The sequence below is a fragment of the Mobula birostris genome, chromosome 6 (genome assembly GCF_030028105.1).
Source record: "Mobula birostris isolate sMobBir1 chromosome 6, sMobBir1.hap1, whole genome shotgun sequence".
Lineage (NCBI taxonomy): Eukaryota > Metazoa > Chordata > Chondrichthyes > Myliobatiformes > Myliobatidae > Mobula > Mobula birostris.
The window spans coordinates 85,399,883-85,613,846 of NC_092375.1; the positions used below are offsets into that span (position 1 = coordinate 85,399,883).

Sequence of the window (213,964 nt, forward strand, 5' to 3'; positions counted from 1 at the left end):
ATACTTCTGACTTTAGCTTCTCCCTCTCAAACTGCAGGGTGAACTCTATCATATTTTGATCACTGCCTCCTAAGGGTCCTTTACCTTAAGCCCTGTCAAATCTAGTTTATTATATGACACCCAATCCAGAATAACCTTTCCTCTAGTGGGCTCAACCACAAGCTACGCTAAAAAAACCATCTTGTAGGCATTCTACAAATTCCCTCTTGGGATCCAGCACCAACACGATTTTCTCAAATTACCTGCGTATTGAAATCCCTATGGCTATCATAATATTGTTTGTTTGTTTTACATGCCTTGTGTATCTTCCATTGTAATCTGTCGTGAAGCATATCAACCCCTGCCTGAGGAGCGACTTGGATCCATTCCAATTTGCCTACCTCAGGTACATTCTTTAGGATGCTCTTCATTGACTACAGCTCAGTATTCAATACCATCATCACCAAAACTAATCACTAAACTATCATTAATCTCCAACACAGATTGGCAACATCACCTCCACAATCTCTAAAAGCACATGTGCACCAAAAAGCTGTGTGCTTGTCCCCCAGCTTTACTTGTTTTATACCTCTGACTGTGAGGCCACGTACAGCTCCACTGCCATACCTAAGTTTGCTGAAGATACCACTGCTGTTGGCTGAATCAAAGGTGGTGATGAATTGGCATATAGGAGGGAGAATGAAGATCGGGTTGAAAGGCATCACAACAAAAACATTTCACTCAATGTCAGAAAGAACTGATTATTGACCATAGGAGAAAGAAGCTAGAGGTCAATGAGCCAATTTTTGTTAGGAGATTGGAGGTGGAAGGTAACTAACTTTAAATTCCTTGGGGTTACCTTATCAGAGGGTCTGTCCTGGGACCAACATGTAATAAGTGCGATCACAAAGAATGCAAGACAGCACCATAATTTTCTTGAATGCACAGCGAAGAGTATCCTGACTGGTTGCATCACAGCTTGGTATGAAAACATATAACAAAGTATATATCGAAGTACACAACTCTGAAATTCTTCTTTTCCAGATAGCCATAAAACCAAGAAAGAAAAGAATGGCAGTACAATCATCCTCCCTGCTCAAAAAAATGAAACAGGCACCATGAACTCCAAATCCCCCTCCGCTGCACACAAAGAAAACCGAGAAAGATTGGGTGAAAAACACAGAATATAAAAAAACTACACGTCTGGAAAAAAGTCCATATCCAAAACGCAAATAAACCTGGGTAACATTCTCCAGGTACATTTGCAGGTCTTTCCCTCTCTGGCAACAGAGCAATCCCACCAGTGATCAAAAGGTAGTCTCCCCTCTCCATAGGAGAGCAATCCCCCAGTGATAAAAAGGCAGGGGGCCAGCGCTCATCTACCGCATTCCTCAATATTTCAATCTCACTGGTCACTTTAATTTGTGAATAACAGAAGCTCGCAGCCTTCTTGTCATGAGGTTCACGTATGTTGCCTCTACCTCTCCGAATCCTCTTGGAGACTGCAGAGTGCTGGAACAACCAAATGAACTTCAAACTGCAAATCACAGGTTCCAACAGTTCCAGAGTTACATTGAAGATTAACAACAAATGTAAAAGACATAAAAAGTAAAATGTATGGTTTCGTGATCTATCCAGAAGATGTTGACAGGCGCTATCTTGAAATGCCTGCAAGAGAATAAATCTCAAGGTAGCATATGGTGACATATACATACTTTGATAACAAATTTACTTTGAACACTGCCACTGACCCTTGGGCCGTCTGACAGCTTCATAATGCAAGTCCAGAAGACGCAGTTAGTGAGCAGATATCATGATGAGGAACTGAAGTCCAGTATCCACAGTCACATTGCTGCAGCACAGTCATCATGAAGTGAATGTGGACAACTGTGCCAAGCTTATGTTGTCAGGTGAAATGCAGATTTAAGCACTGATCAACAGTATGTTACATACATAAACACCATTAATCAGACAATGCCAGAGATCTGAAATTAAAAAAAAAAAAGTCCTGTAAACACTTAACAGATCCTTGTGCAACGAGGCTTGGGACCGTCCATGGAGCAACACATGTGAAAATTGAATGATTCATTCAAAAAAGTTGTAGACCTTAGAAAGGGACTCTGAAATGATGCTTCCATTGAATCCTCTGCACTGAGAAAATGCACATTTTTGCCAAAACCAACATCCCTACCATTAAGGCAGTACCTCTCTTTAGCAACTCCAGTAATATAGTCACTGCGAACACATATCTGACTTACCTTTAACCCCTCAAATAAGCTTTACAATCCTAAATCAATCATAGCCACAGAACTTATCACAGTCAAGGCAAATACAACAAAGACTTACAGAAGGTGTATCTCAACATGCAGTGTTATCATGAACTACATTGTACTGGCCACAAAATGATTTCAGTGGAGTTAAAATGTCTATCAGTCTGTTTGAAAGAAAACTTTTTTGCTCCAGAAAAAGAGTAGAAAGGAATACAATTCATAGCTGAAAATGTCTACAATTTGTGCAGATGGATCTTTGATTGCACAAGGTTAAACAATTCAATTGAATTTGTTTACAGTCTCACACAAATATCTGAAACAAAGAACAGTCAAAATTATGAAAATTGGCAAATAAAAATGTATAAAAATAATAATTTATGGAATTGGTGCAGGAAGGGATATAAAATGGAGACAGAAGTCAGTCCAAACAACAGGAATTCTGCAGATGCTGGAAATTCAAGCAACACACATCAAAGTTGCTGGTGAACGCAGCAGGCCAGGCAGCATCTCTAGGAAGAGGTGCAGTCGACGTTTCAGGCCGAGACCCTTCGTCAGGACTAACTGAAGGAAGAGTGAGTAAGAGATTTGAAAGTTGGAGGGGGAGGGTCTCGGCCTGAAACGTCGACTGCACCTCTTCCTAGAGATGCTGCCTGGCCTGCTGCGTTCACCAGCACCTTTGATGTGTGTTGACAGAAGTTAGTCCAATGGCTGCAAAACGTTTTGCTCATACTCTATTTCTCTCCAGTTTACTGAATAATTTAGTAGAAGAGGCAGATAATAGAAAATAGTAAAATTATTAACAGTATGTCATGTCAGAGCTTCTGGAACATTGTTGTGACCATGCTTTGCACCCAGAAAAACAACTCAGAAGTTACAATTAACAGGTTAGGAAAATAATTTATGCAATTCACATATTTAGAACACCTCAAGGCTATTTACCTTTATAGAAGTACTTTGTTTATAAAATACCAAGCTTTGTAATTTTAAGAAAGGTTTAGTAAAGTGTAACACTTATATGAAGTTTAAATCTATAAATTTTGTACATCCGCACTGCAACATAATTTTTGAAAAATTATATTCATTTTACAAACAAGCACTTAATTTAATTCTGGAAATAAGAAAAAGCAATTGCAATAATCAAATGTAAAATAAAATTCAGTAAACAATCTTTTAACATTTAAGAGTCAACACCACATTATGCATAATAAACAAAATACAGTTATCTGATTTAATAAAACAACTTTCCAGTTCATTCAGTTAATCAAAATACATGACTGAAATTTGCCTTTACTTGTAAATTTACATCTATACATATTTTAAATTGATATGCTTTGCATTAATCAATTACAATCAAAAGTGAGGCATCAAGACTCTCACAAACACAATCATCTTTAGGAATATCTGCTATTTCAAAACTGGATTTTTTATTCATATTTTCTTTGGGTTTGAAACTGGTAGCTCAAAACCAAAGTGATACAGCACTAGGGAATCAGTTAATCTGGATTGGGTGTTGTGCAATGAATGGGAATTAAATAGAGGGCTTAAGATACAGGAACTCTTTGGGACCAGTGATCACAATGATTGGATTCACCCTGCTATTTGAGAAGGAGAAGCTAAATTCAAATGTATCAGTTTACAGTGGAATAAAGGGAACTACAGAGGCATGAAAGAGGATCAGGCCAAAATTAACTAGAAAGGAACACTGGCATGGATGATGGCAGAGTAGCAATGGCTGGAGTTCCTGGGAGAACTTTAGAAGGTGCAAGATAGATACATCCCAAGGAAGTAGCATTCTAAAAGCAATATGACATGACCATGGGCTGCCAAGAGAAGTCAAAGCCAACATAAAACCGAAGGCAGGACATATTATAGAGCAAAAATTACTGGGGTAAGAGGATTGGGAAGCTATTAAAAAGAAACAGAAGGCAAATACAAAAGTCATAAAGGAGGAAAAGATGGAATATGAAGGTAAGCTAGCCAATAATATTAAAAAGGATAGAAAAGTTTCTTCAGATACATGAAGTGTAAAAGAGAGGTGAGAGTAGATATTGGATCGCTGGAAAATGATGCTGGAGAGGTAGTAATGGGGGACAAGAAAATGGCGGACTTACTAAGTATTTTGCGCCAGTCTTCACTGTGGAAGACACCAGTAGTATGCTGGAAATTCAAGCACGTCGTCGGGGGCAGGAGTGTGTGAAGTTGCCATTACAAGGGAGGAGGTGCTTTAGAAACTGAAAGGTCTGAAGGTACTATAGATAAGTCACCTGGACTGAATAGACTCCACCCCAGGATTCTGAAAGAAGCGGCTGAAGAGATTGTGGAGGCATTAGCAATGATCTTTCAAGCATCAATGGATTCCGGAATGTTTCCAGAGTACTTGAAAACCACAGATGTCACTCCACGCTTCAAGAATGGAGGGAGGCAAAAAATAAGGAAATTATAAGCCAGTTAGTCATACCCTTGTTGTAGTTGGGAAGATGTTAGAGTCGATTGTTAAGGATGAGGTTTGGAGTACTTGGAGGCATATGATAAAATAGGCTGTAGTCTTTCCTTAAGGGAAAACTTTGCCTGATAAATCTGTTGGAATTCCTTGAAGAAATAACCAGCAGGGTAGACAAAGGAGAACCAGATTTTCATAAGGCCTGTGACAAGGTGCCACACATGAGGCTGCTTAGCAAGTTAAGAACCCATGATATTACAGGAAAGATACTGGCATGGATAAGACAGTGGCTGGTTGGCAGGAGGTAAAGAGTGGGAATTAAAGGGACCCTTTTCTGGTTGGCTGCTGGTGTTCCACGGGGGTCTCTGTTGGGACCGCTTCATTTTACATTATCTGTCAATGATTTGGATGATGGAATTGATGAATTTGTGGCTAGGTTTGTGGATGATACAAGGATAGTTGGAAGGACAGGTAGTGTTGAGGAAGTAGAATGAGTATTAGATTAGGAGAATGGGCAAATAACTGGCAGTTGGAATACAGTGTCACGAAGTATGTGGACATGCACTTCGGTAGAAGAAATAAAAGTGTAGACTATTTTCAAAATGGAGAGAAAATTCAAAACTCTGAAGGAACTTGGGGGTCCCTGCGCAGGATTCCCTAAAGATTAATTTGCAGGCTGGGTCAGAGGTGAGGGAGGCAAGTATAACATCAGCATTCATTTCAACAGGACTAGAATATAAAAGCAAGGATGTAAAGTTGAGGCTTTATAAGGCACTGGTGAGGCCTTACTTGCAGTAGAGTGAGGAGTTTTGTTACCCTTAATTAAGAAAGGATGTGCTGACATTGGAGAGGGTTCAAAGGAGGTTCACAAAATTGATTTTGGGATTGAAAGGCTTAGCAGATGAGGAACATTTGATTGCTTTGGCCTTTACGCACTGGAATTCAGAAGAATGAGAGGGGATCTCATTGAAAGCTACTGAAAGTTGAAAAACCTCCATAGAGTGGAGGTGGAATGGATGGTTCCTATGGTGGGGGAAGACCAGAGGACACAGCCTCAGAAGAGAAGGATGTCCATTTATAATGGGATGAGGAGGAATTTCTTTAGCCAAAGAGCGGTGAATCTCTGTAATTCATTGCCACGGGTATCTGTGGAGGCCAAGTCATTGGTTATATTTAAGGCAGAGGTTGATAGATTCTTGATTAGACAGAGTATGAAGCAATGTGGAGAGAAGGCAGGACATTGGGGCTGAAAGCCACGATGAAAAGGTGGAGCAGATTTGATGGGTCAACTGGCCTAATTCTGCTCCTATACCTTATGGTCCTACAGCAAAGTCAAACTTGCTTTCACAGCTTTCCTGCACTCATAAATGGGACAAGAGCCACAAACCAGCAAAACAACTGTATAAGCGGATTCATGGTGGATGGTTGATCCCACGTTTGCCTGAAAAACCCGCAACCTCCATCAATGGTGCATTACGGCCTTATAAACATATTATACAATGGACTTAAGTTGAATGTGCTGAAGGCACTCCATCTTTTCTGACTTCCATTTAAATTGGGAAAGAGAAACAGAGAGAAACTCTTTAGTGCATTAACCTTTCCACTGAAGTTACCTGACCTGTTGAAGGTTACCAACATTTTCTCTTTTTAATTTCAGATTATCAGCATCGGTAGCTTTTTTGATTTTCATTTACATTTGATTTAACATTAATAATTTTAATAACAACTTTATTTGTCCATCTTCTCTCATCCTCTTCCAAATTACTAGTACAGACCCATAAATAATAAACATGCATACACTTCACCAAAAGGGTTGGTTGTTTTTTTTTTTGTAAATCAGTGATTGGCACTGGGTTATTAGACTGTGGTGTAAGGATTAGATACTTCTTACCCCAGGACCCATCCCTCTCCCATCTCCAAGCAGTTTCTTTTATCATCAAATGAATAACACTCAGGAATGACAAAACAACCTACAACAATTTAAATCGGGTAACATCTCAAAACTGAAGCCTACTGTTGTTTAATGTTGAGCACAATTACCTCATAATTCTTTAGTTTCACACAGAAAATCCATCTTTCTGTGCACAGGCTTTAAAGTCATAAAAGTCCTCATCATAATCGCAAGATCCATAAATTCACTTAACTTCAACATTCAAATTCAAAAATAAAAGCCCCGGTGCAGGACAATACAGAAGTACAATTAATTGTCCAACTAAAATTTAAGAAAATGGTGAGGTCTGCAGAATTCTGATGTATGAGATTATTTTGGTTCCAGTGAATGTAGGTACCTTTTGCTCAAAAACTTAAGAGAATTACATCTTCATTTCCCAACTCCATAAAGATGAGCTGGATGATGGCATCACACTATGGTATTTCTGCATTTGATAGATCCACAAAAACATGGAATTTCTTCTTCAGGTGTGCTTCCTACCAAGTACTTGTAGTCCCATGTCAACTCTGATCCTGCTTTAATATACCTAACAAAAACAGGCACAAACAATGACATCCCTCAATTACGTAACAGGTTCAGAAAGCATTCAAACAATTGCAATCAACAGATGTTTCATGCAAGGATCAAACAGTTAAATATGGATTAAAGTTCAATCATTTTATATTATCCTTTTTAAGTCCAGAGTAATAAATGAACCCATATGCCAGCTGTTTTCTGAAGTTCTTATTAAAATCTGTCATTGATACATGTAACAAATAAACATTATATATGTTTGTCTATTACAATCCACTTACCTATTAGTAAAAAATGCCACCCAAGGGAAATTCTTGTCGTGAGTATCTACAAAAACACTTTGCACCATGAGATTTGGGTCGCAGCTATGCTGTAACAAGTACACAATGAATACAAGATCAGAATACACAAACCAGGACAAGCTAAATAGGAAAATAAGATTTCATGGAACATAGGAACTACTATCAGTGCAAATACTTCAATCCTTTCAAGTTCAGGCAAGCTTTTAAACAAAATGTTGTAAGAATTACTAGAGAAATCAAGAACAAGTTGGAGACAGATTTTATGGAAGTGACAGCAGGGTGGAAAGTGGCTTCAAAAGTAACAAAAACAAGTTCAATATGTGAGCAGGAACCAAGACCACTACAGTGAATGAAAAAGAGAAGGACAGTTCCCAGTGGGACTGAAACATGGACAGTTCTACCCTCAAAGAGTTTCAGACATAGCTTGGACCAATGTAGGATCCCAAAGCTACACTATTGATTTGAAGAAACTTAAATATGAGAATGAGTTCAACGAAGTACAAGAGAGTAGTAGTGGAGGGAGACTGGTTGAGCCCTCAGAAGCAGTGTTGGGCTTTCAGATCATCCTTGTGTGATGTGATAAAGGAAGTAGATCAAGTTATCTGCACAAATTAAATCATTGAGCTACAAAAGTTTGCTGGGCATAAGATTATGTACAGCAGAATAGCCGATCTTGATTCCATCATTTTATAACTAAAATGGCATACTTGATGAAATGGAATGGGATAAGTTCATGAACAATATGAATGATGAGAGACTGAAGCAGCCATAAACAGCTTTTCCTAGATCTACAACTCAGAGCCAGTTGTACCAAGAGTTGTCTCAAAATACTCCACTGCCAAATATACATTTACTGTGAATCAAATTTTTAAAAAAATCAATTTATTGAGAATATAATTAAGCAGTAAAGCCAGTTTTAAGGGCAATAGCAACAAGACTGAAAGGTTTTAGGAAAGTGAGATAGATCAGGAAAGCTCAATATTTTGCTGAAGTTGCAATAACCAGAGGATGTTGATCTTCAATTTCTACTGAGTACAGATGCTCAGAAAGAACTTGGAAACATGAACTTATAGTATCACATGTGCAGAATTTGGAAGCAGCAAATAAATAGCACAACGCATCACACTACTATCATCGTCATTGATAGCAACACTGGCCTCAGTCCATTATAGACAGTTCCTTTGTCCTGCCCACCTCCTCCCAACCTTCTCCAGAATCTGGAGCTAATTTTCCCTCATCTTCAGCTAGACCAGGGGTCCTCAACCTGTTTTGCACTGCAGACTGGTTTAATATTGACAATATTCTTGCGGACCGGCCGACCGGGGGGGGGGGGGGGGGGGCGGGGGTGTAGGGTTGCCAACGGACAAGAGTAGCAGTCAAATATGTTGCGCTTACTCCGAGAAAGACTACATGAAGCCTTGTGCGGGAACCAGTGCGCATGCGTGTACCTGCTGTTTTTTTCCCTGCAAATCGTTTTTGGTGATTCTGTTCCGTGGGGGGGGGGGGGTGATGTTAATCACGACCGGAATATAGGTGATAAGTGGCTAATACACTCAACTTTGTTTCTAAAAGGGTTTATCTAACGAATTTAATATTAAACACACAGCACATATTTTCCTTGCATGAATATAGTGATAAGTCAATTATCAGGGGAGGACAGGGGAGCTTGAAGTAAGTGTTGAATGAACTTCCAGTAGAAATGGTAGGGGCAGGTTCGATATTATCATTTAAAGAAAAATTGGATAGGTATATGGACAGGAAAGGAATGGAGGGTTATGGGCTGAGTGCAGGTCGGTGGGATTAGGTGAGAGTAGCGTTCGGCACGGACTAGAAGGGCAGAGATGGCCTGTTTCCGTGCTGTAATTGTTATATGGTTATATAAGTAAATAGCATCATAACATTTTAAGTAACGTTTGGATATTAAACACACAGCACATATTATCAACACACCAATATCGCTGAATTAGTGGGAGCCCTGGGCTTGTTTTCCTGCAACAAGACGGTCCTATCGAGGGGTGATGGGAGACAGCGATACTCGAAGGGGTTCCTTATGTCCAGTCTATTCCGCAATTTAGTTTTCATTGCATTCATTGCAGAAAACACTGCTTCGCAGAAAAATGTTGGAAATGGAAACAATGTTTTCAGTGCTTTCGTGGCTATCTCATGATATTTCGCCTTGACTTTGATCCAGAATACCGGCAGAGATGTTATGTCAAACATACTTTTCAGCCCGTTGTCATTTGCAAGCTCAAGGAGTTCATCTCCTTCCCACGCTGACATGGATGACGCGTGCGTAATGACCTCGTGTGCGTTCAAGCTCCACAGTGGCATGACAGGGAATGAGGAAAAGTGCAGCTGACTCATATCACCAAATAATATCGTTTCCTCTCGGCCCGGTAGCACATGCTTTGCGGCCCGGTCGTTGGGGACCGCTGAGCTAGACACCTTATCTGCTTCTCTTTTCACAGAACCTGTCTGACTTCAGAGTGTTACCAGCATTTTGTTTTGTGTGTTAGATTTCCAGCTTCTGCTGTGTTTTTCTTTATTTTGAACAATTAAACAAGATGGTTTCATTCATAGCTCATTCCCTTTATTTCTTTAGTCATAATAAACATCACCCACTTCTGTAACAATGGGAAATACATAAAATAGCATGTCTACTTCTGACACATTTTACAGATTTTACTTTCTGTAATTATTGGTTACTTACATTAAGAAAACGCCCAATGTTTCCTTCTTCTGTGGCATCCAGGAAATAACAATCTCCTTGATCATCACCTTTAGAAAACCGGTGTAATTTTGACATCTGTTCATTGTGATTGTTATCTGGAATCGATTTTCTTTGTGTATTTGCGTTTTCATTGTTTGTATTATTTTCTTGTTTATCTATTTCCTGTTGAGTTAACAATGCACGCTCAAAAATATTTTGACTCAGAAGGGTAGAACAGTTTCTTCCACAACCAACGCTGTTCCTTTTTTCTGAGACTCCTAAAAAGTTACAAATTTCTAGAGTTATTAAATAAGGCACATTCGTAATGCTATTTTTAAGTCAAACGAACTACCAATTAGGGCACATTTAGTTGCAATCATGGCTGTGCCTTGGTCAATTTCAATACCTTCTCGGTAGTTAACCAAAATCAAAAGTGTTCCACTGTACTTCAAATGAGGTTGTCTCAGTGCAAGACAGAACTTCGTCATCACAATTACTGCAAGGTGATAGTGATATAAACCATAATTATCTGATGAAAATGAGGTTGGAGGTTTTTCCTCCCTGTGTTGGTTCCCAAAGTAGAAGATCTAAGTCTAGCCTGCCAGCTGTGCCAGTTCAGTGTTAGGATGGCATGGAAGTCTCCACCTTTCACGTCTTTTCTACCCTTAATGCTCCTCTCATAATGTGCCCAATGAGCCACACTATTCATCGACTGAAACATTGTGATAGAAGGTTGACCATGCTTGTTGACTGAAATGGAATTTGAGTCTGTATCAATGATTCCCAAGACTACTTCCTTCCCCATGTGCACCACTGTCACCAGAATAGTGGGAGCATTCATATGTTGCTGCTAATAGACAAGTTTCGATGCAAGTCTGGATGTTAGATGATAAAGATCTGATTTTGAGAGTATGGCTTTTGCCCATAGAATAACAAAGAAATTCTAATATATCATCCAGATGTTTATGAGAAGGATTTTATAGGGGTTATTGGATTCAGAGCTCCTCTGTCATTTCAGAATTTTAAATTAACACAGAGTGATCCACCCTGTTCATTATTTGCAATTTTTTTTTAGGGTAGCTGAGAATTAACCACATTATTATGGGCGCGCAGACAGAGGTAATAGTGAAAGATTTCTTTCTTTAGGAAGGCAATAGTGAAATGGTTGCAAAAAAATGTCAACTAGTTTCAAGGACACCATTATGGATGTTAGCCCTGCAAAGTCAAATTTTAATTTTAAAATGAACTATATTAAAATTCACCAAGGATATGTCAGAATTTTAACTTGCAAATAATGAGTCCACTAATATAAACACTATGACATCACCTGCCTTGCATATCAAAAACAAGTTGCAGAATGGGTGTGAGGGGAAGAAACCATGTAACAACTGAATGGTTTGGTTCCAGCAAGCTTGGCATGCAAAGTGCTTCATATTGGTCCTCTGATTACTGTTACAGATAACAGTAATAGAAGAGGCTGTTTGCTTCAGTTTTTAAAACCAAAACTGTGTGGTTTATGTCACACAAAATCAGAATGTAGTTTTATTAGCACTGACTTGAAACTGAAAGCATATAGAGTAGATAGTAAATAATCTTTTGAGCTGGTACATGCACCTTTAGCCTTGAGAATACGCTTCCTGTGTCCTGAGAGACTAAAACAGAGACAGCAAGTAAAGAACCTGCAAAAATATTTGGAATTGAGTAACTAGAGTAGATGAAAACTAGGGGATGTATGGAATTGAAGGCAGGTGCAGAAATGTTTGCAGTGGCATCATAACTATATGTAAAAGTGACTGAAATTACATCAGACCAGTTAGAGGCAGGGAAACACCAGTATACAAATCAGTATGGAACTGGTAATTAATAGTAGAATAGTGGTTCAGTAATACCACTGTGATAAAAGGTCATTAATCTAAAATATTATTAATCTCTCTCTATGGATGCTACCGGACTTGCTTTGAATTTCCAGCATTTTCTGTTTTTGTATATTGGAATTGATAAATATTATTTCTTCTTGCTGTACCTTGCAAACTGAGGGTAGTGCTTGTAATGAATGGGCTTCAAACCAAACTAACCTTTCTCCAATCAGGTGCACTGCTGTTACAGCAGATCTTAAGAAATCCACATATACAACTGATCTTGTCAAGTTTAGGAGTATGGTTATATTGCAATTATATAACTCATTGGTGAGGCCACACTTGGAGTATTGTGTACAGTTCTGGTCATCCTGTTATAAGAAAGATATTGCCAATCTGAGAGAGTGCATTAGAGATTTATGAGGATTCTATGAGGATTAGACAGCCTGAGTTATAGGAAAAGGTTGGCCATGCTGTTGGAGAATGAGGGGTGACCTCATAGAAGTTTATGTAGACATGAGTGTTACAGATTAGGTGAACTCTCCCCCAAGGTTGAGAAGTCCAAAATTAGAGGGCACAAATACAAGAGAGGAGAAATTTAAGAGAGATACGAGAGGTAATTTCTTTACAGTGGATAGTGAGTACTTGAAATGGGCTGTTGGAGGAAGTGGTTGAGAAAGGTACAAGTGCAGCATTTAAGAGGTACATGGAGGGAGGGGGTTTGGAGGGTTATGGGCCGAATGGAGGCAACTGGGATTAACAAGTATTCTATGGTTGACAAAAACCAGTTTCTGTGCTGATTTAATCTGACTTATCTACTGCAGCCCATTTATTTGAATGGGGTCACCGACTTTCATTAGAAAAGTAGTTCAAAAGAAGCATATACAGGTGGCCCTCGTTTTCTGAACGTTCGCTTTACGATGCCGCGCTGTTATGAAAGACCTGCATTAGTTACCTGTTTTCGCTAATAGAAGGTGTTTTCACTGTTATGAAAAAGGCAGTGCGTGCCCGAACAGCCAAACTCCTCCCCCGGAACTGCATTCTAGCCAGCATTGCTTAAACACGTGCTTTATCTCGATTTATTTTGTGTATCTGTTAGCAAGATGAGTTCTAAGGTATTGGAAAAGCCTAAGAGCTTGTAAGGGTGTTACACTTAGCATAAAACTAGACATAATTAAGCGTTTCGATCGTGGTGAACGAAGTATGGTCACTGTCTGCGCGTTGAACTTGCCTGCGTCCACCATTCGCACTATTTATACACAGAAAGAAAGAATTTTGAAAGCTGCCGATGTTACTGTTGGTTCTGCTCGTAGCAAAGTGGTCTCTCTTAGTCGGCATCCAATAATCGATAAAATGGAAAGTCTATGGCTTGAGTGGATTGATGGGTGTACAAAGCGTGGTGCTCCGTTAAGTTTTCTTATACTTAAGGAGAAATCAGTCAGTCTTTTTAATAAGCTGAAACAGAAAGCACTGGATGATGGTGATGAAAGTGTTGCGAAAGTGGAATTTAAAGGTGGTCTTGGGTGGTTTGATCGGTTTCTGAGGCGAGGGCAGCTTCATAGTTCAAGCAGTGGTCCCCAACCTCCGGGCCGCAGACCGATACATTGTCGCGAAGAACGCAGCAGTGCGGCAGTAGTCGGAACACACCCAGCACATCTTTAAGAAAAAAGCCGAAATAAACCAGCTAATTAATTAGGTGCCGCCCGGCACGTAAATGTCAGCCCAGATCAGAGGTGATTGCGTCAGGTGGTTATTCGTATAAGCAAGTGTTTAACTGTGATGAAATTGCAATTTATTGGAGTCTCCCCAATTCCGGTAAGTGAAACTACACTGTACATACATTATTTCTACTTTATATAGGCTGTGTATTTTTATGTGTTATTTGGTATGATTTGGCAGCTTCATAGCTTAAGGGTTACTGGAGAGAGTGTTCCTGCTGAGAGCACTTGCGCCGTGTTTTTGCTGAGAGCGCTTCCGCGAGATTTTCGCTGCGCTAGACAGTGCTGCAGAAAAGTATTTCTACTTTATATAGTCTGTGCATTTATCATATAATTCCTGCTTTTACTATATGTTACTGTTATTTGAGGTTTAATGTGTTTTTTGGCATGATTTTGTAGGTTATTTTTTGGGTCTGGGAACGCTCAAATATTTTTCCCATATTAATAAATGGTAATTGCTTGCTCACTTTACGCCATTCTGGCTTACGAACCATTTCATAGGAACGCTGTACCTTCGGATAGCGGGGGAGACCTGTAAATTAATTTGGACCCCAGTAGCTGGAGGTGCTGTCGTCTAGATTAGAATAAAAATGATCAAATGAAAAAAAAATGTTTAACATATGCACTCACAAATAAATTAATTGTTTACCATGAATGTGAAGTATGGACAGGATACATGAAAAATTTGATTTATTGCCTTCAGTTCCTACCAATTCCATAGTCCCTCACTTCATCACTTCCCTGAGCTTAGTCAATCTGAAATCATATTCTCTTGTGACTCTCAGCTGAGTGTCAAGGGATACCAACTTCCACTTCCAAAACACTATCCATTTGTTTTTTCACTACTAAATCCCACATCCATATCTTCATTAACAAGGCACTTTCCATTTCAATGTTCTTCAATAGAGTTTCCCATCTTCCAAGGTCCATAAACTTGAGGTCAGCCAAAAATCCTAATACCCAAAATCTCAAATTACTCGAGTAGACAGGTTCTTGCTCTGGCAACTCATTTTCAAATCCTTTCAGATCCTCAATGGTCCTCACCTCTAACACATCTTCATTACAGAATTCAATCCTTATTTTATTACAATTACATGGTGCCTTAATGAAAATGGACCTGTGCGTACAGATTTGGTCTCCTTGTGTAAAAAACATATACAGTGGATTACAGTTAATTGAGGCACATCAGGACCAATTAATTAGCTGCCCCAATTAGCTGAAGTTTCATGGAAATTATTACAAGGGTATAAAAATAACAAACTACCATTTAATAGAGTAACAAATTATGTACTTAAGTACAGAACAAATTAGAACGCTACCAAAACTACTCTAAGTACCATAAAATTGTGTATTAGTTCCTAATAGTTATCAACTGAGGAATTCATTCAGTGTCCACTGACATGTTCTTTTGATTGACTGTAAATGAACAAAATCAGCGCAGACACCTAGAGCAGATAGTGGACTGGCTTCAAACAATTCTATTGATGATTGCATCCTCCAAATCTTAATTCAAATTGATTGTTAATACCTTCAAATTCTTCATAGTTCCTAACTTGTTTAAGTAATGAAATAGTTTCATTTTCACTCCTGGCGGTTTCTGGCATCTCCAAGCCTGAACAAGAGTAAGCAAAACGGTTCCAAATTGTCTCAGGCAACACACACAAAATGCTGGTGGAACACAGTAGGCCAGACACCATCACTAGGAAGAAGCACAGTTGACGTTTCAGGCTGAGATCCTTCCTCTTACTGTTTATTATTCACCAACTATCAGTGATAAAAATCACTGCTTTTTGAACAAAAACAGCAAGTGACGCTTTTTAAAAACTGTTCTAAGCACAATATAGTGTCTAATGGCCACACGGTGTGCACCCAACTGTTGCTAGTTAGAAAGTGTTTGCCAGCAGTCGTCTAAGCATCATGGTATCCCAAACAAATGAAGGGAATCCCAGCTATTTTCGTGATTTGTTTTTGTTAAGAGTTGCCCTAAATAAACAGGTTCCTCGATTAACTGATGGCCCAATTAACCGGAATCTACTCCATTTGCTTTAAAAGGAATGTAGCAAAGATTCACAACAGTGGTTCTAGAGGTGGTGGGTTAACCATAAGAGGAGAAATTAGCAGCATAAGAAAAACATAACCTAATAATAAATTATACACAAGTAGCTGTTCTTGAACCAGGTGGTGTGGGGCTCCTGTACCGCCTGCCCGAAGGAGTTATGAAAAGACAGCATAGCCTGGATGGTGGGCATCTTTGATGATAGATGTTGCCTTCTGAAGGCATCACCTCTTGTAGATACTATCACTGGTGGAGAGGCATACACCTCTGATGTAGTGGACTCTGCCCAATACTATCTGCAGTGTCTTGTGTTCCTGCAGACTCAAATTGCCATACCATGATGCAACCAATCAGGATAATGGCAAAATTTGTTCATACATCAACGACAAGATGCAGTTAACTAAGATGCAGTGCAGGTCATCTGATTTGACAACAACCAGGAATTTAAAGCTGTTGCCACTCTTCACCACAAATTCCACCAATGTAGACTGGCACATGTTCAACCTCCTTCACCTTCTGAACCAGTGAGATTCTCTACCGCAAAAAGCCCATATGAGGGAAGTCACTAAATATTTTGAAGGAAAATTACTTCTTTACACAGAAGGAACTAAAGACTGACACCCATGATTATATTGAACTGCAAAGCAGGCCCATAGGACTAATCGACCTACTCCTATATCTCATGTCCCTCTATTTCTTGTTAACATCAACAGCGTAATGTATGGCCTACTCAATTTATATTGAACAAATTGGCATTAACGGGATTTGTCTGCTATATGGAGTAGTCATGTAGAGCCAAAAGCAACTTACCCGACTCATCTCAATTTAGAGTAAAACTGTTAGCTCGATTAACAGAAGGGAGGGAGCTACGATGGCGCTGGAAAGCAGCTGCTTTGAGCTCATCTACAGAAACAGTTTAATTTCTACCTTTAATGTCTCTTTTTTTTCCTTTTCAAGGTGGACAGGGTTCTTAAAGTGCCCTTGACCTGCAGCTGCACTCAAACTGCACTTCATTACAGCTATGGCTCCGGCTCCCGGTGCTTTCTGATCTGCCATGTTTCGATATCCCAGGGGCGTGACATAGAAGACAAGCATGCCTTTGGAGAGCTGAGGCTCTGTGGCCCTGTTAACAAGCTGATTTTATGCCGGTGTCACCAACTGAAGTGTCGCGGGAGAAAACGAAAAATCGTGAACAGCACATTGGCTGTTGGCAGTCTTGGTACTTGGCGAATCATTCATATTTTCTTATTAGTACACACACACACACACACACACAATGGTGGCAAAAGAGTTTGTTGTGATTCTCAAGTCAGAGAAGTCAGGAAAAAAAGTGACACAACAGACTTCAACATCACAATCAGCAAGATTTTTCTCTGTTTTGTTAGTCTCTCCTCTCACTGCGTGACACCTCTCTGCCCGACACCTCTCTGCCCCTTTATTAAGGAGAGAAAGAGCCTATGGCATGTCAAATTTTCAGGTGAGTGATTAGATTTTGATGTGCTGCAAATCATGGTCTCTCTTAAGGGCTTTGCTATTGCTTGCTTGGTGGTTGGTGGGCGCTGATGCTTTTTGCTACAGTAGGTGGGGGGAAGAAGGGTTGATGCTTGCTGCTGTATGTGATTAGAGGAGGGACTAGGGGGACTTCGGGGTTCTAGTGTTTTTACTGTCACTCATTCTTTGGGGTACCCTTCTGTTCTCATGGATGTCTGTGAAGACCAAGAATTTCAGGTTGTATATTGTATACATTCTCTGATATTAAATAGAACTATTGAAATATTAGACAATCTCTACTCAGTCAATGCAATTCTATCCAGAATTTCAGTATTAAAGAAATCAGACTTAAAACAAGTGTTATCTCTGAAACTGTGTGAGGAAGTAATTTTACATTATATCTGCAGGTATTCTGAATTTGAAGTATTAGTACTTATCTAATTGCAAAATATTCTTTGCAAGCTTAATACATTTCATGTGCCATGTAACAGATGCACATAGTGAAGTATTTAATAGTTTCCCTGTTACAGGTGGCAATGATAAACCATACATGTGTTAGCAACTGTAATAGTTCAAAAATACTGACAACGCAATAAAATCAAGGCTTTAGACTTTAAAATAATGGTTTCTCTTTCTTGAAATACCTTTACAACTGTTGTTTGGTTGATTATCTGACAAAGTCTTGTGTTTCTTTGGTGAAGAATGCTGAAATGATCTGGAGTGTCTTTTGGGTCGCTCTGCTAATGATTCACTTTCATCCTCCTCTGAACTACTACTGTGCATTTCCAAAATATGACCCTGAAGCACAAAAAAGAAGTCCATTTTTCTAGCCAGAACAGATTTCAACTGTCTCCAACTTGCTGATATTCACCAAAGTGCCATTTTTTCTCTTCTCCCCTGTCCATTCAAGACAAAGATACAAAAGCCTGAAAGCATGTACCACCATGCTCAAGGACAGCCTCTATCCCATTTTCTATTTGATGGTCCCCTAGTACAATAAAATGGATTCTTGATCTCACGATCTACTTGTTATGGCCTTGCATCTGCGTGCCCTGCACTTTTGCTGTAACCAGTGCTTTATTCTGCATTCTGTATTGTTTTCCCTCATACTACCTCAAGCACTGTTGTAATGAAATGTTGATTGGGTGGCATGCAAAATAAAGTTTTATACTCTACCCCAGTAAATGTGACAATAATAAATCAATTTACCAATTTACAAAGAATACTGAACACTCAGGTGGAAGAATAATAATACATTAATGCTTAAAGTAGTTTTGTAAATGTATAACCTTTAACTAATTAAAGGAAACACAGTTCTGCTGCATATAGATATTTTGTGGGAGCAGACACTATAAAATTCAAATAAGATTAAACTTAACTATAAAATTATTCTTCTGCAAAAATACATTGCTCAGTGGCCTAGCTTTCTAAATAAAATTTCACAATCAATACCATCCAAGCAATTAGCTGGAAATGAGTCAAAAGCACTTGGATGCTTTTATTTCACCTGTTCCCGAAGTTTTCTTCGCTGAGCCTGCAGAAGGGCTGTCTTTGTTTTGGGCCGCTCAACTGACAATGATCCATGGTCATGCAAATCAAACTTTTTAAATCCAGGTTTTTCCCTTCTGTTACAAGAGATTGTAAGTAGCAGTTACATTAACAGAGAGAATTTAAGTCAACTTGATTTTACTCACTAACATTAAAACTCCAAAAAAACACCTTTGGAACAGGGTTACGTACTTTTTAAAACTCAAATAAATGTTGTTTGAGAATGTATGTAAATATGGCCTCCCATACACTTAACATTCCTTGTACTCCTGTAACACACAATCCTTCTCACAGATACCATGAACTACATAGGAAACATTCTCTATTATCATTCTGCTCTTCCCTTCACTATCTCTTCCATTCTGCACCTTATCTTTGCTTGTGTTAAGATCCCAAATAGCACCTCTTCCAGAAGAAATATTCTACTACAGTAAAACAATTACTATCCTTCATATTTGGGGAATGCAGTTAGTCACATATGCTGGCTGGTCATGAGTTAAGTATGTTTTCATGTGCTTAATATTACTAAAGTTTATAGAATATGGAAAATGAAATGCAATATTCTACAATATTTACCAGAGTGAGCAGTCAGTATTATCCAGCAGGCAAGACGGTGTTTTGAGAACATTACCTGTGTCCACTTGGTTACGTCTTGCTGTGACAGAGCTCAGAGTAATGTCATATCTGGTGTTGGTCATGTAAATGATGTGGCCTGTCTACATGAGCGCACTTGTATTAGGGTCTCAATTTTGGGCAGGGAAACTAAGATACTAAGATAGGTGGAGTTGTGGATAATGAAGTAGGTTTTCAAAGCTTGCAGAGAGATTTAGACCACTTAGAAGAATGGGCTGAAAGATGGCAGATGGAGCTTAATGCTGATAAATGTGAGATGCTACATTTTGGTAGGACTAATCAAAATAGGACATACATGGTAGGGCATCGAAGAATGCAGTAGAAAAGAGGGATCTAGGAATAATGGTGCATAGTTCCCTGAAGGTGGAATCTCATGTGGATAGGGTGGTGAAGAAAGCTTTTGGTATGCTGGCCTTTATAAATCAGAGCATTGGGATGTAATGTTGAAATTGTATAAGGCATTGGTAAGGCCAACTTTGAAGTATTGTGTACAGTTCTGGTTACCGAATTATAGGAAAGATGTCAATAAAATTGAGAGAGTACAGAGGAGATTTAGTAAAATGTTGCCTGGGTTTCATCTCCTAAGTTACAGAGAAAGGCTGAACAAGTTAGGTCTTTATTCTTTGGAGCGTAGAAGGTTGAGAGGACACTTGATAGAGGTATTTAAAATTATGAGGGAGATAGATAGAGTTGACGTGGATAGGCTTTTTCCATTCAGAGTGGAGGAGATTCTAACAAGAGGACATGAGTTGAGAGTGTGACGAGAGTACACATAGATTAAGATGTTAGCTGTCCTGTGCTGGCACCAGTGGGATCAGCAGTTGGTCTGCCACCTGTCTTCAGGAGAAAGAGAGATAAGGGAAACAATGGAGCAGCATTTGGAGATGTTCATGAAGGGACGGGAGAGTTTAACGGAAGGAGAGCTGTCAAGATCGGCTCCCCCTTTAAACCCTGAACTGTTTGAAGTGATGGACAGGCGATACTCCAGCAGGGGGATAAAAAGGGACAGGTTCGCTAAGGCAAGACACACACGACACCACGAGGTAACGAGACCCTGGAAGCGGTGCGCCTCCCATAAGTCAGTGGGAGATTTTGGAGGGCTGGTCGTGGGACCAAGCCATAGACGCACAGGGTGGAAAGGTACGATCGGCAGGAACCTGGTGTGTGTCCGCCCTTGCCTGGGTGCCAGGTTCACCGCAGAGAAACGATCGTATCTGGAAACGGAGGGGTCACGGTCGGTGACCTCAGAGGACATCACAAGGGGCTCGCCCAAAAGCTGACTGCGAAGAATATCGAAGGTCTGTGTGGAAGCCGTTTGAATATTCATTCGTTTTGGCTCTCTCTCTCCTTCCCCCCCACTGTCCATCTCCCACGGCAGTGATTACTGTGAACTGAACTGAACTGAACTGAACTCAATTGAACTGAACTTTGCGTCACTTTGAAACTGGTCATTTACCCCTAGACGACAATAGAGCTTGATTGATCCTGTTATCCTAATTCTGTGTACATGTGTGTTTATCATTGCTGAACTGTTGCATTTATTATCCTTTTGATTAGAGTACTGTGTTGCTTGTTTCTTTAATAAAACTTTCTTAGTTCTAGTAATCCAGACTCCAACTGAGTGATCCATTTCTGCTGGTTTGGCAACCCAGTTACGGGGTACGTAACATAAGTGGGGTTCTCGTCCACGATTTTGAACGCTAAATTTGGGACGGAGTAAATTGATTGGGTTAAAATTCCCGAAAGAAAGAGAAGACAAACAGCAGAAATGGAGATTGAGGAATTTATAAAGGCGCCGACCTTGGAGGCATTAGAGGATGCCAGGAAAGCGGAATTGGCAGCTGTAGCCAAATGGTTGAATCTTGTTAAGGAGAAGTCGACAATGAGGAGAGAGGAGATACACAGAGCTATCGTAGAGCACTATGTATCTAAAGGTGTGTTTCCCCAAGGGGAGCTGGAGATGGTGTCTATTGAAAAACCTGCTGGAGACGCGGTACAGGTGCAGCTTGAAAAACTGAGACTCGAGCACAAGTTCCGGGTACGGCAGTTAGAACACGAAGAGAAGCAGTTAGAAAGACAGTTGGAGCGAGAAGAGAAAGAGAGGCAATGGGAGCGAGAAGAGAGAGAGAGGCAGAGGAAAGGAGAATTTGAGCTGGAGAAGTTAAAGATGATGGCAGAGCAGGGGCCCGTGCCGAACCAAGGTGGAGGGTTCCGGGCGACCCAGGAGGTTAGGCTGGTTCCCCCATTTGACGATACCGACGTGGATCGGTCCTTTCTCCATTTCGAAAAAGCTGCTACAAGTCAGGACTGGCCGAGGGATAAGTGGGCTGTTTTGCTTCAGAGTGTACTGAAAGGGAAAGCCCAACAAGCTTACTCAGCTTTGTCCGTGGAAGATGCCCAGAGGTATGAGGTGGTGAAAGAGGCCATCCTCAGGATTTATGAGTTGGTCCCGGAGGCATACTGGCAGAGGTTCCGGAATGCGAGGAAGCAGTGGGACTGCACGTATTTAGAGTTTGCCTGTGAGATGCACACATATTGTGAGCGTTGGTGCACCTCAAAGGGGGTAGATGGTGATTATGACAGACTGCTACAGTTGATCCTGATTGAGCAGTTTAAAGGTTGTGTCCCTGAGGGTATGAGACCCTACCTAGATGAGAAAGAGGCAGCCATGTTAGCCGCAACTGCTAAGTTAGCGGATGAGTATGCGTTGACACATAAAATGAAGTTTGCCCCGAGTAAAGGCTACCAGAAGGGTAGTCAGGACGGCGGGGAGAGTCCGCCAGAAAAGTCAGAAAGTAAGCTGGGGACTAGTGAGAAGAATAAGGTAGACCGGGAGCAGTCTGGTAGGAAGTCTCCTGGGGTCGTCTGTTATAATTGTGGGAAAGTTGGACACTTTGCGTCCCGGTGCTTTGCCCCAAGGAAGGAGATGGGAAAAGGAAAATCGGCGATTTTAACTGGCTGTATCGAGCTGGTAAACGAACCGCTAGGAGAGGACAGGTCTGCCAAAGTTCAGGAAGGGCGCGAGAGGTTTATCTCGGCCGGATTGGTGTCAGTGAAGGAGGGGTTAAAACCAGTTCCGGTGTGGATCTGGAGAGACACGGGAGCGTGTCAGTCACTGATACTGAAGAGTGTATTAGAGTTTAGCTCAGAGACCCAGACTGGGGAGGTCAAGGTCAAAGGTATTGGGGGAGGGACAGAGGCAGTCCCTTTGCACCAGATACACCTACAAAGCAACCTGGTCTCTGGACTAGTCACGATTGGGGTGAGGCCCGAATTACCGATGAAAGGCGTGGAAGTCTTGCTCAGTAATGACCTCGCCGGGGGAATCATGTTCCCAGCTGTGAGATTGACAGGTCAGCCTGCCAGCAGTGAAGCCCTGCCCATGGACTCACAGGTTCATCACGGGACTGCCAAAATAAATTTAGCTGAGATGTACCAGGAGGAGGTAGAAAGTGAAAAGAAGGAGTGTAGTGAAACAAGAGGTAGTGAGGGAGCTAAGACAGACTTAGCATTAGCCAGGAAGAATTTTGTGCAGGCGCAGGAGCGAGGTGAGGGGCTGATGGTTTTGGCGGAGACAGCTCTCTCTGACGCAGAATTAAGAAGGGAGCCAGTAGGCTATTGTGTAGAGGAGGAAGTGCTAAGGAAGAAAAGGAGACCAAGTACTGTACCCGCAGATGAGGAATGGGGGGTGGTGCAAAAGAGTTATGGGGATGAGATTTTTAACCTGGCCCACAAGGCACCCCTCGGTGGACATTTTGAGGTGCTGGAGGAAACAGTTGGTGGAATCATGAAAGAGGTTTACCAGCTGCACAGGAGGAAGGATGTTATTGATTACGGCAGACGCGAACTGAGATGGTCACAGGCTTTTGATATGCTAACAAACCTAGTCGGTGTTAGCGCAGAAATCAATGAAGCTAGGGTCCCCTGATAAGAAAAAAAACATTTTGAAAAGATGAGTATGGTATCGACCAGATGGGAGAAGGCTATTGTTTTGGCCAGCTCTGCTGATAAGGTCTCTCCCTTAATCCCCGAACAAAGCGACTCTTTAGGAGAAGTAATTAAACATGTGTGTTTGATTGTCCTGAGGCGATGCAAAGAACTGGGACGTTGGGAGGTGTTTGTCACGCTAGGTCAGCCTAGTGAGCAACAGCCCTATAGAATGAGTAATTCAGTGACGAAATGGCTGACGAACACAGAGGTGTGTATTGGCGATGTAATACGGCTGTCTGAAGCCAGCTTGATAGTGAACCTTGAAAAAAATGAGTTCGGCCACACGAAGGTCATTTATCTGGGAATTGTGGTGACACAGGGGCAGCTGGCAGCGATGCAAGCTAAAGTGCGGGCTATCTCTGACATCCTGACCCCGACAGACAAGAGGGCCCTCAGAAGGCTCTTGGAGATGGTGGGGTACTGTAGGAAGTTTTTCAATAACTCTGCGGTTACTACCCCTCCCCCTCCTACTAAGCCCTTGCGAGAGAAAACTAAGTCGGAATGGGACGACCCTTGTTATTGTGGTCCGGGACGAAACCCAATGAGAGGTTACATTGTTCGCAATTCATCAGTGTTTTCGGCCACTATGAAGTTTGCTAAGTTGGAGCCTGGTTCAAGGGATTATTAATAACACATATAAAAGGAACAGAAAATGTGATTGCTGACTATCTGCCAGGTGTTGACAACTTAAAATTCGCTGTATTAGCCAAATAGCTGATAAAGATGTATATTTGTGTGTATCAAATAATGTATTCATGTTTGTAATTTTTACCCCAGTAAAAATCCTTAAAGGTGAGGGGTGTGACGAGAATACACATAGATTAAGATGTTAGCTGTCCTGTGCTGGCACCAGTGGGATCAGCAGTTGGTCTGCCACCTATCTTCAGGAGAAAGAGAGATAAGGAAAACAATGGAGCAGCGTTTGGAGATGTTAATGAAGGGACAGGAGAGTTTAACGGAAGGAGAGCTGTCAAGATCGGCTCCCCCTTTGAATCCTGAACTGTTTGAAGTGATGGACAGGCGATACCCCAGCAGGGGGATAAAAAGGGACAGGTTCACAATCAACTATACAGAGGATATTTCTGTGAACATTGTTTCGGATACTTTTAAAGCTTATATTCGTGGTCAGATTATCTCGTATTCTGCTGCTTTGAGGAAGAAGCTGAAGCAGGAGGAGTTGGTAATTGTGGATAAGATTAAGGAAATTGATAAGAAATATGTTACAGCTCCCTCTGAGGAGTTATATAAACAAAGAACTGAACTTCAAATGGAACACAGTTTATTACTTTCGTCCTCGATTGTAAACCAATTAAAGAAAACAACAAGTGAATTTTATGTACACAGTGACAAAATTGGCAAACTGTTGGCTAACCAATTGAAGTCTAATTATGCTAAATCTCAAATTAATCAGATTTATAATCAAAATGATCGACTGATACTTGATCATGCGGGGATTAATCATACTTTCTTTGATTTTTATTCTTCCTTATATCAATCAGAGTCTCCTCGAGACTTTAAATATATGAATGATTTTTTAGATAACCTAGACTTCCCTGAGATTTCACAGGATATGTCTTCTATGCTAGATACTCTCATTACTACTGATGAGATTAAGAATGTTATTTCCTCTATGAACCTGGGGAAAGCTCCTGGCCCTGATGGGTTTACCGTAGAATTTTATAAATGTTTTGCACCTTCATTAATCCCTTGGTTCTGTAGGGTTTTCGAGGCTTCATTAAATCTTGGTAAACTTCCCGAATCTTTCAATAGAGCATCAATCTCTTTAATATTAAAAAAGGATAAAGATCCTGCTCAATGTGCATCTTATAGACCAATATCTTTATTAAATGTTGACTCCAAAATTTTTTTCTAAGTTATTAGCGAACAGATTAGAAAAAGTACTTCCTTTTATTATTTCGGAAGACCAAACGGGTTTTATTAAAGGTCGTTATTCTTTTTATAACATTCGCACACTGTTAAATATTGTTTATACCCCCTCACAAAATGTTCCTGAGTGTGTTATCTCTTTAGATGCTGAGAAAGCTTTTGATAGAGTAGAATGGCCTTACTTATTTAAGGTGCTTGAAATGTTTAATTTTAGCTCGAAATTTATATCCTGGATCAAACTCCCGTGATCTTAATGATTCTTAATATCATTCTCCCGTGGCCTCGGTCCGTACTAACTCTCTAAGCTCACCTTTTTTCCCTCTTTTTCGAGGTACTCGACAAGGTTGTCCTCTTAGTCCTTTATTATTTGATATTGCATTAGAACCTCTTGCAATTGCCATTCGAGAATCTCCAAATATTACTGGGATAACTCAGGGCTTAAAGTCCCATAAAATATCACTCTATGCTGATAACTTACTTTTATATATTTCTAATCCTCAAAAATCCATCCCTGCTGTTTTACAGTTATTAGCAGAATTTAGTCTCTTTTCAGGTTATAAATTAAATCTTAGTAAGAGTGAACTTTTCCCGATTAATAAACAACTTCCCTTATATCATAACTTTCCGTTTAAATTGATTAATAATTATTTTTCATATCTTGGGATTAAAATTACTTGTAAACACAAAGATTTATTTAAGATTAACTTTTTACCCTTAGTTGACCATATTATTCAACTTTCATCTAAATGGTTTCCTTTATATTTAACTTTGATTGGTCGTATTAATGCAGTTGTTTTTTCTGCCAAAATTTCTATATATATTTCAGGCATTACCGATTTTTGTTCCAAAATCTTTTTTTGATAAAGTTGACTCAAAAATTTCTTCATTTATTTGGCAAAATAAAAACCCGAGACTGGGTAAAATACATTTACAGAAAGCTAAGAGAGATGGAGGTTTAGCATTACCTAACTTTAGATTCTATTATTGGGCAATCAATATTCGACATATGAAATTTTGGTTACTTGACCAGGATATACTATCCATTCCTAAATGGGTAGCATTGGAATTACAATCTGTTCAGGGTTATACACTTGGCTCTATTTTAGGTTCCTCTCTTCCTTTTGATTTGAAACGCCTTAAACAGGTATCTAACCCGATAGTTAAATATACCTTACGTATTTGGTTCCAATTTAGAAAATTTTTCGATCTTAACCAATTTGGGCTAGCGATTCCTATTTTAGGTAACATAGTTTTTCCTCCCTCTTTTACGGATCGTGCTTTTCAAATTTGGAAGACTAAGGGTATTTCACGGTTTTTGGATTTATTTTTAGATGGTTCCCTTATGTCTTTTGAACAATTATCTAATAAATATAATTTATCAAGAATACATTTTTTTAGATATCTACAAGTTAGAAATTTCCTAAGTACTATACTTTTTTCTTTTCCAATGCTTCCTCCTACATACATTTTAGATACTATAATTAACCTTAATCCATGTCAGAAAGGTGCATCGGCTATGATTTATAATATTATTATGAAATTTAGGAAAGCTCCATTTGATAAGATTAGGGTAGATTGGGAACAGGAATTGGGGTCTATCATTTCCGTGGATGACTGGGGGCAGATTTTACAATTAGTCAATACTTCCTCTATCTGTGCTAAACATTCCCTAATTCAATTTAAAGTTGTTCATAGAGCACATATGTCCAAAGATAAATTAGCTCGCTTTTATTCTCATATTAATCCTTTTTGTGATAGATGTCCGGGGCAGATAGCCTCTTTAACTCATATGTTTTGGTCTTGTCCTACTTTGGAAACTTTTTGGAGAGACATTTTTATATTATCTCAAAAGGTATTGAATATAGATATCTCTCCTCACCCTATTACTGCTATCTTTGGACTACCTAAAATTTCCAGTAATCTTTCTCCTTCAGCCCGTAGAATGATTGCATTTCTTACTTTAATGGCGAAAAGATGTATCTTACAACATTGGAAAGAGCTTAACGCTCCAACCATCTTTTTTTAGTTTTCTCAGACGATACTATGCTTGAATTTGGAGAAAATTAGAAGCAATCTTTATGATTCCTCACTTAAATTTGAACAGACCTGGGAGATCTTTTATTCAATATTTTCATTTCATGTAATTTTTTTTTCTTCTCTTTTTTTGCTCCATATTTATATACCCTTCTTGTTTTTTTTTACTGTTTTTAATGGAGGTCGGGTTTGAGGACGTGATTTTAAGTTCTTTAACTCTATTTGGTTCCAAGTTAGCCCATTGCTTTGCTTTGCTTTTAGTCTAGTTGCACAGTGGGTTTTTTTGGGTTTTTTTTTTTTCCTTTTCTCTATTGTTATATAAAAATTAGTATACTATTATGTTACCTTAGTATGTTATGTTTAAATTACATTGTTTGTATCACTTTTTTTCCCCTGTATTAATATTTCCTGTAATTTTGTTATATTCTAACAGTGTATTAGTGCCTATATGGCTTACCCTTTTGTATACTTATTCAATAAAAAGATTTAAAAAGAAAGAAAAGAAAGAAAAAAGGGACAGGTTCGCTAAGGCAAGACACACATGATACCACGAGGTAACGAGACTCTGGAAGCGGTGCGCCTTCCATAAGTCGGTGGGAGGTTTTGGAGGGCTGATCATGGGACCAAGCCATAGACGCACAGGGTGGAAAGGTACGATCGGCGGGAACCTGGTGTGTGTCCGCCCTTGCCTGGGTGCCAGGTTCACCGCAGAGAAACAATCGTATCTGGAAACGGAGGGGTCACGGTCGGTGACCTCAGAAGACATCACAAGGGGCTCGCCCGAAAGCTGACTGCGAAGAATATCGAAGGTCTGTGTGGAAGCCGTTCGAATATTCATTCGTTTTTGCTCTCTCTCTCCTTCCCTCCACTGTCCACCTCCCACGGCAGTGATTACTGTGAACTGAACTCAATTGAACTGAACTTTGCGTCACTTTGAAACTGGTCATTTACCCCTAGATGACGATAGAGCTTGATTGATCCTGTTATCCTAATTCTGTGTACATGTGTGTTTATCATTGCTGAACTGTTGCATTTATTATCCTTTTGATTAGAGTACTGTGTTGCTTGTTTCTTTAATAAAACTTTCTTAGTTCTAGTAATCCAGACTCCAACTGAGTGATCCATTCCTGCTGGTTTGGCAACCCAGTTACGGGGTACGTAACAAGAGTTAAAGGGCAAAAGTTTAAGGGTAACATGAGGGGGAACTTCTTTACTCAGAGAGTGGTAGCTGTGTGGAACGAGCTTCCAGCAGAAGTGGTTGAGGCAGATTCGATGTTGTCGTTTAAAGTTAAATTGGATAGATATATGGACCGGAAAGGAATGGAGGGTTATGGGCTGAGTGCAGGTCGGTGGGACTAGGAGAGAGTAAGAGTTCGGCACGGACTAAAAGGGCCGAGATGGCCTGTTTCCGTGCTGTAATTGTTATATGGTTATAAAGGTACATTTAGTGGACTAAGAAAAGGTCATGTAGGCAACATCTTTGAATGCTTTGAAATTTCTATCTCAAATACATACAGGAAAGCAAAAGTTACTCCGACCCAATAAGCTGAGAATTTTGTGCGACATTCAAACACTAAAATTTCTCAGATGGCCAAAAGTCACTAGAAGCTGTGGCAAGTTTCATCATGCCTTTACAGAGTGATGGCTCATGAGGTTTGGAAGTGGTCTGTGGCTCTATGGACCCCATTGATAAGTGCTGTCTGAAGATGGTATTGAAAAACGGGGCGCAAAGGTTCTTTTTTTGAGGAAATGCAGTACCTTTTCTATCATGTGCCTCAATGAATAGATCATTGAGGACCTGGAACTCAGCCTTCAAAATCATACATTCAATGAGCAAGGTTGTAATGACCTTGGTTCTGAAAAGACAACGACACAGGATTACAGTTCCCTTTATCTTGTAGCTTATATCTAACCCAGGACAAAGCTTGCAGAAGTGAGGCGCAGCAATGTGGTAAGATTGAAAAAGTACTGCTGAGATAACGTGACCTTGCTTGCCACCATTCTGCACTGAGACTAGTGCAGTGAATGAAAGCTTGCTTGCTATAATGGAGATAGATGAAAGGTGAAGACTGAATCAGTCAGATTTGAGAAGGGTGTTCAAAAGTCCTTCCCAGCTACAGAGATCAAAAACATTTTGAGATTAAAGTAGTCAATCTACAGTAGTTGATGCTGCTCCCTACATTTTCCTTAGAGCTGACATGCAGTTAAGATTATACCCATTGTGTTTTTAGTTGAAGGCATGCTGCAGCTGGGAGAGCTGTATGGCCATAAGGAAAAAACAGAAGGAGATGAAAAAAAAATGAGAGAACTCTGCAGATGGTTTTCCTTGTGGCAGTAATGAGGTTGTTGGGATTTCTTGCTCTTTGAAAATTAGAGCAATTAATTTTGTCTCCTTTCTTGAAAATAGTTCCCTGGTATATTTTCCTCCCTATAGACATGAAAGATGTGATTCTGAATTTGTGCCTGAAGTTGCTTGCTGTCAAGTTTTAGAACTTCAATGGCGATATGCGTGTTTTCCACCTGGCATGTAGCCTTTTCATCTTCTTGCTTGTCAGATCTGACAACAAGATTGGACGAGATAATTTGCTGTGAAATGACAGCGAGAGTGCTCAAGTCAAGGACAGAGCCACAGTTGCCATTTGAAGTGCTCTTCTAACAGCAGTGAATGATGCATTGATAAGTTTACTTCTGTTCTGGACTCAGAAGAGTGAACCCAAGGGTCTTTGAACTGTGGATTGAGATAACAGGAGAGTTCACAAGTCATGGTCTTCCGCAAACCGCTGAACCTCCTACACCTCCTTACGCCCCCCAGCTGATCATTGGGCCAGGGATTTCTGCCGCACCTCACCCATAAAACCATTCCTTTTCCATTCAGTTATATTGCAGTTGCCAATCTAAGAATGGCTTGCATTTGTACATGAATCTGCAGGTCATTCTCATTAAACTAGATCTACTAGAGTTTTCTGAGAGAAAAGCCCAAGAGCCACTTCAAAGGTACCATCTACACAGGATTCAGGAGAGTCCAGAACACTGTGGAAAATGCTCGGCCCCTTTTTGCTGGGGAGTCATCAGTTTAGCTGTGAGCCACTGTCTGAGTAGAGCTATCTTTGTAAGCTTGTTGAGACCTTTAAGACAGCTTTTCTGATGACAGTGCTGCTGACAGCAAACTGCAATAACTACATCCCAGTGGTGCAAGTGTCCAGGCATCAAATTGGGAGCGCTATAGCATGCCCACTGATCCATTGCTGTCATCATAACTTATTGTACACCCCAACCCACCCAAATGATGAACAAATACCACTTGTTAACAATGCCTAGGTGGTATGTTCTCAAGGCTAGAAGCTACATGTAGAACTTTGACATGGTTTGAGCAGATCAAGAAGCGGAGGTGGAGAGGAAGATTGGGTGCAGGAAAGGGGGGAGGATGGAAATAAAGAAATGAAATAGAGTATAAAGGTACCCAAGATTTGTACTTATACGCTCACATATCAGACTCTGCTGGAAGAAAGTATGTTATGCAGATTTTAGCTCTTCCTCTACAATTAAATTGAAAAATTGCAACTTAATTGACCGCCTTGGCTCTATACCCTTCAATGACCTTGCTTAACAAATATATATCAATCTAATGGTTGAAATTCTAACTGAGTTTCAAACAGCTTTTTTGATCTGTGTTTTTAAGCTTACCCAAAGAATTTTGTACATCCTTTTTGGGTTATTAAAGGTGATGTTTTAACAAATGAGGTCGTTTCTTCCTTCTTCAAACTTGCTTTTGTTTCTTCCATTTCTTCTAATAACTTATGTTCATGTTCTAAATTGGATTCTTTTGTTTCCCTTGTGATGAAAGTATTTTTTGTTTTGCTGCTACACAAATCAGTAGCATTAAAATTAATGGCTTTATCATTATTTTGGCTCTCCATATTATTGGCAATTCTTAGTATTCTACCTAAAAATAAAAGAAAACTGAAGATGGTATTTCCACATATTTAGCAAAATTCAGTTAACAGGTACAATTTATGCAACATTAAAGTGTCGATTTTTAAAAAATTCACGTATTGCAATTTGGATATTGCTGACATTCATTGAGATTCTTGTCACTTGTGAGAACTTGTTTGGTATACAGATCATAAGTGACCATGAATCATTGTGAGAAAGGCATTAAATGGTCAAAATCAAAAGGAAATGTACCTGAGTTTAACCAAAATTCAGTACAATGTAACATACTATAAACTTAATGACTTGCAGAATCTGGAGAAAGTGACTTGCTCCATTCCTTAAGAGGATTCACATAATCTCAACGATTTTATTGCAGGTATAAGTAATAGTGGCCAGGTGTTTACAACAGGAGAAGAATTCCCTCCAAAAAGGTGGGGAAATTGACTTCAAAAATTTTATATTACTTCAAGAAAACATGTATAAAATAGAAAGATCCACAAGTCCAAAAAATAGTCAGTTTATATGAGATAGAAACAAGAGAAAAATAAAAAATATTTCAAAAGAATAGTAATTAAAATATGAAGGAGATGAGGCTCCAAACTTTAAAATTATCAGTGATGGAGGCACTTGGTCATTAAATTCAAAGTAGACCTAACATTTTGTGTTTAGTGGCCTCTAGTGGGCAATCATTAATAAATTTACATCTTTCATATATCTGATTGACAAAAACCACAGTAAGGTTGAGAGTTTTGTATAGTCCTTGGAAGATCAGGACAAATCTGCCAGCATTATTCTGATTTCCTCATTGTTTTGCTGTTAGGTTTATTCCATTATCATGTGTTTTTATAGACCTGACATTAACTTTATTGAAAAATCATGCAGGCCAAAGTGTTGGTGGAATATTGAAGGAGAGTTCACACTGCTTCAAGTGCCACCATTCATCTGAGATACTAAATTGATGGTTTAGAACTTCTCTGGTGGACAAAAAGAATCTTACAACACTATTATTTTAAGGTGGTATGGTGGCTTAACAACTATCGCAAAGCGATTACAGCATCAGTGAGAGATCTGAGTTCAGTTCCACTGCCATCTGCAAGGAGTTTGTATGTTCTCCTCGTGATTGCATGAATTTCCTCCAGTTTCCTCCCACATTCCAAAGATGTACCGGATGGGATTAGTAAACTCTGGGCACATTATGTTGGTGCTGGAAACATGGTGACACTTGCAGGCTGCCCCAGCACATCCCTGGAGTGCATTGGTTGTTCACGCATTTCAATGCATCTTCAATGTTTAGATGTACATGTGAAAAACAAAGCTAATCTTTATTTTGAATGAGCTTATTGGTATTGCATATTGGAATTTTTCCAATGCCCTATCTGATATTTTTGCATTAACTGACTTCATTAAAACAAATTATCTAGTCATTTATCTCAATGCTTTATGGGATGGAACCATGGCGACTGCATTCACTTCATCATTACGTTGGCCACATAGCATTGGTTACTAAATATTTTGTTACACTCTCAGTTTTGAAAGGCTTAAAAGTCCTTTAAATTCATCAAGAAACATTAAAATATTAAATGTATTTAAATAATTTTACCAAAAATTATAATTACAGATCAAATGTTACCTTTGCATATCAGTAATATATCTTTCAGAATAATATTAGGTCATCACAATAATAAACACATTATTCCTGGAGATATGAAACTTATGAACAAACTACATATCAAAATAGTCACTTTGCAAGTATTATGTAAAGTAATAGCTTGATTCGAGGAGCAGCAGCTCATGGATTGAACATTGCTACGAACTCAGTTTTCAGTTACTGTGGACTGTCACTTTAAGAGCACCTAACTGAGGCAGGACAATGATGTTGTTCATTGACTAACTTGCAGCTTGTTTAACTTTTTTAAAAAAAAGGACACAGACAGTCACGGGGGGGAGGGGGAGGGGGAGGGGAAGGTTGAATGATTGATTGAATGAATGAATGATTGACTGGCTGCTGAAACTTCAGCTGGTGACTGCGATGGTTAGAAACTCTTTCAAGCCCAAAAGATTGGGTTAAATATCGGCACACAATGCATAACGAATGTGGGACTGTCACTTCGTATAATCCAAAGGAGTGGATTTTGTTTGGGATATCCTGTGGAGACCACTTATGTGTTGACCCTTGCCTGGGTATGTCGTGTGGAAATCCCTTGAAGACGATATCCTTGTGACAGATCACTTTTGGTGATAACTTGGATGTGGATTTGTAAGGACGACAGACAAGATCTACGGCGACTGTTATCTCGTTTTACCACTGTGGAGTCTGTGGAATACATCGTAATTACCTCTTCTCTACGTTTCACCCTGGATTACAAATATCTCTCTCCTATCATTCATTCCGTGGATGAACTGAACTTTCCTATTTTACCATCTCAAGACTCTATGCTTTGTTTCCCCAAGCTTAACTTAGTTTGGGAGCTATATTTGCACACATATATACACATAACACTGTTAACTTTTGTTTATCTTGGTTAAGTTACAATATTATAAGTAGATACTAATAAAGATAGAGGTTTTAACATTAAAACCTGACTCAGTATGAAAGCTCTTGCTGCTGGTTTACTTCCAATAGGTTACAATTCGTAACAACATGATCATATCATCATACCTGCGTAACTGCACACAAATGTTCCTTTATCAACATCATCCATACAGCGGACTCCCCAGCCTCTTTTGTGTGTTCTGAATAGCTGCAATCGAATTGTGAGGCCCTGCTGTACAACTCTGTTTTCACACAACCTCTTGTTGCATTTGCACCATTTGTTACATTCATAAAGCCTGAATTTTTAAAAAAAATCACTTTTTAGGGAGAAAGAATTAACATTTAATCAAATATATCTAACAACAAGCTTATTTCCCAAAACAATACATGATAAACCTGTCCTGGATTCAAGAGGTAGTCAGAGCTTATTCCTTTAAAGAGCTTAACTTGAACTCACCCAGAAGGTGCACTTTGCAGAAGTCGTTTGTATTCGTATCCAGAAGTTTTGCCAAATCTTTTGTTGACTTTGGCTGTCAGCTTTTGACATGCACACCTAGATCTTACAAAGACATCATGTCTTAATACATTAACACCAAACATTTATGTTACTTATGGTTGTTGATACCTTTCAGCTTTTCATTTCTACAGAATGAGACTAGATGAGGTAAATTCATACAATATACTCAATCAACTACAAAATTACCAAGTAATATGTATCATGTTTAACATGAACTTCTGTTGCACACTCCTATCTGTCTTTAATTATATAGGAAGGGGTGGGTGGTGAGAGGGGAAAAATATAGGTTTACAGAAACGATTTTTATAAGTCCAGCCCAAGAAGCTACAATTGGAACCATGGAACTGAAAAATGCAGAAGCATCCCAAGTGAAAGGAAGAGGTTATAACATTGGAAGCAGTTATATTCCCCCCCAAAAAAATGTCTTGAGTTGGTCTGTGCTGAATTAATATACAGTATTATTTCAGGTGGTATGTAATAATATTCTTGGAAAGACAAGTTTCAATGTATGGTGATATATATATATATATATATATATATATATATATATATATATGAGACCACAGATGGCTTTTTGTATTATTTAACACCTATAACAGTGAACAAGTTTGAGAAGTGCACAAGAGACTGCAAGTGTTGCAATGAGGAGCAACAAGCAATCTGCTGGAGGAATTCAGTGGGCTGAGCAGTGCCTGCGGGTGTGGGGAGGAAGGAACCATAGATGTTTCAAGTTAAAGCCACGCATCAGGACTGGTGCAGGATCTTGACTTGAAACATTACCAATTCCTTTCCTCCCACCGATACAGTTTACCCATTGAGTTGCTCCAGCAAATTGTTCAGAGCTCTGGAAGTACCAAGGGCTCAAGACCCATCACCTGACAACAGACAGCAGAGCTAGAGTAGTGCAGTAAACAGAGACATTCTAAGTGTTTATATGGATATTTTAAAAAACACATGGTAATATAGGAAGAACAGCAGGAAGTTCTTAAGCTCTGGCCAATATTTAACCCTGGAGGAACACATACTAGAATGGTGGATCACTCTTTTTTTTCCTTTTTAAAGGAATTTAAGAATACATACACAATATATGAACACTGAAATAAATGTTTCTAATCTTCCAGCTAAATGAGAAACACGTTTTTGCAAATATTCATCAAAAGCTGCAGCTGTGATGCAAGGCCATTGGCCTGAAAAGTTAGCTCCATTTCACTCTCCTCAGATGATGCCCAACCAGCTGAGTACTTCCAGTATCCACAATATTTTGGTTTTACATAAATAAATTGATACTTTGATATCGAATGGTTAATTCTAGTCACCATTTTTTAGGTAAAAGATCTGAAACTCATAATTCCATGCATAGAAACTCTTCCATTTTTATCCCCAAGGAGATAACCAAAATAAGTTAAAAATGATACTAACTTGTCACTACAACCATCTGTGCAGTTGCATTTCTGTTGTAACATCTCTGCTGAATTGCTAATGAGATATCCATAAGGCAACCGTACTTTTCTGTATTTAAAATGCTCTGGTGTAGTTAAGTCAATTGCATTGTACAGAGGAATTGGAACAGCTTCTATTCCATGGCTTATGTCAGCTTTGTAAACCATTGGACTCTTGGAAGGAAACGTTCTTGAAAGCTGAACATACGTATTGAAAGAGAAAAAATCCAATAAAAGAAAGTCACACTGGGTTTCAAGAATGTAATTGCGCACCTCTTTGAAATTACGCAAACTTCTCCCACAAGGAGCTTTATAGGAGACATGTGGAGGCTCCAAGATCTCAGCATTCCAGTGCAATTTTGCATGTCTTCTTTGAAACTGGCAAAGTATGGGAATTTTCAGTGGATTTTCCCCTTTAAAATTATCAGAAGTTGGAGGCATTACTCCCGCAATACACATTCTACTGCACTTGTGTTGATGAAATATTATCGGATCAGCAAGACTTGTCTGATGGAAGTCATTTTCAAGTGGACAGATAGCTGATGGTACCAGGCTTTTAATTACTGATGTTCGCCTAAAAATACAAAATTTAAACTTACTTAATTACTCTATCAAACTTAAACACAATCATATTTTACTCTGTCAATATTAGAACCTGCTGTTGGCGCATGGCCAAGTGGTTAAGGCTTTGGTCTAGTGATTTGAAGGTCGCTAGTTCAGCAAAGGCAGCGTGTTGTGTCCTTGAGCACTTAACCACACATTGCTCTGCGACGACACCGATGCCAAGCTGTATTGGCCCTAGTGCCCTTCCCTTGGACAACATCGGTGGCATGGAGAGGGGAGATTTGCAGCATGGGCAACTGCCAGTCTTCCATACAACCTTGCCCAGGCCTGCGACCTGGAAACCTTCCAAGATGCAAATCCATGGTTTCACGGGACTAACAGATGCCTATTATATAATTAGCACTGTACTTTGCTTGAAAAAGTAGATAATCATGGGTGGTTAAAAAGAACCATTTAAACATGTATCAGGTTCTAGTAAAGGATATCAAACACCAGTATGAACAGATTACAACAGGTCACAATTGTTAAGTGAAATCAACACTTTGTTCCTTCCTAAACTTCAGTTTTATTCAACAAAACAATCCAGTGCAGAGTAAATTCACCATCACTAAAACATCTTTTGACATAATACTCCAACAAGGTTTCAAATTCTGGGCAACCTTTATTATTCTTGTGCTCCAACACACAACATTGTGCCTCATTATCTTCAGAGCAAAGAAGAAATGAAATTTAACAAGAGGTGTGCAAGGTCATAACTAATTCAGAGAGTAGATAAAAGGAAATTGTTCAAATTATCAATAATCAAGGACTGGGGACACAATTAAAAAGATTCAGCAGGAATATGGGGAAAATTTTTTTTTGTTGTAACGTTGAAGGTAGTTATGATTTGGAATCTTCTGCCTACAAGGCCGTTGTAAACAGAATTAATTAGGGATTTCAAGAAGAAAATCAACACTGATGGGAAAATAAGGAGAATGAAATAACTAAGATTCCCTCACAGACTCAATGGCCTGAATGCATCACAGTTCTGTTTCCACCTGAAGGTTTACCTTCTGTTTGAATATAGATTTAAATAGTGAATAATGCTATCTTCGTCAATGTCTGTGCTCTTGAAATTAGTGTGCCTACATTCAGTTCTAATCCATACATCATATTATGTTACCATGCCGTGCATGGTATGAATCTCCAACTTATTTTTAAGGTGGCTGTTATTTTAACTTCCTATTCTTTCAGTTGTAGCATTTGAAGTTAAAATATTTTGATTTCAACGACTTCACAATAAAACAGAATTTTAGATTACATGTAAAAACAAACTGGTAACACTAACAATTTTAGTCATCCTGGTGAAAACTTTAACATAATGGGAAAGTGCAACAAAAATAACAAAGGGAAGTCAATCATGACTCACTTGTAGCAGGTTTAATCCAGGCTCAGAAATTTACGGTTCAACTTGTATTGTAGAGATTACTCTGGTCAATATTTATCCTCTAACCAACATCACAAAGAAAACAAAATGGGACAAATCTTTTGTGATCCTAAAAGTACTGCATCCCTGCTCAAGCAACATGAATCTTTCAGGGTAGTCCCAGATCTATCTTACCAGATACCAGCACTTTCAGATGGCCAAATATAACATAAGAATTTATTTATCCAACTCGTCACGCTCAAAAAGGTGAGGCTTCGTCTTTTCACAATAAATACTGAATACTTACAAAAACAGGGCACTGTCTGACACTGTTTCCATTTTCTCAGAAACTGTCACATTTTCTGAATGCTCTTCACAGTTAACTTGCTTTCCTTCACTTTCTATAATTTGAAATGCAAGTTAAAAAAAAAATAAAATGTGTAGTTAAAGAATTATTGAAACTTTTTTTTTAGACCTCACAACCAATAACCTATTAAAATAGACAATATTGATTAAGCTAACTTGGTGGGCAATGGGGAGGATGGAAAGAAAGAACATGTATTTACACAATGAGATTCGTTACCTTGGGAAAGTGACAACACTTCTAAATGAGAAGGATGTGAAATCCAGGTGACACCAGCACTGTATTGAAGGAATGCAGCACTATTGAAGGTACCGCCTTTTGAATGATATTAAATTGAGTATCACATTTTCCCTCAGTTAGATGTAAAAAAAAATCCAGACTAGAAAGTAGGAGTTACTTGCAGTGTTCTATATAATACTTAAGGGTAGCACATTGTCTCAGCTAGTAGAGCTGCTGCCTCACAGCTTCAGAGACACAGGTTCAATCCTGATCCTGGTTGCCATCTGGGTGGAGCTTCCACGTACTCCCTGTGACTGCATAGGCTTCATCTTATAGGGACTGTAGGAAGGATGAGCAACTGCACCATGGCACTGTGGTTCAGGAAGCCATTCAAGGGGAGGGGAGTGAAGAGAAATGTAGTTGTAATTTGGGATAGTATAGTCAGAGGATTAGATACAATTCTTTGTTGCAAAGATCAAGAGTCCCCAAGGTTGGGTTGTCTGCTTAGTGCCCGGGTTCGGGACATCCAGTCTGACCTGCATAGGAATTTGGAGTGGGGGGGTGGTGGGGAAGATCCAGTTGTCACGGCACATGCGTGTACCAACAATGTAGGAACAACTTGAAAAGAGGTTCTGCTGAGGGAATTTAAGCGATGAGGGACAACATTAAAATGCAGAGGCAAAAAGAAAATAATCTCTGGATTGTTGCTGATCCATGTGCAAATTGGAACAAAGTTAATAAGATTAGAGATGTGTGGCTCAAAGGTTGGTCTTGGAGAAGTGGGTTTGAATTTGTGGGACACTGGCACCAGTACTGTACTGGGGAAGGAGGGAGTTGATCCGATGGGACAGGCTCCAGCTGAATCATGCTGGGACCACAATACTGGCAAATCACATAACTAGAACTTTAAGATAAACAGTGGGGGGGAGGGGTTTAACAGCTTGGAAAAGTATGAATAAAGGAGGAGAATGCATGAGAGGTTACTGAAGTCTCCAGAATAAAAATAAAAACAATAAGTTTAGAAAGGGATGAGAATTTTACTTCAGGCAACATGGAGTAAAAATTGAAATGAAGGGTGGTGAGCTCAGGACTGAATGTGTTATACATGAAATAATGTAGAGGATCTTGTATTGCATTAAGAGACTGGCAGGTATGACACTGTGGCTACAAGTCGTGGCTGAGATAAGATCACAGTTATGAGTTTAATATTCAAGGATACATATCATATCAAAAGGACAAGCAGGTGGGCAGAGGAGGAAGGGTGGCTTTGTTGGTAAAAATGAAATCAAATCCTTAGAAAGTGACATAGGATCAGAAGATGTAGAACCCTTAAGGGTAGAGTTAAGAAACTGCAAGGGTAAAAAGAAGCTGATGGGAATTATTATTTTGGGATGAAGGGGAACAGAAAACAATCAGGTATCGTGAGGTAATATTATAGCTATTCAAGACCTTGGTCAGACCCCACTTGGAATACTGTGTTCATTTCTGGTCACCTCACTACAGGAAGGATATGGATACTATAGGAAGAGTGCAGAGGAAATTTACAAGGATGTTGCCTGGATTGGAGAGCGTGTCTTCTGAAAAAAGGTTGAATGAACTTGGCCCTTACTCTTGGAGCGATGGAGGATGAAAAGGTGACCTGATAGAGGTGGATAAGATGATGAGAGATATTGATCATGTGGATAGCCAGAGGCTTTATCCCCCAGGGCTGAAATGACCAACACGAGGGGGCATAGTTTTAAGGTGCTTGGAAGTAAATACAGTGGGGATATTGGGGTAAGTTTTTCCACATAGAGAGTGGTGGGTGCATGGAATGCACTGCCAGCAATGGTGGTGGAGGCAAATACAATAGGGTCTTTTAATGGACTCTTAGACAAGTACATGGAGCTTAGAAAAATAGAGGGCTATGCAGTAGGATAATTCTGGACAATTTCTAGAGTAGGTTACATGGTCGGCACAACATTGTGGACCGAAAGGCCTGTAACGTGCTGTAGATTTCTGTGATCTTTATACAGGCCTCTGAACAGTAGTCAGGATGTGGGGTACAAATTACAATGGGCGAGAGAATAGTTAAGATTAATTCACAGGTTGAGTCTGTGGTAAAGGCGACAAATGCAATATTGGCATTTATTTCAAGGGAATAGAATATTAAAAACAAGGAGATAATGCTGAGGCTTTATAAGACACTAGTCAGGCCGCACTTGGAGTATTGTCAACAATACTTATCTCAGAAAGGATGTATTGTCATTGGAAAGAATCCAGAGGAGGTTCAAGAAGATGATTCTGGGAATGCAGGGGTTAACAATGAGGAGCATTTGGCGGCTTTGGGCCTGTACTCACTGGAATTTAGAAGAATGCATGGAGATTGCATTGAAATCTACTGAATGTTGAAAGGACTAGATCGAGTGGATGTGGAGAGGATGTTTCTTCTGGTGGGTGTATCCAGGACTAGAGGGCACAGCCTTAAAATTGAGGGGCAACCTTTTAGAACAGAAGTAAGGAGGTGCTTTTTTAGCCAAAGAATGGTGAATCAGTGGAATTCCCTGCCACAGACTGCGGTGGAGGCCAAGTCCGTGGGTATATTCACTGGGGAGGTTTACAGATTCCTGATTGGTCAGGGCATCAAGGGATATGGTGAGAAGGTAGTGGTTGAATGGGATCTGGGATCAGCCATGATTGAATAGCGGAGCAGACTTGTTGGGCCAAATGGCCTAATTCTGCTCCTATGTCTAGGTTCTGAAAGAGGTAGTTGAAGAGATTGTGGAGGCATCAGTAGTGACCTTTCAAGATTCTGAAATGGTTTCAGAGGAGTGGAAATCCCAACCGTCACTCCATTCTTTAAGCAGAGATGGAAGCAAGAAGCAGGAAGTTATAGGCCAGCGAACCTAACTTCTGTGGTTGGGAAGATGTTGGAGTCTTTTATTAAGGATGAGGCTTCAGGGTACTTGTACACGCACGATAAAATAGACCAAAGTCAGCAGGGTTTTCTTAAGGGGAAATCTTGCCCGACAAATCTGTTGAAATTCTTTGATGAAATAACAGGCAGGATAGAGAAAGGCAGGTCGGTGGATGTTTTTTGCTTGACTTTTCAGAAGACTTTTGACAAGATGCTGCACACGGCGCTACTAAACAAGAGCCCATGTTACTACAAGATACTAGCATGGACAGAAGATGGACTGACTGGCAGAAGGCAAAGAATGGGAATAAACAGCCTTTTCTAGTTGGCTGCCGGTAACTAGTAGTGTTCTGCAGGGGTCAATGTTGGGTCCTTGACATTTCATGTTATTATGTTAATGATCTGAAAGATGGGACTTGATGGCTTTGGGGCCAGGTTTGTGGATGATATAAAAATAGGTGGAGGGGCAGGTAGTGTTGTGGAAGCAGGGGTCTGCAAAAGGACCTAGTTAGATGAGGAGAATGGGCAAGGTAGCTACACATGGAATACAGTGTGGGGAAGTGTAATGTCATGTTTTTGGTAGAAGGAATAAAGGCTAGTCTATTTTCTGAGTGGGGAGTGAATTCAGAAATTGGAAGTGTAAAGGGACATGGGAATCCTCATGCAGGATACCCTAAAGGTTAATTTGCAGGTTGACTCGATAATAAAGAAGGCAAATGCAGTGTTAGCATTCACTTTAAGAGGACTAGAACATTAAAGCTTTCCTGCCCGAAAGTCTTTTAAACGTTGCAATTATACTTGCCTCTACCTATTTTTCTGACAGTTTATTCTACCTATCCCCACACTGTGTATGGAAAATGTAGACTTTTTTTTAAAAAAGATATCTACTATTATGGGAGTTATTTAATATGAGGTTAATTAGTAGAAGATGACAAACATTAAAGGATTAAGAATCCAAAAGCAAAGTGCATTGATAATCACAATGTCTACAATTCTTGCCATACAGTGATAATATTGCAGCCATTATTCAAATTCAAGGAAATAAATATCTTTTAATGCTTGGGTTCTACCTGGTACGTCAGGTGAAAAACAATTGTAGATTCCAGCTTCATTGAGCAAATTTAAAGCCTTCAAATATTCTGCAGAAAGAGAAATTAAACTACATTGTGGATAGCTAGCCAGAATAATCTGTTCAATATTATTTGCCTTAACTGATATTCATGCAACTTCTATATATTTAATTTAAATTAACCAATTTCAGTTGATAGGCCCATAGATAAATCAATGGATTTGTGTCAAAAACAAATGATTTTTTAAAATCTACTTAGCTGCATAAATTTAAGTTTCACAAGAACGTAAAAAAGACAAAACATTAAAATCAATTAAACTCTGATCATTGATTTCTAACTTTTACATTACAGAACATTAAATAAATTGTCAAATCTAACTACAAGCTTCAGTGTCTCTCAAGGAAGGAAATATTCCTTCAAAGTCCCACTGTTGTAGATGCCACAGTCATATTTTAACGTGAGAGCCTTCAGAGTCTGATCCATGAATAATTTCACCTACTGATTAGTTATTAGGAAAAGTTAAACCCCATTATATTACTTCCTGAGCACAAACACCAGGAATTGCCCATTACTTTTCCCTTAAGTCTCAAATTCTACTATTCTTATGAGACACTAGCCATGTACAACTGATCTTATATTTGTCTTGCCTTTATGGAGTCAATGATGAGAGGACAAGTTGAAATAGCACCTCTGTAATTACCCTTTCAGATAACCTTGAATTAATTTCAATTAAATCTTCTTCACCAAGTTAAGTCACTCGGCCCTTTGCATGTGTTCTGCCATCCTATAAAACTGCAACTGACCTATCATCGAGCCATACTAGAACATATCCCTCAATTCCTTCAATATCCAAAAATATCGTGGCCTTTGCTGGATTAGTGGAAATAGTTCTAATGTTTTGCCTATACTCAGAATTTCAGTTTCTTATCACAAGCATCATCTCACTGAATCTGTTTACATGTTTCTATATAAATCTATATATCTATTCTACAGTTTTATTGACATTGTGGATTTAAAAAATAAAGAGCAAGGTTGGAAGAGGGAAAAAATACAGCAATGAGATTTTAAGAGCTGGAAATCCAAAGTCAAAGTAAAACTTATTATCAGAGTACATACATGTCACCACATACAATCCTGAGATTCCGTTTCTGCGGGCATACCTAGCAAATCTATAGTACAGTAACTAAACTGTAAACATCAGGAACTGTTAACTGTAAACAAACTGCAAATGCAGATATAAATAAATAGCAATAAATAACAAGCATGAAACAACCAGAGTCCTTAAATGAGTGTAGCTATCCCCTTTCGTTCAAGAGCCTGATGGTTGAGGGGTAGTAACTGTTCTTGTATCTGGTGATGAGAGTCCTGAGGCCCCCATACCTTTGACCTGATAGCAGTAGTGAGAAAAGAGTCTGGCTTGGGTGGTGAGGATCTTGGATGACTGATGCTGCTTTTCTATGGCAACGTTTCATGTAGGTGTGCTCAAAGGTTGGGAGAGTTTTACCGTGATGTACTGGGCCAAATCCACTACCAATTGTAGGATTTTCTGCTCATTGGTGCACTCGTACCAGACTGTAACGCACACTTTCCACCACACATCTATAGAAATTTGCCAAGGTTTTCGACAACATGTCGAACCTCCGCAGACTCCAAAGGAAGTAGAGGTACCGTCATACTTTCTTCGCAATATTTATGTGATGGGCCCAGGACAGCTACTCTGAGATAGTGACACCCAGAAATTTAAAGTTACTGACCCTCTCCATCTCTGATCCTCCAATGGTTTCCAGAGGGGGGAAAGTTCCATTTTGTAAAAACAAATAGAAAACTTTGAGAAATTTATAAATAGTTTAATTAGACGCACGATTTCACTCAGCTGCAGGGTAGCTGTTCAATAAGATCAATTTTCCAAATGCAGACAAGGTAAGTGCACAACATCAATGCTGTGAAGACAGGTTGCCATCGACACTCTGCACAACCCAGGTCAATGTTTAGGGGGCATCAAAACTATGCTCATCTGAATGCAACTTCATTGGTTTGCTAAATTATTTGGAGCCACAGAGAGGGCTGGGCTCCTGAAATATGCAAAATACTGTTGGACAGCACATAAGAGTCTGTGGATAAATGCAAATTCTTTGTTTTAAAAAAGATTGCAACTGACTAGTGCTTTAAAGTTTGAAGTTATTGTCATACAGTACACCACCACCAGCTAAACAGGGCTAATCACTTAAAAATGTAGAGTTGAAAACATTACTACTGAAAGCATCATTTAGGAGAAATAACTCAAAGCCTGAAAATGTCTTACCTTGATTGTTCGCTGATCCACTGACGATTTTGTTTTTCAGGCAGTTTAACACATTACTGAGTTGCTCAAAGACAAGCTCTACACTCCCAGAAGCTTGCACTTTGTTCCAAAACAATTTTGCTTTTTCTAAGGATAAGAACACAGCAGTAGGTCATTTGGCCCTTTGAACATGTTCCGCCATTCAATAAGTTTCATGATGACCTTTCACCTCAGCATCTCATGTGAAGACCAAATCCCTCAACTTCTTTAAGACCCAATCTTTAATTTCTAGCTTGAGTACACTCAGCACCTGAGCCTGCATAGCTCCTATGATAGAGAATTTATTACCTGTCTTGTATGACGTGAAAGTTGCTGTTGTGTGTTAGCAAGGCAGCGCAAAGACACAAAATGACTATAAATTACAAAATAATGTTCACAAAAAAAAAGGGAATAGTGAGATATCATTCGTGGACTGTTCAGAAATCTGAGAAAGGAGGAGAAGAAGCCACTTCTGAATTGATGAGTATGGCTCTTCAGGGTCTTGTACTACCTCCTCCTGTGGGAATTTCTGCTTGGTATCAGAGCAAGTGGCTGAGATATTAAATGATTACTTTATGTCAGTAGGATCTGCAGGATAGTGAAGGCAAAGAGGCACATACTAATGTGGTAGAGATTCAGACACAGATTTCATTATCATAGGTACATCGAAACAGTGGTACAGTGAAATGCGTTGTTTGCTTAACAACCAACACACCCAAGGATGTGCATGGGGGCAGGATGCAAATATCGCCATACATTCCAGTGATTGCATCAATGTATTAGGCAAAGGATAGATCTTTTGAGATGGTGACACCCAGGAACTTGAAGCTGCTCACCTTTTTCACCACTGACCCTCAGATGAGGACTGATGCATGTTCTCCTGACTTCACCTCCCTAAAATCCACAATAAACTCTTTGGTCTGGCTGACAGCGACAGCGAGGTTGTTGTGATGCCACTCAACCAGCTGACTTCCTCACTCCTTTATACATCCTTGTCATCACCTCAGATTTTACCAACAGTAGTGTCACCAATTTATAGATGGTGTTTAAGCCACACAATGATAAATGTAGAGTGCAGAATCACACATCCCTGAGATGCATCTATGTTGACTGTCAGCGATGAGGTGTGTTCTCCAGATGAAGAAGGTGAGGATCCAGTTGCATAGGGAGGTACAAAGGCCCAGCTTGGTGATTAAGACTATGGAGATGATTACGTTAAACACAAAGCTAAAATCTATAACAGCAGCCTGACATAGGTTTTGCTATTGTCTAGGTTCTCCAAAACAGAGTGGCAAGTCAGTGAGATTAAGTCTACTGTAGACCTGCTGCTGTGGTGGGTGAATTGCAGCAAGTTATGTCCTTGCTCAGGCAGGAATCAACTCTAGACATAACCAATCTCTCAATTCACTTCATAAGAACACAGATGCAAGTGCTGCTGGTCAATGTTGTTGAGGCAGCTCACCCTGCTTTTCTTGGGCACTCGTATGATTGCTACGCATGTGAAGCAGCTGGGAACCTCACCTGCATAGGTGAGAAGGTGAAGATGTCCTTGAACACTCCAGCACAGGTTTTCAGTACCCAGTCAGGTACACGGTGAGAGATCGCCCTGTTGAAGGATGTTCTGACATCAGCTTCCAACACCGAAATGACAGAGTCACCGTATGCCAGGATTCATATAGGTTTAGTGTTATTCTCCCTTTCAAAGCATGCATAAAGGCACTGAGCTTATCAAAGAATGAAGCATTGCTGCTATTTATGCTATAAGACATGCAGACCCTGTCTCAGCTGTTGTCTAGGAAGAACAATGCAGCTAGTCCAGTCACGTTTTAAAATTGAAATTCCTTGGTCCCTGCACCCTTCACGTAAGTCTCTTTAATATGGTACCAATATCCATCTATTGGTCAGGATGTTGAGTAAAAATGTTGGGAAGTCACAGTGTGTGCAGTTGTGGTCACCACACTGTAGATTCCCAATCTACCAGAGCCAACATACATCACATAACTTTGATTTGGTTCATTTAAATTTATAAACACACTTTGTATAAAATAAAATTCTAACCTATTATAACACTTTCCTATAGACCTTAGTTATGAGACTGCTAGTTAACCCTTTCTCATTGCACAATATTAAATTTGAAATTGCCAGTTCCTTTGTTGGTTTAATATTATAGTCTAGAAAATCATTTTGTATGTATGCCAAAAGTTTATCCTCCACACTACTAATGTCCAAACCACATGAAAATCAAGTTCCCCTGGTACTCTTCTTACGTGCACCTTTTATTTCTTGATTTATACTACAATGCTATGACAGGTTGAGGGCCAATAGGTAACACATATTAAAGTTTTATGCTCCATTGTGCTCTTCCATCGAAACAGATTCTACTTCTTTATTTTCTGAGCTGGGAATCTTTACTCTATTGTCTTTATCCCATCTATACACTAGCATCAATAACATTTTGCTTTAATTGCCTATTTCCTTGAAAAATTAGATATTCTGAGATTTTTTTTGGGAGTGGGGAATCTGGGAATTACCAGCAAGCCATCGTTTACTGCCTGTCACTAACAGCCTCTGACGAAGAGGTGGTGAATTCCTGCCTTGAAGCCCTGCAGAACTTCTGGTAAAGATGTTTGACATTGCTCTTCCAGGATTTAGACCCAGTGACAATGAAAGACTGGGGTATATTCTAAGGTATTAATACTGTGTGATTTAGAGGGAACATGCAGATGGCAATGTTCAAATACACTGGTGCTTCTTGGTGATGGAGTTTGTGGATTTCAGAGGTGCTATTTGAACCGTCTAGGCGAATAGCTGCTGTATACCGTGAGTTGGTGGCAGAGAGAATGAGTGTTTAGGTTAGTGAATGGGGTGCCAATCACAAGGATTGCTTTGTCCTGGATAGTGCCATGCTTCTTGAAAGCAGTAAAAGTTGCATTCATGCAAGTGAATGTATTCCATTACATTCCTGATTGTTTCTTGTAGCAGGCGACAAGGCTCTGGGGGTTTCAAATGAGATACTATAGATTACCTAGCTCTGGTAGTACAGTATTTCTGTGCCTAGTCATGTTGAATTTCCAGTCAAGGTGACCCAATCCCCTAGGATGTTGTTAGGGTGACACAGTGAATGTCACCTGCCCTTAACATTCAAGTGGTCATGGTATGAATATCAAGAGCCAATGATTAAATTATTTCGTGAGAGATTGTAACGGTCTGCTACATCTGCTGCATGAATGACAGTATATACAACAGTACCTCACAGTAATGGGCCATTTGGCCCAAAGTTGTGCCGAACAAAATAAATTAGAAATCAAATGGCCAACTAAACTAATTGCTTATGCCCACACAATGTCCATATCCCTCCATTTTCCTCACATTTGTGTGCCTTTCTAAACGTCTCTTAAAATTCCCCAACGTATCTACCTCTACCAGCACCCCAGGCAGTATATTCCAGCCACCTACCACTCTCTGTGTAGAAAACTCGTCCCTCACATCTCCTTTAGAGTTCCCCCCCCCCCCACCTTAAATGCATGCCTTCTGGTATCATCATTTCAACTCTGGGAAAAAGATACTGTCAACTCTATCTGTGCCTCTCATAATCTTATAAACTTCTATCAGATCTCCTTTCAACCTCTCCAAAGCCTCAATATCCTTCCTATAATGGGGTGTCCAGAACTATATGCAATACTCCAGATGCGGCCTCACTAGTTTTATAAAACTGCAACACAACTTCCTGACATTTGAACTCAATGCCTGGGCTAATAAAGGCAAGCATGCCACATACCTTTTTTACCACCCTATCAACCTGCGTAGCCACTTTCTGGGAGCTGTTAGCCTGGACCCCAAGATCCCTCTGCTCATCAACACTGTTAAAGGTCTTGCTACTAACCTACCAAGGTGCCACACTTCACGAAGGTGGTGAATATACACCACCTTATCAGCCCATGCCTATATGTTGGATGGTTCACTTGCTATGGAGTTGCAAATGGCATTGAACACTGCAATATTCCCATTTCTAACCTTATGATGGAAGTAGGGGTAGTGGTGAAGCAACTGAGGATTAGACACGAACCTGAAGAACTATTCTCCTGCCTGAATACTCTACCCCCTTTATCTGCTCTGCACCTTCTCTGTAGCTTATACAATTTATTTTGCATTTTATTGCTGTTCTACCTCAATGCAGTATAATAGTTTGATCTGTGTGAACAGGGGGTGGAGCTTAAGAGACGATGGCACCTAATGACAACTCCTTTGCTTGCACCTTCAGAAACAGCTCTATTTCTATCTGTAATATCTCAAGTTTTCCCTTTCAGGGTTCTTTTGAAGACCCTGACCTGGAGTTGCACGCTGACTTTGGTTCTTTGCGGGAATGGGATCCGCTCTGGGGGTCTCACTATTCAATATACCCAAGGACACAGCCTAGAAGACTAGCATGCCTTCAGGGTTCTGGGATTTCATGGCTCTAGAGGCAGGCAGACTCAAAGTCGGTGCCTGTGCAGGAAATCGGTGTGTTGTGGGAGATGGAAGATCAAAAGCAGCAAGCTGGCAGCTGTCTGTGTGCCCAGAGACCTTTCTTTGGGCACAGAGCTTGGAAAAAGCGATGCAAGGCTTTTTAAACATAGTAAATCAGCGAGTTGTTTGTTATGTCTCCCCTCTCACTCTGAAACGGAGACACCTCTTTTTCCCTTATTAAGTAAGGAGAGAGAGCCTGTGGTATGTCGAATTACCGGGTGAACGTGTAGTCTTCGGGGTACTGCAAGTCAGTGTCTTTGTTGATGCTTTGCTGCACGCTTGAGTGTTTGGTGAGGGGGAGTGCCAATGCTTTTTTTTGCTGGTGGGCGAGGGGGATCATTGCTTTGCTGCTGCTTATGTGTGGGAGGGGGGAGTTGTGGGGGGCTTTGGGGCTCTAACAATTAACTGTCATTCATTCTTTGGGACACTCCTCTGTTTTTGTGGATGGTTGTGAAGAAAAAGAATTTCAGGATGTACATTGTATACATTTCTCTGACATTAAATGTACCTTTGAAGCAGTATTCAAGACAAGCTTTCCACTATATTATGTGACAATAATAAACCAATTCCAATAATCGATACATGTTATTGTCAGGTATTTCTATTTAAGCCATCAGTTCAACTATGCACGCTGCATGTGTTTGGAAAAAGAGCCTTTAATCCTCATCCTTTTACTATTTCTCTTTACTTGAAATCCACTTAGAGATATACTATAATTTTCACACTGTCTCTTCTTGACATCCTCTAAATATCACTAACCACTACTCATCTACACTATCACCTTGCCTGTTCTCTTTAACCTTTCTATGTTTTCCCTAAACTGAACCCTATTCCCTTAAACCATATTGGCAGTCCTAATTAATTCACTAGAATATTGTTTTCAGCTTGACTCAATAAATACCCATCTTATCAACACCTAGTATCCAGTGTCCCATGAACTGAAACCCGTTGTTCCCACACCCAACATACGGGGACAGAAGAGATAACTGAGCTGCTTTGTATAAAGATGTTTTAAGATTTTTTTCCTTAAAAGCAAGTATAAGCAATGAAAGTACTACCTAGCTTATGACAGTCCACATGAAAAGCATTTTCCTCGGTCTCGGTAGAATTTTCTTTTGACTGGAAGAAAAAATATAGACAAGTTATAAACTTAAGGAAACAATAAAATCAAAGACCAAATGAACCACGAATATTAAACCAAATGCAATCTTCTGAAACAAAGCCACATATTTCAGTTGCAAGTCAGAACTAATATTCTTTGATTTCAAAACAAAATCTCACATAACCACATGGTTTAATTATTGCTGATTATTGCATCTTAAAATAATACCCTCTACATTTCAGTACAACGAAATTAAAAATCTGTTGAGAAACTAGTCACAAGAAATGTTAATCTCTGATGGTTTTTACATAATCTTTCAAAGCTCCAAGGCTTGTATGAAACTCAAATTACAATATACACATGACTACTGGCCATATGCATGCAGCTACAGTTAGAAGGAATTTATTTCAGATGGATTAGATCCAAGAATAACAGTCTTGTCTAAGAGAGCTATCTGGACTCATGGGTAAAGTTTGCTCCAGCAATTAAAATTTATATTTAAGAACATGGGAATGTGGCACATCTACTTTCTGTAATCATCTGAATGGAGACAAAGTGAATTTATCAAGTACACTGGAAGCCAATGAATCTGAAATATTTGTGGCTTCATGTTACACTGGCATATAATCTGAGCAGTATCAGAACTAAAATAAGGAAGTTTTACTCCAGTCAGACTGAACTCTAAATCTGCACACTAATTTACTGTTAGGACAGAAAAAAAAACTTTTCAATAGTCAAAGTCAAAAAACATTTCTAAACTTGAGCTTGCAGAGGGAAATTGATCCTTAAACTGCAATTGAACCAGGGGAAGTAATGTGAAACTGCTCTCTGTGAAACATAAACCATAACTAGCAGAACTGGGTAATATGGCAGTTGCAGAGGAAATAAGGTAGCAACAGTTCATGTCTATGTTGTCCCTTTGTTTCCAGATCCTGCCTGATTTGCTGAGTACTCCTGGCATTTTCTGTTTTATCTACATCTTAATTGCCTTCTTTATGAACTTCTTTCAACTTCCCAACTGTTTCTTTTCATTTTAACTTGTGCCACCAGTTACATTTATGCCAAGATGCAAAATGGGGTAAAGATGTCCAAAAGGCTTGAGTATTGAGGACTGGCATTGATTTATTGTCATGTGTACAGAGGTACTGTAAAAAAATTAGCTTTCTATGTCATCCATATAGATTATTTCATCACAACAGTACGTTATGGTAGAACAAAGGAAAAGCAATAACAGAATGCGGAACGTAGGGTAACAAAGAATAGTGTGGCGAAGGTGCAAACCCATGGCAAGGTAGACTGGCCAAGAGTCCATATTATTGTTAAGAAGTCTGTTCAAGAGCCTTTTAGCAGTAGGAAAGAAGCTGTCATTGAGCCAGCTGGTAATTGCTTTCAGACTTTTGTATCTTCTTATCTATTGAAGGGGTGATGGGGAAGAACAGGGATCAGGTTGGGAAAGGTCTTCGATTACATTGACTGTTTTATCAAAGCAGCAAGAAGTGTAAACCGAGTCCATAGAAGGGAAGCTGGTTTCTGTGATGCACTGAGCAGTTCCTTCTGGTCACAGGCACAGCAATTGTCCTCACAAGCTGTGAAGTATCCAGAGAGAATGCTTTCTATAGTGCATCAATTAAAATTAGTGAGGTAAATGGGGACATGCCAAATTTCTTTAGCCCCCAGAGGATGTAGAGGAACAGGGTGTGCTTTCTTGGCAGGTGGCCTGTACATAGTTGGACTAGGACAAGTTATTGTTAATGTTTGCTCCTAGGAACTTGAATCTCTCAACCATGTCAACTTCAGCACAACACAAACGTGTGCATCATCCCACTTCCTGAAGTCAATGACACGTTCCTTTGTTCTGCTGATATTTTGAGGGAAAGGTTGCTGTCATGACACCTTGCACGTCCCCAATAACAGTATACGTAAAGTTGTACAGGGAGGATTATTGGCTTGTCAATCTGAAAGAGCCTTAAGCATGTGGTGACCTACAAATCAGCTTCAAACACAAAGCACTGATAGTGTGAAAAGTATACGCCTTTCTGCCTTGACACGGAACATCTGTCACATTGAAACAGGCACTCCTCCACTTGTCCATACCATTAGTTCTCAATAAGCTGCCTAACTTGCCATTCTTGTTCACTCACTCCACAAACAAAAGAGGTTTATGATTGAAAATTAAGCATGCAAATTCAAATTACCTAGATGCTGGAAATACCCAGATCAGGAAGCATCCGTGAAGGGTAAAACAGAGCTCATCATTACTACACCGATGAAAGTTATTGATAAGAAATATCGATAGAGACAGTATTCTTGGCCAGACAAGCAGTGGCTTTCAAGACTTGAGAATACTGAAGAGTAACATGCAGTATTCAAGTCTGCACTTCACACTTCTTGATTATATTGAAGTAACTGGTTAAAGGCCCAATCTCACCTTTTACCTCAGAAATGGCAGCAATTCTATTTCAATACAGGCAATCCCTGAGTTACAAACGTCCGACTTACGAACAACTCATACTTACGAACGGAGGAAGGAGAACGCCGTTGGCCATTTTAAGTCGTTGCCGTTAACACTATGTTGAGTGTGTAACTTTGTATTTGGCTTAAATTTTTCTTAGCAAGATTCACCCTGACCCCTCCCCCCACTTTTCCAGTCAGCACTGCCCCCATTTGTCCCATTTAACCTGTCTCAGTGCGGGTGGACTTTAGGACCTGGGGGAGCTCAGGTCAGGACCCGCCGCCCATGGCTGCTGCTGAATCCACAGTGTTTTTATTCTGTTGACAGAAAACGATCACCATTGAAAATAAAGTGGAAATAATAAAGTGATTGGAAAGAGGTGAAACGCCATCAGTCATTGCAAAAGCGTTAAGCTACATTCGGTCAATGAGCGAAACAATTTTAAAGGATAAAGGATGAAGGATAAAGTGAGAATAATGGAGCATGTGAAAGGCCCTGCCCCGATGAAAGCTACAATTATTACTAAACAACGCACTGATTTAATTATTGAAATACATAGCTTTCTTAAGTGTTTTATATGCATAGAAAGGTAAAATATATACTATATACTAAGACAAACGTTTGACTAACTGACGCTAAATAATTCCGGATGTACCTGTTCCGACTTACGTACAAGTCCGACTTAAAGGCGGACTCAGGAACGGAACTCATTCGTAACCCAGGGACTGCCTGTAGTATCGAAACCTCACACTGCTGCAAACACAATTTGGCAAATCACACATACGTTCCGATGGCAAAGGGAAAATGAGAGCATGGAGATATGAACAGAGATCTTTTGTATAGCTTCATACAGCAGGGAAAAAGGCCCTTAAGCCCAACCAAGAAGCCAGTCTGAGCTAGGCCCGGTTGCCCATATTTAGCTTATATCCCCCAAATATTCCCTATCCATGTACCTGTCCAAATGCATTTTAAATGCTGTTACTGGGCTTGCCTCAACCACCTCCTCTGGCAATTCATTTCAGACCAGCTTTGGGTGAAAAAGTTGCCCTTCAGGCTCATATTAAACCTCTCCTTTCTGACCTTAAACCTATGCCCTCTCCCTGATTTTCAACCCCGGGAAAAAGACTTGTGTGCATTTACTTTATCGATGCCCTTCATGATTTTATACACCTCTGTAAGATCACCATTCATTCTCCTACGCTCCAATGCATAAAGTCCTAACCTGATCAATCTTTATGACTCAGTTCCTCAAGTCCCAGCAACATCCTCATAAATCTTCTCGCCATTCTTTCCAGCTTAATGGCATCTTTCCTACAACAGGATGACCAAAACTGAACACCATATTCCAAATGCAGCCTCACAATCATCCTGTATAACTGTAATCCCAACTTACATACCCAAATGCTGACTGAAGGAGAGAATTCAAGGTTTAAAGTACATTTATTATCAAAGTATGTAAATCATATACAACCTTGAGATTTGTCTACTTGCAGACAGCCGCAAAACAAAGAAACACAATAGAATCCACGAATAAAAACACCAAGACTGTCAAACACCCACTGTGTGGAAAAAAGAACAAGTAGTGCAGACAATAGAAAAGTAAACAACACACAAACATGAGCTGCAGTGTCCCTGAAAGCTAGTCCACAGCCACAGAGCCAGTTGAGGATTGTAGCCCATCCAGGAGCCCAGTTGCTGAAGGCCACAGTCACGGAGCCAGTCAATGCTGCAGACAGCCCACGAGTCTGATTACTGAAGACCTCAGCCACAGAGCCAGTTCAGCGCTGCAGTCAGTCCAGGAGCCCCATGGCTCCAAATCCTTTTTTCACCACCCCGTTTACTGCGATAATGTGAAAGCCCTACCCTGATTTGTCTTCCCAACATGTAATACCTCACACTATGCAGATAAAACATCATTTGCTATTCCTTGGCCAACTTACCCCTTCTGATCATGTCCTGCTGTAATTCTTAATAATCATCTTCACTGTCTACAACACTAGCTTCCTTAGTGTCATCTGCAAATGTACTAAACATGCTTTGTATTTTCTCATCCAAATTTTTGATATACAAACCCCATTTCCAGAAAAGTTGGGATATTTTCCAAAATGCAATAAAAACAAAAATCTGTGATATATTAATTCACGTGAACCTTTATTTAACTGACAAAAGTACAAAGAAAAGATTTTCAATAGTTTTACTGACCAACTTAATTGTATTTTCTAAAACATACACAATTAGAATTTGATGGCTGCAACACACTCAACAAAAGTTGGGACAGAGGCATGTTTACCATTGTGTTACATCACCTTTCCTTTTAATAACACTTTTTCATCGTTTTGGAACTGAGGATACTAATTGTAGTAGATCTGAAATTGGACATTTTGTCCATTCTTGCTTGATATAAGACTTCAGCTACTCAACAGTCCGTGGTCTCCATTGTCTGATTCTTCTCTTCATGATGCGCCATACATTTTCAATAGGAGATAGATCTGGACTGGCAGCAGGCCAGTCAAGCACACGCACTCTGTGTCTACAAAGCCACGCTGTTGTAGCCGGTGCAGAATGTGGTCTGGCATTGTCCTGCTGAAATAAGCATGGACGTCCCGGGAAGAGACATCACCTTGATGGCAACATATGTCTCTCTAAAATCCTAATATACACCTTAGAGTCAATGGTACCTGCACATCCATGCAACTCACCCATGCCGTGGGCACTAATGCACCCCCATACCATCACAGATGTTGGCTTTTACACTTTTCGCTGATAACAATCTGGATGGTCGTTTTCATCTTTGGCACAGAGAACTCGACACCTGTTTTTTCCGAAAACTAGCTGAAACGTGGACTCATCTGACCACAGCACATGGTTCCACAGTCTTTCGGTCCATCTGAGATGAGCTCGGGCCCAGAGAACTCGCCGGCGTTTCTGCATAGAGTTGAAGTATGGCTTCCTCCTTGCGTAATACAGTTTCAAGTTGTATTTCTGGATGCAGCGACGGACTGTGTTGAGTGACAATGGTTTTCTGAAGTACTCCCAAGCCCAGGTGGCTATAATTGTCACAGTAGCATGACGGTTTCTTAGGCAGAGCCGCCTGAGGGCTCGAAGATCATGCGCATTGAACAGTAGTTTCCGACCTTACCCTTTACGCACTGAGATGTCTCTGAAGTCTCTGAATCTTTTCACAATATTATGTACTGTAGATGTTGAAAGACCTAAACTCTCTGCAATCTTGCGTTGAGAAATGTTCCTTTTGAACTGACTAACAATTCTCTCACGAATTTTGGCACAAAGGGGTGAGCCACGACTCATCCTTGCTTGCAAAGACTGAGCCTTTGATGGATGCTACTTTTATACCCAGTCATGATACCTCACCTGCTACCAATTAGCCTGCTTAATGTGGAGTCTTCCAAACCGGTGTTACTTGAAAATTCTGTGCACTTTTCAATCTTATTTTAACTCTGTCCCAACTTTTGTTGAGTGTGTTACAGCCATCAAATTCTAAATTTGTGTATATTTACAAAATACAATTTCAGTAAAACTATTGAAAATCTTTTCTTTGTACTTTTGTCAGTTAAATAAAGGTTCATGTGAACTAACATATCACAGATTTTTGTTTTTATTGCATTTTGGAAAATATCCCAACTTTTCTGGAAATGGTGTTTGTAGATGACAAATGATAATGGGCCTAACACCGACCACTGACACATTCCACAAGTTATAGGCTTCCAAAACATCCACCATCACCCTCTGCTTCCTATTGTCATGCCAATTATGTATCCAATTAGCTAGCTGTTGCTGGATCCCATACAATCTAACTTCCCTACCAGGTAGAACCTTACTGAATTCCATATGGACTACATCCACTACCTTTCCTTCATCCATCTTCTTGGTTACTTCCTCAAAAATACCCAAACAAATTTTGGCACATGCTCTCCCACACACAAAGCCACACAGACCATCCCTAATCAACCCATCTTTCCAAGTGCACATTTATCTTCTCCTCAGAATCCGCTCCAGTGACTTGCCTACCACAGATTTTAGGCTTACTGGTCTATAGCTTTCATGGTTTTCTTTGTTGTTCTTCTTAAATAAAGGCTCAACATTAGCCACACTCCAGTCAACCAGTACATCACCTGTGGCTAACGATGATGCATACATCTCAGACAGGGTTTCTGCAGTTTCTTCTCTAACTTCCCACATTGTTTGAAGTATTCCAGCTCAAGTCCTGGGGATTTATATACCTTTATTTTTTTTTTTAAAAAAAATGTCTAGCACCTTTTATCGGCAAAATAAGCCCACTAACTATCCCAAGTTTTGAAGTCTTCACATTCCTTTCCATGGTAAAAATTAATATCATAGAAGCAGGCCAATAAGCCCAATGGGTCTGTGTACTTTACTCTTTCCTATGACCCAAAGCTGAAAGCAGATATAATTCTGTAAAACCCGAAGCAATCTGTTTTGACAGAAAGAAAGAAAAGGGGCAAAAGTGAGACTGGATGCATTTTTAACAGGTCACTATAACTGAGCTTTTTGTAGATCACAGAAATATTCAGGAATATTTATAAAATAATTACACTGGTCATAAAAATCTAGTGTATAAGGGACAAAACAAAACCATAAAACAAAAAATGCATGAAACAGTAAGTGCTTGGGAATAACAATGAAATTCTATGCTCAAAGTTACACTAGACACATTGACATTTTACCACATCATGATGAAACAAGTCGGACTTTTGCACATTACCTGCAAGAGCTCTGCTCTACTCCCTTCAATTTTCTCAGTGTTCACATCTCTGAGCTCCAGATGATCTTTTTCAAAGATACTTGCCTTTTCATTGGAATTCCTGTTGTCAGAACCTGACAATTTGGAAATGGAAAACTAAGCGATGGAAATCTGAAATGAACTCATGAACTATTGAGAAATGTAATTTCATATTAAATTACAAACATATTAATAAGTAGTGAATGCACAAAATTGCAAATGCCAGCTCTAAATATGGGAGTTCCCCATCAACACTAACACAGGAGAGACATCATAGTTATGGCTACAAATATTGAAGAAAAAATTCACCTTCATCTTTTCAAGAGGAATTACAGATAAGCAATAATTCTTACCTTTGCATTGACACTCACACTCAAAAATGTTGTCTTTAAATGTACCATTACAGGTAATGTTAAACGCAAAAAGAAAAGAGTATACTTTATAAATGGTCACAACTTAAATGTTAGAAGACGTGATCAGACGTGGATGTGTTCACTGATAATGGCACTGTATTCAGTTATGCAAGAAACTCCTCAGATAACAACGTACTCCACACCCACTTTCAGAATGACGTAGGCAAAAACAGCGAACAAAATTCATGCCTGAAACAAATAACTAACATAAATAAAACAAGCGCAGAGACCTCCATGGTATTTAATAGTATCATAAATACAAGAAATTCTGCATATGCTAAAAATCCAAAGCAACATACACAAAATGCTGGAGTAACTTGGGTGAGGCAGCATCCATGGAAATGAACAAACAGTCAACATTTTGGGCCGAGGCCCTTTTTTAGGACTGAAGAGGAAAGGGGAAGGTGCCAGAATAAAAAAAAAAGAGGTGGAAGGAGGATAGCTAGAAGATGACAGATGAAGCCAGGTGCATGGGAAAGGTAAAGGGCTGGAGAGGAAGGAATCTGATTGGATAAAGGGAGGGAGGAGACCCGGGGGAAGTGATAGGCAGGTGAAAAGAGGTTAAAAGGTCAGAGAGGGGAATAGAAGAAGAGGGGAGGGCGGAGGGGATTTACCCAAAGGAAGAACCGATATTTATGCCATCAGGTTGGAGGCTATCCAGAGAGAATATAAGGTGTTGCTCCTCTACCCTGAGAGTGTCCTCATTATGGCACAAGAGGAGGCCATCGACCAACATGTTGGAACAGGAATGGGTATCAGAAATAAAATGGTGGGCCAATCGTTAAGTTCCACTTTTGGCAGTTGGAGCAGAGTTTCTTGACGAAGTGGTCCCTGAACTTATCAGTCTCACCAGTGCAGAGGAGGCTGCATTGAGAGCACTGAATACAATAGGTGACCCCAGCAGATTCGTAGAAGTGCCACCTCACCTGGAAGGACTGTTTGGGATCCTGAATGGAGGTGGAAGAGGTGGCGAATAGGCAGGTGTAGCACTCAGGCCACTTGTAGGAATAAGTGCTGGGAGAGATTTTAGCGGGGTGTGTCAAATGGACAAGGGAATCATGGAGGGAGTGATCCCTGCAGAAAGCGTAGAGTGTGGTGGCGGAAGGAGAGGTAAAGATGTGTTTAGTAGCAGGAGCCCTTTGGTGATGGCAGAAGTTGCGGAGAATGAGGTATTGGATGTGGATACTCATGGGGTGGTAGGTAAAAACAAGAGCAACCTTATTATTATTAAGGCACAGGAAGATGGGGTGAGCACAGATGTTCAGGAAACGAAGGAGATGCAGGTAAAGGCAGCGTCAATGGTGGAGGAAGAGGACCCCAGTTCTTTGAAGGAGAAGGACCTCTCTGATATCCTACAAAAGAAAGTTTCATCCTGGGAAAGTTTCATGCAGCAGAGAAGAAGGAACTGAGAAAAGGGAAAGGCATTTTTATAAGAGGCAAGGTGGGAAAAGACTTAGTTCAAGATAGCTGTGGGATTAGCCAAGTTTATAAAAGATGTCGGTTGGCAGTCTGTCTCCAGAGATGAAGACAGTGATCAAGGAAGGGGTGGGAGGTGGCGGAAATGGACCAAGTGAACTTAAGGGCAGGGTGGAAATTGGAGGCAAAGTTGATGAAATTGACAAGCTTTGTTGCACAAAGCAGCACCAATGCAGTCATTAATGCAGCAGAGAAAAAGTTGGGGAGCATTACCAGGGAACATCACTAACAGTGCCTGTCAACCTCAGGCCAGGAAAAAGACCAGCAAAACATCACCACTTCCACATTCTTCTTTCAGTTGCACACTATCTTGACTTGAAAACATGCTGTTATGCCAATACATGATGAAAATTCTGGTCCTCCCAACCTGAACATGTGATGACAGTGTGTCACAGGGACTGAACTGGCTCAAGTTACCAACTTTGTGTAGAAAATAAGGATGGGGAATAAATGCTGGTGTCACTGGTGATACCCACATATTAAAATGTTTTTTTGTGAAAATAAAACAGAGGCAATAATCAAAAAAAAATCTATTGGAAAACTAGAGCAACAAACAATATGCTGAAAGAACTCAAATGGGCTCTGAAATGGAATTCCAAAACATTTTGTACTTTCACCCTCCAGATGCAAGTTGTACTATGAATAGTTCTCAACACAACACCCAACAAAAGATATATTGATGTTGAAAGGAGTATAGTGAAGACTTACAGAAATGATTCTGGTTTGCAAATGAGAAAATACAAAAAGAAATATGAATTAAGATCATATTCCCAAGAATTGAAAAGATAATTTACTCTACTGAAAATATGAATGAGTATTGATAAATAAAAACCTCTAAAATTAGATGTCACAGCCTAAAAAACATATACTCCTACTTCAAGCCTAAAGGAACAATTTACCTTTTTGCTTAAAACTGTCTGCTCTAATGAAGTCATCCCCAGTAGTTTTTTTTTAAAAAAGAGAACTAGACAATTAAAATAATGTCATTTTACAATTGGCACCCGAAGGGTCAAATTTACATGGAAAAATAGTCATGATGTAATTGCATACACAATGTTTCAGTTACAAATAATGCAAACGGCCTAGCTTCAGTCCAGAGGTAAAAGTTCTAATCATACTCCAATGTCCAAGGATTGCAGAAGATCAAATTACAACAGCATTGTTTGAAAATTATGAAAATATTGAACCCATAACAGCAGTCACCTTGACAGAATACAACCTATATAACAAATAAAGCAGTCAATAGTTCCTTAAGGCTGTCATAGTTAAGGGGAGATAATGGGGATAAGCTCCCTCTATCTATTAAATACTCCCAATAACATTCGCCTCAAATAGACTTTGACAGCCAAGTTCAGTTCCTTGCCTTCACATGTAGATTAGCTACTAAACCCGGCAGAACTGTTTCTACTAATAGAAGTGACAAAGGTTGGTTACTGACGTCTTAAAACCAGTCGCTTTAGGCAGATGGGGCTCATCAGCTATGGTTGGCAGCTCATCTAGGAGAAGGAAAACTCTGATCTCAAACCTCTGCTGCCTTGCAGCTATTCCCACTCATGGGGAAGACATCCGGAGTAAACCCAAAGGAAAGAATCTGGAGCTGGAGTCCTTAAGGCAGTCCTACGTTGAGGTCAATGCTGGTGCCAAACTGTACCTGTTTCTTTATTGTTGCTGGCAACTTCAACAATGCTAACTTAAAATCAGTCCTCCTAAAATCTATCATCATGTTGACTTTACTACCAGAGATGAGAATGCATTAGACCTGGTTTACACATCATCACTGGTGCATGCAAACCTGCTCCACATCCTCATCTTAGATTCTCTGACCACTTATCCATTATTCTGATTCCTGCATACCACCCACCGAACCACTGATTAACCACGTCAAACCAGTTCAAAGGAGATAAAGACCAGACAAGAGACCTTCATCCCCTCCCCTCCACCTTTGTATTCGGACATCTTCTCTCTTCCACTTCAGTCCTGAAGGAGGATCCTGGCCCAGAGATTGTATATTCATTTCCAGCATTTTGTATGTGTTGCTTTGGATTTCCAGCACCTGCAGATTTTGTGTTTATGATTTGCTCTGCATAACAGAACTGTTTTGAAAACGCAGAATGAAACATGATTAAGGAACGTCACATGAACATCGATGAAAATGTGAGATCTGTGACTGACTACACAGAGAAGTGGACACGTTCACTCCGCACTTCTCTTCCTGATAGGCAGGAAGTTTTTTAATGCTCAGTTTGATGCACAGAACGATGTGCTGGCAAGGAAGGCCCGCCCCAAAGAAGCAGGATAAGTGGTCAGAGAACCTAAGATGAGGATCTGGCCGCAGATGACATGAGGAAAACCCTAGCCAGGGTCAAGCACGTAAAGCTGTGAGGCTTGATAATATATCTGGCCATGTGCCGAGGGACTGTGCAGCCCAGTTATCCAAGGTTCTAACAGATACCTTCACCGTCTCTCCTGGATCGCCCACTGTGCCCTCAAGCTTCCGGCAGCCACCACCAGCCTGGTGCCCAAAAAGGGCGACAGTACCTGCCTCAAGAACTGACGTCCAGTGGCACTGACCTCAACAATAATAAAGTGCTTCAAGCGGCTGGGTAGGGATCACATTAAATCCCATCTTCCTGCTTCACGGGACCCTTTCCAGTTTGCTTATCACTCAAATCGGTCCACTGATGATGACATGGCCCCTGCATTCCATTCTGTCCTGTCCCACCTGGAAAATGGTGTCTCATATGCCAAGATGCTGTTTATGGGTTTCAGCTCAGCATTTAATATGATCGTCCCTCAGAAGCTGGTGGGGTTAACTGTCCTCGTTGGGTCTCAACACCTCTCTCCGTAACGGAATGCCGGACTTCAGGATAGAAAGCCCACCGTCAGTCCATATCAGCAGAAACATCTCTAGCTCCAGGGCTGCATGCTCAGCCCACTGTCATTCATGCTGCTGATGTATGACTGCATTGCTAGATCCAGTTTCAACCGAATCACCGAGTTTACTGATGACACAACAGTGGTTGGCCTCATCAGCAATGACGATGATACGGCTTACAGAGCAGGAGGTAGAGTGGCAGGTAGAATGGTGCGAGCACAAGAACTAGAGTCTCAACGTGGACAAGACCAAAGAGGTGACTGCCGAATTTAGAAAGGTGCAGGCTGACCACTCCTCACTGCACTATGAAGAGATAGGAGCACCAAGTTTCCAGGAGCGCACATAATGAACGATCTCACCTGGTCCCTCAACACCACTTCTTTGGTCAAAAAAGCACTGCAGCATCTCTATTTCCTGAAGTAATGGATGTGAGTGAAGCTGCCTCCCCCCAGTATTTTAACCATTTTACAGAAGCTCCATTAAGAGTGTCCTGAACAGTTGCATCACAGTCCGGTTCGGAAATTGTAAGGCACACGATTGCAAGTCCCCAAAAAGGATTGCCAGGATCATCAGGGTCTCTTTTCCACTCATTAGAGATGTGTATCAGGAGCACGGAGTATACAGGACCCCTAGCATTGTCAGTGATCCCATCCATCCATCAATTTCTTTGACCCCCTACTATCGGTCAGGAGGTACCATAGCATTAGGATAAGAACTGTTAGGATGGGAAACAACTCCTTCCCTTAGGCCGTAAGACTACTGAACTCCCTGCCACCACCCAGGTCTCATCACGTATGAAGCACGTGTAGTGTTATACAGTTTACTTTTTAAAACTTGTATTGTATAACAAATATGATTTTTCAAAATCCTGCTTAATTCCGAATAAAAAGCAGAGAATGACAAAAAAAAATCAAAGCCAGTCAAAACTCCATCAATCCTCAATTTAAAACTGACCTCCCTATTTTTCCCTTTTCCAGTAAACCATTAGAAAATATCAAATCATCAGCTGATGGTATGTATTCCTTGTCCTAGACCAAGTACCACCTCAGACTATACAGCCAGTCCAGAAAAAATATAGTACAAAGACCTTTACCGTTCACTTCACTTGTCAATTAAAACCATGTACACAAAATGGTGCCAAAAATATAACACCATTATAAAGAATGGCAGGAAATGGTTATGTCTACAATACAATAACCACTTCAAACTTACTTTTAAAAAACCAACAGAAATCAAATTTTATTAGGCTTCAAAACCTCATTTACACCCCTTTAGCAATTAACTATCAGGTCTATTTAAAGTGCTTTAGTAAGTTGTTTAGTTGCTAGCAATTCCAACAAAAATAGCAATTTATTGTTTTAATTCAACATGTTTTTTTACCATCTTTTGTTTTGCTTGTCATTTTCTGTTTGAGGTCATCTTTTGAGTAACTGCAATTTTCTTCATCTCCATTGTCGTGGCAGCAGCTTCCAGAAGTTAATCCAACAGCTTTCTCATCACTTTCATCTTCATAACTGCTGTGGCTTTTACAATATAAGCTGTAAAAAAGGCATTTTTACAAGGCGATAAATACATAAACATATTTAGACATCAAAACAGAAATAAGGCCATACAAAAAAAAACAGTTGCATCCCATTCTCTTTCAGAAGCAGCCTCTCTGGTATGCAGCACCACAAAATATGGGGCAAATCAGCAAGGAGTTTTCAAAGGGGATGGCACAAAATGGTAGCAAAGATAATTCCGAATGGAAGACTCTCGGACCAGAGGCAAGTCTCAGAATTGAAGGACATCCCTTTAGAACAGAGATGAGGAGGAATTTCTTTAATCAGAAAGTGGTGAATCTGTGGAATTCATCGCAAGCATGGCAAAGTCATTGGGTATATTTAAACCAGAGGCTTTTTTGGTACTTAATTAGAAACTGCATCAAAGATTATGGAGAGAAGACAGGAGAAGGATTGAGATGGAATAAATCAGCCATGAGCAGACTTGATTGGACAACTGGCCTAATTCTACTCCAATGTTTTATGGAATCACAGCACATTTCAGAGGGGTACATTTTGAAAGAAAAGTCAGATGAAGTGCATACATATAACCAAGATAACTGATAAAAGATTATGTCAATGAAAGAACTGAGTATTTGGATCACAATATTTCCACCGAAAGAAAGATCTACAAGATCTTGAGCCAGGGAATTTGTATGCATTTAAGAGAAAAATATGTAGGATATTCCTTATAGAAAACCTGTGATGGAATGCCAAGAGCTTAACACTAGTGCAAGCAGTGGTGCATTGTAGAAGTATTGCCAGTTAAAATTTAAGGGTTAATTTGCCAGTTGGTAAACCAAGAGTTTATCATTTGAAAGACCTACTTAGAGAGTGAACGCGGAGGATGTTTCACATAGTGGGAGAATCTAGGACCAGGGACAAAGACTCGGAATAGAAGGACATCCTTTTAGACCAAAGATGAGGAAGAATTTCTTTAGCCACAGGGTAGTGAATCTGTGGAATTCATTGCCAAAGATGGCTGTGGAGGCCAAGTCATTTGGTATATTTAAAAGCGGATGTTGATAAGGTTCTTGATTAGTAAGGACCAAAGATTACAGGGAGAAGGCTATGAAATGTGTCTAAAAGAATCACAAAAGCATGGGAATGAGCCTACATCTGGACCACTCTAAGTGCCAGTTTGTATTTGTGATATCAGGTGAAGGATAGATAATGTCACTCTCCCCAACTCTTCTTCAAAGTAAGATCACGGAGTCTCACGCATGTACTTAAATGGTCCAATATCGCAGCCAAAGTATAACATCCCTGATAATATGGCAATACGCTATTTAAATGTCAACCTTTATTATATGTGCTCAATTATCTGTGCAAGTCAACTCGTATGAATATGTCACTTTCATACCTGTCAACTCCTTTATCAACACACTTAATAAGCGTTGCGCTGGTAGAAGCTGCACATTGCAAGTAGCAAGTCTTGGAACCGTCCTTAGCTTGATGGTTCATAAGCATTTCGGTCTGGCTGCAAGGAGAATGTCCCTGTGAAAAATAAATGTTCTATATTTGAAGTGAGTATCAGTTTTGCCTAAAGATCTGGAGGAAGATGAAAATGACATTCAGTCAAATGCACTTGCCAGATACTAAAGCCAAGGTGAAAATCATTTTAAGTTTAAGATAAAAGCTCACATGCAAATTAATGGAAAATTAGATACGACATCATTCTTAATAGTATGCAAGTACATAGGCAAAGAGGTCAATATTCTGCTACACATATGAAGATTTAACTTCCTAAATGAGAAATTTCCTATTTCTAACCTGGGGGTCTACCTTTTGCACAAAGGCATTCTGCCCTTCTTGATGTTCCAGCTCTTCTTCTTTCGGGCAAACAGCAGCTGGAGCATCTTCAGCACTTTCAGAGGAGCTGCCTGAACCAAACATTTCACACTTTTAAAGAGATGGCAAGAAATCTCACATGATAACTATCTGTAACACCAACACATCTCAATGTTTAAGACTATGTTTAGTGAAATATTAATCCTCATACAGAAGTCTATATAAAGTAAGATCCAAATAAAGCAGTGAATTTGTATTCAAGTAAACAACTGAAAACATTATATTGTACATCAGAATACTGTATTCAAGTACAATGAGTGAAGGTTCAAAGTAACTAGGTCAATCTTAAACTGTCTACATTCCCAAAGCCTGAGAATGCATCTGCAAAAAAGTAAAAGAGAAATGCAAATGCTGGCTGTGCAAAATAACAGAAAATGTATGTAGGAAACCAAATCAAAACCTATAAATGCTTTGACATTTGCAATGGATCAAGACAGGAAACCTAGGAGCTTTTAATTTATCTCAAAATAGTTTCAAAATAAAAATATTAAGCAAAGATTCTGTCACACCAATGTGGTCATAAAAATTACTGCATCGTTGTACAAATTATTATGGCATTGAGGGCTTGCCACATACATTTCAATCCAGGAAAAGACTGACCAGATTATTGGAAATGTTGTGTCATGCTTATAATTATCTGTAGCTCTTTTCTCTTGAACTAACAAGTTCATGCACGAAATAAATATTATTTGTCTTTACTCTTAACTTCTCTGTACAATATGCAGATGCAGATTAGGAACTAGGAGGAAAATTGAACTGGGCAACTTTCCTCACTATCTTGCTATCTGTCTCAGACTTAAATTTCTACCTTTTATTAAGATTTTGAAAATACCGATGCTTGTCAAATGATGGAAACTATATTATGATAAACTTCAGCTAAGGTAAATTTCCTTCTGTAAAAGGGCAAGGCAGAAGATACATTACCTTCAAATTTCTGTTCAGTTTTATGGTTATGACACCAAACCCTACAAATGAAATTAAAATAAATTTTAAAACACAACCATCATGGTGATAAGTTATTGTACATTGCAAATATATTAGGAACATATACACAATATTTCCAAATGCTGCACCAAAATCTCCAACATTTGAGAATAAAGGATAAAATTTATTTTCAAAATCATGGTTTTTATTAAAAATTTGAAATGATTGCTTGTAAGTGAGGTGTGTGAATGAGGTCTCTGTCAGTCAGTATTGACCATGGATGCTACGCCCTAGCTGCCTAGATACACAAGCCTGGGCAGTACGACATGGAAAGCAAGCTGTTGCCCAATTGCTTGTATACCTGGCTTATGCAGATTGTGCATTTCATTTGCACTAAGTATTGCAAATGTTAGGATCAGGACATTTAGTCTCTGCTTATTATGGCTTGAAGGTCTAAATGAACAGACTGAACAGGCAAGGGGTCATATTTAATGATATGCAAACTTATCACAGGATCACCAATGTAAAGGCACTAGTGGGTGCTTCCCTTATCTCATTAATATTTTCTCCAGTGTCAAAATGGATATACATGTCAGCAGAACCCAACACCTTCTTGAAAATGCTTAACATTTTTACTAATTAATGGAAATCCCTGCTTCAAACCAGAAGCATTTAGGATTGCATCAAGAATTCTTAAGTTCCTTCACTGGGAAGACACATGCCTGTGTTAATGGCAGGAGTGTATCACCTACCTAACCCTTCAAGCCCATAGCCAAATTTGTGGCAGAATTTCTCATTAGCCACCTTCAAATCCACAGAACTGAAATGAAAGCAAGTCAGCCTTGACCACAAGGTACTGCATAGTAAAAAAGCAGGGCCCAGCAAGATTGTAATCAACCACATCCACAGGGAAAATAAGAATTGGGAGTACAGAATTTACCTACCTGCTGCTGCACTGAACAAATAAATATTTCACTCCATCCAGTCAAAATTCCTTTATAACTTGCAGCAACAGCACCAAGGTAGGATTCAATCACGGATTACAATGATACACCTCATCAGATAATGAGAATAGTCTCACTGAAGCCACTGTGGTCTGAGTTAGTTGAAGGTTTCCCTCTCCCTGATGATGTGATTACTTCAAATTAGTTTTGCTCAGAAATTAACAATGTTAGCTTTACAATGATGAATTTTGCAGTAACATAATGGTGTAGTGGTTTTGGTCTCCGTATCTTTGAAGAAAATATATTTTTCCCAGATGAGGAAATTACTTTATGTGCAGATGTTGAATGCAATGGCCATATACTTCAGCATCTTAGTAGAACTGCTGCTTCATATCTCAAGCAATCTGGTTCAAAAGTAACTTCTGGAGCTGTCTGTGTGGTGTTTGCATGCTCTCCATGACCATGGGGTTTATTCTGAGTGCTCTATCTTCCCACATCACAAAAATGTGTGAGCTCGTAGGTTAGTTGACCACAGTAAACTGACCCACTGTGAAGATAAATGGCAGAATCTGAAGAGCTGGTGGGAGTGTGAAGTAAAATAGACTTAAGTAGAATTAGTTTACAAAAAAAAATGGTGCTTAATAGTAATCATGGGCTCAGTGAGCTGAAGGATCTATTTCCATAGGGTCTCTCTCAATGACTCTAAGGGGAAGGCCCTCTTTAACAAGACAGTAGGCAGTAAATGCTGAGACATTGTCTCCAAATGGAGAGACTAGAACTAGGAGAAAATGGGCTCTAAACAAGAGACGAATTAAAAGCAGTTTCAGCGACAGTGTTGTGAAATCTTGGACATTGTTAAAACAGTTGTAGACCAGTGTGGCTCCACAAAAATCACAAAACAGAAGCCCTGGATGAGCCATGGGATCCTCAGTTTACTGAGGGCCAGCTCAGAGATATTCAAGTCTGGTGACAAAAAGTGACAAGAGCCTGTGGAGCAGATTCAATGGGCTAAATGGCCTAATTCTGCTCCTGTAACTTATGGTCTAAGAGGTCCGGGTACAATCCCAAGAAAAATGGCACCAGAGGTTTTTATAGACCCAGGCAACTTCTTCCAGCTTGTCCACAAAACAGCTTATTCTTCCTTTCTTATGTATTTAATTTCTTTTCAAGGTGGCTGGGATTCTGTCAGTTTGTGATCTACAGCTACAACTCAAACCACAGTTCTTTGCAAGCAGTGGGTTTTCACATTGGCTGTGCAGCCTGGCATTTCAGTATCTCCAGGAGCAGCCTGGAAGACTCGCATCTTTGGGGAGTGGCCCCCGTGGACAACCCAGTTCCTTGCCGATTCCACCGACTAAAGCATCACGGGAGACTGAAGCATCGGGACAGCATGTATTGTGCGCTGCTGTTGGAAGGAGGCCCCTACACTTTAGATACATATATCTGGCTAGTGAGAAAGGGCCTGTCTGAATTTTTGATGGACTCTAAATCAGAGTCTCTTTGGGAGGAGCTCTTGCTATTGCTTGCATGGGGGGGGGAGGGGTGCTTCTGCTGGTGCAAGTGGCAGGAGGGGGAGGGTCAAAGCTTCTGCTTGTGTGTGGGAGGGGGGCTTTGGGTTCTGATGTTAAAATCATTCATTCTTAGAGGTTTCTTGTTTGTGGATGTCTCTGTGAAGTGTAAGAATTTCAGGCTGTATATTAAATTGAACCATTTGAAGCCATCTCACAGGCATACTGACAATTCCGGACTGTATTTGAATCAACGAAGGATGCTCAACGGTCGTTGCAGGGTTTGAATACTATCACCTCTTATACACTAAAATAAAGCAACATAAGCAACAACAGCACTCTGCTCCAGATAAGCTCACTTTGACCGTTTAAGCATAGAGAAACCATCACAAACTCCCGCAGTCTCTGACGATCCTGTGATTTCAGTCCCCGAGGCCAACGTGAGAGCAGCCTTCAGGAAAATGACCCATGAAAAGCATCTGATCCAGATAGGGTACCTGGCCAAGTATTAAACAGCTGCACTAATCAAGTGGCTGAAGTGTTTTCTGAGATCTTTAACCTCTTGCTTTGGCAATCTGGGGCACCACCTGCTTCAGGCAGTCTTCAATTACACCAGTGCCCAAGAAGAACAGGCTGACCTGCCTCAATGACGATCATCCAGTAATAATTACATCCATAGTAATGAACTGCTTTAAGAAGCTTCTTTTTACATTATATGTCAGTGATTTTGATGACAGCATTGACAGCGTTGTAGCCAATTTTGGAGATAATACAAAGATAGGTGGAAGGGCAAGTAGTTATGAGGAAGTAGAGAGGCTACAGAAGGACTTAGAATGGGCAAAGAAATGGCAGATAGAATAAAGTGTCAGGAAGTATGTGGTCATGCACTTTGGTAGAAGAACAAAAAGTGTTGACTATTTTCTAAATGGAGAGTAAATCAAAAATCTGAGGTGCAAAGGGCCTTGGGTGTCCTCACGCAGGATTCCATAAAGGTTCATTTGCAGGTTGAGGCAGTGGCGAGGAAGGCAAATGCAATGTTAGCATTCATTTTGAGAGGATTAGAACAGGGGTCCCCAACCTTTTTTGCACCGTGGACCGGTTTAATATTGCCAATATTCTTGCCGACTGGCCGACCGGGGGGAGGGGGGTTCAAGTTCAATAATGCGTGACAGGGAATGAGGAAAGGTGTAGCTGACTCATATCATTTCATATTGCCAAATCATATCGTTTCCTCGCGGCCAGGTAGCACATGCTTTGCGGCCCGGTGGTTGGGGACCACCGGATTGGAATATAAAAGAGTAATGTTGAGGTTTTATAAAGCATTGATGAGAGCATACTTGGAGTATTTTGAGCAGTTTTGGGCCATTTATCTAAGAAACCATGTGCTAACATCAGAGGGGGTTCAAAGGAGGTTCACAAAAATGATTCTGGGATTGAAAGGCTTATCATATGTGGAGCATTTGCTGGCTCTGGGCCTCGACTCACTTAAATTCAGAAGAATGAGAGGTGACTTCATTGAAACATAATGAATGGTGAAAGACCTCGATAGTTGTTACCCCTCAACCATCTTGAGCCAAAAGTGATAACTTTAACCTCATTGAAACATGCTTAAGGACTCACTTTCAAAGACTCTTTACCTCATCTTCTTGATATTGTTTATTTATTTATTAACATTATTTCTTTCTTTTTGCATTTGATCAGTTTGTCGACTTTTGGTTGAACGCCCAAGTTAGTGCAGTCTTTTATTGGTTCTATTATGGTTATCATTCTATTATGGAGTTATTCAGTGTGCCAGCAAGAAAACGAATCTCAGGATTGCATTCAGGGACATACATGTTCTTTGATAATAAACTTACTTTTAACTTTGAATTCTCTAAACGCCAAGGCTATTCAATCAATGACGACATTCCAGGTAGATACTGATGGACATCAATAATAAAAGCTTCAAGGGAAGTGGGGAAACAGGCAGAAACATAGAAAAGCTACAGCACAATACAGGCCCTTCAGCCCACAATGCTGTGCCGAACATGTACTTACTTTAGAAATTACCTAGGGTTACCCATAGCCCTGTATTTTTTCTAAGAAATGTGGATGAGATAATATCTGATCTCATAAAACAGTGAAGTGAGCTCCTGAGGCCTTGCGGTCCACTGCTCTCATCTCATTCGTTTGAATATTCTTATTAGAGTTGCTGGATTATTCTTTCTATACACTGCCTTGAAAGGGTCATTTACCCATTTTCATCACAAGCTGACAAAGACATTAAAGACAAAAATCAATTTATAAAAGATAAAGATTAGCTTTATTTGTCAATTGTACACCCAAACATACAATGAAATGCATTGTTTGCATCAGTGACTACAACAGTCACAGGATAGGTCAGGGACAACTTGCAAGTGTTGTCATGCCTCTGGCACCAATACCACATGTCCACAATTTACTAACCACGTCTTTTTGGAATGCGTGAGGAAACCAGAGCACTTGCAGAAACCCACACAGTCCCAGGGAAAACCTAATTTGAACAATATAAACACCTTTCATAACAGTGACCTGACAATAAATAATAATTTTCTAATTGCGTATTTGGGGAACCTTTCTTACACTTCCATTCAATAAAAGGTTCAAAAGAGAGACTTGATAGAATTTGTGTCACTGATATTGTGAGATTATATGCACAAGGACACTTTACCTGTAAACTCCCCGGAATTCATTTTCCCTGACTGCACCATTATCACTCCTCACACAGGGATAGTGATAGACCTTCCTACAGTATGTTGCAGCACATTTAACAGCAGCTCCAGACTGATGACAGTGACTGCATTTCTAAACATAAATGTAGACAGGAATGTAAAAAAACTGTTCTCTTTAACCAGAGCTAAACAGATGAAAATTAAGATAAAAATACAGGCATTTGCCATTGTCAATTAATGGAAATAGCCAAACAAAAATATGAAGACTCAAATACTTATTTAAAGTTATTGCAATTACTCATCGTTCCACAAAAATATTTTCATTACTTTTTATTATTCAATATTTCTACTAAATTAAACCATGTTCCCCCCAAAAAATAATTCATTAAATAGCAAGCATTCTTCATAAATACCAATTCTTTGATCTTAGTATGAAAAACTGTGCCACAAATCAAAGCATTGAACAAATTCCTGCCTTTTGGACTAACAAGTCCTCCTCCTGCAGATATTCCAAAGCTTGTCCACCATGAGCTTTTCCCCATTACCTTCTTAAAATTAGCATTAATAAATTTGCAAATCTCCAAATTAGTAATGCTCATGGTTAAATACTGAGCCTCCAGAACAGATCACAGAGGTACAGCACATCACATCCACTCTCATCTTCACCTTCAGTTTCAGTACCAAGGGAGTGGTGCACTGCCTGAAGTGCAGTCTTTCAGATAAATCATTGAACCCAAACCATGTCCTGTTTCATCAGGTGGATTTAAAATATTCCATGGTACAACTCAAAGAGTAAAGAAATTCTTCCCACTCCTTGACCAATTCTTCATCGAGATCCCTAAAGATAAATTATGCCTTCATTGCTCTTTATGGAATTTTGCTATATGCTGGCTGCTGCATTTCCTTACAATACAATAGCAAAAACAGTACAAAAATATTTAAGCAACACACATAAAAGTTGCTGGTGAATACAGCAGGCCAGGCAGCATCTCTGGGAAGAGGTGCAGTCGACGTTTCAGGCCGAGACCCTTCATCAGGACTAACTGAAGGAAGAGTGAGTAAGGGATTTGAAAGTTGGAGGGAGAGGGGGAGATCCAAAATGATAAGAGAAGACAGGAGGGGGAGGAATGGAGCCAAGAGCTGGACAGGTGATAGGCAAAAGGGATACGAGAGGATCATGGGACAGGAGGTCCGGGAAGAAAAACGGGGGGCTGGGGGGACCCAGAGGATGGGCAAGGGGTATATTCAGAGGCACAGAGGGAGAAAAAGGAGAGTGAGAGAAAGAATGTGTGCATAAAAATAAGTAACAGATGGGGTACGAGGGTGAGGTAGGGCATTAGCGGAAGTTAGAGAAGTCGATGTTCATGCCATCAGGTTGGAGGCTACCCAGATGGAATATAAGGTGTTGTTCCTCCAACCTGAGTGTGGCTTCATCTTTACAGTAGAGGAGGCTGTGGATAGACATGTCAGAATGGGAATGGGATGTGGAATTAAAATGTGTGGCCACTGGGAGATCCTGCTTTCTCTGGCGGACAGAGCGTAGGTGTTCAGCAAAGCGGTCTCCCAGTCTGCGTCGGGTCTCGCCAATATATAAAAGGCCACATCGGGAGCACCAGACGCAGTATATCACCCCAGCTGACTCACAGGTGAAGTGTTGCCTCTCCTGGAAGGACTGTTTGGGGCCCTGAATGGTGGTAAGGGAGGAAGTGTAAGGGCATGTGTAGCACTTGTTCCGCTTACACGGATAAGTGCCAGGAGAGAGATCAGTGGGGAGGGATGGGGGGGACGAATGGACAAGGGAGTTGCGTAGGGAGTGATCCCTGCGGAATGCGGGGGGGAGGGAAAGATGTGCTTAGTGGTGGGATCCCGTTGGAGGTGGCGGAAGTAACAGAGAATAATGTATTGGACCCAGAGGCTGGTGGGGTGGTAGGTGAGGACCAGGGGAACCCTATTCCTAGTGGGGTGGCGGGAGGATGGAGTGAGAGCAGATGTACGTGAAATGGGGGAGATGCATTTAAGAGCGGAGTTGATAGTGGAGGAAGGGAAGCCCCTTTCTTTAAAAAAGGAAGACATCTCCCTCCTCCTAGAATGAAAAGCCTCATCCAGAGAGCAGATGCGGCAGAGACGGAGCAATTGCGAGAAGGGGATGGCGTTTTTGCAAGAGACAGGGTGAGAAGAGGAATAGTCCAGATAGCTGTGAGAGTCAGTAGGCCTTATAGTAGACATCAGTGGATAAGCTGTCTCCAGAGACAGAGACAGAAAGATCTAGAAAGGGGAGGGAGGTGTCGGAAATGGACCAGGTAAACTTGAGGGCAGGGTGAAAGTTGGAGGCAAAGTTAATAAAGTCAACGAGTTCAGCATGCATGCAGGAAGCAGCGCCAATGCAGTCATCAATGTAGCGAAGGAAAAGTGGGGAACAGATACCAGAATAAGCACGGAACATAGATTGTTCCACAAACCCAACAAAAAGGCAGGCATAGCTAGGACCCATACGGGTGCCCATAGCTACACCTTTAGTTTGGAGGAAGTGGGAGGAGCCAAAGGAGAAATTATTAACAGTAAGGACTAATTCCGCTAGACGGAGCAGAGTGGTGGTAGAGGGGAACTGATTAGGTCTGGAATCCAAAAGGAAGCGTAGAGCTTTGAGACCTTCCTGATGGGGGATGGGAGTATATAGGGACTGGACATCCATGGTGAAGATAAAGCGGTGGGGGCCAGGGATCTTAAAATCATCGAAAAGTTTCAGAGCGTGAGAAGTGTCACGAACATAGGTAGGAAGGGATTGAACAAGGGGGGATAAAACCGTGTCAAGGTATGCAGAAACGAGTTTGGTGAGGCAGGAGCAAGCTGAGACAATAGGTCAGCCAGGACAGGCAGGTTTGTGGATCTTGGGTAGGAGGTAGAAACGGGAAGTGCGAGGTGTGGGAACTATAAGGTTGGTAGCAGTGAATGGGAGATCCCCTGAGCGGATAAAGTCGGTGATGGTGTGGGAGACAATGGCCTGCTGCTTCTTAGTGGGGTCACGATCGAGGGGTAAATAAGAGGAGGTATCCGCGAGTTGTCGCTGTGCCTCGGCAAGGTAGAGGTCAGTACGCCAGACTACAACAGCACCACCCCTTATTGGCGGGTTTAATAATAAGGTTAGGATTAGTGCAGAGGGAGTGGAGAGCAGAGCGTTCCGAAGGAGTGAGGTTGGAATGGGGACAAGGTGCGGTGAAGTCGAGACAGTTGATGTCCCGTCGGCAGTTAGCGATAAAGAGATCCAGAGCAGGCAGAAGACCAGAGCGGGGTGTCCATGAAGAAGAGGAGGGTTGAAGACTGGAGAATGGGTCATCGGTGGGGGTGGAAGAGTCCTTGCCGAAGAAGTAGGCTCGGAGACGGAGAAAGAAAAGTTCCGCATCATGGCGAACACGGAACTCGCTGAGGTGTGGGCGAAGGGGGACAAACGTGAGGCCCTTACTGAGGACAGAGCATTCTGCTTCTGACAGTTGAAGGTCAGAGGGGATGGTAAAGACCCGGCATGGATGAGAGCTGGGATCAGAGGGGGGAGGGGGGAGGCTGGGGGCGTCAATGGAGAGGGGAGGGTTGGGGTGAGAGGAAGATGGAGCCTCTGAAGACCCAGGAGCTGACGATGGGATCTGAAGGAGATGGGTTTGCAGAGAATTGGTGGGGGAAGGGGAGACGGGAGTCACAATAGCAGCACATAAAGACCCGGCCTGGAGTTCAAGGCTGGAGTCGCAGTTGGTGGTTGCGCAATCACTTTGAATGTCTCCATGGTCGTTGCTGGAGTCTGGGTTTTGAATATGCCCTGAGGTGTTGGAGCCGGCGAGATCAATGGCAGAAGCCGCAATCTGAAGTTCATGCCTGCTAGTTTCATGGCCAGCAGGCTCTGGAGTCCGTAGATGTAGGATCTTGTGATCTTTGCCTAACATGACAAAGTCAAAAAAACGGCGATTGCAGGCGTGAATCCGACGGAGGATGAAATAATGGGTACGACCATTACAGACGGCGAAGAAAGTGTCCCGAAGGTGTGGAAGGGTCTGGGATAGGGACACCAAGTACCTCCTCATGGCGGAGAGAGTCACCTTCAGAGCTTGACGGGAGAAGCGGCAAGAGGCAGAGTCAATAAAATGTGAGTACCTGGGATCCTCAGAAGGTCCAAATTGAGAGGCTTGGAAATGAATCCTAAAGCCAACTGGAGTAAGTTGGCGACAGAGGCACGTTCCAAGAAAGGATATATGGCTGTGATAGCAAGTCTGAGTCAAAGTGTGGTCAAAAAGTTGAAGAGCCGAAGAAATTACAGATGGGGAGCAGTGAGAGATGGTTTCACTGAACTCCCGTCAAAGAGAGGATCTAAACTTCTTCGGTGTAGGCATCACCAGAAGAGGCTTCGCAGTAGTGAATTTAAAAACGCAAACAAGAGGAATTCTGCAGATGCTGGAAATTCAAGCAACACAAATAAAAGTTGCTGGTGAACGCAGCAGGCCAGGCAGCATCTCTAGGAAGAGGTGCAGTCGACGTTTCAGGCCGAGACCCTTCGTCAGGACTAACTGAAGGAAGAGTGAGTAAGGGATTTGAAAGTTGGAGGAGGAGGGGGAGATCCAAAATGATAGGAGAAGACAGGAGGGGGAGGGATGGAGCCAAGAGCTGGACAGGTGATAGGCAAAAGGGATACGAGAGGATCATGGGACAGGAGGTCCGGGAAGAAAGACAAGGGGGGGGGACCCAGAGGATGGGCAAGGGGTATATTCAGAGGGACAGAGGGAGAAAAAGGAGAGTGAGAGAAAGAATGTGTATATAAAAATAAGTAACAGATGGGGTACGAGGGGGAGGTGGGGCATTAGCGGAAGTTAGAGAAGTCGATGTTCATGCCATCAGGTTGGAGGCTACCCAGACGGAATATAAGGTGTTGTTCCTCCAACCTGAGTGTGGCTTCATCTTGACAGTAGGGGAGGCCGTGGATAGACATGTCAGAATGGGAATGAGATGTGGAATTAAAATGTGTGGCCACTGGGAGATCCTGCTTTCTCTGGCGGACAGAGCGTAGGTGGGCCACTGGGAGATCCTGCATATGGACAATGCTTTATAAACTAAATTTATTTTCTCTATTTTCACAAAACTAACCAATAAATATAATAAAATATTTTCTGATCTATATAAAGTTAGATCTCGCATGCATTACCATGGCTTCTAAATGCATGGTTAGTTCAGTGATACGTCTTGATTGATAATTGAATATCTTTATTTTGTATAACTGCAGCTTTATTTTCAGTGACAGGTTTGAACCAAATTATACGAAATATCAGAAACAGTACAACTAGGTCTCTAAGCTCCAACTACCCATGAGAAAGCTTTCTAACACCAGAGGACAATACGAAACTGGTTTGATTAAAACCAGTGGTCCATATAGCTACACTGCCCATCCCTAGACAGCATTCTGAAATTAAAGTGGATCTTCTTATAATCAACTTGGCTAGTGCTTATATTTGAGGTCGATATGCCTCATGCAGATTGCATGTTGGCCTGAAACTATGCTTTAGGCCTCAAGTCATATTCTAGTATACCCAGCTAAACAATGATATCACTATTATTGCTCAGGTCAAATGTTTATTCGATTTATTAAACCTAGAAGCTTTCAGTCTCTGATCTTCCTTTCCCAAACTCAGTCTGCCAAATATGGGAACAGGTTTAAGATCCATTTAAAATCAATTTTCAAATTCAAATATTTCCCCCCTCCCACCCAGCACTTTCTTCCATTCAACAGAAAAAACTGCCAAAAATGCCTTTTAGGTGTCAATCGGATACTTGACTACAGGACATCAGGCTCAGGAGAATGAAGCAACCATTCAATTTTTCAAGCAGCATTCATCAAAAAGAACAATTTACAACCATTAATTCAGAAGCAATCTGAGATGGGCAAGACGTTGACTATCTCTTTGCCTTCAAAGATACTGTCTGACCCGCTGAATTGCTGCAGCAGCTTGTTTGTTTGCTTAATAGCAATAATGACTGTCCCAGTGAAAGCAAAGGAAAAGCTGTTTCTTTCCTCACTTTCACATCACAAACTCAGAACTTAAGGAATTTTTGAGTCTATACTTATAACTTGCACTATTATCAATAAATCTTTATAAATACATCACACAAATACGATAGAAATTAACATGAGCCAATTCCACTTACCACAGAAATAGCAATCTATTCACCTACAGGAGACTCAATAAGTTCATAGTAAGATCATAATATACCACTGACTATCCCAAAATAATGAAACCAGAGTATGAAAAACATAATGTAAGGGTCTGAGGTGTTTTGCAGTTTGGATGCAAAATTGTTGAAATATCCCTCAGTCATTACTACAGGTATGGCTGATTACATTAACACCAATATTCACCTACTGCATCAAATCTAAACCCTGCATGCAGTCACTCAGCTTAGTCAGTGAATCCTGATCCAGCCTAACTAAGCACTTCATTAATGACAAAGATCCCTTGTATACACTCTACCTGCTGCCAGGAGAATGGTTCAGAAACAACATAGGTCAAAAAACCACACAACTACAAGTTAAACTCCCAAGAGGACCACAACCCTGTTGTAGGATTTGGAGGCTTGTGTCACTCAATGATTCAGAGAGCTATGTTGGCAAGAGTCAGGGCCTTGTGCTTTAGCTCTTGGTAGGGTCACCCATACCAAATGGGTCAAAGGGTAGAATACAGACTAAGAATGGTCCACCGGTCCTTGAGGTCGGGGGTTCAGCTCAGTGCTAACAACGCTAACTTGTCAAAGTACAATTGTTCTGGAAAAAGCAATGAAGAATCTTTCTTTACAGACAGAGATACAGGACCTGCACTGCTGCCCTAAACGCCAGCGGTGTAATGGGCGTAAATAAGTATGAGTTGAAATAAAAGATGAGGGACACCTTCTAAGTTCAACACCTTAATTCCAGCAGAAGGCTTACCTGGAGAACACTATTGGTAGTTTACCTAGTTTACACCCAGTTTTGATACACAGTCTTAATTCAGATATTACAATTGAAAGATTTTGCATTCTAACAATGAGTTAAAATCTTAACGTGACTCTTGATTCAGAAAGATGAACATAACAATTCCAGGTTTCCTAAATTGAAAGAGCTCTCCTTGGTCAAAAATAGTAGGATATTTTGCCATTAACTATCGTGTCTACAAAAGGATCACCCAATTGGTCATCTTAGTGAATAGCAAGAAACAGATTTCCCAGATAATGCCCTTCGCCATTCATTGCCAGATTCCTTTCAAATTGCAATGATTTTATTTCAAGCCAACTTACTACTTGAACATAAGCTGGAGCCTTCTCTGAAAGATGATTGTAACTCTGATTGCCTTCTCTGAAAGATGATTAAGCTACCTTGGAGATCACACTTTGAGGCTGCAGTGGTACCTGCACATCCACAGGTAAAACTGAACTTTGCTGCAAAGAAAGCTTGAGACTCAAGAGTCTAACAAAATATTTTTAATTGGCCATCCATTATCATTCAACTCAAAGGATACGTCTCACAATGAATCTAGGTCTGAGCTAAAAACATTACTTACATGCTACTTACTTCTAAACAAAATTATCTCCCTTCTTAGCTTTAATGGTCCTTATTGCCAGTTATCTAACATCTATAAAGTTGTTTTTCAGGTTCATGGATTGTTCCCATTTGCAAAAGTTCTATTTTCAAGAGACAGCTATTGTTTGAAAATTACTTAAACTGCTTCTGTAAAGTTTCAGACAACACAACTCAGGCTGTAAATTACTGCATAACAAAATGTAAATGTTTTCCTCTAGTTGCTTTACCAACCAATATTAATTCGACCTTTGTTCGTAATTCACTTGCCAAGAAAAAGCCGTTCCTTCTTGTTTACTTTTTCATACCCTTCACTGTTATAAGACAGATCGTATTTTCTCCTCCTACACACAATTTAAAACTAAATGTACAAGTGTACTACATGCACCATGGCCTTCAATTCATAATGCTCCCATACTTAACTTTGTGTTACCCCTGATTAATTTCCTATTACACACCAAGGTGGTATTCTCCGCACACAAAATAAATTACAAAACAATAGATTTTTGAATATAATTACCACTTTTGTAGCTTTCCGCAGTTCCTTTTTAATAGCTTGCACTGTTTTGCTGGAGAGATTTTTATTCTTAGACATTTTGGATGCCAAGGGTACGGCAGAAAACAGCTAGGGGAAAAGTTTTTAAAAAAATCAACACACCACACAACTACCTTAATGTCCATGCTTTATCAAACGAGAAAAAAAAACTGAGATTACTCAATTCGAAAGGTAGTGAAAAATAGTCTAAAACAAGAAAGTTCAACAACAACAACAACATCATAAAACTTGGTTACGTGTCATCTTTAAAAAGGGACTTCAAGGCACTTCACAGAAGCATTATCAACCAAAATTTAGCAGAATAATTATTAGAGATTTTAGGAAACATGATAAATTTTCAAAGGCATCAGAATGATAGCAAAGAAGGGCATTCCAAGTGAATTCTTTAAGCCATGGCAAACAAGAGAAAATTTGCAGATGCTGGAAATCTGGGCATTTCCATAAGACCATAAGATATAGGAGCAGAAGTAGGCCATTCAGCTCATTGAGTCTGCTTCATCATTCAATCATGGACTGATCCAATTCTTCCAGTCATCCCCATTCCCCTGCCTTCTCCCTATAACCTTTGATGCCTTGGCTAATCAAGAACCTATCTATCTATGCCTTAAATATACCCAATGACTTGGTCATGGCAACAAATTCCACAGATTTACCACCCTCTGTCTAAAGTAATTTCTCCGCATCCTTGTTCTAAATTGATGTCCTTCATATAACCATATAACAATTACAGCACAGAAACAGGCCATCTCGGCCCTTCTAGTCCATGCCGAACACTTACTCTTACCTAGTCCCATTTACCTGCACTCAGCCCATAACCCTCCATTCTTTTTCTGTCCATATACCTATCCAATTTTTTTTTTAAAATGACAAAATCAAACCTGCCTCTACCACTTCTACAGGAAGCTCGTTCCACACAGCTACCACTCTCTGAGTAAAGAAGTTCCCCTTCGTGTTACCCCTAAACTTTTGCCCTTTAACTTTCAACTCATGTGCTCTTGTTTGAATCTCCCCTACTCTCAATAGAAAAAGCCTATCCACGTCAACTCTATCTATCCCCCTCATAATTTTAAATACCTCTATCAAGTCCCCCCTCAACCTTGTACACTCCAAAGAACAAAGACCTAACTTGTTCAACCTTTCTCTGTAACTTAGGTGCTGGAACCCAGGTAACATTCTAGTAAACCTCCTCTGTACTCTCTCTATTTTGTTGACATCTTTCCTACAATTCGGTGACCAGAACTGTACACAATACTCCAAATTTGGCCTCACCAATGCCTTATACAATTTCAACATTATATCCCAACTCCTAGACTCAATGCTCTGGTCTATAAGGGCCAGCATACCAAAAGTTTTCTTCACCACCCTATCCACATGAGATTCCACCTTCAGGGAACTATGCACCATTATTCCTATTGCATTCCTCAATGCCCTACCATTTACCATGTATGTCCTATTTTGATTCGTCCTACCAAAATGTAGCACCTCACACTTATCAGTATTAAACTCCATCTGCCATCTTTCAGCCCACTCTTCTAACTGGCCTAAATCTCTCTGCAAGCTTTGAAAACCTACTTCATTATCCACAACTCCACCTATCTTAGTATTATCTGCATACTTACTAATCCACTTTACCACCCCATCATCCAGATCATTAATATATATGACAAACAACATTGGACCCAGTACAGATCCCTGAGGCACACCACTAGTCAACCTGACAAACAGTTATCCACCACTACTCTCTGGCATCTCCCATCCAGCCACTGTTGAATCCATTTTACTAGTTCAATATTAATAACTAATGATTGAACCTTCCTAACTAACCTTCCATGTGGAACCTTGTCAAAGGCCTTACTGAAGTCCATATAGACAACATCCACCGCTTTACCCTCGTCAATTTTCCTAGTAACCACTTCAAAAAAATTCAAGAAGATGTCAAACATTACCTTCCACGTACAAATCCCTGTTGACTGTTCCTAATCAGACCCTGTCTATCCAGATAATTATATATACTATCTCTAAGAATACTTTCCATTAATTTACCCACCACTGACATCAAACTTACATGCTGATAATTGCTAGGTTTACTCTTAGAACACCTTTTAAACAATGGAACCACATGAGCAATACGCCAATCTTCCCATACCATCCCTGTTTCTAATGACATTTGAAATACTTCTGTCAGAGCCCCTGCTATTTCTACACTAACTTCCCTCAAGGTCCAAGGGAATATCCTGTCAGGACTCGGAGACTTATCCATTTTCATATTCCTTAAAAGCGCCAGTACTTCTTCCTCTTCTTTAATCATCATAACTACCCTACTTGTTTCCTTTACCTTACACAATTCAATATCCTTCTTAGTGAATACCGAAGAAATTGTTTAAAATCTTCCCCATCTCTTTTGGTTCTGCACATAGCTGTCCACTCTGCTTCTAAGGGACCAATTTTATCCCTCACTATCCTTTTGCTATTAATACAACTGTAGAAACCCTTGGGATTTATTTTCACCTTACTTGCCAAAACAACCTCATATCTTCTTTTAGCTTTTCTAATTTCTTTCTTACGATTCTTTTTACATTCTTTATATTCTTCAAGCACCTCATTTACTCCAAGCTGCCTATATTCATTGCAGATCTCTCTCTTTTTCTGAACCAAGTTTCCAATATCCCTTGAAAACTATGGCTCTCTCTAACTTTTAACCTTTCCTTTCAACCTAACAGGAACATAAAGATTCTGTACCCTCAAAATTTCACCTTTAAATTACCTCCATTTCTCTATTACATCCTTCCCATAAAACAAATTGTCCCAATCCACTCCTTCTAAATCCTTTCGCATCTGCTCAAAGTTAGCCTTTCTCCAATCAAAAATCTCAACCCTGGGTCCAGTCCTATCCTTCTCCATAATTATATTGAAACTAATGGCGTTGAGGTCACTGGACCCGAAGTACTCCCCAACACATACCTCTGTCACCTGCCCTATCTCATTCCCTAACAGGAGATCCAACACTGCCCCTTCTCTAGTTGGTACCTCTATGCATTGCTGCAAAAAACTATCCTGCACACATTTTACAAACTCCAAACCATCCAGCCCTTTTACGGTATGGGCTTCCCAGTCTATGTGTGGAAAATTAAAATCTCCCACAATCACAACCTTGTGCTTACTACAAATATCCACTATCTCTTTACAAGTTTGCTCCTCCAATTCTCACTCCCCATTAGGTGGTCTATAATACACCCCTATAAGCGTTACTACACCCTTCCCATTCCTCAACTCCGCCCAAATAGCCTCCCTAGACGAGCCCTCTAATCTATCCTGCCAAAGCACCGCTGTAATATTTTCTCTGACAAGCAATGCAACACCTCCCCCTCTTGCCCCTCCGATTCTATCACACCTGAAGCAACGAAATCCAGGAATATTTAGTTGCCAATCACACCCCTCCTGCAACTATGTTTCACCAATAGCTACAACATATTTCCAGGTATCAATCAGTGCTCTAAGCTCATCCACCTTTCTTACAATGCTCCTAGCATTAAAATAGATGCATTTAAGAAACTCTCCACCTCTTACTCTCCGTTTATCCCTAATGGCGCAAACAACTTTATTATACTTTTCTTCCTTCTCCCCTACATCTTCAGTCTGAGCACTCCCCTTCTGTCACCTGCCTATCCTCCCTCACACAGTCTACTAGCTTTCTCTATTTGTGAACTAACCTCCTCTCTCCTAGTCTCTTCAATTTGATTCCTACCCCGCAACCATTCTAGTTTAAAGTCTCCCAGTAGCCTTTGCAAATCTCCCCACCAGGATATTGGTCCCCCTAGGATTCAAGTGCAACCCGTACTTTTTGTCACTTAAGGGTCACACCTTTTGTCACCTTTAGGGTCACACCTGCCCCTAAAGAGGTCCCAATGATCCAGAAACTTGAATCCCTGCCCCCTGCTCCAATCCCTCAGTCATGCATTTATCCTCTACCTCATTCCATTCCTACTCTCACTGTCGCGTGGCACAGGCAGTAATCCCAAGATTACTACTTTTGCGGTCCTTCTTCTCAACTCCCTTCCTAACTCTCTATATTCTCCTTTCAGCACCTCTTCCCTTTTCTTACCCACATCATGACTTCAATAGTGAAGTCGTGCCCCTTTGTCCTAGCATGGGAAATAACTTTGCCATATCTAATCTGTTCAGGTCTTTTAACATTTGGAATGTTACTGTGAGATTCCCCCATCATTCTCCTGAACTCTAGGGAATACAGCCCAAGAGCTGCCAGACGTTCCTGGAATCATCCTTCTGAATCTTCTCTGAACCCTCTCCAATGTCAGTATATCCTTTCTAAAATAAAAAGCCCAAAACTGCACACAATACTCCCAAGTGTGGTCTCACAAGTACCTTATAGAGCCTCAACATCACATCCCTGCTCTTATATTCTATACCTCGAGAAATGAATGCCAACATTACATTCGCCTTCTTCACCACCGACCCAACATGAAGGTTAACCTTTAGGGAATCCTGCACATGGACTCCCAAGTCCCTTTGCATCTCTGGATTTTGAATTCTCTCCCCACCTAAAGAATAGTCTGCCCATTTATTTCTTCCACCAAAGTGCATGACCATATACTTTCCAATGTTGTATTTCATTTGCTACTTCTTTGCCCATTCCCCTAAACTATCCAAGTCTTTCTGCAGGCTCTCTGATTCCTCAACACTACGGGCTCCTCCACCTATCTTTGTATCATCGACAAATTTAGCCACAAATCCATTAATCCCAACACCAACCCCTGTGGAACTCCACTGGTAACCGGTAGCCAGCCAGAATAGGAACCCTTTATTCCCACTCTCTGTTTTCTACCGAACAACCAATGCTCCACCCGTGCTTGTAACTTCCCTGTAATTCCATGGGCTCTTATCTTGCTAAGGAGCCTCATGTGTGGCACATTGTCAAAGGCCTTCTGAAAATCCAAGTACACCACATCTACTGCATCTCCTTTGTCCACCCTACTTGTAATTTCCTCAAAAAATTGCAGTAGCTGTGTCAGGCAGGATTTTCCTTTCGGGAAACCATGCTGACTTTGCCCTATTTCGTCATGTGCCTCCAGGTACTACGTAATATCATTCCTAACTTTCAATTCCAACAACTTCCCAACCACTGATGTCAGGCTAAAAGGTCTATAGTTTCCTTTCTGCTGCCTCCCACCCTTAAGTAGCGGAGTAACATTTGCAATTTTCCAGTCATCCAGTACAATGTCAGAATCTATCGACTCTTGAAAGATCATTGTCAATGCCTCTGCAATCTCTCCAACTACCTTCTTCAGAACCCAAGGGTACATTCCATCAGGTCCAGGAGATTTATCCACCCTCAGGCCATTAAGCTTCCTGAGCACCTTCTCAGTTGTAAATTTTCACAGCACATACTTCACTTCCCTGACACTCTTGAATGTCTGGTATACTGCAGATGTCTTCCACTGTGAAGACTGATACAAAATACGCATTCAGTTCCTCTGCCATCTCTGCGTCTCTCATTACAATATCTCCAGCGTCATTTGCAATTGGTCCTATATCTACCCTCGACATCTTTTACCCTTTATATACTTAAAGTTTTTAGTATCCTTTTTGATATCAGTCACCAGCTTCCTCTCATAATTCATCTTGTCCTTCCAAATGACCTTCTTAGTTTCCTTCTGCAAGTTTTTAAAAGCTTCCCAATCCTCTATCTTCCCACTAGCTCTGGCTTCCTTGTATGTCCTCTCTTTTGCTTTTACTTTGGCTCTGACTTCACTTGTCAGCCACAGTAGTGTCCTTCTTCCCTTTGAATATTTCTTATTTGAATATATGTCTTGCACTTCCCTCATTTTTCATAGAAACTCCAGCCATTGCTGCTCTGCTGTCCTTCCTGCTAACATCCCTTTCCAGTCAACCTTGGCCAGTTCCCCTCTCATGCCATTGTAATTTCCTTTATTCCACTGAAATATCGACACAATTGAATTTAGTTTCTCCTTCTCAAATTTCAAAGTGAATTCGATCACATTGTGATCACTGTTCCCTAAGAGTTCCTTAACCTTAAGCTCTCGTATCACCTCCGGATCATTGCACAACACCCAATCCAGCACAGCTGATCCCCTAGTGGTTCAACAACAAGCTGTTCTAAAAAGCCTCTGAAAGAGTACAATTGACATTTTGGGCCGAGACCCTTCGGCAGGTAATGTCAATTCTTGCCCATAGATGCTGTCTGGCCTGCTGAGTTCCTCCAGCATTTTGTGTGTGTTTCTTTAAACCACGGATCCATAGTGTCAAGAATGCACAACGCCAGAAATGGAAGAAGGCAGTGTTCAGAGGGTTAAGGGGCTGAAGGTGCTGAAAGAAAGGAGGGAAATACGCTTAGAAGAACTCAAAAACAAATATGACAATTTTAAAATCTCTGCATTGCCTGACTTAGAACTAATTTAGTCTGGAACCACAGGCAGGGTGGGTGCAAGTCAAGGAGAAAGGTAAGAGTTTCATTTGAAATCATGTTCACATAGAATGGAAAATTGGAGGTAATCTAAGAAGGTAGTGACACAGTCAAACATAGAGGTAACAAACGTAAGATGAAGCCTATAGCAGCACTTATGCTTTGATAGTATCAGAGACAAGTAACTTTATGACAGTGAAACATGGTTATCATGTTGAAGATCAGATATACGGTTGTAAGTTTATTACAAGATGAAAAAGGAAATTGGAAGTTAAACAATGCACCAAAATAGATTTCAGAGCTGCCCACTGACTTTCTCGGGTGCAGTTGCTGGAATTGTTTTTAGAAACCCATAGAAACAGAAACTTATACCATACAAGACAACCACTCTGTTGACACCATCAGTGCCAAATAATTAAAGCCTACTTAGGTTAACTTGGTTTCCCATTACCAGTCTACAGCTTTTTAGGTGAATGCATTGCTAAAAACTGTCTGTTTAATTACTTGCAAGTCAAAAGTACAGTTTATCCAGCTATGGCGAGACGACATCAATGCCATATTTAGTTTTGGCTTCTGTGGCATAAGAGAAAACAAATCAGAGAGGAAGATTAGAGCAAATAGCTTTAAATATATTTTAAACTTCTAATTTTTTCTCTTATTAGGGGATATATTGTGAGGCTGACTTTTAAATAAAGATGCTGTGATAAAATTTCCTCTCAGTGCAATTCAGATATGGCAAGACATTTTATGGACTACCCAAACAAGAAAGGATGGTCTTACTCTTTGGAGCTTCACTACTCAATACCAACTTGAACTTTAGAGTTTGGACTTTAATCTCTACTTGCCATAACAATCCCACGTGGATTCTTGGATCACTGTTTCCAAAGCCGGAATGCCAACACTTGTTTCATATATTCAGTGAAACCAAAGTAAAGTAAAAGCATTAACACTAAATACATTGCTTCCTTATTTTGTAAGCCTAAGCCATTAAAGAAAACACATACCAGACATCTGCGGTGAAGTACCAATTGACCATCCTGGGAAAGGAGCATTTCTCCATTGCATACTTCCTCTTTTAGCCGCTTGCAAAATCCACATTTTGATGGCATCTTACTGAAGAAAAATTACATAGTTATATAATTATTTATTGAAATTTCTCCATGAAACATCATTTAACCACAAATTAAATGAAAATATCACTGCAGAAGTGACAATAATGGTCCAATTTGCAGGAAGCTGGCGGAATGAAGCGATGATGGTGCTGGAACGGTGTCTCCTTTGCTTGCATCTTCGGAAACAGCTCCATTTCCATCGTTAATATCTCTATTTTTCCCTTTCAGGGTTCTTTTGAAGACCCTGACCTGGAGTTACATGCTAATTATGGTTAAATTTCCCAAATATTGATTGGCATCTTCCTAGAGTGAGGGGTTTAGATGGGGTAGAGTTTGTTAGGTATGTTCAGGAAGGTTTCTGGACACAATATTTAGATAAGCCTACAAGAGGAGAGGCTGTACTTGATCTGGTATTGGGAAATGAACCTGGTCAGGTGTCAGATCTCTCAGTAGGAGAGCATTTTGGAGATAATGATCACAATTCTATCTCCTTTACCATAGTATTGGAGAGGGATAGGAACAGACAAGTTAGGGAAATGTTTAATTGGAGTAAGGGGAAATATGAATCTATCAGGCAGGAACTTGGAAGCATAAATTGGAAACAGATATTCTCAGGGAAACGTATGGAAGAAATGTGCCAAATGTTCAGGGGATATTTGTGTGGGGTTCTGAATAGGTACATTCCAATGAGATGTGGAAAGGATGGTAGGGTACAAGATCCGTGGTGTACAAAGACTGTTGTAAATCTAGTCAAGAAGAAGAGCTTACGAAAGGTTCAAAAAACTAGGTAATGATAGGAATCTAGAAGATTATAAGGCTAGCAGGAAGGAGTTTAAGAATGAAATTAGGAGAGCCAGAAGGGGCCATGAGAAGTCATTGGCAGACAGGATTAAGGAAAACCCCAAGGCATTCTACAAATATGTGAAGAGCAAGAGGATAAGACATGAGAGAATAGGACCAATCAAGTGTGACAGTGGAAAAGTGTGTATGGAACCGGAAGAAATAGCGGAGGTACATAATGAATACTTTGCTTCAGTATTCACTATGGAAAAGGATCTTGGCAATTGTAAGGACAACTTGCAGTGGACTGAAAAGCTTGAGCATGTAGATGTTAAGAAAGAGGATGTGATGGAGCTTTTGGAAAGCATCAAGTTGGATAAGTCACCGGGACTGGACAGGATGTACCCCAGGCTACTGTGGGAAGCAAGGAAGGAGATTGCTGAGCCGCTGGCAATGATCTTTGCATCATCAATGAGCACAGGGGAAGTTCCGGAGGATTGGAGGGTTGTAGATGTTGTTCCCTCATTCAAGAAAGGGAGTAGAGATAGCCCAGGAAATTATAGGCCAGTGAGTCTTACTTCATTGGTTGTTAAGAGGCAGGATTTATGAACATCTGGAGAGGCATAATGTGATTAGGAATAGTCAGCATGGCTTTGTCAAAGGCAGGTCGTGCCTTACGAGCCTGATTGAATATTTTGAGGATGTGACTGAACACATTGATGAAGGTAGTGCAGTAGATGTAGTGTATATGGATTTTAGCAAGGCATTTGATAAGGTACCCCATGCAAGGCTTATTGAGAAAGTAAGGAGGCATGGGATCCAAGGGGACATTGCTTTGTGGACCCAGAACTGGCTTGCCCACAGAAGGCATACAGTGGTTAGAGGTGGGGCATATTCTGCATAGAGGCTGGCGACCAGTGATCTGTTCTGGGACAGCTACTCTTCGTGATTTTTATAAATGACCTGGATAAGGAAGTGCAGGGATGCATTAGTAAATTTGCTGATGAAACAACAAAGGTTGGGGGTGTTGTGGATAGTGTGGAGGGCTGTCAGAGGTTACAGCGGGACATTGATAGGATGCAAAACTGGGCTGAGAAGTGGCGGATGGAGTTCAACCCAGATAAGTGTGAGGTGGCTCATTTTGGTAGGTCAAATATGATGGCAGAATATAGCATTAATGGCAAGACTTTTGGCAGTGTGGAGGATCAGAGGGATCTTGGGGTGCAAGTCCATAGGACACTCAAAGCTGCTACACAGGTTGACTGTGTGGTTAAAAAAACATACAGTGCATTGGCCTTCATCAAGCGTGGGATGGAGATTAAGAGCCGAGAGATAATGTTGCAGCTATATAGGACCACGGTCAGACCCCACTTGGAGCACTGTGCTCAATTCTGGTCGCCTCACTACAGGAAGGATGTGGAAAGCATGGAAAGGGTGCAGAGGAGATTTACAAGGATGTTGCCTGGATTGGGTAACATGCCTTATGAGAATAGGTTAAGTGAACTTGGCTTTTTCTCCTTGGAGCGACGTTGGATGAGAGGTGACCTGATAGAGGTGTACAAGATAATGAGAGGCATTGATCTTGTGGATAGTCAGAGGCTTTTCCCCAGGGCTGAAATGGTTAGCATTACAGGGCATAGTTTTAAGGTGCTTGGAAGTAGGTACAGAGATGTCAGGGGTAAGTTGTTGTTGTTTTTTTTTTTTTTTTTTTTTTACACGCAGAGTGGTGAGTGCGTGGAATGGGCTGCCAGCGGCGGTGTTGGAGGTGGAAACAATAGGGTCATTTAAGAGACTCCTGGATGGCCACATGGAGCTTAGAAAAATAGAGGGCTATGGGTAAAGCTTAGGTAGTTCTAAGGTAGGGACATGTTCAGCACAGCTTTGTAGGCCGAAGGGCCTGTATTGTGCTGTAGGTTTTCTATGTTTCTAAACCAGTGAGATGTTTGCTATGTCTCCCCCTCGCTTATTAGGGAGAGAGAACTTGTGGTATGTTGAATACTGGTGAAATGTGAAGTCTTTGGGGTAACTGCAAGTCTCAACCTTGCTGTTGCTTTGCTCATGCTTGAGCGCTTGGCGGCGGGTTACCGATGCTTTTTTTTGCCAATGGGGGGGTGGGGAGATTGTTGCTTGCTGCCACTTACGTGCGGGAGTGGGGAGGACTTTGGAGTTCTAACAGTTAACAGTCGTTCATTTTTTAGGGCACTCCTCTGATTTCGTGGATGGTTGCGAAGAAAAAGCATTTCAGCATGTATATTGTATACATTTCTCTGACACTAAATGTACCTTTGAAGCTGTACAGACAGCTTCCACAACTAAAACCATATCAAATTATGTTATCAACATGTACTTATTAGAATTTCTAGCAACAGTCTCAATTACCATCCTCCATTTTCTGATCATTTTAAGCAATTTCAGGAATAATAATTCATTTTTTTTAAATCTTGCTTCTGTTTAACTTTTTATATTTTAAGAGAGATTTAACCCTGAAGGGTCTTGAGCAGAAATATTGAACGTCCAGCATTTTGTGTGTTGCTCCAGCTTTCAAGCATCTGCAGTCTCCTGTCTCCATGGAACACAGATGAATTGGCTTCATCCTCTTTGCATCAGTAATAACTTTTATACTTTCAGCAAATGGAAAACTATTCTCTCCTAAGCAGGCCTGAAACTTGAAAAGGATTACGCTCAGAACAAATGGTTTCAATATAGTAAATCTTTTATGGTCTGCTGTGCTGCAGACGCTATATCCTAGGTTAGGACTATATCTGGATCCAGGAAATCAGTTGTACAGAAATAAACATATATAAAAAAGCTGCTCCATTCATGATTGCTTGCTTAAATTAAGCTTAATTTGTGGAAAAAGGGCTATTTGGGAGAGGATTAAGCTATTGCTAGTCCACACAGCATTAACAGGATAGTAGTGTAGAGCTTTGCAAGGGTAATCTGCTCTATACAACAAAATACAACACTTAAATCATGAAAATTACTTTTTTTGAAAATTGTTAGTAGTATTTATTTTCCAAATGATCCAACGTTGTGTTAATACATTCCAAGCAAAATGTCCCCAAAGTTTGCTGTTAATAGTTATTCACACATTATCGTTACTACATTAAGACAACTGTTCAATAGTCTTAACGTTCTATATCTAAAACCAGGAACAACAAATAAGATCATGAGTTAGAAAACGAAAAAAAAAATCTACAGATGTTTGAAATCCAAGCAACACACACGAGTTAGAACTTTGTCTGCAAGTGAACGCGAATCAGGAGCTAAAAGCTCACGTTTTTGTTTTGGGTTGTCATTTCAAAACATTAAGCTAATTCAAAGGAAAACAAAAAGCCGAGGGTCCTGACGAAGGGTCTCGGCCTGAAACGTCGACTGCACCTCTTCCTAGAGATGCTGCCTGGCCTGCTGCGTTCACCAGCAACTTTGATGTGTGTTGCTTGAACTTCCAGCATCAGCAGAACTCCTGTTGTCTAACTTTCGTCTTTCACTTTAAATGAGGCGCGGGTCATGTGGTAGCGTGATGACGTACACAATTCGGGTATACTGTACATACATAAAACCCATAATGAACTATAAACGATTATGAATGCTTAAAAAAGCAATATATATATACGATTACTCAAATAATGACTGAAATATTAAATACACGTTTTAATATAAATGTTGCCAGAGAAAAATAAGTTCATTGAGATATTAAATGACAACATGAAGAACCTCATTTCCCCAGAAGATTGCAAAGCTGAGGCCCTCCAAGCATTTTATCAGAGAATGCCCAACGTAGGCGGCTACTTGCGATGGTTTATTAGGGTGACGGGGGGAATAAAAGGTGCTGTGCGCGGTTACCTTACCTTCCGCCGGCTCCTTGCATCGTTTCGCAGCCGAGTTGAGCAGCAGGTCCTATCCTTCCACGGTGGTCTGTCCGACACTGCACAGCTGCCCGGCCGGCCCACGTTTCCTTAAAAGTCGTTCCGACCCAGAGCGTTTGCACTTTCGTTTCCAGCAGGTGGCTCCATCAATCCCGGATGTTCGTTCCTTATCACGAGGAAATCTGAAGTTGCTGGAATTTCAAGCAACACACTTAAAAGTTGCTGGGCCCCTTCCCCTTCTCGCAATTCCTCCGTCTCCGCCTCATCTGCTCTTGGAATGAGGCTTTTCATTCCAGGATGAGGGAGATGTCCTTTTTTAAAGAAACGGGCTTCCCTTCCTCCACCATCAACTCTGCTCTCAAATGCATCTCCCCCATTTCACGCACATCTGCTCTCACTCCATCCTTCCGCCACCCCACTAGGAATAGGGCTCCCCTGGTCTTCACCTACCACCCCACCAGCCTCCGGGTCCAACATATTATTCTCCGTAACTTCCACCACCTCCAACGGGATCCCACCACTAAGCACATCTTTCCCTCGCCCCCCCCAGCTTTCTGCAGGGATCGCTCCCTACGTGACTCCCTTGTCCATTCGTCCCCCCCATCCCTCCCCACTGATCTCCCTCCTGGCACTTATCCTTGTAAGCAGAACAAGTGCTACACATGCCCTTACACTTCCTCCCTTACCACCATTCAGGGCCCCAAACAGTCCTTCCAGGTGAGGCAACACTTCACCTGTGAGTCGACTGGGGTGATATACTGCGTCCGGTGCTCCTGATGTGACCTTTTATATATTGGCGAGACCCGACACAGACTGGGAGACCGTTTTGCTGAACACCTACGCTCTGTCCACCAGAGAAAGCAGGATCTCCTAGTGGCCACACATCTTAATTCCACGTCCCATTCCCATTCTGATATGTTTATCCACGGCCTCCTCTACTGTCAAGAAGAAGCCACACTCAGGTTGGAGGAACAACACCTTATATTCCATCTGGGTAGCCTCCAACCTGATGGCATGAACATTGACTTCTCTAACTTCCGTTAATGCCCCTCCTCCCTCTCGTACCCCATCCGTTATTTATTTATTCATTGTATATATTCTTTTTCTCTCTCACTGTCCGTCTGTCCCTCTCACTATACTCCTTGCCCTATGTTCCTCTGTCCCTCTCACTATACTCCTTGCCCATCCTCTGGGCTTCACCCCTCTCCCTTTCTTTCTCCCTAGGCCTCCAGGCCCATGATCCTCTCATATCCCTTTTGCCAATCACCTGTCCAGCTCTTGGCTCCATCCCTCCCCCTCCTGTCTTCTCCTATCATTTTGGATCTCCCCCTCCCCCTCCCCTTTCCACTTTCAAATCTCTTACTAGCTCTTCTTTCAGTTAGTCCTGATGAAGGGTCTTAGCCCGAAATGTCGACTGTACCTCTTCCTAGAGATGCTACCTGGCCTGCTGCATTCACCAGCAACTTTTATGTGTTGTTCGTTCCTTATTCCAGGCAAAGAAACCAAGGGTACCAAATCTCATGCCGACGCCACAGGAAAATATATTAATATATGGAAAATACATGCATAAGTGTGTTTAAATAGACTGTAGAACATTGATCAGCTTCCAGAAACAAACAAGCAAGCTGACATTTCTATCCTCACTTCGCTACCATCTCTTCCTCACTTCCTTCCCATTTTGCCTGCCCCTTTCCTTGATTCCCCCTTGCCTCGTCCTTTGCCTCTCTTACGAATTCCTACTCTTCCAGAAATGTCAACTATTTGTTCAACACATTGTTCTTAAAGCAGATTCTGTTGCTTCCATTCTTTTACTAAACATGACACGTTCTCCATTCCCCGTATTGTTTTATTTCACCTCTTGTTCCCTCTTTTTCCTCTTCATTCCTTTCTTCCCATTCACGTCCCTTTTGATTTTCTTCTTCTCTTCTCTCTCTGCCCTCCACTCACTCTCTCCTCCCTCTTTCCATTTCCCTCTCTGCTAATCTCCTAATACCTTCTCAGACACCCGCTCCCATTCTTCCCCATCCTCTCTCCTCTCCTGCCCATCTCCTATACCCCTCCTCTTACCCCACCCTCCCCTGCCCTTTCTCCTCCTCCTTCCCTAACCCTTTCCCCTCTCTCCATCCTTCTTCCTCCTCTCTCTTCTCTCTTTCCCCTACCCCTTTCACCTTCTGCTTTCCCCCTCCTTCTCCCTCACCTATCCTCCCACCTTCTCCCCTTCCCCTCCACCTTCCCTCCCCCTCTCACCTCTCTCCCTTTTTCCTCCACTCTCCTCTCCCCCAATGGACTGATCACTACTCTGTTAATTCCATCAACCTGGCCCTAAACCAGGGGTTCCCAACCTGTGGTCAATAGACTCCTTGCTTAATGGTATTGGTCCATGACATAAAAAAAGGTTAGGATCCCCTGCCCTAAACAAAAGCAACAAGAAACACTGATGCAAGATAATTAATGCTGAAAGTCCCAACCACACAAAGATAGTGCCTCGTAGACCTTTCGGAAACACCTGGACTTCAATCGCCAAAGCATTGTGGGCTTCGGAAGAAATGCAGGCAAATGGGACTAGTATAGATGGGCACTTGATGGTCAGCATGGACAATGTGGGCTGAAGTGCCTGCTTCTGTGCTGAATGACCATCCAGCCTACTCCAGCCAGCAGGAGCTGCAGGATTTTCATGGGGTTTACAAGAGAAAAGTATTAGTCAGTAAGTCTGCAGTCAGGCTAAGAATGCATTCAATGACATCCCCTCTCATTTTTCTAAACTCCAGTGTGTACAAGCCCAAAGCCATCAAATGCTCCTCATACATTAACACTTTCATTGCCAGGATTATTCTTTTTGCATCCTCTCCAATGCCAGCACGTCCTTTCTTAGATATGGGGCACAAGGTACTCACAATATTCCAAATGTGATCTGACCAATACCTTACGAAGTCCTAGCACGAAAACGAGGCTCAAAAAGGTGAGCCAGTTTCATCAGAAGTAGGAATCCAGAGGATGGCATTAGCCACGTGAAAGAGAGGCGAGGGAAGCGTTTTCGCCTTTGCGCAGAACGTCATTTCAGGTAGTCACAGAAAGTATCTCTGGAACATAATTTCAGGCTATAAGGGTCTGAAAGGCAGGAAAGAATGCAATGACTCTGGAGCAAAGGCAAGTATGATTGAGGAACCGACACAAATCAGTCTTGAACAATAGGCTAAAAGTAATTGTAAGATTGCCGATATCATAAATGGTCATTTGCTGAGGATGATGATTGATACAGGTGCAGATTTGCTTGTTGACAGGTCACAACACATATGAAAAATCGGTGTGATTTCAATGGAAAGCTGTAACGCTGCCTGATACTCTAGCCTTGCATACTCTGGATGAAGTGGCACACAGAAGAAGCTTCATATGATTGGGGAAAATTCCAGTATGGATGGGCAGTACTAATGGGGAAGGACTGGCTAGATATTCTGTGCATGGCTGGCAAGAGATTATGGTATTGGCATGGTAACAATGAGTCTTCAGAACTTTTGGAATGGTTCCTGTTCAGAGTTGTGTTGCTTGTTTAATAGTTACATTCTCATCAGTACGTTAATTGCCAGCCAAAACAGTTTCTGTATATCCTTAGGTGCAGGAGAAGCTGCTGAAGCTGGACAAAGAAAGCGGGACCAGGACAAGGAACTTGGAACCTGGGCTAGGAACACGGAACTCAGGAACCAGAGCCTGGGTAAGGACCCAGAACCTGGGTCTTGACTCAGAAATGGAACCTGGGTCTAGGCTAGGACTTGGGACTAGGATCTTGGCAAGGACAAGATTCCTACTTCAAGATTCCTTCACATGGCAACTAACATCTCAATCTTTGGTGACAAACAAGAGAAAATCTGCAGATGCTGGAAATCCTAGCAACACACACACAGCAGGCCAGGCAGCATCTAGGAAAAGAGTACAGTTGATGTTTCAAGCTGAAATGCTACAGTCCTCCTGAGTTCCTCCTGTACTTTATGTGTGTTGCTCAATCTTTGGTGAGTTGGATTTGTTTCATGCCTGTGCACAGCTAAACCTGGACTTGGAGAAACAGGAATACTAGGCAATTAGTACATATTATATAGTTGGTCCTGAAAGTTTTGTGCTCTATATTGGACTAAAAGATCCCAAGGGATCCATATGCCTACATAGCCAATACAGCATCCTCATTGCCACAAAGATTGAACAGGAAACTTTGGAAATGGTGCAGAAAGTTCTTGGTAGACTGTAACACTAAAATGCCTGGCTGAAATGGAGCAAAGTGAAGAGTGAAGTTATTTATTAAGGCTTCAGGTGTCATGGTCCAGTCTGTAAAGTCCGCATTCCAGTTCACGGTCCGGTCCGTCAATTCCTTATTCCAAGTTTTCCTGTTTTCCCTTCTTCCGTTGGGTGCCTTAATTGAGGCACCTGATTCTCGTTTTGGGCTGGCACATAAATACCTCTCAAACCAAGGATTCCCTGCTGGACTGTTCCCTTTCCCTTCCTTCTGAAGCTGTGACTGCATCCCTGTCAAGTTCAACTGCTGGAGTGAGACTGGAGCCTTGCCAGGCCAAGATAAGGAACTCTCTATTGTTGAGTTTGGAACTATTGCTTTGTGTCCCTGTGTTTAGTGTCTGTGTCAAGGAAGAGTCCTGGCCCTAGGTCCTGTTCCCAAGGAGGGGTCCCGGCTCTCTGTTCTGTGTTCCTGTGCTGTGTTCCAGTCCTGTCCAAGTCAAGGCTTTGTGTTCTCATCCAGTCCAGGAGTCCCTTGTCCAGTCCAGGAGTCCCTCGGCAAGTGTCCTCAGCAGTCATCCCGGCCCTGTGCTCCAAGGAGGGGTCCCGGCCCTGTACCCAAGAGCCTAACCAAGCCGAGTCCAGGAGCCAAGCCAAACCTAGGCCAAGAGCCTCGTCCTGCCCTGGAGTACTTCATCCAGTCCACGTCCAAGGCTCTGAGTGTGCAGTCCATGTCTAAGGCTCTGTGCTCCTGTGTTCCAAGACCAAGCCCAGGTGCTGTGTTCCAGCCCTGTCCAAATCTGAGCTTCGTGTCCTCATCTAGCCCAGGAGTTCCTCGCCCAGCCCAGTGCTGGAGATTCCTCATCCTGTGCTGGGGTACCTCATCCTGTGATGGAGTACCTGGTCCTATCCTGTAGCCACGTCCTGTCCTTGCCAAGATCCTAGTCCCAAGTCCTAGCCTAGGCCCGGGTTCCATTTCTGAGTCAAGACCCAGGTTCCGGGTCCTTACCCAGGCTCTGGTTCCTGAGTTCCGTGTTCCTAGCCCAGGTTCCAAGTCCCAACCAAGACCCAGGTTCCGGGTCCTTATCCAGGCTCTGGTTCCTGAGTTCCATGGTCCTAGCCCAGGTTCCAAGTCCCAACCAAGACCCAGGTTCCGGGTCCTTACCCAGGCTCTGGTTCCTGAGTTCTGTGTTCCTAGCCCAGGTTCCAAGTCCCAACCAAGACCCAGGTTCCGGGTCCTTATCCAGGCTCTGGTTCCTGAGTTCCGTGGTCCTAGCCCAGGTTCCAAGTCCCAACCAAGACCCAGGTTCCGGGTCCTTACCCAGGCTCTGGTTCCTGAGTTCCGTGTTCCTACCCCAGGTTCCAAGTCCCAACCAAGACCCAGGTTCCGGGTCCTTACCCAGGCTCTGGTTCCTGAGTTCCGTGGTCCTAGCCCAGGTTCCAAGTCCCAACCAAGACCCAGGTTCCGGGTCCTTACCCAGGCTCTGGTTCCTGAGTTCCGTGGTCCTAGCCCAGGTTCCAAGTCCCTACCAAGACTCAGGTTCCGGGTCCTTACCCAGGCTCTGGTTCCTGAGTTCCATGTTCATAGCCCAGGTTCCAAGTTCCTTGTCCTGGTCCCGCTTTCCTAGTCTTGGTCCTAGCCCAGGCCAGGTGTCCTTGTCTCATCCAGGGCCTGTGTCCATGTCCAGCGTCATTTCTTCCTGACTCTCCTTGCTATCTCTATAACCCTAGTCCTGTTCCTAGTACTTCGGTGTCTGTGTTTTGCATTTGGATCCACCATCAACACCCACCTTATAACATCAGGATTGACAAGGATGGACAAACACCTATCCCAGGAGATGGTGGTGGGCATGTTAGCTATTCAAAAGCTCACTAATGTTGCTGAACTTGGCTCCTTGCTAGGGGAGCTTTGCTCACTCACAGGAGAGCCTGGATCTGTGGCAAAGAACAACAAAAGGGGAATATGCCAGACAGACCAAAGTTCAGCAGTATATCTCTCCTGGTTTATTAGGTACAAATGCTTCTTGCTGTTGTTTGATGTCTCAGGGCTGGCTTCGGTATGATCATCATCCAAGTTATACAATCAGAGCAGATTCAGGGGTTCCCAACATTTTTTATGCCTTGGACCCCTACCTTTAACCGGGATACCCCAGGTTGGGAACCCCTGAATCAGAGAATGATTTACTCATTGTCCCTAGTGAGAAAAAGTATTCAGAAATTAAATAAGATATTTTGGACTTTAGTTTTAGGGTCACTTGATTTTAAAAATTTCCAGCTGAATTTGTGTTTTGCTGTCTTTGGATACCATTTACTGCATAATTTCAGTCAAGTTCCTTCCAATGAGTTATGAATACAGGAAACGCTAGTCAGTTTGTATGCAACAGAGTACCACAGACCAAGAGCAGTGAAAAAGCCCAATCTACCTATACATTCACTTTATTTACCATCTTCATTTCGATCTCTTTGACTTTAACCTAAACTAACCTCACTGTCTATTTGAGGAACAACTTATCTTTCACTTAAACACACCAAAATCCTCGGGGCTTCATAACGAATTCAACAGTTTTCAGACAACCAGTCTTTCCAGTTTGTGTCTGAACTGATAATCTGTGGTGCACAGAATGGAATGTTGGGGGTGTTGAACAAATTAAGCAGCATTTACAGGAGGAGACAGGGTTATGTTTTGGGTGGATAAGGTCCCTGGGTCAGAGGATTGGTCACCTGTTGTACGAGCTTTATTTCTGTCTCCCTGGCTGCTGCCTGGCCTGCTGAATACTCTCAGCATATTTACAAGTTCAAGTTTATTATCATTTCAACCGTACGTATATATACCGCCAAGCAAAACAAAATTCCTCCAGATCAAGGTGTACAACACAGTACATATGACTCTCACACAACACATGAAGTAATATTACCACAAATAAATTAACAAATAATAAGGTGCATTTACATTGCAAGTTTAAAAAGTAAACAGTATAAAACTACTGGGGCTTCATATATGGTGAGACCTGGGTGGTGACAGGGAGTTTAGTAGTCTTACGGCCTGGGGGAAGAAGCTGTTTCCAATCCTAACAGTCCTTGTCCAAATGCTACGCCTGATGGTAGAGGATCAAAGAGATTGTTGGATGGATGTCAATTGTCAAAGCAGCGCTCCTGGTAAATATCTTGGATAAGGTTGAAAAGAGACTCTGATGACCCTCTCAGAAGTCCTCACAATTCTTTGGAAGGTATTGTGGTCAGATGCCTTGCAATTTAGATTAGATTATGAGAACACTCAGTCCTCTTTTATTGTCATTTAGAAATGCATACGTGCATTAAGAAATGATACAATGTTTCTCCGGAGTGATATCACAGAAAACAGGACAAACCAAAGACTAGCACTGACAGAACCACATAATTATAACATATAGTTACAGCAGTGCAAAGCAATACCATAATTTGATGAAGAACAAACCATGGGCACGGTAAAAAAAAATCTCAAAGTCCCCGAGTCAAGCCTGGATTGGAGAGCATACCTTATGAGAATAGGTTGAGTGATCTTGGCCTTATCTCCTTGGAGTGATGGAGAATGACAGGAGACCTGATTGAGTTGTATAAGATGATGAGGGGCATTGATCGTGTGGATAGCCAGAGGCTCTTTCCCAGGGCTGAAACGGCTAACATGAGGGGGCATAGTTTTAAGGTGCTTGGAACTAGGTACAAGGGGATGTCAGAGGTAAATTTTTCACACAGAGAGTGGTGGGTGCATGGAATGCACTCCCAGCGATGGTGGCAGAGGTGAATACAATACTTCATACTTTATTGCCGCCAAACAATTGGTACCAGAATGTACAATCATCACAGCGATATTTGATTCTGCGCTTCACACTCCCTGGATTACAAATATTAAATATTAAAGATATTTAAAATAGTTAAAATTAGTAAATATTAAACATTTAAATTATAAATCATAAATGGAAAATAGAAAAATGGGAAGTAAGGTAGTGCAAAAAAACCGAGAGGCAGGTCCGGATATTTGGAGGGTACGGCTCAGATCTGGGTCAGGATCCGTTCAGCAGTCTTATCACAGTTGGAAAGAAGCTGTTCGCAAATCTGGCTGTATGAGTCTTCAAGCTCCTGAACCTTCTCCCAGAGGGAAGAGGGATGAAAAGTCTGTTGGCTGGGTGGGTCATGTCCTTGATTATCCTGGCAGCACTGCTCTGACAGTGTGCGGTGTAAAGTGAGTCCACAGACGGAAGATTGGTTTGTGTGATGTGCTGCGCCGTGTTCACGATCTTCTGCAGTTTCTTTCGGTCTCGGACAGGACAACTTCCATACCAGGTTGTGATGCACCCTAGAAGAATGCTTTCTACAGTGCATCTATAAAAATTAGTGAGGGTTTTGGGGGACAGGCCAAATTTCTTCAGTTTTCTCAGGAAGTAAAGGTGCTGGTGGGCCTTCTTGACATTGAACTCTGCTTGGTTGGACCAAGTCAGGTCATTTGTGATATTGACCCCGAGGAACTTAAAGCTTTTGACCTGTTCCACTTGCGCACCACCGATGTAAATTGGGTTGTGTGGTCTGCTACTCCTTCTGAAGTCAACAACCAATTCCTTCGTCTTGCTGACGTTGAGGGATAGGTTATTGTCTTCGCACCATGCCACCAGGTTCTTAATTTCCTCTCTGTACCCAAACTCATCATTACCCGAGATACGGCCTACAATTGTTCTGTCATCAGCAAACTTATATATTGAGTTTGATGGAAACTTGGCTACACAATCATGGGTGTACAGTGAGTACAGCAGGGGGCTGAGTACACAGCCTTGTGGGGCACAATAGGGTCTTTTAGGAGGCTCTTACATAGGTACATGGAACTTAGAAAAATAGAGGGCTATGCTGAAGGGAAACTCTAGGCAGTTTCTAGAGCAGGTTATGTGGTCAGCACAACATTAAGGGCCTGTAATGTGCTGCAGATTTTGTATGTTCTACTTTCTAATTCCTGTACCAAACAGGGATGCAGCTGGTCAGGACAGTCTCAATAGTGCTCCTGTGAAAATTTGTTAGAATGGGAAGGGGAGGGATGGGAACCTCACTCACCTTAATCTCCTTTGGAAGTGAAGATGCTGCTGTGCTTTCCTCACTAAAGAGGTGGTGTTGAGGGACCAGGTGAGATTGTGTGTTATGTGCACTCCCAGAAACTTGGTGTTCCTAACTCCCTCTGTGGCAGAGCCATTTATGTGCAGTGAGGAGTGGTTAGCCTGCACCTTCCTAAAGTTCACAATCGTCATTTTAGTCCTGTCCACACTGAGTCCGAAGCTGCTGTGCTCACATCATCCCACCAGCTGCTCTACCTCCTTCCTGTTTCATATTTCAGACATTTTGCTTCTCAATCCCAGCTGGTTCTAATATATCCCAGTTCTTCTCTGTCCACAATTACTGCCTGGCCCATTTAGGTTTTACAAATGTTCTAATCTTTTTCAGAGTTCCAGTAACTCTATTTCACAAATAGTAAATTTCATGTTTTGTTTGGCTCTCTAGGGTCTGAAAGATTACCAATATACAGCAATATGGGGTGGGGGGGGTGGGGGTGGAGAGAAGACAAGAGGCAGATGGAAACAGCTGGGGGAGGGGGAATGAGTGAACAATAGCAGAAGAAACAAGTGGATATGTGAGAGTGCATGGGTAGAGAACTCTGTGTGTTATCAGAAGATGGGAAAAATCTAGGTTCATACCATTGTACAAATTACAATGGGAGATAGGAAAGGCATGCAAAAAGGACAATCTTACAATAGTTATGGGGATTTCAATGTACAGGTAAATTAGGAAAATCAGGTTGGTGCTGGATTGCAAGAGATGGAATTTGTAGAATGTTTGTGGAGGAGCAGAGGGATCTCGGGGTACATGTCCACAGATCCCTGAAAGTTGCCTCACAGGTGGATAGGGTAGTTAAGAAAGCTTATGGGGTGTTAGCTTTCATAAATCGAGGGATAGAGTTTAAGAGTCGCGATGTAATGATGCAGCTCTATAAAACTCTGGTTAGGCCACACTTGGAGTATTGTGTCCAGTTCTGGTCACCTCACTATAGGAAGGATGTGGAAGCATTGGAAAGGGTACAGAGGAGATTTACCAGGATGCTGTCTGGTTTAGAGAGTATGGATTATGATCAGAGATTAAGGCAGCTAGGGCTTTACTCTTTGGAGAGAAGGAGGATGAGAGGAGACATGATAGAGATGTACAAGATAATAAGAGGAATAGATAGAGTGGATAGCCAGTGCCTCTTCCCCAGGGCACCACTGCTCAATACAAGAGGACATGGCTTTAAGGTAAGGGGTGCGAAGTTCAAGGGAGATATTAGAGGAAAGTTTTTTACTCAGAGAGTGGTTGGTGCATGGAATGCACTGCCTGAGTCAGTGGCGGAGGCAGATACACTAGTGAAGTTTAAGAGACTACTAGACAGGTATATGGAGGAATCTAAGGTGGGGGCTTATATGGGAGGCAAGGTTTGAAGGTCGGCACAACATTGTGGGCCGAAGGGCCTGTACTGTGCTGTACTATTCTATGTTCTATGTTCTATGTTCTATAAAATGACTTTTTAGAGCAGTTATGGTTGAGCCCATTAGGGGAAAGGCATTTCTGGAGTGGATGTTGTATAATGATTAGGGAGCTTAAGGTTAAGGAACCATTAGAAGACAGTGATCATAATGTAATAGAATTCACAATCAACCTTCAGTTACCTCTTTCAGAATGCTGGGATGTAATCCATTTGGTTCAGGTGACTTATCTACACTACCTTCAGATCTTTCAGTTTCCCAAGAACCTTCTCCTTGGTAATAGTAATGATACTCACCTCTGCCCCCAACACCTTTAGACTTCTGGCATACTTCTAGTGTCTTCCATAGTGAAGACTGATGCAAAATATTTACTAAGTTCATTCACCATTTCTTTCTTTCCCATTACTGATATCTCTAGTGTCATTTTCCAGCAGTCCAATATCCACTCTTGCCTCTCTTTCACTATTTATATATCTGAATAAAACTTTTGGCACCCTCTTTGATATTGTTGGCTCAGTTACCTTCATATTTCATCTTTTCTCTCTGTCCTGTCCTCTTCACATGCCTTGCATGAATTGACAGGCAGATAAACTCCATCCCCATTTACCACACTGACAAAGACGTTCCAAGTTGCTTACTTTAATGTAGCAACTGGCAGTAGGGTAAAACTGACAGAAAGAAAAACATACAATCAAAAGCTGTCCAAATTCCCGTTATGGTTAACTACAAGGCGAGCATTAAGTATATCACAAATGATACAAAATAATACACAAGATACTGTATACAAATAAGTTCCAAATATATCATAAAGATAGGCTACTGGTAAGCAAGATGTTACTACATACAATGTATCTTATGCACATTTTCTCACTACAGGTTAGCCAGAACATGTGGCCTGCATGAATATTCCATCTGTAATTTATCTGCACACAAACCATTCAAATATCTCTGAGTTGTGGAAATATGAATATACATCAATAAATAATAAACCCAAAGATTACTTTTACAGACCGATGATGCTTTCAAAGACCTGAACGTTAGGATGATGTCGAATGAAAAGGCAGAAGCTCTCCCTCAAATCTACATGGAGAACTGTTTCGATGCCTACTGATGATGTCATCAACTAGAGACACAGATCACATGACCTAATGACTGCTATACAAAATTACCAGCAAAGGGTACTAAATGACAAATAAAATGACTGACAAGGCAGCACACTCTCCTTATGTTTTGTTTTGTTGCCTTCTGTGGTTTTTAAAAGCTTCCGAATCCTCTAACCTACCACTATTTTTTGCTATATTATACGCTCTGTCTGTTGCTTGCATACTGTCTTTGACTTCCTTTGTCAGCCACAGTTACATCATCCTCCCTTTAGAACACTTCTTCATCTTTGGGATATATCTATCCTGTGCCTTCTGAATTGACCCCAGAAACTCCAGCCATTGCTGTTCTGGCATCATACCAGCTAGTGGCTCCTTCTAGTCAACTTCGGTCAGCTTATCTCTCATGCCTCTGTAATTCCCTTTACTCCACTGTAATACTGATACATCTGACTTTAACTTCTTCCTCTCAGACTGCAGGGTAAATGCTATCATATTATGATCACTGAGTCCTAAAGGTTCCTTTACCTTAATCTCCTGAATCAAAGCTGATTCATTACACAGCACCCAATCCAGAATTGCCTTCAAAGTGCAAGTGTATCAGTGTATGTATACATTATACAACCTTGAGATTCATCTTCTTACAGGCGGCCACAAGACAGGAAATCCAAAAGAATCCATTAAAAAAAAGACCAACAAACACCCAATGTGTAGAGAGAGAGAATAAAAACACAAATCATCCAACAATGAAAGCAAGCAACTGCATTCAGAATGAAAGTGAGTCCATACGCATGAAGCCCAGAGCAATTTAGAGCAGGCCCACAGCTTCAGCTTTAGTGCAGCGAAGAGTGGAGAAACATTGCGGAACTGGCTCGTCCTTTGCCTCTGGTCCCAACATCGTGCTTTTTCAACCCATCTGGCCTGACACTTAAATCATCCAGACATCAGGTCATTCCTCGCTCTGAGACCCAGGCTCTGTCACATTGATATGCTCTGCGCATGGATCCCACTTCCACGTTTTGGCTTGCCCCCCAACCTTACCAAAACAGCCACCCCATGCTCAGATCGATCAGACCTCACTCTCAGTTTAGGCGGACGAGCTCCAAAATTCCTCAACTCTGACCCTCTCTGCTTTGCACACCCCAACTTCATCTCAACCAAGTCTCGACCTCCCTCTGACCACTTCTCCCCAAATATACCTTGACCTTGCTCTGACTTGGCATTGCACTCACAGGCCTCGAATCTTAAGTCAGCCTCGCTTGTGCTCGCTTTTTCATTGTTTACCATAATTTTTTTACAGAAAAAGTGTTATTAATAAAGTAGTTAGTTGTATTTTTTGCTTAGGGAACCACCAGTAAGCTGTTGCTTGACATCAGTAGTGCCATCTTAATCCTACTGGGCTGAACTACAAGCTGCTCCAAAAAAACCATCATGTGTCTATACTACAGATTCCCTCTCTTAGGTTCCAACACTAACCTGATTTTCCCAATCTACCTGCACATTGAAATCCCCCGTGACTATTGCAACATTGCTCTTTAGCCATGACTTTTCCATCTCCTGTTGTAATTTGTTGCTCACATCCTGGCTATCGTTCAGGGCCCTGTATATAACTCCCATCAAAATTTTTGTACCTTTGCAGCTTTTTAACTCTACCCACAAGGATTCTATGTCTGTCAATCCTATGTCACCTCATTTTAGGTTTTGACTTCAATTTTTACCAACAAAGCCGCACCACCCCCCCACCTACCTGTCTGCCCTTTTGATACAAGGTGTATCCTTGGATGTTAAGCTCCCAACTATGAACTTCTTTCAGCCGTGACTCTGTGATGCCCACATTATGCCTGCTAATCCGTATTCCCTCTACAAGATCATCTACCTTATTCAGTATACTGTGTGCATTCAAGTATCACACCTTCAATCCCGTATTCATCAGCGGGAGGAGAGAAAGCAGCACGCCGCGCGTGCGCAGCCCCCCCCGTGAAAAATGACATTGTATCCGTTAAATAGGGGCCGTGGACAGCTCTGATTTGATGGAGATGGACGTGAAAGCACTGAGGAACATCTGGAGAAATTTCTGAAACGCTCGTTTGCTGCTGTTGTTACTGCGTGATCGGGAATCTTTCGGAGGAAAGGCCTCAAAATCCCCGGCTTCGCCTGCTGTTGGCGACCGAGATGGAGGTCAAATCGCTCGGCTAGAGATGGTGCTCAGTACTCGGCGTTGAAGAGCTGATCAGAGCTCGAAGGTTTTGGATGACTCAGAGTCAGACCGTGGTTGGGTATGGCAGGGAGCGTTTTTCTTCTTTCTCCTGTCTGCGTGAGATGTGGGACATTTGAGAGACTTTGATCTTTTACCGTGCTCATGGACTTCTTCATCAAGTTATGGTATTGTTGCATTGCTGTAATTATATGTTATAATTATGTGGTTTTGTCAGTTTTTTCAGTCTTGGTCTGTCCTGTGTTTTGTGATATCACACCGGCGGAAATAATGTATCATTTCTTAATGCATGCATTACTAAATGACAATAAAAGAGGACTGCGTGTCTTCATAATCTAATCTAATCTAATTTTTTCTATTTTGTCCCCATGTTACACGGACTGCAATTTTGCTTGCCCATCCTCTCAGTTTCAATACACATTGCATCAGCTTGTATACCAACTGCCCCGTCCTCAGCCCCAACACTCCAGTTCCCATCCCCCACCAACTTATTTAAACCCTCCCCAACAGCTCTAGCAAAACTGCCTGAAAGGATATCGGTCCCCTTTGCATTCAAGTGTAATCTAACCTTTTTGTACAGCTCATACCTCCCTTAGAAAAGATCCAAGTGATTCAGAAATCTGAAACCATGCCTCCTGCACATCTTCCTCAGCCACTCATACATCAGTACGATTATCTTATTCCTGCCTTGACTAGCATGTGGTGCTGGGAGTAATCAAAGATTCCTACTCTTCAGCCTCTTCCCTAACTCCCTATACTCACTACACGGGACCTCTTCCCCCTTTCTACCCATGTCATCTGACATCTGGCTACTCACCCTCCCTCTTGGGAATCTCCTGTAGCCACTCTGAGACTTCCTGGACCCTGGCACCTGGGAGGCATAACGCCATCCTGGCTTCTCTTTCATGGCCACAGAATCTGGTGTCTGTCCCCCTAACTATTAAGCCTTCTATCACTTTTGCCTAACTTCACCTTTCCCTGCTGAGTCTTGGAGCTGGCCACAGTGCCACTGGCCTGGCTGCTGTTGTTATGTCCTGATAGGTAATTCCCTCTGCACCTTGGGTGTGACCACCTCAGTAAAAGTCTTATCTATGAAGTTTGCAGCCTCCCAGATGGTACTAAGTGCATCCAGTTCCTTGACCTTGTCAGTCAGGAGCTGAAGTTGGGTGCACTTCCCGCAGGTGTAGTCATCAGGGAGACCCTGCATTCTGCTCCTGTGGAAGGCTTCGGAGTACTTGGAGGCACATGATAAAATAGGCCAAAGACAGTACGGTATCCTTAAGGGGAAATCTTGCCTGACAAATCTGTTGGAATTCTTTGAGGAAATAACAGGCAGGATAGGCAAAGGAGAGAGGGAGGATGTTGTATGCTTGGATTTTCAGAAGGCCTTTGGCCAGGTGCTGCACATGAGGCTCCTTAACAATAACATCCCATGGTATTACAGGAAAGATACTAGAATGGATAGAAGATTGGCTGACTGGCAGGAGCTGCCTGTGACTAATGGTGTTCCGCTGGGGTTGGCGTTGGGACTGTTTCTTTTCACGTTACAGGTCAATGACTTGGATGACAAATTGCTGGCTTTGTGGTCAAGTTTGAGGATGATATGAAGATAGGTAGAGGGGCAGGTAGTGTTGAGGAAGCAGGGAGTCTGCAGAAAGATCTAGATTGGGAGAATGGGCTAGTAAGAAATGGCAGATGAAATATAGTACAGGGAAGTGTACGGTCATGCACTATGGTAGAAAAAATAAAAGCATGGAATATTTTATAAGCAGGGAAAAAATTCAGAAATCAGACATGCAAAGGGACTTGGTAGTCCTCATGCAGGATTCCCTGGAGGCAAACTTGCAGGGTAAGGAAGACAAATGCAATGTTAGCATCCAGTTCAAGAGGATTAGAATATAAAAGCAAGGATGTAATGCCGAGATTTTATAAAGCATTGGTCAGACTGCACTCGAAGTATTGTGAGCAGTCTTGGGCTCACTGGAGTTTAGAAGAATGAAGGGGAATCTCACTGAAACCTATCAAATATTGAAAGGCCTAGATAGAGTGGATGTGGAGAGGAAGTTTCTTATAGTGAGAGAATCTAGGACCAGAGGGTACAGCCTCAGAATGGAAGGATGACCTTTTAGAAAAGAGATGAGAAGGAATTTCTTTAGCCAGAGGGTGGTGAATCTGTGGACTTCATTACCACAGCTGGGTGTGGTGACCAAGCCATTGGGTGTATTTAATGCGGAGGTTGAAAGATTCTTCATTAGTGAGGGTGTCAAAGGTTACAGAGAGAAGGCAGGAGAATGGGGTTGAGAGGGATAATAAATCAACTGTGATGAAGTGGCAGAGTGAACTCAATGAGCTGAATGGCTAAGCCTTCTCCTATGTCTTATGGTCTTATGTACTGTAACCTACCCAAGCAAAATTGTTCTCTCCATTCTTCCATCAGGCACATGATGCGTGCCTGTTTTCTATGTTGTTCTAATTCTGACCTGTTGCTCTTCACAGTTGCACTCTGAGCTGCTGAGTATCTATAGCACTTCTGTCTTTTAATTTCAGATTTACAGGTTTTACAGTACTTCCAGAAAAAGGCCTTAAATGTACCAGGTATAACTGGGTGGGCAAAGCGTACAACAGAGTGACCTGCCCATTTCACTCCTTCATGGACTGCACTTACAGTCAACAGAAAGGTTGCCACTTTGACTGACCCAGGAGCTGACAAAGGTATAATTTGGCTGTCTTTTAATCTTTGTCCTTTCCATAGCAGGTCAAAGAACAGAAAATCAAGCTGAAATGCAGAAAAGGAGTTCCAACATCTCCCATTCAAATTAATGTACCTTGATTTCAGATTCACATACCTTCTTTGTCAGAAAGCTTCGGGCAGCTATTGCATAAATAGTCTAAATGCCTCGACCTCTGGCCATTTCCTATAGAAAAATAATCGTAACTGCTGATTTTTTTAAAGGATTAAGTCATTGTCAAGAGCTGACAGAGTAATATTTTAAGGGCAATAACTTACATGACATGTGCAAACAAGTCTTTTAAACTAGTGCATTGTTCGAATAAACTCTTCTCAGGCTTCCAGCTGGGTACAGGTATCGATTATAACCGACAAATTCTGCCACCTTCATCAGCACTGACCTTTTTTTGCAACTTCTCTTAGTACTTTCAGTGGAAAAGTTTAATTACCATTGCACTGTTCTGCATATTTTGAGTCATTTGAATGCGTGCCTTTAATTTGCATTGAGGATATAGTTACAACAGTGGCACTAAAGAGCACAAGCAAAAAGCTGAAGGGCAAGAGAAAGTCATTCAGCCAGTTAAGGTGATCCTTGTAACATTCCAATTTACCACACCATTCAGAGGTGTGTATTAACAAACAGGTTATTCCTGCTGCAGAATTACGAGGAAAGACCAATAATACAACATTAAGGAAAGAAGGTAGGCTGGGCAACATTCCTTCCCAACCTACAGTATACCATTAGTTTTATCACCACCCATAATAGGTAGTAGTCACTCATTTACAAGAGCATAAGAATTAGAATCGGGGGTGAGCCATCTGACCCTTTAGGCCAGCTTTGCAATTTGCCGAGATCATGACTGATTAACCTCAGTACCATTTCCAGCATTATCTCTTTATCCCTGGAGTCCCTTAAATCTATCAATCGCCTCTTTGAAAGAACATATTGCCCAAGCGTCATCAGCTGTTCTGGTATAGAATTCCAAAGGTTTGCCATCCCCTCAGTGAAGAAATTTCTCCTCATCTCAATCTGAAATGGCCGATACATTATTCTCACAATGTGCCCCTTGTTCCTAGAATCTTCAGTTGTGAGAAACACCTTCCTTGCATCTAGTCTAACAAGCTCGGTAAGAATTTCATGAGTTTCAATGTGATCTCTTTTTCTTCTAAACTGATCTGCTCAATCTCTCCTCATGTCAGAATCTGGTTTCTTATCACAGGTATGTGTCGTGAAATTTGTTAACTTAGCAGCAGCAGGACAATGCAGTACATGATAATAAGAACAGAAAAATAAATAAATAAATCAATTATAGTAAGTTTATACATGTACATTAAATAGATTAAAAATAGTGCAAAAACAGTAATTTATGCTTCGAAAAAGTGAGGTAGTGTTCATGAGTTTAGACTCCATTTAGGAATCGGATGGCGGAAGAGAAGAAGCTGTACCTGAATTGTTGAGCGTGTGCCTTTGGACCTCTGTACCTCTTTCCTGATGGTAACAATGAGAAAAGGGCGTGCCTTGGGTGATGGACATCATCTTTCTGAGGCACCGCTTCTTGAAGGCCAGTTATACAAGATGGAGCTGACTAACTTCAAAGATTCAAAAAACTTTATTGTCATTCTAACCGTACATCAGTTCTGCAGGGCAGAATGAGACAGCATTTCCCAGGAGCAGTGCAATCATAACATAACAAACGCAACACTAAATAATAAACATGACAATAAATAGTAAAAACACAACAGCCACATGTCAGTTAAAATCAAGTTATAAGTGTCCAGTGCAAGTTAAAAGTGTCCAAAGCAGAGTCAGGTGGAGCAGCTATTTAGCAGCCTGATGGCCTGTGGGAGGAAGCTGTTTAAGTAGCCTTGTGGTTTTAGTTTTGATGCTCCTGTAACGTTTGCCTGATGGCAGAAGAACAAACAGTTCATGGAGAGGGTGGAGGGGTCTTTAATGATGTACCGTGTCTTCTGGAGGCATCGACTCTGAAAGAGGTCTTGGACAGAAGGTAGGGAGACCCCAATAACCTCCTCTGCTCTCCTAACTTTACAACTTTCTGTAGCTTCTTTTAATCCTATGCAGTAGACACCACCCCCCAACCAGACAGTGATGCAGCCTATCAGAATGCACTCCATTGTACATCTATAGAGGTTTTCAAGTGTTTTAGTTGACAAACTGAATGTCTTCAAAGTCCTTTTCCTTCTCCCTGGGCCTCCTGTCCCATGATCCTCTCATATCCCTTTTGCCAATCACCTGTCCAGCTCTTGGCTCCATCCCTCCCCCTCCTGTCTTCTCCTATAATTTTGGATCTCCCCCCTCCACTTTCAAATCTCTTACTAGCTCTTCCTTTAGTTAGTCCTGACGAAGGATCTCAGCCCGAAACGTCGACTGTACCTCTTTCTAGAGATGCTGCCTGGCCTGCTGCATTCACCAGCAACTTTGATGTATCTTCAAAGTCCTAGTCACTGTCTTGCCTTCTTTATAGCTGATATGTTGGGATCAAGTTAAATCCTCAGAGACCTTGACACCCAGGAACTTGAAACTGCTCACTCTCTCCACTTCTGATCCCTCTGTGAGGATTGGTTTATGTTCCCTTGCTTTACCCTTCCTGAAGTCCACAATCAGCACTTTCATCTTACTGACATTGAGGTTGTTGCTGCAACGCCACTCAACTAGCTGATATATCTTGCTCCTGTACGCCTCCTTCACCTCCAGCTGATACTCTGCCAACAATGGTTGTATCATCAGCAAATTTATCAATGGCATCGATAGAAGTCGAGGATCCAACAAACCTGACCTCCCTGGAATCGGTCTACTAATTTCACATTGCATTCCTTCTATAAAAATATATCCTTCCTTAGTTAGCAATACAAGGACTAAACGACAATAGTGTAGATGTGGTCTTACATAAGCCCATAAAATTGCAATAAACTTTCCTTACTTCGTCATCAAACCTTCTCATAAAAAGGTTAATATACCTTTTGCCCTCTAACTGCTCCTGCACTATCAAATTTCCCTTTGCACTTAAAAATATCTAGATCTGTTTGAACATCAATCCTACCATTTTCTCACCATTAAACAAACTGCTTTTCTGTTATGGACTCCAAACAGATTACCTCATTTTTCCGCCATCTCCATGTTAATACCCACTCACTCAACTTGTTTATGTCCCCTCCAGATCTCTTTACATCCTCCCCTGCACTCACCACATCACCTAGTTTAGTATAATCAACAAAAGAAGTTCAATTTTTCCCTCTAGATAAATCATTGATATAATCGTGAATAGCTGAAGCTTAAGTACTAGTGCTGCGGTACCCTGCTTGTCACAGCCTGCCAATCTGGGAAGAATTTGCTTATTCCCTTTGTTTTCTGCTCAAAATTAATTCTCAGTCCATTCTATAAACAACTTCCAACTTTATGTGCTTTAACATCCTGTGTGGCACCTTATCGCAAACCTTCTAGAAATCCAAATACATTTCATCCACAAGCAATCTTGATGCAGGGATTCAACCTGAAACATCTACTATACCTTTGCTTCCACAGATGCTACCTGAACTGCTGAGTTCTTCTTGTTGTTTGTTTCACGCATTGATTCCTCTTTATCTATTCTCTTTGTCACAGCCTTAAAGAACTCCATCAGATTAGACAAGCATGATTTTCCCTTTAAATCCATATTTATTCTGCTCAGTCCTGTTATTCTTGTCGAGACATGATGTTGTTTTAACCTTCATTTTGGACTCAAGCATCTTTCTTACCACTGACACCAGGTTAACAGGTCAGTGGTTCCCTATTTTCTGTCTCCCTCATTTCTTTAATTATGGGGTACCACTCTCCAGCCTCCAATCCATGGGAACAGTTCCAGAACATTCAGAAGGCTGGAAAATAATAACCACAGCACCCACTGTCTCAAAAGCCACCACCCTTCAAAACACTGGCTCCTCAGGATTTATAACAACAATACCAATAATAACAACAATAATAAATACTTTATTGATCCCAAGTTGGAAATTCTTTTGTTACAGCAACAACATTTGAAAACACATTCAACAGTGTGCAGACTTAACTAATGATAAAGTACAGAATAATAATATACACAATAAAAATTTACCAGAATAATAAAACAGAGACTATGTACTATGATGTGTGTTCTCCTGTCACACAGAGATGAACTGTTGTATATGCTTATTGCATTTGGTAGGAAAGATTTTCTGTCATGATTCTGTAACAGTGGAGCTGAATGAATCTGTTTGAAAGGGTGTTCTGCTTAATCAGCAGGTCATGGAGAGGATGTGCCAGATTGTCCATAATGGATAACAGTATGTTTAGTGGCCTCCTCTCCACCACTAAGTCAAAAGAATCCGGCTTGTAGCCAAGGACAGATCCAGCCTTTTTGATGAGTTTATTTAGACTTTTTGCATCACCAGCACCGATGCTGTTCCCCCAACATAAAGCAGCAAAGAAGACTGCACTCACTACAACAGACTGGTAAAAGATCTGCAACATCTTTCAAGCTCACCAACTTCTTTAGTTCAATGTTTTGACTAATATTTAGTTGCTTCAATTCCTTATTCTCCTTGGAAACTTCAATATTTGCAGAAGGATTTGTATGTCTCCCTCCATTCTCTGCCATTTTCTTATTAAGTTGTGGACTTATTGTAGACTTCAGGAAGGTACAAATGAACCATCCCCCTCTACGAATACATATCTCCCCCACAGAGAGAGTTAAGTGCACCAGGTTCCTGGGAGTTCACATTATGGATGACCTCACCTGGTCCCTTAATATCACCTCCATGAACAAGAAGGCCCAGCAGCATCTCCACATCCTAAGGAGGTTGAGGAAAGCGAGGTTTCTCTTCTCCCCCTTCCCCATCTTAACTGTATTTTATAGGAGCACTATTGAGAGTGCCCTGACAAGTTGCACCTCCATCTGGTCTGGGAGTAGTCAAGCATCAGACCAGAAGTCCCTACAAAGGACCAAGAGAACACCTGAGACGATCATACCATCCATTGGGGACACTTATCAGGAACGCTGCGAACACTGGGCCCTTAGTATTATTAAGAATCCCACACATCCATCCAGCATCCCCTTTGACTTTCAGACTATAGACTCCAATACATAACAACAGGAACAGAAAGGATGGGAAACAGTTTCTTCCCTCAGGCCATTAGGCTTCTGAACTCCCTGATGCATCATACTCAAAGGACTAATTAATCTGTTCTGAACCTTATAATATTTAAATATGCACTTTAGTTTGTTTATTTACAGTATGTGTAATCCATCTGTAGATTTCATCCTTATTTTCATAAGTTATTATGTGTTATATGTGTTATGAGTACTACTTTACACCCTGGTTTGGAGAAACGTTGTCTCGTTTGACGGTATGCATGTATGTAGTTGAATGACTTGACTATTCTGTCTTTCAGGACTCTGCATTGCCTCTTCCACTCTTTTGCTTTATGTACTAATACTAAGTTATCTGATTTTTTTTCACTTTTTTCCAATTTACACTCATATTCTTTCTTTAAACATTCTGGGCCTTCCTCTTGCAAGTTCAAAATTGCTCCCAATCCTCAGGCCCACAGATATTTTTAGCAGCTATAAGCCTCTTCCTTCAATGTAATACTGTGGTTAATTTCTCTAGTCATCACAAATGAATCATCCTTCCTTTTTATTTTTTGCGTCTTAAAGGAGCACAGTTTTACAACTTGCGTAATATTGCTTTAAATGTTAATCATTACTTGTCCATTATCACCCTTTTAATGCACTCTCCCAATGAACCACAGCTAACTGTGTTCCCCTTCTTTAGCTTTAAGACCACAATTTTGGATTGAAATACATTATAATAAGGTCACTCTGTAAAAGGACCATTTATGACTACATTATTAATCGTCCCTTTCCCATCTCATAAAATAAGATTCAAAATTGTCTTTTCCCCATTGCTTTCTCAACATATTGATCTATAAATATATTTCAACTGTATTACTTGAATTCACTTTCCACCTTATTATGGAAAATATCTAAATGTAAGTTGGCAATTTTCCTCGGCAGTTGAACGGGGCACGACTGCGCAAGCGCTCGTAAGTCGGACCGTGAGGCAGCGGGAGTTTTTAAAAGAGAGCAGTTTAACGGAGCGGGCGACATTGTAGCAGGCGACAGAGTAGAGAGAGACAGAGTAGGAAGGCTTTGGCTCCTGAGGCTTCGGCGAGCAGAGGCTGAGGAAGAGCTTCACTCCACGTGAGGTAAGGTCGGGTAAGTTCCTTTAATAAATCTAATTACCTTAAGAGTAGGTAATGGAGGCAGCAGTTAGGGCAGTTGAGTGCTCTGTTTGCAGTACGTGGGAAGTCAGGGCGAGCACAATCGTCCCTGATGACTACATCTGCGAAAAGTGCATCCAGCTGCAGCTTCTGGCAAACCGAGTTAGGGAACTGGAGCTGGAGCTGGATGAACTTCTGATCATTCAGGAGGCAGAGGCAGAAATAGAGAGGAGTTACAGGGAGATAGTCACCCCGAAGAGTCAGGAGACAGGTAGCTGGGTGACTGTCAGGAGAGGGAAGGGGAATAGACAGAATGAGCAGAGCACCCCTGTGGCTGTTCCCACCAATAATAAGTACATCGTTTTGGATGCTGTTGATGGGGGCGACCTACCAGGGACAAGTTGCAGTGGTTGTACCTCTGGCACCGAGATGGGACCCTCAACTCAGAAGGGAAGGAGGGAAAAGAGGAGAGCAGTAGTGATAGGGGATTTGATAGTTAGGGGGACAGATAAGAGGTTCTGTGGAAGAGATCGAGAATCCTGGATGGTCTGTTGCCTCCCTGGTGCCAAGGTCCACGATATCTCAGATCGAGTTCTCAGTATTCTCAAGAGGGAGGGTGAGCAGCTGGAGGTCGTGGTCCATGTAGGGACCAATGACATGGGTAGGAAGAGTGAGGAAGTCCTGAAAGGTGAGTTTAGGGAGTTAGGCACCAAGTTAAAGGACAGGACCTCCAGGATAACAATCTCAGGATTGCTACCAGTGCCACGTGCAGGCGGGTTTAGAAATAGTAAGATAGTGCAGATCAACACGTGGCTGAAGACATGGTGCAGGAGGGAGGGCTTCAGATTTATAGATAATTGGGCAGTTTTCCAGGGAAGGTGGGACCTGTTCTGGTGGGACGGTTTACATCTGAACTGGAGGGGGACAAATATTCTTGCAGGTAGGTTTGCTAGAGAGGATCCCGTGGATTTAAACTAACTACAAGGGGGGAGGGGAACCAGAGTGTAGGAACAGATGCAGGGGAGAAGGAAGAAAAAGAAAATAGTAAAGTTGTTTACACCGTTAGTGATAAACAGAGAGTAAGAGGTGGAAAATTTCTTAAATGCATTTATTTTAATGCTAGGAACATTATAAGAAAGGTGGATGAGCTTAAAGCATGGATTGATACCCGGAAGTATGATGTGGTAGCTATTAGCAAAACATGGTTACAGGAGGGTGTGATTAGCAACTAAATATTCCTGGATTTAATTGTTTCAGCTGTGATAGAATTGGAGGAACAAGAGGGGGAGGTGTTGCATTGCTTGTCAGAGAAAATATTACTGCGGTGCTCTGGCAGGATAGAATAGAGGGCTCATCTAGAGAGGCTATTTGGGTGGAATTCAGGAATGGGAAAGGTGTAGTAACACCTATAGGGGTGTATTATAGACCACCAAATGGGGAGTGAGAATTGGAGGAGCAAACTTATAAGGAGATAGCAGATAGTTGTAGTAAGCACAAGGTTGTGATTGTGGGAGATTTTAATTTTCCACACATTGACTGGGAAGCCCGTACTGTAAAAGGGCTGGATGGTTTGGAGTTCGTAAAATGTGTACAGGATAGTTTTTTGCAGCAATACACAGAGGTACCAACTAGAGAAGGGGCAGTTTTGGATCTCCCGTTAAGGAATGAGATAGGTCAGGTGACGGAGGTTTGTGTTGGGGAGCACTTCAGGTCCAGTGATCACAATGCTATTAGTTTCAATATAATTATGGAGAAGGATAGGTCTGGACCCAGGGTTGAGATTTTTGATTGGAGAAAGGCTAACTTTGAGGAGATGTGAAAGGATTTAGAAGGAGTGGATTGGGACAATTTGTTTTATGGGAAGAATGTAATAGAGAAATGGAGGTCATTTAAAGATGACATTCTGAGAGTACAGAATCTTTATGTTCCTGTTAGGTTGAAAGGAAAGGTTAAAAGTTTGAGAGAGCCATGGTTTTCAAGGGATATTGGAAACTTGCTTCGGAAAAAGAGAGATATCTACAATAAATATAGGCAGCATGGAGTAAATGAGGTGCTCAAGGAATATAAAGAATGTAAAAAGAATCTTAAGAAAGAAATTAGAAAAGCTAAAAGAAGATATGAGGTTGTTTTGGCAAGTAAGGTGAAAATAAATCCCAAGGGTTTCTACTGTTATATTAATAGCAAAAGGATAGTGAGGGATAAAATTGGTCTCTTAGAGAATCAGAGGGGACAGCTATGTGTGGAGCCACAGGAGATGGGGGAGATTCTGAACAATTTCTTTTCTTCGGTATTCACTAAGGAGAAGGATATTGAATTGTGTAAAATAAGGGAAACAGGTAGAGAAGTTTTGGAAACTATGATGATTAAAGAAGAGGAATTTCTGGAGCTTTTAAGAAATATAAAAGTGGATAAGTCTCTGGGTCCTGACAGGATATTCCCTAGGACCTTGAGGGAAGTCAGTGTGGAAATAGCTGGGGCTCTGACAGAAATATTTCAAATATTATTAGAAACAGGGATGGTGCCGGAGGATTGGCATATTGCTCATGTTGTTCCATTGTTTAAAAAGGGTTCTAAGAGTAAACCTAGCAATTATCGACCTGTGAGTTTGACATCAGTGGTGGGTAAATTGATGGAAAGTATTCTTAGAGATGGTATATATAATCATCTGGATAGACAGGGTCTGATTAGGAACAGTCAACATGGATTTGTGTGTGGAAGGTCATGTTTGACAAATCTTATTGAATTTTTTGATGAGGTTACTAGGAAAGTTGATGAAGGTAAAGCAGTGGATGTTGTCTATATGGACTTCAGTAAGGCCTTTGATAAGGTTCCACATGGAACATTAGTTAGGAAGGTTCAATCGTTAGGTATTAATATTGAAGTAGTAAAATGGATTCAGCAGTGGCTGGATGGGAGACGCCAGAGAGTAGTGGTGGATAACTGTTTGTCAGATTGGAGGCTGGTGACTAGTGGTGTGCCTCAGGGATCTGTACTGGGTCCAATGTTGTTTGTCATATACATTAATGATCTGGATGATGGGGTGGTAAATTGGATTAGTAAGTATGCAGATGATACTAAGATAGGTGGAGTTGTGGATAATGAAGTAGTTTTCAAAGCTTGCAGAGAGATTTAGGCCAGTTAGAAGAGTGGGTTGAAAGATGGCAGATGGAGTTTAATGCTGATAAATGTGAGGTGCTACATTTTGGTAGGACTAATCAAAATAGGACATACATGATAAATGGTAGGGCATTGAAGAATGCAGTAGAACAGAGGGATCTAGGAATAATGGTGCATACCATTATTCCGTGAAGGTTGAATCTCATGTGGATAGGGTGGTGAAGAAAGCTTTCGGTATGCTGGCCTTTATAAATCAGAGCATTGAGTATAGGAGTTGGGATGCAATGTTGAAATTGTACAAGGCATTGGTGAGGACGAATTTGGAGTATTGTGTATAGTTTTGGCCACCAAATTATAGGAAAGATGTCAACAAAATAGAGAGAGTACAGAGAAGGTTTACTAGAATGTTACCTGGGTTTCATCACCTAAGTTACAGAGAAAGGTTGAACAAGTTGGGTCTTTATTCTTTGGAAAGTAGAAGGTTGAGATTCAAACAAGAGGACATGATTTGAGAGTTAAAGGGCAAAAGTTTAGGGGTAACATGAGGGGGAACTTCTTTACTCAGAGAGTGGTAGCTGTGTGGAACGAGCTTCCAGCAGAAGTGGTTGAGGCAGGTTTGATGTTGTCGTTTAAAGTTAAATTGGACAGCTATATGGACAGGAAAGGAATGGAGGGTCGGTGGGACTAGGTGAGAGTAAGAGTTCGGCATGGACTAGAAGGGCCGAGATGGCCTGTTTCCGTGCTGTAATTGTTATATGGTTATATGGTTAAGTCAAAGTCTCCCTTGAGTACTGCATTATCCATTTCATACAATCTTCTAATTTTCTTATTTATAAGACTATAAGAACAGGAAGCAGAATTAGGTCATTTGGCCCATCAAGTCTGCTCCATCATTTTCTCACGGCTGATCCATTTTCCTGTAAGCCCCAGTCTCATGCCTTCTCTCTGTATCCATTCCCACCCTGGCTAATCGAGAATCTATGAATGTCTGCCTTAAATATACCCAATAACTTGGCCTCAACAGCCGCCTGTGGCAACAATTTCACAGACTCATCACTCTCTGGCCAAAGAATTTCCTCTTCATCTCCATTCTAAAAGGACGCCTCTCTATTCTGAGGCCATGTCCTCTGGTCTTAGACTCCCCCACCATAGGAAGCATCCTCTCTTTCGAGACCTTTCACCATTCGATAGGTTTCAATGAGATTCCCCCCTCATTTCTCTGAGTTCCAGTGAGTACAGGCCCAGAGCCATCAAGCGTTCCTTATATAATAAACCTTTCAATCTCAGAATCATTTTTGTGAACCTCCTTTTGAACCCTCTCTAATGTCAGCACATTCTTTCTTAGATAATGGCCCCAAAACTGCTCACAAAACACCGACTGAGGCCTCACCAGTGTCTTATAAAACCTCAACTTTACATCCTTTGCTTTTATATTCTAGTCCTCTGAAATGAATACCATAATCACATTTGCCTTCTTCACCACTGACTCAACCTGCAAATTAACCTTTAGAGAAACCTGCATGAGGACCCCCAAGTCCCTTTGCACCTCAGTTTTCTAATGTTCTCTCCATTTAAAAAATAATCTTTGTTTTTATTTCTTCCACCAGAGTGGATGACCACAAACTGTATTTCATCCACTACTTCTTTGCCCAATCCCCTAATCTGTGTCAGTCCTTCTGTAGCTTAGCTGCTTCCTCAAATTTACCTGCCCCTCCACCTATCTTTGTATTGTCTGCAAATTTGACAACAAAGCCATCAATTCCATCATCCAAATCATTGATATATAATGTAAAAAGAAGCAGTCCCAACTCAGACCCCTGTGGAACACCGCTAGTCACTGGCAACCAACCAGAAAAGGCTCTGTTTATTCACACTCTATGGCTCCTGTCAATAAGTCTATCCATGCTTGTAACTTTCCTGTCATGCCAAGGGCTCTTAACTTGTTAAACAGCCTCGTGTATAGCACCTAATGTCATGCCCAATATTATAATTGCTATTTGCTGTCCTTTAAATCTGTCCTTTTTGTCCTTTGTTATTTCTTAGCTCAACACAAATTAATTCCAAATGTACTTGATTTCATGGCAAGATCATTCCTTAGGTTTACACTATTCTCCTCCTTACTAAGAGTGATCAGCATTAGCTGTCTTGCCTAATTGGCAAATACTATGGAATACTTAGGGAAACATGAGACTGCACATACCAGAATCTGGAGTGACAACCAATCCACTGGAGGAACTCAGTAGGTTAAGCTGCATCTGTGGGAGGAAAGGAATATGTATTTGATATTTCAGGTCAAAACCCTGCATCAGGGTGGAGAGTGAAGAAGTGAGTGAGTGGTGAGTGGCAAGAAAAGATTCAAAGGCGATTTCTGGACTGAGAAGGGGTATGCATTGCTGGGGGAGGGGGAAGACAAAACAGACAGGAAAGCAGAGGGAGGGGATGTGTGGATAGGGGACAGCTGCTGGAGGGTGATAAGCAGAAACAAAGTGATGCCAGTGCTAGATTCTAAGTAAACGAAGTGAGAATGGAAACCCATTAGGAGAATGGTGAATCCCGATGGGGTGAGGGATGGGAGTGTGAAACCTGTGAGGATCTGACGATCAAAAGAGAAGATCTCCTCAGAAGATTATTTAGTTCTCATTTTTAGTCATCCTGCAGTCACATTTAGGTTAACATACTTAATATTTCATTACTTTTACTTTATTACTCTATTGTTGCCAAACAATTGATACTAAAGCGTACAATCATCACAGCGATATTTGATTCTGCGCATCACGCTCCCTGGAGTACAAATCGATAGTAAATATAATAAAAATTTAAATTATAAACCATAAATAGAAAATAGAAAAATGGAAAGTAAGGTAGTGCAAAAAAACTGAGAGGCAGGTCCAGATATTTGGAGGGTACAGCCCAGATCCGGGTCAGGATCCGTTCAGCAGTCTTATCACAGTTGGAAAGAAGCTGTTCCCAAATCTGGCCGTACGAGTCTTCAAGCTCCTGAGCCTTCTCCCGGAGGGACGAGGGACGAGAAGTGTGTTGGGTGGGTGGGTCGTGTCCTCGATTATCCTGGCAGCACTGCTCCGACAGCGTGCAGTGTAAAGTGAGTCCAAGGACGGAAGATTGGTCTGTGTGATGTGCTGCGCTGTGTTCACGATCTTCTGCAGTTTCTTCCGGTCTTGGACAGGACAACTTCCATACCAGGTTGTGATGCACCCTAGGAGAATGCTTTCTACGGTGCATTTATAAAAATTAGTGAGGGTTTTAAGGGGACAGGCCAAATTTCTTTAGCTTTCTCAGGAAGTAAAGGTGCTGGTAATATCATACAAGTTTACTTCTATTTGGCCATTAATTTATTTACCATTCTGAAAATTAGCAAGCATTCTGATGCAGTTCCTCTAATTTTGCCAATTAGCATCTTTCTGTACTTTAACTCTTGCTACTAGGCTGGTTTTTGCTATTAAGTTCACTCATTATTTTCCTAACTTTCCCCTAACTGCTTTATTTCTGTCTTTGAAGGTTTCCATCTTCTTGCTGATCTAGTTTAAATACGCCGCAATTGCAAAAGCAACCCCTACTCCCTCTGCAAGGACGTCAGTCCCAGTTCTGTTGAAGTTCAACTCATCCAAGTTGTACAGGTCTCACTTTGCCCCAGTAACTGTTCCAATGTTTCAGAAATACAACGTTCTCTTTCCTGTGCCATCTCCCCAGCCACATATTTTTCTGTTCCGTTCTCTTGTTTCTATACATATTAGGTTGTGGCAGTGGGAATAATCCTGAGTTTATAACCTTTGATGTCCTGTTTTTTTTAACTGTCCTTAATTCTGCCTGCAGGACTTCTGACTGTTCAACCTCTTCTTTCAGGATGCCCAGTAACATCCTAGATTTTATTATTCTATGCAGTAGATGCCTGTCTACAGCCAGTGAAACAATCATTGTTTTGCTTGACCAATTGATTCTTCTCTCAGTATTGCTCTTCCAGACATCCCACCCTGCAAAAACTCATTTCAGGGAGGTAGCATCATCAATTTGCAGGAGACTTCTGGGAGAGGTGGGATGTCTGCAATAGAGTAGCTCCTTAGCAGCTGGCCAGCTAGTTTAAATAACGTTAGCTATACTAATGAACGAATGACACCTGTTAAACTCACCTCAACATGTCTTTTACAGTCTTAACTCACCATGGGCAATAGAAAAGTCACTGTTGCAAACAGTGCAGCGAGCAACACTGTCATTATTTTTGACCCCTATTAGGCAGGGGTACACTTTAGTGTAGTCTGGGGTGACATACGTTTTATTTTTTCTTTGGAACACTCTGCGATGGCGCGCTCTCGCTCTCTCTCTCTCTTTCTCTCTCGTGGTCGCTCGCGCGCTCTCAAGCACTCTCTCTCGCTTTCTCGCTCTCTCTCTCTTGCTCTCTCGCTCACGCGCTCGCTTGCTTTCCCTCTCGCTCTCTCTCGCGCACGCGCTCTCTCTCGTGGTTGCTCTCATGCTCTCTCTTGCTTTTCTCTCGCTCGCTCTCAAAAAAATTGATTTCTGTGATATTGTATATAATTTGCAGGCATCAGGGAGACACTATTGATATGCCGGAGACTCCCGGAAGTTCCGGGAGGGGTGGGGTGCCTGCTCTTCTATTCTTCTTCTGTCTCTCCTGTTGAGTAGAGGCACTCATGGGGCAATGCTCCTGGTCTGACTGCAGTCCGCTGAGGAACCATCACCCTCAACAGAATCCAGAATGAAAAATCTGTCAGCAATTGAGATTGAATGAAAATACCTATCTGTTGCTCCTTTTGGTCCACCTGGAGATCATCCATGGTTTGCTCTTGCTTAAGCAGCAGTGTGACCATCTTCTAAACACGCTATCTCAGCTTCATGGAGGTGCTGCTGAGGGTCCAACCACATCTCCAGATCTGTAAAGTGGAGTTCCTGCTGTTCCATGTGAAGATATCTTCCTCACAGGGGTTGCCTGCAATGCTGGAGGTATCCAGAACTTCACCTGTAGTTCAGGAGCAGCATTCTACCTGGTCGAGCTGCCTTGTCGTGCTTCACTCTCACTGATAATCTATGAACTAGGGACTCATCACACACCTACCTGACACTTTTATTTATTGACACACAGCATGGAGTAGCGCCTTCTGGTCCTTCCAGCTGCTCCGCTCTAGCCTAACCACGGGACAATTTACAATGAGCGATTAACCTACCAAGCGGTACATTTTTGGATTGTGGAGCACCCAGAGGAAACCCACATAGTTACAGGGAGAACATACAAACTCCTTACAGGTAGTGGTGGGAATTCAACCCAGGTCGTTGGTACTGTAAAGCATTGTGCCAACCACAATGCTACCCTGCTGCCCCAATGTCACACTGTTAAATCATACCCAGCATTAAAACAGTCCCACAAACCCCACCTAGTGAGGATGACTCACTCATTAAAGCTCACACTCCAAAGACTGATGTGTATAAACCATGTTGTGATTTCTGAGTCTCCCTTTTGCTCAGACAATATCAATGTAGTTGGCTGACTTCATCTAATCTCATTTGAATGGGTTCCTGCGGTAATAAACTTCTTGATTACCTCCTGACTTGAAACTGTACACTCCAGCTGAAAGCTTCAAATCTAACATTGTAAATCACTAGATTGGAATACTAAATATAAAATAAACTTTAAAGTAAAAGAACACCAACTTAACCCATCAGTCACCAAAACCTGCTGCTTTGGAAGGACAAATACGTACAGATCACATTGTGTTTTTTTTTGGTCTTGCTTTTAAAGCATTTACACAGCAATTGTCTGGTCTGCTGACATCATTTAATCTCAGTGGAAACGGTGGACTCTTGTCCTTACAATCTACCTCTTTATGATCTTATTGTCTGTATGCACTGCACTTTCTCTGCCACTGTAACACTTCATTCTGCACTCGGTGATTTTCTCCCCTTCCCCAATATCAATGCACTGTTGAGATGAAAGCCTGGGCAGACGACTGGAATGTCACCTTTGAGCTTACTAAGTGCAAGGCGATGGTGATGTCTAGGAAGAGGAATCCATCTAACCCCGACCTGTATGTTGGGAACTGCAAGTTGGATTTAAAGAAGGAGCTAGTAATCCTTGGTGTTAATATTGGTGTGGGATAAACACCTTTCCACTATTTCAAACAAGGCTGGACAAAGGCTTGGAGCACTGTGGAAAGTAGCATCCAAACTAGACAAAGGGGGCAGAGCCACGGTTTACAAAGCCCAGGTACAAAGTATCATGGAGTATGCCTGCTTATCATGGATGAATATCTCACAGAGTGTCCTCAGCCAGCTTGATTCCATTCAAAGAAAGGCTCTCAGGATTATAGGTGTAGATGAAGCCACAGTTCGTGAGAAGCTAGCCATCAGTAGCTTACACCACAGATGACAGGTTGCTGCAGCTACTGTGCTATACAAAATGCACACCAGCTACAGCCCTGCAGACCATCGCGCCATGCTGCCTTCATCTTATGAGAGACGGCGCACCACACGATCAAGTTTATCTATGCCTGCTCATGCTGTTTCTACGCCTGATGCGAGAACCTACACACTGGATAGAAGCTTCCTTCACTATGCTGTCAGAATTTGGAATAGCCTTGCAGGTGCTGTGGTTGGAAACATCTGCGACGATGGGGTCCAAGCCTTCAAGAGTCGAGTGCACAAACAGCTATCATCTCTGGGAAGGAAGTCACATGCTTCTTCATAAACTATTATGAAGGGGACCAGGATGGCAATGCTTGGTTGTTGGTAGGTAGGGTTAATACCTGACTTTCAAGAGCACTTGTGAGTTATGTTCTGGCTAGACTTAGTCCTTAAACTGGGGGAGAACAGTGCGGAAAGAACAGGTGCTGTTTTCTACCGGTAGGGATTAGTTTTTAGTTCCAAGTGCTCCTGCCACATTTTGTCACCCTGCAACCTTATCCTTCAATCTCTTTGAATTATAGAGGACAGCATGCGTATAAATATCTTTCTCCAGCAGACTTCATCATGATCATCATGATTCCAGTATTTCTACTATTCTTTAATGTTTCTTAATTGTACACGTGATTTTTTTAGTGTTCTATCGCTGAGCAGCAGTGAACCATCTGATTGGCCTATCAGAGTTCTCTTTGAGAACTAGTTGACTTGATCAGCATTTCTGATCTGGCTATTGTTCACGATTGCACTTAAATAAAAAAATAAAAAATAAAAAATTCTGTATGGACATCATGCAAAATAAGTTTTTCAATGTATCTACCAGTTATTTGTCCCCACTCCCCCTTCTCTCTTTTCCTATTCCCCATTCTGGCTCCCCTCTTACCTCTTGTTTTTGCATCCCTTGCCTATCACCTCTGTCTGGTGCACCTCCTCCCCTTTCTCCCATGGTCCAATTCTTTTCTCCCATCAGATATCATCTTCTTCATCCCTTTACCTATTCCACCTATCACCTCCCAGCTTCTCACTTTATCCCCCCTTTCCCTCACCTATCTACCTCCCCCACCTCACCTGGGTTCACCTACCACCTTCCAGTTTGTATTTCCTTTTATTCCAGCTTTTCCCCCTGTACTTTCCAGTCTTGAAGGGTTTCAGCCCCAAATATTGATTCTTTATTCCTTACCATAGATGCTGTCTGACCTGCTGCGTCCCCCAGAAATCTGTGTGTGTTACTCTGAATTTCAAACATCTGCAGAATCTTTTGTGTTTGTTACCTGAGCACAGACCTCTTTAGTCACAAGTCTCAAACTATTCTCAGAGACTCTTCCACACTTTATACACATAACCTATTGGTTTTAATTTTTAAAAATGAACCTCATTGGTTTACCCAAAGCCAACATCACGCTGATGTGGCAAAAGCAAACACACATCTGGAAGAAGATGGCTTCAGCAAACAACATGACCAAGGGCAGCATCCTCCAGACGGTTCACCGAACTACTTCTTTTAGGTCTTCTTTTCATCTCGCCTAGTTCTGGTACTGCTGGAGACTGTGATTCTACATTTTAGTGGTGTGTTTTCAGGCCGATTGAGCGATGTGGCTCCTTGCTCACTCCGAGAAGGTTCCATGAGGCTTTGAGCAAAATGTTCAGACTCGAGGCCCAGAAGCCTGGAGATGGGGTGTGAGCCGATGATCAACTCCATTTCTCGTCAAACTTACCGATTAAAGCGCCAAGAAAGTTTGAAATCATCAAGGCGACGGGGTGATCTGCGCCGTCTACCAGCCTCTCACTCACTACTGCCGAAGGAAGGTGGCTGTGTGTGACAGTCTCTCTGTCTCTCTCCCTCTCCCTCCCCCTCTCTCCCTCTCCCTCTCCCCTCCCCCTCTCTCCCTCCCCTCTCCCTCTCTCTCCCTTCCCTCTCCCCTCTCTCCCCCTCTCCCTCTCCCTCTCCCTCTCCCCTCCCCCTCTCCCACTCCCCCTCCCTCTCTCCCTCTCCCCCTCCCCCTCTCCCTCTCCCCTCTTCCTCCTCTCCCCCTCCCCTCTCCTTCCCCTCTCCCTCCCCCTCTCTCTCCCTCTCTCACCCTCCCCCCCTCCCTCCACCTCTCTCTCCTGCTCCCCTCTCTCCCCCCTCCCTCTCCCTCCCCTCTCTCTCCCCTCCCCCTCCCCTCTCTCTCCCCTCCCCTCCCCTCTCTCTCCCCTCCCCCCTCTCCCTCCCCTCTCCCTCCCCTCTCCTTCTCCCTCTCCCTCTCCCTCCCCCTCCCTCTCCCTCTCCCTCCTTCTTCCTCTCTCTCCCGCCCCCTCTCCCTGCCCCTCTCCCTCTCTCTCTCTCCCTCATTGCTCCCAATCGAATGTCCTGCATTCAAATTATCTCTCTCCCTTGATGCTGCTGGAGGGTGGTGCCGAATTTCTGGGTTTTGGGTCAGGTTTAAATTGACATAGTTTGTGGATTGGACTCTGTAGTTCACCTTATCATCTGTTCCTGGTCACTCCCTTTCATTGTGTTATTTTGGGTGATTTTGATTGGGGTGTCCTGCAGATAATGATTGAATATACCTGGACTCTTTCAATTTTGTGTTTTATATTCTGTGTTCTTCGCTCATTTTTTGTTGTTGCCGTTTGCGCCATTTGTTTTATTTTTGTACGTGGGGGTGGGGGTTGATGTTTTATTTTGAACAGTTTCCATGGTTTTCCGTGGTTTTCTTTGCTTCATGGCTGTCTACGGGGAAGATGGATCTCAGGGTTATATACTGCATTCATTCTCCGATAATTTAATTTGCAACTTGAAATCTTTGAATATTTTGGAAAAGTTACATGAAAGACTGATCCAATAGTGTTGCGTATTTAATATTTCAATAATATTTGAGTAATTTTGTGTGTGTGTGTATATATATATGGTTTGTTTAAATAATTCATTATGGGTTATATGTAAAAATACGTAAATTGAATCGTCATCATTCTACCATGTAATATGTGTGTGCCTTGCTTAACGTAAACAGGAACTAAGACTCACATCTCTTGGCTTTCTTGTTTTCCTTCAAATTAGTTTAATGTTTTGAAGTTACAAAACATAACTGTGGCAACGAGATATTTTTAAAACAAACTTGAGACAACTACCAGAAGTGGAGGGAGTGAGCAGTTTCAAGTTCCTGGGTGTCAAGATCGCTGAGGATTTAACCTGGTCCCAACATATCAAACAACAGGAATTCTGCAGATGCTGGAAATTCAAGCAACACACATCAAAGTTGCTGGTGAACACAGCAGGCCAGGCAGCATCTCTAGGAAGAGGTGCAGTCGATGTTTCAGGCCGAGACCCTTCGTCAGGACTAACTGAAGGAAGAGTGAGTAAGGGATTTGAAAGTTGGAGGGGGAGGGGGAGATCCAAAATGATAGGAGGAGACAGGAGGAGGAGGGATGGAGCCAAGAGCTGGACAGGTGATTGGCAAAAGGGATACGAGAGGATCATGGGACAGGAGGTCCGGGAAGAAAGGTAAGGGAGGGGGGGACCCAGAGGATGGGCAAGCGGTGTATTCAGAGGGACAGAGGGAGAAAAAGGAGAGTGAGAGAAAGAATGTGTTTCCAAAATGATAGGAGAAGACTTCCGCTAATGCCGCACCTCCCCCTCATACCCCATCTGTTACTTATTTTTATACACACATTCTTTCTCTCACTCTCCTTTTTCCCCCTCTGTCCCTCTGAATATACCACTTGCCCATCCTCTGGGCTCCCCCCCCCCTTGTCTTTCTTCCCGGACCTCCTGTCCCATGATCCTCTCGTATCCCCTTTTGCCTATCACCTGTCCAGCTCTGGGCTCCATCCCTCCCCCTCCTGTCTTCTCCTATCATTTTGGATCTCCCCCTCCCCCTCCAACTTTCAAATCCCTTACTCACTCTTCCTTCAGTTAGTCCTGATGAAGGACCTCGGCCTGAAACATTGACTGCACCTCTTCCTAGAGATGCTGCCTGGCCTACTGCGTTCACCAGCAACTTTTATGTGTGTTGCCCAACATATCAATGCAGTTATAAAAAAGGCAAGACAGCGACTATACTTCATTAGGAGTTTGAAGAGATTTGGCATGTCAACAAATACACTCAAAAACTTCTATAGATGTACCATGGAGAGCATTCTGACAGACTGCATCACTGTCTGCTATGGGGGTGGGGGGTGGGGCTACTGCTCAGGACCAAAAGAAGCTGCAGAGGATTGTAAGTTTAGTTGGCTCCATCTTAGGTACTAGTCTACTAGCGGTGGCTCAGAAAGGCAGAGTCCATTATTAAGAACCTTCAGCACCCAGGGCATGCCCTTTTCTCACTGTTACTATCAGGTAGGAGGTACAGAAACCTGAAGGCACACACTCAGCGATTCAGGAACAGCTTCTTCCCACCCGATCTGTAAATGGATATTGAACCTGTGAGTACTACCTCATTTTTTAAATATACAATTATTTCTGATTTTTGCATGATTTTAATCTATTCAATATATGTATACTGTGAATTTATTTATTTATTATTATTTTCTTTTTCTTCTTCTTCTATATTCTGTACTGTACTTTATAGCAAATGGAATAGCCAATGAGAAACAAGTATGTGAAGAGTAAGAGGATAAGACGTGAGAGAATAGGACCAATCAAGTGTGACAGAGGAAAAGTGTGTATGGAACTGGAGGAGATAGCAGAGGTATAGCAGAGGCTTAATGAATACTTTGCTTCAATATTCTCTATGGAAAAGGATCTTGGTGATTGTAGGGATGACTTACAGCAGTTTGAAAAGCTTGAGCATATAGACATTAAGAAAGGGAATGTGCTGGAGCTTTTGGAAAGCATCAGGTTGGATAAGTCACCGGGACTGGATGAGATATACCCCAGGCTACTGTGGGATTTGAAGGATGAGATTGCTGAGCCTCTGGCAATGATCTTTGTATCATCAATGGGGACCAGAGAGGTTCTGGAGGATTGGAGGTTTGCGGATGTTGTTCCCTTATTCAAGAAGGGGAGTAGAGATAGCCCAGGAAATTATAGACCAGTGAATCTTACTTCAGTGGTTGGTAAGTTGATGGAGAAGATCCTGAGAGGCAGGATTTATGAATATTTGGAGGAGCATAATATGATTAGGAATAGTCAGCATGGCTTTGGCAAAGGCAGGTCGTGCTTTACGAGCCTGGTTGAATTTTTTGAGGATGTGACTAAACACTTTGATGAAGGTAGAGCAATAGATGTAATGTTTATGGACTTTAGCAAGGCATTTGATAAGGTACCCCAAGCAGGCTTATTGAGAAAGTAAGGAGACATGGGATCCAAGGGGACATTGCTTTGTGGATCCAGAACTGGCTTGCCCACAGAAGGCAAAGAATGGTTGTTAATGGGTCATATTCTGCATGGACGTTGGTGACCAGTGGTGTACCTCAGGAATCTGTTCTGGGACCCCTTCACTTCGTGATTTTTATGAATGACCTGGATGAGGAAGTGGAGGGATGGGTTAGTAAATTTGCTGATGACACAAAAGTTGGGGGTGTTGTGGATAGTGTGGAGGACTGTCAGAGGTTACTGTGGGACATTGATAGGATGCAAAACTGGGCTGAGAAGTGGCAGATGGAGTTCAACCCAGATAAGTGTGAGGTGGTTCATCTTGGTAGGTCAAATATGATGGCAGAATATAGTATTAATGGTAAAACTCTTGGCAGTGTGGAGGATCAGAGGGATCTTGGGGACCGAGTCCATAGGACACTCAAAGCTGCTGTGCAGTTTGACTCTGTGGTTAAGAAGGCATATGGTGCATTGGCCTTCATCAACTGTGGGATTGAGTTTAAGAGCTGAGAAGTAATGTTACAGCTATATAGGACACTGGTCAGACCCCACTTGGAGTACTGTGCTCAGTTCTGGTCACCTCACCACAGGAAGGATGTGGAAACTATAGAAAGGGTGCAGAGGAGGTCTACAAGGATGTTGCCTGGATTGGGGAGCATGCCTTATGAGAACAGGTTGAGTGTATTCGGCCTTTTCTCCTTTGAGCGGCGGAGGATGAGAGGTGACCTGATAGAGTTGTATAAGATGATGAGAAGCATTGATCGTGTGGATAGTCAAAGGCTTTTTCTCAGGGCTGAAGTGGCAAACACAAGAGGGCACAGTTTGAAGGTGCTTCGAAGTAGGTACAGAGGAGATGTCAGGGGTAAGTTTTTTTACGCAGAGAGCGGTGAGTGCGTGGAACGGGCTGCCGGTGGCAGTGGTGGAGGTGGATACGATGGGGTCTTTTAAGAGACTCCTGGACAGGTATATGGAGCTTAGAAAAATAGAGGGCTATGGGTAACCCTAGATAATTTCTAAAGTAAGTACATGTTCGGCAGAGCATTTTGGGCTGAAGGGCCTGTTTTGTGCTGTAGGTTTTCTATGTTTCTAAGTACCAGTTTTGCTGAGTGCTTTGGGTTTAAAGCCATACAGTTTGCTTTGATCTTTAACTGCTCCAACCAAACCAGCTTAAGTGAGTTTTACTGATATTGTGAAAGTAATGTAGGAACATTTAGAACCAAAGCCATTGTTGATGGCAGAATAGATACTACAGATTTCATAAATGGAATCAATAGGAAGGGAAGTCCATTTCAGCATACGTGGCTGAATTGAAGAAGTTGTCAGTTTAAAAATGTGCTTAATGATGGACTAAGAGATTGTTTAGTTGTGGAATCTTACAAGAAAACATTCAAAAACAGCTCTTAACTGAAGCCTAAAAGAGCAGTATCAATGGAAACAGCAGAGATGTAATAAAATTGTAGCCAGAAATTAAAGTAAGCATGGAAAAAATTGCAGTGCCAGACTTTAGGCACAGGCCTGCCCAGCTGAATAAATTGTGTTACTGTTGTGGCAGGGTCTCACATACACCAGACCAATGCCGATTTAAGGGTGAAACTTGCAGAAAATGCAACAAAGTAGGACAGATACAAAGAGCTTGTCGGGCAGACAAAAATAAATGTGCTGCAAATGAAAGAGATAAAGATAGTAAGTCATGTTAGAGTTTCAAAAAGAGCACTAATATGCATGATGTTGATGAAAAATCCGATAATGATGTGAATGACAGAGGACTGAGTAGCCTTAAGATTTAAAATGTGAAAACTTGACAAGCAATAGGGCTTACACCAGAAATGCACATTAAATTAATTAAAATGGAATGTTGTTTCAGTCATTCCACAAAATGAGTTTGAACGGCATTTAAATGATACTGAGCTGAGGCCTGCAGACATCCAATGAAGAATTTATACTGGAGAGAAGATAGCTCCTGTAGGAATGACATTTGTAACAGTGATTACAACAGCCAACAAGACACATTTGGTTTGTATGCGGTAAAACAGGAGGATCAGCATTGTGGACGCATGATTAGCTGAGAAAATTACAACTTCATTGGAGATTCATCCACTAGTTGCAATGCCAAATCCCCTGCAATAGAGTCGTATGAAAGCAAATTTAGAAAGGTACTGGATGATGCCACAGCAGTGTTCAAGAATGGCAATGGAAAACTCAAACATACTGAGGGTAAAATAGTATGCAACGAAAATGTCACAGCCAAGTTTTGCAAAGCCAGTCCACCTCCCTGTACCATTCGTGATAACGTAGCCAGTAAGCTATTTCACATAGTGGCTGAAGAAATTCCTTTCAAGGTTGGGTAGAGCCCTTTGGTGATACCAGTGGTCCCAGTAGCCAAGAAGAATGTGTCTGTCAGGATCTCTGGTGAGTTTAAGGTCACCATCAACCCAGTACTGAAAGTAGATCAATACCCTCTGCCCAGGATAGAGGATATCTTTGCAAACCTTTCTGAAGGGAAACACTTCAGCAAAGTGGACAGCTGAGGCCTTTCCACAGATGGAGATGGAAGAAGGGTCCAAAGAGTTTCTCCCCATAAACACTTTCAAAGGGCTTTATCACAATAATAGGCTTATTTTTTGAGTACATCTGCACCTGCAATCTGGCAGATAGCTATGGACCAGGTGCTGTAAGGCTGCCCATGACATCAGTGTTACCTGGATGACATCATTGTTGCTGAAAAGGATGACAAGGAACATCTCCAAAACCTCAAGACAGTGTCAAAAAGATTAGAAAATTATGGACTGAGGGCATGACACAACGTGTGAATTCTTCAAACCAAGCATCACTTACTGTGGTTGCGCCATTGTCGCACAAGCATTACACAGGTGTGTTGAGAAAATTCAAGCAGTGTTGAATGCTCCAAGGCCAAAGGATATGTCACAGTTGTGGTCCTTTTAAGGTTTGTAAACTACAATAACACGTTCATGCCAAACCCAGCTACTGTGCTCCACCCCTTGAACTCACTGCTACAGATTGGGAAGAAATGGCAATGGACAAAGCAGTGTGAAGTGGTAAGAGAAATGGTGATGTCAGACACTATACACACATTATGAACCACATCATCCAGTGAAGTTTGCCTGTGACATCTCACCTTATGGTATAGGTGCAGTCATGTTATGAGTGATGGAAGTGAATGCCTTTGCATCATGTTCCTTTATTACTGCAAAGAAAAATTAGGTACAGATTGACAGAGAGGCCTTGAGTCTGGTATGGGGTGTAAAACATTTCAACCATTACTGTATGGGAGAGAGTTTACCCTCATTACTGATTATCAACCACTAGTGTCCATTTTCAATCCACAGAAGGTGTTCCACCTTTTTAGATATTTACAAATTAGAGACAACTTGCGTTTTCAACTTCATACATTTCCTAAATGTCCAGATAAGAATTTAATTGATACAATTTCTACTTTGAAACCTTTTCATAATGGATCTATTTCTAATATTTATAGTATATTGTTGGCAATGAAAAAGATTCCATTAGACAAAATTAAAAATCTCTGGGAACAAGACCTACAGATGTCAATTGATGAGGACACTTGGAATGGAATTTTTAAACTTATTCACACCTCTTCGTTAAGTGCACGTCACTCCCTTTTACAATTTAAAGTCGTTCACAGAGCCTATATGACTAAAGATAAGCTCTCTCGTTTTTACTCAGATTTTTCTCCATACTGTAATAGGTGTAATGTCAAAGAGGCCTCTGTAATTCATATGTTTTAGTCCTGCCTGTGGCTTGATAAATTTTGGAAAGAAGTATTTCAAACTTTCTTGGAGCTTTTTAAAGTAAACTTTAAACCCAACCCTCTGACTGCTTTGTTTGGCATTGTTGGAGGAAATGATTTTACTCTTAACCAGAATGATTTGTATATTTTAACTTTTATTTCTCTTTTAGCCTGAAGAGTTTTGCCACTCTGCCTACTCAGGCCCATTGGTTGATTGATGTTATGTCATGTTTAAATCTAGAGAAGATTAGGTGTTCTGTTTCTATACCTAGACAAGAATTTTTCACATTATGGGGACCTTTTTGGAACTACTTTCACAATTTTCGATTTGTTCAGCAATGATGATAGCTATTACATGTTTGAATTTATGACGATATGTCAGGGATTATATTTTTCTTTTAAGCAAACAGTTTTTTTTCTCTCTTTTTTTGTTTTTTATGGGGTTTTGATTTTGCTTTAGATTAGAATAAAATGTACCTTTTCAATATTATGGTTAATTTACTATACATAGTTATGGGGTATTTCTTTTTTTGGCATGTGCCTGCGTGCATGCGAGTCTGTACATGTGCGTCTGCGTTTGTGCGTGTCCGTGATAATGTCTTTTTCATGGCTTACACAAGGCGCAGAGCGACAGAGAGAGAGACTGTGTGGCGTGCCACTCCTCACACAGACATTTTCACAGTATTTTCCCTTTATTTTTTACAAGGTCAAGTTGAGATCTCAACACTGAACCCGGCATGGATGGAAAGTGTACTCGGGAGCGGACCTGACTAGTTTTGAACCCGGGAACCTCCGCTCCCGGGTTCGGTGCCAATTTTGTTGCACCACCAGCCGGCCCTGTTATGAGGTATTTCAATCTTGTTTCTGTTTCCATAATATCATAATGTATTTTGTATTTGTCTATGCAAGTAATTAATAAAAATATTGAAAAAGGTGTTCCACTAATAGCAGCAGCACAAATTGAGTTGAATTGTCTTTATTTCTTACATCCTTCACATACATGAGGAGTAAAAATCTTTATGTTATGTCTCTGTTTAAATGTGCAATGTGCAATCACAGTAATTTATAATAATTTGTAATAAATAGAACAGTCAATGTAACATAGAAATACATTCAAATCAGCATGAGTTAATCAGTCTGATGGCCTGGTGGAAGAAGCTGTCCCGGAGACTGTTGGCTCTGGCTTTTATGCTGCGGTACCAAATGCAGAGATGGGCTCTGTTTCTTCAAGGACACAATTACCAGATGACTAATCATGGAAATGCTGATGGTCCCATTTACCCTTGGAAAAGGAAACACCAGAAAAATTTACAAAAAACAACACTCCTCTTGACATATTCTCCCTAATGCAAATTGAAAGTCTTCCTATTACAGCAGAGATGATCCAAAGGAAACCAGAAAAGATGCCACACTGTCTCATGTCTACATGGCCCCCTGAAATGGCTAGAATGTACAGTATAAATTCCATTTCATTCATCTTTACCAGCGCCGGGATGAACTTCCCTTGATGGAGGTTGCCTTATGTGGGGATTGAGAGTTGTTGTACCATCTAAGCTGAGAGCTAAAGTGTTGGAGGAGCTACATGCATGTCATCTAGACATGGACAAAATGGAAGTACTGGCTCCAAGCTTTGTCTGGTGGTCTGGGATGGATCAGCAGATGGAGCAGCTTGCCATGCATTGTTCAGGATGCAAACACATCAAGAAGAAGCCAAGAGCAACACCTCTCCATCCACGGTAATGGCCTGAATTGCCGGCAGAGGATTCATGTAGATTTTGTCAGACCATTCATGGACACAAATTTCTTAGAGGTAGTGGATGCAGCTACAAAGTGGACAGAAGTGTTCTCAATAGCCTCCACTACAGTCTCGCACACTGTTGAGAAGCCTCTTTGCAATGACTGGTGTTCCAGAACACTTAGTCAGTGACAATGGACCACAGTTTGTTGCGGAACAGTTTCTGTCATTCCTGAAAATGAATGCATTAAGACATTACATCTGCACTTTACCACCCAGCTACAAATGTCTTGGCAGAAAGCTTTGTCCAGAGTCTAAGGAATGGACTGTAGGTAATGTCAGTCAAATACTCTCCACTGACACCAAATCAGAAGCTCACCAATTTCCTCCTTTAATATCGCAATGCAGCCCACTCCACAACCAACAGCTCACCAGCTATGCTGTTCCTGGGTCATCTGTTGCACTCACGCTTGAATCTTCTCAAACCCAATATCAGAAGAAGTATGAATGACAAACAGCTGAGAATAATTAATGGCTCCTCAAACAAGGAGGTTTAATTTTTTAGCCTTGGACAAGCAGTCCTGGCGAGGGACTACAGAGGTGATCAAAAATGGGTACTCAGAAAGATTAAGGACAAAACTGGACCACTCTCCTTCACAGTGGAGGTTGTGTCTGATATCATCTGGAAACGATACATTGATTGGCTGAGGTGAGCAGCATCAATTGTTAGAGAAGAAAGGTGACTACCAGCAGCAGAACCACTTTCTCCAGTCTCAGAGTCAACTCCGACAACCACCATGGAGGAGGCCCCAGAGCCTGAGATTGTTTCACAGTCTCAAGTCTCACCTGACAAGCACAGTGATCCCCCTTGTCAGGAAAGATGTTGTTCCACAAGAGTAAGAAACTCTTCACAACGATTAAATCGTTGGGCCTCAATGGGACAATTTAAAATTTACTCTGCTATGAATATCCATATAGTAGTTGTATTATATGTTATATATCGTGTATATATACATTGGGATGCATTCTATATTGAGTTGGATTTTTTCACTAAGTAGGGAGGACTGCTGTGTATTTAATATTTCAGTAGTATTTGAGTAATCTTATATGTATAGTTTGATTAAGAATTCTTGTTCATTTGAATAATTTGTTACAGGTTACATGTAAAAATATGTGAATTGCAAATGTCATTGTGCTAGCACGTGATAATATGTGCACCTTGCTTAAAGTAAACACAAATTAAGATTAGCATTTCTCGGCACTCTTGTTTTCCCCTGAATTAGTTTAATGTTTTGGAGTTACAAAACAGAACAAATAGCCACAATGTGTACTGAAGTGTATAGAAAACTGTGGTTTAGCTTTTAATCCCTAATTGTGGAATTCCTCCAATTCAGATTCTCATCCATTTATCTATAAAGGATGATGGGCATAAACAAAATTGAGAGATTCTCGACCATAGCAAGAAAAATAGCAGCAACTGTATGATTTGCCAGAGACATAATCCCAAAAGATACTGCTGTTTTCTGCTGCAGCTGGGCCTACACCCCGAAATTTATTTGTGCATCTCCAAATGGACTTTATGCAGTTACCTAAATGTATGGTTTGTGATTATGCACTTGTTATTTTGTTTGTTCTTTCCATGGATAAAAGCTTATCCAACTAAGAGAAATTATGCTATAACTGTTGATAACATTTATTTTGAGAATTTATTCCTAGGTTTCAAATCCTCGAGAAAATCTCGAGCAATAATGGTCCTTATTTTACGTGTAAAGTTATATGAGTTGATGAAAGCCTTGTGGTGTATGCAGTATATGACTTGTTCTTACCACTCTCAATCTTACAGGGCAGCTGAAAGACAGAACGGGGCCCTAAAAAACAGGTTAGCTAAATCGCACAACGAGATCAAGGTAAAGTGACCAGAGCCGCTTCCACTGGCTCTAATCACAATTCACTGTGTAACAGGCCTATTGCCGCATGAAGTAGTTTTAGGACGTCAGCTGCTCCTCTCTTTTTAACTAAAAAGATTCATATGAGCGAAACATGTTGCTGTATGTATAGCACCACAAGCTCTTAAAGGTTCCATCAACAGGTACCTGAAGCCCAGAATATCATGCTGGCTGTGGAGAGTCAGATCTACCAGCCAGGAGATTAAGTACTGGTGAGAGTCTACTGACAAAAGTCAAAGAAGATACTAAAAGTTTTTTTCAGATATACAGTATAAAGAATAAAAGAAAGGTGAGAGTAAAATTGGATCACTGGAAAATGATGCTGGAGAGGTAGTAATGGGGGACAAAGAAATAAGTATTTTGCATCGGTCATCACTGTGGAAGACACTGGCAGTATGCTGGAAGTTCCAGAGTGTCAGGGGGCAGAAGTGAGCATAATTGCTATCACTGGGGTTCTGAAGGTAGACAGGTCACCTGGACCAGATGGTCTACATCCCAGGATTCTGAAAGAGATAGCTGAAGAGATTGTGTAGGCATTAGTAATGATCTACAATTGATTCTGACATGCTTCCAGAGGTCTGGAAAATTGCAAATATTACTCTACTCTTCAAAAAGTGAGAGAGGTAGAAGAAAGGAAATTATAGGCCAGTTAATCTGACTTTAGTGGTTGGGAAGATGTTGTTTCACGATACTTGGAGGTGCATGATAAAATAGGCCAAAGTCGACAAGGGAAAATCTTGCCTGACAAATCTGTTGGAATGTGAGGAAAGAAATAACAAGCAGGATAGACAAAGAGAATCAGTGGATATTTTCTACTTGGAGTTTCAGATTGCCTTTGAAATGATGCCGCACATGGGGCTTCTTAACAAGATACGAGCCTTTGGTATTACAGGAAAGACACAAGCATGGATAGAGGAATTTTCCAGTGCTTGGGCACCATACTTGAATCTACAGATGTTTGGAAGCTTACAGCCAAATTTTGTAATTCCCTCCTTATTTTGCCCAGCAATTCAGGATGCACCAAAGGTTTATCTGCATTAAGTGTAGCTTGCTTCTCTTTATCAATGTTTATTCCATCTAACTACAGCATCCTTTGCAGCATCTTCTTTCCTGAAGAAATCTGAAGTAGATTTAGATTCAGATTGACTTACTTACGACACACAGACCAAAACATACAGTGAAATGTGTTGTTTGTGTTAACAATCAACAAAACCCAAGGACGTCTGCTGGGGACAGCCCGTGAATGTTGCCACATATTCTGGTGCTGAGATAGCATGTTCACCGTATTCACAGAACAACACAAGCAGCAACAACAGCGTAACAAGCCACTTACCTCCCTAACACCCTCCTAGTCACACAGACAGTCCTCTAACCCCACGCCATGCTGTCTCCAGGCCTCCAGTGGACTCACAGACATTGGGCCTTCAGCTTCCCCAGTAGATATGCAGACCCAAGTGCAGACCGCCCCCCCCCCCCCAGCCATTGGGTCTCAACTTCCGATCGACCTTTGGTATTTACCCCAGGACTCGTCGATGATGATGAATAAGGACCATGGAAGAGGATTCCAAACTCCAGGCCTCGAACTCTGGACTTCTCAATGATGAGACCCCATATTTTGGGCTGCGAACTCTGGTCTTGCCAACTCAGGTACCGGGAGTCACCATCTCCTGTGTCTCCTGACTACATGGAACTCCGATCTCAGAACCTGCCAACAACTCTTTGACCTGGTGGGGGGCCACCAGCCCTCATCTTCATTAGTCTGCCGGACCGACATCCTACCACGAATGTCCTTTGTCACATATCCGCGTTGCTAGCCTTCAAACATGGAGCAGAGACCTAATAAAATGTTAATTTATTACTAGTCTCCTTTTTGGTCTCTGATTGCTCCACCTCTCCTCTTACAACTCTATTCCTATTCACATGACTATGGAATACTTTTCGATTCTCTTTTATGTTTGCTGTGAGTTTTTCCCATGCTTTCTCCTTTGTCCCACTTCTTTTATCTAATTTCCACTCTAAACTTTCTGTAATCAGCTTGTCTCTTGTGAATCAACAAAATAGCATCTGAATTATACCTTGATCTTTTATGGGATTCGTGAAGCTCTGGCATTAATTTCCCAACCCTCTTTCCTCATGGCAGTGTTCTTGATTGTAGCCGAAACATCAGTACTATAAATATCAATGGTACAATTTCAACTGCCAAGCTTTAATTCCAGTTTACCCAGTCTAGAACCCTTTCCATTGACAATTTTTTACTTTGGAGTGGTTCATACCTTTTTCCATAATTATTCTAAACCTCAAGATCACTCTTTGTCTGATGTTACCCCATTGATACTTATTCTAGTTGACCTGACATATCTTGCAGAACAAAGACCAGCAATGACACATTACTTGATAGGCTAGAAACATACTGATCAAGAAAACTCCCCTGAACAATTCAGAAATTGTTCCTCCTCTTTGCCACTTAGGTTAACATAATCTAAAGTCTATATTTGGTAACTGAGTTCCCCATTATCACCACACTATGGCCTTTGTCCTGATGAAAGGTCTCGGCCAGAAACGTCGACTGTTCATTACCTTCCATGGATGTTGCTTCACCTGCTGAATTCCTTCAACATTTTGTGTGTGTTACTCTGAATTTCCAGCATTAAAGTATTTGCTTGTTATTGAGATGAGTGTGACAGGACATCGGTCTCACTAGGTTGTGGAACTGACCCAAAGATGTGTTAATATGTGATGTTTTAAATGGTAAAAATGTTGCTTTGTTATGTAATATATTACCTGTTACACACATAAAAATTGCTGGTGAATGCAGCAGGCCAGGCGGCATCTATAGGAAGAGGTCTGACGAAGGGTCTCAGCCCGAAACTTCGATGGTACCTCTTCTTACAGATGCTGCCTAGCTTGCTGCGTTCACCAGCAATTTTTATGTGTGTTGCTTGAAATTCCAGCATCTGCAGAGTTCCTTGTGTTTGCATATTACCTGTTACTTCATTTAGCAGGTTGTCATAATTAAATAGCATGCATCAAAAATCACAGGAAATCCAATGACTTTTGTTAAATAATATAAACTCAGTGGCTACTGGGTGTATGTTCGTGGTCTCCTTCTGCTGTAGGTTCAATGTGTTGTGTGTTCAAAGATGTTCTTCTGTACATGACTTTTGTAACATGAAGTTATTTGAGTTATTGTCGCCTTCCTGTCAGCTTGAACCAGTCTGGCCATTCTTCTCCAACATCTCTTATTAAGAAGGCATTTTTGCCCACAGAACTGCAACTCACAAGTTTTTTTTGTTTTTCGCACCATTCTCTGTAAACTTTAGAGGCTCTTGTGCGTGGAAAAACTCACAAGATCAGTAGTTTCTGAGATGCTCAAACCATCCCATTTGGCATCAACAACCATTCCACAGGTAAAGTCACTTAAAACACACTTCTTCCTCATTCTGATGTTTTGTCTGAACATAAACTGAACCTCTTGGCCATGTCTGTATGCATTTATGCATTGAGATGCTGCCAGATGATTGGCTGATTAGATATTTGCAAAAATGAGCTGGTGTACCTAATAAAGTGGCAACTGAGTGTATATCCAATAATTTAGTGATTTAACTTGATGTATGATTGGCACACCTGGCTACATTTTTGTTGGCTTTTTCAGTGGAATTTCTGTATGGTCTGTAATCTTTCTTTCTCATCAATTGGAATATTTTCAGTAACCTGATTGCATATTTAACAATTAAATTACAAAAAGTCTTTGCAAAAAATGCTGATGAAATGTTTTCAATTTCATTGTACAGTTATAGGTTAGATAAAAATGTCATCTTTCCTCCTGACTTCCCAAAGACAGTCCACTATCGACAAGTTTCAAGCAAGAAGCAAGATAGAATATCCTTCAATTGCCTGGTTGAATATTCCATCACTTCAACAACACTTACAGAGCTTGACATCATGTAAGGTATAACAGCCCATTTATTAGGCACCCCATCCACAACTATTCACTCACTCCACTACAAACTCACAATAGCGCTGTTTGTAACATGTTCATGCAGCAACTCACTGAGATACAGTACCTTAGACAGCACCTTTCCAAATCCATAAACTTCAGCAGTTAGACCAACGAAGGCAGAAAAAGCATAACACCACTACCACCAAGTCACACACCATCCTGACTCAGAAATATGTCCCTGTTTCTTCACTGTCGTTGGGTCAAAATTTGGAACTCTTTCCTTACTAACATTTTGGGTATACCCATACTTCAAAGACTGCAGCAGTTCAAGAAGGCAGCTCAACACCATCTTCCCAAGAGCAACTAGGGATGGGCAATTAAATGCTGGCTCAGCCTGCGAAGCCCATATCTCCTGAATAAATGTTAAAAGAAATCACATTACGATATTCAGCAGAATTAATTCATTTGATATATTGAAGTTCGACCTTCACTGCCAGACAAGCTCAATGCCTTTTATGCCCGCTTCGAAAGGGAGAATAAAACTACAGCTATGAGGATCCCTGCAGCACCTGATGACCCTGTGACCTCTGTCTCAGAGGCCGATGTCAGGCTATCTTTCAAGGGGGTGAACCCTCACAAGGCCCTGATGGAGTAGCTGGTAAGACTGAAAACCTGTGCCAACTAACTGGCGGGGGTGTTCAAAGACATTTTCACTGCTACAGTTGGAAATTCCCACCTGCTTCGAAAGGGTAACAAGTAGAGCAGGGCGAGCTGCCTTAACATCTATCGTCCAGTAGCACTCACTTCCATGGTGATGAAATGCTTTGAAAGGTTATTTATAGCTAGAATTAACTCCTGTCTCAGCAAGGACCTGGATCCACTGCAATTTGCCTATTGCCACAATAGGTCTACAGTGGACATGATCTAGTTGCCTTTTCACACTACCTTGGATCACCTGGACAATACAAATACCTATGTCAGGAAGCTGGTTATTGACTACAGCTCAGCATTTAACACCACCATTCCTACAGTTCAGTTGCTTTGATAGATATTTTATTGATCACAAAGGAAATTACAGTGTCGCAGTAACATTATCAGTACTGAGATATACAAATATTAGAACAGAAGTAAGAAAGAATAAAAAAAACTTGCTTCAAACAGTCTAACAGGAGATGGATCATCATTTTTCCAGCTATCAGTTGACTCATTATAGAGCCTGATGGCCGAGGGTAAGAATGACTTCCTATAGCGCTCTTTGGAGCAGCACAGTAGTCTTAGTCTATTACTAAAAGTGATACATTATGCTGCTAATTCCTATCCTGTTCTCATACTATGTCTCTAATTCTTCCCTTCTTTTTCAGATTAGGGAATAGGTCGGTGACTGATATTCATTACAAACTCACAGACTTCCACCAGTCTTCTCAACTATACTTCCTCCCAGGACTCAATTTGCTCTTCTCATCTTAGCCAGGGCAAGGATAAGGTTCTCCTAGACATCACTTTCCACCTCACTGGTCTCTGCATTCAAAGATCTACCTTTGTAAGATCTCAGTACTTTAATGAGATGCCACCAATAAGCACATCTTACTCTCTCCTTTCAGCACCTAGAGATCGTTCCCTCCACAACTCCCTGCTCCACTCTTCCATCCCTACCAAACCTTCCATTTATCAAACAATCCAGTTTCTTTAACACCGAGTGTTTTACCTCACTTGCCATCATCCACGGACCCAGAATTCGTCACAGTGAAGCAACAATCCATTTACACTCCTTTCAATTTCATACCTTGTCATTTATAAAATCTCTGCCTGATTTTCACATTTCCATTCAGTGTACCAAGATAATGGAAACTTCCAGTTGCCTGTGATTAGAATTTTCTCTCCCATTCCGATGTAGATGTCAGTGGTCTGCTCTACTATCCACACTCAATGTAAACTTGGAGAACAGCATCACAATCTTCTGCCTAGAAACACTATAGCCTTTGTGATTCAACATGAAATTCAAGAATTTCAGTTAAGTCACCTTCCTATTTGTATCAGAGGTGGCCACCTCTAATTTTCTAATATTTAAAAAGTTCTAATTATTTTGTTATCTCTTACTTTGTTATTTTCTGTATTTTTTGACAACCTTCATTTATCTATCGTCCAAACAGCTCTACTGGTATCTGCTGCACAACTCTGGCGTTCCTATATCTAAAGAGTTATGGTTAATTTGGGGGCAGCTGCTTATTTGGGACAACTCTTAAAGAACAAAAAACAATCGAGAAAATTCCCGGGATTCCGTTTATTTGGGGCTCTATGCTGCTTAATTGAGGCAGGAGACTGTTGCTGAACAGGTTCTAACTAGCGTCAGTCGGACCTACTTGTGTAGCCATTAGATATTACACTATGCTTACATAGTGTCAGCTTCAGGTGCTGTGTTCAAAAAGCAGTGAATTTTGTCACTGATAGTTGGCGAGAGTGAGACAATTCTGAACTGCTTTGCTCACTACAGTTTCAAGCATTCAGGCTTGGTGATGCCAAAAGCAGCTGGGAGTGAAAATGCAAGGATTTCAGTACTTCAGCTAGTTAGGAATTACGAAGAATTTAAAGTTATTAACAATCATCTTGAATGTTATGATGAAAATAAGAGTTTTGAAGGATGTGATCATTGATAGCATTGCCTGAAGGCAGTGCATTATCTACACTGTGTCTGCACTGATTTTGTTCATTGCAATACGCTGAATGAATTCCTCAGATGATAACTATTAGGAACTGATAGTTTTATAATGCTCTAGTACCATTGGTAGTGTTCTAATTTGTTCTGTAATTTTAAATATGTAATTTGTTACTTAGTTTGTCTTTTTTATATACCTTTTAAACTATTTCCATGGGAACTTCAGCTAATTGGGGCAGCAGCTTAATTGGGCAAAATTGTACTGGTCCCAACATTGTGCCAATTAACTGAAATCCACTGTATTCCCCCTGTCCCGTCCATTCCTTTCACGCTCTCTCTGTATCTTAAAAAACCCGTCTGCTTTGGATTTCCAGTATCTGCAGAATTTGTGTTTTCTTTCTTTCCCAGTTCTGACCAAGGGCCCTCCGTCTGAAACATTTAACATTTCCTTCGACAAATATTGCCCGATCTACCGAGAAATATCCGGCTTTTTCAGTTCTTATTTCAAATTCCTCGCAGTTAACGCGGGAAAAAATTAAAGCCCACAGACGACTACCAAGAACCTACACTACCCCGCTTGCGCGCCACAGGCGCACGGATCACGTGGCGGGGAACACGTGTCAGGTGACGCAGAGCGCTCACGCGATTTAGTGACGTAAGGCCGAGCAGCTCGTCTCGCGTCTCCTGCTGACGAGGGCGGGGGCGATTGGAAGTTACCGAGCGGCTTCACAATACAAAGAGCCGGAAATGAAAGAGCTGGCGGCGGTGTGATTTTTCTCCTTCTTCTTTTGCCGGTATGTCACGTCATCGGTCTCTAAAGAAACGCGTCAGCAGCGTATGCTACCGGGAAAAGAAAACACGCGAGTCGGTTTTCTGTGGTGGAGAGTTTTATTTCTACAGAGTGACGGTTGGGCCGTTTCTCTCCCATTAAAGTCACTGCGCATGTCCGCGTTGGACCTGTCAATCAGTGGCAACCATAAGAGTTTGTGCAGTGTTCGGTACTATACTGCATTCAAGTCCCCAGACTTTATCTGTTGTATTGTTTTGTGTTTGACTCGCTGCTAGTGTGCTGCCGTTTTTGTCTGCTAACTTACCCTTATTTTTTGTTTAATCGCCTTTTATTCTGATGCGGATACATTTAAGAAATTTCAAATTTAATTAACTCCCAAGCTACCTTATTTCTGTTCTTAGATTGCATCACTTACTTTGAACATTTAACTTTAACTACTAGGAGGCTAAATGTGAAAGTTGGGTACCCGGGTGAATTTTTGTGAGCATTGTTTAAATACTTTGGCGTGTTTTGCATGAAGGCAGAAAATCTCAGTGACCATCCCAATTCATTTCCAGTATTCCATTTGTTCTCTAAACAGGCTGCCAAGCCCAAGTCTGCTTTGTATCCACGAAGGAACAGAAGCATGCAAATATTCACTTTTCCAGTGCAGTGATAATTAATCTTTGCTTCTTTTGGACAACCACTTCATCCTGTGTTTACATACCCAGGCATTTAACATGATTGCAGTTTTAACAGTAACTTAAGGATACCCCATTTCAGTATGTTACAAGATGATAAGTTGTGATCAAAATTACAATGCAGCAATTCAAGTTTAACATGAAAATAGTCTGAATATGAAGAATAATAAATCTTGTGATTTGGAGTTCTCATGGGTGTTTTGTTTCAAAAATTTTATGACTAGTGAATGTCTTTATGATTAGAAATATCAAGGTAATTGCCAGTTTTTTTCTGTTGTTGTGACTATTTACTTAAAAATCTGAGACTGGAATGACTGCTGTCATTCACAGTGGCCGTGAGATCAGAACCGGGGTGAGAAATAAGAAAGGAAAATGTACATCTTGAGGTTTGTCCAACGTGCATGGAGTATCTTGCTGACAAATCTGTTTCATTTTGTAGAGAAAGTTAATTTACTAGCTACTTATGCTTTGGAAGATTTCAGCCTCAGGTGGTACGGTAGTGTAGTGGTTAGCACAATGCTTCTACAATGTAGGCAACCTGAGTTCAATTCCTGCCACTGCCTGCAGGGAGTTTGAACGTTCTTCCTGTGACCCTTTGGGATTCCTCAGGTCATTGTAAATTGTCCCATAATTAGGATATTGCTGGGTGGTGCAGCTTGAAAGGTTTGAAGGCCCTATACTGCGCTGTATCTAAATAAAGATTGAACCTGAAGACAGAGTGCAAAGTTACAGAGAAAGCTTGGGGTCCAAATCCTTAGATTCTTTAAAGTTGCTCCCCAAATTAGTGACTAGTGAATGTCTTTATAATTAGAAATGTCAAAGTAACTGCCAGTTTCTTCTGTTGTTGTGACTATTTACTTAAATATTGCATCGGCATTCATTAGTTGAGGGATTGATTTTGAGCCGTGAGGTAGTGTTCATCATCATCATCAAGTGCTGTGTTGTATAACGTAGGTGATCGTCATCTCGTGATGTGATTGTTCTTGACAAACTTTTCTACAGAAGTGGTTTGCTATTCCCTTCTGGGCAGTGTCTTTACAAGAAAGGTGACCCCAGCCATATTCAATACTCTACAGTGATTGTCTGCCTGCCGTCAGTGGTTGCATAACCTGGACTTGTGATATGCACCACCTGCTCCCATAGCTTCACATGATCCTGATCTTTGTGGGGGGGGGGGGGGGGGAGTGCTAAGCAGGTACTACACTTTGCCCAAGGGTGACCTGTAGGCTAGCAGAGAGAAGGGGTGCCTTGCACCTCTTTTTGGCATAAAGGGATTTCCACCCCACCACCCATTCAGATAATGTTACAGCTGTATAAAACTCTGGTTTGACCACATTTGTGTTGTGTTCAGTTCAGTATCACAGTGCTGGCTGGGGCTAGTGGTAGGGACTGATCTATAGGGACAGATAGGCATATGGATGTAAGAAAAGTGGAGGTTTAAAGGGCAATGTAGGAGGGTTTTGTTAGATTGAGCATGGAGTAGGTTTATATAGGTTGGCACAAATTTCTATGCTGTTCTTTGTTTTTTAAAAAATATGATTCAGCTAAATGCATGAAATGTCTGGTTGAGAACTTAAGGAGCACAGTATGGCAGGGGGATGGAAACCAGAGTGATGGGGCAGTTGATATACAAGTCAGTGCAGGCTGTGGAAGGACAGGCAGATAATAAAGCATAATTGTTGTCAGTGGGATGAGCTGAAGTTTAACATGATGGTAAAATTAAAAAAAATGATATTGTGGGCATCACTGAGTCATAGCTGAAAAAAGGTCTTATTTGGGAGCTTAACATCCAAGGATACACATTGTATTGAAATGACAGGCAGATGGGATGGCTCTGTTGGTTTAAAGAGTTAAATTAAATCAAATCAAATCCTTAGAGTTGACAGAATTGGAAAACATTGAATCCTTGTGGGATGAATTGAGAAACTGCAAAAGTGAAAAGGCTCTCTGGGAGTTGTATACAGGCCTCTGATCAGTAGCCAGAGGGCAAAGTTGTGATAATCATGGGGAATTTCAATATGTAGGTAGTTTGGGGAAAATCAGGCTGGTGCTGGATCCCAAGAGAGGAAATTTATAGAATGCCTACGAGATGGCTTTTTAGAACAGCTGTGGTTGAGCCTACTAGAGGAATGGCAATTCTGGTTTGGGTGTTTAATGAACCAGATTTGATTAGCAAGTTTACGGTAAAGAAACCCTTAGTAGGTAGTGGTCATAATATGGTAGAATTCACCCTGCAATTTGAGAGGGAGAAGCTAAAGTCTGATGTATCAGTATTACAGTGGTGTAAGAAGAATTACAGAGGCACAAGAGAGGAGCTGGCCAAAGTTGATTTGAAGGGGACACTAGCAGGGATGACAGCAAAGCAGTAACGGCTGGAGTTTCTGGGAGCAATTCAGAAGCCAATGGATAGATATATCTGAAGGAAGAAAAGGAGGAGGAAGAAACTGTAGCTGGCAAGGGAAGTCAAAGGCAGGATAAAAACAGAAGTGAGGGCACATCATAAAGCAAAGATTAATGGGAAGTTAGAAGATTGGGAAGCTTTTCAAAACCAACAGAAGGAAACAAAAAGCCATAAGGAGAGAAAAGATGAAACCTGAAGGTAAGCGAGCCAATAGTATTAAAAAAGATACAAAAGGTTTTTTTGAGATATATAAAGATTAAAAGCGAATGAGAGTGGATATCATATTGCTGGAGAGGTAGTAATGGGGACAAAGAAATGGTGGATGAACTTAATATTTTGTCAGTCTTTCTATGAAAGAGGAGCAGTATGCCATAAATTTTGAGCATGTCAGGGGCAAAAATTTGTGTAGCTATTATTAATAAGGAGAAGGCTTGGGAAGCTGAAAGGTTTGAAGTTAGCTTAGTTACCTGGACCAGATGGGCTACACACCAGGTTTCTGAAAGGGGTAGCTGAAGAGATTGTGGAGGCATTAGTGATCTTTCTAGATTCTGGAGGACTGTAAAATTGCAAATGTCACTCTACTCTTTAAGAAAGGAGGGAAGCTGAAGAAAGGAAATTATAGGCCAGTTAACCTGATTTCAGTGGTTTAGAAGGCTGGAATCCATTATTAAGGATGAGTTTTTCGGGTACTTGGAGGAACATGCCAAAGTCAGCATGGTTTTCTAAACAGGAAATCTTGCCTGACAAATGGTTGGAATTCTTTGATGAGAACAGGTAGGATAGACAAAGGAGAGCCAGTAAATGTTTATTTGGATTTTCAGAAGGCCTTTGACAAGGAGCTGCACATGAGGCTGCTTAACAAGATGAGAACCTATGGCATTTCAGGAAATATACTGGCATGGGCATGTGGCCAAGTGGTTAAGGCATTGGGCTAGCGACCTGAAGGTTGTGAGTTCGAGCCCCAGCCAAGGGAACGTGTTGTGTCCTTGAGCAAGGCACTTAATCACACATTGCTCTGCGATGGCACTGGTGCCAAGCTGTATGGGCCCTGATGCCCTTTTTTTTGCCAAGCTGTATGGGCCCTAATGCCCTTCCCTTGGTGTCGTGGAGAGGGGAGACTTGCAGCATGGGCAACTGCTGGTCTTCCATACAACCTTACCCAGGCCTGCGCCCTGGAGAGTGAAGCCTTTCCAGGCGCAGATCCATGGTTTCGCAAAACTAACGGATGCCTTTACTGACATGGACAGAAGTGGCTGACTGGCAGTGGGCAAGGGGTATGAATAAAGGGGACTTGTTCTGATTGGCTGCTGGTGACTAGCGGTGTTCAGTGTTTAGACTGCTTTTTTTCCCATGAAATAATGATTTGGATGACAGAATTGATTGCTTTGTGGCCAAGTTTGTGGATGGGTGGAAGGGTAGGTAGTGTTGAGGAAGCAGGGAGTCTGCAGGAGGACTTGGACAGATTAGAAGAATGGGCAAAGAAATGACAGAATATAGTGTAGGGAAGTGTATGGTCATGCACTTTGGTAGAAGGAATAAAGGCATAGATTATTTTCTAAATGGAGAGAAATTCAAAAATCAGAGATGCAAAGGGACTCGTGCAGGATTCCCTGAAGGGTAACTTGCAGGTTAAGTCGGTGACAAGGAAGGCAAATGCAATGTCAGCATTGATTTTGAGAGGACTAGAATATTAAAGCAAGGATGTAATGCTGAGGCTTAATAAGGCATTAGGTGGCATTTACAGTACTGTAAGCAGTTTTGGACCCCTTATCTAAGAAAAGATATGTTGGTATTGACGAGGGTCCAGAGGAGGTTCACAAGAATGAATAGGTTAACGAATGAGTTGTGTTTGTTGGCTTTCAGCCTGTACCAACGGGAGTTTAGAAGAATGGGGGGGCGGGGATCTCATTGAAACCTTTTGAATATTGAAAGGCCTAGATACAGTGGATATAGAGAGGATGTTTCCCATAGTGGGGAGTCTTGGATCAGAGGGTGCAGCCTGAGAATAGAGGGACTTCCATTTATAATAGATATGTGGAGGAATTTCTTTAGCCAAAGGATGGTGAATTTGTGGAATTCATTGCCACTTGATGGCTTTGTAGGCTAAGTCATTAGATATAAAATGGAGGTTGATGGGTTCCTGATTAGTCAGGGTGCCAATGGTTATGAAGAGAAGGCACGAGAATAGTGCTGAGAGAGATAATAAATCAACCATGATGAAATGGCGGAGCAGACCCAATGGGTTTAATGGCCTAATTCTACTCCTATGTCTCATGAATATAATGCAATATTTATAACATGTTCATTTTTTTTTTACTGCACTTTAAATGAAGGGACAGTTAGGGAAAAGTCTTAAATTGTAGAATAACTGTTGTACCTGTAATGTTTGCATTTTTTGTAAATGCAAGTAATCATGAAATCTAAAATATTCCAAAAGGTAATTTCTTTTAAGCTAGTCATTCGGTCTGTTTGTAGTAGCAAAAGAAGGTTGAAGGCCTCAGCTGATATTAGTATCATGAGGTGTGCAACAACAGTCTCAGTTATATAGTGTTATTTATGGGCACCAGCTATGACATTCCAAGTTCAAAGTACATGTGTCACCATATACAACCTTGAAATCCGTTTTCTTGTGGATGTTCACATAACTAGAAAGAAACACAATGGAATCAATGAAGGACTACATGTGACAAGATGGACAAACAATCAAATATGCAAAAGACAACAAAATGTACAAATACAGAAAGAAATAATAAATAAGCAATAATATTGAAAAATGAGATGACAAGTCCTTGAAAGTAAGTCCATGGGTTGTGAGAACAGTTCAATGTTGGGGTGAGTGAATTTATCGCTGCTGGTTCAAGAGCCTGATGGTTGAGGGGTAATAACTGTTTCTGAACTTGGTGGTGTGGGTCCTAAGGCTCTTGTACCACCTCCCTGATGACAGTAATGAGAAGAGATCATGTCCTGAATGGTGGGGATTCTTGATGATGGATGCTGCTTTCTTGCGACTGCATTCCATGTAAATGTGCTCAGTGCTGGGCTGGGCCGGGCCATATCCACTATTCGCAGGCTTTACTATTCAAGGCATTGCAGGCCATGATGCAACCAGTCCGTGTGCTCTCCATTGCGTATCTATTGAAAGAAGTTTGTCAAGGTTTTACACTCAAAATGCTGGAGGGACTCAGCAGGCCAGGAGCATCCATGGAAAAGAGTAAAGTTGACGTTTTGGGCTGAGACCCTTTATCAGGACTGGAGGGGGGAAAAATGTTGAGTCAGTAAGAAGGTGGGGGGAGGAGAGGAAGATACACAAGGTGGTAGGTGAAACTGGGAAGGGGGGGAAGGGATGAAGTGAAGAGCTGGAAAATTGATTGGTGAAGGAAATACAGGGTTGGACAAGGGCAATCTGATAGAGGACAGAAGTTCATGAAAGAGAAAAGGGGGAGGAGCACCAGAAGGAGGTGATCAACAGGTAAGGAGATGAGGGGAGAGGGAAATGGGAATGAGAAAAGTTTGTGATGAAACCACACCCAGGTTGGGGGAGCAACACCTTGTATTCCGTCTGGGTAGCCTCCAGTGTGATGGCATGAATATCAATTCCTCAAATATTTGGAAATGTCACCCCCACCCCCTTCACCATTCCCCATTCACATTTCCCCCTCTTACCTTATCTCCTGCTTGGTGGTGGGAGCTCACTGGAGATGGCAGAAGTTATGGAGAATTGTGTACTGGATGAGGAGGCTAGTGGGGTGATAGGTGAGGACAAGAAGAACTCTATCCTTGATAGGGTGAGGACAGACTTGTGTGACATGGAAGCAATGCAGTTAGCAGTGATGATGGTGGAGGAAGGAATGTCCCTTTCTTGGAAGAAGGAGGACATCTCATTAGTTCTGTAATGAAAAGCCTCATTATGAGAGAGGAGGAGTTGGGTTTTATACAAGTGACGGGATGGGAAGAGGTATAGTCCAGGTAGCTGTGAGAATCAGTGGGTTTATAAAAGATATCAGTAGATAAACTGTCTCCAGAGAGATTGAGAAAGGGGAGGGAGGTGTTAGAAATGGACCAGGTAAATTTGAGGGCAGGGTTGAAGTTGGAGGCAAAGTTGATGAAGTTGACAAACTTAGCATGGGTGCAGGAAGCAGCACCAATGCAGTCTTTGATGTAGTGTAGGAAGAGTTGGGGAATGATACTGGAGTAGGCTTGGAACATAGATTGTTCCGTGTCGCCTGCAAAAAGGCAGGCATAACTAGGACACATGCGAGTGCCCATGGCTTCACTTTTGGTTTGAAGGAAATGGGAGGTGGGATTAACCAATTTCCCCCGGGATCAATAAAGTATGACTATGATCTGAAGGAGAAATTATTGAGAGTGAGGACCATTTTGGCTAGACGGAGGAGAGTAGTGGTGGAGGGGTACAGGTTGGGTCTGTTGTCTAGAAAGAAGCAGACAGCTTTAAAGCCCTCCTGATGGGCTGTGGGGATATATGGGGACTGGATGTCCATGATGAATATGAAACGATCGGGTCCAGGGAATTTGAAGTCTTTGGAATGATCCAGAGTGTGCGAAATGTCACGGATGTAGATAGGAAGGGACTGAACCTGCGGGGGTAAAACAGAGTCAAGGTATGCAGATACAAGTTCGGTAGGGCAAGAACAAGCAGAAACAATGGGTCTATCAAGACAAGCGGGTTTGTAGATCTTGGGTAGGAGGTAGAAACAGGAGGTGTCGGGTGAGAGAACTGAGATTGGTGGCAGTGAATGGGAGATTCCCAGAGTTAATAAGGTCAGTGATGTTGTGAGTGACAATGGCCTGGCGCACCTCAGTGGGGTCCTGCTCGAGGGCTAAGTAAGAGGAAGTGTCTGAGAGCTGTCACCGGGCCTCAGCAAGACTACTACAGCACCCTCCTTATCTGCAGGTTTGATGGTGAAGTTAGGAATAGAGTGGAGAGCAGTGCCTTTGGAAGTGGTGAGGTTAGACTTGGAGAGAGGAGTGGTAAAGTCGAGACAGTTGATGTTTTGTCGGCAGTTAGCAATGAAAAGATCCAGAGCAGGCAGAAGACCAGAGTGTGGTGTCCAGGAAGAGGAGGAGGGTTGAAGACAGAAGAAGGGATTATCAGTATGGGCTGGAGAGTCCTTGCCAAATAAGTAGGTACAGTGGTGGCAGAAGAAGAGCTCAGCATCATAGCCTGGTGAGTTCCTCAAGCACTGTGTATGTGTGTGTGTCTGTGGATTTTCTCATGTTTGTGATCACTTGCTTACTGTTTGTGCAACCTTGCAATGGATAAATTGACTGTTGTTCTTGTATTTTTAAGTCCCACTACATTTCTGTGCCTCAATGTTCAGTAACTTCAGGGATATGTGACCACAAGTTTTAATGCTTGTTGCACTAATTTCTTTTTATCTCGTGTTTTGAATTTTTTTGACATCAGCTAGAATATGAAATACTGATGATAATTTGAGCTTAACCTTCTGATGCTTTGTGAAGTTGAAGTGATGGTGAGAGGAGGAGTCTTTTGGTTCTTACAGGAACAATAGTCGGTATTGAGGGATAGTTAACTGTATGAAGCATATTTTAAAGATTGATTAATTAAACATTAATTGGATAGAAAGCTAAGGAAAGTTGCAAATTAGCCCACTCTTTTGAAATGGGAAGCTACTTGTATATGAAATATTACTGCCCAGCATTGGTTGATCTAGCCCATTAAGTAATGTTTTCCTCTAGAAAATTAACTATTCTTGCTCATTCCCCTTATTCCCTTCCACGCAACTATGAATTCTTTCTACTTCTGTAATTATAGTTTGTGATGCAGAATTTTAACCATCTTGTGTGATGTTGTTTATCTATCCCATCTCTTTTAATTATTAGAAAGGGAAAGTTATATTATGCATTCAATTTTTTTCTGAACAGCTTTAGAACATTTAATTTTTATTTGTAATTTGGTTAAATGGTAAGTCTACCACCTTGCACATGAAAACTTATAGTGCATAAGCTATTTGAGAAGTTTAATAATTAGTTAAAGAATAACAGCTGGAATTTTTAAAATAGAATAGACTGTCTCAAATAACTGGTCTTCCCTAAAGATAAAGGTTTCTCCATTTATTTCTGGAGCTACTTCTAGTGTTTCTTTCATGCATTAATTCATGATATCTCTAATCACTACCTTGTATATCCCATCACACAATCCTCCTCCGATTCCACTAGATAAACGCTTTTGTACATTTAACTCATTAGTTTTTGACACTCCATTCACTGCAATAATTATGCAACGCTAATTTGTTTAATTGCCCCCTCATTCCCTCATTTCTACTATTGCAGAGTTCTCGCCCCCCTGGTATTGTTTCTGCTTTCTCCTGTTATATTTGTAGCTTTGGGATACCTTGTTGTTAATTCACTTGCTCAAAGGGTGCATACCTAATCAGTTATGTGCTATTTATTGCTGGATCTGATTAACCAAGATGAATTGTTTTGAAGTGTCTTCTGGAATTCCTAAAGTGTCACTATTCCAGGGCCATCCTAGAAAGATAATTTTAGGTTCACTGCACTGTCAAGTATTAAAATTTTTCTTTCCTTTCGCTTCCCCCTTTACCTCCAACACGTGTGAAGAGTGTATGGACCTTGTCCCTGAGATGGCAAGACTTGAATCCTTGCTTTTCTCATGGCTTTGCTACCAATTACCAGTGTCCTCTAGTTCAATTGATTTCCAGGATCATAATCCATCTCCCCAGCTGAATGTTATTCAACTATGGTGTTGGATTGCTTCTTTGAACTTCACTCATGGAAGAGCTGTAGTTTTGCTCTTTCTTCGGGTCAGTCTTGTGAGCACTGAAACCATGCCAAGCTAATTAACTTAGTAATCAAGTGCCCAATGAAACTAATCTGTTATCCTTACACAATGTCCACATCCTTGTATTTGCTGCACATCTCCTTTTGATCTTCCCCATCTTCTCCTTAAATGCATGCCCTCTGGTATAAGACAATGTAACTTTCTGACTGTTGCACTTATTTCCTTGATTAATAAAGGCAAGTATGGCATTAGCCACTTTTACTACCATGTCAACCTGTGTAGCCACTTTCAGAGAGCTAAGGATGTGGTCCCCAAGATCCCTCTGCACATCAACACTGTTAAGGGTCTTGCCTTAACAGTGTTCTGTTTCTTTACATTTGATCTCCCAAACTGCAATACTTTGGGTAGGTGGGCAAGTTTGCTAGAGCTGTTGGGGAGGGTTTAAACTAAATTAGGGGAATTGGAACTTGACTGATAGGGCTAAGGATGGGGCAATTGGTATACAAGTAGATGCAGTGTGTAGTGAAACTGTGAGGAAGCATACGCAGGTGATAGGGCAAAATTGCAGTCAGTGGGATGAGTTGAAGTGTAAGATGTGGGCAAAATTGAAAAGGGTGATAAATACAGGACTGAAGGTGTTATATTTGAATGCATGCAGTATATGGAATAAGTGTTATTGTAGCGCAATTGGAGATTGGCAGGTATGACATTGTGGGCATAGTGAGTTGTGGCTGAAGAAAGGTCGGAGTTGGGAGCTTAATATCCAAAGATGCATATTATATTGAAACGACAGATAGAGGGGGTGGGGTGGCTCTGTTGGTTTAAAATAAATGAAATCAAATCCTTAGAAAGAGGTGATATAGGATCATAAGATGTAGAATCATTGTGGGTGAGTGAATGAGGCCTCCATTGGTCAGTCAACCATAGATATTGCATCCTAGCTGTCTGGATACGCAAGCCTGGGCAGTATGATATGGAGAGCAAGCTGTTGCGCACGTAGCAAGCTCCCACTCTCCATGCATCTCATGATCCCAAAGGAACAGCAGAAACTGGTAGTGTTTGGTACCAGCAGTGTCACAGGAGTTGCCAGTCAGCATGTCAGCATTGAACTCAATGTAGGACTGCCTTAGGGACACCAGCTCTGGATTTTCCCTTTGGGTTTAATCCCAAAGCTCTCCTCATAAATGAGTATAGCTGCAAGGCAGTGGAGGCTTGCGATCAGAGTTTTCATTCTCTTAGATGAGCTGCCAACCACGGCTGACGAGCCCCATCTGCCCGAAGCAACTGGTTTTAAGGCGCCAGTAGCCTACCTTAGCCCCTTCTCCTGTTAGTAAAAACAGTTCTGCCGGGTTTAGTAGCTAAGCCACATGTGAAGGCCAGGACTTGGTTGTCAGAGGCTATTTGTGGTGCAAATCACTGGGGGCATTTAATAGGTAGTGGGAGTTTGTCCCCATCACCAGCCCTGGCTGTAACCTTGTGGGTAGAGTTAAGAAAGTGCAAAGGTAAAAAGACCCTGATGAGGGCTGCAGTCGGTGCAAGAGGTTATTCATTGGTGACGCAGTGTGAGATTTAAAAAGTACTTTTGGTTCTTTACGATAGGCTGCAAGCTATGTGCGAGGTTGTTGGTGATGCAGCACGACAGTTAAAAATAGCTTTGGTGGGCTGCAGTCAGTACAGGGCAAATTTAAAAGGAGGTGTACGCAGAGTTGCCATTGTTGGAGTTGTCCAGTGTTAGAGTTGTCAGACTTTGGTGAGAACAGGCTTGGGCAAGCATAGGCAGAGATTTTAAGTATAAGTAAGTTTCAAGTAATTTTTTTTTATTGGTACATAGCTAGTGTGCTGGGAAAGGGGTCGGAGGTAGTGGTATGTTCTTTGTGTGCGATGTGGGAACTCTGGGAGACCAGCTGTTTCCCTGATAACTATATCTCTATTAAGTGCACTGAGCTGCAGCTCCTAAGAGACTGTGTTGAGGAACTGGATGACCTTAGGCTCATATGATAAAATGAGGTGATCGGAGGTACAGGGAGGTAGTCACCCCTAAATTGCAGGAGGCAGGTACCTGAGTGACTGTTAGGAGAGGAAAAAGGAATAGGCTGGCTGATGCCCTCAATAACAAGAATACCATTTTGGATACTATTTGGGGGGGGGGGGGCATGACCAACTGGGGGAAGCTGCAACCAGGTCTCTGGCACCGAGTCTGGCTCTGTGGCTCAGAAGGGAAGGGGGCAGAAGAGCAGTAGGTCCTTGAAAACTAAGGGCATCAAAGGTTGTGGAGAGAAGACAATAGAATAAGGTTGAGAGAAATAAATCAGCCATGATCAAATGGCAGAGCAGACTCGATGGGGGATGAACAGCCACATTCTGTTCCCATATCTTATGGATAAACTCTCCATTATGTCTTTTTTCTGTTAGTTCGCATCTGATTCCAACTCCTCTCATGCTGTAACCTTGATTTAAGCCCAATGTTACCAACCATTGTCCATTTTGGCCCTGTCTTCCAGCACTCTTTAAATACTTCCTTTCTAAGAAATCTGAATTATGTGTATGTGAAGATTGCATTGCTGAACAAATACAAACTTGAACAAGCAACACACATCAAAGTTGCTGGTGAACGCAGCAGGCCAGGCAGCATCTCTAGGAAGAGGTGCAGTCGATGTTTCAGGCCGAGACCCTTCGTCAGGACTAACTGAAGGAAGAGTGAGTAAGGGATTTGAAAGTTGGAGGGGGCGGGGGAGATCCAAAATGATAGGAGAAGACAGGAGGGGGAGGGATCGAGCCAAGAGCTGGACAGGTGATTGGCAAAAGGGGATACGAGAGGATCATGGGACAGGAGGTCCGGGAAGAAAGACAAGGAGCGGGGGGGACCCAGAGGATGGGCAAGAGGTATATTCAGAGGGACAGAGGGAGAAAAAGGAGAGTGACAGAAAGAATGTGTGCATAAAAATAAGTAACAGATGGGGTACAAGGGGGAGGTGGGGCCTAGCGGAAGTTAGAGAAGTCGATGTTCATGCCATCAGGTTGGAGGCTACCCAGACGGAATATAAGGTGTTGTTCCTCCAACCTGAGTGTGGCTTCATCCTTACAGTAGAGGAGGCCGTGGATAGACATGTCAGAATGGGAATGGGATGTGGAATTAAAATGTGTGGTCACTGGGAGATCCTGCTTTCTCTGGCGGACAGAGCGTAGATGTTCAGCAAAGCGGTCTCCCAGTCTGCGTCGGGTCTCGCCAATATATAAAAGGCCACATCGGGAGCACCGGACGCAGTATATCACCCCAGTCGACTCACAGGTGAAGTGTTGCCTCACCTGGAAGGACTGTTTGGGGCCCTGAATGGTGGTAAGGGAGGAAGTGTAAGGGCATGTGTAGCACTTGTTCCGCTTACACGGATAAGTGCCAGGAGGGAGATCAGTGGGGAGGGATGGGGGGGACGAATGGACAAGGGAGTTGGGTAGGGAGCGATCCCTGCAGAATGCAGGGGTGGGGGGGAAGGGAGGGAAAGATGTGCTTAGTGATGGGATCCCGTTGGAGGTGGCGGAAGTTACGGAGAATGATATGTTGGACCCGGAGGCTGGTGGGGTGGTAGGTGAGGACCAGGGAAACCCTATTCCTAGTGGGGTGGCGGGAGGATGGAGTGAGAGCAGATGTACGTGAAATGGGGGAGATGCGTTTAAGAGCAGAGTTGATAGTGGAGGAAGGGAAGCCCCTTTCTTTAAAAAATGAAGACATCTCCCTCGTCCTAGAATGAAAAGCCTCATCCTGAGAGCAGATGCAGCAGAGACGGAGGAATTGCGAGAAGGGGATGGCGTTTTTGCAAGAGACAGGGTGAGAAGAGGAATAGTCCAGATAGCTGAGAGAGTCTTCCACCCCCACCAATGACCCCTTCTCTCGTCTTCAACCCTCCTGTTCTTCATGGACACCCCACTCTGGTCTTCTGCCTGCTCTGGATCTCTTTATCGCTAATTGCCGACGGGACATCAACCGTCTCGACTTCACCGCACCTTGTCCCCATTCCAACCTCACTCCTTCCGAACGCTGTGCTCTCCACTCCCTCCGCACTAGTCCTAACCTTATTATTAAACCCGCCGATAAGGGGGTTGTTGTTGTAGTCTGGCGTACTGACCTCTACCTTGCCGAGGCACAGCGACAACTCTCGGATACCTCCTCTTATTTATCCCTCAATCGTGACCCCATAGTAGACATCAGCTTATAGTAGACATCAGTGGATAAGCTGTCTCCAGAGACAGAGACAGAAAGATCTAGAAAGGGGAGGGAGGTGTCGGAAATGGACCAGGTAAACTTGAGGGCAGGGTGAAAGTTGGAGGCAAAGTTAATAAAGTCAACGAGTTCTGCATGCGTGCAGGAAGCAGCGCCAATGCAGTCGTCGATGTAGCGAAGGAAAAGTGGGGGACAGATACCAGAATAGGCACGGAACATAGATTGTTCCACAAACCCAACAAAAAGGCAGGCATAGCTAGGACCCATACGGGTGCCCATAGCTACACCTTTAGTTTGGAGGAAGTGGGAGGAGCCAAAGGAGAAATTATTAAGAGTAAGGACTAATTCCGCTAGACGGAGCAGAGTGGTGGTAGAGGGGAACTGATTAGGTCTGGAATCCAAAAAGAAGCGTAGAGCTTTGAGACCTTCCTGATGGGGGATGGAAGTATATAAGGACTGGACATCCATGGTGAAAATAAAGCGGTGAGGGCCAGGGAACTTAAAATCATCGAAAAGTTTCAGAGCGTGAGAAGTGTCACGAACATAGGTTGGAAGGGATTCAACAAGGGGTGATAAAACAGTGTCGAGGTATGCAGAAATGAGTTCAGTGGGGCAGGAGCAAGCTGAGACAATAGGTCGGCCAGGACAGGCAGGTTTGTGGATCTTGGGTAGGAGGTACAAACGGGAAGTGCAAGGTGTGGGAACTATAAGGTTGGTAGCAGTAGATGGGAGATCCCCTGAGCGGATAAAGTCGGTGATGGTGTGGGAGACAATGGCCTGGTGCTCCTTAGTGGGGTCACGATCGAGGGGTAAATAAGAGGAGGTATCCGAGAGTTGTCGCTGTGCCTCGACAAGGTAGAGGTCAGTACGCCAGACTACAACAGCACCCCCCCTTATCGGCGGGTTTAATAATAAGGTTAGGATTAGTGCGGAGGGAGTGGAGAGCACAGCGTTCGGAAGGAGTGAGGTTGGAATGGGGACAAGGTGCGGTGAAGTCGAGACGGTTGATGTCCCGTCGACAATTAGCGATAAAGAGATCCAGAGCAGGCAGAAGACCAGAGTGGGGTGTCCATGAAGAAGAGGAGGGTTGAAGATGGGAGAAGGGGTCATCGGTGGGGGTGGAAGACTCTCACAGCTATCTGGACTATTCCTCTTCTCACCCTGTCTCTTGCAAAAACGCCATCCCCTTCTCGCAATTCCTCCGTCTCCGCCGCATCTGCTCTCAGGATGAGGCTTTTCATTCTAGGACAAGGGAGATGTCTTCATTTTTTAAAGAAAGGGGCTTCCCTTCCTCCACTATCAACTCTGCTCTTAAACGCATCTCCCCCATTTCACGTACATCTGCTCTCACTCCATCCTCCCGCCACCCCACTTGGAATAGGGTTCCCCTGGTCCTGACCTACCACCCCACCAGCCTCCGGGTCCAACATATTATTCTCCGTAACTTTTGCCACCTCCAACGGGATCCCACCACTAAGCACATCTTCCCCCCCCCCCCTGCATTCCGCAGGGATCGCTCCCTACACAACTCCCTTGTCCATTCGTCCCCCCCCCATCCCTCCCCACTGATCTCCCTCCTGGCACTTATTCGTGTAAGCGGAACAAGTGCTACACATGCCCTTACACTTCCTGCCTTACCACCATTCAGGGCCCCAAACAGTCCTTCCAGGTGAGGCAACACTTCACCTGTGAGTCGACTGGGGTGATATACTGCGTCCGGTGCTCCCGATGTGGCCTTTTATATATTGGTGAGACCCGACGCAGACTGGGAGACTGCTTTGCTGAACATCTACGCTCTGTCCGCCAGAGAAAGCAGGATCTCCCAGTGGCCACACATTTTAATTCCACATCCCATTCCCATTCTGACATGTCTATCCACTTCCTCCTCTACTGTAAAGATGAAGCCACACTCAGGTTGGAGGAACAACACCTTATATTCCGTCTGGGTAGCCTCCAACCTGATGGCATGAACATCGACTTCTCTAACTTCCGCTAGGCCCCACCTCCCCCTCGTACCCCATCTGTTACTTATTTTTATGCACACATTCTTTCTGTCACTCTCCTTTTTCTCCCTCTGTCCCTCTGAATATACCTCTTGCCCATCCTCTGGGTCCCCCCCCCTTGTCTTTCTTCCCGGACCTCCTGTCCCATGATCCTCTTGTATCTCCTTTTGCCAATCACCTGTCCAGCTCTTGGCTCTATCCCTCCTCCTCCTGTCTTCTCCTATCATTTTGGATCTCCCCCTCCCCCTCCCCCTCCAACTTTCAAATCCCTTACTCACTCTTCCTTCAGTTAGTCCTGACGAAGGGTCTCGGCCTGAAACGTCGACTGCACCTCTTCCTAGAGATGCTGCCTGGCCTGTTGCGTTCACCAGCAACTTTGATGTGTGTTGCTTGAATTTCCAGCATCTGCAGAATTCCTGTTGTTTGCGTTTAAACAAACTTGAACAATTTTATTTAATTCCTTTGTAAGATGTGGGAATGGTTGATAATCCCAGGATATGTCTTCTAATGACATTTCAGAGTTGGCAGTTTTGCTTGGGTCTGGAATTGCATGCCCCAAGGAAGGGAGTTTTTTCTTTACCCAAAAAAAGCATCAGCGCACCAGACTGGTTTTTAAAGCAGTTCGATAGTTTTATGACTGTCATTACTGATATTAAATTTTCAATTACTGTTTTATTTAATGAATTTGCTGCAAGTTTTCCAGAAGTTATGGTAAGGTTTCATCTTATGACTATCATTCCAGTAACAGAAGTAGCACATTATAGCACAATACAGCATACTGACCACTGTGCCAACTCAGTTAATACCAATTTCCTGCATTCAACCCATATCGTCTAAGCTCTGCCCCTCCATGTATAGTGCCTATAAAAAGTATTCACCCCCCTTGGAAGTTTTCATGTTTTATTGTTTGACAACATTGAATCACAGTGGATTTAATTTGGCTGTTTTTGACACTGATCAACAGGAAAAACTCTTTCGTGTCAAAGTGAAAATGGATCTGTACAAAGTGATTTAAATGAATTACAAGTATAAAACAAAATAATTGATTGCATAAGTATTAATCCCCTTCGAGTCAGTATTTAGTAGATGTTCCTTTTGGCAGCAATTACAGCCTTGAGTCTTTGTGGGTAGATCTCTATCAGCTTTGCACTGCAATTTTCCCCCCATTCTTCTTTACAAAACTGCTTAAGCTCTGTCAGATTGCATGGGGATCACGAGTGAACAGTCCTTTTCAAGTCCAGCCACAAATTCTCAATTGGATTGAGGCCTTGGCTACTCCAGGACATTAACCTTGTTGTTTTTAAGCCATTCCTGTGTAGCCTTGGCCTTGTGCTTGGGGACATTGTCTTAGTTGGAAAAACAGTCACAATTCTCTTGCCGACTGCATCAAGATTTCCTCCAGGATTTCCCTGTATTTTGCTGTTTTCATTTTAACCTCTACCTTCACAAGCATTCCAGGGCCTGCTGCAGTGAAGCATCCCCGCAGCATGATGCAGCCACCACCATGCTTCATGGTAGGAATGGTGTATCTTTAATGATAGCTTTTAGTCTGATGGCAAAGAAGCTCAATTTTCATTTCATCAGACCATAGAATCTTCTTCCAGCTACTTCAGAATCCCCACATGCCTTCTGGCAAACCCTAGCTGAGATTTCATGTGAATTTTTTTTTTTAACAGTGGCTTTCTCTTTTGCCACTGACCCATAAAGCTGCAACTGGTGAAGTACCTGGGCAACAGTTATATGTGCAGTCTCTCCCATCTCAGCCATTAAAGCTTGTAACTCTCCAGAGCTGTTATAGGTCTCTTGGTGGCCTCCCTCACTAGTCCGCTTCTTGCATGGTCACTCAGTTTTTGAGGATGACTTGCTCTGGGCAGATTTACAGCTGTGCCATATTCTTCCATTTCTTGATGATTGACTTAACTGTACTCCAAGGGATATTCAGTGACTTGGAAATTTTCTTGCATCAATCTCTTGTGCTTTTTACAGAATTGTTTGGAGTGTTTTTTTTGCCTTCATGGTGTAGTTTTTGCCAGGATACTGACTCACCAGCAGTTGGACCTTCCAGATACAAGTGTATCCAGATGCAATCAATTGAAACACCTTGCTTGCAGATAGGCGATCTCTATTTAACTAATTATGTGACTTCTAAAACCAATTGGCTGTACCAGTGATGATTTGGTGTATCATATTAAAGGAGGTGAATACTTATGCAATCAATTATTTTGTGCTTTATATTTGTAACTAAACAACCCGGTGACCTGTTGGGGCACCCTTTGAGAGAAAGGTAGTGCAGTCTGATGTGATGTGCTTTGGAAATTAAAGAAGAAAAACTCAGTTTATTAAAGAAGAAAGACATGTGGTAGGACAAATATAGCTCCTCCTAGTTTAACGAAGGATATTCTCAAGTTGATCTTCCCTTTTCTCCTCTTCTGTCTCTTCTCACATCCTTCTCTGCCTGTTTTTATCATTCTGGAGACATGCAGCCCTTTCATCCTTCGTCTCTTCATCTCTTCTACCGTTTGTTCTTTCTCTCTGATCCTGGAGTTGTGCGACCCTGGCCTGATCCGATTCTTGTTCTCTGCTCCTTCTGTGCCTATTGTTGTCATTTTGGAGATGTGCGCACCTTTCCTCCTCTGTCTCTTCTTCTCATCTTTTTCTGTCCTGACTCTTTGATCCTGGAGTCGTGCAGCCCTGGCCTCATCCGACTCTTGTTCTCTCCCTCTCCTTCCCGCTTTCCGACAATGTTTGGCTACATCTCTTGACCATAATGTCCCCCTTCTCCCTTTCCACTCGGCATAATTAGGTAATTTCTCTCAAAGGGTGCCCCAACAGGTCACCCGGTTGCTTAGTTACAAATATAAAGCACAAAATAATTGATTTGCTAACACCTTCTGTTAGCGAAAACAGGGAACTAATGTAGGTCTTTCGTAACAGTGAGGTTTTGTAAAGCAAATGTTTGAAAAGCGGGGGACACCTGTATTTAATTTGAAAGTAATTGTTTTTGAAATTTAGAAGAGATCTTCATGTCTTAATGTATGTTTTGAAATCTGATACAGCAACGTAAGTTGCTATGGTCGAGAGATTGAGTTTAAATTGTGGTTAAATTTGAGACAACTGGTAACTTGTGATAAGGTTGGATGACCATAGAAGCTGTGGTATTATTGTAGAGTTAATAACTTGCCTCTTTGCAGCTAAGATTGGTATATACTGTCAGTTTAGACTTGGAGATGAATGAGATAGAGCATTGTGTGTGATATTATGAATCTTTTTTAAATGCTCTGTATTATGACGACTTACTGCTTAAATATTTTTCATATCTTTCCATTCCTACAATAGGAGGAAGTTTACTATAATTTTGTCCCCTGGTTGTTAAAGACTTCCTGCAGTGAATTGTTGTAAATTTAGTCTATTAACATGATAATGCATTGTTAGAATGACATTATTACTTTGGGGAAAAAAATCCTTATTTTCAGATGTGGTAGTAAGCTTGAAATACTTGTTCAAAATATTGGTCAATTTTCATGTGAGTGGTAAACTGGAAAATGCTTCCAATTCTGGCCTGTGATGTTGACTTGGAAATGTTATAGTCATGAACAGAAGTTTGTTCTGTGCAACCATGTTTTAACATCAGCATTTAGCAGTCTCCTTACATGTTCCCAAGAACTGCATACATTTTAGATTTTTCGTTTGCCATCATAGATAAAGAATTAAACATAGATAAAAATGATAGCATTTTATTATTTCCAGAAACTGTATTTTAGTATTTTCTGCGAATTTGCTCACAAGAATGTTCTTTTGTGATCACATGCATCTTTCTTCAGAAGATGGGGAAGATAGCGATTTGGTCATTTAGCCACTTATTATGTGACAGCCAGAAATAACTTTATTCAGTTCCTCTAACTTAAAAAAAATCTTACTTTCACAAAGGTTCTGCATCTTGCTGTTCTCACCCAGGCCAAGGCCCAGAATTGCCAGCAGGGAAACTATAGGCACAAAACTGTTAAATTGGATTTGATTTAAAATGCTACTACAATGCAAGAAGTAAAAACCTTTATGTGATTGCAGATAAAATTGTTTTCAATATATTGAACTTTTTACTGCATTATTTCACCCCCCCCCCCAGTTGTTTGGCCCATTTCTTGAAATCTATTTTATGTTTACAAAATCCCACTATTAAGGAGCTAGCTCTCAGTATTTTTTGATCGTAAATCTGTTTCACAAAGTAACTTGGTCCTCAGCCCATAAGCCATAAGACCATTCATTCCATCGAGTCTTCTCTGCCATTCGATTATGGCTAATTTACATTCAATTAGCACTTTAGGAACACCTCATTAATGTAGATATCTAATCAGCCATTAAGTGGCAGCAACTCAATGCAGTGATGGTCAAGAGGTTCAGTTGCTGTCAGACCAAAGATCAGAATGAAGAAGAAATATGATTGTAAGGGGGTTTCGATTTTTATGTTACTGGGGAGGGTAAGTAAAATGGCATCTTTGTTATGTTAATCTGGGGAATGCGGCTTTGTTGTGTTAAACGCTGAGAAAGTTTGCGCTAGCAGCTTGTTGTGGTTTAGAGGGTGATGAGAAATACGTTATTAACCAATTGGGATAGCTGTTATGGTTTTGGTGTATTTGAAGATACTGTATGCGCGGGGTTTTGGGGGAGAAGGCGGGAGAGCGAGACAGAGGATGGACGAGGTGCTGTGAGTCCCTAACGGGGTCAGACCCCGAGTGGGACGTTCAGCGAGGAGACGGACTCGTGTGGAGCGTCTGGTCCACCACCATTGTTGGTCCCAGACGGCTGGTCAAGGGAGTCCGAGGGGGTCACAGGGTGAAGAAGAAGGTCCTTGAGCTCCAACGTTTTTGTGCACGAAGAGATTGAACTTTGATAAGTGTGGCGCCTTTTATTTTCCTTTTATATTTTATTCTCTTTTAATTATATGGTTCCAGTAATATCTATAAACTGTAAATCATTTAATTGCATCTGGTGTATTGTCTGTTATTTGGGCGGGGCGGGGTATCTCACACAGCATTCACACAAATGAATTATCCAGTTTGGCGGGGCCGAGGCTGTTTCCCTAGACAACAGCGAGCTGAGCGACCCTGAGGGTGGCCAGGGGGGTTACATTGTGTGGGCTTTGTCTGGGATTGAGTCTGCTGGTATGCTGTGTGGGTGCCCTGTTTAAATCTGTAATGTGTGTCTCTGTGGGTTACTTGCTGGTGATTGCTGTATGCGTGGTGGGTGAGGTCTTTGTTTGAGTTCAGGCTGGCATTGACGAGTTGGAGGTGGCACTAGGGGCTGTCCATGCGGTTGGGAGAGAGAGGAAAGAGTGGTCTGATTTGGAGTTAGAGTCTGCGAATAAATGTTCTAGCTCTGGCAGGCTCTGCCTGGCACTTGGGATGGTGTCCACCCCAAGAGGGGCGGAGGTGTGTGAGACGTGGGCGGAGCGGATCTCGCAGTTGTTAGATGAGTGGCAGTGCTCGGTAGAGGGAGAGCGACAGGGATTGGTTGAAAGTTTGAGTAGGTGGGCTGGTGACGGTGTTAGAGCTGTCAGGTTCACTTACACCGTAGTGACAGCTGTCAGTTATTTGAAGGGGGGGGGAGTTTTCAGTGTGTCTTCTCTGGCTAGGAGGGCGGCTAAATTGCTTGCAGTGCCAGGGGGATCATTTCAGGGGATCAGCCCCTCCTTCAGTTGTTCGGCTGATCAGAGAGGTGTCGGGAAACTTAGTGGAGGTCCAGTGGGGGAACGGCTTGGGGTCTCTGAGGAAGCATGTTCCCAGCAATGTACCGATGAACTTCCAAAAGAAAAAGACCCTATTCCTGAAGGCTTAGAGGGGCCGCGCCCCAGGGTGTCGCTATGGATAGAGGAAAGCGATGCTAAAGCTATCCTCGACCCCGGGGCACAGATCAAGTTGTTGTACAGTTCATTTTACAACCGGTGTCTGAAGCATTTATCCTTGACAACCGCAAGGGCACCGGAGACTTTGGGTACTAGTGGTAGTAGTTATCCAGAAGACGATGATTGGTTAATGACCCTGGAGTTCATGGAGGCATTTTCTGGGCACCAGAGTGTCGAGTTGCTTCTGATGACGTGTGTAGCAGCCTTGAGCCGGTACCGAATTTAAATGAGACCCAGCGGTGGTACGGCTTGGGGAAAGTAGCTGAGGGTGAGACCCTCTTAGTAGACGCTCCAAACCACCACGAGGGAGGGGAGTTGACCGCTGAAGACACCTCAGTGAGAGAGAGGTCGCGGCAAATGTACCCTAGCGGCGTGGAAGATGAAGGCAGCGTGTGTGGGGATGATGCGATGTGGTTTAATGTGCTGCATCTGAGGAGTGGATGTTGCCAGATCCTGAGGAGTGCGGCTGTTGAGCCGAAGACGGCTGTTACTAGTTCCCTAGGATTCTATCGATCCGAAAAGATGCCCAAGGGCATATCCGGAGCCCCTGCATCCTTCCCGCGGGGCATGAGGAAGACCATGGGGGAAGTGAAGGTATGTGGAGTCTTGACGTATGTGGATGACCGCCTAGAGCTTGGATTCGCCTGGGGGGACTATGAGGCGAGGCGAGTGGCTGAGCCTGGGCGACCGAAGCGAAGTGTCAAATGTGGAGGAGTTTTTGGCCGGAGGAGTTTGGTGCAATGTGAGGAAAATGACCCGACATACCAGTTGAACTTCCTGGTGTTGGGACAGACGGTGGTGGACCGGGGGATGGAAACCCAGGTCGTCAATCTGAATGAGACAAAGGGAAGAGAGGGGATTTGCACCGCACTGTGGTCATGTACTGATGAAGTAATCCAGCGAGAAGAAACAATGACCCACCTTCGAAGGGATCAGCAGAAACTCAAGACGTCCATTCAGAACAGATTGGAAGATTTACAAGTTGGGGAAGATCAAGAAAGTGTTCTGACTAAGGTCAACAGAAAACTGAGAGCCCAGGGAGGGGAGTTTGACTACACGCCCGAGGAGGTGGAGGACAGATCTCGGAAAAGGGAGGCCGACGCTTGAAAGGAACCTGAAGGTGACTATCGCGAGTTTAAATGAAGTGGTAAAACTGAAAGTTGACCTGGAAGATGCCCTCAGGAAGAAACAACCGGAGGCTGAACATCCTTTAACTGCTGCTTTTCAGGTCAGGGTGGAAGAAGCTGGTGGGGTAACTGCGTCCCAGATTGAGATGGCCAGGAACCCTGAGTCAGAACTGCGGAGGCTGTGGCGAGAGTGAAGGAGTCCCCGAAGAAGCTGACGTCTCGACTGCAGGAGGCTAAAGGCGTAGCCCTGGCTAAATGTTTCAGTTTGGAGAAACTCAAACAGCAGCTACCGATCAAGGGAATGAGGAAGGATACGGGTTCGAAGGATGATGTGCTGCACATGTGGTACATGCTGCCTTTCGCTAACTTCCCCGTGATTGAGGCAGAGACCTTTGGCCCTTCTCCCACTGAGTCAGGTGTAGTGGGGAGAGCTAGCTGTGGGCAGTCTGAGTTACGGCAGGATCAGGAAGGAGGAGAGGTGGGGCCCCGGACACGGGACTGGGGGCTCCGAGCTGTAGTGGTGGCCTGAGCAAGAGAGGAGTTGGCAAGCAGGCCCCAGGAATCCCTAGTAGTGTCTGAGCCTTTTGGGTTTAGGTGAGGGGGTACGGAGGTCTCAGAGGGTTAAGAAGCTCCCAGATAGGTTGGCCTATTTAGCGCCCGTGGGACGGGAGTAAGGTCCGCTGTTTGGGGAGCACTGTCACTATGTGTATCTGTGTATGTGTGTTGTGTGTCTGTAGGACTGGGTGGCGAGTTATTTAGAAGTCATGAGGACATGACTTTATTTGGTGTGGGGAGAGTGTAAGGGGGTTTCGATTTTTATGTTACTGCAGAGGCTAATTAAAATGGCGTCTTTGTTATGTTAATCTGGGGAATGCGGCTTTGTTGTGTTAAACGCTGAGAAAGTTTGCACTAGCAGCTTGTTGTGGTTTAGAGGGTGATAAGAAATACGTTATTAACCAATTGGGATAGTTGTTATGTTTTGGTGTATTTGAAGATACTGTATGCGCGGGGTTTTGGGGGAGAAGGCGGGAGAGCGAGACAGAGGATGGACGAGGTGCTGTGAGTCCCTAACGGGGTTGGACCCCGAACGGGACGTTCAGCGAGGAGACGGAGATGGACTCGTGTGGAACGTCTGGTCGACCACCATTGTTGGTCCCAGGCGGCCGGTCGAGGGGGTCAGAGGGGGTCGCAGGGTGAAGAAGAAGGTCCTTGAGCTCCAACGGTTTTTGTGCACGAAGAGATTGAACTTTGATAAGTGTGGCGCCTTTTATTTTCCTTTTATATTTTATTCTCTTTTAATTATATAGTTCCAGTAATATCTATAAACTGTAAATCATTTAATTGCATCTGGTGTATTGACTGTTATTTGGGCGGGGTGGGGTATCTCACACAGCATCCACACAAACGAATTATCCGGTTTGGCGGAGCCGAGGCTGTTTCCCTAGACGACAGTGAGCCGAGCGACCCTGAGGGTGGCCAGGGGGGCTACATGATATAAATGACTTTGACCATGGAATAATAGTTGGTGCTATATTGGGTTGTTTGATCATCTCAGAAACTGCTAGTCTCCTGGGATTTTCCTACACAACAGTCTTGAGAGTTGACAGAGGATTGTGCATAAAATCAAAAAAAACATAAGTGAGTGGCAGTTCTATGGGCAAAAATACCTTGTTAATGAGAGATCAGAGGAGAATGGCCAGACTGGTTCAAGCTGACAGGAAGGCAACATTAACTCAAATAACCACACGTTACAACCACGTGTGCAGAAGAGTATTTCTGAACACGCAGCACGTTGAACCTTAAAACTGATGGGCTACGCAGCAGAAGACCACAAACATGCACTCAGTGGACACTTATTAGGTATAGAAGGTACCTAGTAAAGTGGCCACTGACTGTATTTTCCCTATCAACCACATTCTCCTGCCTTCTCCATTATCTTTGATGCCCTTACTAATCAAGAACCTATCAACATCTACTTTAAATATACCCAGTGACTCAGCCTCCACAGCCAAATGTGGCAATAAATTTGACATATTTACCAGCCTCTTGCTAAAGAAATTCCTCCTTATATTTGTTCAAAAGGAACACTGTTGTATACTAAGGCTGCACCCTCTGGTCCAAGACTCCCCCACTATAAAAAAATATAATTTCAGTGAGGACAGGCCCAAAGCCATCAAACACTCCTCATACATTAACCCTTTCATTCTTTAAGATCATTCTCATGAACTTCCTCTGGACCCACTCCAATGTCAGTACATCATTTCTTGAATCTGTAGCTCGAAACTGTTCATAATACTCCAAATGTGGTCGGACCAATGCCTTATAAACCCTCAACATTACATCCTTGCTTTTATACTCTAGTCCTCTTGAAATGAATACCAACATTGCTTTTGCCTTTCTTACTACTGACTCAACCTGCAAGTTAACTGAAGAAAGGGCTCTGTTGCTAGTTAACCTTTGGCTCTGTGCACTGAGAGCACGCAAAAGCCTTTAACTAAATAAGGAGGATCACCTCCCATCCTTAACATTCACCTGTCCTGTTAGGTACTACTTGCTCCATCTGGCAGTGTTCGGTTTCAATATTGTTTTTATTATTCATCTCAGAACCCACAGAACTATAGTGGAAGTATGTCTTTCTGATCCCACGGGACCACTGAAAATGAGGATTTCAGCAGCTGTTAGAACCTCAACATTGTTGTAAGATAAATGCCTTTTTGATCTGCATGGTGACTGGATGGCTAGTGGCAAAAAAATCAGATTTGTGGAAATCCACTGAATTCGATTTTGCTATAATGGAGGAGTGGTTCGCTTGGTGAGGTCAGGTGCTGGCATGTCATGAACACTGAGTCATCCAATCACAAAGAAATACCTCAGTGCTTTTGGAAATGCTCGGAATGGATACTACTCTAGCCTCATTCAATAGAATGTTCCAAAAGTACATTAACAGAATGAATCACAATGAACGTCTTTGCTGCAGTAGTCTGAGCTAGGTTTGATTAATGATTCCTCATGTTTCTTTAGCCAGATCAAAACCTAGTTAAAGTCTAACTGTTGGCTCTGAATTCCTTTAGCTTCTGTCTCCATGAAGGTTACATGACGTAAAGAGCAGTTTTAAAATATTGCAGGTAGGTTCCTCTGGACTGTGAAGCAGTCAGTAATGTGGAAAATTCAACAACCAGCTACTCCTTGTGAGAACAAAATTAGTTCATTACTTTTTATTAGTTCATTACTTTTTATTATGTTGCCATCTAGTTCATGAATACACATGTTGCAAAAATCTGAATTACAAGATGTGTAGTTTTTAAACGTGTATAAGTAGTGTCCTCTGAAACTGTATCTATGCCATAAAATATTTGGAGACTATATTCCTCGGGTAGAACTTGTATCCTGTCTCAAGTGAGCAACTGAGATACTTCAGCTATTTCCAACTCCTTAGCCTTCCCACTAACCCTTGTAACAGGATACTGCTGCTTATTTAGACTTTCTTTCATTATCTCTAATATGGAAGGCAGGACAAAAAATAAAGATGTGTCTTAATTACCCCACTCACTTTTTGCTTGGTGATTGAGCTGGGAATGAATGACAGTAGAAAATGGCAGTTGGAAAACTTCCTGCACTTTATCAGATTACGTAAATGGAGAAAAATCTGATATTCCAGTCACGCCTGGTATCTTTGAAGCTCCTGTTAAAACAGGACTTAAATAAATAAATAACTTTATTCATAATTTTTAGAGATACAGCACAGAATATGCCCTTCCAGAGTTTAATGACATTTAGCTACATTAAATGAAGTTAATGTGACTAACAATTATTATAACATATTTGTAGAATACACTAAAATGTGAGAACTAATTATTTTCCACTGATTTATTTACTTGCAGGTAAATCCAGGGTGAAATAACAGAAAATGCCGCTGTTCAAGTCACACAAAAGTCCAGCAGACATTGTAAGAAATCTCAAAGAGAACATGGCGATGCTGGAAAAGCAGCATATTTCAGACAAGAAGGCTGAAAAGGTATACAATGTTGCTTGAAAAGATGCTGTCGTGTGGGAATAATCTTGTTCAATGTATGAGAAGATGTGCAGTATGGAGTGTAGTTGAAAGCTGACAAATTCTATAATTGATCTTGTTCAATACAAATTCTACAATTGAATTAAGTAATTATCAAGTCAAGTTTGTTGTCATTTAACTATATGCATGTGCAATTCTTTCACTTAGCTTGTACACAAAACTGACTTGTTAGCCAACTGTTAACAGCCATGTGACTCAGTGGTAAGAAAGCCACCTTTCATAAACAATATATGTCTAGGGTCGGTATGATTTGGGTTACGACCAAACAGGAATGTTGGGATGTTACAACTAAAAGAAGCTCAATTTGAGTGAATGCTGTAAGTATTGCCCATACACAGTTATCGGTAGCCTAGAAATGACATTGTACACCAGCATAAAATTATAAAGAAAGTGAATTTACCAATGTTGAACTTTATCAAACAGAAAAGGAAAAGAAATTAAAAGGGCCCATTGCCATTCCAATGTGCACATAAACATTGGAGCTCATTTCTGGAGTAGTCGGGAGTATCGCTTTACTCGTGCGCTGAGCCCACATTTCATGTGAAGGACACCAGCCACAGTCTGACACCCTTGAAGACCATTTTGAACGAACAGGCTCTCTCAGGAGTATTAGCACTTCCTCCTTGGAGCCATTTGTCTGCACAAAGTACTTCTTACAGCGGGGTCTTTCCTTTGAAAAGCATTCTGCAGCCTCTTCCCTTGTGCCCTGCTCAGCAGCTCCCGCCCAAAGACCCTAAACCAGACACTGTCCTTCAGAAATCTGATCCCACCCAACTCTCCCAAATCATCCATTGGGCAGAAAATTACCAAGAGTACCAAGGCAATCCTGGTTGGCTGACACAACATTCCTAAGTTAGAGAACATGCTCCTTATCTTTAGCTGAAGCTAAAACAGTATTACCAGCAGGACACACTGCTTTTACAGAAAGCTGCTAATATAAAATACCTCACAGCATAGCAGTAGAAATCTTAACCAGGGCATTATACATGTATATAATGTATATGGAAAAGAGACAGTGTCTCTTAACCAGGGTGTAAAGCACAGTGGTACACACAACACATTACACACAATAACTTGTGAAGGTAAGGATAAAATCTACAGATGAATTGCATGTAAATAACCAATTAAAGTGCATAAATTAAATATTGTAAGGTATGGAACATATTAGCCAGTGAAACTTTGAATATGATGCGGTAGGGAGTTCAGAAGCCTGATGGCCTGGGGGAAGAAACTGTATCCCATCTTGACTGTTCTCGTTTTTATGCATCAGAGTCTCCTGCCTGATGGTAGAAAGTCAAAGAGGATGCTGGATGGGTGGGTGGGATATTTAATAACACTAAGGGCTCTGCGTATGCAGCGCTCCTGATAAATGTCCCCGATGGATGGTAGGGAGACCCCTGTGATCCTCTCAGCTGTTCTCATAGTCCTTTGTTGGGACTTCCGGACCAATGCTCAGCTGCTCCTATGCCAGATGACGATACAGCTTGTCAGGATGTTCTCAATGGTGCTCCTGTAAAATGCGGTTAAGATTGGGTGGGGGAGCCTTGCTTGCCTAATTCGTCTTAGGAAGTAGAGGGATTGCTGTGCCTTCTTGTTCAGGGAGGCAAAATTAAGGGACCAGGTGAGGTCATCTGTGATGTGATCTCCTGGGAACTTGGTGCACTTAACTCTCTCTGGAGGAGCTATGTATTCAGAGGGGGATTGTTCATCTACACCTTCCTGAAGTCCACAATGATTTCCTTTATCTTCAAATTTAAATTCAAAGTACATTTATTATTGAAGAATATATAAGTTATACATCTTGAGATTTGCCTGCCTACAGGCAGCCACAAAGCAAGAAACCTGTAGAACCCAATTTTAAAAAAAGACCAAATCCTTATGCAGAGAAAGAAAAAAGAAACAGTCATGCACACAAGCAACAGCATTTTGAACCAGGTTGAGTCCTTAGATCTTCTCCCTGGAACAGCCGGAGTCAACTCAAGACTCAGTCTCTGTAACACAGCAGTCAGCAGTTCACTCCCAAGAGATGAATGAACATTGCAGGAAAGTGAGCAAAATCAGCCTGACCCTTGCCTCCATTTCTGACACGGGCTTTCCAGTCTATTTGGACTGGCATTTAAATTGTCCAAGCACCGGTTAGTGCCTCGTTCTCGGACCCAGACCCCAGTGCAGCGATACACTTGTGCCACCCAGTCTGAAGCCATTAGCGATCTAATCAAATGGGCTTGGTGCCTGGAGCGATCTAATTTCTCAACTGGGTTAGTGGGCAGGCATCGAAACTCTTCTGCTTGACTGCTGTTCAAATCACTCACTCCAAATCCATCTCCGACAGCAACATAACTCCTCCGTGATACCGTCTTGAACATGTTGTGTTTTGGCTTTGCGCTGCACCCTTCGAATCAGGTTTCCTCTGCTTATTTCTTCATTGTTTGTGGTGATAGTTCACTCCAATTTTCTTCAGAAAAGGTGTTATTAGTAATGATTTTAGTCAAATTTCTTGCCCTTGGAACTACCAGTAAACTGTTGTATTCCTTGGGTAGTGCCATCTTAAACTGGAAGATGGTGTTCAGGCGTAGGTTGTTCTTCTCACACCAATCCACCAGCCGCTCCACTTCCTCTCTGTACTCCGTCTCGTCATTGTTCTTGATGAGACCAGCCACTGTTGTGTCATCCACAAACTTGATGATATGGTTTGAGTTGAATCCTGCGACACAGTCATGTGTCAGCAGTGGGCCAAGTGCACAGCCTTGGGGACCACCAGTGCTCAGCATAATGGAACTAGAGATGTTGCTGCCCACATGGACTGACTCTGACCTTCCTGTTAAGAAGTCCAGCATCCAGTTGCAGAGAGAGGTGTTGAGACCCAACGAGGACAGTTTTCTCCACCAGTTTCTTGAGTATGATGGTGTTAAATGCTGAGCTGAAGTCTATAAACAGCAGTCTGGCATATGAGACTCCCATTTTTCAGATAGGACAGGACAGAGTGGAGGGCAGAGGGTGCTGCATCATCAGCACATCAATTTGAGTGATAAGTGAACAGGAAAGGGTTCAATATTGCTGGGAGTAAGGATTTTGATGTGTTTCATGACCAGCCATTCAAAGCCTTTCATAATGGTTGATGTTAATGCCTGCGGATGATAGTCTCTTAGGCAGGTTTCTTTGGCACCAATACGATGGTTGCTGTCTTAAACCTTATAATACTGTGCTTTTAAAACATTTTGTTTGGATTTCTTGGAATAAAAGGATTTTCATTATTGTACCCACTTTCAGTTAATGTCTTGTTTCATAAATGGAACTAAATGAAGCAGCCAGTCTGTTTGTCGGGGTGAGAGAAGTAACCAGATTTAAAATTTGACATTGGCCATTTAGATGGCGACGAGAACAAATGAAATCCCTTTCTATGAACAGTGTGAAGAATATTTTTGTGTTCAGTTGAATGTGTCTTAGTTTGATAATTTTTTTCTCAAAGATTGCACCTCCTGCCCCACACTGCTGCACATATTTGTTCTGAAGTCCTGGTGTAGATCTTGAAATTGCTCCCTTCTGATCAAATACAAGAGTATTGAAATACAAATGCTTTGGGTTCTATCAAAGCTCAGGAACTGCCAAAGGTTTGAATTTCAATTATGTCAAATATTTGAAAATGGCACTGAATCATTCATCCAAATGAACTAACATCTCCAGTTAAAAGATAGTTAACATATTGGATGTACATATGCTGAGTATCTGCATACTAATACATGCACAATGTGATCAAATTCTTGGCTTTAACTTGGTCTTTAAAATATTAACGTGACAGCGGGACTTTAACTCTTTATATCATAGTGGATTAGTGAAAGAATTGTACATAGGCTAAACCATTCAACCTTGTTATAAATCTTTGTTCTTTTCAAATATTGTTACCTTGTTACTTCTGATTTTTCATATGATTTCATTGAACCACACCTCTCACTGTTGTATTCACACACATACACCCTCTTTTTTGTGTTGCTTCTTTTTGACTCTTTCCCCCCCCCAATTGTCTGTTTTAATAAACAAAATGTGTTAGAAATAAAAAATGAAATGTGAAGAATGGTTGAGTTAATTTTTAAATGGGATTGCAGACTGAACATACTGTATTACACTTTGTTTCTCTGTTGGAAATGGTTAATACCTTGGTAAATATTTCCTTAATCCCGGATGTGTGGCATACAAAAGCAAGTTTTAACATAAAATGGCTGTCCTTCTTTTTCCTAATTGAAGAAGGTTGCAGAATCTGAAAGCAGGACTTGTACTTGCTGAGTGCTGATTAAAACTTTTTTACATTTATGTGGCTTGGGATAGCCTGCTACACTTCATTACTTTGAGTATGTAGAACTTGAGATTCGTGAAACCATATATTCATTTGATTGTGCTTCACAATTACGAAAGCCTATTCTTTTATAAGGTGCTGCAACATTATGCCCGGGCAGTTGAATGATTTAATTACATATATTGAAGTTGCTGATCACTGTTGCAACAGAAAATTGTCGGGAGCATCCTGACACCCCATGGAAATAACACTACTTCTGATGTACATGTATGTCAGCAGATTTATCAGTTGGTAGTTATCCAGAACAATGCAGCCCAGGTACTTCCTCCAATTTTAGTGGCTAAAATATTGAATAAATGCATTTTTATTTATTCACCCAAGTCACTCTGACGGTACCTCCTAAACCCGTGTCTGCTAATATCTGACAGGTCAAGGCACATTGGAAAATCAGCACATGAGAATATCACCACATGCATGTTTGCCTTCAAGTGGGACACTATCCTAATTTGGGAATATAATGCTGGGCCTAAATTCATGGACTCTTTCCTCCCCCCCCTCCCCCCCCCACCACCAAAGACATGGAGTATATAGTCAGTAATGTACCAATTCAAGGCAATGGCTTATCTCCACTTCTAGAAAGCATTCATGGGTGCCAGCAATGGTCTCATCAATTAAATGTGCAAACCTGGGCAATGTTGCAAACAGTGATGTAGGCAGCAGCAGCAGACTTTTAGGAAGACATGGACCTGTAGAATGGCCAGCTGCATTGCAGGTTGAATTTTAATAGGGTGAAATGTGAAATAATGTATTTTATAATGAAGAACAAGAAAGGCAAATTAATCTGGGGATTTACATTAACAAATCTTTAAAGTGGGCAAAAAATTAATCAGGCCTTTCAAACTTGCTGATCCTCTATGCTTTATGAACACAACCAGAGAGCACAAAAATGAATCAACGAACAGTGTGCTGGAGGAACTTGGGGGGGGGGGGGCAGGGGGAAGAAATCATTGACATTTCAAGTTGAAGCTCTGTATCAGGCCTCCCTTCCAGACAAAGTGAGGCAAGGGTGTCAGAGTGAGAGTTTTGAAGGTTAGAAAAGATGTAGTTTGTAGATAATTCAGGAAAGAATTAATTGAGACATTCAAAATTAAAAGTTTAGAAAGTGCATTCAGGTGAAACTTTATTTTGAAGATAAGATTAGTACACAGAGGACTCCAATTTAAAATAATTTGCAAAAAAAAAAGTAGAAGAGTGTTAAGAATTTAAGATTGGTAGTTAGTAGCAAGCAAATTAGATCATACATTTGTATCCTAAGTTTCCTTATTTACACATCTTGCACAACCAGGGAAGTTCATCAATGCCTGTACTTTTTGAGAAGACTGATTAGAGCTGGACTGTGTACATCTATAGTCATATTGTACAGATGTGCAGTAGAGAGCTTCCTAACATGCTGCATCACTGCTTGGTATGGAAATTGCACTGCAATAGACAGGAAGGCTCTACAAAGGGTAGTTAAAACTGCCCAATACATCACTGGCACCAGCCTACCCACCATCTAGGACGTATTTACAGAAAAATGCTGAGAAAAGGCCAGTAACATCATGAAGGATCCTAGCCACCCTTCTCATGGACTGTTTGCCCTACTCCATCAGGGAGGAGGCTACGTAGCATCAATACGGGGACCACCAAACTCAAAAACAGTTTCTTTCCCCAACCAGTAAGGTTGAACAATACCTCCACTCACCAACCTACACCTCCTTGCACTCCCAACCACTGCTAGTTTATCATGTCCCACTAGTCACCTTGTGTACACAAACTCCTGTGCCTAACATCACTTTATGGACATGCAATCAATCTATGTATATAAGCTACAATGTCTTGTGTATATAACTTTTTTTATTTTTGTGTTCTGTATCTTTTTGTGTTTTGTGTTTGCACTATATCTGATTCAGAGTAACAATTATTTAGTTCTCCTTTACACCTGTGTGCTGTAAATGACATTAAATAATCTTGATTCTAATAAAATATCATTGAACTTCATAATTGAATTTAAACCCCATTTAAAAATAACTAAGTATCAGAATTTGGTAAACAGTGTATAATCAAGTTGCTAGTTAACATTATCAAGGTAATTACTGAAATATGAGCCTATAAATAGCTTAAATTGAAATTAATTTTTTGTTTACTCTCAGGGCAAACTTGCAAAAGGCGTAGTTATGGATGAGGCCTGAATCACTAATGCTAACTTCAGGTTTTTGGGGTTAAACTATACATGCACAGAAATCACAGTTATACATTTAGGGGATATAGGCATCACTGATGTAGGCTTGCATTTATTGACCTTCCAACTGACTGGCTTGCCTGGCTATTTTAGACGCTAGTTAATATTTAGATACAGTACTTTATTGTGGAAACTGAGTTGTTTACAGATCAAGGTGTTGAGGGCAGCAGATTTCCTTCCTTTTACGGATGTTTGTTATTAGTTTTGTGGTGTATCACTGTTAATGGTGACAGTTTTCTACAAACAGAATCCTGTATATACAAAAAATTATCAGAATATACTACCTGCAAGTGTGGTGGAAGCAATAATAGCTTTGAGAGCATTCAGATGTAAATTAAAAAATTTTCAGTTATGAAGAAGGAACAATAGAGTGAACCAGTATGGTGAAAGTGTCAACACAGATCCATTGGACAATATAATTCTAATTGATGTATCAATTAATACTAAAAATTGGAGAATTAAATGTTGCAAATTTAGTATTGCTTTCCATTCACCTAGTTATTGGGGAGGGAAGGCAAATTATACCTTCAGGAAGAGGTGTAGTTTATAATGTCACCAGTATAATAGTTGTGGAATTGAAATTGCTGACAGGCTGGGTGTTGTCAGCATACCTTCAAATTGGTCCTGTGTTTAGCAGCAAGACTGAATTTGCTCTATTGAGACAAAAGAAGGGGATCAATTACCTGTGGATCTAAGTAGAGGAGAAAGAAAATGACAAATTTCACATGCAATTGCACAGAAGTAGAAGCAAACTTTTTTGTCTTGTGCACATTGTTGATGGATTTCAATTAAAATTGGATGTAATATCAAATTGTGATGTAAGCCAATGGGAATTGGCTGTCTTGCTGTGAGGATCATTTAGAAAATGGATGATTATAAATGGTTTTGAGAAAAGTAAATCTAAGATGAGGGATATAGAATTGAGGGCTGAGAAAGAAAGAAGCTTTTGTAAGATGAACAGGAGTTGGTATGACCAAGCTCATGGTAAAGTTTTGAAGGCAAAGTAAGCAACTCTTTCAACTTAGTTATAATAGTGAGGGGAGAGTGTTTGGAAGAGGATATAGATTTTGGTAAAGCTATTTAGGGTTTGCTTTGTCTAATCCTTGAGTCTTGTGACTTCATGAGGGGGACTTGATATTTCTTTGGTTGGTGAAATCTTAGTTTGTGGGTTCCTAAGAATGCACAGAAAATTTAATCTGGAACTACTTTGCAAGTCCAGCAGAACTTGAGTATTTACTATTTAATTTTAGATTTTTCAATTTCCGAATATTTTCCTTGTAAGTTACAAAAAGTCTACTCAATCCTTAAGAGACAGACCCATTCATGTCCTTGGGTAATCATAAATTTGAACTTTTGAATAGCTTTATAGTCAAGCCCTATATGATAATAACAACTAACTTATCCACCATGAATTCTGCATAGTTGACCACTTCAGCCTGCTCCATCACCTCCCCTTTGTAACCTAGTTAAGTGGAATTGCAGTTGTCTGCTTCCTTTCGTATCTCCTCTTTAGCTGCAAATAGCAAGTGTCTTTTAAGCTGCTGCCCCACCAGGATTGTCCTTCCATCGTCTTCTGTCCTTTGAGATATTATCCAAAAATCCATATATTAACATTGAAGGATTTGGCCCATTTGAGTCCATTGCCACTTCCCAGATGAGCAATCCATTACTCCTCTCCTCAATCTTTCTTGCACATACCAATCAACATTCCTTTGTCTAATTTGAAGTTGGTTACCTGGTGCTGGTATGTCCATATTTCAGATGCTCCACACATTTTCATTTAGTCTGCTTCTGCCATTTTCTTTATGGATTAATGATCATGGTCAATCACCTGTTGTTTAAGTCCACTGCGATCAATGAAAAAGAAAGTTATGATGTCATAACAGCTCAAGCAAAACTTGACTTTGCCTGAAGGTACAGAAAGCAGGGCAGCAATACCTCAGTTGGACCATGAGCTAGAGAAATGCTGTCAAGACAATTTAAAAGGGCAAATTCTGAACTTCACCCCATTGAAACCATTCCCTAATTCACAGGAAATGCATCACTGTGTTTAGAGTATGGGAATCGTTCTAGCTAACACTGCATTACAGTGGTGAAGGCCAATGGTACTTCCGGGCCCAGCCCATGCAACACAATTTCTTCAGTCCAGATTTCTCATGATATGCCAAGTATAGAAGTGTCACATTTCCCTTCAACAACTCAATGCACTTTGAGCAAAGTCCAAGAGAATGGTGGGTTAATGAGAGATGAAGTGATTACATGACCATTGTAATCAATTATGAGGCACTAAGGATCAAATGCTGATAAGTAATTCATTTTGAAATTAACCCTGTGATCCCTCAGCTGCTCCCATTGCTACCCCTTTTATCTTTATCGCCCTCTTAGAAACTCCCACCACCCCTGGGGTGGGGGGGGGCAATATCGCCCACTGTGGATACCATCCTAACCTTAATAGTCTTCCCAAAGTGTGTCACATCAACATTTTTTTTAGTTAGTTTTAAATTTCATCTGCCATATCTGTGCCCATCTTAGCAACTCATCAATGCTACACACAGTTAAGGTCCCAGCACCAATTTCTCTATTGCACTACTGGTTACCAGCATTCATTGACAAAAGCATACTTCCTCTGCCTTCTGTTTCCAAACCAATTTTGGTTACAATTGCTTAGTTGCCTTGAACCTATGGGATCTAAAAATTTTGGACTGATATCCCTTGTTGTACCTTGTCAACAAGTCTTCATGTAGACTGCAATAGACTTTTTACTTCATCATACTCTCAGTCTTAGCATTTATTCCCTTTGTTCTTTCCACCCCTTTCAATGTAAATTAAAATTCTAAGTTCTGATGAAAGGTCATTGATCAGAAAAGTTAACTCTTTCTCTCTCCACCACACGTTCCCAACCTGGGGTCCATGGACCCCTCGGTTAATGGCATAAAAAAAGGTTGGGAAACCCTTGAGCTATACGGATGTTGCCTGATATTCTGTATTTTCACCATTCTCTGTTTTTAGTTTCAGATTTCCAGAATCTGTAGTTTATTTTGCTTTAATGACAGTCTGGCAGTTTCATAGTTAATATTGCTGGGACAACCTCATATTCTGGACTTATTTCATTACTGGAATTTAAATTATGCAGTTACAATAGTGAGATTTGAGTTAGTCTCTTGATCAGTGATTTAGAACTCTGGATGCCAGTAACGTAATTACCGCGGTACAGTGCCATTAGCGGAGCCATCTGATGGGATTAGAGGAAGTGGAAGCATGTATATATGGAGGAAGACGGTGAAAAGGGAGGGCTATGTGATGTGATATGCCCCTACAGCACTTGATCTTGTAGAGTCATAGAGCAATACAACAGGGATGCAGGCCATTTCAACCCAATGAGTCCATGCCAACCAACTTGCCCCAGTTCTGTGTTCAGCCCATATCCCTGCAAGGATGACCATGTGAAGACAATGATGTACATCACTATTAGGAACTCCTCAACAGCGATTCATTTGGTGACCCTGCAACTAAATGTTGTGCATCCATCAAGCTGAATAAAAATTGTTAGAGGAGAACTGTGGTAGGTTGAGATGAGTTAATGCAACATTGGGTCAGTCAACACGTGCACTGTTTCTGCCTTTTATTAGAACTTTTTATTGGTAAGTTGATGCAGCAATTGAGTTGAAGTAACTTAAATGGAGTTGTAGATGCAATGAGCATGAATTAGTGTATTGTGTTCGATATTGAGTGAGAGTGCAGACACCATGAGTATGCCAGCAGCATGCAGGCTATTCAACTGAACTTTAGTGATAACCTTGCTTGTACAGTATGTGAGCTCCTCCCATCGGGGAGAGGCTAACTGAGTGGCATGGGATTAAGCAGTTAACTACCACAATATCGTGAAGTGAGCAAATTATTCAACAGACTAAATTCTTTGTGAAGATCATTTTTGATGTTGATAGTTGTGTGCTGCACAGGATGTACGTAAAGAGAAGAAATCATTCATAAAGAAAATATAACTGACAGCTGCAAGAAGTGGTCTATAGTTATTAAGCATCACTTTCCAAATCTACACATTTCACAAATTTGATCCCATGAACCGTTTGCTTATGGTTCCTGTGAGTTGTACCTCTGTGTCTTCCTGAATAGTTCTATTTTAGTATTTTTCTGTATTATTTGGTGAAACAAGGTTTTTTTGGGTCATAGAATAGTGTTAACTTACTGTTGATCCCATCCATGTAGATAGATTACGTGGCAATAAAATAGTCTCACGGTGTCTATTGGGGGGAGGGGGTATTGGGTAAATAGCATGGACTATCCTTTATCTGTGATACCAGATGAGGCTTTGAACAGTATTGAATGTCAGTTCCATTGGAAACACAGCTTTCTAAGAATTGAGAATTACTTTAGTATTGATTCATTATTGACATGTACCGAGGTACAGTGGAAAGCTGGTCTTCCATACTGATCATTACACAAGTATTGACGTAGAACAAGGTAAAACAATAACAATGCAGAATAAAGAGTAAAAGCTACAGAGACTGTACAGGAATACCATAAAGTACAAGTTCCTAACAAGGTAGATCGTGAGGTAGAGTTCATCTTGTCGTACAAGAAGGAGTCTGAATTTACAGTGAATCTGTGGCAAGCTGCCCTTGAGCCTCATGGCACATGCTTTCAGGATATTTTATCTTCTGCTCGTTGGGTGAAGGGAGAAGAGAAAACCTCTGGGGTGCTTGGGGCTTTTAATTATACTGGCTGCATTATAGACAGCATTCAGAGGCCAGTCTGGTTCCTGAGATGTGCTGAGCTGTGTCCACAACTTTGCAGTTTCTTGCAGTAATGTGCAGAGCATTTGCCATACCAAGTATTATGCATCCAAATGGAGTGCTTTCTATTGAAAGCAGAATTATTTTTCCAGTTCTATGAAGAGAGTATTTGCATAAAACAAAAAACAACATTGATATTTTTACAATACTCAGGGCAAGTTTGACAGTATGGTGTAAATAATGGTATTAACATTTAAAAGTGATGCTTATTGCTAAAATTTTTATAGAAATATGTTAATGTTTTTATTTCAGAAATTTAATCTTAACACTGTACATGTTGTGACTTGTGCAACTCCAGAGAGAGATCTCTCCAAATTTAATTTTGATCTTGTCTTCAACAAAAATTGATTTCTATCTAAATTTTTTTAATCTTACTCTTTTCCGCAGCTGAAACCTGGAAACAAATTTACTTATGTTTTTCCTTTGACTCAAGGCCTCTGAGGAAGTGTCGAAATGCCTGTTAACCATGAAAGAGACACTGTGTGGTACCAATGATAAGGAGCCTCAGACTGAAACAGTTGCACAGCTGGCACAGGAGCTATATAATAGTGGACTGCTGATATCATTAATTGCACACTTGCAACTGATTGACTTTGAGGTAAGAAATCCTGGAGAGGATGTATTTGTGATAGTTGTCCTGTGGAAAAAAAATGTATTTCAGGTGGCAATAACTACGTCCCTCTTGCTCAAAGTACAACTATGATGCGAGTACAACTATATAGTGAAGAAGATACTCTCTCAAAATGCTTTCGTGTTTCTATTTTACGTGAGTGTATAGGCAAACAGTATACAATTTCCCTTTAGTTATTATATTATGCATTGAAGTAGAAGGAAAAGTTTATAAACATTTGGACTTCTGCAGTAAGCTATGGTCAAAATTTTAACCATAAGGGCTAAGTTTAAGAGCAATGACTTTTTGCATCTGTTCAGTCTGAATGTGTATGTAACATGCCTAGAGATGGAGTTTGCTACAGCCTAGATAAAATAAAGATTCTTTGAAGCAAAGGGAGAATGTTTCTGCTTCAGCAAAAGATATAATTTCTTTCATTAAAATGTGCAACACACACGTTACTTTGTTCCTCAGTATTTTTCAAAGTTGATAGTCCTCAGCTCCAGATAAATTCTCTAAGTCTGCAATTCTGTATTTGTATTATCATTTTCACACATTTCATTATATTAACTACCTCCTTGACTGCAGAATTTAATCATCTTGACTTGTCACAGGTTTATATCCTCACAATAGAATATAAATGAAAATGTGATTGATTGGAAGAGCTGTTTTTGGATTGTTTAGAAATACTTTTTTGGACTTAGATAGTCAAACCACTCCAGACCTCCAGATTTGTACTTTGTATAGAGCGTGCTATACTTGGCTTTACTTCCAGTTTGCAATAGGAGATTCTGGGCAGATTAACAAGGAACCATTCTGTCTGGAATCATCATTGTAAACTGCAACAGGTTGGGAACCTTCGAATGAAATTACATTTAGGAAAGGTAAAATATTTCATGTAGCATCAGAAATTTGTTTTATAAAGCACTGAAATTAGATGCAATTTAAATAATTTGGGAATTTTTCCATTTGCCAATATTGAGCGCATCTGTTTAAGGCTCTTAGAAGTGGAATAGAAAATGCTCAGCAGTGGAATAACACATGTTCCAGTAAGTTTTGAGGGAGAGCAGGGAAGAAGGCCCTAGTAAATATAATAAGGATGTAGGAATCAGAACCAATTGAGTTTCACAGGAACACAGCAACTAAGGTCATTGTTCTTCAGAAGGAACAAACAGTGGCCCTGGTTTGTTGGAGGGTGCATGAGGGTCGGGGCGCAGTGATGCAACTGCCAAAGCATTGGGATTTCTGAATCATGGATTATCAGAGATTTCATCAAAAAATGTCTCTTATCTTGAACTGGCTTTTCTTTGTTGTCTGTACCCATTGTTAAGATGAATGGTCTCACTTTTCCTGTGCCATATCTAACCTACTGTAGTTTCAGTGGGGAAACTTCCCAGCTGATTTATTGGGAAACTTCTGAAATCTATGCTTCAGGGCTGGACTAGTCCTGCAGTCGAGTACTGTGGTCTAACAGTGGTGTTCAGCCGTGCATTTGGTTTGAGTATGCTTCTGTAGTATCCTGAACACATACAAAGGTAAATATAGCAGTCCAATATGGAGAACCAACTTTTTATTAGAAGGTGCAGGCCACAATTGTGAGCTTTTAAGTTATTCAATCAGCTAACTACATTTTTAATTTTGAGTTTGTAATTGGTTTTAAAGATTGGCTCTAAAATCTTGTGTTTATTGATTTTAATTAATAGTTTCATATTGTTGGAATTATTTTCAAAATACCCATCTGCTGATGGTCAGTCTTTGACTTGGTTATTATGTATTTCATAAAATAGGGGAAGAAGGATGTCACCCAAATCTTTAACAACATTTTGCGGAGGCAGATTGGTATGCGCACTCCTACAGTGGAATATATATGTTCTCATGAGCATATTTTGTTTATGCTTTTGAAGGGGTATGTATTATCCATCAGTTTCATAAGATGATTTAATTTTTATATATATACTTTTTTTTTTAACAAAAGTAAGACTGAATGTTTAAAATGAACAAAATAAATTGATTACCAAGCCTGTAGTATGTTTAAAGCTCTTTCCCCACTACCCCCATTTGATTCATCTGCTCCTTTTTTTCTTGTTTCTTTATCTGTCACTACCTTTAACTTATCAACTGCTGTCTCCCAACACACCCACTTCCTCTTCTCTACCAAACTTCATCTGCTCATCATCGCCCTTCTCACTTGGTACCACCTATCAAATGTCAGCCCATGCCTCCTCAAAGATTTAAAGTACATTTGTTATTAAAGTATGCATTCAGAATACATCTATGAGATTCATCCTCCTGCAGGCAGCCATGAAACAACGAAACACCTTGGAACCTGTCACAGAAAACACCAAACATAAAAGCACAAAAAAAAAACAAATTGTACAAACAGCAAAAAGTAAGCGAACAACACATAGATTATCAAACAACATACCAGGGGTCCAGTATTCTATTAATTTCAAAGTTCAAAGTACATTTGTCATCAAAGTATGCATTATACAACCTTGAGATTTGTTTCCTTACAGGCAACCACAATATAAGAAACCCAAAAGAACCCATTTTAAAAAAAACAAACACCCAATGTGCAGATGGGAAAGAAAACAAATCGTGCAAACAATTAAAGTAAGCAGATAGCATTTAGAACAAAAGTGAGTCCTCAGCCATGAAGCCTGGAGCAGGCCCACAGCCTCATCCTCAGTTTAGCGCATAGCAGAGTAAACGTCACGGAACCTGGAGCAGGCCTTCAGTCTTAGCCTCAGTGCAGTGTACAGTGGAGTAAGCGTCGCAGAGCAGTCAGCAGAATTGGCCCGACCTTCTCCTCTGGTCCTGACACCCTCTTTTCAATTCATCTGGCCCAGCATTTAAATTGTCCAGATATTGGGTCATTCCTCACTTGAAGACCCAAGCACTGTTGCTTTGATATGCTCTGGGCCTGGACCCCATGGCCCTGTACCCGACCTTTCCAAATTGGCCTGGCGCTTAGATCGATAAAACCTTGCTCTCAGTTTAGGTACACAGGCTCCAAATCTCCTCCACTCTGACTTTTCTCTGCTTTGCACGGCTCGATCATGCCTTGGACCACTCTGTGACTCTGTCTCGCACTGCACGCTTCAACCTTGACTCAGCCTCGCCTTTACATGCCTCTTCATTGTTAGCGGTGGTTATTTACCATAATTATTTTTCTACAGAAAAAAGAGTTCGTTAATAAGCATTTAGTTGTATTTCTTGCTTTGGGAACAGCTAGTAAGTTGACCACCTTCAGTAGCGCCATCTTAAACTGGATAGTTCAGTTCGGTGCTGTGCTGCTAGCTGACCTCAGGCCTCAGAGCCAGCCTTCTCAAAAGTTTCCCAATCCTCACTGATCACCCTAATCAAACTGCTCAAAAACAGCAAAAAAAGAAGTAACCAAAATCTGGAAATACCTGTAACGTGAGCCTCAAAGTCCCCCGAAATGAGTCCATGGTCATAAATCTTGCTCATCATCCTTGCAAGGTGGAGCCAAAGACTTCTGCACATTCCTCTTACAGCCACTAAAGAAAGGGTAAGGAAGCCTGGTTAAACACAGGTAGATGATGTAGGACACCTGCCCAACCTCCACTGTCATCTTTGCCAACTTCAACCTTGCTTTTCGCCCATTGGAGAGAAGTAATGGAGCTGATCATGGGCTTGCACCTTGCTTCCAGGCTGCACACTCCACTCCCAACCTCACCGAACTCCCTTGGAGACAGCAAAGCACCAGATCACTCAATCAACCCAAAAACACACCACCAAAATGTAAACCGCAGGTTTCAGTTACACACAGCTTAGTAATAGAATGGTATTTGGAAGAAGCAGTAGTAAAAAGTAGTTACTCAAACATCTGCAGGACGTCACCATTGGTCACATTGTTGGCTGGCACCATCTTAGACTTCCCTTCCTCTTGCCTGTTTATACTAGCTAGCTGCTTTGCACTCCTGGTGCTGTTGCAGGGTCTTGATCTAGAATGTCTACTACCCCTTTGCCTCCTCAGATACTACTGAGTTCATCCAGCAATTTGTTTTTGTGCCAAGAAACTTGTAACCTTTAATTGGGATGTACTAGTTTGCAAAAAAAAAAAGAGCATTTGGTGTTATTGAACGTCACTGATTTGGGCTAATGTGTAGTCTAGTTATTTGGAGTGCTATGTTGAATCTATGTAGAGAAGGTTTGAATCTACTAGTTAATTTCACTGTAAGTTACTGAAAATGCACGTCTTTCCCCATAATGAATTGTGCTGCTACTACTTCATGTGTTGAAAGCTCACTCAGGTATATGGTCTCTCCTATCACTTCCTGTTGGATGTGAATCTCCTTCGCTTTGTTTGGCTGCTCAGTTCTCTCCAACTGCAGAGATTTCTGTGTTGTTGAGCTTATTACCTTGTTAATCAGGGTCCAACTCAGAGTCCCACTTAAAGCTGCCAACCCTCTCAAAACTAACCCCCACAGGCAGCATCTCCACACTGAGCATGGGCAATGGCAATTCTTTGATGCAGGAGCGCCAGCACCAGAATCTGAGTACAGTAGTAGCAAGAACATGATTTGCCCCAGGTCCCTGACACAGCAGTAGCAACTGGAATGGATGACTTTTTAAAAGCACAGGCAGGCATTTACCTAAGAGTGTTTGAATTCCAGTACCAGGAGAATTAAATTGAGTTAACATTTTGTGCAACACTAACCAGGATACTAATGTAAATGTAAATAAATTAAAATGTACAGAACATAGGACAGTATAACACAGGAACAGGCCCCTTGGCCCACAGTGTTGTTCCCAACCAATTGAATGAGTAATCAAGTGGCCAACTATAAACGAAGGCCAACGTCAGGCTGTCTTCCAGGAGGGTGAACCATTGCAAGGTGGCATGCCCTGATGGAGTACCTGGTAAGGCTTTGGAAACTTGTGCCCACCAACTGGCGGGTATATTCAAAGACATTTTCAACTTTGTGCTACGAAAGGATGTTTTCACCTGCTTCAAAAGGGCATAAGTTATACCAGTGCCCAAGAAGAGTAGTGTAAGCTGCCTTAAGGACTGTCGCCCAGTAGCACTCACATCTACGGTGATGAAATGTTTTGAGAGGTTAATCATGGTTAGAATCAACTCCTGCCTCAGCAAGGACCTGGACCCTCTGCAGTTTGCCTTTTGCCACAGTAGGTCTGTGGCAGATGCAATCTCAGTGACTCTTCACATGGCCTTAGATTATCTGAACGATGTAAACACATATGTCAAGATGTTGTTCTTTGACTATTGCTCAGCATTTAACAACATCATTCTCACAGTCCTGATTGACAAGCCTACAGAACCTGGGCCTCCGTATCTCCCTCTGCAATTGGATCCTCTACTTCCTAACCGGAAGACCACAATCTATGCAGATTGGTAATAATATCTCCTCGTCGACTAACAACACTGGCACGCCTCAAGGATGTGTGCTTAGCCAACTGCTTTACTCTCTTTATACCCATTACTGTGTGGCTAAGTATAGCTCAAATACCATCTATAAGCTTGCTGATGATACTACCATTGTTGGTAGATTCTTAGCTGGAGGTGAGAGGGCGTACAGGGGCAAGAGCTAGTGGTCTTAGCTGGAGGTGAGAGGGCGTACAGGAGCAAGAGCTAGTGGTCTTAGCTGGAGGTGAGAGGGCGTACAGGAGCAAGAGCTAGTGGTCTTAGCTGGAGGTGAGAGGGCGTACAGGAGCAAGAGTTAGTGGTCTTAGCTGGAGGTGAGAGGGCGTACAGGAGCGAGAGTTAGTGGTCTTAGCTGGAGGTGAGAGGGCGTACAGGAGCAAGAGTTAGTGGAGTGGTGTCGCAGCAACAACCTTGCACTCAACGTCAGTAAGACCAAACAGCTGATTGCGGACTTCAGAAAGTCCACAATGGAACACACACCAGTCCTCATTGAGAGATCAGCAGTGGAGGGAGTGAGCAATTTCAAGTTCCTGGGTGTCAAGATCTCTGAGGATCCAACCTGGTCCCAACATACCAATGCAGCTATAAAGAAAGCAAGGCAGTGGCTGTATTTCATTATCTGTTTGAGAAGATTTGGTTGTCACTGTGGGAGTGGCTATTGCACAGGATCGAAAGAAACTGCAGAAAGTTGCAAAATTCAGCTCCGTCTTGGGTACCAGCCTCCGTCATATCAAAGCTTCAAGGCGCAGTGCCTCAGAAAGGTGGCATCCATTATTAAGAACCCCTATCACCCAGGACATTGTTACTGTCAGGAAGGAGGTACAGAATCCTGGGGGCACACACTGAGCGATTCATGATCAGCTTCTTCCCTCTCTGACATATGATTCCTAAATGGACGTAGAACCCATGAACACAATCTCAATTTTTAAAGATTATTTCTGTTTTTGCACTATTTTACATTTAATTATTTAACATGTATATATTTACTGTAATGATTTATTTATTTTCTCTGGGTTATCATGTATTGCATTTTACTGCTGCGCTAAATTAACAAATTTCACGACATATACCAGTTCACAACATTAATTCTGATTCTGAACTAAACTCCTCTGCCTGCATAATATTCATATGCTTCCATTCTTCTCACATTAACGTGCCTATCTAAACAATTGCCTCTCACATCTCCTAATAAAATAATTTTTATAGTTCAAGTTTTTATTTCCTTTTTATATCATAGTATTTATTAGCATTAGGATGGGGGAAGAGTTGCATCTCCAACTGTTAATTGACCATATTGTTTGTCAAAGAAAATTGGATGAATTAAAGTTGTTCATTATTAAAGTCCTAGAGTTTAGCATAGCAACTAACTCTTTGAGTTGCTGGGTGGGTGGGGAGGAGACGTGCAGGGGAAGTCCATGAAATGAACCTAGAGATCTCCTTAGTGACAACCCAAACTTTATTGCTATTAGATATCAGGTTGGTGCAGTGGTTGTGTTATTATTGCAAGCTGGTGGAGGTGATAATGACATCAAAAAATTCCTTAAAAAAACAAGCCAAGAAGTTTCATGGATGAGAAGTGAAAGATGAAACAAAATAGGGGCTGGATGCTTGAAGAATGAAATTACAGGGATGTTGGCTGACGATGCTGTATGCATGATGTTTTAGAGTTGTGTTGCCTTTTTGAAGCAAGTGGGAACTTCTGCCTGTAGCAATGAGAAGTTGAAATTGTCCTTGAATACTCCTGCTGTTGGTTGGCACAGGTTTTAGAACATTACAGCACAGTACAGTCCTTTTAAGGCATATTAAAGCTGTGGAAGAATTTAGAAATAAATTTTGTTTCAACTTGTGGGTCAGAGAGATGCTGGCCAGGTGCAGAGATGCCAATTAAGGTTTGTGATCATGGTGATGATCATCCATGGGGTAGCACACATCTTGAATGTTTGGTTACCTTGAATGTTTAGGATGGAATAAACATTGGTTGACCGTTGGTAGTAGGCAGAGAATCTTCCTTCCAGAGTACCATTAAATACATATTATGTAACTGTAATAACCAAAGGTTGTTGGCAGCTGTGAATGGGCATCATGGTCTATCTCACCACCTCTTTGGTTTAATCTATATATTGCACTTCTGACAAATAACACATGTTACGTGTTTTGCTCTCAACAGTTACAGTAAATTTTGATCATTGAAGTCTTTTAAACCATTCTGATGGTTTGGTCATCATTTCATCAGGTTTCTGAACTATTCGTGTGTATTATAAACAGTGTTATTCATAGAGGCATTATTAAATTTTATAGGCTGTTCCAGCAATGTATAAATGGTAAATATATAGATTCATACGTAGGTACTTTGAACACTGAAAAATGTGTGTTCAGAATCTTGAAGGAATGTCATGTGTGACATCTCCAAACTGAGTCTGTATTTGTGGATACTGGAAATCTGAAACAAAGGATCCTGAAGACAGAACATTAGCAATGATGGCATTTCATCAGCAATATCTTGTCTTAATGTAAGAACAGGAATAATGAACAGTATTTTGTGCTGTTTTGTGAGATCTTGGCTGATTAATAGCCCAACTCTAAGTTTGCCTTTGCTCCATATCCTTTAATACCATTGATTAACACATCCTATCAGTCTCAGATTTAAAATTAACTATTGGCCCTAACACAGAATGTTCCAAACTTTGTCACCCTTTCTATTACAAGTGTTTTTTAATTTCACTTCTAAAGGCCTACGGTATTTTGGCTTACTGATTGGCTCAGATGTTCCCTTAATCTTCTAAATTCTCCAGGTAGTACAACCAAATTCCCGTAACCTCTCCATGATTTAACTTTTACACCCAGGAGTCATTCTAGTGAACCTAAATTACATTTCTGCTAAGGACCGTATTTCCTTCCCATAATTTTGGAAATATTTTCAGTCATCCAGGCATAGTCCAACCAAGACTTCTATATAAAAATAGAAAATCCTCTGCCCCCTATATTATTGAAAATGAAGCATTTTTATGCATTTCAAGTATTTTCATTTTCTGACTTATTCTGCAATTAGTATGTGTTTCATGGCTCTTGTGCTTCACATGCAGGTTTGGTATAAGTAAGATACCAACTTGGAATTTTGCACTATTACATATTTTTGCAAATAAAACAGTCTATGAAATGTACAGAAAATCTAATTGAATCTGAAGGGAACACCAAGAGTAATGGATCAGTTGTTTAGAAAAGAAAGCAGAAGTCACTTTTCCATTAGAGAACATGGAATATGAATATGAATAAAAGCCACAGGAGGACTTATTTCTTTAGTCATAATAGTTAATGCACAACTAACTTTAAATTCTGTGAATATCCTGGCAGATAGTGGGAGAAAGCATATTGGGGAAAACTCAAATACATAATAAGAATAACTTTTCTGGGCATTTTACCTCAGGATCTGTGGATAAACTTTAGAAACAAAATATGTTTTCTCCTCATTCCCCTATCAGATCATAAAGATTAATAACATAATTTGTTTATTTGATGAGCTTAATTTATTGTAAATGGTCTCCAAAGAAAGCCAAACAATAGAAATATGGTAATAGGGCACTGTTTGTGAATGAAGCTTTAATGTTTTTAAAAGAATCTGGTCTATGCAGATGATGATCCTTTATTAGTACTTGTTCTCCAATGTATATTTTCTTTCATTCAGGTATGAAACACCAGAGATTGCCTTGAATTGTGGAATCATGCTGAGGGAATGCATCAGGCATGAACCACTTGCCAAAATAATCCTTTATTCAGAACATTTCAGAGATTTCTTCAAATATGTAGAAATGTCAACATTTGACATTGCTTCAGATGCCTTTGCAACTTTTAAGGTGAATAAACTCTTTTTTTAAAAAAAGTCTTCATTCACATGCTTGAATCAAGATATCTAATTATTAATATCATTGATGCTTTCCACACCATTGTTATTGGCACCACTACTCAGTGTAGTGGATCCTCATTTCTCTTCATGTGCCATGTAGTACTGATGAAATTAATTTAATTGCTGCAGTAATGTAAACCAGGGAGGAAATGTGATATTCTGCATTTCTTTTCAAGAAAGTATATCTATTTAGATTAGTACACCTCTGATCTTCCGTCTTGGAACATCATGAAGTATTTTATAAAGAGCTTTTCATGTGAGTGGCTGAAGTCTGAAAGGTGAAGTATATCTATTTGGTTTTATTAGTTTTAGCGAATGATGCCACAGAGAGGTTTGCAGATTAGTTTCATTTTTATGATATTTGAGCAACTTGGATGGTAGTCTAACTGTTTTCTAATCTAAATTCAAAATGACAAATGTCGGTGAGATTTCAACTCTGGTTCTGTGTGTATTTATCTTTCACTGCCATAGCAGTTAAATATCTTTTCTGTGCAAGTGTTTAATCTGTGTATTTAAAAAAAACTTTATTTCACTCAGATCCTAAAGCTTTATTTTTAGAAGATTTTCAATTAAAAGATCATTAACTTACTATGTAGTTTTATGCTTTGAGATGCTAATTGTATTTCTGGAATAAATTTAAATTCTGTGTCTTTTATAGGACTTGCTTACCAGACATAAAGTCACTTGTGGACAATTTTTAGAACAGAACTATGATTTGGTAAATAAAACTAGTTTGGTTCTTGACTTAAACTTCCCTTTGATCCCTTTGCATGTTTAAAGAACTTTTCTAAAATAACCAAATTTCTGATTTTTGTTCAGATTAATTTTTTTCTTCCCAGGTATTTAATGACTATGAGAAGTTGTTGCACTCTGAGAACTATGTGACAAAAAGACAATCATTGAAGGTAATAAAAAAAAAAAAATCAGTCTAATTTGTACTCCATGTATATTATTTACAGAAAGGGAAACCAAATTGCTTGTTCAGGTAGATTTACGGTCATGTTGAAAAACATTTGGATAGATAAGTCCCTGGGACCAGATAGAATATACCCCAGGTAAATGTGGGAGGCGAGGGAAGAGATTGCTGAATCTTTGGCAATGAGCTTTGTATCCTCATTGACAAGAGAAGTAGTACCAGAAGCTTGGAAGATGGCATGTCATTGCTTAGTTCAAGAAAAGTAGTAGGGATAATCCTGGGAATTATAGACCTGTGAGGTTTGTTTCAGTGGTGGTCAGACTGTTGAAAGGTATTAAGACAGGATTTGCAAGCATTTGGAGAAGCATAGCCTGAGATTAGGGTTCTTAGCATGGCTTTGTGAAGGGTAGGTTGTGCCTCATGAGCCTGATTGACTTTTTCAAGGAAGTGGCAAAACTAATTGTTGAAGGTAGGGTGGTGGGTGTGGTGTATATGGATGATAGCAAGGTGTTAGACATTGTTCCCCATGGTAGGCTCATTCAGAAAGCCAGGAGACTTGGGATCCGTGGAAACTTGGCTGCATGGATTCAGAATGGCTTGCCCATGGAAGGTAGTAAATGGAGTTTATTCTGCCTAAAGGTAGGTGATTAGTGGTGTTCTACAAGCATCTTTTCTGGGATTCCTGCTCTTTGTGATCTTTATAAGTGACATGGATGAGGAAATGGAAGGGTGGGTTAATAAGTTTGCAGCTGACATGAAGATTGGTGGATTTGTAGATTGTGTAGAAAGCTGTTGTAGGTTAAAATGGGACATTGATAGGATGCAGAGCTGGGGTAAGGAATGTCAGATTGTGTTCAATCTGGGAAGATTGAATTTAAAGAAAGAATACAAGGCTAATGGCAGAATTCTTAGCTTTGTGGAGGAACAGAGGGATCTTGGGGTCCAAGTCCAGAGTTACCATGCAAGTTGTTAAGGTGGTTAAGAAAGACTTTGATGTGTTGGCTTTCAAGTGGGGAATAAGTTCAAGAGCTGCAAAGTAGGTTTTTTATATACAGACAAGTAAGTGTAAGGAACCCACTGCCAGGGGTGGTGGTAGATGTAGATATAGTAGGGTTCATTTAAGAGACTCTTAAAATGGCATATGAATTAAAGAAAAATGGGTGTTTTTGGGTGGGAAGGGGTAGATTGAACTTGAGTAGATTTTAAAAGTTGGCATAGCATTTTGGACCAAAAGACCTGTATTGTTCTATGTTCCATGTTTGTAAGAAAATCAGAAATTCTGTCCCCAAATCAGGTGCAGGGTGTCTGCACAGTATTTTAAGAAGTATACAAAATGGAATAATAGGAATAGAATTCAAAAGTGGAACTTGTTAGTTTGACCTCAAATGACCATTTTATAAAAGGCAAACAGAAACACAAGAGGCAGTGCAATAAAGATTTGCAAGTATAATTAGTTTATTCATTTATGTATCAATATCATTGCATTTTAATATCTTTTCTGTTTGACTGTAATTTCAGAACTGTCTAGCATTTAGTTGAGATTCAAAAGGTGATTATTTGAATTTATAACCTGTATTGAACTGTGCAAGATGTTGGTTTTTATTTTTAGTTTAAAATGTTGATTAGCAGTTCAAAATACATCAAAAGTGGAAGCTTGAAGCTCTGTAGTAGTGGCTAAAAAGTTGAACCTTGTACTATGATTCTATTTTAATTTTACCAGTATAGCAGAGTGTCTCAACTATTTTGCTTTCATTTTTAAACAAACATAAGAAAATGAGGTGTAAGCCACTCGCACCTCAAAACTGTCCTTCATTTAATGCAATAATGGCTGATCTGCCCCAAGTCTCAACACCTCTTCTGTGCCAGTTCCATATAGCCCTCACTTTACTTGATCTTTCAAAAAGTTTACTAACTTTTTAAGTACTGTACTCGAGGGATACTTGAACCCTCTGGGTGGAAAATTTCAAAGATTTTTCACACTAACAAGAAATTCCTGCTTGCCTCAGTTTTAAATGATGCCCGCTTATTTTTAACAATATTTTCTCATTGAAAACTCTCTCAGTTGTAGAAATTTTTAGAATGTCTACTCCGTTTTGCCTTTTGAAGATCCTATCTCTTCCAATAGGCTCACTCTTCATTCTTCTAAACTCCAAAAAAATACAGATCTCTTTTTAGCTGTTCCTAATAGGACAAGCCTGTCGATTCACAGATCAGCCTAGTGAATTCCTCCTGAATTGTTTCCAAAAGTGGTATCTCCTTTCATGGGGAAAACGGGTTAAAACTATACATGGAATCCATTGATTCTTTATCTTTTTTGATAAATCAGGTTTGTTGTACACAGCCTAATTACTATGGCCTGTGGTTTATTTTCAATATAATTAAATAACCACAGTAACAGATTTTGTTTCAATCTCTGGGGAATTATAAGCCGGAATTCCTGTTACTATGTACAATGTCTGACATGCTCCTCTCTCAACTTGTTGCCAAAACCCTCCTCCAGGTCTTTTGTTAGGTCTGGATCTGATTATTGATTACATTAAATGTGAATTGATGTGTTGGTGCCTAACTACGCTACCACCAAAGAAGTTAACACTTAATTTTAATTTGCTGATGTAACATTTGATTTTTGAATGGATGCCCTCATGCAAAAACTATAAAGAATTTTGTATTCTCCCATAATACTTCGATAATTGAAATAATAATAGGAGAGTGTATTTTTTTGAAAAAGTTAATTTATGACTATTTTTCCCATGAGCTGGAGTTCTGAAATTTTGCTAGGAGTAACTTATCCCTTTATAGACAAATTTTCAGTTAATTTTACATTGGGTTTATATACTGCTTGCCTTGTCTCTTCACTGGAGTTAATTAGTTTAATATCCTAATGACATCACTAGTGTTTTTTTTCTTATGCTACCTTCTAAATATTAGTCTTTTACATATTTAGCTGGGATTACAACGTAAGAGCAGGGTGTTTTTTTCTAGAACTGTATACAACACTTGATCATGGTTTGAGCACTGTATGCAATTCTGGTCACCCTGTCACTCTGGGGGAAAAAATCAAAATGCATTATGTCACCATATACAACACCAAGATTAAATTTCTTCCGGGCATCCACAAAGAATACAATAGAATCGATGAAAGACCGCTTACAACAAGATGGACAAACAGTGTGCAAAAGACGACAAGCTGTGCAAGTACAAAAAGTGAAAAAAAACCTAAATAATAAATAAGCAATACAGATCGAGAATGAGATGAAGAGCAGATATCTGTTAATGTTCAACTGAAACCATCAGACTACTTTTACTGACCTTGATTGTTAAATTGTTTAAAATCCCCTCCCACTGCCAGGCAACAAGAAAGGATCTGGCATAAGACCATAAGATACAGGAGGATAATTAGGCCATTTGACCAATCAGGTCTTCTCTGTCATTTCATCATAGCTGATCCATTTCCCTCTCAGCCTCAATCTCCTGCATTCTCCCCGTTATCCTTTCATACTCTGACTATTCAAGAATCTTATCAGCCTCTGTTTCAAATATACCTCATAACTTTGCATTCACAGCTGCCTGTGGCAGTGAATTCCACAGGTTCACCACTCTCTGGCTAAAGAAATTCCTCCTCTACTCTTCTAAATAGATGTCCCTCTATTCTGAGGCTGTGTCCTCAGGTCTTAGACTCCAGCAACATAGGAAACATCATCACTGCATTCACTCTGTCAAGGCCTTTCAACATTCACTATGTTTCAATGAGATTTCCCCTCATTCTTCTGAATTCCATTGACTTAAGGCCCAGAGGCAACAAATGCTCCTCGTGATAACCCTTTTAATCCTGGAATAATTTTCATAAACCTCCTTTGGAACCCTGTCCGATATCAACACATCCTTCCTTAAATAAGGGGCCTGCTGACAATACTCCAAGTGAGGGTTCACCAGTACATCCTCAACATTACATCCTTGCTTTTATATTCTAGTCCTCTCAAAATGAATGCTAACGATGTGTTTGTCTTCTTCACCACTGACTCAACCTACAAATGAATCCTTAAGGAATCCGCGAGGACACCCAAGTCCCTTTGCACCTCAGATTTTTGATTTACTTTCCATTCAACACTTTTATTTCTTCTACTTTTAAATAATCAACACTTTTATTTCTTCTACCAAAGTGCATGACTGTACACTTCCTGACATTGTATTCCATCTGCCACTTCTTTACCCATTCTCCTTCCTGTCCTTCTGTAGCCTCTCAACTTCCACATACTACCTGCCCCTCTACTTATCTTTGTATCATCTGCAAACTTGGCTACAAAACCATCAATTCTGTCATCCAAATCATTGACATATAACACAAAAGAAGTGGTCCCAACAGGGAACCCTGTGGAACACCACTGGTCACTGGCAGCCAACCAGAAAAGGATCCCTTTATTCCCACTCTTTGCCTCCTGCCAATCAGCCAATGCTGTATCCACTCTGGTACCTTTCCTGTTATACCATGGGCTCTTGTTAAGTAGGCTCAGGTGCAGCACATTGTCAAAGGCCTTCTGAAAATCCAAGTACACAACATCCACCAATCCTCCTTTGTCCTGCTTGTTATTTATTCAAAGAATTCCAACAGGTTTGTCTGGCAAGATTTTCCCTTAAGGAAACCATGCTGGCTACACCTATATTTTTTTGTGTGTGCTTCCAATTACTCCGAGGCCGTATCTTTATCAATAGATTCCAACATCAACCCAACCACTGAGGTCCGACCAACTGGCCAGTAATTTCCTTTCTCCTGTCTCTCTCCCTTCTTGAAGAGCAGAGTGACATTTGCAATTCTACAGTCCTCTGAAACCATGCCAGAATCCATTGATTCTTGAAAGATCATTACTAATGCCTCCACAATCTCTTCAGCAACCTCTTTCAGAACCCTGGGGTGGAAGCCATCTGGCCAAGGTGACTTGTATCTACCCTCATACCTTTCAGTTTCCCAAGCACCGTCTCCCCAGCAATGGCAACTTCACACACTTCTGCCCCCTGACACTCTTGAACTTTTGGCGTACTGCTAGTCTCTTTCACAGTGAAGACTGATACCAAATACTTATTCAGTTCGTCCCCCATTGCCTTGTATACCATTTTCCAGTGGTCTGATAGCTACTCGCATCTCTCTTTTACATTTTATGTACCTGAACAAACTTCTGGTATCCTCTTTAATGTTATTAGCTTGCCTACCTTCGTATTCCATCTTCTCCTTTTATGACATTTTTAGTTGCCTTCTGTTGGTATTTGAAAGCTTCCCAATCCTCTAACTCCCTACTAATTTTTGCTGCATTAAATGCCCTCTCTTTGGCTTTTATGTTGACTTTGACTTGTCTCGTTAGCTACGGTTGCATCATCCTGCTTTAAAATACTACTCTTGTTTGGGATGTGTCTGTCATGCACTTTCCAAATTGCTCCCAGAAATTCATGCCATTGATGTTCTGCCATCATCCCTGCTCGTGTTCCCTTCCAATCAATTTTGGCCATGTTAGCAATAACCTTAAAATTCATAGCAATGAAGCTGTCCTGGACATTATACCAGTCAAAAGCAGGCTGTGTGGAAGTTCTGATGGGAGTGGAGGGTGTGGCGATTTTAATTCCAAACATCATAACTTGACAATGTCATAAAATCATATAAATTCATAGCCTAGGGTAGTGGTCCCAACCACTGGGCCGCAAAGATGCGCTACTGGGCCGCGAGGAAACAATATGATTTGGCGATATGAAACAATATGAGTCAGCTGCACCTTTCCTCATTCCCTGTTATGCACTGTTGAACTTGAACAACCCCCCCCCCCGGTTGGCCAGTCCACAAGAGAATTGTCAATATTAAGCTGTGGTGCAAAAGAAGTTGGGGACCCCTGGCCTAGGGGGAGGGTACTTTGTTCATCGTGTCTGTATCTGCTAATAAAGAACTATCCAGCTAATCACGCTTTCCAGCCTTGAGGCTGGAAACTTAGGGCATGGCACTTCTCTCCATTCAGTTCCAGACCTTCATTGTCCTCCTGTTAGATCTCCCGTCCTCCATTTGCCCTGAAAATATTCTGCAATTACCTTCAGTCTGTGAATTCTGGAGTTAATCTGTATGTTGAGGGAAGTGGATCTTTTTGTTTCACTCTAAGCACCTAAGATTTTACACATTTTAATTAAATCTCTCCTCCACCTCTCCCAAAGAAAACAGGTCCAGTGAATGCAATCTTTGCATTGCTAAGGTTCAACAGTACTGGGAAATTCCCCATAAATTGCCATTTTATCCTTTTTAATAATTCAATCCTCTTTGTATTGTGGTGTCCCAAACTGTACACAACACTTCAGCTGTTGCCTAGCTGTTGTTTTCTTTTTAGTTTAAAAATAACTTTTTAAAGTAGCACTGCCTCAATCAACAATGAAACTATGTAGTATGTTGCTAAAACCACAGTTACCTGTCCTGTTTCCTCTTTCTTTTGGTGGTCCTCCCTCTGTTATTTCTTGCCTTGTTTTTAAAGCTGTGGGGCTTTTTAAATACAAGACTGGTAATTATCTAAGTTAAATGATCTTGTAATGTTTAACATTTCCTATCAATATTTCACAGTCCTCTTTCTTTTTTTCATCCAATATTTCATACTACTCCTCCCATCCTCAACTACAACGTGTAAGGAATCTCAGCTATAGCTTCCTGCAGCGAAAGGCAGTTCTGTCTTTCACTTTGGAAGTGAAATAAAAGAGAAGATAATGGAAATAGATAAGTCAGGCAACTGTGGGGTGAGAAACGGAGTCAATGTTTCAGTCAATAAACATTCACCAAAGCAGGGAAATGGTACAATTAAGGCATATTTTAGTCTGTAAAGAAATGGCTAGGAGGGATTTTTGTGGGGTAAGGAAAGAGAACAAATGAGAATGTCTGTTTATAACATGGAGAACAGAGATTAAGGGCTGAGTGAAAGAGTAGTTTTAAGGAAATTAAATGTGGTCTGGAGGAGCTATAGATGGGGGAGGATCATAAATATGTGCATAAATAACAGTGCATGCAGGAACTCGTGAGATACAAAGGGTGAAATTGGTGATTTTTCAAAGACTGTAATAAGCCTTTTAAAAGCCCCTCACTTTTCACAGCTCTAATGAAAGGTCACTGGCCATGAAATGTTAACCTTGTGTTTCTCTCCACAGATATTACTTAACCTGCTATGCATTTTCAGTGATTTCTGTTTTACTTCAGATTTCTAGTGGCTGCAGTACTTTGTTCTGAAGCTTGGCTGTGAATCAGGCAGGGTGTTGGGCTGAAATCCAGAATGTTTTTTTAAGCTAGGCCCTGCCGGTTCATTGACAACCCTCCTAACCATTTCATTGAAAGGGATGTAATAAATCAACCATGATGGAATGGTGGAGCAGACTTAATGGGCCAAATGCCCTAATTTTGCTTCTGTGTCTTATGATCATATATTTATACTTGTAAAAAGAAATTAAAAGTGGATGCACCATATAAAAACTAGGCAAAGGGATTTATGTTAACATAATATAAGGCAAATAGAAAGCTGAGATATAAATACTTGTAAGGAGTGGTAAATAAGTGAAATAGCATTACCATGGAGTCACTGGGTGTGGAGGATTTTGAGACAACGATGCAGAGATTTTTTGGCAGACAGCATTGTTGAAGAATGATGCTGGTAAGATCTGACATGTGAAACACACATGAATGGAAGAAATCTATTCCAGTACTGTCGGGTCTCTACTTGATGAGAGATTATGACTCAATGGAATGGTAATAGGGAAGAAGAGAGGATTGAATACATCACCATTCCCTGTTAACATCCTAGAGTTGTTTCTGAAACTGATCAGCCTCTTTGCCTATTCTGGACATCGGCATTAGTAGTGGAGGAAGCAGTGCATGATTCATGAACATGGAGAGCCCAGTGCACCGTCACTTTGTCTGTACATGGGCAGTAGGCAAAAATGAATATGCACATTAATAAATGAATATGCACATTATTAAGAAATTCTGCAGATGCTGGAAATTCCGAGCAACAAACACAAGACGCTGGAGGAACTTTAGTAGGTCAGGCTGCATCTATAGAGAGGAATAAATAGTTGACATTTTGTCCAGAGGCCCTTCATCTGGACTGGAAAGGAAGGGGGAAAATGCCAGATTAAGAAGGTGGGGAGGGGGATGAGCTACAAGCTGGGAAGTGATAGGTGAAACCAGGTGAGGGGAAAGGTAGGGGAGGGGGGGAATGAAGTGAGAAGCTGGTCCTATAAGTCATTGTCTTAGTTTGGACCTATGAAGCAATAGTCCAAGCAATAATCGTTGGCGGTTCTCATTTGTTAATCTAGCAGGCAAGGTTTGAATCTTCTCTTGCTATTGGTTCTAATGTGGCTTCAGCTATTGCTGTCATTTGTTAAGGATGTGAGAAACTATGGACTCATACATGTAGATTTAGTTGAAGTAATTTCTTTTGACATTTGGTTTATCATCTGTTTTGTATCAAGCTTATAGGAGAGCTGCTGTTGGATGTGCACAATTTCACAGTTATGACGAAGTATATCAGTAAACCTGAAAATCTCAAGCTTATGATGAATCTCTTAAGGGACCAAAGTAGAAATATCCAGTTTGAGGCATTTCATGTATTCAAGGTAAGATACTGCAATATTAACCTACTAATAGAAAAAATTGCATCAAAAATTTAACTCAGTTTGGATAATTTCACTGCCTTAAGTTAAAATTGTGTATAATTTCTATCCTCTTTCTATTTAAAGTCTTCTTAGTAGAAATTATTTCTACTTGCCTCTTTTATCAAAATCCACCCTGAGTTTGAGGAAAAAAGACATGATGATTAGATGACAAATGCAGTAGGATTGTTAGTGTGGTTGATAAGTGACAGTGTCAGAGTTTGATGGAGCTGCTTGTGCTTTTTGTGAGATAATGTATATTTGTTTTCTTTTACTGTTCTTGGCAGTCCCTTGGTTTTGAGGGTGACTTGTTACCATCGCATTTCTTTGGGCTGTGAGGTTCTTGATGGAGTTAATGTGGGAACTGTAAACTATTGCAAGTCGTGCAGGAAATGCTTGACTGGGTGGGTGTGTAGTTCGGAAGGTGGAAGGTGGTGTGCTCAATCTGCTAGTTATGCTAGGTGCTCTGTACTCCCAATGAATGGAACCAACATATCTATTGTTGTTCTTGATTTCCTAGGCTGATTCGCTGGTAGACAGTTTGTAGTTGCTTACTGTTTGGATCAATATGCCCATTGCCTAGTGTACCATTGGAGAATATAAAACCTCTTGTCTTCTGATGTATCTGTCAGCTTATCCAGAGGCTAAAATATAAGGAAATGATCTGAATGGATATGAGCAGTTTATGTTAAACTGTAAGGAATGAGAGAAAGTGATGAAAAATTAACACCTAAAACTACAAGTGCTAGAAATGTAAAATTAAAAAATAGAAAGCACTAGAAATATTTAGCAGTCAGGCAGTAACTGTGAAAAGCAAACAAGTTCCAATGGATTGAGTCATCAGTTAAGTCATTGCCCTGGAAAATTAAATGTTTGTCTCAAGAAAATGTGAGATAGGGAACCTTTGAGCTGGTGCAAAAGCAGCACAGTAGTGTAGCAGTTAGTGCGTCACTTTACAACACCAGTGACGGGAGTTCAATTCCCACCACTGTCTGTAATGAGTTTGTACGTTCTCCCTTGATTGCATGGATTTACTGTGGATACAGCCTTTTTCCTTCCATGTTCCAAAGACCTCCGGTTTAGTAGGTTAATTGGTCACATGAGTGTAATCGTGCATTGCAGACTCATTGGACTGGATGGTCCTGTTACTGCGCTAGATCTCTAAATTAAAATTTAATAAGTTAAATTAAATTAAGTCAAGATAATGAAACTGTGATTATGTATTCACTTCCTGGGCCAGCAGATCTCTTGCTTTTGCCAGGCTTAGCTTTCTCAACTCAGCAGCTGCCACTTATAATGATCACTTATAAAGTTAAACTTCCAACTGTATTCATTGTTTAAGATTCTGGTTGTAAACTGGACCCAGTCTTCATTTCTTAATGTAAATGGAAAGCAGTAATCTGTTTGAAGAGTATAAACAGTTTATTTAAGTTGGAATGTTTATGTACTCAGGAAAATTAGCTTGACAGATTTAATTGAGTACCTGGGACCTGTGTCTCCAAGAAGGTTTTAGACTGTTTGTGTTAAAAGGTATCTGAAAGAATATCACGTGTGTGAAGTGACCCAAGTGGCTAAGAAACTATAAATGAAGGGAGCAGTTCAGGCTTATTAGGACTGGGGTAAGGAACATCAAGAAGCATGAAAGAAACATGGAGTCCATTCTCCTGCCTTCAATTTCTGCGATGGTTTGTCTGCACCATTGGTATGTCTTTTTAACTTATAGGAATTGTACTGTGCTTTGGAAATCCTTTGTGTGTTAGAAAAGGTTTGTAATTTGTAAATCTTTTGTAAGATAGACATCCTCTGACCTTTAAATGTGTTTTAAGAATGTTGTTTCTATTTAAGTAGGTATCACTGAAAATAAATGGTAGGGAAGAGGGACCCACCACTCAAATAGTGGGTATTGGCAGCTAAACTTGCCCTGGAGAATAAACATTGGGTAGTTACAACTTGTGCTTGTGGCTGTTTGTATTGGATAGGGCCTAAGATCTTCATTTGAGTTTAGAACTTCATGGTCAACAAACTAAATACCATCACAAAACTTATTTAAATTTGAGAAGAAATGAATGGTTTGGGTGGACATCGTTAATGCAACTACATTAGAAGACTAAAATAATATAGATGAGATCTGGCTATCACTGGAAAAATGAATCTGCCTAATTTCTTAATGCTGATCCCTTTTTACCCTTCCTTTAGGTTTTTGTGGCAAATCCAAATAAAACACAACCCATTCTGGACATCCTGTTGAAAAACCAGACCAAACTTATAGAGTTCCTCAGTCAATTCCAAGCGGACAGAACAGATGATGACCAATTTAATGATGAGAAATCCTATTTGATTAAACAGATCAGGGATTTGAAAAGACCAGCGCCTCAACAATCTTAACGTGCTTGGTTCAAAAGCACTGTCTTTGTATGTCTTTGCTGTATCTATACAATATGATCACATTTTTTTGTAGGAAAGGGATTGTGTAGTAACAGTAATGCACCTAATATTTATATATAATAAAACTAATTTTATTCATGCATATTCTTTTTCGGAGTGCCTGTATATTAGTTTTACCACCTCCTACATTTAAGGTTGTATGTGAGTTTAGGAGTTTACATACTTGCACAGTAGCAGTGATTCTTCTCCCTGCTTTTAAATTTTCAGGTAACCAATGCAGAGGCTTGTATGCTGTTGATTTGGCTATCATGGCTAAATGAGGCTTGCTACTGTTTTACTATGTAAATTAGTTTTTATTTTGATTTAAGTTTATCACAATGGATTAGGGAAAGTCTGCAATATCACCTGTTCACAATTGTAAATGTATAGAACCAACCATTTCTGAAATCTGAGTAGCTTTGTGAGTGGTCTTCCTGAATTTCTGATGTAATCTCACTGAAAGGCACCCACCATAGTAGTCCAATTATAGCGAGACCTCACTATATTAATGTTTCACATCTTTCCATAAACCCATTCATTTATATCCAAACAACAGGAATTCTGCAGATGCTGGAAATTCAAGCAACACACATCAAAGTTGCTGGTGAACGCAGCAGGCCAGGCAGCATCTGTAGGAAGAGGTGCAGTGGACGTTTCAGGCCCAGACCCAGACGAAGGGTCTCGGCCTGAAACGTCGACTGCACCTCTTCCTACAGATGCTGCCTGGCCTGCTGCGTTCACCAGCAACTTTGATGTGTGTTGTCATTTATATCCAATACATTTTTCTCATTGTGAACAGATCATGATAAGCACATGAACATGATTGGTGAATATTTTCTTTAAGTAAATAAATGAAACCATGTCCCTATTTTTATTTACTTGTAAGGGGTCAAGCTATAATTTGTTTTTGGTTGCACATATCATTTTCCTTTTTAAATTGTGTAATTGTACATATGTGGTGTATTCAGTGAGTACCTGTTACATTGTTTAGCTGCAGTTAAAAGTAACTGCTTCCTTGGTCAATTTTTCACAAGGTCACAAATACAGTGTACTTTGAGTACTTTTTAAAATAAAAGTTATTAAACACAAAATGCGTTGTTTGTATTTTGTTTTAAATAATATATGCTCTATATTTCCCGAAGGTTTTTAAAGGTATGACATAAATTCAGCATTGCTTTGAGAGGTCATAAGCTCTCACATTACTAATTATGTTAATATTTTTACATTTCAAAACAAATTTCTTTGTTACTACTAATATGAAGTTGCAAAACATTATACCAACTGTTGTGGTAGTTAATGGTAGTATTCCCACAGGGGAGGAGTTCACATACTGTTCAAGCAGAGTGATCAATAAAGTTCAGCTGAATAGCCTGCATCCTGCCATTCTGGTGTGCTCTGCACTCTCCCTCAGTGAACACAACATGCTGTCAGAACTGGTTGATCGTCAATGAATTCGGGCTACAGAACAAAAGAAATCCCCAACAAGAAAGAATTTAGAGTAAAACTGTTCTTGTTTGGATACTGCATGGGTAACAAAACAGATGATATCATGGGTGGATTAGGACTGACAGATGCTCAGAAAAAGTACGAAACAGTATAGGACAAATCCAAAGAATATTTCACAGGAAGGTGAAATGTGATATATGACAGGGCTGAGTTCAACTCCAGAAAGCAGGAGCCAAATGAAAGTGTAAATGACTTCATCACAGCATTGTGTGCCCTGTCAGGTAACTGATCACATTGAATTCTGAGAGACGAACTCATTAGAGACAGAATTGTTGTCGGGTTACTAGATGCCAGATTGTCAGAGAGACTTCAGTTGCAGGCATGCACCGGGTTTTTGCCAACGGCGCTTGTGTGAGATTTTCACTACGGACAACAGTGCAGGCAATGATTGTGGAAAAGTATTTCTACTTTATGTAAGCTGTGTATTCATCATATCATTCCTGCTTTTACTATATGTTACTGTTGTTTTAGGTTTTATGTGTTATTTGGCACGATTTGGTAGGTTATTTTTGGGTCTGCGAACGCTCACAAAATTTTCCCATATAAATAAATGGTAATTGCTTCTTCAATTTACGACATTCTGGCTTACGAGCCATTTCATAGGATCACTCTACCTTCGGATGGCAGGGGAAACCTGTAATTGATTTACTTGTTGATTTATTATTATGTCTTATTTTATTTATTATTATTATTTTCTCTCTCTGCTAGATTATGTATTGCATTGAACTGCTGCTGCTAAGTTAACAAATTTCACATCACATGCCAGGACCAGCCTATTGGCTCAGGGTGTCTGACCCTCCAAGGCAGGAGTTGTAAAGTTTGATGGCCACAGGCAGGAATGACTTCCTATGACGCTCTGTGCTGCATCTCGGTGGAATGAGTCTCTGGCTGAATGTACTGCTGTGCCCAACCAGTCCATTATGTAGTGGATGGGAGACATTGTCCAAGATGGCATGCAACTTAGACAGCATCCTCTTTTCAGACACCACCGTGAGAGAGTCCAGTTCCATCCCCACAACATCACTGGCCTTACGAATGAGTTTGTTGATTCTGTTGGTGTCTGCTACCCTCAGCCTGCTGCCCCAGCACACAACAGCAAACATGATCGCACTGGCCACCACAGACTCATAGAACATCCTCAGCATCATCCGGCAGATGTTAAGGGACCTCAGCCTCCTCAGGAAATAGAGATGGTTCTGACCCTTCTTGTAGACAGCCTCAGTGTTCTTAGACCAGTCCAGTTTATTGTCAATTCGTATCCCCAGGTATTTGTAATCCTCCACCATGTCCACACTGACCCCCTGGATGGAAACAGGGGTCACCGGTACCTTAGCTCTCCTCAGGTCTACCACCAGTTCCTTAGTCTTTTTCACATTAAGCTGCAGATAATTCTGCTCACACCATGTGACAAAGTTTCCTACTGTAGCCCTGTACTCAGCCTCATCTCCCTTGCTGATGCATCCAACTATGGCAGAGTCATCAGAAAACTTCTGAAGATGACGAGACTCTGTGCAGTAGTTGAAGTCCGAGGTGTAAATGGTGAAGAGAAAGAGAGACAAGACAGTCCCCTGTGGAGCCCCAGTGCTGCTGATCACTCTGTCGGACACACAGTGTTGCAAGCACACGTACTGTGGTCTGCCAGTCAGGTAATCAAGAATCCATGACACCAGGGAAGCATCCACCTGCATCGCTGTCAGCTTCTCCCCCAGCAGAGCAGGGTGGATGGTGTTGAACGCACTGGAGAAGTCAAAAAACATGACCCTCACAATGCTGGCTGGCTTGTCCAGGTGGGCGTAGACACGGTTCAGCAGGTAGACGATGGCATCCTCAACTCCTAGTCGGGGCTGGTAGGCGAACTGGAGGGAATCTAAGTGTGGCCTGACCATAGGCCGGAGCAGCTCCAGAACAAGTCTCTCCAGGGTCTTCATGATGTGGGAGGTCAGTGCCACCGGACTGTAGTCTTTGAGGCTGCTGGGGCGTGGCTTCTTCGGCACAGGGACGAGGCAGGATGTCAGGTTGAATACATGGCAAAGTACTCCACATAGCTGAGGGGCACAGGCTTTGAGCACCCTGGTACTGACACCATGGATTACTCACTGTGGATTACTACTCATGGAGTGTTTAGATGTCCAAGCTGTCCTCTACATCCTCGGCAGCAGTTCTATTGCACCTGAAAGCTGTATTCACTCACCAAGGAATACCAGAGGCACTTGTGTCAAACAATAGTCCACAAATGAGCTGCTCAGATTTCTAAAACTTCGCTTGGGACTCTGAGTTCAAACACCAGACAAGCAGTCCACAGGACCCACAGGCAAATGGAGAAGTGGAAAGAGCAGTGCGAACTGTTAAGTGTCGCCCACTGAAGGCAAAAGACCCTTACAAAGAACTGCTTGCTTATTGCTCCACACCTCTGTCCCTCTCACTATACTCCTTGTCCATCCTCTGGGCTTCCCCCCCCCCACCCCCCCCCCCCAGGCCTCCCATCCCATAATCCTCTCATATCCCTTTTGCCAATCACCTGTCCAGCTCTTGGCTCCATCCCTCCCCCTCCTGTCTTCTCCTATCATTTTGGATCTCCTCCTCCCCCTCCCACTTACAAATCTCTTACTAGCTCTTCCTTCAGTTAGTCCTGACGAAGAGTCTCGGCCCGAAACATCTGCTGTACCTCTTCCTAGAGATGCTGCCTGGCCTGCTGCGTTCACCAGCAACTATTGTTATGGATAGCAGTTCTGATGCATTATGGTACTTTTATAATTGTGAGGTGCTGTATACACTATCAAGGTTGTCTTTAAATTTTAGGTATCATAATTTTTTTTTACTTCATCTACTTGCATTCCTCCGTCTTTGTCTTCTTTGTTGCTATCTTTCCATGTCTAAATTTACCAGCAGGACCCTTGAATTCATCTCTCCCTCTAAGTGCACCTATGCTATTTGCTTCAGCCACAGCCCCACCACTCTTAAGATATAAAAAAAGTTTCTTCCAAATACCCCTATGGATTTCTTGGTGACTATCCACATTGATGGATCGTTTCCAAACTCCTACCTCAGATGGAAATATTTTCTCTGTAACCACTCTATCAAAACTTTTCATGATTTTAAAGACCCTGCGGAGACCCACTGTGTTCATCTTTTCCTGTAATAACTACCCTTGCATTTCTGATATTTTTCTAAATCTTTCCTGCACCCTTCCAGTGCCCCTACAGTCACTTTTATAATACTCCTTCCAGAACAGTTTATGATATTCTAAACAAGTAGTGTTGCCAAATCAAGGTTCATACAGACTTAGGATACCTTTGCTATTTTTCTATTTCCTCTAAATATAAACGTTAGTGCTATGCCCTTCTACTCTATTCGCTAAATAATATAACTTCCCGATTCTTCCTGCCAAAAATATATTAGCCTGCTACGATCTGTACTGAACTTTTTTGTTAATCTTACAAGGCTATTAATGCCCACCCCACCTGTAAATTGTTCAGAGACCACCTTTGTACTAATTCCCTCCTCCTGCCCCTGTGCTGTCACTTACAAATTTAGAAATTGGGTTTGATTCCCATTTAAGTGAATTGTAAACTTCGTTCAATAACTAAACAGGCAATAAATATCGAGAACATGAGGTGAAGAGTACTTGAAAGTGACTCCATAGGTTGTGGGAACACTTCAGTATTGGGGATTTGTGAAATTATCCCCTCGGGTTCAAGATCCTGATGGTTGAGAGGTAATAACTGACCTGAACCTGGTGGTGTAAGTCCTGAGGCTCCTGTACCTCCTGCCTTGATAGCAGTGGCGAGAAAAGAACATGGTCAGGATGGTGGGGGTCCTTGGTGGTGGATGTGCTCAATGGCGGGGACGGCTTTACCTGTGACAGACTGGGCTGTATCCACTACTTTTGTAGACTTTTTTGTTCAAGAGCATAAGGTGTAAAACCATAAGACATAGGGGAATAATTAGGCCACTTGGCCCATCAAGTCCACTCCACCATTCAATCACAGCTGATCCTTTCTTCCCCTCCTCAGCCCCACTCCCCAGCCTTCTCCCTGTAACCTTTGATGCCATGTCCAATCAAGAATCTATCAATCTCCGCCTTAAATACACCCAACGACCTGGCCTCCACAGCTGCACGTGGCAACAATTTCCACAAATTCACCACCCTTTGGCTAAGGAAATTTCTCTGCATCTCTGTTTTAAATGGATGTCCTTTTATCATGAGGCTGTGTCCTCTTGTCCTAGACTCCCCCAACATGGGAAACATCCTTTCCATATCTACCATGTTAGGCCTTTCAATATTTGAAAGGTTTCGATGAGATCCCCCCTCATCCTTCTAAATTCCAGCGAGTACAAATGTTCCTCGTATGATAACCCTTTCGTTCCTGGAATCATCCTTGCGAACCTCCTCTGAACCATCGCCAGCAGATCTTTTCTTAGATGAGGGGCCCAGAACCGTTCACAATACTCAAGGTGAGGCCTCACCAGTGCCTTATAAAGCCTCAGCATTACATCTCTGCTCTTGTATTCTAGACCCCTTGAAATGAATGCTACCATTGCATTTGCCTTCCTCACCACTGACTCTACTTGCAAGTCACCCTTTAGGGTGTCCTGCACAAGGACTCCAGATTTTTGGATTTTTCTCCACGTTTAGAAAATAGTCTGCACATTTATTTCTACCTACCAAAGTGCATGACCATGCATTTTCCCAACATTTTATTTCATTTGCTACTCTCTTGCCCATTCTCTTAATCTGTCTAAGTCCTTCTGCGGCCTACCTGTTTCCTCAATACTACCTGCCCCTCCACCAATCTTTGTATCATCTGCAAACTTGGCAACAAAGCCATCTATTCCATCACCTAAATCATTAATATACAGTATAAAAAGAAGCGGTCCCATCACGGACCCCTGCAGAACACCAGTAGTCACAGGCAGCCTACTAGAAAAAGATCCTTTTATTCCCACTCACTGCCTCCTACCAATCAGCCAATGCTCTAACCATGCCAGTAACTCTCCTGTAACTCCATGGGCTCTTAACTTAGTAAGCAACCTTATGTATGACATCTTGTCAAAGGTCTTCTGAAAGTCCAAATCTACAACATCCACTGCATCCCCTTTATCTATCCTACTTGTAACCTCCTCAAAGAATTCCAACAGGTTTGTCAGGCAAGATTTTACCTTAAGGAAAACATGCCGACTTTGTCCTATCTTGTCCTGTGTCACTAAGTACTCTATAACCTCATCCTTAACAATTGACTCTAACATCTTCCCAACCACTGAGGTCAGGCTATCTGGTCTATAATTTCCTTTCTGCTGCTTTCCTTTCTTAAAGAGTGGAGTGACTTCTGCAATTTTCCAGTGCTCTGGCATCATACCAAAGTCCAATGATTTTTGAAAGATCATTACTAATGCCTCCACAATTACTACCTCTTTCAGAACCCTTGGGTGCAGTCCACCTGGTCTGGTTGACTTATATACCCTTATGTCTTTCAGATTTTTGAGCATCTTCTCCCTTATAATAGTAACTGCACTCGTTTCTCTTTCCTCACACACTGATAGTGTCTTCCACAGTGAACAATGATGCAAAATAATAATTTAGTTCATCTGCCATCTCCTTGTCCCCTGTTATTATTTCTCCAGCCTCATTTTCTAACAGTCCTATACCCACTCTCCTCTTCTTTATTTTATACATACTTGAAAAAGCTTTTACTACCCACTTTGATATTGTTTGCTAGCTTGCTTTCGTATTTCATCTTTTCCCTCCTAATGATTTTTTTAGTTGCATTGATGGTGCAGCCAGTCAGGATACTCTCCACTGTGCATCTTCGAAGTTTGTCATAGTCTTCGCAAACTTCTAAGAATGTAGAGGCATTACCATGCATTGTTTGTGATGGCACTTGTGTGTTGCACCCAGAACAGATCATCTGAAAGAACACCAAGGAATTTGAAGTTGCTGTTACTCTCCACCTTTGATCCCTTAATGAGGACTGGCTCAAGTACTTCCAGGTTTCTCCTGCAGTTGGTAATCAGCTTTCTGGTTTTGCTGACGTTGAGTGAGAGGTTGTTGTTGTGGCACCACTCAACCAGATTTTCAGCCTCCCTCCTACATGCTGATTTTGTCACCACATTTGATTCTGGCAATGATGGTGTTGTCATTAGCAAACCTAAATATGACATTGGAGCTGTGCAAGCCTCACATTCATAAGCATAAATCGAGTAGAGCAGGGGACTAAGCCTTGTGTAAAGTGTACACACACCAGTGTAAACTTTAAACTTCCCATTAATAGAATTGCAAACTGATTACTTCCTGTTGTGGTAAAATGAAACTGCCTTGAACTTTCAATGAAGTTGAAGCTACCTGGTGACAGAAATAAGTTAAATGTTCCTTTTCTGTAATGATTTATGAGCACATGTCTCTCCTTAACCTTTTTTTAGGATGGCTAATTAGGAGGTATTTTTTGGATTCTGCACCATAAGAGGTGGTATCCTATCATGTCCCCCAATGCTGGTGTGCTATCAGTTTGGGGTTATCTGGTTGATAGAAAGCCATAGAAGCTCTGTGTAGAACATAGAACTTCACAGCCCTGTACAGGCCCTTCGGCCCACAATTTTGTGCCAACATTTCAACCTAATCGAAGATCAAGCTAACCCTTCCCTCCAGCAATTTCTATGACCCTCACCCCTAATCCTCCAGAACAGTACCTTTATTAATGGAGCCACCTATCTGGCATGTGCTAATTCGTACTTGCTTTGATGAATGCTAAAACTATATTAAGGGAAAAACATGGTTGTATGAAGTCATTGTTGTTTTGGACTGAAAATCCAGCAAAATAATATGTATTTAAATCATATCACAGCATCTTGAGGAAATCTGATAATGATCTCATGGGCATTCTCAGAATGTCCTCTGAACTCAGTTGCACAGATGCATCCTTTAGAGATTAAAAGATGCCACATTAGTTCCACAATAATACAATGGACTGATCTTTTGAAGGAGCCATTGCCAAGGCCAGAACATGACTAGAAGTATGCCATATGGTCCTTCAAGTCTGTTCTGCTATTTGACATAATTATGGAAAATCTTCAACCCTGTCTTCCTTCTGATCCCTACAGCCCTTGATTGCCTGCACTTAAAATACCCATCAAGAGGCCTTAATGTGATGACAAAGTATGCAGAATCATCTAGGACATATACTTTTTAAAAAAAAACATGAAATTTGTTGTTCCACTGTACTGTTGCCTCAAAACAACAAATTTCACAA

The 213,964-nt window shown here is 41.4% G+C and overlaps 2 protein-coding genes across 2 annotated transcripts; one reads left to right on the forward strand and one right to left on the reverse strand.

Moving 5' to 3' along the window:
• Window positions 1-2,961: 2,961 nt before the first annotated feature.
• On the reverse strand, window positions 2,962-139,955 carry LOC140199160 (histone-lysine N-methyltransferase SETDB2-like). Its single transcript, XM_072260770.1, is given in 26 exon segments — window positions 2,962-7,166; window positions 7,435-7,523; window positions 10,166-10,443; window positions 15,268-15,438; window positions 17,931-18,084; window positions 18,794-18,911; window positions 31,063-31,321; window positions 33,971-34,140; window positions 34,302-34,397; window positions 35,781-36,374; window positions 38,077-38,170; window positions 42,319-42,387; window positions 44,621-44,746; window positions 50,203-50,263; window positions 57,443-57,555; window positions 63,605-63,762; window positions 65,129-65,262; window positions 65,539-65,648; window positions 66,541-66,581; window positions 71,682-71,815; window positions 79,785-79,889; window positions 87,267-87,375; window positions 92,006-92,069; window positions 92,072-92,116; window positions 92,119-92,214; window positions 139,931-139,955. Coding segments are annotated over 26 exon segments (3,513 nt in total). The 5' UTR covers window positions 139,938-139,955; the 3' UTR covers window positions 2,962-7,048.
• A 4,639-nt stretch (window positions 139,956-144,594) lies between these two features.
• cab39l (calcium binding protein 39-like) lies at window positions 144,595-205,833 on the forward strand. The gene is made up of 9 exons (XM_072260771.1): window positions 144,595-144,740; window positions 171,725-171,858; window positions 183,732-183,896; window positions 185,696-185,814; window positions 193,001-193,169; window positions 193,878-193,937; window positions 194,059-194,124; window positions 202,611-202,754; window positions 204,987-205,833. Exons 2-9 carry the CDS (start codon window positions 171,751-171,753, stop codon window positions 205,173-205,175), a joined length of 1,020 nt encoding a protein of 339 aa, XP_072116872.1. The 5' UTR covers window positions 144,595-144,740; window positions 171,725-171,750; the 3' UTR covers window positions 205,176-205,833.
• Window positions 205,834-213,964: the final 8,131 nt, after the last annotated feature.

Bases quoted from the DNA above. Each gene is read 5' to 3' on its own strand.
- cab39l (XM_072260771.1), top strand. From the start codon at position 171,751: ATGCCGCTGTTCAAGTCACACAAAAGTCCAGCAGACATTGTAAGAAAT. The intron at 194,125-202,610 runs GTAATAAAAAAA...TTTTGTATCAAG, and splicing joins CAAAAAGACAATCATTGAAG to CTTATAGGAGAGCTGCTGTT. The intron at 202,755-204,986 runs GTAAGATACTGC...CCCTTCCTTTAG, and splicing joins AGGCATTTCATGTATTCAAG to GTTTTTGTGGCAAATCCAAA.